General features: G+C 45.0%; 5 protein-coding genes, 3 long non-coding RNA genes, 1 other non-coding gene and 4 pseudogenes across 39 annotated transcripts in view, besides 15 other annotated features; 7 read left to right on the plus strand and 6 right to left on the minus strand.

The window, feature by feature from the left end:
* The window catches only part of PARL (presenilin associated rhomboid like), a 58,392-nt gene extending 18,195 nt beyond the window's left edge, over nucleotides 1-40,197 (minus strand). For 9 of the 14 annotated variants that reach the window (XM_017006802.2, XM_017006801.2, XM_017006800.3 and 6 more), the window contains exons 1-4: nucleotides 40,039-40,197; nucleotides 23,182-23,377; nucleotides 21,942-22,082; nucleotides 18,070-18,118 (exon numbers count right to left, since the gene is read on the minus strand). In XM_017006802.2, coding sequence (XP_016862291.1) covers nucleotides 18,070-18,118; nucleotides 21,942-22,082; nucleotides 23,182-23,377; nucleotides 40,039-40,163 — 511 coding nt within the window. In that variant the 5' untranslated portion in view covers nucleotides 40,164-40,197. Of the gene's footprint in view, nucleotides 1-11,748; nucleotides 11,869-18,013; nucleotides 18,119-21,941; nucleotides 22,083-23,181; nucleotides 23,378-33,468; nucleotides 33,605-40,038 lie in introns of those variants that run through there. The other 5 variants (NR_136893.2, XM_024453628.2, XM_047448518.1 and 2 more) reach the window with 5 other exon arrangements.
* Nucleotides 39,957-40,116: a silencer, noted in NCBI's record as "silent region_14951". NCBI's record gives its function as "represses an Ori minimal core promoter by ATAC-STARR-seq in GM12878 lymphoblastoid cells {active_cell/tissue: GM12878}" and the evidence as "EXISTENCE:reporter gene assay evidence [ECO:0000049][PMID:35858748]".
* Nucleotides 40,227-40,377: a silencer, noted in NCBI's record as "fragment chr3:183602698-183602848 (GRCh37/hg19 assembly coordinates)". NCBI's record gives its function as "represses an EF-1alpha promoter that drives an FKBP-Casp9 reporter gene in an ReSE screen in HepG2 liver carcinoma cells {active_cell/tissue: HepG2}" and the evidence as "EXISTENCE:reporter gene assay evidence [ECO:0000049][PMID:32094911]".
* Nucleotides 40,327-40,376: an enhancer, noted in NCBI's record as "active region_20897". NCBI's record gives its function as "activates an Ori minimal core promoter by ATAC-STARR-seq in GM12878 lymphoblastoid cells {active_cell/tissue: GM12878}" and the evidence as "EXISTENCE:reporter gene assay evidence [ECO:0000049][PMID:35858748]".
* Nucleotides 40,417-40,646: an enhancer, noted in NCBI's record as "active region_20898". NCBI's record gives its function as "activates an Ori minimal core promoter by ATAC-STARR-seq in GM12878 lymphoblastoid cells {active_cell/tissue: GM12878}" and the evidence as "EXISTENCE:reporter gene assay evidence [ECO:0000049][PMID:35858748]".
* On the plus strand, nucleotides 42,117-42,202 carry MIR4448 (microRNA 4448). Its single transcript, NR_039650.1, has one exon. It is a non-coding gene; the product is annotated as a microRNA 4448 (primary transcript).
* On the plus strand, nucleotides 42,839-43,854 carry RPSAP31 (ribosomal protein SA pseudogene 31; annotated as a pseudogene).
* Nucleotides 50,481-63,863, minus strand: CYP2AB1P (cytochrome P450 family 2 subfamily AB member 1, pseudogene; annotated as a pseudogene).
* Nucleotides 64,144-64,645: an enhancer, noted in NCBI's record as "H3K4me1 hESC enhancer chr3:183626615-183627116 (GRCh37/hg19 assembly coordinates)". NCBI's record gives its function as "activates a minimal SCP1, AML or CMV promoter by ChIP-STARR-seq in primed H9 embryonic stem cells {active_cell/tissue: H9 hESC(primed)}" and the evidence as "EXISTENCE:reporter gene assay evidence [ECO:0000049][PMID:30033119]".
* ABCC5 (ATP binding cassette subfamily C member 5) lies at nucleotides 75,251-173,201 on the minus strand. 11 transcript variants are annotated; one of them, XM_047447098.1, is made up of 31 exons: nucleotides 172,367-173,201; nucleotides 170,876-172,281; nucleotides 169,581-169,764; nucleotides 144,543-144,700; nucleotides 143,889-144,044; nucleotides 143,087-143,234; nucleotides 138,091-138,324; nucleotides 137,768-137,941; nucleotides 137,044-137,191; nucleotides 133,820-133,968; nucleotides 132,834-132,941; nucleotides 126,880-127,236; nucleotides 123,012-123,083; nucleotides 120,694-120,818; nucleotides 120,502-120,574; nucleotides 118,702-118,905; nucleotides 116,828-116,971; nucleotides 115,050-115,152; nucleotides 108,403-108,587; nucleotides 107,174-107,320; nucleotides 106,758-106,887; nucleotides 105,289-105,442; nucleotides 105,070-105,198; nucleotides 102,641-102,827; nucleotides 101,167-101,256; nucleotides 98,044-98,233; nucleotides 93,218-93,377; nucleotides 84,064-84,142; nucleotides 82,647-82,760; nucleotides 80,872-81,036; nucleotides 75,251-76,718 (listed from the first exon to the last, which is right to left on the minus strand). In XM_047447098.1, exons 3-31 carry the CDS (start codon nucleotides 169,707-169,709, stop codon nucleotides 76,617-76,619), a joined length of 4,314 nt encoding a protein of 1,437 aa, XP_047303054.1. In that variant the 5' UTR covers nucleotides 169,710-169,764; nucleotides 170,876-172,281; nucleotides 172,367-173,201; the 3' UTR covers nucleotides 75,251-76,616. The 11 variants fall into 11 exon arrangements, 10 of the variants coding, with proteins under 10 accessions (XP_047303054.1, NP_005679.2, NP_001306961.1 ...); NM_005688.4 differs by lacking the exon at nucleotides 170,876-172,281 and having other exon boundaries at nucleotides 173,147-173,201; NM_001320032.2 differs by lacking the exon at nucleotides 170,876-172,281 and having other exon boundaries at nucleotides 126,880-127,351; nucleotides 173,147-173,201.
* Nucleotides 100,222-100,311: an enhancer, noted in NCBI's record as "active region_20899". NCBI's record gives its function as "activates an Ori minimal core promoter by ATAC-STARR-seq in GM12878 lymphoblastoid cells {active_cell/tissue: GM12878}" and the evidence as "EXISTENCE:reporter gene assay evidence [ECO:0000049][PMID:35858748]".
* Nucleotides 145,390-145,890: an enhancer, noted in NCBI's record as "H3K27ac hESC enhancer chr3:183707861-183708361 (GRCh37/hg19 assembly coordinates)". NCBI's record gives its function as "activates a minimal SCP1, AML or CMV promoter by ChIP-STARR-seq in primed H9 embryonic stem cells {active_cell/tissue: H9 hESC(primed)}" and the evidence as "EXISTENCE:reporter gene assay evidence [ECO:0000049][PMID:30033119]".
* Nucleotides 161,655-166,736, plus strand: ABCC5-AS1 (ABCC5 antisense RNA 1). Its single transcript, NR_046570.1, has 3 exons — nucleotides 161,655-161,778; nucleotides 165,768-165,958; nucleotides 166,583-166,736. It is a non-coding gene; the product is annotated as an ABCC5 antisense RNA 1 (long non-coding RNA).
* Nucleotides 162,334-162,383: a silencer, noted in NCBI's record as "silent region_14952". NCBI's record gives its function as "represses an Ori minimal core promoter by ATAC-STARR-seq in GM12878 lymphoblastoid cells {active_cell/tissue: GM12878}" and the evidence as "EXISTENCE:reporter gene assay evidence [ECO:0000049][PMID:35858748]".
* LOC124909468 (uncharacterized) lies at nucleotides 163,792-165,268 on the minus strand. The gene is made up of 2 exons (XR_007096191.1): nucleotides 165,142-165,268; nucleotides 163,792-164,881 (listed from the first exon to the last, which is right to left on the minus strand). It is a non-coding gene; the product is annotated as an uncharacterized LOC124909468 (long non-coding RNA).
* Nucleotides 165,723-166,922: an enhancer, noted in NCBI's record as "CDK7 strongly-dependent group 2 enhancer chr3:183728194-183729393 (GRCh37/hg19 assembly coordinates)". NCBI's record gives its function as "activates an origin of replication core promoter dependent on BRD2, BRD4, P300/CBP, MED14 and CDK7 cofactors, with strong dependence on CDK7, by STARR-seq in HCT116 cells {active_cell/tissue: HCT116}" and the evidence as "EXISTENCE:reporter gene assay evidence [ECO:0000049][PMID:35650434]".
* Nucleotides 172,769-172,938: a silencer, noted in NCBI's record as "silent region_14953". NCBI's record gives its function as "represses an Ori minimal core promoter by ATAC-STARR-seq in GM12878 lymphoblastoid cells {active_cell/tissue: GM12878}" and the evidence as "EXISTENCE:reporter gene assay evidence [ECO:0000049][PMID:35858748]".
* Nucleotides 173,419-173,598: an enhancer, noted in NCBI's record as "active region_20900". NCBI's record gives its function as "activates an Ori minimal core promoter by ATAC-STARR-seq in GM12878 lymphoblastoid cells {active_cell/tissue: GM12878}" and the evidence as "EXISTENCE:reporter gene assay evidence [ECO:0000049][PMID:35858748]".
* On the minus strand, nucleotides 181,486-183,129 carry EEF1A1P8 (eukaryotic translation elongation factor 1 alpha 1 pseudogene 8; annotated as a pseudogene).
* Nucleotides 186,861-194,686, plus strand: HTR3D (5-hydroxytryptamine receptor 3D). Of its 4 annotated transcripts, none has more exons than NM_001145143.1 (8): nucleotides 187,059-187,124; nucleotides 190,495-190,539; nucleotides 191,332-191,417; nucleotides 191,692-191,861; nucleotides 192,065-192,213; nucleotides 193,338-193,590; nucleotides 193,726-193,941; nucleotides 194,063-194,686. In NM_001145143.1, exons 1-8 carry the CDS (start codon nucleotides 187,059-187,061, stop codon nucleotides 194,290-194,292), a joined length of 1,215 nt encoding a protein of 404 aa, NP_001138615.1. In that variant the 3' UTR covers nucleotides 194,293-194,686. The 4 variants fall into 4 exon arrangements, with proteins under 4 accessions (NP_872343.2, NP_001397780.1, NP_001138615.1 ...); NM_001163646.2 differs by lacking the exon at nucleotides 187,059-187,124 and adding an exon at nucleotides 188,148-188,374 and having other exon boundaries at nucleotides 190,483-190,512; nucleotides 191,295-191,417; nucleotides 191,692-191,822; nucleotides 193,338-193,556; nucleotides 193,686-193,941; NM_182537.3 differs by lacking the exons at nucleotides 187,059-187,124; nucleotides 191,332-191,417; nucleotides 192,065-192,213 and adding an exon at nucleotides 186,861-186,888 and having other exon boundaries at nucleotides 190,374-190,539; nucleotides 191,686-191,857.
* Nucleotides 193,944-194,444: an enhancer, noted in NCBI's record as "H3K4me1 hESC enhancer chr3:183756415-183756915 (GRCh37/hg19 assembly coordinates)". NCBI's record gives its function as "activates a minimal SCP1, AML or CMV promoter by ChIP-STARR-seq in primed H9 embryonic stem cells {active_cell/tissue: H9 hESC(primed)}" and the evidence as "EXISTENCE:reporter gene assay evidence [ECO:0000049][PMID:30033119]".
* On the plus strand, nucleotides 208,364-215,990 carry HTR3C (5-hydroxytryptamine receptor 3C). Its single transcript, NM_130770.3, has 9 exons — nucleotides 208,364-208,464; nucleotides 210,038-210,204; nucleotides 210,629-210,673; nucleotides 211,494-211,603; nucleotides 212,192-212,361; nucleotides 213,744-213,904; nucleotides 214,753-214,957; nucleotides 215,145-215,360; nucleotides 215,467-215,990. Exons 1-9 carry the CDS (start codon nucleotides 208,398-208,400, stop codon nucleotides 215,667-215,669), a joined length of 1,344 nt encoding a protein of 447 aa, NP_570126.2. The 5' UTR covers nucleotides 208,364-208,397; the 3' UTR covers nucleotides 215,670-215,990.
* Nucleotides 208,919-210,118: an enhancer, noted in NCBI's record as "BRD4-independent group 4 enhancer chr3:183771390-183772589 (GRCh37/hg19 assembly coordinates)". NCBI's record gives its function as "activates an origin of replication core promoter dependent on BRD2, P300/CBP, MED14 and CDK7 cofactors, and independent of BRD4, by STARR-seq in HCT116 cells {active_cell/tissue: HCT116}" and the evidence as "EXISTENCE:reporter gene assay evidence [ECO:0000049][PMID:35650434]".
* Nucleotides 226,484-226,684: a silencer, noted in NCBI's record as "peak4963 fragment used in MPRA reporter construct". NCBI's record gives its function as "represses an SCP1 promoter by STARR-seq MPRAs in K562 erythroleukemia cells {active_cell/tissue: K562}" and the evidence as "EXISTENCE:reporter gene assay evidence [ECO:0000049][PMID:32103011]".
* On the plus strand, nucleotides 238,489-239,536 carry HTR3C2P (5-hydroxytryptamine receptor 3C2, pseudogene; annotated as a pseudogene).
* Nucleotides 247,645-247,845: a silencer, noted in NCBI's record as "peak4964 fragment used in MPRA reporter construct". NCBI's record gives its function as "represses an SCP1 promoter by STARR-seq MPRAs in K562 erythroleukemia cells {active_cell/tissue: K562}" and the evidence as "EXISTENCE:reporter gene assay evidence [ECO:0000049][PMID:32103011]".
* HTR3E-AS1 (HTR3E antisense RNA 1) lies at nucleotides 250,435-260,495 on the minus strand. The gene is made up of 3 exons (NR_133658.1): nucleotides 260,443-260,495; nucleotides 259,477-259,705; nucleotides 250,435-250,667 (listed from the first exon to the last, which is right to left on the minus strand). It is a non-coding gene; the product is annotated as an HTR3E antisense RNA 1 (long non-coding RNA).
* HTR3E (5-hydroxytryptamine receptor 3E) lies at nucleotides 252,381-262,312 on the plus strand. Of its 5 annotated transcripts, NM_001256613.2 has the most exons (9): nucleotides 252,381-252,913; nucleotides 255,802-255,968; nucleotides 256,802-256,846; nucleotides 259,499-259,608; nucleotides 260,104-260,273; nucleotides 260,584-260,744; nucleotides 261,082-261,286; nucleotides 261,445-261,660; nucleotides 261,781-262,312. In NM_001256613.2, exons 1-9 carry the CDS (start codon nucleotides 252,847-252,849, stop codon nucleotides 262,008-262,010), a joined length of 1,371 nt encoding a protein of 456 aa, NP_001243542.1. In that variant the 5' UTR covers nucleotides 252,381-252,846; the 3' UTR covers nucleotides 262,011-262,312. The 5 variants fall into 5 exon arrangements, with proteins under 5 accessions (NP_001243542.1, NP_938055.1, NP_872395.2 ...); NM_198313.3 differs by lacking the exon at nucleotides 256,802-256,846; NM_182589.2 differs by lacking the exon at nucleotides 252,381-252,913 and having other exon boundaries at nucleotides 255,496-255,968.

Here is a 270,869-nt window from a genome sequence, read left to right on the forward strand (position 1 = left end):
TTCTTTGGCCAAGAGTAGAAGAGCTAACATTACTTCTTTTTCCTCAGGGCATGGTATGCTTCTTAAACTTACTGCCAGCTTATGGAAACATATGTGAGTCATCTGTGTAGGTGAAGGTCAACATGTCTGAGAAAAATAGTCATGTGATAGGAATTCAGGGATAATTTAGAAAACCTCTGCAACTGCTTCTAAAGTCTGTTTACATGTGGGAGTTGAGTGACTTTCCTTTTTCTGTAAGTGTTGATGTTGTTAGTACTACGAAATTGAGGTTTATTCGATAATATAATTAACTTGTTACATTTTAGATAAGAAATTATTATTGAAAACTACAAACTTCAAAAAATATATTAATTTTATGAATTGCCACAACTCCTTCACATAGCAGGTATTCCTCTACTTGTTGAATTAAAATAAACATTTGTCATTCCTCCAGTCTCTGTAGGCAACAGGCAAGTAGCACTTTCACCTTCTTCGATGCCAATAAGGACTGATTTCAATAACATACTGGTAAGAGGATTTACTTTAGAAAACATTCTTTGTCTTGTCCCTGGCAGCTGATCTACATCTCGGTGTTACCTGTGGCTTCCGCAGTTGCTCATTCTGTAAGGTTCTCAGCTAGCCCCTGGCATTTCTAGTCTGTCCAGTTTTTGCTCTCCCACTTGAGAGGTGGGAAAGGAAGCTACATTTTTCACAGATCTTAAGACATTTTTTCCATTTTAATATCTGAAATCAGGATGCATCTTATAACTGGTAGCATTTTTTCTTTCTCCGTAGTACATTAAATAAAATTTTACTGCATTTTGTTGAACTGATTCCATCAGTTGTATCAGATGTCTCACTAGCAGGGACTGTGACAGCATTATACCACCTTTGGTAAATAATTACCCAGAACTCTTTTAAAGATGGTGAGAGGGACAGCATTTATGCAAAGATGGGAAAAGGGATCATACACAAGGCAATGAAGAGCGAAGAGCACTGTGTACACCTCCCAATGTGGAGCCTGGAACCCTGGGAAGGGCAGGCGGGCAGAGCCTCCTCACAGGGACTGGAGTCTTGGGAGGTTTACCCTATAGGAAGAGAGCAGTGATTCGTGTTGCTCTGGATTCCTTAGATTCCTTTGGGAGAGTTAATCATCTTTACTACCCAGAGTGCACCCTTAGGTCTAGGTTGTCATACCCAGTGATTGATATCTTAGGGTAAAGACGACCTGAGAATGGTCTGGCCATGATCATAAAGATCGGATTGCTATGATCATGATCAGTCAGGGCTTTGGTGTTTTATTCTAATTGTGGTTCAAGGCAAAGAGAGCAAGATGGGGTCCCTGATCCTGCCTACTAGGCTGAAAAATGGCAACGACTACTCTGCTTCCTCTGTCAGTTCCATGGGCAACTTCCTCAAACCACAGACACACAGCACACCCAGCTTCTGGAAACCACAGGCACCACAGCACTGTCAAGACGAGGATATGTTTCTGGATAAAGTGATTAAAATAAAGGAAAATACATGAAAAAAAATGAAAGATAAAGGCCGGGTGCGGTGGCTCACGTCTGTAATCCCAGCAGTACTTTGGGAGGCTGAGGCGGACGGATCACCTGAGGTCGGGAGTTCGAGACCAGCCTGACCAACATGAAGAAACCTCGTCTCTACTAAAAATACAAAATTAGCTGGGCGTGGTGGTGCATGCCTGTAGTCCCGGTTACTCAGGAGGCTGAGGCAGGAGAATCACTTGAACCCAGGAGGCGGAGGTTGAGGTGAGCCGAGATCACGCCATTGCACTCCAGCCTGGGCAACAAGAGGGAAACTGTCTCAAAAAAAAAAAAAGCGGGGGGAAAGATAACCAAAGACATTGAGGTTAACAGTAGACAAAGAGTTAACACTGCTAAGTTTTCAATCCAAACGCAAGAAGCTTTTCTGATAAATAATGAGTACTGGCACTGAAACAGACTGTAGCCAAAATCCCTTACTTCATAAGCCAGTGGTCATCAAACTGCTTTCATGGGGCACCCCATTAGTAAACACCATCCATTAGTAACAGACACATCCCATATATGTATACTTATTAACAAATTATGTACGTGAACCACTATAAATTCATAAGACACACTTAACAAATTTAAAAGAAATAAGAAAAGTGAAATGCACATACTTTCTTCTTTGTAAACCCTATTCTGAAGGCCAGTTATAGATGAGAAAAACAGGCTCTAAAAGGTACAAGTTGTCAGAGGGCCAAATTCAGTGGCCAAGCCAGAATTCCTAATCTAGTGCTCTTTCTACTATACATCAAGACATGGGTAGCCAGGAGGATTTATTTTGACCTTGGTCACTCTAGGACTTCAGACACCACATAAAAACGGCTTCCTTGCTGGGAAACAGCATATGCTGGTCCCCAGAAGCGGATGAGCATGAGAGGATGTGTGGCAATCCTAGGCCTACTGAGGCAGTACTGCATTTTGGCTAAAAGTATGGGTGAAGGAGTCCAGCAGAAGTGACTCTGTCCTACTTACATTATAACCTGGGGAAGAGGCCTAACCGCTCAGCTTGTTTCCTCTTCTGTAAAATGAGAATAATAAAATCTACCTGAAAGGGTTGAACGGGCCGGGTGTGGTGGCTCACGCCTATAATCCTAGCACTTTGGGAGGTCCAGGCAGGAGGATCCATCCCTTGAGCCTAGAAATTTGAGACCACCCTGGGCAACATAGTGAGACCTCCTCTTTACAAAAAAATGAACAAAATCAGCTGGGCATGGTGGCACATGCTTGGGTCCTAGCTATTTGGGAGGCTAAGGTGGGAGGATTGCTTGAGCCCAGGAGGTCAAGTCTGCAGTGAGCCAAAATTGCACCACTGTACTCCAGTCTGGGCGACAGAGGGAGACCCTGTCTCAAAATAAATAAATAAATAAATAAAAAGAAAAAAAAGGGCTGAGTGACGATGAAATGAGAAAACATGATGAAATGTAGCAGTCACACAGTGAACCAGCAAATGGAAAACATGGTGAAAAGAGAATGGCCTTTTCAAGTCTGAATCCTAAGTATGTCACTTAGCAGTTTTGTGGCCTGTGGCACTTTATTCCCTCATTTGTAAAATGAGGACAATACCTCCTACCTCATAAAGGTTGTAGTGAGGCTTAAATAAGATAGTACATGCACCTAGCATGCAAATGAACAAAGAATAATGGTTTCCTCCTCTCTCCTTTTCCTTTGAGAAATAGAAGAGCTTAAGTTTTGTATATCTCCACTTAGGAGGGATGTCACCTGCTTCTTCCTGACTCGGTAACTCTTGGACAAGCTTGGCACTACTGATTCAGGAAGGCACTGCTGTCCTAGTGCCTACCCTCACACCTGTGTAACGCACTGGACTATGTCAGTGAAAAATAACAAAGTAAGGAGCTCTGAAAACTCTCCTTCATAAGAGCAATGAAAGAACTGGCAAAAAATGTCAGAATCAACCTTTTCAGAACTCTGGAAACTAATCAAAGGCTTATAGCAAACCAGGGTGTATTTACTTAAGAAAAACAGCTGAATCTCAAAACACCTAGCTTTGCAGCGTTTTTTGTTTGTTTATTCATTTTTTTCTTTTTTGAGACGGAGTCTCGCTGTCTCCCAGGCTGGAGTGCAGTGGCGCAATCTCCGCTCACTGAAAGCTCCGCCTCCCGGGTTCACACCATTCTCCTGCCTCAGCCTCCCGAGTAGCTGGGACTACAGGCACCCGCTACCACGCCCAGCTAATTTTTTGTATTCTTAGTAGAGACCGGGTTTCACCATGTCAGCCAGGATGGTCTCAATCTCCTGACCTCGTGATCTGCCCGCGTCGGCCTCCCAAAGCTTTGCAGCATTTTAACTTGGCCTAGTCCAATCCCCCACTCTCTAGTTACAAGGTAGTCTTGAAAACCGAGGTAGCTGGTAGAATGGAGCTGGAGCTCTTTCAAAGCCTCATTCCCAAAGAATTGTCATTATTTGACCTGGCTGTTGATTCCATGCAAAACCCACTTTCAGGGCTGTCTGTTTAACCTGACTGGGAGCTCCCCAAGTATAAAACTTTTCACAGAGGGCATTTGTCAAAAACAATGACAGGTAAGTGTTTTAAGTTTGAGGCTGCCTGAGATGATGGATAACACTTGGGGGCAAATAAGAGACTAATCAAAAATCTTGAGGAAAAGCAGGGGAATAAGATTTCCATAGAAACTCTGAAAACCTCTAACATATTCCTGGACTCTACAAGGCCACATGCATAGTAAGACAAAATAGACCTTAAGACAAAATTCATTGCTAGAGAAAAAGGAGGATATTATATAATGATGAAAAGGTCAATCCATCAAGAAATAGCAATTAGAAACATATGTACCTAACAAAAGAATCTCAAAAATGAAGAAAAATGGACAGAACTAAAGGAATAAATAACAATAATAGCTGGAGACTTCAGAACTCTATTTATAATAATGGAGAGAATAATTAAATGATCAGCAAGGAAGCAAAAGACTTCAGCAGCTCTATAAAACGACTAGACCTAACAGACATCTATAGAACACACCACCCAACAAAAACAGAATATACATTCTTCTCAAGTGCACATGCAGCACATTCCAGGATATGTTCAGTCACAAAACAACTCTCAATAAACTTAAACTAAAACACTAAAATTATACAAACTATGTCCTCTGATCACTTGGAATGAAATTACAAATCAATACAGAAATAAATTCAGAAAATTCACCAGTATATGGAAATTAACAAACTCCTAAATAACCAACGGTTCAAAGAAGAAATCACGAGGGCAACTAGGAAACTCAGATGAATGAAAACAAAAATACAATATACCAAAATTTATAGGAGGCAACAAAAGTGGTGCTATGAATGCCCACATTAAAAAAAGAGATCTCAATTCAATAATCTAACTTTTCACCTTAAGAAAGTGTAGAGAGGAGCAAACTAAAACCAAAGGAAGCAGAAGGAAAGAATGAAGAACATACGTAAATGAATAGAAAAATAACAGAAAAATTAATAAATCCAAAAGTTGGATTTGTTTGAAATGATCAATAAAATTGACAAACTTTTAGCTACAGTGACAAAGAAAAAAAGACTCAAATTACAAAAGTCATCTCATACAGGTCTGAGATTTGCTAAAAAAGAAAAATAAAAATAAAAACAAATTACTAAAATCAGGAATGAAAGCAGAATGTTACTACGAACCTTATAGAAATCAGAATTACTACAAAATACAATGAACAATTATATACCAACAAATGAGAATAACTTAGATGAAATTTAAAATTCCTAGAAAGATACAAACTACTAAAATTGACTCGAAGAAATAGAAAATCTGAACAGACCAAGAGTAAGTAAAGAGACTGAATTAGTAATTCAAAAAACTTACCACAAAGAAAACCCCAGAGCCAGATTAGGTGTTAGGTGCCTATGTTTCTCATTGGCTTCACTAGTATTTGAGTTTCCTACAGCTGTTGTAACACAAACTTGGTGGCTTAAAACAAAAATCTATTCTCTTCCAGTTCTGGAAGCTAGAAGTCTGAAATCAAGGTGTAAAGTGTCAGCAGGGCCATGCTTCCTTTTGAAGGGTCTAGGGAAGTGTCCTTCCTCCCCTCTTCCTAGCTTCTGGTGGCTCTCGACAATTCTTGGCATTGTTTGGCTTACAGGTGCATCACTCCAATCTCTGCCACCATCTCTTTGGTCTTGTTTTCTGTATTTTTCTTTGTCCTCTCTTCTTCTTATAAGGACATGAGTCAATGGATTTAAGGTACATCCTAATGTAATATGATCTCTCTGTAACTAATCAAATCTGCAAAGACCCTATTTCAAGTAAAGTAACATTCTGTGGTTCTACGTGGACACAAATTTTGGGGAAGCACACTATTCAACTTACTACAACTGGGAAATTCTACCAAATATAAAAGAGAATTAACACCAATCCTTCTCAAACTCTTTCAAAAAATAGAAGAGGAAGGAACATTCTATGTAGCCACTATCACCTCCGTATCAAAACCAAAGACATCACAAAAAACTATCAATATTCCTTTATGAAAAGAGATGCAAAAATCCTCAAGAAAATATTGGCAAACCAAATCCAGCCATATATAAAAAGGATTATAAATCATGACCAAGTGGAATTTGTCACAGGAATGCCAGCTTGGTTCAACATATGAAAAATCAATGTAATATTTCATATTAACAGTTGGAAGACTCACAATTCATAGTTTCAGAATTTACAACACAAACCTACAGGAATAAAGACAATGTAGTATTAGAATAAGGTCAGATATATAGATCAATGGACAGAATTGACAGTCCAGAAATACACCCATACGATTACGGTCACCTGATTTTTGACTAAGGTTCCAAAACAATTCACTAGGGGAAAGAATAGTCTTGTCAAAAAATGGTGCTCAGACAAGTGGATAGCCATAAGCACAGAATGAGTTTGGACCCCTATCTCAAATCTCAAATACAAACATTAACTCCGAATTAATCAAATGCCTAAATTTAAGAGCTAAAATTTTAAAGCTCTTAGAAGAAAACATAGGTACACATCTTTGTGACTTTGAATTAGGTCACGGTTTCCTTGACATGACACTTAAAAGTACAAGCAACAAAAGAAAAAAATAGATAAAATGAACTTCAGCAAAATTAGAATGTTTATGCTTCAGAAAACACTGTGAAGAAAGTGATCAGACAACTCACAGAATGGGAAAAATATTTGTGAATCATATCTCTTAATAAGGGTCTAGTATCCAGAATATATAAATAACTTTTACAACTCAATAAAAAGATAAATAGCTATTTTTAAATGGGAAAAAGATTTGGAGAAACAGGCATTTCTCCGAAGAAGAATAAATATACAATAAGACATGAAAAGATGTTCATTAGTCATTAAGGAAAGGCAAATCAAAACCACAGTGATACACCCCTTCACACTCACCAGGATGGATATAATAAAGGCAACAAAATGGGAGAAAATGTGCAAATCATATCCAATAAGGGATTAATATCCAGAATATATAAAAAAAAACTCAACAACCCAATGTAAAAATGGGAAAGGAAGTAAATAGACAGTTCTCCAGAGAAGAAACACAAATACTCAATAAGCACATGAAAAGATGCTCACCATTACTAGTCACTAGCAAAATGGAAATCAAAACTATACCCATTACGATGGCTATTATCACATTTAAAAAAAAGGAAAATAGGCCAGGCATGGTGGCTCACACCTGTAATCCCAGCACTTTGGGAGGCCGGGGCAAGAGGATTATTTGAGCCCAGGAGTTCGAAAGCAGCCTGGGCAACTTGGCAAGACCTCATCTCTACAGAAAATTAAAAAATTAGCCAGGTGTGGTGGCGCGTGCCTATGGTCCCAGCTACTCAAGAGGCTGTGGAAGGAGGGTTGTTTGAGACCAGGTTGAGGTTGTAGTGAGCCATGTTCATACAACTGCACTCCAGCCTGAGTGACAGAGCGAGACTCTGTCTCAAAAAAATTAAAAACAGTATTGCCAAGGATGTGGGGATGTCAGAACCTTTGTACATCACAGCATTAGTCACAATAACCAAGAGATGGAGACAACCCAAATGTCCATCAACAGAAGAATGGATAACCAAAATGTGGTAAATACATAGAATGGAATATTTGAGCTTTACAAAGGAAATTTTCATCATGCTACAATATCGACGAACCATTAAAACGCTATGCTATGCAAAAGAAGCTGGACCAAAAAGAAAAAAAAATTATGGTTCCACTTATATGAAGGATCTAGAATAGACAAACTCACAGAGACAGAAAGTAGAATGCGGTTACTAGTGGCTGAGGGGAGGGGGTAATAGGGAGCTATTGTTTAACAGGTTCAGTGTTTCTGTTTGGGATAATGAAAAAGTCCTGGAAATAGATAGTAGTGACGGTTATACAACACTGTCTGAAACTCCTGGCCTCAGCCAATCCTCCCACCTCCGCCTCCCAAAGTGCTGGGATTACAGGCATGAGCCACCATGCCCAACCTACAACACTGTGAATGTACTTAAAGCAACTAAAGTGTGCACTAAAAAATGTCTATAATGGCAAATTTTATGTTATATATATTTTACAATTAAAAAATACAAAAAAAATTGTAGTTGCTGATAGAAAAGACAGGCAATAACAGATGGAATCCTCACACTACTTGAAGGAGTGGAAAATGGTGTAGCTACCTATGGAAAACAATTTGATAGTTCTTCAAAAAGAAAACAAAGGGAAAACTGGATACCCACATGCAAAAGACAGCAGCTAGATCTTTATCTTATACCAATATACAAAAATTAACTCAAAATGGATTAAAGACCTAAATGTTAGACCCTCAACTATAAAACTCCTAGAAGAAAACAGAAGAGAAGCCTCATGACACTGGACTTGGTAATGATTTCTTGGCTATGACACCAAAGGCACAGGCAACAAAAGAAAAAATAGACAACTGGGACTATATCAAACTTAAAAACTTTTGTGTATCAAAAGATACAATCAAAAGAGTAAAAAAGCAGAAATAAATCACAGAATGGAAGTATTTGCAAATAATGTATCTGAAAAGGGGGTGATATCAAGAACAAATAAAGAATGCTTATAACTCAGGCGGGTGCAAGTGGCTCATGCCTGTAAACCCAGCACTTTGGGAGGCTGAGGTAGGTGGATCATTTGAAGTCAGGGTTTCGAGACCAGCCTGGCCAACATGGCGAAACCCCATCTCTACTAAAAAGTACAAAAATTAGCCAGGCGTGGTGGCACACGCCTGTAATCCCAGCTGAGGTGGGAAGAGTGCTTGAACCCAGGAGATGGAGATTGCAGTGAGCCGAGATCGCTCCACTGCACTCTGGTCTGGGCGAAAGAGCAAGACTCTGTCTCAAAAAAACAAACGAAAAAGAATGCTTATAACTCAACAACAAAAAAAAATCAAATAACTCGAGTACTTGAAATACATTTTTCCAGAGATGATAAAACAAATGGCCAACGAGCACGTGAAAAGATGCTCAACATCACTAATCACCAGAAAAAGCAAATCAAAACCACAGTGAGGTATTATCTCACACTCATCAAGATGGCTACTGTCAAACACCTACACACTCACACAAAGAGAAAATAACAAATGTTGGCAAGAATGTGAGAAATTGGAAGACTTGAGCGCTGTTGGCGAGAATGTAAAATGGTACAACCGCCATGGAAAACAGCGTGAGAATTCCTCAAAAAATTAAAAATACAATAACCATGTGATCCACCAATCCTGTAACTGGATATACATCCAAAAGAATTGGCCAGGTGTGGTGGCTCATGCCTGTAATCCCAGCACTTTGGGAGGCCGAGGCAAGTGGATCACCTGAGGTCAGGAGTTTGAGACCAGCCTGACCAATATGGTGAAACCCTGTCTCTACCAAAAAAAAAAATACAAAAATTAGCCGGGCATGGTGGTGTACACCTGTAGTCCCAGCCACTCGGTAGGCTGAGACAGAATTGCCTGAACCTGGGAGGTAGAGCTTGCAGTGAGCTGAGATCACGCCACTGCACTCCAGCCCACGCGACAGAGTGAGATTCCATCTCAAAAAATAGAATCGAATGCATGGTCGGTCTCAAAGAGATATTTGCACACCCATTTTCATAGCAGCATTATTCACAATAACAAGAGGTAGAAATAACTCAAATGTCCATCAATAGGTGAATGGATAAACAAAATGTGATATACACACAAAATAAAATATTATTTAGCCTTAAAAAAGGAAGTAAATACTGTCACGTGCTCCAACATGGATAAACCTTGTGGACATTATGAAATAAGCCAGTCCAAAACACCAAGTATTTTATGATTCTACTTGTATGAGGTATCTAAAGTAGCCAAATGCATAGAAAAAGGAAGTAGAATGGTGGTTATCAAGGGATGAAGGGAGGAGAAAAAGGGGACGTATTGTTTAATGAGTAGAGTTTCAGATCTGCAAAATGAAAAAGTTCTAGAGATTGGTTTTACAAAAATGTGAATATACTGAACTCTACTGAACTATATGCTTAAAAATGATTAAGATGGTATATTTCATGTTTTTTTTTTTTACAATTAAAAAAAAAAAAAACAGTTACCATATGACCCAGCAATTCCATTCCTGGCTATATATACCGAGAAATGAAAACATATGTCCACACAAAAATGTGCACATGGAGGTTCATAGCACCATTATTAATAGCTGAAGAATGGAAACAACTCAAATGCCCATCAACTGATGAAGGAATAAACAAATGTAATATATCCATACACTGGAATATCATTTGGCCATAAAAAGAAACAGAAGTACTGATGATATATACTGCAACACGAGTGAACCTTAAAAACATTATGCTAAGTGAAAGAAACAGACACAAAAGGCCACATATTATGTGACTTGATGTATATGAAATCTCCAGAAGAGGAAAGTCCCTAGAGAAAGCAGGTTGATGGCTGCCTAAGGCTGAGGGGAAGGAGGGAAGGAGGGAATGGGGGAGTGACTGCTAACGGGAATGGGGTTTCTTTCTGGGATAATGAAAAGGCCCTGGGATTAGATGACGTTAATAGTTGCACAGCCTTTTAAATATAATAAAAACCACTGAATTTACTTTGGCTTTCTATTTTTATTTATTATTATTTTTAGAGAGATGTGGGAGGTCTCACTATGCTGCCCAGGCTGGTCTAGACTCAAGCAATCCTCTGACCTCGGCCTCCTAAGTGCCAGGCCTCCCAAGTGGTAGGATTACAAGTGTGGGCCACCACACTCAGCCAACTGCACATTTTAAATCAGTGGTCTCCAACCTTTTTGGCACCAAGGACCGGTTTTGTGTTAGACAATTTTTCCATAGACCAGGGGTGGGGGGATGGTTTCAGAATGATTCAAGTGCATTACATTTATTCTGCACTTTATTTCTATTATATCATAATATATAATGAAGTAATTACACAACTTATCAACTTATCATAATGTAGAATCAGTGGGAACCCTGAGCTTGTTTCCCTGCAACCAGACAGTCCTGTCTGGGTATGATGGGAGACAGTAACAGATCATCAGGCATTAGATTCTCATAAGGAGTACACAACCTAGATCCCAGCCTGGCCAACATGGCAAAACCCTGTCTCTACTAAAAATACAAAAGTTACCCAGGCGTGATGACAGGTGCCTGTAATCCCAGCTACTTGGGAGGCTAAGGCAGGAGAATCACCTGAATCCGGGAGAGATTGCAGTGAGCCAAGATCACACCACTACATTCTAGCCTGGGTGACAGAGCAAGACTCTGTCTCAAAAAAATAAACAAACAAAAAAAAAAACAAAAAAAACCCCACAAACAAAGTTTCACTTGTTCCCCTGCCGCTCACCTCCTGCTCTGCAGCCCGGTTCTGGTACCAGTCCCTGCCCAGGGCTGGGAACCCCTGCTTTAAATGGTGAATTTTATATGTGAATTATATCTTAATTTTTAAAAAGGCAGATGCACTGATTTGGAAAGCACTACTTGGTTCAATGACCTCAGGTTATCTTCCTCCTCAGCCCAAGAAAGGTAGTAAAACCCTTTTTCTCATTTTCCTATAAAGGACTTACCATACCACTTGGGGTCTAATAGCTATTCACAGATCCCCTCTGTTTCTGGGTGGGCCAATTCACCCCTCCAAAGCTCCTTTATCTGAAGGGGCTACTATACCAACCCAGACCTGGCCAGTCCAGACACTGACAAGCAAGTACATCCACAGCAGCCAAAGAACTAGGCTCAAGCCATCCTTACCTCAGGTTCTCTGGGAACCAGGCAGGTGCAAAGATCAACCTGTTGGCCTCACACAGTGGCTATCATTTCTTTTCCTAGGCAGTATCCACCAAACTAATTAAGGACTGGGTCCACAGCTACCTGGAATCAAGAAGAAACCCAGAGAGACTGTCCATCTTCCATCCTCCCACTGGGATAGAGACAGAAAGTTTGAAACTAATACGGGTAAACAGAAAGGGCAAATTCACAATGAGGGAGGCAAAGGCCCTTGTAATTGCTAACCACAAAAAAGGATTGTTATTTCTCTGTACTCTCCCTGCAGATGAGAATATCTAACCTCCCCTGTGGGGAACTTTTAGAAATCAATCTGATGTATTTATACTCTGTACATTGTTGGAGGACATTTAAAATGGTACACAACTTCTTTTAAGACAACTTTGCAATACACAAAATTTTAAATGTATATTCTTTGACCCAGCAATTCTATTTCCAGTAACTTATCCTAAAAATATACTTGTACAAGGTACAGAGATCTATATATAAGGCATTTCACTGTAGTAATATTCATAAAAGCAGAAGACTGAAAACAACCTAAATATCTATTAATAAAAGATTTGTTAAATAATACTCATTTACATGGAATACCATAATGCCATTAAAAAGAATATGCTGGCCAGGCACAGTGGTTCACACCTGTAATCCCAGCAATTTGGGAGGCCAAGGCAGGAGGATCACTTGAGCCCAGGAGCTCAAGACCAGCCTTGGGAGGTTGAGGCTGCAGTGAGCCGTGATCATGCCACTGCACTCCAGCCTGAGTGACAAGTGAGACGCTGTCTCAAAACAAACCAAAACAAACAAAAAAGCCTGATGTGCTGGTAATTTCCATTTATCAATCCAGGTGCTGGTTACATGGATGTGCTCAGCCTGTGAAAATTAATTAGTTGAGTTGTACATCTGACATATTCACATTCTTCTATGTATATTATACCTCAATAAAATATTAAAAAGAATGTAACAAACCTACTTGTATTGATATAGAATGTTCTTTAAAATATTAAGTGAAAAAAAATCATGGTGCAGAAGAGTATGTACTGCATGTTTCTATTTTTGTGTTAAACCACAGATAGATATAAATGCCTATATATAAATAGATGCTTTGGAAGAACACACAAGTAACTAAACATGCAATGGTTATTATGGGAAAGGAAAAGTGCAGAACTGGAAGTTCAGAGTGAGAGAAAGACTTATTTTTCACTTTATGTATCCTCTATTCCAATTTTCATCTGCTACCATGCATATTTATTCATTTTACAATGACAAAATCTAGTCTAGGCAGTCAAAAAGGGCTCCCTTTCCTCCCTGGGGGTAGGCTGCTACTTTGGAACAATTTGCTGCAATTTGTGCTGTGAATCAGCACCCAGATACTTGATAGGGGGAGGCAGTGTGGTTTATCAGAAAGGTAATTAATGGTGGTTTGCTATTCTAGAAAAGTGAAAAGGACATAATAAAAACCCTATTCTTTGATACATGAAGTGGATTTGATTCCCGAATCCACCCAGTTCTAGCTGTGTGATCGCAGTTACTTGGCCGTTCCTTGCCCCATCTGAGAAATGAGGATAACAGGGTTCTTATGATGACTAATAATAATAGAAATGCATGTAAAGCACATAGCATGATACTTGAAGTGTGGTTGGCACTCAAGGATTAACTTTGCTATTCTTCTACAAAAATAACTTGTTTGCAGACTGGGAAGTCAGGAGTTACAGAAAAACAGTGACTGATTCTGATTAAAAGGTAAAGATGGGCTATAAGACCAAGGAAAACATTGCCTTACCAGCAACATCAGGAATAGGTAAGGAGGCCTTAGTCTGGGAAGACAGCTCAAAACCTTGAAAAGGTACAAGGAGAGAGAGAACTGAAATGAAAAAGAATAAGCCTGGCAGAAACAGAACAGCAAAGAAAAAAGAATAGACTTTAGAAGTTGGGGCAAGGGGTCAAAGACTGGAGAGTAGTAGTGACTAAGCTTTGGAGCTGACAAAAAATACACTAGTAGAGGAACTACGGCACAGTTTTCTTGCGATCTCTCTCCCTATCCTTTTCTGTCCTTGCTCCTTCTTGATCAAAAATAATAATTTAGCTGATTTTTTCCTGTGGCTTTACCTGAATCTCAATACAGTAAAGTCAGCATTCTCTTGAACTAACAGGAAAACCTGGCAAGTGCCTCAAAGACAACCCTGAAAGCTAGAAAGGGAGGAGAAAATATTCTCTCTGGGGGTTGCCTGGGGACCTCTAGGAGAGGCTTAAAAGGCTGACAGATCAGGGCAATAGAACAGAAAATTAGGTGAAATATAAAAGCACCAGGGATGACAAATTTAAGTTTGAAGAATGCCACGTTATACTCCCCGCTTGCCCCACAAATACCTAGTGGGCTTATAAACACTTTTTCAGAGCAATATGAAGCCTGGGGAGATTATTTCTGTGTAATAAAAATTAAGACCAAAAAAAAAATCCCCAAACAAACCAAAAAAAAAGGATTAAAACAAGTTTCCTAGCATAGCTTTAAAAAGGGATTTGCACAGACAGATTGAGACAGAACAGTCAAAAACTACAGACTCGCCGGGCGCGGTGGCTCACGCCTGTAATCCCAGCACTTTGGGAGGCCGAGGCGGTGGATCACGAGGTCAGAAGATCTAGACCATCCTGGCTAACGCGGTGAAACCCCGTCTCTACTAAAAATACAAAAAAATTAGCCGGGCACTTATAGGCTGAGGAAGGAGAATGGCGTGAACCCAGGAGGCAGAGCTTGCCCGTGAGCAGAGATCACGCCACTGCACTCCAGCCTGGGTGACAGAGCAAGACTCCATCTCAAAACAAAAACAAAAACAAAACTACAGACTCCAAACCTGGCATCAGCTGTAAGAAGGGGAGGTTTTTGTTGTTGTTTTGAGACAGAGTCTCACTCTACTGCCCAGGCTGGAGGGCAATGGCATGATCTCGGCTCACTGCAACCTCTGCCTCCCAAGTTCAAGCGATTCTCCTGCCTCAGCCTCCCAAGTAGCTGGGATTATAGGCATGCACCACCACGTCCAGCTAATTTTGTATTTTTAGTAGAGATGGGGTTTCACCATGTTGGCCAGGCTGGTCTCCAACTCCTGACCTCAGGTGATCCACCTCCCAAAAGTGCTCCCAAAGTGCTGGGATTACAGGCATGAGCCACTGCACCCAGCTAGAAAGGGGTTTTTTACCTCACCACCAGATGCCACCTTAACAATAAAATAAATTATGGGTATGCCTTACAATCTGACTGTTCTTACCTATACCTAGGAACCAAAGAGACATGGATAAATTTGAGATACCCCTCATTCTCTGAAACTCAGAAACTATGTATATTTGGATTAACACTTTACTGTCTGAACTTACCGTATCCAAAATCTTTCCATCCAAATTCAAGAGCTCAACAGATTCAATGGCAAGGAATACTTACATGAAGTGTTTGGTGTAGCAGTGAGAAATCTTTAACCGACTAGAGCTTTCATGCTGCCATTGTCTAGGTATGAATACTACAAAGCAGAGAGGCACACTGGTCTCACAAAGCTTTAAAAACTCTCTAGGTCAAACTTGTCAAGTTCTTTCAAAATATAAAACGAAAAAAAAAAAAACCCATTCGGAAAACATCTCCAATCCAAAGAAAGAAAGTGGGACGGAGTAGACCTGTCACCCCATAAATCTATCACTGATTAAAACCAGAAGCTGAGCCAACTTCACTTTGCAGTCTACAAGAAGCAATCAGGAGTGCTCAGCAAGGAAAGCTGGACTAATTGGCACCCCAGGAAGAAGACAAGACATACTAAATAAACAGTTTATTCTTGAGACTCTCATATATAGGTAATTGATTAAGCACCACTTACAGACATTGTAAAGCTAGAATCACTATTACTAGAATAATTATTTCCTACAAGAAAAGTCTGAGGTGACACAAGACAGTTCAAATGGCATTTCCTGAGGTTAAAGTCACTTGGATAATCTAACAATAAAGATTTAAGACCTGCAGCATGACCATTCACATTTATGTTGTTCAAAGCAGCTTACATTCAAGTTGCAAGACAGATCACAAGCATCTCTCTCTACTGCTACGCTCTTCATGCCAAATGGCTGATTTGATTTCAAAAAAGAAAAAGACTAGGGGGAAAGAATTCTGATTTTTAATTACCTCTAGCTTCTTTGAAGAAAGTATTCACCAGCATGAGAAAAGGTTTTAAACTCTGATGCTAGGCTTCTTCATATGTTAAATGGCATAAAATCATGACCACCTTCAAAGAATGTGAGGTATAAACTAATAGTGAAATGCTTTGAAAATAGTGAAGGCAAAACCTTGCCACCCTAAAGAAATCTTAATTTCGTTACTTTTTTTTTTTTTTTTTTTGAGACAGAGTCTCGCTCTGTCGTCCAGGCTGGAGTGCAGTGGCGCAATCTTAGCTCACTGCAACCTCAGCCTTCCAGGTTCAAGCAATTCTGCTTCAGCCTCCCTAGTAGCTGGGATTAACAGGCGTGCACCACCACGCCTAAGCTAATTTTTTGTATTTTTAGTAGAGATGGGGTTTCACCGTGTTGGCCAGGCTGGTCTCTGACTCCTGACCTCAGGTGATCTGCCCGCCTCGGCCTCCCAAAGTGCTGGGATTACAGGCGTAAGCCACTGCACCCAGCCTCATTACTTTCATAAAAGAAGCAAGCAAACAAAATACATTAATCTAGTGGAAACAGATGTGCTACTAAAGAGCTATCTTTGAAGTAATCATTTTAAGATGTCACTGACCTATCAATTCTATGGTCTTAGTTATGGCAACACTGAAAAATCTCAATCCCTTGGTTAAGATTCCATTCAACATTCATTCACTCAACAGATTTTAACTGAGTGCCCTTACTGTGTACATGATATATGCTAGGTGCTGTCACAAAATGAAAGATGTCATTGTTGTCCTCCAGATGCTTATACTGCCCTCAAGGATGTTACACATACAATTACATAAGGCACACTGCATTATCAATGATAAAAACTGCAATGAGTTCAGAAAAAAAGAAAGCACTTCCTAAAGGAAGCAATGTCTGAACCATAAGCCTGAAAGCTGCATCGGGTTCCAATAAAGTCAGAAAAATTAAGCCTTCCAGAGAGAATAAACAGTTTGAATGAAGAAAGATAAACACCCTTTCTCCACTTAAGTACAGAAAATTAAGAGTACAAAATAAGTCTTAAATGCTTATTTAAGTCTAATCAATTAGACTTTAAGTCTAATCAAATTTGAGCAAAAGCAATATTTTGCAATTCTCTAGAAATAATTTTTTCTTTTCTATGCAATCGTTAAAAAACTTAAAAAAAATTTTTTTGTTTTTGAGAGTCTCATCTGTCACCCAGGTTGGAGTGTAATAGTAGGACCACAGCTCACTGCAACCTCTGCCTCCCAGGTTCAAAATTCTCCTGCTTCAGCCTCCCAAGTAGCTGGGACCCCAGGCACGCACCACCACACCTGGCTAATTTTTTGTATCTTTGGTAGAGATGGGGTTTTGTCATGTTGCCTGAGCTGGCCTCGAACTCCTGAGCTCAAGGAATCCGCCCACCTTGGCCTCCCAAAGTTCTGGGATTACAGGCATGAGCCACTCTTCCTGGCAAAAATCTATTTTCAAGTTTCTCAAATAACTGACTCCATGAAATATTGCAGAGGTGTTAACTTGAAGAGCCAAATCTGTCTTTCCATAACAATTTACAAAGAAAAAAAGTTATCATGGTGACATGCATGTCATGCTTACATTTAAATGGGGTTTTATAAATAGCATGGGGGAGAAGAGCGAAAACTGGTTTTCGAATGGACAGACTTGGGTTTTGAAACTCTGCTCTATTGCTTACTAGCAGTTTGACTTTCAAAAGTTCCTTCTCTGAAAGCCGGTTTCCTTATCTGTAAAAAGGGAGACAACTACTCTGTAAGCAACTCCAAGTAGGGACAGAATGTGTATTACAGCATCCTGAATATAGAAGGTACTTAATGTTTCCATTAGTTTCTTTAATAAGGGAAGTAATAATTAATAAGCTATTCCACAAGCTGGAATTCTACAACAAAACTGATCAATCAGTATCATACTAAATCAAAATTAGAAAGTAACGGACCCAGAGCATCATGTAAACCTTTATACCTCACCACTTTATATACTATTACATTAGCCTATCAGTACAGAGACTGTCTTCTAAACCACTGGTGAGCATGGTACAAGAGCCATTGCTTGTGACATACTGTACCTTTTGGTTTGATTTCTCTTCCCTTGAATGGTTAAAACGTGTAAGCTAACACAAACCTGTCACAGTCCGCTGGCCATCACTTAGGTTATTCCACCACTTGTTAATCTAAAACAGACAGAAAATTGCATCACCACATGTGAGAAATTTCAGGCTACAAAAATGAAAAACCAGAAGAAAATGCCTCGCACATAAGAGGAATTCCTCTTCTGCAAAAATCACTGGTGGTCACAGACATAATAAATACGTGGTAGAGTGGAAAAGGCACATGTTTTATAGTCAGGCAGCCCACATTCTCCACACAGAACCAACCACTGGATAGCTCTGGAACCTCAGACAATTATTTCTAAACTTCAGTTTCTTGACACATGAAATGGGACAATAATAGGTACCCAGCAGTGTTATCACAAGGAATAACAATAATGTAAAGCCCCTAGCACACTCACAGATACAGACAGGTACCAAGGAAGTGATTATTCATACCAAGGTCTTATGTTTTAAAATTCTGAGAATATTGTCTACTAAATTGCACTTTTTTAAAGATATAGTAATGGTACTGGAGTTTAATAAAAAGAGGAGGGTCCTAATTTTTCAGGGATACATGTTGAAAATTTTATGCATGAAATACGTCTAGAATTTGCTTTACAATAATACAAGGGTGGAAAGGGAAGGGAAAAAAAGGGAAATAGATGAAAAAAAAATTGGCCCTGTCTTGGGGAACACTGAAGCTGGACGATAATGATTCATCATACTATTCTCTCTACATTTGTATCTGCTTGAAATTTTCCATGATTAAAGTTTTAAAATAAAAAATATATTCCAACTAAGAAATTGAACCAGATTTTGTTATTAAAAGAAAAAATCCAAGGTAAAAGAAACTACAGATTAGTATGTATAGTTCCATTTATTTTCTTTTTTTTTCTTTTTAAGAGACAGGGTCCCCCTGTGTTGCCAAGGCTGGTCTTGAACTCCTGGGCTGAAGCAATCCTCCCACCTCAGTCTCCCAAGGTGCTGGGATTACAGATATGAGCCGCCCCGGCCGATTCCATTTCTATAATTATAATTGCACTGTGTATGAACTCCCAGAACTTCGTGTATAGTGGCACGAAAGGGGTTCCCAGGACTTTCATGTTTCCATGTTAAATTTACACATTGTTTCAAACTTCTTTAATGGGCATAGGTTTTATACATTCAACTTATCATTTAATTATATTATAAACAAATCAATCTTTAAATGAAGATTATGTATACTGTTTGTATCATTTTTCACCATTCTCAAGAACCATTTGGGTACATTTGGATATCAAAACTTCATGTGCAGACATGTGCTGGAAACCTATAGCTTTGTAAGAGATCCAGGATAATGGAATAGGTCAGTTTTACTATCTTCTCAAATACATTGACTGAACAGATGCCGATGGCTAGTTATTGTCATTTTCACCTGCAAATATTATCCACTGTTCTGGCATAAAGCCTCTCTAACACAGATAGGGCTCATGCTTCTTGAATGTGCCCATGGGAAAACAAGGAGGAATGAATCCCTTTCCCTACTTAGAGAAAACTCAAAACATCATTAGCAAAAAGAAAATGCAAGGCTTCCTTCTCAGGCTCTTGCTGGCCAGGATCACACTGTTCCAAGGAAGGGGAAAAGTAAAGAAGATATCAACCTACTCTCCAGATTGGAAGGGCAATGTGTCATTAAAAAAACAGAAGTGCTTGAAAACCAAATGGGCCTGAAACCACATATTAACTAAAATCTCAGTGTTCAATATGTATTGGTGAATAAAAGAAATAAAATATTGGCTGGGCTCGGTGGCTCATGCCTGTAATCCCAGCACTTTTGGAGGCCGAGGTGGGCAGATCACGAGGTCAGGAGATCGAGACCATCCTGGCTAACACGGTGAAACCCCGTCTCTACCAAAAATACAAAAAATTAGCCGGGCGTGGTGGCGGGCACCTGTAGTCCCAGCTACTCCGGAGGCTGAGGAAGGAGAATGGCGTGAACCCGGGAGGCAGAGCTTGCAGTGAGCAGAGATCGCGCCACTGCACTCCAGCCTGGGCAACAAGTGAGACTCTGTCTCAAAAGAAAAAAAAAAAGAAACAAAATACATGTTTTATCTAAAAGCAAACATTTTTAAGAAATCAGTTAAGAAAGAGGGCCATCGACTTGCATATAAAGTAAATGAAAAGCTCTAAAAGCTCCATATTTCTTTTTTTTTTTTTTTTTTCCGTATTTCATCTCGAGCACAGTTTAGAGACACTCAACAGCAGGTATTTACCACAGGTGTGTAAATATCATGTCACTGAGAAACGTTTAAAACTCCTCTTGGGGCCAGGCACAGTGGCTCACACTTGTGAAATTCCAGCACTTTGGGAGGCCAAGGTGGGAGATCACTTGAGGTCAGGAGTTTGAGACCAGCCTGGGCAACAAAGTGAGACTCCTGTCTCCACAAAAAATGAAATAATTGGCCCAGCATGGTGGCACACGCCTGTAGTCCCAGCTACTCAGGAGACTGAGGCGGGAGGACTGCTCAAACCCAGGAGTTTGAGGCTTCAGTGAGCTATGATCCCATTACTGCACTGAGGCCTAGGTGACAGAGTGGGACGCTGTCTCTTAGAAAAAAAAATCACTTGCTAGCTCTATCCCTAAGGCATGTATATTTTGAAAAATTCCCTGCAGTTCAAATACGTACTCTAAAGCCAGGGTCCCCAACAACCCGGCTGCTGACCACTAGTGGTCCGTGGCCTGTTAGGAACTGGGCCACACAGCAGGAGGTGAGCAGTGGGAGAGCATTACCACCAGAGCTCTGCCTCCTGTCAGATCAGTGGCTGCATAAGATTCTCACATGAATGCAAACCCTACTGTGAGATGCACATGTGAGGGATCTAGGTGGCACGCTCCTTATGAGAATCTAATGCCTGATGATCTGAGGTGGAACAGTTTCATCCCATAACCATCTGCCCCCCTGCAACCCCGACCTGTGGAAAAATTGTCTTGCACAAAACCAGTCCCTGGTACCAAAAAGGTTGGTGACTGCTGCTCTAAAGCAATCCATCAAGGTGATCCAAGTAAAACAGTGGCCTTTAAACTTTAGTAGAGCTGAGATCCACTGAGATCCTTAAACTTTAGTAGAGCTGAGACATCCTCCACGCAGAAACATTAACAACTATTAACATTAATTTCTTTTCTTTTTTTTTTTTTTTGAGATGAGTTCTCGCTCTGTCACCCAGGCTGGAGTGCAGTGGCACAATCTCGTCTCACTGCAACCTCTGCCTCTTGGGTTCAGGCGATTCTCCTGCCTCAGCTTCCTGAGTAGCTGGGGCCACAGGCATGCACCACCACGCCTGGCTAATTTTTGTATTTTCAGTAGAGATGGGATTTCACTATGTTGGCCAGGCTGGTCTCCAGCTCCTGACTGCCTTGGCCTCCCAAAGTGCTAGGATTATAGACTTGAGCCGCTGTGCCCGGCCAACGTTAACATTTTTAACAACTATCCGTGGTGATTTTTGATGCATGTGGGTAGAGGGACAGAATTCTGGAACACTGTTAAGTACAACACCAGATATATAAAACAGTAATCAATACTTACTGTGAAGAATATTAAGTGCACTGACTTGACATCTATTAATCTGATGTTGCCATTAACTAAAAGCACTTCATAAATAACCAGGCTTCAAAACCTGGGATTACCAGTAGAGTAACTACAGTCAACTATAATCTATAGTACATTTCAAAATAGCTAGTGGAGAACAATTCAAATATACCTAGCATAAAGATAAATGTTTAAGGTGATAGATATTCAGTTCCTCAGATTTCATTATTACACATTATGTGAATGCATCATGTACACTGAAAACACGTGCATCTATTAAGTATCAGTTTTTTAAAACCGTGATTAACTAGAAGAAAGAAAGCAGTGTTTATCTTTACCTCCTTTCTGAAGTCTCCTTCTTTTTGTGGTCTTATGCTATCCAACCAATCAGCTTTTATACCATCAAAATAACTCTGGACCCTGGATTTCAGTGATTCATATTGCCAAATAGCAGCTGATCCAAATGCACAGCCTGTAAACTATATAAAATTAGATATATTACAAAATAGATTTAAGAGGGAAATAGATCTATACATTATTTCCAAGGAGAATTCTTCACTGTCATTGCTTTTTACAAACCAACAGAAGGGAATACTTGGCACAGTGAAACCTAATAAGTGAAAAGGGCTTTTTTTTTTCTTTTTGAGATGGAGTTTCACTCTTGTCTCCCAGGCCAGACTGTAATGGTGCGATATGGGCTCACTGCAACCTCTGCCTGCCAGGTTCAAGTGATTCTCCTGTCTCAGCCTCTGGAGTAGCTAGGATTACAGGTACCTGCCTCCAGGCCCGGCTAATTTTTGTATTTTTAGTAGAGACGGGGTTTCATCATGTTGGCCAGAGGGGTCTCGAACTCCTGACCTCAGGTGATCCACCCACCTTGGCCTCCAGTGCTGGGATTACAGGCATGAGCCACTGTGCCTGGCCAAAAAGGACATTTTATTGTTTCCCATTGTATTAACTTCACAATACCCTGGGGCCTGTTTCCAGCTATAAATCCTCAAATAAAACTGAAAATACCAACTTAGCACCGCTTGAAATGCTGTACCAAACAAGGCCCATATGTTTATTCTCTAGGGCTTACATAAGTAAGCCAGAATTTAATAATAAAAGCAATTTTTAAGTTCAGACTCTAGGCCGGGCGCAGTGGCTCACTCCTGTAATCCCAGAACTTTGGGAGGCCAAGGCGGGCGGATCATGAGGTCAGGAGATCGAGACCATCCTGGCTAACAAGGTGAAACCCCGTCTCTACTAAAAATACAAAAAATTAGCCAGGCGTGGTGGCCAGTGCCTACAGTCCCAGCTACTTGGGAAGCTGAGGCAGGAGAATGGTGTGAACCCAGGAGGTGGAGCTTGCAGTGAGCCGAGATCGCGCCACTGCACTCCAACCTGGGCGACAGAGTGAGACTCCGTCTCAAAAAAAAAAAAAAAAATTCAGACTCTATAATTAGAATTCATGAGCCCAGCTCTTTTTGATCCCCCCTCTACCTGTCCTTACTTTAAGGGAGCCCAAATGGGACAAAGTACTTTAACACTGCATTTCTAGCAAGGTAGGTAACTCCTAGCAAAGTGAGCTCTTACCCCAACAGTAAAAAATAAAGGTTTTATGAGACTCCTTATAGGATAGGGAGAAGGATAAAAGACTGTTTCTTCCACAGGAGGAATCAAAGCACTTCTCTTGTATGCTTCACCACTTGTCCCTGGGTCTGATCTTCGAGGTTCAACCTTCCTGGGTGCTTTTCTGAATCCGCATTTTTGTTGAATAAAGAAGTTAAACCTATGGGGCAAAAATAACAGATGAGAAACACAGTAGCGTCTTGCAAATATCAACTTCTATGAACCTCCACTTGGCCTGCATCATCACCATCTCAATTTATTCTCACTCTACAGTCCAAAAACAGCCAAGACTCCTACTCTCAGACAGAATTCAAAGCCACAAAATTCAACCTTTCTGGAAAAGGTGACACACAAACTACAGCAACTTCAGAGGATACTACTTTGGGCTATTACTTTCTATCAGTCAACAAAATAATTTGTATCCATTCTCCACACAGAAAGAATCTGAAGACCTGGTAAAAAGCTAGAGAACTCTATAAATTGTCCGTTTCTTTTTTTTTTTTTGAGACAGGGTCTCCCTCCGTCGCCCAGGCTAGAGTACGATTACTCCCTCCCTCTGTCGCTCAGTGGTACGATCATGGCTCACTGCAGCCTCCACGTCTCAGGCTCAAGCGATCCTCCTGCCTCAGCCTCCCAAGTAGCTGGGACTACAAGCGTAGGCTACCACATTGTTAATTTTTGTACCTTTTGTAGAGATGGGGTTCTGCCATGTTGCCCAAGCTAGTCTCAAACACTTGGGCTCACACAATCCTCCTGCCATGGCTTCCCAAGGTGCTAGGACTACAGGCATGAGCCATGGTGCCCCACCAGTTGTCAGTTTCAGTCAGAATGACTTCTGGTTTTTTGTTTAAAGTTTGGTCAATTTCTGGAACAAATATTTAAATGTATTGTCCTTGAAGCCACTCCAAATTCAATAATTATTTTCTTTTCTAAGTATTGCCCATTATAAATTAAAACACTCCTCTCACCTCTCCCCTTTATTTCACTGTTTTGGGGACATCCACCAAATTATTTGTGAGCTGTTACCCCAACAGTTAAAAAAAAATTTTGTTGTTTGAGTCTACAGCTTGACTTCCTCAAAATATCTAACACTACTGATCATGCCTCCTAGTCCTAGCTTCTGTAACAGCACTTCCTACTCTTCAAATTCATCTTTAACTCCCGGTATCTTCCCCTTTTCCTCTACCCCATTCAAACTCAACCCATATAAATTCTTGAAACAGTCTTCTTTTTCTTTTGTAAAACTGTAACTTTCCCAGGTCACAAAGTAAAGATCCCTTTCTGTTTGTACCCTGAACATATTATCCCTTCTTATAATTATTCTGAGACAGAGTCTTATTCTGCCACCCAGGCTGGAGTACAATGACATAATCTTGGCTCACTGCAACCTCTGCCTCCCCAGATGCAAGTGATTCTCCTGCCTCAGCATCCCTAGTAGCTGGGATTATAGGCACCCACCACCACACCTGGCTAATTTTTGTATTTTTAGTAGATATGGGGTTTCACCATGTTGGTCAGGCTGGTCTCGAACTCCTGACCTCAGGTGATCCACCCGCATTGGCCTCCCAAAGTGCTAGGATTACAGGCATGAGCCACTGCGCCTGGCTATACCTTATTATTATAAGGGATAATAATGTATATTATTATTATTAAGGGATATTATGATATCCCTTCTAGAAGGGATAGTATGTTCAAAGATATTATATATATAACGAACAATATTCAGTGAGGAATATCATAACATATTATCCCTTCTACTAGCCTCAAAGCTCCTCAAAAGCAGAGCTCGGGTAGGTCTTTTGTCTTTGTATCCCAGCCCCTAAAACAAGCTATTTGGTTGAATTTTTGTGACCTGAATGACTTCTAAGCATGTAAATGATTCAAATTTATTTTAGTCCTAACCTGAACTTTCTACTCCAGTATTTCCAACTCTATACTGAATAATGCTACTTGGATATGCTCCCCATTACTTTAAAACCAATATATTCAAAATAGAATTAACTCATTCTCCTCTACAAACACCTCCATTTTCTGACGTACTCTTTCAATAAGACCACAGTTCTCTCAGTTACTGAGGTTAAAAATCTAGGCTGGGGGCCGGGCACAGTGGCTCACGCCTGTAATCCCAGCACTTTGGGAGGCTGAGGCAGGTGGATCACGAGGTCAGGAGTTTGAGACCAGCCTGGCCAATATGGTGAAACCTCGTCTCCACTAAAAATACAAAAATTAGCCAGGTGTGGTGGTGCACACCTGTAGAGTCCCAGCTACTCGGGAGGCTGAGGCAGAAGAATCGCGTGAACCTGGGAGGCAGAGGTTGCAGTGAGCCAAGATCACACCACTGCACTCCAGCATAGGTGACAGAGTAAGACCTTGTCTCAAAAAAAAAAAAATCTAGAAGTCATTTTGGAGTTATCTTTCCTTTATTCTTATTCAATTAAAAGCCAACTCTATCAAAAATACTTTTAAAATTCCTAGTCTAGTCCTTTATCTCATACCTGGATCATGGCAACACTTTCCTTAACTTCAAACACTTTAACCTGTTGCATGTTCTTCTGGCCTCACACTGCTTTTCCTCCACATTCTATAGTTTCTCAAATGTCCTCTCAGAGGGCCAAAAATCTCTTCCTAATTCTAATGCAACTCCTTAGCTCATCCCTTCTGGCCTGGAATACGCCACCATTTCCTAGCAGATCTCCTTGCTTCCAGTACTGCCCCACTCCAAGTGCATCCTTCACATTGTATTAAGCACAAATGTAATGTTCCCTTGCTTTAAACCCCACAATAACTTTTCATCACCCCATCAAACTCAGCACACATCCCTTCAATCCGACCCCTTCCTCTCTCTTGCCACTTCCTCCCTCTGCCACCTCAAATCCTCTCTATACCTGTTATACTGACTTTCTTGCAGTTCCTATGATCTGTTTTGCTCTCTTAACTACGACAATGCTACTCATATTTTGGTATATACTTCCCTTTAACTTTTTTGGGCCCTTCAGATTTCAGTTAATATATCTCCTCCTCCAGGAAGTCTTCCCTAGCTGCCCCAGGCTGGGTACTTCTCTCCTTTGCACTTCTAGAGTTCCAAAGCAGTTTTTTTAATACTTATCTCCACTACTGCCCACGCCCCCATTAGATTACAGTTTTATATTCATTATATCTCTATCACCAAGTCTAGTCCCTAATAAAAGGTCAATAATTATCTGTCAGAATAAAAAAGGGATCAAAAAATGATTAAGCTTTATTGTGAGTAACTCAAAGTAAGATGGTACTATACTCAAAGTAAGGTGGTACTATACTCAAAGTAAGGTAGTACTATACTGAAAGTAAGGTGGTACTATTCTCAAAGTAAGGTGGTACTATACTCAAGGTGGTACTATACTCAAAGTAAGGTGGTACTATATTCAAAGTAAGGTGGTACTATTCAATAAGATAAGGAAAATTGGAAGCCTCAAAATAGGCAACTGGGAGATAAGAGACGAACAATTCCAGCTGGGGTGCTGTTTAAAATGCTTGCAGTCATGGCAGCTTCATTCCTCTAGCTAAAAACTGAAACTTAAATTTCCATTAACAGGAGAAATTCTGTGGTATATTCATATAATGGAATATTACACTTGGCCAAAAAAAAAAAAAAAGGCTTGGGGGGGAGGGGTGGGGAAGAACTAATCATACATCATGGATAACTCTCAAAAACACTTTTGGCAAAAGAAGTAAAATACAAAAGAGTACATGATATGTGATTCTGTGACTTCCATTGCTAAGAAGTTGACAGACACACTAACCTGTAGTGATAAATATTAGATGAGCGATTGCCTGGAATGGGTGGGGCTTGACAGGAAAGGAGCAAGAGGAAACTTGCTGGGATGACGGCCATCTTTATCTTGATTTAGGTGATAGTCACACAGGTGTATACATTAATCAGAATGCACTGGCTGTATATTTAATACTTATACATTTTACTATATGTAAACTGTATCTCAATAAAGTATTTAAAAGAATGCTCATAGGACATCCAGGTGGAGGTATCTTAATAGGCATTTTGGAAATAAATGAAACTCAGAATAATAGCATAGCTACTACTACTATTACTTGCCTAGAATGCATTTTTTTTTTTTTTTTTTGAGATGGAGTTTCGCTCTTGTTGCCCAGGCTGGCATGCAATGGCGTGATCTCAGCTCACTGCAACCTCCACTTCCCAGGTACGAGCGATTCTCCTGTCTCAGCCTCCCAAGTAGCTCGGATTACAGGCATGTACTGCCACACCTGGCTAATTTTTTTGTATTTAGTAGAGACGAGGTTTTACCACGTTATTCAGGCTGGTCGCGAACTCCTGACCTCAGATGATCCACCCGCCTCGGCCTCCCAAAGTGCTGGGATTACAGGCATGTGCCACCATGCCTGGCCTAAGAATGCCCTTTCTCTTCAACACTGAGTCCACTCAATTCAACTCAGAAATCACAGTGAGGAAAGTGATTATAATTTGACTTGAGATTTTAATTTCAGAATTTATACTTCCAAATAAGTGATATTCCTTTCAAAGAAATCTATTACAGAAAAAGCAGAAAAGGTTTGAGTAAGTTCATCTATTTTGGAAAGTTATAAACTTATGCAACCAATGGTACTGTTGCTCTAAATGGCTCTTAACTCCCTTCAGAGCCTGTTACCAGTCTTATAACGAATATCCTTTAGCAAACCCTGTTGAATAGCTAATCCCAAATCTATTTCCAACCCTTTCCCCTTGCCTGCTTTTTCTGTAATAGGAAATATCTTCACTTTTCCAGGCTCCCCTAGAGCTAGTGGTAACCATATCACACAGGATTACAGCCAAATGAAACATAAGAATTTTTCAGGAGCCCCTTGGAAAGGTTTTGCTTACCTGATAAAAATGGACACGTCACTGATGTCAAGCACACCCCCTTCTTTCTGCCTTAAATAAGAATATAATGCCTAGAGACGAGGCAGTCATCTCAAATGCCAAGAGAAAGGCCAAGGGATTCAGACACTAACCTTGACATTTTTGAGCCACTGAGCAAAGACACTAGCCACTTACCTCCCATCATCCTATATTTGATAAATAACTCCCCTTCTTATTTAAACAACCATCAGTTTATTTACTGCCAAATGTATTCCTGGTATAATTTTTAAAGTGGTAGATGTTAACTTTTTGCAACTGGATTTGATTTAAAGATCCCAAAGTAACCTGGAGATAGGTCTAGTAAGTAAAGTCGCAATTAATTAATCAAAACAAGTAATGCCACTTTGGGCCAAAACAAAGGTGTATCATAAAGTAATAGGAATATATTTACCATAAAGATGACAAGTTGACAGCCGGGCATGGTAGCTCACGCCTGTAATCCCAGCACTTTGGGAGGCTGGGGTGGGAGGATCACCTGAGGTCAAGAGTTCGAGACCAGCTTGGCCAACATGGTGAAACTCCATCTCTGCTAAAAATACAAAACTTAGCTGGGCGTGGTGGCGCACGCCTGTATTTTGATTACAGGCGTGGTGGCACATGCCTGTAATCCCAGCTACTCAGGAAGCTAAGGCAGGAGACTCTCTAGAACCCAGGAGGCAGAGGTTGCAGTGAGGCGAGATCACGCCATTGCACTCCAGTGTGAGAGCTCCTGAGTGACAGAGCAAGACTCCGTCTCAAAAAAAAAAAAATTAATTAATTAATTAAAGATGGCAAGTTGTAACCCAGTAATCTTGGTTCCTAGCATTTGTCATGTACTGGACTGAGAAATACAAAGGATAAGAAATACAAAGGATTTGTATTTCCAACAGCTTAATACTACACAATCAATTCTAATAAAAAACTACTTCTACCTGTCACCAATTCACTTAAAATTTTGAAGCACAAGTTTTAAAAGGAACATAAACACGCTAGGTTGGGAATCTGGACTTGAGGCAAAGCCAGACCTTTTTGCCTAAAATATATACCTCGAGGATCTCACCAGAAGTGTGCATCAAGCTGAGGACATTAAGAGTACATTACACAAGCTGGCCCCAGGGTTAAGTTCAGAACTTATCAGTAGGTACACATACTGAATACATCACACACAGGCATACCTCGATTTATTGTACTTCACAGATATCCCAAGTTTGTTACACAAATTGAAGGTTTGTGGCAACCATACATCTAGCATGTCTTTTGGCACCATTTTTCCAACAGCATGCGCTCACTTGGTGGCTCTGTGTCACATTTCCGTAATTCTCACAACACTTCAATTTTTTCTTATCTGTTATGGTGATTTGTGATCAGTGACCTTTGATGTTACTACTGAAATTGTTTTGGGTGCCATGAACCATGAGACAATGAACTTAATAATGTTGTGTAGGTTCTGACTGCTCTACCAACCAGCCATTGCCCACCTTTCCCTCTCTTTGGACCCCCCTATTCCTTGGAACACAACAATATTGACACTGGTCAATTAATAACCCTACAATCACCGCTAAGTGTTCAAGCTGAAAGGAACAGTCACATGTCTCTGGCTTGAAATCATTAGAAATAATCTTTTTTTTTTTTTTTGAGATGGAGTTTTGCTCTATCACCCAGGCTGCAGTGCAGTGGCGCGATCTCGACTCACTGCAACCTCCACCTCTCGGGTGCAAGCGATTCTCCTGCCTCAGCCTCCCAAGTAGCTGGGACTACAAGCACCTGCCACCACACCGAGCTGATTTTTGTATTTTTAGCAGAGATGGGGTTTCGCCATGTTGGCCAGGCTGGTCTCGAACTCAAACCTCACGTGATCCTCCCGCTTCGGCCTCCCAAAGTGCCCAGCCAATTAGAAATAATTAAGCTTAGTGAAGAAGGCATGTCAAAAGCTGAGATAGGCCAGGAGCTAAGCCTCTGGCACAAATAGCCAACTTGTAAATACAAAGAAACAATTCTTGCCAGACATGGTGGCTCACAGCTGTAACCCCAGCACTTTGGGAAGCTAAGGCAGGAAGATCACTTGAGTTCAGGAGTTTGAAACCAACCTGGGCACCATAGTGAGATCCTGTCTCTATAAAAAATTTAAAAATTAGCCAAGTGTGGTGGCTTGCGCCTATAGTACTAGCTACTTGGGAGGCTGAGGCAGGAAGATCACTTGAGCCCAGGAGGTCAAGGTTGCAGTGAGCTACAAATGCATTGCTGCACTCCAACCTGGATGACAGAACTAGACTCTGTATCAACAACAGCAAAACTACTGAAGGAAATTTTAAGTGCTACTCCTGAGAAGAGAAAAATAGTAGGCTGGGTGTGGTGGCTCCCATCTGTAATCCTAGAACTTTGGGAGACCAAGACGAGAGGATCAACTGAGGTCAGGAGTTCGAGACCAGCCTGGCCAACAATGTGAAACTCCATCTCTACTAAAAATACAAGAATTACCTGGGCGTGGTGGCGGGCGACTGTAATCCCAGCCACTGGGGAGGTTGAGGCAGGAGAATCGCTTGAACCTGGGAGATGGAGGCTGCAGTGAGCTGAGATTGTGCCACTGCACTCCAGCCTGGGCGACAGAGCAAGACTCTGTCTCCAAAAAAAAAAAAAAAAAAAAAAATAGAGTAAGAAAGCAAAACAGCCTTATTGCCAACATGGAAAAAATTACATGAATAGAAGATCAAATCAGCCACAACATTCCCTTAAGCCACAGCCAATCTAGAGCAAGACTAACTCCTTCAATTCTATGAAGGCTGAAAGAATTGAGGAAGCTGCAGGAAAAAAGTCTGAAGCTAGCAGAGGTTGGTTCATGAGGTTTAAGGAAACAAGCTGTCTCTATAACACACAAGTACAACTTGAAGCAGCAAGTGTGGATGTAGAAACTGCAGCAACTTATCAAGAAGATCCTAAGATGAAGGTGGCTACACTAAACAGATTTGCAAAGCAGACAAAACAGCCTTCTATTGGAAGAAGATGCCATCTAAGACTTTCATAGCTACAGGTGAGGAGGCAATGCCTGGCTTCAAAGCTTCAAAGGACAGGCTGACTTCATTAGGCACTAATGCTGTTGGTGACTAAGTTGAAGCCAATGCTCATTTACCATTCTGAGAATCCTAGAACCCTTAAGAATGATGGTAAACTACTCTGCCCGTGCTCTACAAATCGAACAACAAAGCCTAGATTACAGCACTCCTGTTTACAGCATCGTTTATGGAATATTTTTTATTTGTTTATTTTTACTTTTTGAGATGGAGTCTCACTCTGTCGCCCAGGCTGGAAGTACAGTGGCACTATCTCAGCTCACTACAACCTCCGCCTCCCAGGTTCAAGCAGTTCTCCTGCCTCAACCCTCCGAGCAGCTGGGATCACAGGCGCCTGCCATCATGTCCGGCTAATTTTTGTGTTTTTAGTAGAGATGGGGTTTCACCGTGTTGGCCAGGGTGGTCTTGAACTCCTGATCTCAGGCGATCCGCCCGTGTTGGCCTCCCACAGTGCTGGTATTATAGGCGCAATCCACTGTGCCCAAACGGTTTACCAAATATTTTAAGCCCAATGTTGCGACCAAATGCTGAGAAAAAAAGATTCCTTTCAAAATACTACTGTTCATCGACAATGTATCTGGTCACCCAAGAGCTCAGATGCACAGGTACAAGAAGATGAATATTGTTTTCATGCCTGCTAACACAATGTCCATTCTGCAACCACATACATCAAGCAGGAATTTCAACGTTTAAGTCTTATTATTTAAGAAATATATTTTCTTTTTTTATTCCCCTAAGAAATACATTTTGTAAAAAAAAAAAAAAAAAAAAAAAAAAAAGAAAAAGAAAAAGAAAGAAAGAAAGAAAGAAAAAGAAATATATTTTGTAAGGCAATAGCCACAGAGTGATTTTTCTGATGGATCTGGGCAAGGTAAACTGAAAAGCTTCTGGAAAGGATCTACCATTCTAGATGTCATCGGGAACACTCATGATTCATGAGAGGAGGTCAAAATACCAACATTAACAGTTTAGAAGAAGTTGATTACAACACTCAAGTATGACTTTGAGGGGCTCAAGACTTGAGTGGAGGAAGTAACTGCAGATGCGGTAGAAATAGAAAGAGAACTAGAGGCTGGGTGCAGTGGCTCATGCCTGTAATCCCAGTACCCTGGGAGGCCGAGGCGGGCGGATCACCTGAGGTCAGGAGTTCGAGACCAGCCTGGCCAACATGGTGAAACCTCATCTTTATTAAAAATTCAAAAAAATTAACTGGGCATGGTGGTGGGTGCCTGTAATCCCAGCTACTCAGGAGGCTGAGGCAGGAGAATCGCTTGAACTAAGGAGGCAGAGGTTGCAGTGAGCCAAGATCGTGCCATTGCACTTCAGTCTGGGTGACAGGAGTGAAACTCCATCTCGAAAAAAAAGAAAGAGCAAGAGAACTAGAATTAGAAGTGGAGCCTGAAGATGTGATTGAATTGCTGCAATCTCATGATCAAACTTGAACAGATGAGAAGTTGTTTCTTATGGATGAGCAAAGGAAGTGGTTTCTTGAGATGGAATCTACTCCTGGTGAAGACACTGTGGACACTGTTGAAATGACAACAAAGGATTTAGATTACATAAACCTAGCTGATAAAGCAGCAGCACGGTTTGAGAGGATTTACTCCTACTCTGAAAGAAGTTCTACTGTGGATAAAATGCTATCAGACAGCATCACATGCTACTGAGAAATCTTTTGTGAAAGGAGGAGTCAATCAACGTGGCGAACTTCATGTTGTCTTATTTTAAGAAATTGCCACCGCTACCCCAACCTTCAGTAACCGCCACTCTGATCAGTCCACAGCCATCAACAGAGGCAAGACCCTCCACCAGCAAAAAGATTATGACTCACTGCAGGCTCAGATGATTATTAGAATTTTTTAGTAATAAAGCATTTTAAAATTAAGGTATCTACATCTTAACAAACCACTCTAAAATGCACTGGCTTAAAACCATAATTTATTACTTTTTTTTTTTTTTGAGACAGTGTCACCCAGGCTGGAGCGCAGTGGCATGATCTCGGCTCACTGCAATCTCCACCTCCCAGGTACAAGCAATTCTCCTGTCTCAGCCTCCTGAGTAGCTGGGACTCCAGGCACACACCAGCACACCTGGCTAATTTTTGTATTTTTAGTAGAGATGGGGTTTCATCATATTGGTCAGGCCGGTCTCGAACTCCTGAGCTCAAGTGATCCACCCGCCTTGGTCTCCCAAAGTGCTGGGATTACAGGCGTGAGCCACCGCGCCCAGCCCCAGCCAGTACTCTTGACTGCTTAATCAGAGCTGGAGAGTCTCAGATGGCTTCACTCGTACCTGGAGCCTTAGTGCTGGTTGTTGTCTGCTTGCTCTTTCACCGCCCAGTCCTTGGTGTTCAGTAGTCTAGCGGGGGCTTCTACCATGACAGAGGGAGTGTTCCAAGTGGGCAAAGGCAAAAGCTGCAAGGTCTTCTGAGGCCGACTCTGGACCTTGCACAATATTACTTCCACCACATGCTACCGATCAAACTAAGCCGCAAGTCCAACCCAGCTGCAAGGAATAGGGAAGTTGACTCCAGCTTTGGATAAGAACTACAAAATATTGTGGCCATGGTGTTTTATCTACCACACTAGATGTGGCAGAGGCAGTTATGCTTCCTAGTCTAGAGCAGTAATTCTCAATTCTGGCTATACATTAGAACTGCCTGGTGAGCTCTTAAAAGTCCTACACCATGGCTCTACCTCATAACAAATGAGAATGTCTAGGAGTGGACCCAAGGCCTTAGTAGTTGTAAGACCTCCCCAGGTGATTCTCATGTGCCGCCAGAGTCAAGATCTATTCATACCACAGGTTTGGGGAAACTTTAGTTTACATACAAATCACCTGGAAATCTCATTAAAAACATTGTAATTTAGTAGGTCTGGGGCAAGGTGAGTCTGAGATTTTGCATATCTAAACAAGCGCCTAAATTAGGGGTTGTCAAACTGCGGCCTATAGAGTGGATTTGAGTCTCCAACTAAGAATGGTTTTCACACGTTTAAAGAGTTGTTTAAAAAGAAAGAGAAAGAATATGCGACAAAGACCACATGCGGCCATATTTTCTATCTGACCTTTTACAAACTAAGTTTGCCAAACCCCTGTCCTAGATGATACCCAAACTGCTAGTTCATGAACCACTTGGAATAGCAAGGAGCTAGAACCTGATTCCTCACTCTTCCAACAATACTTGTACTTAAATTAGAATGGTTTGTTGTCCCACAGATTAATCCTATCTAGGTAACCAAATAAAGAATTCCAATACAAATGTTTCACTACGACTTACTCCCAGCATCCATGCCCTCTTCTCCTTTTCCAAACCATACTCTAGAATTTCCAGCCATTTCATTTGATGAGACACACCAAGCCCACGATTGGCTTAAGCCAAATTTCACATCCCATTCCTTGGCAACTTCAAGGGATTCAAGGATGGGCACCTGTCCCAAGTTAGGCCAATCTGGTCCAGTGAAATTCAATTTCAAGATTTTGTTTGTGATAACGGAGAAGACAACTTTTTTTTCTGCTAGATTTGCACCTAAAAATATATAGCCCCAAGAGCTGCTGGCAGCCATCTTATAACCACAAGGAGATAGCATGCTGAGAGAATAAAGCCAACATTTAGGAAACAGAGACAAGCCATGGAGAAAATGGTGTCTGGTGACAATTTGAGACACTGGACTTGTCTCGCTAGAAGCCAGTCCTACCTCTACACTTTTGAACTTCATAAACCAATAAATTCCCCTAATTGTTTAGGTCAGTTAAGAGTTTGGTTTTCTATTGGAATAAGGATGCTTTTAGATGTAGTATGTTTATTACATATTATATAAGGTACATTTTCTCTTTTTAATGAGCTTTCATTTTAAATTTCCTTTTTTTGGTGGGCGGGGGGAGGTCCTCGCTCTGTCACCCAGGCTGGAGTGCAGTGGCACCATCTCAACTCACTGCAACCTTCGCCTCTAGAGTTCAAGTGATTCCCCTGCCTCAGCCTCCCAAGTAGCTGGGATTACAGATGCCTGCCACCAGGACTGATTTTTTTTTTTTTTTTTTTTTTTGTATTTTTAGTAGAGACAGGGTTTCGCCATATTGGCCAGGCTGGTCTCGAACTCCTGACCTCAGGTGATCTGCCTGCCTCGGCCTCCCAAAGTGCTCCCAAAGGATTACAGGAGTGAGCCACTGCACCCAGCCTTAAATTTCTTAAAGTGTGAAACAAGCAAAAGCATGATAAATGTCCCTAATTGCAAATGTTTGCTATCTTATTCACAGGTTTAGGTTATTCACCTCTTCCCAATCAGATGGGTATATAAGACAGGGAAATAAATTACTTACCTGAATAAGTTGGAAAACAAAGTGAAGCGCCGCAATAAAATGGATGGGGATGGGAAAGAGGGTCCCTTGAGGCATATGACAACTCACGACAGCAGGCCTGCCTTGACTCTGCTGCTTTGGTCCTTCTGCCAGGAACTAGTGATTTGGGGAAGCAATCAAATGTGCTCAAAGTGGGAGGATGTCATGAATACTTAAGTTGCCACCAGCCACAGTTATAGTTCAGTTTTTTTTTTTCCGTTTTTAAGACACAGTTTTGCTCCTGCTGCCCAGGTTGGAGTGTAATGCCGTGATCTCGGCTCACTGCAACCTCCGCTTCCCGGGTTCAGGCGATTCTCCTTCCTCAGCCTCCCAAGTAGCTGAGATTACAGGCGCCTGCCACCACACCTGGCTAATTTTTGTGTTTTTAGTAGAGAGGGGGTTTCACCACGTTGGCCAGGGTGGTCTCGAACTCCTGACCTCAGGTGATCCACCCACCTCAGCCTCCCAAAGTGCTGGGATTACAGGCATGAGCCACTGTGCCTGGCCAGCTCAGACTTTTTTTTTAATACAATCCTATAACTTTTAAGAAGAAAAAGTTACACCAATATATGTGTTCACCTAATAGTTACAATACAGTCTCATAAATGTTTTGGTTTTTTATTTTTTGGGTCTTTTTTTGAGACAGGGTTGCACTCTCTCACTCAGGCTGGAGGACAGTGGCGCCCTCATAGCTCACAGCAACCTTCACCTTCCGGCCTCAAGCAATCCTCCTCCCTTAGCCTCCCACGTGGCTGGGACCAGAGGCAGCACCACCATACCCACTAATTTTTTTTACTTTTTGTAGAGACAGGAGTCTCCCTATATTGCCCAGGCTGGTCTCAAACTCCTAGACTCAAGTGATCTTCCTGCCTCAGCCTCCCAAAGTGCTGGGACTGCAGGCCTGTGCCACCGCACAGCCTTTGTGCATTTTTTTTTTTTTTTTTCAGATGAAGTCTTGCTCTTGTCCCCCAGGCTGGAGTACAGTGATGCAATCTCGGCTCACTGCAACCTCTGCCTCCTGGGTTCAAGGGATTCTCCTGCCTCGGCCCCCCGAGTAGCTGGGATTACAGGCCCCTGCCACCGTGCCTGGCTAATTTTTGTATTTTTAGTAGAGACGGGTTTTCACCATGTTGGCCAGGCTGGTCTAGAACTCCTGACCTCAGGTGATCCACCCGCCTCGGCCTCCCAAAGTGCTGGGATTACAGGCGTGAGCCACTATGCCCAGCCTGTGCATTGTTTTTAAGAGTGCAACGGTAAAGACAATACAACTTAAATATACAGGTCAGTGTTAATGTTTATGTTACTCAAGATTTGTATGAACAAATTAAGTAGAAATGGCCTAATGTTCAAATGGAGACAAAATGTGTCTAAGCACACACAATTGATTAGATTCATTCCACTTAAAACAAAATAGAGCCCGAGGCATGGTAGTGTGTACCTGTAGTCCTTGCTACCAGGCAGGCTGACGCAGGGGGATCCCTTGAACCCAGGAGTTTGAGGCTGCAGTGAGCTATGATAGTGCCACTGCACTTCAACCTAGGTGACAGAACAACTCGCCTCTAAAAAATACAAAAGATACTGGGCGGGAGGATGGATTCTACATAAACTCTGGCATAACAAAATTATTTTCTTGACCCCATCGTGAGTTAATAGATGGTCAGTTAAAACAAAATATAATATATACGATTGACTAATATGTCAAGTATCTTACTTAAAGATATTTTGAGGCTAGGCATGGTGACTCAAGCCTGTAATCCCAACACTGGGAGGCAGAGGCAGGCAGATCACTTGAGACCAGGAGTTCGAGACCAGCCTGGCCAACACAGCAAAACCCCGTCTCTACAAAAAACACAAAACTTAGCTAGGCATCATGGTGGTGCATGCCTGTAATCCCAGCTACTCGGGAGGCTGAGGCAGGAGAATCGCTTGAACCCGGGAGGCGGAAGTTGCAGTGAGCTGAGATCGTGCCACTGCACTCCAGCCTGGGAAACAGAGCAAGACAATGTCTCTAAAAAAAAAAAAAAAAAAATATATATATATATATATATATTTATATATATATATATATATATATTTATATATATATATACACACACACATATATATACACACACATATATACACACATATATACACATATATACACACACATATATACATATATGCACATATATACACACACATATATACATATATATGCACATATACACACACATATATATAGAGAGAGAGAGAGAGAGAAAGAGAGAGACTATCATCTCAATATAAACTTTCCATACAAACGGCAAGTTTTTTAAAAATATAAAATGTTAAGTGTTACAATTCAACTATTTTCTTCCCTTGGATAGTTTCATATAACTGGCAAATTAAACAGGTTTCCACTTTCAAGCCTCAAACCTTGGTAACAGTAAAGTTTACAAGGAGCCCAAATAAGATTTTTTTCCCCTTTTGTGTAAAAGGCCAGATAGAAGATATTTCGGTCTTTGTGGACTACTGAAATCTGTCACATATTACTATTTTTGTTTTACAATCCTTTAAAAATGTAAACCATTCTTGGCTGGTGGGCCGCCTTGGGCCTGCAGTAGTTTTCAGACCCTAGTATCACCACCTAGAGTGCTTGTAAAATGCAAATTCCTGGTCCCACTTCAGGCCTATTATTAATACATCAAATGACACGGATTGGGTCATTCTTCTGCACGCTAATTTCAAAGCCATAAGAAGTCAACATATAGCTAATAAAGGTTATATATAAGGTAAACTGATACTATTAACTTTAAGAACTTATTACCAGAGGCAAATGCTCTATTTCAGGCCTACATTCTCATGTATATTTTTTATGCAACCACGAAAATGTCATTTTCAAACTTTCTATACAAATGGCAAGCTTTTCAGACATTAAATACTAATCTTCAACATTTCATGTGTTTCTGGTTCACTGTTTCAAATGGTCTTTATACTCAATTTTTACTAGAGGCTCATTAGTTTTCTTTTGCTTCCCCTTCCTAAAACCAATACGGTGATGTGTACATAAATCTTAAATGTTTAACACACTTCCTGTTGCTTCCTAATACACGTACAGTATTTATTTATTTTACATGGAGTCTCACTCTGTTGCTCAAGATGAAGTGCAATGGCACGATCTCGGCTCACTGCAACCTCCGCCTCCCAGGTTCAAGCCATTCTCCTGCCTCAGGCTCCCGAGTAGCTGGGATTACAGGCGCCCGCCACCATGCCCCGCTAATTTCTTGTATTTTTAGTAGAGACGGGGTTTTGCAATGTTGGCCAGGCTGGTCTTGAACTCCTAACTTCAGGTGATCCACCTGCCTCAGCCTCCCAAAGTGCTAGGATTACAGGCGTGTGAGCCACCACGCCCGGCCAGTATTAATCTTTTCTTTCCCCCTTAAACCATGCAATCTCAAATGGGATTACCACCTCCATCTGTCCTCATTTTCCACCTCCCCAGGAGTTTAAGATTAGTGCCTGACAGATCTATGTTAGTGTATGAAGATACAATGTATGTAAAGTTTTCACAAGTCCCTGATAAAATTCACCTGGAATGCTTGTCGGACATATAGGTTCTTCCACTCCACCCACCCCTCTCCTGATTGTGATTTGGGAGGACTGGGGTGAGGCCTGGGACATAAAATCCATACAAACTCTTCAGGTGATCCTTGAGATTAGGCAATGGCTCCGCCACATTAGAGCCTCGATTATTTACCACTGACTATCCCACGTGTTGATAAACAATGTTTCTTATCAGCAATCAGGTGGATTCGAGGCACCCATCTAACCAAGTCAGAAATTGGAAGGAATGAAGTTTTGAACAAAAGAGGAGGAAAATTTTCAAAGCCAAATGCACATCAGATTCTTAAACAGGTGAGGAATTTCTCTCTTCTCTCTCAAATTAGAAATGAATTACTGTGATGCAAAAATCAGCAATACTGATCAACCATACGCTTCACACTTCTACTCGGAAGGTTCGGCAGTTTTCTTTCCAAATCAACCGGAAACGAAATCTTCCACTGTCTCAATTCAACAATAAAGCCTCTCCTACGACTTTGCCAGACACAAAGTGATACCTTCCATCAGACTTCGTCCTCCCTTAGATCACAAGCTAAAGAAGGCGACTGGTTGTAATGGAACACAACCTTTATAATTAGATGGAAAAAGAATAAAAACCGCCATTCTGCCAGCTGTACTAACTTCTTCACTTCAGAAACTGGCTCAACAGTTTCCACTCGCGATTATGAAGTGTGGCACGCAATGAACCCTCAGCTTAGTTCCCCTTCCAGTCACGTCCTTCCCAATGGGAAAGGAGAAAGCGCAGGCTCGCGGGGGGCTGGGCTGGGCAAGGGGAGCGAGAAGCGAGGACTGGACGGAGGCGAGAGAGGAGAGAGAAGGGGCAGGTAAGGTGAAGGGGGTGAGCTGGGGCCAGCACAAGAGGCCCAGACGGCCTCCGCCCCCGAGGATACACGGCCAGAGCTCAGGGACCAAGAGGCGAGAAGACCAGAGCGCGGCGGCTATTACCTGCGTCCGAGGAGCTGCGGCGGGGTTAGGACCGCAGTGAGCTCCTCGCAGCTGCGGCCGCCCACCGACGCACCCCACGCCTGGCCGCAGCCCCAGCCTCTCTGCGCCCAGCCTCGCCACGCCATCTTCCCAACCTCTGCCCCACCATGGCCCGACCTTACCAACCCCAGCTGCGCAACTACTTCCGGGGCGAAGGCAACACCATAGAGCACGAGGAGCAGTCTAGAGCGCCCCCGCGCGGCTGAGCGGCAGCCGAACCAGCCACGGTGCCCGGACGACTGGCTGGCGCCCTTCTGTCCCACCGCTTCCCCTCCCACTGCTCAGCTGGCTCCGGGAGCGACCTGCGAGAGTGGCCCGGCCTCCCGGCATTTGCAGATGAGGAGGATGGGGCCAGAGCGAAGAGGGACAACTGTCATTTTTTCGAGTAACGGCACATACCAGGCGCTTTGCCTAAGATCGCATTTAATCGTCACAGCACTGCTAGAGGTAGATGTCATCACTGTTTCACTTTGCCTCTGGTCAGAGGGGATAGGACTTGCCCGGAGTTGCAGGGCTGGTCCCTAGAGGAACCAACGTGGCAAGCCAAGTTTTCTTAAATTACTACTTTTTTCTGCATCTCACCACTTCGTGTTATTCTGTATGCCTTTAACAAAGTCCAAGCCTATCGGGCGGGGTGGCTCACCCCTTTAATCCCAGCACTTTGGGAGGCCGAGGCCGGCGGATCACCTGAGGTCAGGAGTTCGATACCAGCCCGGCCAACATGGTGAAACCCCGTCTCTACTAAAAATACAAAAATTAGCCGGGCATGGTGGCAGGGGCCTGTAATCCCAGCTACTCAGTTGGCTGAGGCAGGAGTATTGCTTGAACCTGGGAGGCGGAGGTTGCAGTGAGCCGAGATTGGACCACTGCACTCCAGCCTAGGTGACAGAGCGAGATCCGTCTCAAAAAAATTACAAATACAAATACAAAAATTAGCTGGGCGTGGTGGCGCAAACCTGTAATCCCAGCTACTCGAGAGGCTGAGGTGGGAGAATCACTTGAACTCGGGAGGTTGCAGTGAGCCGATATCGTGCCAGCCTGGGCAACAGAGTGAGACCCTTTCTCATAAATAAATAAGTAAATAAACACAAAATCCAAGCCTGAAATGAAAAGCGGGCTTTCACTTTTTCATAATCCATCCCTCAACTACCTGTCAGTTAGCTTGATTCCCTGCCATTCCATTCCCCCCGACCCTAGCTGCAGCCATACAGTCATTGGCCATTACTCAAAGGCACCATCCGCGTTCCCACTGCTGAGCATTCATGCTACCGTTCTCACCACTTGAAACATCTAACCGACTTGTCCTTCAGGTCAGCCTCAAGTGTCACCTCTTCCAGGAGGCCTTTCCCAGACCTCCACTCCAATTTAGATTCCCTTCCTTTGTACTCACATACCGCTTTATGCTTATCTCTGCAATAGCACTTCATTCATTCCATAAGCTCTTATTAAGCACCTACAGTGTGTCAGGTGATATGTTAAACCTGGGGATACAATTGAGAAGACACTATATCTGACCTCACAAAGATTCTATTGTATTGGGGGAGAAGGCTCTGTAGGAGTCTAGAGAGGGGGGATATAGCCCAATTGAAGGAAGGGGCATGGGAGGCTCAGGGAGAAGGCTTCCCAGAGAAACTGATAGAGGTCACCAAGAGAAGAGGATTGAAGTGTTCCTCAGAAAGAATAGCATTTGTGATGTCTCCCAGCGCACGACTTGTTTGAAAAACTAAAATAAATTCACGCCTTTTCCACACAACCCAGAGAGGGGCCCATACGGCATTGTTCTAGATTCTCTGTGGGCGGCAAGCCATCCAGGTGCCGAGGCAAGAGACCAAGGGCACGAGCTGTTCCAGTATAATAAAATATATAAAACAACAAGAGTTATACTAGATCTAGATCATAGACGTGATTATATATGAATATCATTAATCATCAGTTTGTAGCAATTATTCTTTATTCCAATATTATAATAATCCTCGCTCTATAATCATAACCTAGGAAAAACCGGGCCATACAGAGGCAGGAGCTGAGGGGACATAGTGAGGAGTGACCAAAAGACAAGAGTGCGAGCCTTCTATTATGCCCAGACAGGGCCACCAGAGGGCTCCTTGGTCTAGGGGTAATGCCAGCGTCTGGGAAGATGCCCGTTGCCAAGCAGACTGTGGTCTAGCGGTAGCATGTCAAGGAAAAACACCTGCTACTTAGTAGTCCCTGGGGGAGTTTAGAGAAGACTCTACTCCTCCACCTCTTGTGGAGGGCCTGACATTAGTCAGGCTTTCCCGCAGTTATCCGGAGGCCTAACCGTCTCCCTGTGATGCTGTGCTTCAGTGGTCACGCTCCTAGTCTGCCTTCGTGTTCCATCCTGTACACCTGGCTCTGCCTTCTAGATAGCAGTAGCAAATTAGTGAAAGTACTAAAAGTCTCTCATAATGGTGTAAGTTGTTTCTCTCTTTGTCTCCTCTCTCTCTCTGCCTCGGCTGCCAGGCAGGGAAGGGCCCCCGTCCAGTGGACACGTGACCCACGTGGCCTTACCTATCATTGGAGATGGCTCACTCTCCTTATCCTGCCCCTTTGTCTTGTATCCAATAAATATCAGTGCAGCCTGGCATTTGGGGCCACTACCGGTCTCCGTGTCTTGGTGGTAGTGGTCCCCCGGGCACAGCTGTCTTTTCTTTTATCTCTTTGTCTTGTGTCTTTATTTCTACGCTCTCTCGTCTCTGCATGTGGGGAGAGACCCACCGACCCTGTGGGGCTGGTCCCTACAATTCTCATTGTAACTTAAAGGGAAACTTTCACAATGTCTAGAGCCCTTGATGTCCTGCAAATGAAGGAGGAGGATGTCCTTAAGTTCCTTGCAGCAGGAACCCACTTAGGTGGTACCAACCTTGACTTCCAAATGGAGTAGCACATCTGTAAGAAGAAAAGTGATGGCGTCTACATCCTACATCTGAAGAGGACCTGGGAGAAGCAAGAAGTTTCTGCTGGCAGCTCGTGCCATCGCTGCCTTTAAAAACCCTGTTGATGTCAGTGTCATGTCCTCTAGCAATACTGGCCAGAGGGCTGTGCTGAAGTTTGCTGCTGCCACTGGAGCCACTCAAATTGTTGGCCGCTTCACTCCTGGAACCTTCACTAGCCAGACCCAGGCAGCCTTCAGGGAGCCACGGCTTCTAGTGGTTACTGATCCCAGGGCTGACCACCAGCCTCTCACAGAGACATCTTATGTTAACCTACCTACCATTGCTCTATGTCACACAGATTTTCCTCTGCGCTATGTGGACATTGCCATCACATGCAACAACAAGGGAGCTCCCTCAGTGGGTCCGAGCTGGTGGATGCTGGCCCTGGAAGTTCTGCGCGTGTGTGGCACCATTTCCCTCGAACACCCATGGGAGGTCATGCCTGATCTCTACTTCTACAGAGATCCTGAAGAGATTGGAAAAGAGGAGCAGGTTGCTGCTGAAAAGACTGTGACCAAGGAGGAATTTCAGGGCAAATGGACTGCTCCAGCTCCTGAGTTCACCGCTATTCAGCCTGAGGTTGGAGACTGGTCTGATGGTGTACAGGTGCCCTCTGTGCCTATTCATCAGGTCCCTACTGAAGACTGGAGTGCTCAGCCTGCCACAGAAGACTGGTCTGCAGCTCCCACTGCTCAGGCCACTGAATGGGTAGAAACAACCACTGAATGGTCTTAAGCTGTTCTTGCACAGGCTCTTAAGCAACATGGAAATAACGTTGATGGAAAATACACATCAGTTTCTAAAAAATAAATTCACTTTGGTTATATCAGAGGTGTCAAGTCTGGGATTTGATTTTACCCTATTTGCAAGCTAAAAGATTGGATGTTGGCAAAAGACAGGAGACTCCTGGGTCAGAGACAAAACACTTTATATTACCACGGCATGTTCTCCAAGTCCCATGGTGGCAATGCCATGAGCCAAATGGATGAAGAACATGCAGTGGATTTGCATCTCAACCAAAGAATACTGAGCCTGGGGAATCTACTGTTTAATAGTGAGTTTTTATAGTAAACAAGCGAACAATCTTGAAAGGTAGAGATGTTTTCCTCAAGAGCAAAGGGCAGTTGGCTTATAACCTTGGAAGAAAGATAATATCACCCTAGAGAGCACAGGCTTGTGTGCTGCCTATCATAAAAGATTCTAATGCCATGACGGGGCATAGGGGCTCATGCCTGTAATCCCAGTATTTTGGGAGGCCGAGGTGGGTGGATCACTTGAGGCAAGGAGTTCAACGCCAGCCTGGCCAACATGGTAAAACCCCATCTCTACTAAAATTAGAAAAATTAGCCAGGCTTGGTGGCACACGTCTGTAGTTCCAGCTACTCAGGAGGCTGAGGCAAGAGAATCAGGTGAACCCAGGAGGCAGAAGTTGCAGTGAGCCAAGACTGTGCCACTGCACTCCAGCCTGGGGGACAAAGCGAGACTTTGTCTCAAAAAAAATAATAATCATTAAATAAATAAAAGATTCTGATTCAGCCAGGCACGGTGGCTCTAGCACTTTGGGAGTCCTAGGTGGGTGGATCACCTGAGGTCAGGAGTTCGAGACCAGCCTGGCCAACATGGTGAAACCCCGTCTCTACTAAAAATACAAAAATTAGCCAGGTGTGATGGTACACGCCTGTAATCCCAGCTACCCAGGAGGTTGAGGCAGGAGAATCACTGGAACCATGGAGGCAGAGGCTGCAGTGAGCTGAGATCATGCCGTTGCACTCCAGCCTGGGCAACAAAGCAAGACTCTGTCTCAAAATAAATAAATAAAAGATTCTACTTCCTCAGTTCAGAATTCCTCTCCTTAATGCAACCCACTGAGTCTGCAGGTACAGTCCAGCCCTCTTCACATTGCTCCATGAGAATTGGGACTCAAGGAACCAGCACAAAAATTCTAATAGTCTGGCTAATGCTATTGCTGTGGGTAATAAATTGTCCTTCATTTCTGACCCAGGAGTCTTGTATTTTCTGCCAGCACCCATAAAACTATACCAGGCTAACTTGTTAGTTTTCAAGTAGGGTGAAATATTAGACCCTTCACGATTCTCTATAGGGATCTGTGAATTTACCATTTCAGAGGGTGAGAGCTTCTCTTAGGGACTGAAAAGAACTTGGGTGTGGCCATAGGGCTGATGGCTGAAGAGGAACGAACTGAAAGTCACTAAACATGAGGGAGCTCAGAAACAGAGAGGTCCTGGACGTTGACTGCATTGCTCACACGAACTTGAGGTCTTCAGGGTGATGGCAGGACTTGGAATGAAATCCTAACATTTCAGTGAAGAAGAGGGTGACTAGAAGGCTATTAATAGTGCTGAAGAGGTGCTAGAGATAAAGGAGACAGTTTCAGCAGAGGAGACATATGTGGTCAAGGTGGTCTTTGGGCAAGTAATCTGGAAGAATTATGAGGGCATGAGGAGGATGCTCACCTCCGGAACCTAAGGGGCCTGGGGCTGGGGTGTGCTGAATATCCTCCGCTTGCCCCTCCAGCTCACTCTCATACACTGCTCCAGGCCACCGGAGGCTGACTTTTTTTTTTTTTTTGAGACGCTCTCTCGCCCAGGCTGGAGCACAGTGGTGCGATCTCTGCTCACTGCAACCTCCGTCTCCCAGGTTCAAGTGATACTCCTGCCTCAGCCTCCCGAGTAGCTGGGATTACGAGTGCCCCCTACCATGCCTGGCTAATTTTTGTATTTTATTATTTTCTTTTTAGACAGAGTCTCACTCTGTCGCCAGGCTGGAGTGCAGTGGCACGATCTCAGCTCACTGCAACCTCTGCCTCCTGGGTTCAAGCGATTCTCCTGCCTCAGCCTCCTGAGTAGCTGGGATTACAGGCACACGCCACCACACCTAGCTAATTTTTGTATTTTTAGTAGAGATGGGGTTTCACCATGTTAGCCAGGATGGTCTCGATCTCTTTACTTTGTGATCCGCCTGCCTCAGCCTCCCAAAGTGTTGGGATTATAGGCGTGAGCCACTGTGCCTGGCCTAATTTTTGTATTTTTAGTAGAGGCAGGGTTTCACCATATTGGTCAGGCTGGTCTTCAACTCCTGACCTCAGGTGATCCACTCGCCTCGGCCTCCCAAAGTGCTGGGATTACAGGTGTGAGCCACCGCGCCCGGCCAGGAGGCTGACCTTTATGGACTACATCAATGGGCTCTCTTGCTCTCTGGCTCCTAGCTGGGCTCAGCCAATTACAGCCACAAACAAGAGATCGGAGCATAAGGGAAAAATGAGTTTAGAGCACTTATTCTTCCCAGTCCCTCCCTTCTTGAGCCACATGCATTGGCTTCTGTGTTCTCTGTTCTGAAACTCTCCTCATTGCTCCATTTGAGTGAGTGAGCGTGCCCTTTCTGATCAGAACCTGAACTGGCACAGGAAACAAGCACCCTCCATTCAGAGGCTGCAGGAGCATCCTCAGGGGACAGCCAGGGCTCAGTCAGCTGACAAAGGGAAGGACTGGGTAAGGTGTGCTGACCATGAACCAGGCGAAGGAATATTTATTGATTATTATTAGTAGTTGCAATTTATTAGGCACTTAGCATGTACCAGGGACTGTGCTAGGTATTCTTCATGCATTATTATATTTTTAAATTTATTTTTATTTATTTATTTTTTTTGAGATAGTCTCGCTATATTGCCCAGGCTAGAGTGCAGTGGTGCCATCTCTGCTCACTGCAACCTCCGCCTCCTCGATTCAAGCAATTCTTGTGCCTCAGCCTCCCGAGTAGCTGGGATTACAGGTGCCCGCCACTAAGTCCGGCTAATTTTTGTATTTTTAGTAGAGACAAGGTTTCACCATATTTGGCCAGGCTGGTCTCGAACTCCTGACCTCAAGTGATCTGCCCGCCTTGGCCTCCCAAAGTACTGGGATTATAGGCATGAGTCACCACACCCGGCTGCATTATTATACATATATATACACGTATATATATACATATATACGTGTATATATACATATACACATATATATACATATATACACATATACACGTATATATACATATATACACATATACATATATACACATATACATATATACACTATATATACACATATACATATATATACGTGTATATATATGTATATATACGTGTGTGTGTGTGTATATATATATATATTTTTTTTTTTTGAGACGGAGTCTTGTTCTGTCACCCAGGCTAGAGTGTGGTGGCATGATCTCAGCTCACTGCAACCTCCGCCTCCCGGGTTCAAGCGATTCTCCTGCCTCAGCCTCTCAAGTAGCTGGAACTACAGGCGTGCGCCACCACACCCAGCTAATTTTTGTATTTTTAGTAGAGACAGGGCTTCACCATGTTAGCCAGGCTGGTCTCGGACTCCTAACCTCAGGCAATCCACCCGCCTCAGCCTCCCAAAGTGCTGGGATTACAGGCGTGAGCCACTGCGCCTGGCCGCATTATTATATTTAATGTTAATATCAATCAAATGAGTTAGCATTGTTATCTCCACTTTGCAGATGAGGGAACTGAGGCTTATTGATATTCTGATACTTTCTAACTAATTCACCGGCTAGCTTCTGACTTTTATTCCTGTAAATTCAGGCTGGCCCGGTGGCTCACACCTGTGATCCCAGCACTTTGGGAGGCGAAGATGGGCAGATCACCTGAGGTCAGGAGTTTGAAACCAGCCTGGTCAACATGGTGAAACCCTGTCTCTACTAAAAATACAAAAATTAACCAGGCGTGGTGGCGCGTGCCTATAATCCCAGCTATCCGGGAAGCTGAGGCAGGAGAACTGCTTGAACCCGGGAGGTGGGGGTTGCAGTGAGCCAAGATCACTGAACTCCAGCCTGGGTGACAGAGTGAGACTCCATCTCAAAAATTAATTAATTAATTCAGATAATTGTATCTACCTTGTCACTTTGGTATTTAAATGGCTTCGTCTATGTTAGGTGCCCAGTGCACTTCCTAGCACACGGTTGGCAATCAACACATGGCAGCTATTGTCATATCGTCATGAGGATATGGAAGCTGAAAGGGAAGCCTATCCACAGGGGAAGGGCTCCCTGCAGCGTCATCATTTTAGAGCTAAAAACAAAGGTGCGAGTACTTTTGGATGCTGTCTAGGGGAAGGAGAGCCCTGCCAACATAAACAGAGCATTCATCACCCGCCAGGCCCTGTGCTGGGCATTGTCACTCCCGACAATCCTAAAGGAAGCCTCCATTTGTCATATGAGGAGACCGAAGCACACAAGGACTGGGTTATTGAGAGCAAAACTGGGATTTCAACCAAGGCCAAAGTCCAGGTGAGGGAAAGCTTCCTGGAGGAGTTGGCCTTTCAATGGAATAACACGCAGAGGGCTGGACAGGATCAAAGACAGGAGGCTGGATGGTGGAGAGGATGAGTGTTAGAAGGGGCTGCAAGCTCCAGACAGGGGCTCTAACAGAGAAAGGGTTAGGAAAGTGAGGTAGGAAGCAGGTGAATTAGAGCCTGGCTTTGTTTTCTCTGCCCCAGATCCTGCCTGGATCACAGAGAGCTGCCAGCTCAGGGTGGGACCTCCCAGGGCCGAGAACCCCAGGCTGTCTCCTGCTCTCTGGGACCCCACTTGCCTAGTGCTTCCCAGTCTGGACTCCCGAGGCCCTGGATATGGCACCGCACAGAAAATAAGATATCTATGAGAAAGCTCCAGGATTTCACAAAGCCTGAAGAAAGGCCAGAGGCTAATTCACACATCATGGTTTTTGTTTTTTGTTAGGTTTTGTTATGAGACAGGGTCTTACTCTGTCAGCCAGGCTGAAGTGCAGTGGCGCGATCTCTGCTCACTGCAATCTTCGCCTCCTGGGTTCAAGCGATTCTCCTGCCTCAGTCACCCAAGTAGCTGAGACTATGGTGTGCACCACCACGCCCGGCTAATTTTTGTATTTTTAGTAGAGATGGGGGTTTAACCATGTTGCCCAGGCTGATCTTGAACTCCTGGCCTCAAGTGATCCACCCACCTCAGCCTTCCAAAGTGCTGGGATTACAGGCGCAAGCCATTAAGCCTGGCCAATACGTCATGTTTTATTTCTGGTTAGACTCCTTTCAGCCTGGTGTAGCAGTAATGATTGATCTCCTACTAATTAGAAACATTGGTTCATTCATATGTACGTCCTTTAAATAACACAAAAGAGAGAGGTAAGGCATTTCCTTTTTTTTTTTGAGATGGAGTCTCATTCTGTCTCCCAGGCTGTAGTGCAGTGGTGCAATCTCTGCTTACTACAACCTCCGCCTCCCAGGTTCAAGCGATCCTCCTGCCTCAGCCTTCAGAATAACTGGGATTACAGGCACGTGCCACCATACCCAGTTAACTTTTTTGTATTTTTAGTAGACAGGGCTTCACCATGTTTGCCAGACTGGTCTTGAACTCCTGACCTCCGGTGATCTGCCCGCCTTGGCCTCTCAAAATGCTAGGATTACTGGCGTGAGCCAACGTGTCCGGCCCGAGGCATTTCCTTTTTAAAGCTCAGATTTATTGAGGCATGGCTTATATACAATAACACTCATTTAAGTGTACAGTTGTATGAGTTTTGACAAACACATACAGTTGTGTAACCATCACCACAATCAAGATACAGAACATTTCTATTACCCCAGAAAGTTTCCTCATGTCTTTTTACAGTCAACCTATAACCCTGCTCCCGAATCCTGGCAGCCACTTATCTATGGAATATTTTCTGTCCCTATAGGTTTGCCTTTTTAAGAATATCACAGAAATGGAATCATATAATTCATAGATATGCATTTGTGTGAACATATATTTTCATTTCTTTTGGGTAATACCTAAGATTGGGACTGCTGGGTTGTGTGGTGTAATGTTTAATTTTACAAGAAATTGCCAAACTGTTTTCCAATGTAGTCGTACCTTTTTACATTTCCACCTGCAGGGTATGAGAATTCCATTTGCTTCGCATCTTTTCCAGTACTTGGGATTGTCAGGGTTTTCTTTTTAGCAGTTCTAATCGGTATGTAATGGTATTTCATTTGATTTTAGTTTGCATTTCCTTGATGCAAGTCAGTCTTTTTTTTTCTGAGACAGAGTCTCGCTCTGTCACCCAGGTTGGACTGTAGTGGTATAATCTCCGCCCACTGCAACCTCTGCCTCCAGGAACTCACAAGTCATTCTTTGTTTTTGCTTTTGTTTGTTTGTTTGTTTGTTTGTTTGTTTTTGAGACAGTTTCACTCTTGGATCCCAGGCTGGAGAGCAGTGGTGCGATCTTGGCTCACTGCAACCTCTGCCTTCTGGGTTCAAGCGATTCTCCTGCCTCAGCCTCCCGAGTAGCTGGGATTACAGGTGCCTGCCACCATGCCCGGGTAATTTTTGTATTTTTAGTAGAGATGGGGTTTCACCATGTTTGCCAGGTTGGTCTTGAACTTCTGACCTCAAGTGATCCACCTGCCTCGGTCTCCCAAAGTGCTGGGATTACAGGTGTGAGCCACCATGCCCAGCCACAAGTCATTCTTTTTTAATAAACAAGGCTTGTCTGGAGATGCAAGGATTCAAAATTTAGGGACCCTTGTGTGGAAACTAAAGTGGGTCTTTGGTGAAGAATTTGCTGGAAACAGTTATATGGTCTGCTGGCTTTGCTGTATTGAGATGGTGAGATCTTTCTCTGCCCCAGGTCTGCAGAGAACTGCAGTTCTTCCTTCTGGTCAGGAGAGGGCAGGAGAAGGCAGAAAATAAGCTGCCCCCGCTTCACTTTTTTTTTTTTTTTTTTTTTTTTTGGTTTACCAGTCCCCGGCATCTAGAGTATTCGCATTTGCATGCATTATTATATTCATAGTTTTGCTCGAAAGTTTGCCTTTTCCTCTGAACCTAGTTAGCTGCTGCCTTGTGAGGCTTGATTCCCCAATATTAACTTTGTGGACTGATTTAATGCCAAACTTAACCAATCTTATAAAATCTTCGCCTGCCAAAGCATAACTAACCTAATTTAAGAATTGAACTACCCAAACTGAGCTACCTCTGTAGAATCCTTGCTAAGTCTATTCTCCAGTGTCACCCCACAGAGCTTGTGTTAGGGGCAACCATGAGCAGCTGAGCTGCATGAACCCCTGGTCCTCCTCTTTTCTAACTTTGCAGGAACCAAAAGAGACTGAGGAAGGACTTCATGGGGGACAGGCCTCCAGACCCCCAGTGGCTACAGGCCATCCTCCCTAGGACCAGGGCTGGGGCTGCTCAGGCGGGGCACTGCGCAGATCTCCTGGGGCTGGGGTTGCCAAGTGCCGCCAAAGATGTACTCCAGCTTGAGCCCCGGGCTCCCTTCTGGCAGTTGGAACCGAAAGGTCCTGAGGAGGGTGGCAAACATCAGGAAGAGCTCCATTTGAGCCAGCTGGTCTGCTGGGTAGACACGATGCCCTGGAAACAGAGAGAAAAGTCAGAGGTGGCAGCTGTCCCTGTGTCTGTCCCACCACAGCCCCACCCACCACCCAGGATCCAGCTCTGTGCCTAGTACCTGCAGAGAATGGCAGGAAGGCCTCATTGGCCACAAAGTTTCCATCCTTGTCCGAGAAGTGGCCAGGGTTGAACTGTCGAGGGGTCTCCCAGCACTCAGGGTCATAGAGCACAGAGGCCAGGTTGGGTAAGATGATGGTGCCCTGCAGAGAGATGCTGGTGTGGCTCAGGGAGCCTCAGATGGTACCCAGTACCCAGCCCTGACACTGAGCCACAGTGAGCTTGGAGAATACCCAGTGTGTTGGTGGGAGTAGTCCAGGGGCCTTGAGGAGACTCAGCAGCCGGCCCTCAGGCTGCCCTTCCTCCAGGCTCACATCAGTGAAGGAGCTGAGCAGGACACCCTCCTGGCTAAGGACTGCCCAGCTTTGTCCTGAAGACTCCCAGCCACGTCTAGGGACATGAAGCCATTGCCTCCTACAGAGAAGGCCAACAGCTGGGGGCATGTCTGGAAGGGGCCAAGGACAGCCCAGGACAATACACACTGGGGCAGGGGATGTGTGCACACGTGGGTGTTAAGAGGAAGAGACAGAACGAGGAGAAATGGAATGGCAAACAAGCAGAGAAAGAGGAACTGAGTGATGGAAAGACAGAGAGGAGACAGCAAGCTTCACTCTTTAGGGTTGGGGAGAGGAAAACATGAACCATAAGCCCAACTCTAACCTTCAACCTAACCCCAACCCTCACCTTCCCCCAAACCCAAACCCAAATCTTCCCTCTCACCCTCACCTCAGCCCTCACTCTATCTCAAAGGAGAAGTGAGTGATTAGAAAGAGAATCAGACCAAGCAGATGGGAGCAGGGTAACATCTGCTCCTTACCATGTGGGCCCTGGGCTGACCGGAAACAGCATAAGGAGGCCAAAGTGGAGCCAGGATGGGGTCGGTTATGGTCCCCAGCCCTAGAACACTCAGCTCTGGGATTCCGGGGAAGGCCTCATACCCCAGGGCTCATTTACCAAATACCACAAAATTAAACCAGCTATCCCTGTAGAGACCAGAGGGCTGACTACAGAATTCTTGATTCTGACCAAAGAAAAAGCTTGAAATTAAAAAAAAAAAAAAAAGCTTAGCGAGTTTGAAGCCTGCATTCTAAACAGAAACCAATAAAGAATGCAGAAATGGAGCAGCAGATGCTGGCTGGTCGCAGTGGCTCACACCTGTAATCCCAGCACTTTGGGAGGCCAATCAGGGCGGATCGCTTGAGGTCAGGAGTTTGAGACCAGCCTGGCCAACACGGTGAAACCCCATCTCTACTAAAAATACAAAAATTAGTCGGGCGTGGTGGCAAGTGCCTATAGTCTCAGCTACTCGGGAGGCTGAGGCAGGCAAAGGTTGTAGTGAGCCAAGATCACGCCTCTGCATTCCAGCCTGGGCGACAGAGCAAGATTCCATCTAAAAAAACAAAACAACAACAACAAAAAAAAAAACAGAATGCAGAAATTGTTTTCAGGGGAAATTGTTCTTTTTTGCCGTTGTTGCAGTACGGCACGCTTAGGCAAGGTGCCTCATCCTAGCCATGTGTACCAATAGGGCACCCAGACTTGCTCACTCTGTAGCTTCAAGCAGAGGTGTTGGGGAGGCCTGTGTTCTTGCTGCTGCCTGAGTGAGCTATAGATTTCCCAGTTCTAGTCATGGGAATTCCCCCATTTTCTCTACCTGGGATTAAGTAACCTCTGCATTGCAACGGTTCTTACTAATCACCTTCAGAGGAGGAGGCTCCTAGCAAGATGCTCTTTTCCCTCCAGAATTATTTGTGTCCTTTTTTGGGTGATGTTCTGGCCTCCTTGCAAAGGAGGTTCTCAGCTCATGGAACAGGTTCAGAGCACAGCCTATCCAGTATGCAAAAAGGACAGCGCCCCGCCCCCCGCAACAACCGCCCTCCACTTCCCCAGACTGTAGAACCATCTACCTGCTGGGTACCTCCTGGGGTCGCTGTGCCAGCTTCTGCCCAGTAAATGGCAATTTGGAATTCGCAATCAAATAGAATGTCTGAGAAGAGAGACAGGCTGGAAGTGCAACCGTCGTATCAGGGACTATTGCTGTTGTCACGATCACTCAGCTGATGAAATGGTTAGGAACAGTTTAGGAATATCTGTAACATTTAATGATCTACTGTCAAGCTTTGATTCCACTTTCAGCAGACATCTCTCGTCCAAGTTGTAAAAGCTCAATATTGATTTCAGCTCGTTAATGGGCCCCTGGAGCCTTTATCACAGAACAAGTCCTAGAATCAAATTGGCAGGAATGAGCTCTTAATAAGGAAATTTCTAATCCCAAACGGCATAACACAGAGCAGTACCCTGGCCCCCTCTTTTTAACTTAAGTTGGCACAGCTTCTAGACAACCTGGGCCTGGGTCCTTCTGCCACGCCAGCAGCAAGATGACCTGATGCCCTGGTCCTATCCACTTTCCCAGAGACTCTTGACAAACCTGTAAACTTGCTGGCCAATTTCTGCCAAGGACAGAATGACAGTGTAAAACATCTCCATTGAACACATTGGTTCACTTACCTAGAGTGGCATTTTCGTATAAATACAAACAGCAGGGCATATGGTAGGAAAAGAAAACACTTTAGAGTCAGAGGGACATGCATTTGAAACTCAGCTAAGTCACTTACTAGCTGTGTTTGGGCAGTTTCTTAAGCTGCCTATGCTGAAGTTTCTCTATCTATGGAAAAGAAACAGCAACAAAGCGTCCGAAGGATAGGGCTTCTGTGAAGAAAAAAATCTGTGGAGGAAGGAACCTCAAGTCTGGGCAAATTAATAATAAGTTAATAATGGGGCTGGGCATGGCGGCTTATGCCTGTAATCCCAGCACTTTGAGAGGCAGAGGCAGGAGTTCAAGACCAGCCTGGCCAACCTGGTGAAACCCCGTCTTTACTACAAATTAAAAAAAAAATAAAAATAATAAAAATTAGCTGGACGTGGTGGCACGTGCCTGTAATACCAGCTACTTGGGAGGATGAGGTGGGAGAATTGCTTGAGCCCCGGAGGTGGAGGCTGCAGTGAGCTGAGATCACACCACTGTACTCCAGGGCAGTACTCGGGGCAGAGCCAAAGCTCCTTTCCGAGGAAAGTCTCAGGGCTCCCGCCACCACCTCTATGTACAGAGGCATCACCCTGCACCAGGGCACCAAGATGAGTCGCTCTGTTTCATTTTCATTAAAATGGCAACCTCACCACCTACACATGTTGGTATGTTACCTGTTGCGGGAAGTCAGGGACCCCGAACGGAGGGACTGGCTGAAGCCATGGCAGAAGAACCTGGATTGTGAAGATTTCACGGACATTTATTAGTTCCCCAAATTAATACTTTTATAATTTCTTATGCCTGTCTTTACTGCAATCTCTAAACATAAATTGTAAAGATTTCATGGACACTTATCACTTCCCCAGTCAATACCCTTGTGATTTCCTATGCCTGTCTTTACTTTAATCTCTTAATCCTGTCAGCTGAGGAGGATGTATGTTGCCTCAGAACCTTGTGATAATTGCATTAACTGCACAAATTGTAGAGCATGTCTGTTTAAATGATATGAAATCTGGGCACCTTGAAAAAAGAACAGGATAACAGCAATTGTTCAGGGAATACGAGAGATAACCTTAAACTCTGACCACCGATGAGCCGGGTGGAACAGAGCCATATTTCTCTTCTTTCAAAAGCAAATGGGAGAAATATCACTGAATTCTTTTTCTCAGCAAGGAAGATCCCTGGGAAAGAGAATACGCGCCTGGGGGTATAGGCCTATAAACGGCCCCCCTAGGTGTGCCTGTCTCTTATGGTCGAGGCTATAGGGGTGAAATAGACCCCAGTCTCCCATAGCACTCCCAGGCTTATTAGGAAGAGGAAATTCCCGCCTAATAAATTTTTGGTCAGACCAGTTGCTCTCAAAACCCTGTCTCCTGATAAGATGTTATCAATGACCATGGTGCCCGAAACTTCATTAGCAATTTTAATTTTGCCCCAGTCCTGTGGTCCTGTGATCTTGCCCTGCCTCCACTTGCCTTGTGATATTCCATTACCTTGTAAAGTACTTGATGTCTGTGACCCACACCTATTTGCACATTCCCTCCCCTTTTGAAAATCCCTAATAAAAACTTGCTGGTTTTTGCGGCTTGTGGGGCATCACGGAACCCACCGACACGTGATGTCTCCCCCAGACGCCCAGCTTTAAAATTTCTCTCTTTTGTACTCGTCCCTTTATTTCTCAAGCTGGCCGACGCTTAGGAAAAACAGAAAAGAACCTACGTGACTATCGGGACAGATTCCCCGATAGTTACCCCAGTTAGCCTTGACTCCCAGGATACACACCTTTGTGTAATCCCCTCCCCTTGAGGATAGGATGGATTTAGTAACTCACTTCTAACAAATAGAAAATGGGCCAGACGCAGTGGCTCATGCATGGAATCCCAGCACTCTGGAAGGCCAAGGTGGGAGGATCACTTGAGCCCAGGAATTTGAGACCAACCTAGGCAACATGGTGAAACCCCATCTCTACCAAAAATTTAAAAATTAGCCCATTGTGGTGGCACAATGTGGTGCCTGTAGTTCCAGCTACTCAGGCAGCTGAGGTGGGAGGATCACCCAAGCCTGGGAGGTTGAGGCTGCAGTGAGCTATTATTGTGTCCCTTCACTCCAACCCAGGCAACAGAGGGAGACACTGTCTCAAACCAACAACAACAACAACAACAAACCCAACAAATAGAATATGGCAAAAGCGGCCGGGTGCGGTGGCTCACACCCGTAATCCCAGCACCTTGGTAGGCTGAGGCAGGCCAATCACTCGAGGTCAGGAGTTCAAGACCAGCCTGGCCAACATGGTAAACTCCATCTCTACTAAAATATACAAAAATTAGCCAGGCATGGTGGCACATGCCTGTAATCACAGCTACTCGGGAGGCTGAGGCAGGAGAATTGCTTGAGCCCAGGAGGCAGAGGCTGCACTGAGCTGAGATTGCACCACTGCACTCCAGCCTGGGGTGACAGAGCGAGATTCTGTCTCAAAAAAAAAGAATATGGCAAAAGCAATGGGATATCACATCTAAGATTAGGTTACAAAAAGACCATTGCTTCTATTTTGGGTGCCCTCTTGCTTGCTCTCTCTGATGGGGTTCAGCTGCCATGTTTTGAGCTACCCTATGCAGAGGCCCATGTGTCAAGGAACTGAAGGTCTCCAGCCAACAGTTCATGAGCAACCGGGTCCTGAAGACCTCCATGTAAGTGAGCTTGAAGTGGAGCCTCCCCTAGGGGAGTCTTCAGGTGACACTGTAGCCCCAACAACAACTTGATGGTAACCTCATGAGAGACCTTGAGTCAGAGGCATCCAGCTGAGCCACACCCATTTTCCTAACCCTCAGAAACTGTGAAATGATAAATGCTGTTGTTCTAAGCCACTAAGTTTTGGGGTAATTTGTTACACAGTAAGATAGGTAAGTAATTCAACATCTGTCATCTAGGATCTGCAAGGCTCCGTCAACAATACAGAGCACCATTGTACCGAATGACACCGTGGGCACAAAGCCCTCAGCACACAGCAAGCCTGGGCAAAGAGCAGGTGTCCTCATGTTATTGTCCAGCTCACGTCAAAAATCTGCTCGGAAAGCTATCTCAAGCTGGATCACCAGAGAGCTATCATCTTCAACTATGCTCGAGACCAACCTGGGCAACATGGTGAAACTGCATCTCTGCAAAAAAACAAAGCAACAACAACAACAAAAACAACGAAAATTAGCCAGGCATGGGGGCTCATGCCTGTAGTCCTAGCTACTCGGGAGGGTGAGGTGGGAAGATCGATTGAGCTGGGAGATAGAGGCTGTGGTGAGCCGTGATCGTGCCAATGCACTCTAGCCTGGGTGACAGAGCAAGACTCTGTCTCAAAAATAAATAAATATTGGCCGGACGCGGTGGCTCATGCCTGTAATCCCAGCACTTTGGGAGGCTGAGGCAGGCAGATCACTTGAGGTCAGGAGTTCTAGACGAGCCTGGCCAACATGGTGAAACCCTATCTCTACTAAAAAATACAAAAATTAGCCGGGCATGGTGGCACACACCTGTCATCCCAGCTACTCGGGAGACTGAGGCAGAATAGCTTGAACCTGGGAGGCAGAGGCTGCAGTGAGCCAAGATTGAGCCACTGCACTCCAGCCTAGGTGACAGAGCAAGACTCCATCTCAAAAAAAAAAAAGAATAGAGGTTAAAAATAAATAATTATTTATATAAACTTCAACTGTGTTATTTTGGCTGACTGTAGGAATGAAAGGAATTTTATCTCTTAAAAGGAATTGAGATAAGAAGCAGCTGCCATCTTGAAGAATATTTCTGCATCTTTTAAAAACTCCTGCTTAAATCACTGCCACTACATGGTCCACTGGCCCACAAAAGAATATTGTGAATGATGATCCTTGTCATAACTTACAGGCATGTGATAAGCCAAAGCTTTCCTGATACAGGCATGCTTCCTTTTATTACATAATAACTCATAATTAATCGAGATTTCCTTTTTTCCCTTCACTCCAATGAAATTCAGACTCGAGTTTTATGTACATATGTGGCAACTGTTCTTGATTTGACTTATTTTTATAACTTTCTTCCTCTCTCCTTATTTGGCACTTGTTTTCTTAACCTTGCTATAAAATGAAAGAAGCAAGCAAGGCATTTCTGCTAGAAACCAGTTTTAAGGAGATAATACAAAATGCAGACCAAGCCTAAGGCACATAAATTGCAAATGGCCTAAATGTTCACCAACAAGGGTTAAAATTGCAAAACATCCATTTGGTGGAACATTATGCAGCCATTAAGAATGATGTAGATGCCCAGTGTGGTGGCTCACACCTGCAATCCCAGCACTTTGGGAGGCCTAGGCGGGCGATCACCCGAGGTCAGGAGTTCGAGACCAGCCTGGCCAACATGGTGAAACCCCGTCTTTACTAAAAATACAAAAAAAAAAAAAAAATTAGCCAGGCATGGTGGCACACCTGTAGTCCCAGCTATGTAGGAGGCTGAGGCAGAAGAATCGCTTGAACGTGGGAGACAGAGGTTGTGGTGAGCCGAGATCACACCACTGCACTCCAGCCTGGGAGACAGAACAAGACTCTGTTTCAAAAAAACAACAACAAAAACAAAACAACAAAAAACAGAATGATGTAGAGCAGTGGTTTTCAAAGCATGGTCCCTGGACTCACAGCATCAGCACCACCTGGGAGCTTGTTAGAAAGGCAAATTCTCAGCCCACCCTAGACAGATAATGTCTGGAGGAAGAGTCCAGCAGTGTCTGCTTTCACAAGCCGTCCAGGTGATTCTGATGTACCTGGAAGTTTGAGAACCACTGCTATAGAAGAATCTGAATATTAAGTGCAATGAAGGATTCAGAATGATATATTCAGCAGAATTGCAACTATGTAAACTATATGTGTGCAAAAAAAGATTGGAGAGTGGTGGATTATCATGTCTGCAAAGGTTATCTCTGAACAACAGAGAACTTTAAAAATTATCCCTCAGTGAGTACATTCTTTATATTATACATTTTTTTTTTGAGACAGAGTCTCACTCTGTCACTCAGTACGGAGTGCAGTGGTGCAATTATGGCTCACTGCAGCCTCAACCTCCCGGGCTCAAGCGATCCTCCTGCCTTAGCCTCCCAAGTATCTGGGACTACAGGTGTGCACCACCATGCCTGGCTAATTTTTTTTTATGTTTTATAGAGACGGGGTCTCGCCATGTTGCCCAGGCTGATCTTGAACTCCTAGGCTCAAGCAATCCTCCCACCTCAGCCTCTCAAAGTGCTGGGATTGTAGGCGTAAGCCATGGCACCCGGCTACATTCTTTTATAATCATAACCCCCGTCCCAAACGCCACAGAGAGAGAGAGAGATTAAGTGACTGATAGCTGGCAGGTTGGCAGAAGCTATAGCAGATGGCTGTGCTGGCAGGAAGGATGCTTTCTGCAGGCACTGGGTTGGGTGTGGGGCTGCGTAGGGCCACCTACCTTGCTCACGGGATAGCTGCACACACGGGTGGAGGTCACACACTGGCGCACGGCACCCATGGCCATGACGCTGCTGAGGCGCTGCACGTCATGGAGGACAGCATGGTGTAAGGCAGTCGCTTGCGGTCTTCATAGCAGACAACCGGGGCAGCACCCAGCACCTCGTCCAGCTCCAGCTGCACCGTCTCCGCAGGTGGCTTAGTGTGGGTCTGGGGAGGGTTCCTGTGCCCTGGCACCCCCATCCTCCCTCACCGCCTCCGTCCCCACCCAGGACACTGCTGCCGAGGCTTGCGGCCCTTGGGTCACCCCAAACCACCCTGTCACCCCTGGTCTCACAGGAGCAGACCCTTCTCTGAGGCAGAGCTTGCTTCTTATGAACAAGGTTTTGTAGGGTTTCCTCCTCCAGGGGGCACTGGAGGGAAGAGAGAGCACCCAGATTTGAGAACCTGCTATGTGTCAGGTGCTCTATATGAACAGCATTATGGCCGGGGGCAGTGGCTCACACCTGTAATCCCAGCACTTTGGGAGGCCAAGGCAGGTGGATCACCTGAGGTCAGAAGTTCGAGACCAGCCTGGCCAACGTGGTGAAACCCCATCTCTACTAAAAATACAAAAAAATTAGCGGCTTGTGGTGGTGCGCCTGTAATTCCAGCTACTCAGGAGGCTGAGGCAGGAGAATCACTTGAACCCAGGAGGCAGAGGTTGCAGTGAGCCAAGACTGTGCCACTGCCCTCCAGCCTGGGTGACAGAGTGAGATACCGTCTAAAAAAAAAAGCATTATGGAGGAGGGACTGTTGTCTCCATTTTACAGATGGAGAAACTGAGGCTCTAACAGGACAGGTACTTTTGCCCAAGGTCACGAAACTTGTGGCACCAGATTTGAATTCAGGTCATAGTCAGTTTGTCCTTGAGAGAAATCCAGCTACATTTTCCCCTCCACAGTTGTGATCTTGAGGTGGACATCGGCACAGGGCCTGGCACTTAGTAGGTGCTGAATCATTACTGAATGAGTAGAATAGTGTTGTCCATTGTACACTGGGTCTGAGAGGTGGAATGACTTGCCCAGCATTACGCAGTAAGCAGCAGGGTGGGAACTGAAGCCCCTCCTGTCTGACTCGAAGCCATGAACACTTCCTGTACCACAGTGGCGAGAGCAGGACCCACCCCTGGGGCCACAGAGCAAGGAGAGTGATGGAGGCAATGCCCATGGCCCAGAAGCCCCATGCATGGGGCAGTCAGCCAGAGTGTGACCAAGGGCCTGTCACCCTGGACAGCTCCGTGCTGGATCATGTGGATGAGTGCCCAGCACAGGGTGGTGGCTGTGGTGTCGGTGCCTCCCAGAAACAGGTCGATCACCACCTAGACCAGGTTCTCCTGGTTGAATGTGGAGACAGGGTCATCCATGGCCTGGCGAGTCGGGGGTGGGCGAGTGGGGGGCGCAGCTCCAGGTCTAAAATTCTCTCCTGACAGAGCCCTGGGGTTTCCTTGAAGCCTGATCTGAGACCTGTGCGGCCAGAACTTGAGGTTCCAACCCCTTGAGAGGGCCTGATTCTCAGGACTGCATTGATGTTGGTGGGTGGCTGCCCTGGTGTTCTGGCCCTGACATCAGCCAGGTCTTCTGCTTCCCACCCTACCCATGTCTGTAGAAGCCAGCCCTGCCCTGGGAAAAAGTAGGGAGGAAAACCCTGTTTTAACTCACATTTTCAGCGTGCTTTGGAAGCTCGTAGATAGAGTCAAAGATGAGAAACTGAGACCATGGCTTAGAAAGGAGGTGCTCAGAAACGAGGTGCAGCCCAAAAAGATGGCCCCTCCTTTCCTGAGCAGCTGTTCCAGGCTCACCTTGGAGATCTGGGCCAGGTAGCAGCTGATGAAGTCCCTGGGGGCCTCCGGTGCCCTGAGTTTGTGCCTGGTGATCTCCTGGTGGATTAAGCTCAGCACGACCTCTTGGTACCTAAATATCTCCTGGTGGGGTCCTGGGAGGTGGCAGAGGGCCCAGGGAAACACGTCATACAGCTGTGGAGAGAGACGCCCACCCAGGGCCTACTCAGGAGCCAGCCTCTGAGTCGGGGGGCTCCAAAGTGGGCTGGAGCCTTTGACTTGAGTAACCCAGGGCTGCCTCTCATCTGGAGACTCCCCAAATAATTTAGACAGAAATGAGAGCTGTGGTCAGAGCAGCTGTGCTTAGGGCTTCGCTGGGATGTTGCAGGTCCAGAAAGCTGTATGTCCTAGGATATAACCAGCCTCTGATTCCTTGCCCATGCATTCATGCTGAACCACAACAAAGGTTTGATGCTCTGAATGTGTCAGCTCACCAGGCAGAAGCCACGGTCTCCCTCCTGCCCACCTTGCACCCTCCCTGCCAGGCCCTGGCTGAGGCCCCTGCCTGCCTCGGGCCCCTAAGGTAATGGCCTGCACACCTGCCTCCCCAAATGCCAATTACCCGGCGCCACACAGTGCTGACAAATGCCAGGCCAAAGTCGATGGCTTGAGTCAGTTCCTGGAAGATGGGATCCTCTAAGAGGAAGTGGTGGCCAAACACAAGGGCCCCGATGACTCTGACTGTGGACCTGACAATGGATACCTGAGGGTCGAAGGGTCTACCTGAGGGTAGAGGGGCAGGGCTCAGGACGAGGAGGCACGAGAAGCACTACCCTGAGCACCCATCTGATCTCGTATCTAGTCGCTCATTTACTAACTCAGTCCTCCATTCCCATTCCTCACTCATGCACTCCGCAAATGCTTACCAGCCGGGCGCAGTGGCTCATGCCTGTAATCCCAGCACTTTGGGAGGCTGAGGCAGGTGGATCACCTGAGGTCAGGAGTTTGAGACCAGCCTGACCAACATGGTGAAACCCTGTCTCTACTGAAAATACAAAAATTAGCTGGGTCTGGTGGCGCACACTTGTAATCCCAGCTGCTTGGGAGGCTGAGGCAGGAGAATCACTTGAACCCGGGGGATAGAGGTAGCAGTGAGCCGAGATTGTGCCACTACACTCAGCCTGGGCAACAAGAGCGAAACTCCGTCTCAAAAACAAAACAAAACAAAACAAACAAAAACAAAAAAACCCAAGTGCTTACCAAGCACCTTCTACGAGCCAGGTCAGAGAGAGGCATGGGAGACAGACAACAATTTGAATGACAACAGAATAACAACAGAATGTGGGGCAGGTATGGCACAGCAGGGAATAAAAAAGGTTTGGGGGCCTGGCATTCAGGAGGATTTCTCAGGGCAGGTGACCGCAGCTGGTCTGGAGGAAGGAACAGTGGTTTCTCATGGGGAGGGAAGGGACATGGGCTGGGGCGTTCTGGAAGGGGAAATGCATATGCCAATGGCTGGAGGTGTGAGACGCCTGGGATGATTTGTTTGTTTGTTAGTTTGTTGTTATTTTATTTATTATTATTTTTTTGAGATGGAGTGTTGCTCTGTCGCCCAGGCTGGAGTACAATGGCATGACCTCGGCTCACTGCAGCCTCCTTCTCCCAGGTTCAAGCGATTCTTCTGCCTCAGCCTCCAGAGTAGCTGGGATTACAGGCACGTGCCCAACACACCGGGCTAATTGTTTGTATTTTTAGTAGAGACAGGGTTTCACCAGGTTGGCCAGGCGGCTCCCAAACCCCTGACCTCAGGTGATCCGCTCGCCTCAGCCTCTCAAAGTGCTGGGATTACAGAGGGGAGCCACCGTGCCCGGCTGCCTTGGATGTTGATGGAAAATCCCCAGCTATCAAGGAGGGCTGTGGCTTTCCAGTGACCTTGGCCATTCCTGGACCTCTGTCTACCCACCTTGGAGAAACTCCCACTCAATGGAGCTTAAAACGGCTGTTAACGTTCTGAGGCTTAATGGACACACACACGCCTATGCAGTGAAGCTCGCCTGTTCTGCAGGGGTGTGCGCGTGCGTGGGGAGAGGGGGTGAGGGTAGGCCTGCCGCCAGCCTGCTACTTACCCTGCTCCTGGCGGAAGGCTTCTGCCAGCTCTGCTGCCTCTTTCTGCAGCTGCACCTCCAGCGCCAGCTTGCCTAGGCCCAGCCCTCAAATCATCACCAGGCAGAAGCGTCTCTTTTGCCGCCACGTGTGCCCGCTGCTGCAGATGATGCCTGGGTCCGGGGTGGGGTGGGGTGGACAGTCGCCAGCCCCTCCCAGCCTCCCAGGCCAAGACCACTTGGCTCTCACCTGGGCCAGGCCTGGAGGGCAGACCCCAAAATCACCTCTGGGAAGATGCTGTGTCCCAGGGCTGAGGGGCATTTGAGGGAGTGGTCAGTGAGCTTGGTGCCCTCAAGGTGGTCTCAGCTATGCCCTCCCCCAGCCCACCAACCTGATTTTTCCTTTAAAAGTCCCCACAAGAAATGGAAGAGGAGATAAACAATGGGGGCTGGGCGCAGTGGCTGACACCTATAATCCCAGCACTTTGGGAGGCCAAGGCGAGTGGATCACCTGAGGTCAGGAGATCGAGAACATCCTGCCAATATGGTGAAATCCCATTTCTACTACAAAAAAAAAAAAAAAAAATTAGCCGGGCGTGATGGTGCCTGCCTGTAATCCCAGCTACTCGAGAGGCTGAGGCACAAGAATTGCCTGAAGCCAGGAGGTGGAGGTTGCAGTGAGCCGAGATTGTGCCACTGCACTCCAGCCTGGGCAACATAGCAAGACTCTGGGTCAAAAAAAAAAAAAAAAAAAGAAGAAGAAGGGGAGGAGGGGTTCTGGGGAGAGGGAAGGAGGGAACAAGGGCATTTGCTGAGCCAGGCACTGAGTGCGCACTCTCAGGTATTTTGGCCACTTAATCCCCTCCCCACATTCTCAGGATATAAAGCCATCATTATCCCCATCTACACAGGAGCCCACTGAGGGGCAGAGAGTGAGGCCGACTTGTCCGGGGTCCCAGAGCTGGCCAGGGCTTGGGTTGAGACTTGAATCCAGGTCTTTCAACTCCCAGAGCTGGTTCCTTGTCATCCCACCCCCACCCCTCACGCAGGTCCTCCTGGGCAGTCCCCTCTCTGTTAACAGCTCTGAGCCATCCCCAACTCCCTGAGTGTAGTGACCATCTAGCCGCCTCCCCCTCCCCAGCAGGAGGGGCAGCCCTGCCTCGTTCTCCAAACAGGTCCTGGAAGAGCGGGGTGAGGGACCTGCCGGAGAACTGCTCCGAGTTGGAGACCAGTGCTTCCTTCACCACCTGGAAGCCACTCAGCACCGCAACGGGGATCGGGCCCACCCACACGGTGAACACACTCTGCGCCAGCTGTGGAGAGATGGGGGACACTTACTGCAGGAGCACCTTCTCAGAGTGCCTCCAGCCCCGTTCCCCAGGCAAGCCAAGCCCTGGGTCACAGGTCCCCTGTGCACTTGGAATAGTCAGGGCCCATTAATCCTGGGAGGTGGAATGTTCTACCCATTTTACAGATGATATTAAATAACCAGTTTCTCAAGGGCTTGGTGTCCTACGTGGGCTTTACATATTTTGCTTGAGTCCACCCTCAGTATAAGTGTGCAGGTAGGCAATTTATCTCCATTTTATGAGTTTAAAAAAAACAGAGGCCAGGCCGGGTGCAGTGGCTCACGCCTGTAATCCCAGCACTTGGGAGGCCGAGGCGGGTGGATCACCTGAGGTCAGGAGTTTGAGACCAGCCTAGCCAACATGGTGAAACCCCGTCTCACTAAAAGTACAAAAATTAACAGGGCTTGGTGGTACACGTCTGTAATCCCAGCTACTTGGGAGGCTGAGGCAGGAGAATCGCTTGAACCCGGGAGGTGGAGTTTGCAGTGAGCTGAGATTGTGCCATTGTACTTCGGCCTGGGCAACAGAGCAAGACTCCGTTTCAAAACAAAACAATAAACAAAACCCCCAAAAAAACAGGCCAAAAAAGACAGTAAAAGATGAAGACCTAGAACCCAGGTCTCCTGACTCCCAGTACAGTGCTCTTTCCACTGCGTGGGAAGCCTGAGGATCATAATTGTCTGATAGCGCCAACCAGATATTTTTTAAAAATGTGTTGAGTGTGAATAAGAAGAGGGCTGAACATGGCCTTAGGAAAGACAGTGTCCTGCCCACAATCATTCTCAGCAGCACCCCAGTCCCACCCACTCAATCCAACAGCGCCCTTCAGCTGAGGCTCCAGCTACCCTGGTGGTGGCTTTGTGCACAGATTCCTTGAGTAACGTCACTTGAATGTGCCCTTGTGGGGGTCCCATTCCCCCCAACTCCCATCTCAAGTGGCTTTTCAGAAAACTTCTTCCAGCCACACACAGTGCTCTCCTGGAGTTGAGCTCTGTTCAGTGGTTTTCGCCACCCTGTTCCATTGGCAGTGGACTTCTCCTGCACTCAGAATTTCTTAGATTAGACTTCTTAGATTCTGCACGAAGTCCACAATTTCTGCAATCCCCCTCCCACCCTGCATTTGACAGGCGAGGAAACTGAGGCTCAAAGCCTCCCAGCTAATGAATGGTAAGACCAGGATTCACCCCACACGTGTCTGACCTCTGTTCCTTCTTTCTGTCTCCAGTGCCGCTGGTCTGAGAGAGAAGAGGGGTTCATCTGTCCACCCCTTTAGGGCCTCCAGCTTGAGCACAGGCTTCCTACCTGGAGCAGTGTCTCTGGGTGCAGCTGAAAGCATAGCTGCCACAGGTTTCCAAGGATGGGGAAGGGGAGTGGGCCAGGAGGAAGACAGCTCCTGTCCCAGCAGAAGGTGCCAAGTTTCAGGAGCAGGAAGGAGATGGCCAGTAAAGCCAGCCCACTGAGCAGGGAGAGCATCTCCCTGGTCCTGTGTCTCCTCTCCTCACTTTTGCTTCTCGGTCCCAAGGCTCTGACACACTGTGGCCACCACTCTCTCCCCGCTCTTCCAGGCGCCTGGCCTTGCTTTTATGCTGGTGCTCCCAGGCAGTGCTGTGGAGGGAGGCAAACCCAGGAGCCCTTCCCCAGTGGAGTAAATCCATTTGGTCACATCAGTCACACCCGGGCCATGCCACTCACCAGGGTGGCAAGGCTGTGGCCCGGGACAGGTTGAGACACCTTCACTCCTATATCAGCATCATCCTCACCTCTGGCCCTCGGAGCTCATCCCTGGTGAGGCTCCTCACAGCCTCTTCATGGCAGGGTCAGCTGACTGCATGGCTCAGCTCAGGGAGGGACAAGGGGCAGGCAGCCGCTAGCAGTGGCAGTGTCTCCCATCAGGACATGCTCTTCCATCTCAACACGCCTGAGGCTGGGCTCCTACTCCTGCTCTCCTCCGCCCAGATGTGCAGCAGCCTTCCTGAGGTCTCTTCAGCTTGTGCTGAATCCCCATGTTTCTCTGTAGCCTTCTCTCTGTCTCTCTCTCCCCTTGCCCCTCTGCCTTCTCTCTCTCTCTCTCTCTCTCTCCTCTCTCTCTCTCTCGGTTCTTTCTCCTGCCTCAGCCTCCCGAGTACCAAGTGCTGGGATTACTGGCGCCCACCACCACGCCCAGCTAATTTTTGTAGTTTTAATAGACATGGAGTTTCACCATGTTGGCCAGGCTGGTTTTGAACTCCTGATCCGCCCACCTCAGCCTCCCAAAGTGCTGGGATTACAGGTGTGAGCCACCATGCCTGGCCTCTTTCTTTCTCCTTTGTTTTCTTTCTTTCTCTCCTTCTCTCTTTCTGTCTCTCTCTCTCCCATTCGTTTGTTCGTTCTTTTTCTTTCTTTCGTTCTTTCTTTCCTTCTTTCTTTCTTCCTTTTTCTTTCTCTCTTTTCTTTTTCTTTCTCCCTCTCTTTCTCTCTCTCTCTCTCATTCTTTCTTTCTTTCTTTCAACAGTGTCTCACTGTGTCACCCAGGCTGCAGTGCAGTGGCATGATCATAGCTCACTGTAACCTCAAATTCCTGGGCTCAACCAATCCTCCTGCCACAGCCTCCTGAGTCTCTGGGACTACAGCGGCACCACCATATTCAACTATGTAGCCTTCTCTTAGGTTTCAACTATCTTGGAACCAGACTGCTGGAGTTTAAATCCCAGATCTATCTCTTACTGGTTTTGTGACCTTGGGCAATTATTTAGCTTCCTCTTGCCTCAGCTTCTTATTTGTACAATGGAGATAAGATCATTTTAGCAAATTGCATCATAGAGCTACTGTACCAATGCCCAGCAAGAGAATGATGTCACAGTCCAGTGGGGTACATTGAGGATAGTTTAATTAAGAGACTGTTTGCAGGCCTGGCGCAGTGGCTCACACCTGTAATCTCAGCACTTTGGGAGGTAGAGGTGGGTAGATCACGAGGTCAGGTGATCGAGACCAGCCTGACCAACATGGTGAAACTCCGTCTCTACTAAAAATACAAAAAATTAGCCAGGTGTGGTGGTGTGTGCCTGTAATCCCATCTACTCAGGAGGCTGAGGCAGGAGAATCGCTTGATCCTGGGAGGCAGAGGTTGCAGTGAGCTGAGATCGCAGCACTGCACTCCCGCCTGGGTGATAGAGCGAGACTCCATCTCAAAAAAAAAAAAAAAAAAAAGAGTGTTTGCAAAGATGTGTTAGGGAATCCATAGGCATAATGCCAGTCATGACAGAGACCCATTTCCACTTGAGGCTTAGAGAGTCAAGGGACAGTGTTCAGTGGGTACAGAGTTTCAGTCTGGAAAGATGAAAAAGTGTTCTGGAAATGGATGGTCACGATGATAGCACAATGATGTGAATGTACTTAATCCCACTGAACTGTTCATTTAAAAATGGTTAAAATGCTAAAATTTATGTTGCATCTATTTTACTAAATTTTTTAAAAGTCAAGGGACAGAGATATCAGAGGCCTGGAGCCCCTACCTGTTTGGAGAGGTTGTTAACAAGCGTCTGCAGTTCCCTCTGCTCAGAGCACCTCACCCCTGCATCTCCATCTCTAGAATTTCTACCTACCTTATCTCAGGTTGATGTGATGATAACAGTGCTTACCCCACAGGGCTGCTGGGGGATAAGCTGAGCTGGTGTGAAAGTGCTATGGATTGTGCTATGGAAGTGCTATTTGTACTATGCTTGTGCAGATAGTAATACTGCTGCAATTTCCACAAACCCCTGCCTTCTGTTTCCAACAAATCACGTTCCTCCCTCCTCAAAATACTGCTGAAGAGACTGCAGGCCTCTGAAAGCTTCACTAGCTACTCCGCCAATCTCTACTACCTCCAAACACACCAACCGTCTCCCACAGTGGCCCTTGCTTTGTTCTGGGCTGAGACTTGCCCTGTTATCACTGTGTTCGCCCCGCCTTGATTACACAGCATGAGCAGTTCAAGGGCAGGCGCCAGTTCTCAACTTTCTTTGGGTTTACAGGCGTGAGCCACCGCACCCGGCCTGTAGCTGTTTCTTAAAGTTTATCATCCCAAAAGGAGATTTGCCTGCTCAACATTTCCAAGTGTGTTGAACTTTGACAAACTTCCTACCCTCCCTCTGTGCCCAAGGGTGACAGCATGCTGGCAGCTAAGGCTGGGACACGGTACTGGGAACAGAGACTACCCAGCACAACGGGCCAGGGTGCGATCAGATTCCAGGGTGGCAGGTCACAGGAACACAGATTTGGAGCGGAGGCCCTGGGTGACCGGCCCCTCCTGCGCCCAGCCAAGGCCCTCCGTGTCTGATTGTGAGCTGCGGCCTCCTCAGTGAGCAGGTGGAGGTGGGCCACACGGTCCCCCTTACAGGAGTTCCCATGCAGAGTGGCTGACCCTGTGGCAGCCCCTGTCCAAGTTGCACCTTCCCCCTCAGTGATATCCTTATGATTCCAGCCATGCCTGCCCCCCAGACCACAGGCCTCTCTGTTTCCTTGTTTGACTTCTAGGCCAAGAATGGACAACACTCAGCCTCTGCTCCTCTAAGAACAACTCAGGCAGGTCGCAGTGGCTCACACCTGTAATCCCAACACTTTGGGAGGCTGAGGTGGGTGGATCACCCGAGATCAGGAGTTCGAGACCAGCCTGGCCAACATGGTGAAACCCCATCTCTACTGAAAACACAAAAATTAGCTAGGTGTGATGGGTGCCTGTAATCCCAGCTACTCGGGAGGCTGAGGCAGGAGAATCGCTTGAACCTGGTAGGCGGAGGTTGCAGTGAGCCGAGATCACACCACTGCACTCCAGCCTGGGTGACAGAGCGAGACTTCGTCTCAAAACAAAACAAAAACAATTCAACTAAGATGACAGATGACGCGGCTGCGCCCCTTCCCTATATGAGGTATTTCCACACCAAATTTCTAAATCTATCCCCTCTACAGCACGGTGAAGGCTATTATGTGAAGGCTTCATCCCCTCACAGATGAAGGCAAGGCTCAGCAGGTGTAGTGATTTGCTCAAGGAAGTGGGAGGGCGGCCACAATTCTACCCAGGCCTTCAGTCTCCAAATTCAGTGTTCTCTTTCCACAGCTGCCTCCCAGCTGTGACAGGCTGGCATTCTCACAAGGAAGGTTCCTATAGGCTAAGAGAACACACACACGAGGAAGCAGAGCTAGTCACACTTCCAAAGGTTCCGGCCTGGCCTCAGAGGCCTCCGTGTGGCTCAGGCTGCCCCCGGGCCTGGCGTGTGCTTCCCGCCTGAGGCTGCCCCAGGGCCTCAGAGCTGGTGTATTCTTTCTTCTCCTCCCTTGTCTGTCTGCAGACCCCATCCAGGGGAGAGCCCCTTCCATGGCCCTTGGAGAAACAGTGGTTAAGGAATGCTGGATCAACAGCTTTAGCCATGGGCCTGTGCCCAGGCAGGGGCCGTTTCCCATAGCAGACTGACCCTCACTGTAGATCCCGCAACACCCCCTCCTGTGGATAGATCTCAGAACAAAAGAACACCCCTTTCCCCTTCTAGAGCGACCCAAACCCAGTACCCACTCCACACTCAGTGCCTGGAAGTTGCTCCGCCCCACACCCCCACTCCAGCAAGGTAGGCCCACCCCCTACTTCTCCCTGACTAGGAAAGGGAGGAGATAAAAATAAGGAGCTACAGAGACCACTAGAGGTGGAAGGAATGAGAACTAGGCAGAAGAGACCCCCCTCCAGTTACCTCCATGCACCTGAACACAGAAGGAGAATTCCATTCCTTGCGGTTGTGTTTAACTTGTCCAATGTGTCCCAGTGCCCATGGGAGTGAATGGGAACAAATACAGGGGGCTTGCCTGCCTCTAGACATTATGTGAAGGCCCCAAAGGACAGGAGCTATTTCTGGGGAGGGCTGGGAGACCCAGGATCCTCTAACTGAAGGAGGGGCAGACTCAGGGACCACATCCAGGCAAGCCAGGGCACGGGCCAGCGCTAGAGGACATAGCCCTGCTTTGCATATTTTATTATCAATAGTTCCTTCTTTCACTCTTGGTGTGACTCTATGACCAGTGGTTCTGCACATCCCCAGGTTTCGTAGATGAAGAAAGGATGACGTGCTGCCTGACAGCTTGCAATGAACTCAGCATCTAGAATTTTGCAGAGTGTTCCAGTGGAGTTCCCACGGGGAGCTGCTTTCCTTCAAGCCCAGCTTTGAGTAAGGGGAGCGGGGCAGTGGGACTCGCCACTGCCATGCTGTGCTCCAGCCAGGATGATCTCAGGGCACAGGGAGAGGCTTCGTGTCCGAAGAGTGTGGCAAAGGGCAGCCAACATCCTCCCCCTCCCTGCCCCCAACACACACACCCACAATCGCACCCCATCAAGGGCAGTAGAATTAGCCATCCAACCAGAATGATGTCTTTATTGTTCCCAGGATATTCATCTTATCCGAGAATGATTCATGGCAGCTATTATTTAAAATATTAAAAATATTCAAGGCTGGGCACAGTGACTCATGCCTGTAATCCCAGCACTTTGGGAGGCCGAGGCAGGTGGATCACCTGAGGTCAGGAGTTCGAGACCAGCCTGGCCGACATGGCAAAATCCCATCTCTACTGAAAATAAAGAAATTAGCCAGGCGTGGTGGCACGGGCCTGTAATCCCAGCTACATGGGAGGCTGAGGCAGAATTGCTTGAACTCGGGAGGTGGAGGTTGCAGTGAGCTAAAATCGTGCCACTGCACTCCAGCCTGGGAGACAGAGCGAGACTCCATTTCAATAAATGAATAAATAAATAATATTCAAGACGGTCAAAAGGAAAGATCAAAATATTATGAAGGATGAGGGAAACAAGCTGAGATAAACATACAGGGCCCTGAGCTTCCTGTCGGCTAAAATAAGAAGGAGGAAACAATGTGTTCCAGAATCCTCACTGAGAAGCAGAGAATTTTCCCGAGATCAGATTCTGAAAGGGATTTCTTGTGTGGACACAACTGCCAACAGAGATTTTTTTTTTTTTTTTTTTTTTTTTTTTTGAGACAGAGTTTCACTCTTGTTGCCCAGGCTGGAGTGCAGTGGCACAATCAACTCACTGCAACCTCTATTTTCCGGTTTCAAGTGGTTCTCCTGCCTCAGCCTCCCAAGTAGCTGGGATTACAGGTGCCTGCCCCCACGCCTGGCTAATTTTTGTATTTTGTATTTTCAGTAGAGACAGGGTTTCACCATGTTGGCCAGGCTGGTCTCGAACTCCTGACCTCATGATCTGCCCACCTTGGCTTCCCAAAGTGCTGGGTTACAGGTGTGAGCCACCACGCCTGGCCTGCCAACAGAGATTTTATGGAAGATGAAGTAGCAGGTTTCTTCATGTGCCCATTTCCGAGAGTGACTCCAGGACTCGCCAAGGGTATTGAAACTGAAGGAGTGGTAGTCTTTCTCCAAGTACAACACGGCTCGGCTGGGGATTGAAGGGTAGAACCTGATCATACGTAGGCATGGCGGGATGGCATGTATGTTCCCAAGGTGTCACTTCTCTTAGCCAAACATTGTTTTGCTTATTATCTAAGTATGAATGCCAGCGATTATATCAAATGGTAGGTGGCTGGGATCCAGCCCCTGTATTTTGATCAGCTGTCAGGATCCCAGAGAAAATATACACAGAGGCTGCTCTAGCAAAACCTTTCTGTTGACGACTTCACGCCTTTGGCACTGAGAGGCAGCGTGGTGGGCTAGTCCGGAGAGTCTGGTGCCTGAAGACTCCTGTGGCTGGAGGAGTTGCCCAGGGCCCAGAAACTAGCAGCCCCAGGCCCACATCCTTATTACAATGGACCTTTAGATCTTACCACATCCTAGGAAAGGAAGGGAGATCGGAGATAGGGAATACCAAGGACAAGAGAGAAAGGGTGTCTCTGAATAACCCAGGGCAGGACTGGCCAGGTGCCATCCCTGGACTCCTAGGTCATGACCGAGAAACTCAGAGGAGGAGAAAGGGTGAGAAAAAGTGAGCAAGTTACTTAAAGTTTCTCTTCTCCTTTGGACTATAATCTCCCTGTGTCTTGTTTCTGGTCTCCTGTGCCCAGCAGAAGGTATGGGACCTAGTGACTGTTCAATAAATAGTTTTTGGGAAAAGAGCCCGAGGGGGCTGGAGTCCAGGTATTGGGAGGCTGAGGGAAGAGGCAGTTGGATCAGTAAGTCTGGAAGAAGTGGGGAGCTAAAGTTCCCGGAGGGCAGGCCACTCTCAGAGGCCCATGGGAATGACATCAGATGGAGACTCCCAGAGTGGGCCTCACGGCACCTTTTTTCTCACCAGTGGTCAGAATGGCCCCAGGACTGCAGCCCACCAGATTCTTTGTCAAGGACACAAAAAATGAGTCAGAGAAGTCTCCCCCAGCCCCTAGCCCCGTGAACCAACCATTCCAGGCAACGTCAGTATCTCTGCCCCAACAGGTGTGTGCCCACGGTCCTAACTGCCTGGTGCTGGCCTGTCCTAGCTGGGTATGGAGCTCCCCTTTGAGAACAGGGCTGTGCCAGGTCTGCGGGAGACCAAGTACTAGCTCTGATGGTTCTCACTTGGACAGCAGCCAGCTTAGTCCTCCTAAGCTGAGTCCACCTGAGCAGGTAGAAGGGAGTTTGCCTGAGCCAAGGAAGAATGCTGAATTCAGGCCACAGGCAGAAAGAAACAGGACACAGAAAAGATTCCAGGAAAAGAGGAAATCTGCTCCCAGTACACACCACCTCCCTAGTGGAAGCAAAGAGGAAGAGGCAGAGTTCTAGAGCCATGTCCCAAATGAGGTGAGCAGGATCCAGGTTTTTCAGGTCCTAGTTATGGACTCACACTAGTCATGGAGTTAGAGCTGGAAGAAATCTTAGAGGCAATCTGATCTAGCACATGCATTTGATGAAATTGAATTTGCTGATGAAATTGAAGCTCAGGTCATGAGATGAGGAACAGCTTGAACTCTGGGAGCAGGCTGTTTGGGTTTGAATTCTGTGTGATTCACTTCATACTGGATATTGGCTTGAGACAAGTTAAATCTTCACGAGCCTTTCCTCATCAGCAAAATGTGCTTAATTTTAGCTACCTTGTAAAGTGGTTGAGAAAATCACGTAAGGCCATGCTAGAAGTACCTAGTACAGTGCTTAGCTTACAGGTGCCCCTGAGTTCTAGCCAAGAAAACGAGCACAGAAGCGATGTCTAATGTTTTCAGGCCTGTTTCATAACACTTTCTGCTCAACATTCTGTGCTCTCTTCTCTGATCAGCACAGTGGATCCAGCAGAGAAGCTCAAATCTAGAGGTTTGCAGGGTGACCAGGAGGGAGGGAGACTGGGTTCCTGAACGCACGGGCAGAACCTTCATTCCACCCCTCCACAGACCACACTGCTTTGCTACAGGAGTTTGGTTACTGTGGTAAACTGCTGAAAGTCTGGGCTTGTTTCTTACACCTGTTAGCCTACTCTACTTGGCAACAGAGAATTATGAGCTGGGAAAGCACAAAATGGCAAAATGGAAATTGCTTTTAAAAATCCAATTTAGGCTGGGCACAGTGACTCATGCCTGTAATCCCAGCAGTTTGAAGGGTCTCGTTCTGCTGACCTTGTTACCTTCTTGGAAGATAAATCTAGTGCCTCAGTAAAAGTGGTTACCGTTTAGATTGGAGCTGCCCAACAGAACTTCCTGCAATGATCGACACGTCCTATATCTGCACTGTACATTACTATGTTGTACAGGTCGCATACAGCTACTGAGCGCTTGAAATGTGACACTCTAGGAACTAAAGTTTTAACTTTAGAGTCAAGCTCCTGGGTTCTCACGACAGCACAGGTACTTTAGAAAAATTAGTATAATTTCTACTGATGGCCAGCAAACTAATACCAGTTTAAAAGCTTTCTTGGCTGCATTCAACACAATATAGTCAGAAACTTTAGAATGAGTACCCTTTGCTTTTTTTTTTTTTTTTTTTTTGAGACGGAGTCTCACTCTGTCGCCCAGGCTGGTGTGCAATGGCACGATCTCAGCTCACCGCAACCTCCACCTCCGAGTTCAAGTGATTCTCCTGCCTCAGCCTCCTGAGTAGCTGGGACTACAGGTGCCTGCCACCACACCAGGCTAATTTTTGTATTTTTAGTAGAGACGGGGTTACTAATTTTCAATGGGTGAATCTGAATGAATTGGCTGAAAGGGTAATTATATTGTTTGAATTGCTAAGAATCCTCGATAAACTATTCATTTTAAATACATCTCACCACGACCACCCACCTCACCACAACCACTCACCTTTCCACTCCCCACCCTCTTATGGGCAGCCAAGGAGCTTTATTTGGGGACCATGTCCAGGAACACAGGCAGCGGGACTAAGGCCCACAGAGATGATTCCAGGTGTTCAGGGCCCCATGGCCCTTGCAACCAACCAGCTTTGCTACCAGTCCTTCCCAGATGCAACTCCATTGCTGGATATGCAGGTCCCAAAGCCATTCAGGGATATCTCACTCCCTTCCCAGAGAATTGTTTGATACACGAAGAGTTTTACAAAATCCAAAATAATTTTATTCACATTTTCAGATTTTTGCTTCCACAAGGTGTTCAGCAAACATGCTAAGGCGACAGAATGTCTAGTTGGTCACGACATGCAACGCTGACCATTCAATTGATGACAGCAGTGACCACGCCCACCTGAGCTACCAGCCCCACAGCACAAAGGGGGTTTGCGGGAACACACCAAACCACACAGCAACCAGCAACCTGAGGTAGGTCTCTTTACAGTACAAAAACTTCTACGCCAGTGTGAGACACTGATTAGCAAGAGCTGCTTAAAGTTGCAGACTTTGAGGGGAGAGAGAGAGAGAGACTGTGCGACGACTGCGGTGAGAAAGGAAAACAGACCCACGAAATCCTGAGCCCTGCCACTGAACTGTGGAGGTGTGGGAATAGGCAAATGAAAAAGTGCCACCTCAAAAAGCAGCAGTTGGCTCCAGGGCTTGGAACCAACAGGTCTTGGAGCTGGAGAGCTCTGTGCAGTGGCCAGCCATAGGAACCTGAGGCAGTGGGACTCTCTGTGGATAGACTGATTCTTGTTTAGAAACAACAGCAAAAAGAAGAAGGCAGGAAAGAAACTCCCCGGCTCGGAGGAATGTCTCTGTGATCCCCATTCTTGATGGAGGGAGTGAAAAGGGGCCTGGGCTTCGCCCCGCTGCTCTCCTGACAGAAACAGTAAGTGACACCAGGACAGAAGGCAGGAGCCCTGAGAACTCACGGCGCTCTGCATGGTCTCCAGCCGCCCACCCGTCTCCAGCCACCCCTGGAGCGGCCGTGGGGAGGCGGCAGAGGGGGCTGTCGGAGGGCCCACTATTGCCACACGTCTTCCTTTGGACACCCAGAAAACCTGGCACCGTGAAACCACCAGCTAGAGAAGAATGAAATGCTACTCTTCCTACAGTCTAATAGCAAAACCAGATCTCTAGTACAGCAAACTGTACAAAAATGATAGAAAGGAATATGCACTGTTATTAGCACAGTGCTTATTTTAATATAAAATAAACAGCTTACATTTTCACTGTAAATATAGGCTATGTACAGAATTATATATAGATATAGCTACACGTATAAAGCTTCATTATAGGCCTCTGATACAATTATAATAACGGTTCCCTGAACCTTTTAGAGTGCAATTAAGAACAAAAACTAAATTTTGTTTACATGAATATGGAATAAATACAATAATCAAAATATGACTCTCCCTAAAAGTGAAACACACAAGCCAATCCGGAACTGCTGTGCGAAAGATAAAATCGAGAAAGGCAAGGTTTCGGTAGGAGGACGCGATGAGGGGCCCGCCCCAGGCAGGGAATGGCAATGCTCTAAAGAAAAGAGACTTCGTCAACAGGGAGGAGTCAGCCCTTGACAGCGACCTTGTTCTCTGCAGCAGCAAACATGGCATAGAATCGGGAACTGTCGTTGGACAGAAGGACCGATGGGGTGTCAAACTCCACCACCTGCAAAAGAAGGAGACGCCGTCAGGACACAGCTCTGGGTCATGCAGGGTGATTCAGAGGATCCACGGCTCAGTAAGTGCCAGTGCCCTCTGAGGGTAGAATCTGGGGACAATTCAACTAGCCCTGCGTGCACCTCCCCCCTTATTTTTTTATTTTCAACTATCCAGGGAGTAAGGGAAAGGACAGAGAAAATGACTTCCAGCATTTTTGTAGTATGTGGTTTTGCCTAATAAAGTAGTATCATAGCAAAAAAAAAAAAAGAAAACGACTTCCAGACCTCCTTCACATAAATCCAAATTCCTTCAGCCTTGGGAGTGAAGGAACCAACCAACCAGGTCTATAAACTGCAGGAGGCTGGTGGCTCACGCCTGTAATCTCAACACTTTGGGAGGCTGAGGTGGGCAGACTGCCTGAGGTGAGGAGTTCAAGACCAGCCTGGCCAACATGGTGAAACCCTGTCTCTACTAAATATACAAAAATTAGCTGGGCATGGTTGGCGGGTGCCTACAATCCCAGTGACTTGGGAGGCTGAGGCAGGAGAATCGCTTGAACCCAGGAGGTGGAGGTTGCAGTGAACTGAGATTGTACCACTGCATGCCAGGCTGGGCGACACAACGAGACTCTGCCTCAAAATAATAAATAAATAAATAAATAAATAAATAAATAAATAAATAAATAAAAAACAACAGGCTGGGTGCGGTGGTTGATGCCTGTAATCCCAGCACTTTGGGAGGTCGAGGCAGGCGGATCACCTGAGGTCAGGAGTTCGAGACCAGCCTGACCAACATGGTGAAACCCTGTCTCTAGTGAAAATACAAAAATTAGCTGGGTGTGGTGGTGCATGCCTGTAATCCCAGCTACTGGGGAGTCTGAGGCAGGAGAATCGCTGGAACCCGGGAGGCGGAGGTTGTGGTGAGCAGAGATCGTGCTATTGCACTCCCAGCCTGGGCAACAAGAGCGAAACTCCGTCTCAAAAAAATAAATAAATAAATAAACAAAATAAAATAAATAAACTGCAGGGGAGAGAAGTTGCAGCTCAAGTCAAGGGCACACCAGACAAATGCCATTTTGTTATGCAAGCTGATCTAACCTTATAGAGGGAAATGGAAGAGCTCAGAATGTCTAGTTGTCAGGGGAGAAAAAGGAAGTCAGGGAGTGACTTAGTCAGGTGGCCATTCCTATGATGGACTTCTATGTAGCCGTGGAAAATCATGTGGCAGCAGAACCCTGAATGATACGCTGGCAGAACCCACCTCCTGTGGCAGAGGCTGAAATGCATGTACTCAACTTTCTCAGCCGCCCCCGCCACAGGGCAAAGGCATGGAACATAACCTTGTTTAAGGAGATGTAAGAGGAAGTCTCCTTGGTGCTTTAGGAGAGGGTGTCCTGCTCAGTGGACAGGCCACAAGGAGAACATAAGCGTGTCCTTCCTTTGGACACGTGTCCTTCCTTTGGTTGGGTGCTTGAGCAGGCATCCTGTACCAGCAGGGGAAGGTGAGTACTGGCTGAGAGTGATACAGAGCCCCACACTGCTGAGCTGCACAAAAACCAACCCATGTGGGATAACAAAATCCCATCCTCCAAACCCCTTTTAGTCTGGTATTTTGTGTCTGCGGCAGAGAGCATCCCATCTGTTGGAGTCTGTGTGTGCAGATGCAAGAAAAACACAGCTGGGGTAAGTCAGTGTATTACAATGCTCGTCTCTGGGGGTAAATGGCTTATCATCCTGTTTTTGCCTTTATGCTTTTCTGGTGTGTGTGTGGTTTTTTTTTTTTAGGCTTTCCTGAAATTACAAGGAAATTTTAATTAGCAAGAAAAAAATTAAGGGAAGAGAAGGATAGAGTCCCTCATAAAGAGTGAATGGGCTCCCCACTCCAAAACATCAAGCCACCCATCGAAAGAAAGGGGTCTCAATTTGTGTTCTTAAGAAAAAATTTCCAGCTGGGCACAGTAGCTTGTGCCTGTAATCCCAGCACTTTGGGAGGCTGAGGTGGGCGGATTATCTGAGGTCAGAAGTTCGAGACCAGCCTGGCCAACATGGTGAAACCCTGTGTCTACTAAAAATACAAAAATTAGCCAGGCATGGTGGCACATGCCTGTACTCCCAGCTGCTCAGGAGACTGAGGCAGGAGAATCGCTTGAACCCCGGAGGCGAAGGTTGCAGTGAGCCAAGATTGCACCACTGTACTCCAGCCTGGGCGACAGAGCGAGACTCTGGCTCAAAAAAAGAAAAAAAGAATTTCCCAGAAGATGTTCTTGGTCCCATCTATTATACCTTACTAGGCTCTATTTTAACACCTACTTACAAAGTAGTAGCTCAACGTATCTTATGTATGACAGAATCTCAGTCAACACTTAGTTTAAGGCAAACAAAGATAGTCACAAAAAACACTAGTGTGAAAATAATTTCAAGATGAGGAGAAAAATCCTTAGCCCCCAAGTTCTCTCAATTCAGCTTTGAAGCCCAGGCTGAACCTGCGCTATTTAACCTTTTCTCAATATTTCTCCACAATTTAGACAGTGTGCTGGCAGTGCGGTTGCTGGCCTGAGTCCTGTCCCATCTCCTCCGCTTCCTTTTTTTTTAAATCCCACCAATTTTTACTGTTTGCTTTTTTTTTTTTTTTTTTTTTTTGACATGAGGTCTCACTCTGTCACCCAGGCTGGAGTGCAGTGGCGCTATCTCAGCTCACTGCAACCTCCGCTGCCTCCCAGGGTTAAATGATCCTTCCACCTCAAATTCCTTAGTAGCTGGGATTACAGGTGTGTGCCACCACTCCTGGCTAATTTTTTGTATTTTTGGTAGAGACGGCGTTTCGTCATGTTGCCCAGGCTGCTCTTGAACGCCTGAGCTCAGGCAATCTGCCCGCCTCGGCCTCCCAAACTGCTGGGATTACAGGCATGAGCCACCGTGCCCGGCCTACTCCACTTCCTATGGACTTTCCCTGAGACTTTGTCTCCTCATGTGTAAAGCAGAATCCAGGCTATGTCTTTCTCTAGGTTGTTGTGATGACTGATGGTATGTTGAGAGATTATATGTAAAGCACTAAGCACAGTGCCTGACACACAGTAAACATTCAGTAGAAGTAGCTATTATAGTAGCTGTCACTGTGGGAGCTTCTACAATAGAAGACATGTTACCCATTATAAATGGCTTGCTATTTCCTCCAAATTATTAATTTACTTGTATCCTAGGGGCATGCAAAAGAGGTATTTGTCTAACATAAATGTACTTAACATCACCTGTATAAAGAACTGTAGTACTAAGCACTGCTGGGGCCCTAAAGATGAATGAGCGGTGACTCTGCCCTCAGAGAGCGTTCAGGGAGTTCTCTAGGGAGACAGGGCATTGCACAATTCCTATCAACTGAGACAGAAGAGCTACAAGAGAGGTACAGATACAGTCTAGGGCGGCTGAGGCAGCCAGGGGGTTTCATGGAGGCTTTGGCATCTGGGCCATGTCATTCTTCAGGGACAGGCAGGTTGAGAGCAGGTGGATATGGGAGAGAGAAGGGCAAAGGGCCTTTTAGGTAGATGGAACTATCTGACTAAAGACAGATAAAAAGCTTGGAGAATGCAAGATGTCTATAGCCAACCGCACCTGCAAAGGAAGAGTGGAAAATGAAGAAGGCAAGGCTAGGGCCAGGCTGTGGGAACGCCTGAAACAACAGGGTAAGAAGTTTGGTGCCGCTGCGTGATTGCAAAAAAGCAAACATGTGCTGGCTGGTCTCAGTAGGCCTCCGGGAGCGGTAATCATTGTGTATGTGAATGAATCACTAAGTACATGTACCAGGGATGATAATTGTGTATGTGAATGAATCACAAGTATCTATACTCTCTGGCCTAAGTATGCCAGGGGTGATCATTGTGTATGTGAATGAATCACTAAGTACATGTACTCTCTGACTTAAGTCAGTGTCGCTACTCACAAGCAACAAAAGGACAAATTAGTAAAGTAAAATGAGAACCCCATCAGAGGTGCCTGAGTAATCTTGTGATTCGGAGGCTGTATCCCTCCCAATAGCAAGTAAATAGCGCTGCTGCAAGTGCTTATCTGAATGCCCAGAACCCTACAAAGATGGCAATCAGTCCATCCCTGCCAGGGGCCAGTTTCCTCCCAGACATGCCAAGCCAAAGTTCCTGAAGGACTCGGTACCTGTCCCTGGGCCAGCACCATAATCCTATCGGAGCCTAGAACCGTGTGCAGGCGATGGGCAATGGTCAGCATGGTACAGTCTGCAAATGCTTCTCGGATGGTCTCTTGAATCAATAAGTCTGTCTCTGTGTCCATGGCAGCTGTGGCTTCATCTAAAATCAGAATCTGCCAGAGAAGCAGAGGAGAAAGAAACTCGATTAAATTCCTTTAGCATTCTGGTTAATCTAGATTTTACTAAAATGTATTTCATTTAAGTTTTACACTATCTATTGTTTTCTTTTCTTTCTTTTTTTTTTTTTTTTGAGACGGAGTCTTGCTCTGTCGCCCAGGCTGGAGTGCAGTGGCGCAATCTCGGCTCACTGCAAGCTCCGCCTCCCGGGTTCACGCCATTCTCCTGCCTCAGCCGCCTGAGTAGCTGGGACTACAGGCGCCCGCCACCACGCCCAGCTAATTTTTTGTATTTTTAGTAGAGACGGGGTTTCACCATGTTAGCCAGGATGGTCTCGACCTCCTGACCTTGCGATCCACCTGCCTCGGCCTCCCAAAGTGCTGGGATTACAGGCTTGAGCCACCGTGCCCAGCCTATTGTTTTTTTTTTTTTTTTCTAAGAAAGCACGCATATATGTAAAAACATCCTTTTGCTTAGAAGTGATACAATTTCAAAACCATGTTTGCCTTGATTTCCAAAACAGCATATTTGTAAAATACTGATCTAGGCTGAGCGCAGTGGCTCATGCCTGTAATCCCAGCACTTTGAGAGGCCGAGGCAGGCGGATCACGAGGTCAAGAGATCGAGACCATCCTGGCCAATATGGTGAAAACCTGTCTCTACTAAAAATACAAAAATTAGCCGGGCGTGGTGACGCGCACCTGTAGTCCCAGCTACTCGGGAGGCGGAGGCAAGAGAATCGCGCGAATCCAGGAGGTGGAGGTTGCAGTGAGCCGAGATCACACCACTGCACTCCAGCCTGGGTGGCAGAGTGAGACTCTGTCTCAAAAACAAAACAAAACAAAACAAAACCACGGATTTAATCAAATACTTGCCCCTACATGCTCTGTGACAGTGAGCATGTACAATTAATTCTTTTTTTCCCTTGAATCCAATATGGCTGGTAACATACTGGACAAAAGGACATTCTTTTCCTGTTTATAAAATGAAGGGGCTGGATTGGATGACCTTAAAGTCTCTTGCAATTTTAAAATCTATGTCGGCCAGACACGGTGGCTCACGCCTGTAATCCCAGCACTTTGGGAGGCCAAAGCGGGCAGATCACGAGGTCAAGAGATCGAGACTATCCTGGCCAACATGGTGAAACCCCATCTCTACTAAAAATGCAAAAATTAGCTGGGCATGGTGGCGCACGCCTGTAATCCCAGCTACTCGGGAGGCTGAGGCAGGAGAATCACTTGAACCTGGGAGGTGGAGGTTGCAGTGAGCCGAGATTTGGCCACTACACTCCAGCCTGGAGACAGAGCAAGACTCCGTCTCAAAAAAAAAAAAAATCTTCTATGTCTATGGTTTGCAGTCGTACAACTACTCAATGGCCAGAAACAAAAGTTGGTCTTGGATGAAGGTAAAAACAAAGCAACCCTGTTCTCCCTCCCCAGAACCAATATACCCAAATTGTGTCAGGGTTAGAGTTATCTCTGGTCATGCTCTTAGAAAGTGCCAACAGGGATCAGAGCCAGGAATACCTTTGGACCCCAGTGTGTCAGGGCAAGGCTGCACTAAAACATTCCCATTCTCTGCTGCTGCCAACCCCAAACTGCCTTACCTTACAGTGGCGGAGCAGGGCTCTAGCTATGCACAAGAGCTGCCGTTCCCCCACTGAGAAGTTATCCCCATTCTCCATCACTTCAGATTCAAGTTTCAGAGGTAGCTGAGCAATCTAGGGAGAAAGAAACTAGAGATCAGAGGGGTAAGAAACTAAGCTGAATTTCCTGAAAATCCAAGGACAGAAAGAAATGATTCTGAAAGCGATGAAAGAACTATTAGCCAAGAACCTGTCTCATCTGGAATGAAGGTGCAGGTGTACTGATCATGCGTGCTAGGACCCACTTCCAAGGCAGTCCCTGATTCCAATAGACTATTCTGTTAGCTTTATACCATTAAAACATCCCAGAAATCCCAACGCTTTCATGTCCCCAAAATCCAGTCACATAGTGGGCCTTAAGTTTTGGTTCTGAAAATATGGTCTTGCAATAGGAAATAGTATAGTAAGGAAAAGTACTCTCCTTCTGAAGTCCAAAGCCGTAGGCCCGTGCCTGTGAAACATTTTTTGTAAGCTGCAGAACTTATTCTTCAAATGAGAAGAATCCCGATAGAGCAGAGGAAAAAACAGAACTCATCTACTAATAGTTGAATTAGGGCAGGGGATCCTGGATCCTGACTCAACCCAGGCATAACAGAAGCCTCACCCTAGGCCAGTGGTATCAACCTGTAGACTGCAGCTGCTCGTGAGGGCCTGTGAGGGCCTACTGAGTTGTCCCAAAATGTCTGTGGTCCATGGTCCATATGCACACTGTGTGCTTTCTGCAGACTCAATATGTTATGTATCTTTTTTTTTTTTTTTTTGAGACAGAGTTTTGCTCTTGTTGCCCAGGCTGGAGTGCAGTGGTGCGCTCTCGCTCACTGCAACCTCTGTCTCCTGGGCTCAAGCGATTCTCCTGTCTCAGCCTCCTGAGTAGCTGGGATTACAGGTGCATGCCACCACACCCGGCTAATTTTTGTATTTTTAGTAGGGACAGGGTTTCATCATATTGGTCAGGCTGGTCTCGAACTCCTGACCTCAGGTGATCCACCTGCCTCGGCCTCCCAAAGTGCTGGGATTACAGGCGAGAGCCACTGCGCCCGGCCACGTTATATATCTTTTGCGTATATGTGGACGCTTCAAAGTATGTTACACTGTTATGACTAATAAATTAAAAGCATCACTTAATTCTAAGTAGTTGTCATTACTATCTTCAATCAATGGATAGTGCAAGGCCAATATGACCGTAGGCAGTGTGGGCGGTGGGGTTGAGAGGGATCAGCTTTTCCCAGGTATCTGAAAGACTTGGAGAGCCCTGCCACGAAGCCTTTGTCCACAGGCATCCTGGAGGCACGGCCAGAGCAGACGGGGTGTGGCAAGGGCACTGCTGTGCTTCCACCCTCACCATCTCAGCACGGCTTCCCCTAAGCTCTTCACTTACACATTCTTTCATGTGTGTCCTCTCCAGGGCATCCCAAATCTGGTCTTCAGTGTACTGGTTGAAGGGGTCCAAATTTGATCTAGGGAGAAACACAGGAATTTCTCAGTGGTCCCACCCTAAGCGACCCATTGGCAAAGGCTGTCTGTGGAAGATGTTTAACACACATGCATAGGGAGAGAAGACTCCAAACCCTGATGGTCACAGACGGCTCATTCCACAACCAGACAGATGGGAGCTCTGACAGCACACTGGGCCACCTCCTCAGCTCCATAAAACTTGATTTATTCTTTTACTATTTTTACTATGTAAATAATACTAGTTATAGAACAATTTATAAATGCAAATATCGGCAAATATCCTTCTAGATTTTTTCCTGTGCGTGTATTTGTTAAAATACATCTTTCGGCTGGGTGCAATGGCTCATGTTTGTAATCCCAGCACTTTGGGAGGCCGAGGCGGGTGGATTACTTGAGGTCAGGAGTTCAGGACCAGCCTGGCCAACATGGTGAATCCCTGTCTCTACTAAAAATACAAAAATTAGCCAGGTGTGGTGGTGGGCACCTGTAATCCCAGCTACTCAGAAAGCTGAGGCAGGAGAATTGCTTGAACCCAGGAGGCAGTGGTTGCAGTGAGCTGAGATCACACCACTGCACTCTAGCCTGGGCGACAGAGTGAGACTCCATCTCAATAAATAAAATAAAATAAAATAAAAAATAAATCTCTCCATACGTACAAACTTAGAAATGCACCCTCTTTCTCTTGGTTTACCTGGTTCACAACCCTGTAATTGAGTATGGGGCTCCAGGACAGCTGGCCTGACCAGGGAAAGAAACTGATCCAGTAGAAGGGAAGAGGAAGAAGGAGAGAAAGAATAAAGGACAAGTCAAGAAAAAGGAATTTTCCTGGCACAGAAGACCAGTTTGGGGACCATTTTTGCTTACTGTGCCAACAGTATCTACCTCAAGGAAATCAGAGTTGATACCAAAAGAACGAGACTAGAAATTTTTTTTTTTACAGGCGCATGCCACGTAATTTTTGTGTTTTTTGTAGAGATGGGGTTTTGCCATGTTGCCCAGGCTGGTCTCAAATTCCAGTGCTCAAGCTCAAGTGATGAGCCTACCTGGGCCTCCCAAAATGCTGGGATTACAGGCATGAGCCACTGTGCCCGGCCAGGACTAGAAATGTTTAGGACAGGAGAAAATTATCTTTGCCACTGAGGATGAGGGTGGAGAATTGGTGGTGGAACAGGTATTTGGTGGAAAACTGGGATGTTACAGTAATTTTGGACGGCTTGTCTTGATCTACACATAACATTTGGAGGTCTAGTAATCTGAAAAGTATATTTGCTTTGCTCATAAAATTATGCCTGGCATGTGGGAAACAGGAAACTCTCTGGGAGAAACATGGACTTTTACTCTATGCCACACACCTGTCTCCATATCTGGGGTTACTAATTACAGGCATGCAAATACAATCACGTCATTATCACAGAACTCTAGTGAGAGGACAGCAGGCCGGCACCGCCTCATTCCTGCTATCTGGGCATCTCTCGATCTCCTGGGAGATTCTGACCCGCCTTGCTCTCCAGCGCCTCTTGCCCTTTGCACGGCGTTTTTCCCGCTTGGAACATGCTCGCTTCTCACTACCCTTGGCCCAGGAAGTGTTGTTTAATATGGTACAGTTTAATGGGTTGACCTGTGTCTCCCCAAAAGACACCTAAGTACCTAAGAATGTGACCTTATTTGGAAATAGGGTAATTTGCAGATGTAATTAGTTAAGATGAGGTCATACCAGAGTAATAGAGAAGGGTGGGCCCTTAATCCCATATGACTGGTCCTTATGAGAGATGGCCACGTGAAGGCAGAGAAACACTGGGAGGGCATCATGTGACAATGGAGGCAGAGGCCAGAGGGATGCATCCAAAGCCAAGGAATGCCAAAGATGGCCACAACTACCAGAAGCTGGAAGAGGCAAGGAAGCGTCCTTCCCTATAGGGTTCAGTGGCAGCATGGCCCAAATGACACTTTGATTTTAGACTTCCAGCCCCCGGAACTGTGAGATAGTACATTTCTGTTGTTTGAAGCCATCCAGTTTGTGGCTTAAACTGTTTATGACAGCCCCAGGAAACACATACAGCAAGTAAGTCCATCAGATGCCTCTGGATCAAAGAGCAGGCATGGAGCCCCCTTTCATCCACAAGGATATGCTCCAGGGAGCCCCGGTGGATGCCTCAAACCACAAATAGTACTGAACCGTATAAATGCTATGTTTTTTTCCCCTATATATACATACCTATGATAAAGTTTAATTTATAAATTAGGCACAGTAAGAGATTAACAATAATGAAATCAAGCAATTATAACAATATGCTGTAATGAACATTATTTGACTGTGGTCTGTCTCTTGCAAAATATAGTATGTAATATTTTTGGACCCTGGTTGATCATGGGTAACTGAAACTGCAGAAAGTGAAACCATGGAGAAGCGAGAACTGCTGTACACAAAAGCGCGGTCTCCTGCCCACTGAGTAGCCGGCCCTATCAGATTTTCTATGGGCAAATACGACAACAGGCTTAACTTTTTTTTTTTTTTTTTTTTGAGACAGAATCTTGCTCTGTCACCCAGGCTGGAGTGCAGTGGCATGATCTCAGCTCACTGCAACCCCTGCCCTGCCCCGCCAGGTTCAAGCAATTCTCATGCCTCAGCCTCCCAAGTAGCTGGGACTACAGGTGTGCGCCACCACACCTGGCTAACTTTTGTATTTTTTGGTAGAGATAGGGTTTTGCCATGTTGGCCAGGCTGGTCTTGAACTCCAGGTCTCAGGTGATCCATCCGCCTTGGCTTCCCAAAGTGTTGGGATTACAGGCGTGAGCCACTGTGCCCAGCCCAGGCTTAACATTCAATTCACCCAGGTCCATCACACCAGCTGAAGGAGCCTCAGACCACTAAACAATGGGTTCCAGATAGAAAATGAATATTTGCATACACTCGTAGGTGGTACACAGTAAGGCAGACCAGACCAACCTCAACAGGGAGCTCAATCAGGAATGGAAAAATATCTCCCCTCATTAGAGAAGCCAGATGGTCCTGGGTCTGACCCACAGACAGAAATGAAAGCAAAGTTATGCATCCACTTAATCAAAAGGATTCAGTTAAGTGATTGGATAGAAAAGTGTCTGAACATGAGGGCAATTATTTTTAACAATCAGAACCCCTGGAGTCCTGATCTTGCCAAAGGTACATTTTCATCTTTGGTTCTTCATATTTTATTTTTAGCAATAGTCAACATTGACCACTGCTAAATGAAGCCAAGAATATCTCCCAAAGTGTGAGACAACACAGCAATTCACCCTCGGTATAGTAGAAAACACTGCAGTAAACCATGCTGCCCTGTCATCTGTGCTGGGTGCTTCATAGTAGCCTTGGTTTTCAGAGCAGGAGATTTTGGGACTCACATACCTTCTTCTATCAGGAAGCAAAAGGAAATCTTATTCTGAGGTATGCAGAAATACGGACTGATTTTGGCTTTTAGTTGTTAAGAGTCAGATTAGGTGAAAAAAGTTAAGAGGAAAAAGTAGAGCAAATGAAAAATACTAGAGAGAACGGCATAGATTGTGTGACTTTCTTTTTTCGTTTTTGAGATGAGGAAGGCAGATGAGACTTTGAAGATGCTGGGAAAAGAAATGTAACTAAAGGTCAAGATCCACAAAGAGGCACGTCTAACTGTTTTTTGGAGAGATGGAATATCAAGGTCGTGGTTAACAGTGGGGTCGTGACACACGCTTCAGGAGGCAATGCAGTGAGTGTAATGAGTAGAGCCAGCCGGCCAGCCTGGGTTCAAATCCTAGCTCTGCCACTTTTAGCTGTGTGTCTTTGGGCAAATTACTCTCACTCTCTGGATTTCAGTTTCATCATCTATATAAAACAGGAATAATGGCCAAGGGCGGCATCTCATGCCTATAATCCCAGCACTTTGGGAGGCAGAGGTGGGAGAATCTCTTGAGCTCAGGAGTTTAAGACTAGCCTGGGCAATATAGTGAAACCTCACTATTTGGTAAAATAAAATATGCATAACAATGGTGTCTGTCTTATGAAGTTTTGAGCATTTGTTAAATACAATTAAGATGGTTATGACAGGTGGGGAATGGTGGCTCATGGCTGTAATCCCAGCACTTTGGAAGGCCGAGGTGGGCAGATCACCTGAGGTCAGGAGTTCAAGACCACCAGCCTGGCCAACTATGTGAAACCCCATCTCTACTAAAAATACAGAAATTAGCCAGGTGTGGTAGTAGGTGCCTGTAATCCCAGCTACTGGGGAAGCTGAGGCAGGAGAACTGCTTGAACCTGGGAGGTGGAGGCTGCAGTGAGCAGAGATCATGTCACTGCACTCCAACCCAGGTGACAAAGCGAGACTGTCTCAAAAAAAAAAAAAAAAAAAAAAATTTAATGAGCAGATCAAAAGGAGAAGGCACCTGAAGAAGAAGAAATGAGAACACTGTTTCTTGCTAATGAATGGGCACCAGGCAGAAGTGCTCCGGGTAGACAAGGTACCCATCACTCACAGGGGACGAAGACTCAAGAGACATACCAGAGTGACAGCTGGGGACAGCTCACTGTCAGCCTAGCCAGGCTCCAGACAGTCCTCAGGATGAAAAACACTCCAGCTGCGGGGGATAGGACAGAGGCCAGGGCTGGGTTTCCTGGGTCCAGGAAGCACAGGGAGCTCTGGGAGAAGGTGGGGAAAGCTAGGGCCATGAGACAGAGGCCAGCAAAAGTGTTTTAAGGCCTGGATGAAAAGGGGCCTCTCTTCTTGGAGGCAATCATGAGGGCAAAACAATAGGGAGCTGCAGAAACACAGGCTGGAGAGCTCAAGCCCACACAGGCAGATAAAGGAGGGCCAGGATGCAGGTACTAGAATGACATTCTGGCTAATCTAAGGAAGGGGTGTGGTCCCAAATTATCTGGCCTATGATTTAGATTAGATTATATTTGTACACAGAACAACTCAACAATTTTTATCTTGTGACTTTCTGAGTTTTGTTGGTTTGATTTTGGTTTTACCTTGCTTTTCCTCTAAGAATTCCTTTCAAGTTTTAATTGTTTACAGGTATCTCAAGAAGAGGTACCCACCCTCAATACTGGCTAATGGTGGTGGAGGCGCGGTTTCCAGATTCAGAGTCTCTAGGAGGCAGCTGAGGAAACAGCTTATTTATCCTGCCTGTGCCTTGGGAAACTCATCATAGGCTTTCTATCTTCTAACTAAAGCAAAAGAATACTGGCTGGGCGCGGTGGCTCACACCTGTAATCCCAGCACTTTGGGAGGCTGAGGTGGGCAGATCACCTGAGGTCAGGAGTTCGAGACCAGCCTGGCCAACATGGTGAAACCCCGTCTCTACTAAAAATACAAAAATTAGCTGGGCATGGTGGCCCATGCCTGTGGTCCCAGCGACTCAGGAGGCTGAGGCACGCAAATCACTTGAACCCAGGAGGCAGAGGTTGCAGTGAGCTGAAACTCCAGCCTGGGCAACAGAGCGAGACTCTGTCTCAAAAACAAAAGAATACCAAGAGCTGAACATTCTCTGGGATCCGTAACAAACCTGAGAGGATAAAAGGAAACCTTAGGGGATAAAAGACAAGTCCAGCATTTAATTCTTCCTCAGTGTCTACTACAGACTAAAAAGCCAAAATTAGAGCTGGCAAAAATTTAACTGAAATGATTTTCTCACTTTGCACAGCTGACTTCCTAAGCTGCACCTAAGCTCAGTAGCTACAAACCCAGGACAGCAGTGTACCAACTACTGAGCTAGCCACAAAGCAGTCAACATTTCTTTCTCTGGAGACAAATGGTTCCAATTCTACTAAAGCTACAGGCGCACGATGTTCTACCCACACCAGCTGCACGCGCCCATGGTCAATTCTTTTTCTTTTAACATTTTATATAATTTAAAAAAGCAGAGACGACGTCTCACGATGTTGCCCAGGGTGGTCTCGAACTCCTGAGCTCAAGTGATCCTTCCGTCTCGGCCTCCCAAAGTGCTGGGATTATAGGCATAAGCCACCGCACCTGGCCTCATGGTCAGTTGTTAACCACTAACTCTAGAAGCCCCCATTTCACAAACCCAAATGAAATGCTATAAAATTGTTAAATTAAAACTGAGGCTTCTTGGTGGCAGCAGTTTCAAAAGAAATCTCAAGTTTAACGTGCTTTATTTCTTAATTCTCTTCCAAATGATGATTTAAAAAACTAGTTCTTATGGCCAAAGCCAAATATTGTAAGGCCAATTTTTTTTTTCAAGGTGTTCCTGTGGCATCTAAAAATAGGGAGATTTATGGGAAGAGCCAGGCTGGTCTCAAACTCCTGACCTCAGGTGATCCGCCCTCCTCGGCCTCCCAAAGTGCTGGGATTACAGGCATGAGCCACCACGCCTGGCCAAGCAATGGCTTCTTTTTTTGAGATGGAGTCTCGCTCTGTCGTCCAGGCTGGAGTGCAGTGGCATGATCTCGGCACACTGTAACCTCCACCTCCCAGGTTCCAGCAATTCTCCTGCCTCAGCCTCCCGTGTAGCTGGGACTACAGGTGTGTGCCACCAAGACTGGCTAATTTTTGTATTTTTTAGTAGAGACGGGGTTTCAGCATATTGGCCAGGCTGGTCTGGTACTCCTGACCTCGTGATCCGCCCGCCTCAGCCTCCCAAAGTGCTGGGATTACAGGTGTGAGCCACCGCACTCGGCCTATTTTTAGGCTTTCATCTTCAATAAATTCTAATTTTCTTTTGAGACAGAGTCTCGCTCTGTCACCTAGGCTGGAGTGCAGTGGGACGATCTCAGCTCACTGCCACCTCCGCCTCCCAGGTTCAAGTGATTCTCTTGCCTCAGCCTCTGGAGCTCTGGAGTAGCTGGGACCACAAGCATGGGCCACCACACCTGGCTAATTTAGTAGAGACAGGGTTTCGCCATGTTGGCCAGGCTGGTCTCGAACTCCTGACCTCAGGTGATCCGCCCACCTAGCCCTCCCAAAGTGCTGGCATTACAGGCGTGAGCCACCACGCCTGACCAATAAATTCTAATTTTCTTCTGATATTGCTTGTCTGACCTTATTACCTCAATACCCAAAGAGAATGGTTTATTATCAACCACAGATACAGTGCATGCTGTCCAGATTCAATTACAGAAACACCAAAATAAACATACTCTAGGGTGTTGACACTACACAAACACAGGTGAGAATTCTGCTGATTTACTGCTATGGACTACAGGTTTGTGTGCCCCTAGAATTAAACTGTTGAAACACTGACCCCAATGTGATGGTGTTTGGAGGTGGGGCTGTAAGGAGGAGATTAGGTTTAGATGAGATCATGAGGGTGGGGCCTCAAGAAGAGGAGACACAAGAGCTCTCCTTTCCGCGGGCACACACCACAGGCATGCACCACAGGCACACACCGAGGAAAGGCCACATGAGGACAGAACAAGACAACCATCTGCAAACCAGGAAGACGGCCCTCAGCAGACACCCATCCCCGGCCTTCCCAGCCTCCAGAACTGAGAGAAATAAATTTCTGTTGTTTAAGCCACCCAGTCTATGGTATGTTGGTATATACAGCAGCCTGAGCAGACTAAGATATCTACCAAAGTTCCTTGAGTTCAAAATGCCATTTCCAAAGGTGGAGGGGATAGTTTTAAAACAAGTCTGAACACTGCCTATGATTATTTGAAATTAGGTTGGTACCAATTTTTCTGAAAACTGCTAAAAATTACTTTTAGAATGATTTTTTTTTTTTTGAGATGGAGTCTCACTCTGTCACCCTGGCTACAGTGCAGTGGCATGATCTCAGCTCACTGCAAGCTCTGCCTCCCGGGTTCACACCATTCTCCTGCCTCAGCCTCCCAAGTAGCTGGGACTACAGGCGCCCACCACCACGCCCGGCTAATTTTTTGTATTTTTTAGTAGAGACGGGGTTTCACCGTGTTAGCCAGGATGATCTCAATCTCCTGACCTCGTGATCCGCCCGCATTGGCCTCCCAAAGTGTTGGGATTACAGGCGTGAGCCACCGTGCCAGGCCAGAATGATTTTTTAATAGACAGGGACACAAATGATGGAAATCCACTGTTTTCAGGAGGCTGAAGCTTAAGGCTAAGGGTAGGATCAGGTAAGCTTAGGAAAGATAATGTGATGCTTTCTCCTTGGACTGTTTTAATAGGCCAAGAAGAAGGATTTTATCTCTGGCAACCTGGCAGATTTCAAAAAGTGACATAATTCCAGAGTATCAAAGGTAGGGGAAGATAGTAGAAAATGAAATAACATGAGTAGTAATAATGCCTGAAAGCCACCATTGGAACTGGAACTTTTGGCCAGGTGCAGTGGCTCGCGCCTGTAATCCCAGCACTTTGGGAGGCCGAGGCGGGTGGATCACTTGAGGTCAGGCGTTCAAGGCCAGCCTGGCCAACATGGTGAAACCTCATCTCTACTAAAAATACAAAAATTAGCTGGGCCTGGGGGAGGGCGCCTGTAATCCCAGCTATTCGGGAGGCTGTGGCAGGAGAATCACTTGAACCCAGGAGGCGGAGGTTGCCGTGAGTCAAGATCGTGCCACTGCACTTCAGCCTGGGTGACAGAGTGAGACTCCATCTCAAACAAACAGAACAAAAAAACTGCAACTTTCAGCGCACCTAGGAGAGATGACAGAATGGAGTGGGGGGCAGATGAGGATGATGTCAATGAGGCTGATGACAGCAGCCACCATTTGCTGAATGCTTACCATTTGCCAGGCCCTGTGCTTATATAATTTACATGAACTTATTCAACCTTCACAGCAACAGGTCTTTAAAGCATCCCCATCTTATGGTTGAGGAAACAGGCACAGGAGTGGTTAAATAACTTGTCCGAAGTCACGGAGCAGAGCCCTGGGCCCAGACCTCTCTGGCCTCTTCAGCACTGTGTTGCAGGCCTCCCTGCACCCTTCAGTCAACCAAGTGGCATTGTGAGTGGTGCTGCCTCTCCCTTCTGCACCAGCAAGCACATGGTGCAGTGGGAAAAGCACCAGACTAGAGATGGTGAGCTCATGGTCCCAGGGGGCGGTGCTAGCATCATGTGGTCCCACATGCTCATCTGGCCTCTAAGTGACGCACGAGACATGCAGGTGCTCAGGTCCTCACCTGACAGTGCCACTGAACAGCACCGGCTCTTGAGGAATGATAGAGAGTTTGCTTCGGAGGTCGGCAAGGCCAATATCACTGATTCTCACTCCATCAATCTTGATGCAGCCTCCAGATAACTCCACCAGACGGAAGAGGGCCATCCCCAGCGAGGACTTCCCTGATGAGTCAGAAGACATGCAAGAGAGGAGCTGTTAGCAAAGTCTGTGAGGACAATGCTGGTTTAGCCTCAGGGCAATGCCAACTATTTTTCCATTTCTATTCAGTTGTTATTTCAACTGATTAACTGAGATAATGTATAAAATGATAGAAAAATGCAATTAACTTTCCTGAGATACCAGGCAGACACCTTCAAATTACACAGCTTCAGCCTGAGAAGGAAGGGAAGGGACCATTCCATTTTCATTTTTTTTTTTGAGACGGAGTCTCACTCTGCTGCCCAGGCTGGAGTGCGGTGGTGCGATCTCGGCTCACTGCAACCTCTGCCTCCTGGGTTCAAGTGATTCTTCTGCCTCAGCCTCTCAAGTAGCTGGAACTACAGGCACGCGTCACCATGCCCAGATAATTTTTGTATTTTTAGTAGAGATGGGGTTTCACCATATTGGCCAGGTTGGTCTCAAACTCCTGATCTCGTGATCCGCCCACCTTGGCCTCCCAAAATGCTGGGATTACAGGCGTGAGCCACCGCGCCTGGCTGACCATTCCATTTTCATGAGAGTAAAATGGAAAAATGCCTCCTGGTCACCTTAGGAACAGGTGCACAGAGCTGAATGCTTCTTAGGCAAAGTTAGGAGAACAGAGATCTTACAGCAAGCAGTTGAGGGGCAAACCAGAGGACAAGATGTCTTTTTTCTCCCTACCCCCTTATTAGGGCTGAGAGAGAGACTAAGACAAGGCCTCCTGTTGCCACAGCAGCAGCTGGGGAATTGAAGAAGTTCCAGGGATAAATAAACACATACGGGAAGGAGGTTTTGCCTCGACTCAATGAGTAGCTGTCAATGGCCCTACTGTGATAGGAAACTATGGCAGAGAAGCAGGTTTGGGGGATCAGTGTTATTACAGTAATCAGCAGAACAGGTTAACCAAATCTTCATTTGAAAAGTTTACATAAGTAATACGAGATGACATCATCAATCTCCCATAATCTCACTTCTATCATTTTAGGCACACTTCCTTTCGGTCTTTCCTCAGAGTTGAGATCATATCAGAAATGCAATATTGTAATTGCTTTTTTCACTTAACACTGCATTGGCCGGGCACGGTGGCTCATGCCTGTAATCCCAGCACTTTGGGAGGCTGAGGCGGGCAGATCACCTGAGGTCAGGAGTTCGAGACCAACCTGGCCAACATGGTGAAACCCTGTCTCTACTATAAATACAAAAATTAGCTGGGCAAGATGGCGAGTGCCTGTAATCCCAGGTACTTGGGAAGCTAAGGCAGGAGAATCACTTGAACCTGGGAGGCGGAGGTTGCAGTGAGCCAAGATCGTATCATTGCACTCCAGCCTGGGCGACAGAACGAGACTCTGTTTCAAACAAAACAAAACAAAAGCATTGTATAACACTCAGTCAACCATCTTTTAAAAAAATTTTCAAGATAAAATTTTAGTGGTTGCATTCCATCATGTGCATGTATTCTTGTTCAGCCAGCCCTCTAAGGGTCAACATTTAGTTTATGTAAAACTTATAATAATGTTATGTCCTATTATCTTAGTGCTGAAACTTTACTGCCACCTCAGACAATTTCCTTGGGAAAGAATCTTAGAACTGAAATTACTGTGTCAAAGGATATAAACATTTAAAAGGTGCTCTCTCTACAGAGCCAAAAAGAAAAGAAGTTTGCCATAGTCCTGTCTACCTTTCTGCAACTTGGTTCCATGGTTTAGATTTAGAACTACAGGGTTTTAGCTGTTGAATCACTTTTCCTTGGCTGTACGCCTGGTTCTTGACCCTCCTACCTTTCTCGTGCCACCATGTCATGAAAGACCTCTTGTGAGGGCCTCATCGAGATCACCACGATGCTGTCTCTTCAGCACTCATGGAGGGCGCAAACAGCCTGCCTTGCCCCAGTGTCTACAGCCACGACCCCACTGTCGGGATCTACCCCCTGGGCATACCTCTGTCTAACAGCCTAATGGGAACCTGAAAAACACCCATAAGACTTGGAAGAAGTAACGCCCAGGAAACTTGGAAAAAGCTGTATTAGGACCCATCTTCCTAATGCAACAATCCTCACATCCTTCTACCAGAAACGAGTTAGGAAACCTGGTCCGTCTAGCAGGATAGTTCTCCTCCTAGAAATGAGTGACTCCAGGCCGGTGGGCGCAGCGGTTCACACCTGTAATCCCAGCACTTTGGGAGGCCAAGGTGGGTGGATTACTTGAGGCCAGGAGTTTGAGACCAGCCTGGCAAACATGGCAAAACCCTGTCTCTACTAAAAAATACAAAAAAAAAAAAAAATTAGCTGGGCATGGTGGCATGTGCCTGTAATCCCAGCTACTCCAGAGCCGAGATTGCACCACTGCACTCTAGCCTGGGCAACAGACTGAGACTCTGTCTCAGGAAAAAAAAAAAAAAAAAAAAAAAAAATGAATGACTCTGTTCAGGGTTGGGGGACTCAGTTACTGGCCCCTTTCCCAGATAGGAGGGGAGGAGACATTCCCTCTGGGCCGAGGCAGGGCTTTAAGATCTAAGCTAAGGAAGGAATGGTGCCCGAAACAATGGGTCAAGTTGTTCCAGTTTAACAAAAGGTGCCTAGGTTTGGACCACCTGGACTGGAAGACTTTAGAGTCCTCTGAATCTGACTACCTTTGCACTGATGGAATGTGCTGGTAAGAAAGGCAGTGAAGTCCTCAAGATGGTGTCCTTGACTGACATGACCACAGGAGAGTTTCCAAGTTACCCGTGAAACTTGGAAGAAGCCCTATTAGAACCGGAGTGTAAATCAGGTTATTATTATTATTATTATTATTATTTGAGATGGAGTTTCGCTCTTGTTGCTCAGGCTGGAGGGCAATAGCGCAATCTCAGCTCACTGCAACCTCCGCCTCCTGGGTTCAAGAGATTCTCCTGCTTCAGCCTCCCGAGTAGCTGGAATTACAGGCATCCACCACCACGCCCAGCTAACTTTCTGTATTTTTAGTAGAGATGAGGTTTCACCATGTTGGCCAGGCTGGTCTTGAACTCCTGACGTCAGGTGATCCACCAGCCTGGGCCTCCCAGAGTGCTGGGATTACAGGCGTGAGCCACTGCACCTGGCCACTATGTTCTTTTTCTTGTTTCTCTTCTGTCACTAACTACTGTTTAATGAAGTTGTGGTGCTTGTTTTGGCCTATCTCACCTGTGTTAAAGGGAAATCATAACAAAGGACATCAGTCAGCTTTCAGGGGAGCAGTGTACCCCTGGGGACGAATGCAGCAGATGGGCTCAAGGGAGAGAACAGTAAAAAGGCTTGGGGAGAGTCACCCTGCTTGGCTAAAGATTCCCTTCCAGCATGAAAGACCTGGAGCAATGTCTTGTTTTGACGTGAAGTAATTCCCTCAAACAGAAAGCAGGAAATGGCTTTTTCCTTTTCTTCCTTAGAAAGTTCTTTAAAATCAATTGGCCAGAAAAGACAAAAGGTTTTTTTTTTTTTAATGGCAAGGAAAAAAGCTAGAAGAGTTTTGATGCCAAAGAAGCATGGAGCCTAGAAAACTAATGAAAACTGAATCAAAGATACCTCTTATACAAGGATAAAAAGGACAGTAAAAGAAGACAAGTTCAGTCTTTGGAATGCAATTCAGGAACGAAAGTGAGAAAAAAGGGGCCGGGTGCGATGGCTCACACCTGTAATCCCAGCACTTTCAGAGGCTGAGGCGGGTGGATCATGAGGTCAGGAAATCGAGACCGTCCTGGCCAACATGGTGAAACCCTGTCTCTACTAAAAATACAAAAAAATTAGCTGGCGCCCCTGTAGTCCCAGCTACGTGAGAGGCTGAGGCAGGAGAATCGCTTGAACCTGGGAGGTGGAGGTTACAGTGAGCTGAGATCGTGCTACTGCACTCCAGCCTGGCAACAGAGTGAGACTTTGTCTCAAAAAAAAAAAGAAGTAAATTACTCAAGTCCTGACCCTAGAAATCTAAAGGATCTACAGTTACGCATTTCTTTTCTTTTTTTTTTGAGACGGAGTCTCGCTCTGTCACCCAGGTTGGAGTGTAGTGGCGTGATCTTGGCTCACTGCAACCTCCGCCTCCCAGGTTCACGCCATTCTCCTGCCTCAGCCTCCCAAGTAGCTGGGATTACAAGCATGTGCCACCACACCTGGCTAATTTTGGACTTTTAGTAGAGACGGGGTTTCACCATGTTGTTCTGGCTGGTGTTGAACTCCTCAGGTGATCCACCCGCCTCGCCCTCCCAAAGTGCTGGGATTACAGGCATGAGCCACTGCGCCCAGCCTACTGATAGTTTTAAAAGAAGGCCATGAAACAGCATGTGTCAATGACCTCATTTTTGTAAACCTACATATTACTAGAGGAAGCCTAACAAGATAGCTACCAAAATGTTACCAGTGCTTCTCTCTGGGTAGCAGAGTTGTGGGTGCTGCTCCTCTTTCGTACTTGGCTGTGTGCCCCAGTGTTCTGCATTGAGAATGTGCACATTTATGACTGTGAAAAGCACTCAATGTCATCAAAGTGGGGTCAACAATAAACCTAGAAAATTGGTTTCAGTAGGGGGCTGAGACACTAATTGCTCATCAAACAAACAAGGATCCGGTTTAAAGGGGTGAAAGTGATATTTCATAAACTGCTACGTTCCAATGGATTCAAAGAAGGCTTTGCACATCCTTACCTGATCCTGTCCGCCCCACAATGCCAATCTTCTCTTTAGGTTTGATCGTGAAGGATACTTTCTTTAGGACGAGAGGGAGGTTTTCTCGGTACCTCATCTCTGCGTTCTCAAAGGTCACCTCTCCCTCCTGGGGCCAGTCAGGGGAGGGAGCCTTGTTCTTAATTCTGGCAGGTGCTTCCAAGGACAGAGTCTGGGGAGACAAGGGTGGCCAGTTCAGACTGACCACAGATTCTTGGGGAGCTGCAGGCTTTGTCACAGAGAAATAAAACCAGGACAACCATAGTAGCCACACAGAGGTAGCTGCCACCCTGTCACCTTGCTAGGAAAGAATCCCTTGGAAGTAAATGCTTATCATCACTAAACTCGACAGAGACAGAGCACAATGGCTAAGTGTCATGGCTACTAGCAGCAGCCTGGGGAGGGAAGTGGTGTTCAGACTACCTTTTGTCTCAAGGAACTATTCCACAAAGCTGCCTTGGGGGCCAAAGGAAAACCAACACGGGCAGACATGAGGCCTTCCACCCCTCCACCACAGCAGTTTTTACTGAAATTCTTTGAGATAGGATTCTACCATTTGATAATCATTGGCTTAAATCCAAAGGAAGAAAACTAATATTTACTGAACATCTGATTGGATCCTGGCATTCTGGCATGTCTTGGTCAATCCAGGAGACACAGACTCTAATTCTAATTTTGCCACTGTGTGACCTGGACAGATCACCACTTCTTCTGCATCTTAGTTTCTTATCTGCAAATTGTGGGGACTGGATTAGATGATCTTGAGAATCTATTCCAGCTCAAAATGCTGTGATATAACTGCTTGGGTAATTTTTATCATCAACAATCATATCTCATGATCTTTTAAAACTCTCTGGCAATTGGCCATGGAGTATATAGCCTTATGGGGGGAAGTAAGGGCCAAAGACTGTAGCACTCTGGGGGGTTAAGCCTAAAGTCTAAAACTCCAAGCTGGAAGGACTCTGTGTTGGGACAGTCAGTGGGAGGGCAGGCCTCTGAAATGTGACCGGTTTCAGCAGGGTCCACTTTGTACCACCACTGACCGTAATCCTAACCTCTCCAGCACAAGGCTCTCGCCAACCATAACATTAACTCAAACACTGCACATATGTACACACACGGGTCATCTACACACCAGGACAGTGTGCAAAGAGGCTAACTTCTAAACATGAAAGAAGAGCTATTACTAGATACACTGGGCAGCCACCTGCCATCCTTTCTGAGAATAAGAAAGTTATTCATTTGTAAGCTTAAGAAATATTCTACCACTAATGAGGCTCACTGTCAAAACAATCAGTGAAGCACATCTCTATTAGAGAATCCAGTTTACGTACACTCAGTTCCCAATTGAAAGAGTAATTTTTCAGGCCGGACACTATGGCTCCTGTCTATAATCCCAGCATTTTGGGAGGTGGAGGCAGAGGCAGATCGCTTGAGCCCAGGAGTTTGAGACCAGCCGGGACAACATGGCGAAACCTATCTCTACAAAAAATACAAAAATGAGCTGGGCCTAGTGGCGCATGCCTGTAGTCCCAGTTACTTGGCGGGGCTGAGGTGGGAGGATCACTTGAGCCTGGGAGATCGAGGCTGGACTGAGCCGTATTCATGCCACTGCACTCAAGCCTGGGTGACAATAAGACCCTCTCTCAAAAAAAATAAAAAAATAAAAAATAAATTAAAAAAGGAAAAAAAGAAAAAAAGCTAACTTTTCAAAACTATGTTTCAAAGTCAAGTGTTGGGAACTCAGAATATACTCTTCACATATAAACAATGACACAGATGCTTGTAAAGTCTCACAGCAGTTCAATAAAATAGATAACTCTTAAGAATTGAGTTCAATTTGAGAATCTAACTACTCATGATGCTGCTTCTTTATAAGCAAATTTGTCCAATCTGTGGCCCTTGAGCCACATGCAGCCCAGGACAGCTTTGAATGTGGCCCAACACAAATTCGTCAACTTTCTTAACATATTATGAGACTTTTTTTTGCCATCTTTTTTTTTAAGCTCATCAGCTATCGTTAGTATTATTTTATGTGTGGCCTGAGACAATTCTTCTTCCAATGTGGCCCTGGGAAGCCAAATGATTGGACACCCCTTGATGTGGTTTGGCTCTGTGTTCCCACCCAAATCTCATCTCGAATTGTATAATAATCCCCATGTGTGAGGGGAGAGGCCTGGTGGCAGATGACTGAATCAGGGGGGTGGACTTCCCCCTTGCTGTTCCCGTGACAGTGAGTTCTCAGGAGATCTGGTTGTTTGAAAGTGTGTGGCACTTCCCCCTTCTCTCTCTCTCCTGCTCTGCCATGGGAAGATGTGCTTGTTTCCCCTTCACCTTTCGCTATGATTGTAAGTTTCCTGAGGCCTCCCAGCCATGCGTCCTGTTAAGCCTTCGGAACTGTGAGTGACTTAAACCTCTTTCTTCATAAATTACCCAATCTCAGGTAGTTCTTTACAGCAGTGTGAAATGGATTAAGACATCCCTGTAGGAAATTGTTTAAGAGTGCCAGTTAGGACAGCAGCAAGATGCCTGCCACCCACGGCAAGACGGAAGGGGTTCCTGGGGAAAGGTGGGAAGAGCTGGATACTCTGGTATCAATTAAATTTACTCGTTTGTAAGTTGGGAGAGCAGTTTAGAATTCGCTATGGAGCTTTTCAAACTATAGAAGCCTGGGTCCCACCCCAATCCACTGCAACAGAATCCAGAGATGAGGCCACGTTTGTCCTGCCAAAAGCTCAGCAGGGGGTCCTGATGGCCATCCCTGATTAAGAACAATTGGACATAGTAAGAATTAAAACAATACATGGTTTTAAACAGTGTAAGGAAAATGCTCCATTAGTCAGTTAAGCTGAACTGACAAGGTTCTGAACATTCTGGAAATTAGCCAATGAAGTTCTCAGCTCGACATAATTTACAAATATACTTAGAAACTCTTACGGTAATCTCTTTCCCATTCCAAGCACGGTTGAGAGATTGCTGGAGATTCTGTGGGATTAGATAGGCAGAGAACACAAGCCTCCTCCTTGTACACCCAGCTGAGGCAGCAAAGGGTAAACCGACTCCAAGAGGAGTCAGATCACGGTAAAAGGCCTACAGCAGTCTGACCTTAATGTAGTGATTGATCCTCTCCACCGAGGTGAATCGAGCTTCTGTCTCAGATGCCAGTCTGACCGTAAACTGGAACAGCCCCGTTAACTGATAATGGAAAACAACAATCAAAGAGATAATTCATTATCAATACACGCCAGGCCAATGCTGGAGAACTTCCTTCATCTAGAGGACTACTAAGAACTGAGCACATGCAGCAGCTGGTCTTAGGGACCTAGTCATTCTCTTGGCTTTTAAGGCATACCTGTTACCCCATCAACTGCAATGCTCAGTGAATGCGGGCAGTATCATGGCACTGCTGGAACCACTTCCTTGTACCCAAAGCCTTTCTATTCATCTTTACATTTCCAATAACACATATCTGCAACTGATTCACTTCTGGACTTCCTACTTGTATCTGAGCCTGTTTGTGGGAGTCACAACAAATGGAGATATCAACCTATGAGCAACTAGTAAGAATGTTTCCAGGAAAGTCAAATCAGATACATAATGCTGGGAAATGAGTGAGTCTGGAGCCCCTGTGCTCCATAGACTGCGGAGTCTAAAAACAGTCTATATAATGCATTGTCTTCCCCAACCAGTTGTCAAGTAAATTGCAAAATGTGGCTGGACATCTCGGGGTATCTGTGAAGACACATATCTCTGGGGTTCCTTTGACTATTTATTTTTATCTTTTCAATAAAGAAAAATGTCAAACACACAAGAGTAGAAAGAGTAGTATAATGAACTCCCAGGTACCAAAACTCTACCATAAAAATGATCAACTTACAGTCAATATTGTTTCATCTGTATTCCCTTCCATTCCTACCCCCACCCCCCATATTATTTGGAAGCAAATCGCAGAGAGCTTATCTCATCCAAATATTTCAGCTTGTACCTCTCTAAAATATAGACTCCTTAAAAACATAATTCCAATACCATTATTTTAGAGGGTAATAATAATCACTCAACATCTTAAAATATCTAGTCAGTGCTCAAGTTCTCAACTATTCTCTGAGCTATTTGAAGACCCTCAATCACCCCTAGGGGCTAGAAGGTTTTATGTATATAACAGTATTGGGAAAATCAGGGCCCTGAGAAGAAAATGCACGTAAGAAGCATATTGAGTCTATAACATTTCTTAGAAGACTAGAAAGAGGCCAGAGATGAAATGGTGGTGAACACAGAAACCCACAATTAAGAAACTATTTTCAAGATCATATTTCTTTTTGAAGAAAACAGCATCTACTTCTCACACACATGCAACAGAGTTCGATTCCTTTATTCCTGGATTCCACACTTACCTCTCTCCTATCCCTACCTGCCCCAGTCAAATCCAGATTGTTACGGTCAAATCAGACCATGAGCAATTCTAGGGGTCCAGAGGTGAAATAATGGCTCAGGGTGGAGCCCCCCACAATCATCCCTCTTTTACGTCAGCAGAGGAAGGGCTCAAACAAGCAAAGATGACGCTCCTATCCCAGAGACTGACCTGGACAGCATAAGAGATGGCGAGACCCGCATAGGCTGGGGGAATCTGCCCGTGCATAAGAACGATCATCAGCCCCGTGGTGGTGATGAGGGCGATGCTGATGAGGTCCAGCCGCACAGCCAGCCACCGCATCGCACACGTAAACAAAAAAAAAGGAGCTTGGTTGTCATCCAGCAGCTCCTGGTATCTGTGAGAAAGACAACACTTAATGGGCAAAGAAAGTACTACACAACCCCGCGCATGGACAAAGCTTCAGCGAATCAGATGATGGAGGGCACGTATTTAAATACTTCCTGTTTCTAACTGAGAGAATGCCCTGGAAACTCCAGGAGGGTATTCTAGGAATTCTGGAGGTATTCTAGGCCGCATGCATAGGAGGACATTAAGTTTTTCTAATCTTAGTTACTCTTTAAAAACAAAAAAAAATCCTATTAAAGATGTTATGGAAAACATCTATCTCAGCACAGAGTAAACATGGGAAAAGAGACTGAATAAAGAGGCTTGTGTTAAACTTTAGAAAAATATCTTAGGTCAGAAGGCATTTTCTGAAAGAAGGAAAGGTTACAAACGCCAACAGCAGAAATGGTTCAAGGCGAGGAAAAAGAAACTCAGAGTGAATATGGGAACACCATAAGTGTGTGCACATGCCGCCACCATGCAGAATGGCACTTGTTCCCCAGCTATGGAGCCAAGCACCAGGAGAAGCAAGCTAAACCACAGCAAAAGGGACTCAGGCAATGTTTACTGCTGCTACTGAAGGAGCATGGCACGGCCATCAGTAGGGGTCCCAGAGAGCAGACCAGACCCCTCTGAAGGCTCAGTGCACCATGTACGACTAGAACTCCAGAGCAGGAAGTTTTGCTGCGCAGATGTGCTTTGCTTTGAAAAATCACTTTTCCTCTTTCCAATAAAATATGTAATCTTTAGAGAAAATTTAGAAAATGCAATAGAAATAGGAAAATGTAAAATTCCAGTAATCTCATCACCCTGTTAAAACCAGAGTTGATATTCCGCTGCATTTCCTCCCAGCAGTTTTTTTCAATGCACTGACATTTACTGTGTGTAGGTATATACACATGTACGTATTTAGTACATTTCACTTTCTTTTCTGCTTAAAGTTTAGGAATTATTTTTCTGAGTCATTTAACATTTTGAAAATAATTTTTTCTAAACTTTCTATTCTAAATTTTCTCTCTAAAAATAATTACCCAACTTTTGCAATAGGCAACATATACACAGAATAGAAAATTTAAAAGTTACCAAAGGTTTACCATGAAAGGTCAAGTCTGTCTCATTCCCATCTTCCAGCTACCCAGTTCTCCCTTCCAGTGGCAACTAACAGGTTTTTTTTTTAATCCTTTCAGAGATATTCTAAATTTTTATTTTTATTTTTTTTGAGATGGAGTCTCGCTCTTGTCGCCCAAGCTGGAGTGCAATGGCATGGTCTGGCCTCACTGAAACCTTTGTCTCCTGGGTTCAAGTGATTCTCCTGCCTCAGCCTCCTGAGTAGCTGGATTACAGGTGCCTGCCACCACGCCTGGTTAATTTTTTTGTAATTTTAGTAGAGACAAGGTTCCACCATGTTGGCCAGGCTGGTCTCGAACTCCTGACCTCAGGCGATCCGCCCACCTCAGCCTCCCAAAGTGCTGGCATTACAGGCGGGAGCCACTGTACCCAGCCTGATATTCTAAATGTTATACATAAAAACACATACTCAAAGGTAGCATACAATATATTAATACACACATCTGTACTCTGCTGTTTCACTAATATATGCTGGAGATCATTCCCTATCAGTACCTATAGAGCTCCCTCATTCTTTTTAAGGGCCACATAGTACTCTATGGATATACCATAGCTTATTCAACCTGTCCTATATTGAAGAACATTTTAGTTCCAATCTCTTATTAATACAAAGCTCCACAATGACAATGCACATAAGTTTCACAAATAAACAATACTCGATGCTTAAATAAAATCTACTCAAATGTCATGACTACCTTTTACTACTTAAAAGAAAAAGCAAAACTCTATGAAATATAGCTTTTCAGGGCCAAGGCCAATAGACTCCTAATCTGTGGGGTTTGTTCCTTGTATTTTGTTTTGAGATGGGGTCCACTATATTGCCCAGGCTGGACTTGAACACCTGGGCTCAAGCCATCCTCCAGCCTCAGCCTCCTGAGTAGCTGTGACTATAGGCACGTGATGCCGCATGCGGCCCAAATCTGTATTTCTGTTTTCTCACTTGCTCAGAAAGGAGTCCCGCCAAGCAATTGGATTTTAATCAGAGATTATTCCATTAAATCATGAATACCCTTGGTAATGAGGTTTATAATCCCCATCTCTGGCCTTGAAGAGCCTCCCGGACAAGTATCAAACGCTGGGATGCTGACTCCCCTTTGAGGCCTCTAGCCCCCATCAGGACAAACCTGTGCAGAAACTCCTGCCCTTTATTGTAGGCGTGGATGGTGGCAAGGCCCTGTATGCTGGACGTGATGTGGGAGAGGAAAGGTGACTGCGTGATATTGTCCAGACGCTTCAGCTCCCGAATCAGGACCCTGGAGAGAGAATGAGCTCCGTGTCACAGCACCTACCCAGCAACTGAGGCTTCTCCGTGGCCCCAGCAGACATGAACGCTTCCTATTTACCTGGAGACAATGTGCAGGACTGAAAAGAGGATGACAAGGGGCCCCACTGCCACAAGGAACCACGGGAAGACTCCTGCGATCATTCCCACACAGAAGAACACCAGGATAACGTTCTGGATGAACATCTCGGCCTGGAACGGCAGCCGCACGTCAACTGTGGAAACAAATAAAGGAGCAAGTGTCAGATGGTTTGGAAAAATGGAACTGAAAATTGAAAAAAACAAAAAGGGGTTCCACAAACTCTCTATCTGAAGTTTGTGATGTTGTCTTTAAACAGTCTGATCAAAGAAAAATTTAGAAACCTGGATGCTCTGATTTTTTTTTTTCGTCTCAAGAAAATCCTCTTACTCCACTCCCTTTTCTTGGTTCCCTTCCTGCCCCACTGCTTTAAACATTTTCCCCCTTTACAAAGTAACTTATGCTTATTTTAAAATGTTTGGAAAATAAATATGTGAAGAAGAAAACAAAAACTATATTCTTACCAATACCAATGAACTGCTGTTAACATTTAAGACATTTTTTGTCTTGCAAAATTTTTAAACATACATAAAAATTAAAGGAAGAGCACAGACCCTTCAACAGTTATCAACTTTCATCTCTTTTTGGCTGTCTCCCCACCCCACCGCCTTTTTTCTTCTGGTTAAAGTATTTTCATGCAAATCCCAGACATGTTGCTATTATTTACTTTTTTTCTTTTTTCCATTCATGTGTGAGCACATGCGTGTGTGTTTAGCAGAAATGGGAACATGTTATGTATCAGTTCGAGTATCAGGGATAGTTCTGATTTCTTGTTACCTCTGGCCATGGGTTTACAATGGCCTATCAATGCCTGAAACAAACCCCTTCCATGAAGGCAGCTACAGTGCAGCAATTAAAAACATTAGCTTTGGGGTCAAAAAGATCTGGGTTCAATTTGCAGCTTTGTCACTCAATAGCTGTAGATCTTGGGCCAGTTCCTTGACCTTTCCAGATAGCAGCTTTCTCATTATTCAAGGAGTGAAACAACACCCGCCTGACAGGCCTGCTGCGGGGATTAAGGTAACATGCATAAAACACTGAGCATGCTGCTTGCTACACAGGAAGCCCCCTGTCAATGTCAGGGGCTTTACTGTTACTCTGAACTGTGGGGGTACAGTATTTCAGTTCTGGTGCAGGCACAGCCCATACAACAGCCAGAAAACCTGCCAGGTTGTAGGCATCCAGAAACCAATGCATTGCTTTAAAATCTGTGTGTGTTTCAGAATCTCAGATGCCTCTGTTCAAAGCCTTTCTGCTAACTCAATTCATTGAATTTATTTTCAGGTCAAACAAGACAGAAAATGCAGTTGCAATGTTCCTGGTGAAAACACCAGCAGTCACTGTGCTCTCAGGATCTACAGACAGACAGATCTGCACATTTGGAGAATCATCTAGAAGGCTGGAAGCACAGTGAGCTCCAGAGTATTAAAAAAAGGCTCAGTGAGAAATACCTTCATCCATGTCTTTGGAAAACCTGTTGAGAATCCTCCCTGTGGGGGTCGTGTCAAAAAACTTCATAGGGCTTCGAAGGATCCTTCGGAAAAGCTCGTCATGCAGCCGGGAGGAAGCTCGCAGCGTGCCCTGAGGAGCAGAGCACAGAGTGGTCAGGGCCCAGGGACGGCTCTGTTCCTACTGGTCCAGAGAACCGCTCCGCAGCACATCCACTCCCAAAGCGGGGAGGTGTGAGGGGTCAGGAGGGACAGGTGGCAAGTGAGAAAAGGTGGAGGCTAACGGAATATGAGTCATCTCAGCCAGGGCCATCCTGGTTAAGGGAGCTCCCCTACTCAGCATGAACTGAGAGACGCCACACCAAAGCCTGACCACAGGTCACCAGGGAGGAGGGCAGAGACCACCCACCAATGCATACCTTGACAAAGACAACTCCTCGAATGGCTTTCAGGATCAGCATGACTGCCATGGAGAGGGCGTAGATGCTGGCATAGTACTGCATATGAGGATTGTCCTTCATGCTGTCACTCACCGAGGTCTCGTTCCCTCGAGTCACAGTGGTGTTCTGTTTGAAGCCAAAGTTCTATGAGGCCAGACTCCTAACGACTGCCAAGAGCCCCTGCTCAGCGCCATTCTCAGCTCAAGGGCAGGGCAGGGTACAGGATAATGACCCACCCTGGGACCTGGTCATGGCTTTGTCCACCTCTTTTTTTTTTTTTTTTTTTTGAGACAGTGTCTCACTCTGTCACCCAGGCTGGAGTGCAGTGGCGCAATCATGGCTCACTGCACCCTCTGCCTCCTGAGTTCAAGAAATTCTCATGCCTCAGCCTCCCAAGTACGTGGGATTACAGGTGTGCACCACCATGCCCAGCTAATTTTTGTATTTTTAGTACAGACAGGGTTTTGCCATGTTGGCCATGCTGGTCTTGAACTCCTAGCCCCAAGTGATCCACCTGCCTTGGCCTCTCAAAGTGCTGGGATTACAGGCATGATCCACCACACCTAGCCCTCTTTCTCTCTATTCTAATGTCATATGGTTTGGCTTTGTGTCCCCACCCAAAGCTCATCTTGAATTGTAATTCCCAGGTGTTGAGGAAGGGACCCGGTGGGAGGTGACCGGATTGTGGGGTGGATTCCCCCATGCTATTCTTGTCGTGACAGTGAGTTCTCATGAGATCTGACAGTTTAAAAGTGTTTGACATGTCCTCCCGCACACGCTGTCTTGTCTCTCTTCTGCCACCTTGTGAAGAAGGTGCCTCCTTCTCCTTTGCCTTCCACCATGATTGTAAGTTTCCTGGGGCCTCCCCAGTTATGTGGAACTGTGAGTCAATTAACCCTCTTTCCTTTGTCAAGTACCCCGTCTTGGGTATTTCTCTGTAGCAGTGCAAAAATGGACTAATACACAACGGATGAGAACAGATAGCCTGCAGGTGTCCTACTGCACGCCCTACTGCCCTGTGGGTTGGTCAGCGTTTTTTTCCTTCTGGTGAGGCTACATTAGGGACTCATCTTTTCATCCTGGAAAAATCTCTCTTTACAGCTTCTTTTAAGTGAAAACTAGAACAGTTTCCCTAAGAATAGCCAGGGAATAGGGAGAAACGGCCACATTCTTAGACACAGAACTTTCCCATTTATGAGTAACCTTACCCCGCTTCCTTGCTTGATCCAGTAACTCAACCACCAGGTGCTGAAGGCGGTGCTGCCTACATTCAGCATGAAAAGGGCCATAATAACCAGGAATGCCAAGGGGCCCCCAGCAGCCTGGATGTAGACACCATATACTGACCAGGGCACTGAACCCTGCCCTTTCTCTTCCAGCTGCACAAGCTGCCCTAGGTAAGAAAAAAAGAAACATGGACTCAGAAGGGAAGAACTATTTCCATAAAACTAAGTCACCTGCAGAGCAACAGAATCGGACAACCGGCAGCTTCACAGGGGTCTAGATTAGATTTCCTCTTTGTCAGAAGCATTCATTCATCTATTTAACATTTACTGAGCACCTACCACAAACCAGACCCAGGATGAAGCCCAGGAGCAGCAAAGAGGATGAAGACCAGGTCCCCACCCCTAGGGACCTGGCTGAGGAGCCTGCCACAGACTGGTAGGACAGGCAGATCAATAATCACATAATTACAGTGAAATGTGCTCAATGTGATGATAGAGCTATACGCAGGGCAGCATGGGAACCCCTGGGAGGCATACTTGACCTATTTGGCTTAGGTGTGGGGTGGTTGGCAGGCATGTTTCAGGTAAGACTTTCTGTATTGCTTCTCAAAAGGTAAGCCACAGATGACCGGGTGGGGAAAGGAGAGAGCAGGCAGAGAAAACAACACAAGCACAGGCACGGGGTAGCAAAACACACCACCACAGTGATTCGGCACAGCTGGAACAGATGTGCACTTAAAGAATGGCAGGAGATGAGGCCGACTAAGCAGGCTGTGGTCACAGAAGAAAGGCTTTGAATTTTGGCCCCACAAAGAACTTCTCAACAGAAAGGGTGACAGGTGTGTCTGACTTCTGTTGGGCTAGGAAGGACCTGGGATGGCTGATATTGCCACACCAGCTGCCTCTGGGAGCGAGCAGCCTCTTTCATGCCTCCTGTGTTCCACACAAATAGCCTTTTCTGTATGTGCCCTATCAGGGAAAATATTTGAAAATGGAAGGTTACTGAAAGACTCCATGCAGGAAAGTTGGTTGGTCTCATGTTTTGTGTGTGTGTTTTTTTTTGAGATAGAGTCTCACTCTGTCGCCCAGGCTGGAGTGCAGTGGCGTGATCTCAGCTCACTGCAACCTCCGCCTTCCCGGGTTCAAGCAATTCTCCTGCCTTAGCCTCCCAAGTAGCTGGGATTATAGGCGCCCGCCACCACGCCTGGCTAATTTTTGTATTTTTAGTAGAGACGAGGTTTCACCATGTTGGCCAGGCTGGTCTCGAACTCCTGACCTCAGGTGATCTGCCTGCCTCAGCCTCCCAAAGTGCTGGGATTACAGGCATGAGCCACCGCACCTAGCTGGTCTCATGTTTTTAACTAGATCTCGCAGCTGACCGTGTGGAAGACAGGTTCAAAACGAGGCAGCTGTAACACTGTAGGTAAGAGATGATAAAGGCCTGAACTGGGGTTGTGATGGTGGGATGGAGTTTCGGGAGGTAAATTCAGTAGGACATAGTAACTGGCTGGCTGCTGGAGGAGAGAAAAGGTTCAAATATATTCCTGAGGATCTCCCTGGCGCACTCAGATTCTTAACACTAATATGAGAATACAGAATGTAAACCAGAAAGTACCTTGAGACGGGTCTCAATCAATTTAGGAGTTAATTTTGCCACGGTTAAGAATCATGACCAGTGACGCAGCCTCAGGAGGTCCTGAGAACAGGCCCAAGGCAGTTGGATTACAGCTTGGTTTTATGTTTTAGGGAGACATGAGACATCAATCAATATAAGTGGGGTAATCACTGGTTTGATCCGGAAAGGTGGGGCAACATGGGGCAGGGAGGTGCAGCTTAAAGGTCAAAGGTGAATTCAAAGATTTTCTGATTGGCAATTGGTTGAAAGGGTTAAGCTCTGCCTGAAGAGTTGAAATTAGCTTGAGTGGTGGGGGAGTGGTGGGGGACAGGGTGTGGACGCCAAGGTTCTTGTCATGTAGATGAAGCCTCCCAGTAGCAGACGTCAGAGAGAACAGATGTGAATGTCTCCTATCAAAGGTGTCAGACCCTCTGGAGAGACCTAGTAAAGGAAGGAGATTCTCTACGTAATGCAGAACTTCCCCTTCAACAGACAGCTTTGCAGAGACATTTCAAAATATGCATTTCTTCCAGGGCCCTGCTATCTGTCCTGTGATGCTCTATTATTTTAATAGAGTGAGGTTGGAATTAGGTATCTTACAGCTACAAAGAGACTGTTCTGTCAGTCTTAGGATCTCTATATAAATGTTAATGCTCGTCAGTTGTGTGCCTGAACTCTAAAGGCAGGGGAGTATAATAAGGCACGTCCAACATTGTCTTCCCTTCATGGTCTGAATAGATTTTCAGGTTCCATTGGGTACCCTTGGCCTAGAGGAGAGTTTATTCAGTTAGTTGCAGGGCACAGAATTTAATTTTTCATTTGCAAGAGAAACAGCTATACAGGAAGATTTTCCCTGTTTTGTTTTTGAACTTTTATTTTAGATTCAGGGAGTACATCTGCAGATCTGTTACATGCAGATCCGTGTGTATATCACATCGGTTACATGCAGATCTGTGTATATATCACATCGGTTACATGCAGATCCGTGTGTAAATCACATCAGTTACATGCAGATCCATGTGTAAATCACATCAGTTACATGCAGATCTGTGTGTATATTACATCTGTTACATGCAGATCCATGTGTATATCACATCAGTTACATGCAGCTCCGTGTGTATATCACATCGGTTACATGCAGATCCGTGTGTATATTACATCTGTTATATGCAGATCCATGTGTATATCACATCAGTTATATGCAGCTCCGTCTGTTTATCACATCGGTTACAGGCAGATCCGTGTGTATATCACATCGGTTACATGCAGCTCCATGTGTATATCACATCGGTTACATGTTCATCCATGTGTATATCACATCAGTTACATGCAGATCCGTGTGTATATCACATCGGTTACATGCAGATCCGTGTGTATATCACATCTGTTACATGCAGCTCCGTGTGTATATCACATCGGTTACATGCAGATCCGTGTGTAAATCACATCGGTTACATGCAGATCCGTGTGTAAATCACATCGGTTACATGCAGATCCGTGTGTAAATCACATCGGTTACATGCAGATCCGTGTGTAAATCACATCGGTTACATGCAGATCCGTGTGTATATCACATCTGTTACATGCAGATCCGTGTGTAAATCACATCGGTTACATGCAGATCCGTGTGTATATCACATCGGTTACATGCAGCTCCGTGTGTAAATCACATAGGTTACATGCAGATCCGTGTGTATATCATATCGGTTACATGCAGATCCGTGTGTAAATCACATCGGTTACATGCGGATCCGTGTGTATATCACATCTGTTACATGCGGATCCGTGTGTATATCACATCGGTTACATGCAGATCAGTGTGTATATCACATCGGTTACATGCAGATCAGTGTGTATATCACATCGGTTACATGCAGATCCGTGTGTATATCACATCTGTTACATGCAGATCCGTGTGTAAATCACATCGGTTACATGCAGATCCGTGTGTATATCATATAGGTTACATGCAGATCCGTGTGTATATCATATAGGTTACATGCAGATCCGTGTGTAAATCACATCGGTTACATGCGGATCCGTGTGTACATCACATCGGTTACATGCGGATCCGTGTGTATATCACATCTGTTACATGCAGATCCGTGTGTAAATCACATCGGTTACATGCAGATCCGTGTGTATATCATATAGGTTACATGCAGATCCGTGTGTATATCATATAGGTTACATGCAGATCCGTGTGTAAATCACATCGGTTACATGCGGATCCGTGTGTACATCACATCGGTTACATGCGGATCCGTGTGTACATCACATCGGTTACATGCGGATCCGTGTGTACATCACATCGGTTACATGCGGGTCCGTGTGTACATCACATCGGTTACATGCGGGTCCGTGTGTACATCACATCGGTTACATGCGGGTCCGTGTGTACATCACATCGGTTACATGCGGGTCCGTGTGTACATCACATCGGTTACATGTGGGTCCGTGTGTATATCACATCGGTTACATGCTTATCCGTGTGTATATCACATCGGTTACATGCAGATCCGTGTGTATATCACATCTGTTACATGCGGATCCGTGTGTATATGACATCAGTTACATGCGGATCCGTGTGTAAATCACATCGGTTACATGCGGGTCCGTGTGTACATCACATCGGTTACATGCGGGTCCGTGTGTATATCACATCGGTTACATGCTTATCCGTGTGTATATCACATCGGTTACATGCAGATCCATGTGTATATCACATCTGTTACATGCGGATCCGTGTGTATATGACATCAGTTACATGCGGATCCGTGTGTAAATCACATCGGTTACATGCTTATCTGTGTGTACATCACATCAGTTACATGCGGATCCGTGTGTACATCACATCGGTTACATGCTTATCCGTGTGTACATCACATCGGTTACATGCAGATCCATGTGTAAATCACATCGGTTACATGCGGATCCGTGTGTACCTCACACCGGTTACATGCAGATCCGTGTGTATATCACATCGGTTACATGCGGATCCGTGTGTACATCACATCGGTTACATGCGGATCCGTGTGTATATCACATCGGTTACACGTAAATCCGTGTGTATATCACATCGGTTACACGCAGATCCGTGTGTATATCACATCTGTTACATGCGGATCCGTGTGTATATCACATCTGTTACATGCGGATCCGTGTGTATATCACATCGGTTACATGCGGATCCGTGTGTATATCACATCGGTTACATGCGGATCCGTGTGTACATCACATCGGTTACATGCGGATCCGTGTGTACATCACATCGGTTACATGCAGATCCGTGTGTACATCACATCGGTTACATGCAGATCCGTGTGTAAATCACATCGGTTACATGCAGATTTGTGTGTATATCACATCTGGTACATGCTTATCCGTGTGTATATCACATCGGTTACATGCAGATCCGTGTGTATATCACATTGGTTACATGCAGATTCGTGTGTATATCACATCTGTTACATGCTTATCCGTGTGTATATTACATCTGTTACATGCAGATCCATGTGTATATTGCATGACGCTGAGGTCTGGGTTACTAATGATCCTCTCACCCAGGTACTAAGCATAGTACCCGGCTTTTCCCTCTTTACACAAATAATGTTTACAAATCTCAGAATAAGCCTCCCTCATGCCTTGAGCACTTTAAGAGTTGTGAGTAGCCAGGTTAGTGACTATGTACAGAAGAACATATGTTTGCTAATGATATTCTGATTTTTTACTGCCCGTGGTAAGAACTAACAAATGTCTCAGCCTTCTGTGCTGTTTGTTTTTTGGGGTGTGTCAATAAGGTATCATAAACCACACTTGAATTCAAAATCTCATACCTGAATTCAAAATCCCATACCTTTTAAAAAAAGAAATAAAAGAGGCAGTAAGTCAGGATGATCAACTCCCAATACCAAATATCTCCTGCAGTTTCTTTCCTCTTTTTTTTTTTGTCAGGATCTCACTCGGTCCCCCAGGCTGGAGCGCAGTGGCTCACCTCGGCCTCCCAAGTAGCTGGGACTACAGGTATGTGCCACCACGTTTGGCTAATTTTTATATTTTTTGGAGAGAAGCGGGGCGTGCCATGTTGCCCAGGCTGGTCCTGAACTCCTGGGCCCGAGCAATCTTCCCACCTCAGCCTCCCAAAGTACTGGGACTACAGGTATAAGCCACCTGTGCCTGACCTCCTGCAGTTTTAAGGATAAGGAAGTAGCAACAGGCTCCGTCTCCAAAGCAATGGCAAACCCAAGAAAGTCCCTGGATTCAAAAGGGTGAGGTAAGGAGGTGAAGCAACAAAGAGATTAAAACAAGAACACACATGTCTACATCTATACAGTACACACACACACACACACACACACACACACAGTGTTTGTGTGTATTTAAATTGACATGCAACTTAAAATTCAAAGGTGAAAATGCCCACATTATTGCAAATATCTTCCCTTAACTCTCAAGATTTGTTACTGTTGATAACATAAAGGGTTTAAGAAACAGGATCAAGGGCTCTGGACAGGAAAAGCCAAGTAGGAAAAACCCCTCTCTGTCACTCTTACTCATAGTCCTGGTGCTATATTGTCAAGACAAAGTGACGAGTCTACTGTTCTAACATGGGTGCTTCTGAGGACACAGATATTCTTAGAGCCAGAACACCTCTGATTTGGTTGGGACTTTTCATGAGCAGAGGCGAATCACTGGATGGAAGGGTGTACCTGTACCCACCATTCGATTTTTCCTTACTCAGGATGACTCAGTTCTAATTACCTAAACCTGACCCCACCCTGCACAGGAGAAGACATGGGTCTGAAGGTGACTCTTACTGCCCTGGTCTGTTTAAGCAAACAGAAGGTGCCTCGTGGTCTCCCAGTATTATATAAGAACTTTGTTTTCCAGAAATGTAAGACCAAGTATTTATATTGTACACACACTGCTATCAAACATCATGAATTACTTACTACACAAGTTATTTCTGATAAACTTTGATGACAAATCTAAAAATTTCAAAAAAGGCCATTACCTTCCTCTGGCTTTACTGCTTTTTCCTTCTTTACTGATCCTGTTTTAGGACCCTTGTCTTGTGACTTCTTCTGTGAACCACTGGTTTCCTTTTTTGAATTGATCTAATAATATTTAAAAAAAAAAGTCTCCAGTCATGTTAGCCATCCAGATGAATGTCCACAGGATACATATTAGGGAATCATCAATTAAACTGCTATTACTGAAAAAAGATACATCCAACTTCTTAAAAGGGTCACCTATACTCATTTCTTGTACTTCCTCATCTCCTTAAATTTTTAAGATTTAAAATTTAGTCCACTGACATTTGCTCTCCCCAGTCACTAAACTCCAAACACAGTAACCTTTATTCTGTTCTTGTCCATTCCAAGTTGCACAAAGTATTAGGCATGGGGTCATTTCCATTCCTCCTCTCTGAGCCCACATCACTAAACCAAATCCATAGATCTGATCATTTCCCACTGCTACCACAGGATAAACATAAGCTTTTCCACCTGGTTCTGTAGGACCTCCATATTCTGGCCCTGCCCTAATCCTGCAAGCTCCTCTCCCATCTCACTGGTGTCCACAGCCCCTACTCTCAAGCCACACTGGACTTCACACCATTCCTTACACCACACTGCAATTTCCCATTTCTCTACTTTGGTCCACACTCGTTCCTCCACTTGGAATGCCCCTCCCCTTGTCCCAATCGCAGTCACAGTTGTCCCCATTCAGATAGATTCAAGTCTTCCATTCTTCATGAGGCAACATACACTCCCTGGAAAGCTCACCCTCCCATTCGCCCTTAGAACTCCATTAGTACTATACATGTGATGTGGTCTTGTAAGCCACATTTGTAAGTGCTTGTAAGAGCATAAAAGCATCGGTCTTCCCTAGAACACTGTGAGTCCCTTAAGGACAGAGATGATGTCTCTCACATGGTTACAACCTGCACAGGCCCTACCCCTGAGAACTGCCTATAACAGGGCACACAGGGACTCAATAAACAGCCATCAGGGTTCTACCTGAGATAACAGAAACTACTTAATGCTCTCCTTTCCAAGTTTCTCTTATGTCTTTTTTTTTTCTTGAGATGGAATCACGCTCTGTCACCCAGGTTGGAGTGCAGTGGTGCAATCTTAGCTCACTGCAACCTCTGCCTCCTGGGTTCAAGCGATTCTCCTGCCTCACCCTCCCAAGTAGCTGGGATTACAGGCGCCTGCCACCACACCTGGCTAATTTTTGTATTTTTTTGTAAAGACGGGGTTTCTCTCTATGTTGCCCAAGCTGGTGTCGAATTCCTGGGCGCAAGCAATCTGTCCACCTCAGCCTCCAAAAATGCTGGGATTACCAGCAAGAGCCGCAGCACCTGACCTGAGTGCTTTCAAATGTATGCAATATTTAATTTCCCTACCTTGGCACTTTATTCACTTGTTTATTTAAAAAAGAGCTTCATAATGCTTCAATCAGGTGGATGGAGCTTAGGAAACTAAGCTGTGAATGAACAGCAGCACACATCTTCTCTGCCCTCACTGAGCCCATATCCTTCTCCCTGCCATTGTCATATTAGTAAGTTCTCAGTGACAGAAGACCTCAGCTCACCAGCCCCACAATCCTGCTCTCCTAGAGCAGAATCAGTGTGTGAACTAAGGCACAGCAGTCTGTTCACCAGAAAACAGGGCCCCTGCCAATAAGACACAGACACTGGATTCAGCTGAGGTCTCTCCATCACTCACTCCGGCTGTGTTTCCCTTGCAGAGACAGAAGGGGACACACGCAAACACCATCAGATCTTACCTCAACTGGCGGTGTCTCTCCCAGCAACAGGTTATTAAAAATGGTAGCATAGTCACCATTTAAATTCATCAGTTCCTCATGGGTGCCTCTTTCCGTAATACAGCCCTCTTTCATGAAGATCACTTCATCACAGTCAACCAGGTACTGAAGGCAAAGGCAGAGACAACACAATATGCTGTTTGTGCAAATACATTCAAAAACCCATACATTAGTTCAGTAGTTCTCTACAGGAGACGAGTTAAGCTCCCAGAAGACATTTGGCAGCATCTGGAGACATTTTTTTTTTTGAGGCAGAGTCTTGCTCTGTCGTTCACGCTGGAGCGTGGTGGCGCAATCTCGGTTCACTGCAATCTCCGCCTCCTGGGTTCAAGCGATTCTCCTGCCTCAGCCTCCCGAATAGCTGGGACTACAGGCATGCAGCACCATGTCTGGCTAATTTTTTTGTATTTTTAGTAGAGACGGGGTTTTGCCGTACAGGTAATCCGCCCATCTCGGCCTCCCAAAGTGCTGGGATTACAGGCCTGAGCCACCGCGCCCAGCTGGAGACATTTTTGGTTGTCACAACTCGGGGGAGAGGTACACAGATGCTCCTCAATTTACAATGGGCTTACATCCTGATAAACCCAACGTAAATTGAAAATATCAGAGCTTAGCCTAGCCTACCTTAAACATGCTCAGAACCCTTACATTAGCCTACAGTTGGGCAAAATCATCTAACACAAAGCCTATTTTATAATAAAATGTTTAATATCTCATGCAATTTTTTTCAATACTATGCTGAAAGTGAAAAACAGAATGGTTGTGTGGAAACCATCATAAAGTCAAAAAACTGTAAGTTGAACCGTAAGCCAGCGACTGTCTCTACTGGTATCTAGTGGCTAGAGGCCAGGGGTGCACAAAGCAGCCCCACACAACAATGGACTATCTGGTCCAAAACATCAGTGGTGCCAACACTGAGAACCCCACTTCAGTGTATTGTGCCTCGTGACATAGTATAAGGAGCAGTTCCTCCAGTTTTTTTCTTTTTTTTTTTTTTTTGTGACAGAGTCTTGCTCTTGTTGCCCAGGCCGGAGTGCAATGATGCAATCGCAGCTCACTTTAACCTCCACCTCCTGGGTTCAAGGGATTCTCCTGCCTCGGCCTCCTGAGTAGCTGGGATTGCAGGCACGTGCCACCATGCCTGGATAATTTTTGTATTTTTAGTAGAGATGGGGTTTCACCAGTTGGTCTCGAACTCCTGACCTCAGGTGATCCGCCAGCCTCAGCCTCCCAAAGTGCAGGGATTACAGGCGTGAGCCACTGTGCCTGGCCGAGTCCCTCCGGTTTTTCACATGAATCTGCTGATGGAGCCACATGAGCCCTGCATTAAATTTACACCCTTTCACTGCACTCACAAATATACATAATTATGACTTTCTTTGGCAGAATGGAGGGTTTGCCCCCTAAACGTGACAACATATGTGAGCCAGATGGCAACATCCTTGAGCTGCTCTCCAAAGTGCCTGCTTATGATGGAATGGCAGAGGGAGAAAAGCTTGTTTTCCCAAAACAGTTCCCACTTGCATAGAGATGTTAACACAATGCTTTCCAAACTATCTTATACCCAAACTCCATTTTTGGCCTGCTCCTCTCAGCCCTTTTACTTGCTGATCTATATGCAGAAGCTGATATGCTCCAAGGATCTCTGATTTAGATGGCCATCTGTTACACTGGTACAGTGAGCTTTATTGGTACAGGGGGCTAATTTGCTAAGAAAATGAAACCTTGATTCCAGGAATTTCTAGTTATAACACAAGGATACCTGGAGCAAACCTACCTCCCTGTTTCTGATTTCCCAAACTCAGGCAGGCAGCCGAGGGAAGAAAGAACCATACCTGTAACTGGTGGGTAACAAACAGAACTGTCTTGGACTTGAGATGTTTCCGGATAGCACTATTGAAGATGTGGTTGCCCACATGGGCATCTAAGGCACTGAGGGGGTCGTCCAGGATGTAGATGCTCCTGTCACTATACAAGGCCCGGGCAAGGCTGATCCTCTGGCGCTGCCCACCGCTCAGGTTGGCTCCTCGCTCTCCAATCTACAAGAGCCCAGAAGTGTGGTGAAGCCTCCAGCGCAAGTCCAGAACAGCGTGGAGGGGTCACCCAGTCACTTCTCTTCTTGCCCACCCAGACCAGCTCCTTCTGTCAATTCCCCGCAGATGAACTGCCATGCTGATTCCCCGCAGATGAACTGCCATGCTGATCCTTCAACGAAGTGGGGGAGTTGGCCCAGATGCCTCTTCCTCTACCACTGCCATCTGGGTACCGATCAATCCTACATCTGGTCTTGCCAGTCCACCCGGATGCTCCCCCTCCAATCCATTCTCCACATGGCAGGAAGATCTTTCCAGAACACAAAGCTGACCATCTCCCACCCTTGCTTAAAATTCTTCAAGAGCCTCAAAGGATAAACCTTGAGTATCCAAACATGGCATACAAACCAGACCCTTTGTCACCCAGTTCCCCAGCAGTTCTCAGCCTCCAGTGCACAATCCCCCTTCCACATCCTGGGACCTAAGCCATTTGAAATTATGTGTATACTATGAACATGACAATGTCATGTGCTTGCCTCTACTTTGTCTGCTCAGTTCTGGCATCATCTCCTCTGAAATCTCCCCCAACCTCTTTCCCGCTAGTACCCCAAAGAGATGGGGCTCTTTTCATCAGATTATTTTGTGCCTATTTGTTTGGGTATCTCATCCTCTTAACTGTACACTTCTTTACGTGCAGATTATTGTCTTATTCCTTTATATTCTTAGTGCCAAACAGTGTCTGCACATGTCACTGGCACATAATAAACACCTAATAAATGTTACTAAATGATTAAATGAATAAATCAGTTGTCAAATATTCAATTAATTCAGAGGTTTTCAAACTGGAAGTTGCATCAGAATTACCTGCAGGGTTTGTTAAAACAGACCTTTGCGCCCCACCCCTAGAGTTTCTGATTCAGTAGGTCTGGAGAACAGCCTAAGAATTTGTGTTTCTAACAAGTTCCCAGATGATGCTGATGCTGATGCTGCTGATCTGGGGACATGGATTTAAGGACCTCTAAAGTAATTAAACCATTCACCAAATCTGGTTTGAGGGATTTAACTGAAATCAGCTAAATAAAGGTGCCAATCCCAGAGACCTTCAGGGCAATTCATGGGAGACAAGTTTTAACACTGAAGAGCACAAATTAGTTCCAAAGACAAGCCTCTGGAAACTGCTGCAGGGCAGAGACCCAAAGAAATGTGGATTTGTTCTAAGGGCTCTTTCTAATAGAAAAGGGCTCTCTACAGACTATCTGAGTTAAGGAGGTTGGCAAAATCAAGTTCAAGGAAGATGCTCAACATGCACACGCTTACTTGTAGTTTTAAAAATATCTGGATAGAATAAAAAACATCAACTCTGAGTCAACAATGGGATTTTGTTTACAATCCCCAAGACACAGAAAATACTTACAACCTTAAAACAAGCAGTGTTAACATCCCTGCCCTAATGGACACATGCTTTCCTAACACAAAGGCCTAATGACAGCCTAACTCCCTGTGAGGCTCTTCTCCCAAGCATTTCAGTTGCACTCCCAGGAGCAGCTCTGGCCCAGCTCTGCCACTCTGCTAAATGCCTGGTCAGGGGCGGAAGGCCTGTACCTCCGTCAGGTCGCTGCTGGGAAGAATGGCCAGGTCAGGCCTCAGGCAGCAGCTGTTCAGCACAGAGTTGTATCTGGAGGACACAAAGAGACAGCGTCAGGGACACGGCGGGAGCAGAGCCTGCTGACTAGGGCTGCCTTGCATCTCACGCGGCCAAGATGGAAAGCATGACAGAAGCCAAACATTCCTTGCCTTTCTTCATCATATTCCTTCCCAAACAGGATGTTGTCTCTCAGAGTAGCATTGAGGATCCAGGCCTGCTGGGCCACATAAGCGAAGGTTCCACTGATTGCAATGCTGCCCTCTAGAAGCGTCATCTAGGGAGAGAGACACCATCCAATGGCATCATAACTCAAAACCATCACCCTATGCCAACGGAACCCCCACCTTCCACAATGGAATCTAGCTCTGGTAATTTCCCGGGATGCTTTTTGGACCCAAATCCAGATTCCACCTTTAATTCCAAAGAGAGCTAAGCAGCAAAGAAAATCAAAGTTCTCCTTGCTTATGTGTGATGGGAGCTCAGCATAACCCATAACTTGAAGGCAAACACTTCCCTCTGCAGCCCATTTGCTGTGTGCAAACTGTTTAAATTAGGAGAAGCACAAGCAAGAGGTTCTTGCAGAATTCTCCTGGAGAGGATGCTGTAGGGGTTTCCAGCTAATCCCTGCCTCAACATGGGGGCAGGCCAACTCATCCAAGGCAATTACCTAGGATGCTGGCTAGACCAGTTGCTTCTATGAAATGAGGACCAAGGGAAAAAAAAAGTCCAGGTTAGACATCACCTAGTATTTATAATATATACACAGTGTCCATTTACCAATGATGGACCTTGCCTGCCCACAAGCAGTGATGAACCATGTGCTTTGAAGTTTGTGTTCAGTTGCAATGGTTTGATATGAATTGACTTATCCATTTTACCCCCTTCCATGATTTCTTTTGTTTGGGACTGATAGTAGACATTTGTCTTGGTTTAGGGATGCTACAGCTTTGAAGCAAAGTTTCACTAACCAGCCTGTGCAGTACTTGTTCATATAAGCTGGTCTTCTCAAACACCCTCACACAGCGTGTACACACACAGGTGTACCTACGTACACCACAAACTGGTAGCATTCTGATGTGCACTTCAAAGGGTTCAGAAGTCCCCAGGGGGTCTACTGTGGAAAGCCGGCACTTCTGGCTGCTGCACAAACACCGCACATTGCAGCGCTATCAACAGATGTAAACTACAGTTAAAGCAGGGCTGACCAGCCCAACCCGTTTCCCTGCCAGAGACAGGGTTGCCAGGATTTGTCCAGAAGCAAAGCCTGACTTGGTTTTCAACCTAACCACTGCCTAGTCAACCCTGGAAAAAGGAGCACATTGCTAGATGGCAGAGCAGCACTTACGAATTGACCTTTTCTTTCCTTCTCCCCCTCCCCCCATCTCTGTCTCTCCTCACTGGCCCTCCAAATCTGGTTGGTCATCATAAATCACCTAGGAAGTCTGGTGCTTTTTACAAGACCAATGGCTGGGCCCAGCCACTGGAGAGTGTCATAAAGCAGAAGGTGGAGGTGATGCCTGCCATGATCTGACTCAGACAGCCCCAGGCACCACCACCCTCAAGGAGGACCACAACTCACCAACTGTGACAGCTGATGCCAAACAAGACAAGAAAGCATTCCATAATCTGGGGGCTACAAAAGCACCCCTGCTCCCCCTCTGTTTCATTTCAATTCAGTGGACCTTATCCATCAGGGTGTAGAGATAATCATAAGTTTATGCTCATCTCAACCATCTAAGTCAAGTTAATTTAATTCTAATGTAAAAGCATGTGGGCACCTTGTTTTTTTTTTTTTTCTGGATTGTTTGATTCTAAAACACAGCAATGATAGTGTGTCTCAGTGGGATGACTCCGGCCCCATCCTGTCCCTCACTCTCAGCACTGGCCACCGTGTGCTGGGCCCTGCACGCTGTTCACTCCCTGCCTGGAGATGTGCTTGTTGTGTTCTCAAGGCCTTGCTCCCCACTGGACCATGAACTCCCCAAGGGCATGACTCTTTCAGGGATTAGGCAGAAAACAGAGGGGCTTTGCTTCTAGATCAAACCCTGACAGTCCTGTCTGACAGAGAGGCTGGGAGTGCTGGCCGCCCTGCTTCTTTACAGGTTAACTCTGTTGGCAGCGCTGCAGTGTAGGGTGTCTGCTCATCTCTTATCTCTGACATTTTCAATACACGGGCATACCTGTGGCACTCAATAGATACATGCTGAATGAAAGAAGGCATGAGACCAAATGGTTCCAGCTGGGACAACAGTCAGTCATCCATCAGGCGCCCACCAGGCCTCCTTCCAGGCAGAAGGCTGTGAAGGGGGAGAACTGGGGGGAACTGCGGGGGATTGGGGGCATACAATGCAGGCTGAGGGTTCATTTGTTTCCACCTTTCCTGACTCTCCAGGAAATTTGTTCGTTTTTCCTGAGACTCTTGCAAACCAGAGAAAGCAGCAGAAAAGGACAATAACAAAAATCTTACCTGGCCTAAAATGGCTGAAATGAGAGAGGTTTTTCCACTTCCCACACTGCCACAGATTCCAACCAGTTTACCCTGGACAAGGCACACAGAGAGGAGGGTCATTTAGAGACTACTAACCACTCATCGCTAAGGACTTGAGGAAAAACACATTAACTGTAGTCTACCCATACAGAACTGTCACCCTGATGACTCAGCAGGCCACTTACCTGTTTTCTCACTCATTAGCTGCCTATCTCATGGGTTTCTGTGGAGACACCTGAGATAACAGGAATGGAAGCCCTTTGGGGAAAGTAAATATGCCGCACACATTCCAGTATCCCACCGTCATTCTTAGGCCCAGCCTCTTTCCTATTCTGCTGCTAACCCATGTTCTTCATTTACTTGTTTTTGTCATTTTTTAGAAGACAGGGTAGGGCTTTTAAAAATCATTTTATTATTATTATTATTATTTTGAGATGGAGTCTTGCTCTGTCAACCAGGCTGGAGTACAGTGGTGCGATCTTGGCTCACTGCAGCTTCCGCTTCCGGGTTCAAGCAATTCTCCTGTTGGGGTTACAGGCATGCACCACTACACCCAGCTAATTTTTATATTTTTAGTAGAGACAGGGTTTCGCCATGTTGGTCACGCTCGTCTCAAACTCCTGGCCTCAAGTGATCCACCCACCTCGGCCTCCCAAAGTGCTGGGATTACAGGCATGAGCCACCACGCCTGGCCACCCATATTCTTTATTTACTTGTTTTTGTTGTTTGCCAGAAGAGAGGGCAGGACTCTTAAAAATCATTTTATTATGATTTTTCTCCAGGGTGTATACATAATTAATTTTCAATAAAAACCATGGACACTGTTGCATGCAAAACATTTCCAAAAATCTGAGGAATATTTATACCATCAATCCCACAAAAAAGTAGAACACCAAGTCTATGATTAACTGAGTATCCTTAGGCAAGATAAAGAGTTCTCAAAGTGGTGTTGAAAGTTTTCAAGGGACAGACAGATGACTTCAAAAGGGTCACTTGTTTACAACCCCGTGCCAGTTCAAGTGTCCCCAGGAAGGAAGGGAGAGTGGTAGTGTGGACGGAGCATGGATTCTGGAGGCAGATGGGTCTTTATCTAAATCCCAACTTCACTAGCACTTGCTAACTGTGTGATCCAGGCCCCGTGACTTAACCTAATACTGTGTCTGTCTCCTTCTTTGGACTCTGAGCACCTTGAGGAAAGGCAGTATCCTCATAAAACTAAGTACAGTGTCTGATAGTTGAACAAATAGTTTTTGACATGGTCCACGAGTACTGAATGGTTTACTGCCTGGTGGCAACAAGGAGGTCAAGTCACAGGTTCAACCTCTGCTCAGGCCAGTTAGATTTACATGAGAAAAATGCTATTCTTATGATTAAATGATGACTAAATGAGACATCAAAAATGAGAAAAATGCCTGGTGCACAGAAGACACTTGGCAAACATTACCTCCCCTTCTCTTCCCTAAAGCAAAGGCCCAGGGAGAATTAAGGCATCTCTCTTCAAATGGCTAAAGGTCTCCCATTGTCTGTGGGCTCTGAAGGGCAAAATGAGGGTCAACATACAAAGCAAAAGAATACATTTTAGCTGCACGTGTGGAATCATTTTCTAATAGAGCTGATAGCAATGTATTAGAGCTGCCTCAATAATCAAGCTAATAGTTACTAAATAAAAAGCCTGTTAGGCGTTAACTGAAGTAAGGCCAGATGCAGCAGCTCACGCCTATAATCCCCACACTTTGAAAGGCCAGGCAGGCAGACCACCTGAGGTGAGGAGTTCGAGACCAGCCTGGCCAACATGGTGAAACCCCGTCTCTACTAAAAATACAAAAATTAGCCAGGCACAGTGGCACGTGCCTATAATCCCAGCTACTCGGGAGGCTGAGGCAGGAGAATCACTTGAACCCGGGAGGCAGAGGTTGCAGTGAGCCGAGATCGTGCTACTGCACTCTAGCCTGGGCAACAGAGCCAGACTCTGTCTCAAAAAAAAAAAAAAAAAAAAAGTTAACTGAAGTAAAAACCTGACTTGCATGCCCTTCAATGACACTCATAGTTTCAAGTGGTGTCACTAAAGACTGTGTCCCCTTCTTGCTCATAGCTTTTAAGGGCTGGAAGCTTTTTGTCCTCTTCTCAGTCTAGTTCTGGATTGGCTTACCATGCCTCTGGTCAGTTGCTGATTTTCATATACACTGCATTCAAACCTCCTCCCTACTTCCAGTTACATGGACAAACATTTCTTACTACCTCCCACCAGCAACCTTGATCTAAGACATCCTCATCTTTCTCCCGGTTACTGTGGTAACAGAGCCTTGACTGTTCTCCTTGCTTCCTTGTCTCCCCTGCAGCAACCAGAATGATCCTCTTCATACATAAGTCCAATCATGTCATTCTGCTGTGAATCCTCCAAAGGCTCCTCTTCCCACTTGGAGTAAAGCTGAAGTCTCACCAGAGGCTCTGGCAGGCACCACCTCTGCCCTTGGCATCCACTACTCTCTCCCATGCTCATTCCACTCCAATAACAGACACACTCACCACTTGCGGCCTCTGTGTTTCTGTTCCTTTGGCCCGGAATGTTCTTCCCCACCCATCCCATACCCAGGTAGCTCTCTCCCTCATCTCCTTTGATCTTTGCCCAAATACTACTTTTTAAATAAGGCATTCCCTCAGGCAGCCTATTCAAGTTGTAACCACACCTGCTCCCTGCCCCAGCACACTCTCTCCTCACCCACCTTTTTTTTTTTTTTTGAGACTCACTCTGAGTCTCACACTGTGCCACCCAGGCTGGAGTGCAGTAGCGCGATCTCAGCTCACTGTAACCTACACCTCCTGGGCTCAAGCAATTCTCCTGCCTCAGCCTCCCAAGTAGCTGGAACTATAGGCGTACAGCTGGCTAATTTTCCTAGTTGTTGTAGAGACAGGGGTTCAACATATTGGCCAGGCTGGTCTTGAACTCCTGGGCTCAAGTGATCTGCCCACCTTGGCCTCCCAAAGTGCTGGGATTACAGGCATGAGCCACCATGCCCAGCCTCTGTCCCCTTCTGTCATAGCCCTTATCACCATCTGATATGCAATATATTGTATTTGCTCACGACCTGTCTGTGCCTGCTAGAATGTAAACTCCAAGAAGGACGGGATTTTTGTCTGTTTGGGTTTTTGTGGCTCTGTGCCCAGCCCTATCACAGCATCTGGCATGGAGTTTGATACTCATGAAATGGCTGTTGAATGAATGAATATATACACATCCGGGGCCCTCTAATGACACGGACCTGTGAATATGGTGCTGGTTCCGAAATACATAGTCTGTATTTTAAAAGCCTTGAACCTGGCATCTCTGTTCCACCATTCCCTATAGGAGGCCCTCTGAGACTAATCTTGTGCTACCTGGGCTGTGACATCATCTACCGTTAACGATCCTTAACTTATATTAAGAATAAATCATTACAACACAAATGTTGTCACAGTAGCACTGAGAATACCTATCATGTGCCAGGTATGATGCACAGCCTAGTGCACAAGGGCGCTCACAGACTTGTAACAATCAGAAATAATTGTCACAGCTCACATACAACTAAAATAGAATCCTCTTTGGGGAAAAATCCTGGAAAATCCTCTTGAATGTTTCATTTCCTTGCTTATAAAATGATCACCTCATAAGATTAGTTGTTATTCATTTCTGTTGCTAAATGCTTAGTTGGTTTTTTTTTAGAGTTAGAGCTGGTCTAATTTGCTCTTTAGTTCAAAATCACTCCTAGCCACAAAGCACTTTGTGAAAAGGAACAGCAGCCGCCTATTGGTGGCAGATCAGCATGGGGTGGTGGGGTGCGGGCAGGGAGGCAGGGGGCGGACCACTTACCTCTTGGATCTCCAGATCGATGCTGTGCAGTGTCCTCTGTAAGCGCAGGTGGCCCAGGTGGATGTGCTTGCCTTCTTCCTCTTCGGGACTGGGCCGCTCGTCACTGTCCAGGAGGAGGTGGCCTTTCTGCTCTGCCAGCACCGCCTGATGCTCAGTGCGCTGCAGCTGCCTCACCTTCTCTTTCTTGCCCCTGGAAGCCCTCTTGTCTTTTTTCATTTTGGGGGTCAGCTTGGGCGAGTTCTGGATACTGGAGTGGGAGGAGTCCCATGCCAAGGTGGCATTTTTCATCTCTATCTTGATGTGAGGACTGGCTGGTTTGTTCTTTATCATGTGAACCTCTTCCATTAGAAACAAACTCTGATAGGAGTTGTGAGAGAGGTGCAAAGATGAGACACTGGATCAAGACCAGGGAGACAAGCCTAGGGCGTACACTCACGTAGCAAAACACATCAGGCTATACAGTGGAAGGAAGCTGAAGGGCAAAAGGTAGCTCATTAGTGCAGCCCAATCTCAGGCCCATCAAGGGGTCACGGGAGTGTGGGGCAACCTCAAGAGGTCCAGGGGCCTTATCAATGACCCAATATTCCACATGACAAATTACATGCTAAACTGCCTTTCCCCCTCAGCCAGCCTAAAGCGGACCTAATGACATTTAACTGACTGGCACGTAGCCCCTTGTTCTAAGGAGTAGTAAAAAGCAGGTAGGAAAAGCAAAGGGCATGCTGACCTCCAGTACAGATGCTCACTACGTGTTTTCCTTCCAGACCCCTCCTGCAGAATGCCAAAGCCTGCCCACTTCCCACACTCACAGCGCCGCATGTATCTAGGAGTAGAGACTGTCACAGGCTTACATTGCTACCGTCAGAAAAGAGTATCTAAAGTTTCATCTACCGCAGAGAACATCTTCTTGCCAAGAAACTCTCATGTCTTCAAAGCCTTGCCTTGGAACTTGAGAGTTCAAACAACCAAAGGAACAGGCTTGCATGGAAGTGAAGGGTATCTCCCTGAGAAACAACCCTTGGGAAGAGAACAAGACACTTTCCTCCCACTCATTCCCAGAGACCCCTGAGTTATGTTAAAAGAAAAATAATTTTTTTTTTGAGATGGAGTCTCGCTCTGTTGCCCAGATAGGAGTGCAGTGGCACGATCTCGACTCACTGCAACCTCCACCTCCCAGGTTCAAGAGATTCTGATGCCTCAGCCTCCCAAGTAGCTGAAATTACAGGCACGTGCCACCATGCCCGGCTAATTTTTGTATTTTTTTGTAGAGATGGGGTTTCACTATGTTGGCCAGGCTGGTCTTGAGCTCCTGGGCTCAAGTGATCTGCCTGCCTCAGCCTCCCAAAGTGCTGGGATTACAGGCGTGAGCCACCGCACCCAGCTGAAGAATGAACTCTTGAAGAGGGAAATGTTTCTGAAATTAAGATGTAAAACACTGATCACAATAAATCACAGCCCAGGATTTTCCCGTAAGACTTTGAATCCACTTTTTTTTTTTTTTTTTTTTGGTGAGATGGAGTCTCGCTGTGTCGCCCAGGCTGGAGTGCAGTGGTGCAATCTCGGCTCATTGCAAGCTCCGCCTCCTGAGTTCACGCCATTTTCCTGCCTCAGCTTCCCGAGTAGCTGGGACTACAGGTGCCCGCCACCACGCCTGGCTAATTTTTTGTATTTTTAGTAGAGACAGGGTTTCACTATATTAGCCAGGATGTCTAGATCTCCTGACCTCGTGATCCACCCGCCTCAGCCTCCCAAAGTGCTGGGATTACAGGTGTGAGCCACCTTCTAACAATCCTCTTAAGCCAGTGATCTTCTCTACAGAATGCTATACCAGTTGGATTCACAGTATGATTTAAAATATATTTATCTTAATTTAAAAAAATTTTAAACATTACAAAATCTTTAGAGAAAAGATAGCTTTTAGGGTCAGGACCCTCCTTAGTTACTGAGAACCCCCCAGCTATCTTAAAGTTTGCAGGTGCTATTAAATATCATACATAATCCCTCTCCCCAAAAACAAACCCTTTCTCTCTTAGATTCTAAACTTCTAAGCTCTCCCTTAAGCCCCCGTCTCCCATTCATCCCTGATCCTATCTTCCCCGAAGTGTCATGATTCTAAACTTCTGAGATAATCTTCACTCTCGAGTAACCTTAGGTGTGGCCCCCGCTTGCTGAAATGGCTGCTGCTTTCATTTGTTCAAAGCCTTCCTGAGAGATTGAACTAAGAGTAACATGCCAAACATTTTGATCACCTTCACAGAGTAAAACCACATGCCGACAGAATTTCCATCATTTCTCTCCCTTAAAGAGTTATTCAAAGGATGAAGGTCTTTTAGGCCTCAATGAACTATTAAGAAACATGCCAGTACCTACTGGTTTTCACAGCTCCAGCCCCATGTTTCCTTCCTACTCCCCGCAGCCTTACCCTCCCTTCTACCAGGAGAGTTTCGGCTTCAGATCACTCTGCCCTGACGTGCTAAGAGGCAGAGAAGGGCCTCCCCATACTTGAACTTGTATCTACTTGAATTTGCACCTGTCAGAACAACAGAATCTTAGATATAACATAAACCTATAACCATATAAACCTATAAACCATAAGCCTCAACTTTATCACAGGACACTGACCATGAAAACACTATTCATTCACTAGAAGAATCAAATCAGAATGAATCTGTTGAGAACAGAAGAGGGGACTACTCACAGGGTTGCCAGATAAATATAAGATGCCCAGTTAAATTAATTAATTAATGTATTTATTTATTTTTTGAGACAGGATCTCACTCTGTCACCCAGGCTGGAATGCAGTGGCGCAATCTCAGCTCACTGCAACCTCTGCCTCCCAGGTTCATGCCATTCTCCTGTGTCAGCCCTCCTGAGTAGCTGGGATTACAGGTGCCCACCACCACACCCAGCTAATTTTTGTATTTTTAGTAGAGACGGGGTTTCATAATGTTGGCCAGGCTGGTCTCGAACTCCTGGCCTCAAGAGATCCACCTGCTCAGCCTCCCAAAGTGCTTAGGATTACAGGCGTGAGCCACCATGCCGGGCCCCCGTTAAATTTAATTCCAGAAAAACAATAATAATTTTTCAGTATAAGTATATTCCATGCAGTATTTCACTGGGTGTCCTGTGTCTGTATTTGCTAGAGCAAGCCACCCTATTCCACTGGTGACAATCAGTGCAGCTTCACACTGCCTTTCTACAGGTTATCAAATCAATAAATTACAGGTTACATAAATAAATTTTATATCTCTTTTCCTATTCTTTATGCATACTACCCAACAGGAAGCAACAAGTTCTCCTGCCATATGCACTTGCAGGGTAGGTGAAATAGAGAAAAGACTATACTTGCAAATCTGTCAGATCTCCAACTCCAATTTAAAAAAGAAAGAAAGAAAATGATGTAAAACAAGACACAGGGTGAAAAGCAGGGCTCTGCAACATCGTCAGTGAGTTTCAAGGTCTGTAAAATGAATCAAAGAAGCAAGTCTCATCCTTGTTATTCTATATTCCATCTTCTAAAAATGATGAGAGGGCAGATGCTTTTGGGGAGATACAATCCCAGGAACAGTTCTGTTGTTTTCAAAAGGCTGCCTTAGATGGTCCCCCAAGATTGAGGCAAACTTCCTTTAACGTACTCAGAAACATAATAAACAGTTGCCTTACACCTAAAAAACAGCCCCCCAACCCTCATAAAGTCAATGTAATTCTAATTAATAGACATCTGAAGATAAGAAGAAAGAACCGGCTTAGAGTTCGGGAGGAATTAAGTAATAAACACTCGTTATCTTTTTTTTTCTGAGACAGAGTCTCGCTGTGTTGCCCAGGCTGGAGTGCAGTGGCGCGATCTCGACTCATGGCAACCCCTACCTCCCAGGTTCAAGCGATTCTCCTGCCTCAGCCTCCCGAGTAGCTGGGACTACAGGCACACACCACCACACCTGGCTAATTTTTTGGATTTTTAGTAGAGACAGGGTTTTACCATGTTGGCCAGGCTGGTCTTGAACTCCTGACCTCAAGTGATCCAACCACCTCAGCCTCCCAAAGTGTTGGGATTACAGGCGTGAGCCACCAAGGCTGGCCATAAATACTTGTTATCTTGTGCCAAGCATCTAATTAAAAAAAGAATAACAAGGAAAAAAAGAGACTGAGACCACCAAGAGAAGTAAGATAGAAGGGGTCTAAAGTCTCATGGGGCATCAAATAGAGCTGTGGGTGGTGCTGCTTCTACTATTAATTCTGAGGCTTCCTGGAGAGAGGAGGGACCTATGATGTGAAAGCCACCTGCTAATCCAAGTCCTCACTAATAAGCAGGAGATGAGAGCCCTCGAAAAACAAGGGGAGGACCAACCTACACTACATGCCCTTACTTTATCCAAAGTGCTACCAAATCCATTCACTAACAAGAATATAGAAATGAACAGCAGGGAGAACTTATGGTCAAACATTTGCTTTCATCCACGACTGGTTATTGCGGATTCAGCAAAATAAAGCTCTGAGTCCCATTAGGCCATTTTTTTTCATATGACTCAGCTCTTGGTTTTCTAAGAAGTGGCCACGTTGGGGTGGGGGAGGGGCACATTCGAAGACTAGCTTTCTTCCTTTCTCTCTTCTCTCCTTCCTTCCTTCTCTCTCTTCCCTCCCTCCCTTCCTTTTTCTTTCTTCTCTTTTTGTAAGAAACAAACAAACAACAACAAAAAAAAACAAAAACACAGATAAGAGTCTCATTCTGTTGCCCAGGCTGGAGTGCAGTGCCATGATCATAACTCACTGCAGGCTCGACCTCCTGGGCTCAAGCAATCTTCCCACCTCAGCCCCCCGGGTAGCTAGGACTGTGGGCGCACACCACTGCACCTGGCTATTTTTTTATTTTTTTGTAGAGACGGGGTCTTGCTGTGTTGCCCAGGCTGGTCTTGAACTCCTGGGCTCAAGTGAGCCACCTGCCTCAGCCTCCCAAAGAGCTGGGATTACAGGTGTGAGCCACCACACCCAGCCAGGACTAGCTTTCTTGACCAAATAAAAGTCACCCGGTCAACTGTAAACAAGTAGAATACAAACAAATCTCGGGAACTGAGTTTCCATGTTTCTTAAGAAGAAAATCCAATTTGTTTTCTCCTGAACCTCCAAGATGATTATATTCATCCCTCAAACATGTGAGCTTCAAGCCTTCACATCACCAAAATTGCTTTCTTATTCCTCTCACTGGCCAATAAAGACAAGCAGGGACATAGGAGCTAATCTATGCAGTGGCAACATCAAGGAATTCCAGCCCACATGGCATCCCTTTTTTTGTTAAGTATTAACCACTATCAAATATCTATTTCTCTCCACCCTCCCAAATATACTCCCTTTTGTATCATGTATGTGTAGTATTCTGAAGGAACAAAGAACACAGCCAAGGTATGATCAACTAACCACCTGCAAGAAAAGAAGCTGAGACTTACTTAACTGCACTTCTCAACATGACCTAGTTTTATGACTATTTCCATGTAACTGCTTTCCCTGCATCGTGAGTAGCACCACAGGGCAGGAAAAAGAAAGTATCAAAAAGGATTCAGCATGTCAATCAATCAAAGTGACAGTAGCAAAGATCAAGGGGAAGATGCCCCACAGTGCTGGTCTTCTAGGTTTAAGCCACTTCAAGGCCCAGTGAGTTGCGACACATCCATGTCAGGCCCAGGTGGAAGGGGCTAGCTCTAAAGGGGAACTCTGCAATCCTGGGAGCCCAGATCATGGCCGTTCACAAAAGGTAAAAATTCACATTAATTAAAAAAGGTGACAAGTCTCATCCCTCAATTCAGTCTCCTCCACTGCCCCCTTTTTCTTACCAACTTGCCAAAAGGCCAAAGCCAAGCTTAAGCCCAGTGAGGCCAGCCTGGGTGGCCCCTTGAACAGAGCCAGCAGTTAGTTGTGTGGGGAGGGCTCCTGACACGGGGGCAGGGGAAGGAGCCACTTACCTTAAATCTGTCAACAGCCACTGAGGCTTCTGAGAGGGACTTTACTGAAAACGGTGTTACTTTCAAAGCAAAAGTCATGGAATTGAAGACTGTCACCACTGTGAAAGCCTGAAAATAGGAGAAGAGAAGAAACTGTGCCTAATGATGCTATGCAACTGAAGTAACCTGACACCATGAATTTCCTCTCAGGCGCTAGGAAGGCTGCAACTTCACGGTCAGCTGTTATTACAAGTCAATTACATTTTTTTTTTTTTGAGACGGAGTCTCGCTCTGTCGCCCAGGCTGGAGTGCAGTGACACGATCTTGGCTCACTGCAACTTCCACCTCCCAGGTTCAAGCAATTCTCCTGCCTCAGCCTCCCGAGTAGCTGGGATTACAGGCATGCACCACTATGCCCAGCTAATTTTTGTATTTTTAGTAGAGACAGGGTTTCACCATGTTGGCCAGGCTGGTCTCAAACTTCTGACCTCAAGTGATCCGCCCGCCTCGGCCTCCCAAAGTGCTGGGATTACAGGCGTGAGCCACCATGCCTGGCCACATTTTTTTTTAAGTAGAGTTTTTGAGACCTTCAATTAAAATTGTCAGTAAATATGAACCACAGGATGATCTGTAATTTCAGAATTAAACTCAAACTTATGTTGACTAAAAACAACTCATACACTATTTGTGCATAAGGGCTGGCTCCCCACTCTTCTGCTTCTCAGCTTAATCCCATGAATGAAAAAATACCTACTAATTCTTGGGGGAACCTCCAGGTCCAGTAAGGAGAGGACCACAGCATCATCTCCATATGTGGTATTTTTTTTTTGTTTGTTTGTTTGTTTTGTTTTGAGATGGAGTCTTGCTCTGTCCCCCAGGCTGGAGTGCAATGGCATGATCTTGGCTCACTGTAACCTCCACCACCTGGGTTCAAGTGATTTTCCTGCCTCAGCCTCCAGCAAATGTGGTATTTCTAAAATGTTCCCCATCCCTGAGGGTTCCCTGACCTGTGCTGCTGTCAGATCGAAGCCCAGGGTCATATGAACAGAGAAGGTCACCACGCTGGCAATCACCACCACAATGGGAGCCACACCCACAGTGATGCTCTGGAAGTACCCAGCTTTTTCCAATATCCGACGCTCCTCCTCGCGGATTTCTATGAATAAAAAGCAAGCCAATTTCAAAGCAAGTTAAAAGAAGCCTAGGGATGTTGTTCCTCCACCTCCAAACAAGACTCTGTAGGTCTCCAGCCACCCTTCAACACCTATGACTATCAACTCTACCACTAAAGCTGGTATAAAAGGCTGAGGTTTGAAATGGATCAAGTGACAGGAATGAATCTAACAGAAAGCAGTCACTATGTATGAACTCAATCATCATCTTCTATGATACCTTTTTCTGATTCTTCTTGTAAATTTCTTAGGTTGAGAAGGAATGAACACATTAATTGTATCTATAATTGGCAGTTGTGTTTGCTTACCTGGTTGTTGTTGACTTTTTGCCTAAGGAATTAATAGGAAAGACAACACAATGGCACTGGAGAATTAAAAAGGGAGGGACTAAGAGGCCAGGTGCGGTGGCTCATGCCTATAATCCCAGTACTTTGGGAGGCCCAAAGCAGGGGGAATCACCTGAGGTCAGGTGTTCGAGACCAGCCTGGCCAACACGGCAAAACCCCGTCCCTGCTAAAAATACAAAAATTAGCCGGGTGTGGTAGTACACGCCTATGATCCCAGCTACTTGGGAGGCTGAGGCCGGAGAATTGCCTGAACCTGGGAGGTGGAAGTTGCAGTGCACCGAGATTGCACCGCTGTATTCCAGACTGGGTGACAAAGCCAGGCCTTATCTCAAAAAAAAAAAAAAAAGGGGCAGTGGGGAGGGAACTAACATTTCCCAGAGTGCCTGCTGTATGTTGGCAGTGGGATAGAAGCTTCCATATAAAAATGCAGTAATGACAACCGGAAGAAGATAGGTGAAATACAATTTCTATAGGCAGAATGATTTTTCTTAAATATTTGCAAAATCAACCCCCATATTAGCAAAGCAACCATAGTGTACTGAAGACCGTGGAGCAGGAAGCAGAACAATAAGATACTTTTTTTTCAGACGAGGTCTCGCTCTGTTGCTCAGGCTGGAGTGCAGTGGCACAATCACGGCTCACCGCAGCCTCAACCTCCATGGCTCAAGTGATCCTCCCATCTTAGCCTCCCAAGTAGCTGGGACCACAGATGTGCACTACCATGCCCAGTTATGTTTTATTTTTTGTAGAGAGGAGGTCTCAGTACGTTGTCCAGGCTGGTCTTGAACTCCTGGGCTCTAGTGATCCTGTCTCTCCTTCCAAAGCGTGGAGACTAAAGGCATGAGCCACCTCGCCCGGCCAATACTTTTTTTTTTTTTAAGACGGGAGTCTCACTCTGTTGCCGAGGCTGGAGTGCAGTGGTGTGATCTCAGCTCACTGCAACCTCTGCCTCCTGGGTTCAAGTGATCCTCCTGCCTCGGCCTCTTGAGTAGCTAGGATTACAGGCTGTGCCACCACGCCTAGCTAATTTTTGTATTTTTAGTAGAGACGGGGTTTTGCCATTTTGGCCAGGCTGCTCTTGAACTCCTGACCTTAGGTGATCTACTCGCCTAGGCCTCCCAAAGTGCTGGGATTACAGGCATGTACCACTGTACCTGGCAAATACTTAATTCTTCTAAGAGGGTATACACTGACCTTAAAGGTATTACCACTGCCTAAGGCATTGGGAACTATCTTCACAGCTAGCTTGTAAGTCACATAAAAACACTGAACTCCTTACTTGAACATGTATTATACACCTTGGCCATGTCTATAATGAGTAAGAACACTCTTTTCAAATTAATACATACAGGTAAAGATAACCAGTCAGGGGCTGATGGATGAGGGAAATTTCAGAAAAAAGATCATAAAACTACAGAATCAGAGAGCCAGAAGGGACCAGTGGCAGCCATCCTGCCATCAACCTGCTGGCAGATGTCCATTCAGAATCCATTTGTTCCACTCTAGTAGAAACAAACTCACTGCTTAACAAGGCAGCCCCGTCCACTGCTGGGCACCTCTTGAGTGCTCATCTCCTCTGGATGCTTCTTAGCTTAACAGCCCTCATAAATCAAATGTAGATTCCAGAATTGGACATCATGTTCCTGAAGGTTACTCAATGAAAGGAAAACAACAGCTGCCTTGCTCTGAACACTGTTTTGTTTTTTTTTTTTTTTTTTGAGACAGTCTCGCTGCGACACCCAGGCTGGAGTGTAATGGTGTGATCTCAGCTCACTGCAACCTCCGCCTCTTGGGTTCAAGCGATTCTCCTGTCTCTGCCTCACGAATAGCTGGGATTACAGGCATGCACCACCACACCCAGCTTATTTTTGTATTTTTAGTACAGACGGGGTTTCACTATATTGGCCAGGCTGGTCTTGAACTCCTGAACTCAGGTGATCCACGTAACTCAGCCTCCCAAACTGCTGGGATTACAGGCGTGAGCCACTGGCGCCTGGCCTGAACACTGTATTTCTACTCCAACTATAATGCATTGACTGTTTCACAGCACTGGACTCAGCTCCTGATGAGGTTATGGTCCACCAACAGCCTCATCTCTTTTATTTAAATTAAGTATCTATGTGTTTGTTTTTAATTATCTACTACTTAAATTTCACCTGTTTCAAGGCACACTGGTTCAATTTGTGTTGAGATCTTTCTGAATGCCCCATCTGTGCCATTTCTCCTAGCTTTGTGGGCACTTACACGTTTGACAGAGCTAGGACCAGCATCCAGCCATCCTGACTCCCAGTTTACCTCAAGGGCCACAAACTATTTCCCGTGAAACCACAGAGTAGAGTGGGCAAAGGTGATGCTCTCAGTAGTAATTTGATATTGTCTTCTGTGAAAGCCTCATGACCAGGCTGGAAAATCATGGGCAGGATGAGAATATACACAGGGGGCTTCGAAACTGGATTATTCCTAACTAGCTGTGTTTTAACTGGGAAAAATCAACATTTTCCCAGGTCTCAATTTCCTCATCAGTGAGATGAGGTTATGGGTTCAAACCTCTAAGATCCCTTTTGAACACAAAGATTCTATGATATTATGTCCTACGATACTAGACACTAGTCCTAGTACGTAATGTGCTCAGAAAGCAAAGTGTGTGAATTATAAGACCCAAAGAATCCAAGGTCCTTCTACCACATGCACATACAAAATCTTTAAACTCACTTTGAACACTCTGAGAAAATGCTTTGACCCAGGCATACATTTTGATAAATTTAATGTAAGTAAGAACTTCATTCATCTTCTGGACACGTTCATCCGTGGCGGCCACGCATTTTCTCCTGAAATATGCTGTGAGCCGTGATGCAAACATCTGAAAGGAAAAGCGATGCCACGCCAAATTAAAGCTCATTCAAACTTGAGAACTACCTAATCTGCTTAAGGTCATTCTCAATAAAATGAGCATATAATCCTGCTTGCTAGGATGGGCCAAATGTTATGTAATCGTACTGTCTTTAATAAAAGTGACCTATTGAATTGTAATAAAACATTACTGAATTCTTATCTCTTTATAAGGCAATGAAGACAAGAAAGTATTTATTCTCAATAGTGACCACAGAGACTGAGTGCTTCCAAAGGGGAGGCAGGAGGGCCCTATCACTTAGCACCAACTCCAACGCAGTGACTCAAACACTCCTATGTCAAGTGGGACAGGGTTCACCAGCTGACCTTCTCATTCAGACTCTCTTTCATGCAAGTGACACCTTACCTCCTCTCAAGTCAAAATTCTGTCCCTATAGAGCAAGCACTATCGAGCTCTAGATTGAACCTGCTTTGAGGAAATTTCCAATCAGAGCTGTGAGACCTCAGCAATGCCTACTATAACCCAATGGAAGTAACTCATCTCCTAAGGAGAAGCTGCCAGGATTCAGCTGGGAGGCTTACTCACCATTGCTGGGTAAAAGAGGATAAAAACAGCTGATCCCAGGAAGCCTGTTGGTCCCAGAATAATTACATTATAAATCATGCCTAAGATGGCAACAACGGGTCCTCCAGCCAGCAGGCTGCCAACGGCTGCTGCCTCAAACATTCTCTGCCCATCGTTGGAGCAAATGTTGATGAGCTATAAGATACAAAGAGTAGTGAGGGGACCCTGCAAGGACACGGTTCATTTGTCTCAGGAGGAAGATAAAGGATAAGGCAGGGCCCTAGAGGAATGAACCTCAAGCTAGGAAGTTGCTCTCTGCTGTGAAGCAAACACCCCTCACTCACCTCACCCAGGGATTTCTCTTTAATGTTCTTTAACTTAAGGATCTTCTTAAATGCCATGGTTAGGATGGCCCCCCGCAAGCGGACACCGGTTCGGTAATTCAATGCCCAAGTCAGTGCAAGCGACCAAGACCGCACGATTTCCGTCAGGAGGAGGCCCAGCACTAACAACAAGCTGTACTGCAGGTTAGACTCTGTTGCCTGGGTATACTCCAAGAGGTGTTTCACCATGAAGGCCTACAGGGAGAGACACACACCACTGTCAACATCTCCACGGCACTCACACACAATGCCATAGTTTTATGTTAAGTTAGAAAGAGTAGGCAGCTCCACTCAGGGACCAGTGCGCAAGCAAAGCAAAACTTTGGAAGACCCAATTATTACAAGCTGCCTGCAGTAACTTACTCAGGGCATTCTGCAGGAGCTAGGTCTAATTGCAAACTTTCTTCCTTACAGGACATCATCAAAACCATTACTCTTTCTAATGTAACATAAACCTATCAATGAGCTGAAATTAACTCTAAACACATGGTCATTCAAAAGTATAGCTTTGACCTTATTCCAGTATCTCCACACATGGATACATTTGTTTACATGAAATTAAGACCTTTTTTTTGGATCGTTTCAAACGTGCTTATTTGATAAAAAGGAACAGTGTACCTACAGTTGTACTGGGGAAGAGTGAGAAGTGCATTTGCAAAACATTCCTGAAAATAAACATCAGCAGTTTAATAGTACAGAAGAGAGCAAACAAAGCAGGCTATCAAAAATCCAGAGACCCTCCCATGGGCCCGCCCCACTCCCGACTCCCTCCCAAAAATGAAAACATGTTACCTCAGGTAGCATATGTCTAACACCACCTGCAGAGGGAAGGCGGCCAGCCCCCAAGAACCACCGAGTGCCACCTCCAGCTGAGGTCCTGCAACGCCGGAGCACACACTCACACAAGGCACATTCAGCAACAGTATTAAATACCAGGAAGTGGGAAGGAATGTACTTTTATTGAAAATGAAAAAATATAAAAGTACCATCTTCAAAGAGCATCTCACAAACACTGTACAGCAGGTGAAGCATTGCAGTAACATACATTGAAACATACAGAGTCGAGTTATACAGGACTAGCCATCTAACAGGTCATCTGGTCTCCGACGGTTGTTTAACGACACACAGTAGAAATAGAGAATAGAACCCATATCTGTTTCCAGAGTCCAAAGTAGTATATCAGGCTGACAGCACTCAATCAGTGAGGGCTCCTGAGGTTGCAATGATTCTGCAACGGAGTAGATTCTCTAGGAAAAAAGACCTTGCTGCTAAGGAAAGAGAATTAAAAACAAAACAAAACGAAAAGCTCCCCAAAGAGGTACTCTGCTCAAAATGGCTGGTGCTACTGGTGCACTAAGTTGTGAGGAATTACCTCTGCTCGGGACAGAATAAAAAATCCTAGGCCTCAAGGAAAAACTGGTGGCATCCTTCTGGGTCTTTTCAAGTCCTTGCATCTAAAAATCAATCTTGACAAAAATAAAACAAAAAACCACAACAAAAGAAAGCCAAACCAATCCCCCACCCTAAAGGAAGAAAAAAATTGATGTGAAGCCCATCCACCCTTCTACCCAGGTGCCTTATAGCAAAGGTGACTGCAGCTGTAAGTCAGAGCTGAATGACAGACAAAAATGGAGGCCAGACACCACGGTCTGGAGGTAGCTACGCTGAATTCCAAAACCCAGACTCTCTCTGGGTTAATTTCTTGTTTTTCCTGAGATTAAATTAATACCAGATGTCCACTAGGTCCTAGGAGATCCCCACCAATCAGATTTTTGCCAAGTCCCAGGAAATAACCTGATCAAATAGGAGACTTCAGATTCCAAGAACTACTGTATTCCACCTCTCCCCTCCCTCAGATTTTTAGGTTTATATCCATTGCTTGGGTCACCACTGTATACAGCCGGGTTGCTGGTTTACTAGCAAGAAGATTGGCTTCTTTTCCAGTATGCAATCCAAAATGTGGAACTGAGTCACAGGGCCAAAGCCCCCTTTTCCTCACGTGAAGCAACTCAGTAAGATGGCGGTGCAGTGAAGCCTGTTCCCACACACCTCGGCACTGATGGAGCAGTCTCCAAAGGAAGGCTGAAAGGACAGCAGGTGGTTGCCTTGGGCTCCTTCCTTCCCATACCTTTAGAGTGCCATTTTTCAGCACTGGGTAATAGCATCAGCGCCTCCCAGATGGGAGGAGCAGGGAAGGTAAAAGACATAGTGAATGTTTACACTATGCGAAACTTTCAAAGGGGGGGAAAAAGAGGAAACAGCAGATTAAAGAAGTTCCAACACATCGGGTTTTTAAATAACAATGACATTTCAAACCATTTTTTAGGGGATAAAGAAAAAAGAGGTTTTCATGAAAAATCCAACCAAAATTTAGTTTTTAAAAAGTTACAAATGTATCATTTAAATCTAAACAAACTGGAAGAAAACTTGAGACTGTTAGCATAGCTGTCTGGCTGTGGAAAGCATTCCCAGTGAATAAACATTACCTTACCTGAACTCTTGGCGAGAGATTCTGCCCAGCTTGACTCTCTCATTCTGACCGCAGAATACAGCCATCCTGAAAATTCTAAAGAACAGCTTCTGTCACTGGTTCCACTACAGAGAGACTCCCCCCAAATCCAGATCCTGACAGCACCAAGCAAGCTGCAGGTGGAGAGAGGTTGGAAGGGTGGGAAACTTACCTCTCTAAGGGTTTTACACTGTCCTTTCCCCAAAAGGCCCTCGAGCAGAGTTAGCATTCACCAAGAGAGAGCACTGCAGGAGGCGGCCTTCTCTTGCAGATCTACAGTGCGATGCTAATTCTTTATACACAGATCATAGGTGAGGCCTGGTCTTTTAGAACTGTCTTAATCCAAAAAGGCCCCAAAGCATCTCTGTAAGTGTAGCAATGTGGCTACACAGGACCACACTGTTAGAGATTCTGGTACTCCATTAACATTACTATGACCCCCGGGCACCCTGCACATATAGCGGCAGTCCCCACCGGCGTCACCAAAACCTTGGATCATCTTGGTGTATAAATGTCAGCATCAGCTGGCTGGCAGGTAAAAACAAACAGAACACAACAACTTGACTGTGTTTCATTTGTTCTGATTATGGCTACCAAGGTTCGGTGAAACCCGAGCAGGGACAAGAAATAAAAATGCCATTTTATTTGGGGAGCCCGTATGTGGGCAGTCTGTCCTTACACAGGTTTCTGTAAGAACAGATTAAGCTAGTTTGAAAGTCGTGCCAGATTAGAAAACTTGTAAAAATCTAAAACGAAATGTTCCTCAAAAGGATTTAAGTCCACAGACAGGAGGTTTACTCACTGCTAGTACTAATCTCAAAACCAGCCTGGTTTTTCAATTTCCAATGAAAAAGAAACATATTAGAATTGGAGTTCCAAAAAAGGAAGTGTGTATTGTTTACACTTTCAAATCTATAAAAGAGATTATGGATGAGTCCATTACTTTCTCAGCTCTAGGGCAGAATCCCATGAAATAACACTGGCCTTAAGGTGCTCTTCCCTGAAACGGCAGAGAGAAGAAAAAGCATGCTGCTGCTTTCCTGTTAAAGGAGGGCTCTTAGCTTTCCCTGGCAGCTAGAACAGTTTCCTAGAGGTTAGTACCCCAGTGTTCTGCACCATAAATGAGAGAATAAGGAATATACGGATGTTCAGGGGAGGGACTGTGAAGCCACCAAGCTGAATACGGATAGGTACCATTTTTTTCAAAAAATAAAAAATAAAAATCCCAGCAATCCATGGAATTTTTTTTAGAGGGGAGCCAATGAAGTTCTTGCATTGGCCAAATGGAATCAAGAAAGCCCATGATCACTTTATTCGCAAAGCCTGCATATGGTGCTACCCAGAGGAATGAATTCTATGAGATCAGAGCAGCCACCAGCCCTGTAGTGAAACAATGACAGAAGCTCTTCTTGGGGGAAGCTGGCTCTATGAAAATGTTTGCCATTTTGGTAAATTACATAACACAACATTTCAGTTACATGGTCCTTCTTACTTAAAACTTTTATATAAAGTATGTTAGTTGGTCAATTATTAATAATATAGAAACCCAATACCAGAAAAGTAGTGTTCTCTGCTTCAGAAAAGAGATCAAAACTTTAACAAGAGGCATCAAACGTTAAAAAAATAAAAACAAAAACAAAACTGCAAATTAGTTTTACCTAATTGCCATGCATCTTAGGCACATACTTACCAAAACCATGAACCTCCAGCTTACCCACATATGGAAAACGCACAGTACAAGCAGTACTACTGCTCCGATGCCTCAAGGCAAATGTGTAGAGAATAGATTTAATCAAGGTCTCAAGTGTAAGGCAGCACAGCAGGTGTAAGAAACAGGTGCCCAGGAAACAGAGTGAACGTCAAAGGCTCTCTTGTCTACTCTGCATCAGTACAGACTGGGGAAAACCACGGCTGCCACCCCAACACTTGCCACACAGTCACACTATAAGCCAAACTTAAACGGACTCCAGGTCAGACTCTAAAATCCTCGACAGTCCTCTAGTTTTCTCAGGGCTTATTTGCCACAGACCTGCCAAACATGTGATAACTGCCTCCAGGCACTTGGTATGTTCCCGGTGCTGGCTCACCAGCCCGGGCCACACAACGTGCTCTCACCCACTCATAGCACTGCAAGACACATCTGCCTGCACCGACTGTCAGTTCATGTTAACACACAACCGAGAAGCACAGTCCTGTGCAGAACTGGAGTCAGTTCCATTTCACCCCCACCCAGAAATCAAGCCAGTTCCATTTCTTCTCTGGCAACACTGCCCTTTCATCCTTCCAGCTGTTGCCAAAATCCATCGACCCCTTTCAACAGACCTGAAGGCATCTCTAAGACTGCTACCTAGCCCAAAGCTGAGCACAACCTCTGCAACAGAATAAGAGTGTTAGAGCTGGCCGTGGCCGGGCCCCTGGAGACTGTCGGAAAGGATGGTTAGAACTTACTGGTCCACTGAAGCCAGCCAGCTGCGTGATCATCAGGCACACGATGGACAGGATGAGCCTGGTGCGGCAGAAGATCCACACAACCCTTCGCAGGGAAGCAGCGTCTGGCCCAACTTCATTCAGCTCTTCTTGCCACAGTCTCTCTAGTCTTAACAAGGGCACACGTCCTCGTTACACATCTCCTCGGGGGAAAGGCACACCTAGCTCCCCGCCTGCCACCACTTTTTGTCTCCAGGTTTTGCCACCACTCACACAAGTCTCTCCTTTAAAATTATGTACATAGTCTTCACCTTCTGGGAAAAAATACCCTTCCTAGGGAACTACACATTTACCCTGTATAAGGAGCCTCCCAGGATACAGAAAATGATGAGAGCAAAAGCCTTTCTTTCCACCCAGGAAAATGATCCCTGAATGCAATTTGTGAATAAGAACTTTCTTTTTCAGGGGCCCCCAACCCTTTCTGAAGGTTCCTGTGGTAAAATGTAAAGTTGTAAACTACATTTTAATCATGACAATCAGCTACCACAAAAATGTATTCTGTCACAAGGCAGCAACATAATCTCCCTGCAGACTCAGGAAGAGAAGCGGGGCTGAGAGAGAGAGAGAAAGCCCGTGGTTAAAACAGGATCAAAGGTGAAATAGGAGATAAAGCAAAAGAGCAAAGAGAAAGTCATCCCCAGGCCGCCCGCCCTCCACTGGACAGCTCGGCTCTTTAAAGACACAGAGCTGTGGACTTCACACTCCTAGCTCAGGCCCTGCCCACCCGGCATGGGGGAGATGAGGGTGGACCAGAGGCGCCTACCTTCTGCAGTTCACGTCAGAAGACTCGTGCTTGGACAGAGACCACACGTCTTCCATTGAGAGCTCCCCCTTCTTGTGGGCCACACGGGCCAGAGAAGAAAGCCACGAAAAAGTCATACAGGAAAAAAGCCCAGCATTGTCCACTGGGTGCTGGTGTCTAAGGAGAGAAAACCGAAATCACAAAGCTATCAACACGCACGGAGAGGGCAGCCCGTGTTTAATGGACACTGTTTAGTGAACACAGCTCTTAGCTAAAGACCAGTCTCCCCAGATGATCTAATCTTAGCCTGAATGTTCTAAAACGGCTTTGATGGGCCGGGCGCGGTGGCTCACACCTGTAATCCCAGCACTTTGGGAGGCCGAGGCGGGCAGATCATGAGGTCAGGAGATTGAGACTATCCTGGCCAATATGGTGTAACCCCGTCTCTACTAAAAATACAAAAAAATTAGCTGGGCTTGGTGGTGGTGCACGCCTGTAGTCCCAGCTACTCAGGAGGCTGAGAGGCAGGAGAATCACTTGAACCCAGGAGGCGGAGGTTGCAGTGAGCCGAGATCATGCCACTGGCGACAGAGCAAGACTCCATCTCAAAAAAAAAAAAAAAAAAAAAAAAAGGCCTTTGATGCTTCACTGTCATCACTCAGCACGGCATCTTACTTGGAAGTAGTCCGGATGGGCTTCAGAGCACTCAAGCCATGATGGTACTTTCCCTTGGGATGCTCCTCATCCAGGATTCTGAGCTGAGAATGCATGGAGGCATCAAGAGAGAGGCCCTCGGCTCGGGCTGCTGTTTCCAAGGCATCTTGGCATTCCAACTGTTCCAGCAGATAGGGAGAAAGGCAAGAGCACAGTTAATACACAGGCGAGAGGCAAACGGAACTGATGAAACAGCTCAAACTGCAAACTGGACTCATCTTAACTGAGAAATTCCAAGCAAGGGTCAGGAGGTTAAACACTAACTTTGTATGATTTGAACCCATTGGGGAACATTAAGCTAGATATTTAAAAATTTTAAACAGTTTTCTTTTTTTTTTTTTTAGCATCTTTAGGTTTTACAGAAAAACTAATCAGATAGTACAGAATGCTCCCATATACCTCTGTACCTCTCCCGTCCTCCTCATCTGTTTTTCCTATTATTAACATCTTCCATTAGTGTGGTACCTTTGTTACAATTGATGAGCCAATACAGATTCATTATTAACTGAAGTCCATAGGTTACATTAGGGTCCGCTCTTTGTTTTTTTGGGTTTTTTTGAGATAGAGTCTCCCTCTGTCACCCAGGCTGGAGTGCAGTGGCGCAATCTCGGCTCATTGCAACCTCCACCTCCCGGGTTCAAGCAATTCTCCTGCCTCAGCCTCCTGAGTAGCTGGGATTACAGGGATGTGCCACCATGCCTGGCTAATTTTTGTATTTTTAGTAGAGGTGGGGTTTCACCATGTTGGTCAGGCTGGTTTCGAACTCCTGACCTCATGATCCACCTGCCTTGGCCTCCCAAAGTGCTGGGATTACAGGCATGAGCCACCGCGCCCGGCCCTGTTTTTATTTTATTTTATTTTTGAGATGGAGTCTCGCTCTGTTGCCCAGGCCGGAGTGCAGTGGCATGATCTTGGATCACTGCAATCTCAGCCTCCCCGGTTCAAGCAATTCTCATGTCTCAGCCTCCGAGTAGGGGGGTTACAGGCGTGCACCACCATGCCCAGCTAATTTTTGTATTTTTAGTAGACACGGGGTTTCACCATGTTGGCCAGGATGGTCTTGATCTCTTGACCTCGTGATCCGCCCACCTCAGCCTCCCAAAGTGTTGGGATTATAGGTGTGAGCTGCCGCGCCCAGCTTATGGACCACTCTTTGTGTTCTATGTTCTAAAATTTACATTTTTATTACCAAATGTTTTATCTTCTGTTTCCCAATATGGATTGAGAGTCAATTATTTCACTACTAACTGAAAATCTGATTGCCCATTTCCTATGACAAAAATTTCCATCAGCCCCAATTAAACAGCCCTGCCACACAGAAAGAGCCTGGATGTACACGTGCCTCCCCTGTCACAGCAGCAGCAGGGAGAACAGAACGTGAGTTCTTATCCTGGCTGCACAGCTGAAGAGCTCTACACTTCCCTGCAGCACGCAGCAAAGGATCTCATGAGCTGAAATATAAAGTTACACGTATTTACTAACTAGAAAGTGTATAAATGTTCGTTCATTAGATTAACAAAAGTGCATGCAAAAGTGCATTCTAAGTCTGACTGTGGCAGAAGAGGGTGGGTCAAGAATCTAGACACACTTATCCCCCGTTTACTCTAAAAGTAACTCAAACGTTTATGCTTTCCTGTTGTAGAAGCAGAAGCTTCATTTTCCTCAATTTCCTTATCTTCCTTTTCTGTCTTAGCAGTGAAAGTCACATTATTACAAATATTTCCAGCAATTATTGTGAAACAGTAAAAAACAGATCTCAGCTGGGCATGGTGGCTCGCGCCTGTAATCCTGACACTTTGGAAGGATCGGTTGAGCTCAGGAGTTCAAGACCACCCTGGGCAACACAGCAACACACCATCTCTACAAAAAGTAAAAAAAAAAAATCAGCCAGGCATGGTGATGCGTGCCTGCAGTACCAGCTACTTGGGAGATGGAGGCAGGAGGATGACTTCAGCCCAGGAGTTGGAGGCTGCAATGAGCTATGATCGTACCACTGCACTCCAGCCTGGGTGACAGAGCAAGACTCTGTCTCTAAAAGAAGGAAAAAAAAAACAAAAAACAAACAAACAAACAAAAAAACAAGGAGAATAGATCCCCAAATCAAGAAAAAGTTAAGTGGTTTAGCACCTAACACACCAAGCCTTATACAAAGCAGTTGATTTTTATACATCACCTCCTTTCCCACCAAAGAACAGCGGGAACTTAAACATTAACAGAACTGAACGGGTAGAATTTTGTATACAGGAGTCAGCTGGATGCCTGGGCAGATCAAACACAATAGCTTTAGTTCACAGCACAGTTAAGTATCTTTAGATAACTTCTGGTATTAGGAAAGCACATAGCCCTGCAAAGCACACTCCTTTCCTTTTGTCAAAGGCAAGTCAGACCAGTTTCAAGAGAATAATGGTACAACATGACAGGAGTCAACAACAAGAACGAACTCGCTCTTAAATGAAGTCCTTATGTATAAGGTCAACACTTAATTTAGTGGTTAGGGACTACGGCACTTGATAATGAGCTGAGGACTGCTGAGATTTAAGTACATTACAAAGGTTTTTCTTACCTATGAGCTGCATATAATCACAAGGGGAAGGAAAAAACCTCCTGGATTGAGAGAGAAAGATACACTAAAAATACAAGCACACCTACTTTAAGTGAGTAGAAACTGGGAATCTGTACAGAGTAGGTACAGAATGTTACAGGGACCAGCCTTATTTGGATATCCAAAGCTTCAGAAGATGACAAAAGATCTGAAAAATGTCACTTCAAATACATTGCCAAAATGGACTATACATTGGGCTATAAAGCAAACCTCAACAAATCTCAAGACTGACATCATGTATACATGCACTCTGACCACTTTAGGATTTAATTAGAGTTCAGTAACAAAGATTTTTAAAATATCTGAATGTTCAGAAATTATGCAATATACTTCTAAGTAATGTAAGTGAAAGAAAACATCAAACGGGCATGACAATTTGTACCTATATAATCTCAACTACTCAGGAGGCTGAGGTGGGAGGATTGCTTGAGCTCAGGAGTTTGAGGCTGCAGTGAACTTTGATCTCACCACTACACTCCAGACTGGGCAACAGAACAAGACTCTATCTCTTTAAATTAATAAATAAAAAGAAGGCATTAAATGGAAACCAGAACATATTCTGTGCTAAACAGTATGAAACTGCAATACATCAACATCTCTGGGATGCAGCTAAAACAGAGAATAAGGTGAGATTTTCATCGCTTTCAAAGCATATACGCCTGTAATCCTAGCACTTTGGGAGGCCAAGGTGGGCGGATCACGAGGTCAGGAGATCGAGACCATCCTGGCTAACACGGTGAAACCCCGTCTCTACTAAAAAAAAATACAAAAAATTAGCTGGGCGCCATGGCAGGCACCTATAGTCCCAGCTACTCGGGAGGCTGAAGCAGGAGAACGGTGTGAACCTGGGAGGCGGAGCTTGCAGTGAGCCAAGATAGCGCCACTGCACTCCGGCCTGAGCGAAAGAGCGAGACTCCGTCTCAAAAAAAAAATAAAAAATAAAAAAATAAAAGAAGAAAAAGAGAAAAATCAATGCTTTAAGCTAGGGGTTGACAAACATTTTCTGTAAAAGGCCAGAGGTAAATATTTTCAGTTTTGTGGGCTAAGAGGCAAAATCAAAGATATTAAGTAGGTACTCCTATTACAAGAGAAAACAAATCTCCACAAAATGTTGACACAATTCAGATTATAATAATTGAGTACAATTTTTTGTAATGCAGGTCTACTGATGAGAAGAATGAAATTCTTTTATGGGGGAATAACATTTCACTTAACTGGGGTTTAAAATAGTTTTCCCTTTCATCAAAATTGATTGCAAATCTTCATCTATGAATGCTGATTTGCAATGAGAGTCTACAATTCCACTTTTGCAAATGTCTTCGTGAAGGTACTGCCGGGCTGGGCGCAGTGGCTCACACCTGTAAGCCCAGCACTTTGGGAGGCAAAGGCAGGCAGACTCCTTAGGTCAGGAGTCTGAAACCAGCCTGGTCAACATGGTGAATCCCCATCTCTACCAAAAATACAAAAATTAGCAGGGCGTGGTGGCACACACCTATAGTCCCAGATACTCAGGAGGCTGAGGTAGGAGGATCTCTTGAACCAGGGAGGCAGAGATTGCAATGAGTTAAGATTGTGCCACTGCACTCCAGCCTGGGTGACAGAGCAAGACCCTGTCTCAAAAAAAAAAAAAAAAAAAAAGACAGGAACTTCCAAATACTGAGCTAAATCCAGGAATACACATTTTTAATTGAGCCTTTTATCTCATGGAAGACATTATAGAATTCTATTAGATTCCTCTCTTGACATTTACCTTTATCATATCATTACATGCATGCACCCCACTGCAGATTAATCACTTTCAATGGAAAGTTATGTGGAAGCAACTAAATGCCACAGTTAAATGGATTATTTCTATGTGGCAAAATATATATAACATAAAATTTGCCATTTTAGCCATTTTAAGTGTATAGAATTCAGAGGCATTAATTATATTCACAATACTATACAACCATTGCCACTATTTCCAAAATACACGGATCTTGAAATATGGAAATTTGCCTCATACATCATCGAGGTCTAAAAATCACTACTAGAACTGTAATTTCAGTTTGAAAAATATATCCACTACAAATTTGTACTGGAATGGAGATCTCACTTTTTTTTTTTTTTTTTTTTGAGACAGCATCTCGCTCTGTCACCCAGGATGGAGTGCAGTGGCGCAATCTTGGCTCACTGCAATCTCCGCTTCCCGGGTTCCAGCAATTCACTTGCCTCAGCCTCCCAAGTAGCTGGGATTACAAATGCCCACCACCAACCCGTCTAATTTTTGTATTTTTAGTAGAGATGCCATTTTGCCCAGGCTAGTCTCAAACTCCTGACTTCAAGTGGAGATCTCACTTCTTGTTTAACTTTTGATAGCACAAGAAGTATATAAAGCAGCTTGACATTATTTATGATTCAAATATTAGTTGTCATTGAAATTACTTGACCACAGTACCATTTTACATTCCCACTAGCAATGGATGAGAAATCTAGTTTCCCCACATCCTCACCAGTGCTTGGTATTGGCATTTTTTTTTTTACCCCCAAGACGGAGTCTTGATCTGTCGCCCAGACTGGTGTGCAGTGGTGCAATCTCGGGTCACTGCAACCTCCGCCTCCAGGGTTCAAGCAATTCTCCTGCCTCAGCCTCCTGAGTTGCTGGGATTACAGATGCCCACCACCACGCCTGGCTAATTTTTCTATTTTTAGTAGAGACGGGGTTTCACCATGTTGGTCAGGCTGGTCTCGAACTCCTAACCTAGTGATCCGCCTGCCTTGGGCTCCCAAAGTGCTGGGATTACAGGCGTGAGCCACCGCACCTGGCCAGTATTGGCATTATATTTTATTTTAGCCATTCTAATAGGTGTGGTATGGTATCTTATTGTGGTTTTAATTTGCACTACCCTAATGGTGAACGAATAATGTTTAACATCTATGTGTACTTATATGTCACCCCTACATTCTTTTTGCTGAAGTATCTGTTCAAGTCTTTTGCCCATTTTCTATGTTTTTTTTTTTTTTTTTTTAAGACAAGGTCTTGCTCTGTTGCCCAGGCTGGGAGTGCAATGGCATGATCACGGCTCATTGCAGCCTTGAACTCCCAGGCTCAAGTGATCCTCCCACCTCCCAAGTAGCTGGGACTACGGGCACGTGCTACCACACCCAGCTAATTATTTTTATTTTGTGGAGACAGCACTATGTTGCCCAGGCCGGTCTTGAACTCCTGGGCTCAAGCGATCCTCCCACCTTGACCTCCCAAAGTGCTGAAATTACAGCTTATTTTCTAAGTGAATTTTTTTTTTTATTATTGAGTTTAGCAAGTTCCTTATATATTCTGGATTAAAGTTCTTTGTCATATGATTTGCAAATATTTTCTCCCATTTTATGGCCATGTTTCATCCTCCTAATTAGGGCCATTCATGCAGCAAAAGTTTGTAATTTTGAAGTCTAATTTACCAATTTTTTTCTTTTACAATTGTGCTTTTAGTGTCATGCCTAAGAACTCTTCTTCCAACCCCCAGGTCATGAAGATTTTCTCCTATGTGCTCTCTTAAAAGCTTTATAGTTTTACATTTTATATTTAAATCTATGGTTCATTTTGAGTTAATTTTTGTATAAAGTGTAAGGTTTCGGCAAAGGTTCACTTTTTTGCCTACAGATGTCCGGTTGTTCCAGTACCATGTGTTGAAAAGATTACCATTTCTCCAGTGAGGTGTGCTGCACTTATGTCGAAAAGTTGGCCATGCCTGTGTGAGTCTATTTCTAGACTCTATTTCATTGATCTATTTGTCTACCCCTACATTGATACTACTGACTTGATTACTGTAGCTACAAACTAAGTCTTAAAATTGGATAGTGTGATGCCTTCAACTTTATCCTTCCTTTTCAAAATTGTTTTAGCTATTCTAGTTCTTTTGCTTTTCCAGGTGAACCAAGTTCAAGAGTTAGAAGGGGTTTTCTTGTTGTTGTTTTTTTTTAAGACAGAGTCTCACTCTGTCGCCCAGGCTGGAGTGCAGTGGTGCGACCTAAGCTCACTGCAAGCTCCGCCTCCCGGGTTCACTCCATTCTCCTGCCTCAGCCTCCCGAGTAGCTGGGATTACAGGCACCCGCCACCACGCCCGGCTAATTTTTTGTATTTTTAGTAGAGATGGGGTTTCACCGTGTTGGCCAGGCTGGTCTCGATCTCCTGACCTCATGATCCGCCTGCCTCGGCCTCCCAAAGTGTTGGGATTACAGGTGTAAGCCACCGTGTCCGGCCAGAAGGGTTCTATAAACATCTTTGATGTTTGAGAAGCATCAGAAGAGGAAAACTTGGCAAGCAATCCATCAGTATGTTTACATGAGCATGGCATATTAGCATTAATAGGAAACCAGAATCTTCACAGCTTTCATCCATTCTTTCCACAAATAACTTACCGAGTGCCTCCGATCTGTAAGACTATTCCAGATGGTGGGAACCAAAAAAATGCCAGTTCCTATGTGTATAACACACTGATTTCATTTTCTTCATTTCTAAAATGCCTAGTGACAGTTTTCACTAAAACCTATTCATAGAAAACTAAATGGACTTAATATTTTTAAAATCCTCTGATTGCATGGTTTTTGTTCTTTTTACTATATATAACTATGTCATGTTTCACCACCTCCTAGGTAGTAAGTTACTTCCTATATTGGAAAACATCAAAATCAAAGGCTCTTTTTAAAAAGATTCAAATGAAAGCTGCCAGGCAAGTCTTCATTCCCCAGGTTTCTCGTGAGTACTGCAGTGGCACTACTGATGGCAGAGACTCAGGGCTCTCCTGCTGCCTTTGGTTTTAGAACAGGCACTCAGTGCAATTTTATCCTAACAAACCCCCATAAAAGTGGTTGAAATAGCACTAATCTCAGAATTCTCATGTAACAAAGCATGGAGTAGAAATTCTCACAGTAAGAGGATGGAAAAGTCTATATTGTTGATCAAAAAGAATCAAACCTTGCTACTCTAAGCAACGAACTTTCCAAGTCACATCCTGTCCCTGTTATTCTTTCCTAAACGTTTTCCCAAATTGTCAATCTTGTTGTCATATCTTTACACATTGCCCAAGTCAGGAAAATGAAATATCTGATGGAAATACAGGATATGATACAGGATCTTCTCCTTTGAAGGAACCACTGTCCTACTCCATATTTGCACCTACCTCCTTCAGAGACAGGTCTCTCAAAACAATAAGCAACAGATATTCAGCTGTTGGCAAGAACTTTCAAATGTTAACATGAAAAATAAATAAATAAAAAATAAAAACAAGAGAAAATAATTCTCTTACTCCAACAAAACTATTTTTTCTTATGGCCTTAAAGTATGAAGATCTCCACAGGCAGAATTTTCCCACAGCTGGAAGCCATAGTAAATACAGTGATTTCAAACATGAATTTTAGAAGATAGATACAGATTTAAGTTTCAGTTTACTCATTTTTACAATGATACATGCATCTACCACATAGGGATGAGAGGAATTAATGGGATAATTAAAAGTGCTTAGCAAAATATTGGGTATATAATAAACATTCAATACATGTTAGCTATATTATCCCAATTTACTTAGCCAATAAATCTTAGGGTCTGTCTCAACGATTTCTTCTTTCCTTTAGTTTTCCCTGACTCTTTCAAGGTCGGGGAACTTACTTCCTTCCTCCTATGTCTTCCCTGTACCTATACCACCACAGCCCAATGCTTCTGGTAAGAGCTCCTAGAGGGCAAGCTGTCTTCCTCTTGTTTATATCCCTGGCCTCTGGCATAGTAGAGAGTTTGGCACCCAGTATTCAAACGTCAATGAAAACACCTTCAAAATACCTTCTTTCCCTTACATTCTACATATCATCAATTAATGCTACATGATATACCACTGAGGCGATCTTACCCATTCCACTTCTGTTTAGATTCTCTAGCTGTTTTGCTTATTATTATTTTTGTCTGAGACAGGATTTTGCTCTGTCACCCAGGCTGGAATGCAGTGGCACAATCATAGCTCACTGCAGCTTTGACCTCCCTGGCTCAAGCAATCTCCCACCTCAGCCTCCAGAGTAGCTGGGACTACAGGCATGCACTACCACCATGTCTGGCTAATTTTTTTATTTTTTGTAGAGACGGGTTCTTACTATGTTGCCAAGGCTGGTCTTGAGCTCCTGGGCTCAAGCAATCAATCCTCCATTCTTGGCTTCGGAAAGTGCTGGGATTACAGGTATGAGTCTCCACACCCAGCTTTTGCTTATTATTAATAGTATAATATACAATTATAGTTTTATTTTTCTCCTTCTAGATTATTTAGGATAAATTCTATCCCTGGGGTTACAGGATTAAAAAAATGTAGCTCCTAGCAATTAGACTTCTACCCAGTTTGCCCCAATTAACTTTATTACAGGATATGTGCTCCAGTATTATTGCAAAAGAGAATTGCTATTAACTTTAGTACTTTCACTTCTATTTTGTGGACCTCAGGTTGTCTTGACATTAGCAAGAAATAAAGGAAGCTATAGCAATCTTCCTTGTGTACAGCCAAATCTCACGACTAGTATGCATTTATAAAGGCAAGCTTTTCACTTAAAGGTAATTAAGAAAATTTATACAAATTTATAACAAACCAACATAGCATGTACTATGTGCCAGACACTGTTTTAAATGGTTTACAGATACTAACTAATTTAATCCTCATAACAACCCTTTGAGGTAGGTACTAGTATCCCTGTTTTACAGCTAAGGAAACTGAGGCACACCGATGTTAGGTCACAGCAGGGATTTCAATCCAGCCTTGAGCTAAGGGTCTTGATCACTATGCTATGGGCCTGTCAAAAAAAACAAAAAAACAAAAAACAAAACCAAGCAAATAAACCATAACTGTACAAAATGATCCCAGGTGTACCTCATAAATGGCTCTTCTCTCTTCCCCAGGGTGAATACCAGATTAAGATAAACAATGACTCAGGGCCAGGCGTAGTGGCTCACGCCTGTAATCCCAGCATTTTAGAAGGCTGAGGCGGGTGGATCACCTGAGGTCAAGAGTTCGAGACCAGCCTGGCCAATATGGTGCAACCTCATCTCTACTAAAAATACAAAAATTAGGCGGGCATGGTGGCACATGCCTATAGTCCCAGCTACTCGGGAGGGTGAGGCAGAAGAATTGCTTGAACCTGGGAGGTGCAGGTTGCAGTGAGCTGAGATCGCGCCACTGAACCGCAGCCTGTGTGACAGAGGGAGACTCTGTCTCAAAAAAAAAAAAGAAAAAAAAAAAGAAACATAAAATAACAGCATCTTTATACTAACCTGCCAGTAACTGCACAGATGTCTCCCACTTGAAACTAACTATATGCTTGGATGTCTAACTTCTCTTCCTCTCTAGGCTTCCTAAAAAAGCTCACATGGCCAAGCATGCCAGGAAAAAAAAAAAAGTATGTCTATTTGAAGGTAAAAATAAATATTTTCTACCACAGTTAACATTCCATAAAGTGAGTTATCAACATTCTAAGGTTGAATGGATTAAAAATGGCAATGAACCAAGAGAAAAGACTTAATATATTCAAGCTATAAGGGCTTACTATACAAAAGCATAAATAATATAACAAGGTAGGGAATCATGAGTCAGTGAATATTGTTGGGACAAATAAATACCAGATTGGGCCAGGTGCACTGGCTCACACCTGTAATCTCAGCACTGGGAGGCCAAAGTGGGAGGATCGCTTGAGCCCAGGAGTTCAAGACCAGCCTGGGCAACAAAGTGAGAACCCATCTATATACAGCATTTTTTAAAACTAGCCGGGCATGGTGGTGCACACCTGTGGTCCAGCTACCTGAGAGGCTAAGGCAGGAGGATCGCTTGATCCTGGTAAGTCGAGGGTACAGTGAGCCATGATTGCACCTCTGCACCCCAGCCTGGGTGACAGAGACAGTCACTCACATCCTACCTACTACCTACCTTCCTACCAACTAACCAGATTGGAGATGAATTAATTGATATCCAGGTTTCATATCATACATTAATCCATCTGGAATTAACCTCCCAAAAATTACATTAAAAATGATGACATAAATTATATAGCATACTTAGTCCAGCTATGATGGGGGACAGCCTCCATTTACACCCAACAAGCAGAAATGTATCAAAGGGAAGAGAGGTTCAAACATGAAAAGGAAACTTTTTTGCGTAAGGAAATTAGCATTAAGAGAAGGGAAGATAAAGCTAAAGAAGTGACCAAGTGGCTGGGCGCGGCGGCTCACACCTACAATCCCAGCACTCTGGGAGGCTCAAGCGGGCAGATCGCTTGAGCCTAGGAGCTTGAGACCAGCCTGGGCAACATGATGAAACCCCGCCTGTACAAAAAAATACAAAAAAGGGACACCGTTAGCCCCAGCTACTCAGGAAGCTGAGGTGGGAGGATCGCTTGAGCCAGGACCATCGGGCTGAAGTGAGCCAAGATCATGCCACTGCACTCCAGCCTGGGTGACAGAGTGAGACCCTGTCTCTAAATAAATAAATAAATAAATAAAAATAAGAAGTAACCAAGTAGCTAACATAATAATATATTTCGAGTAGTGGACTTGTACTGAAAAAGTAAAATACAGTATTTTTTCATCCATTCATTCAACTAGTCCTTACTGAGGGCCTACTATGTGCCAGGCACTGTTCTAGATACAGGAGAGAACACACAGACCCAATGTCACCAATCGAGAAATACAAATTAAATTTAAGATACAACCACATAAGCCTTAAAAGAGATAAAATCTAATATGGAAAAGAAAATGCAATATGGAAAGGAGAGAAATATAGACAAACATACACGGTCTGAACATTAAACTGATTTTTAATATGCTACCAGCAGGGATTCAGGAGAGCAAACTGGTAATATGTAATACTACATACTCTGTGTCTCCATAATTTTACTGCATAAAGGAAAATCTTCCAAAGGAAAAAATCATTAAACCCAACAGCTTACAGGGATCTAAATGCCTAATACAAAATCAATGGCTAACCTACAGTAGATCAACACTCTAGTTCAGCACTGTCCAATAGAAATATAATGCAAGCTGCAAATGTAAGCCACATAATGTAATTTAAATTTTTCTAGTAGCCACATTTAAAAAGTAAAAAGTAGGCAGTGTACAGTGGCTTATGCCTGTCATCACAACACTTTGGGAGGCTGAGGTGGGAGGATGGCCTCAGGCCAGGAGTTTGAGACTAGTCTGTGTAACCCTCCAAAACCCCATCACTATAAAAAATTTAAAAGTTAGCCAGGCATGGTGGCACGAGATTGTAGTCCTAGCTACTCAGGAGGCTGAGGCAGGAGGATCACAGGAGCCCAGGTGTTTGACGCTGCAGTGAGCCATGGTCATGCCACCGCACTACAGTCTGGGTGACAGAGTGAGACTCTGACTCTAAAAATAAAAAGTAAAAGGTAAATTAATTTAAATAATATATTTCATTTAACCCAATGCAAAGTATTATCTTTTTTAACATATAATCAATGTGAAAAATTATTAGGTATTTTACAAACGAGGTATTTCTTTTTTCGTACTAAGTCTCTGAAATCAGGTATTTTATGCTTACAGCACATCTCAGTTCAGACTGGCCACAGGTCAAATGCTTAATAGCCACAATAGTACTGTGTCGCACGGTGCAGCCCAGGAGTTCACAAGTGAGGGTGTTTTGCTTGCCCAGAGGACATGTGGCAATATCTGGAAATGTTTGAGGGGTGCTACTAGCTCTAGCAGGTAAAGTCCAGGGATGCTGCTGAACATCCTACAATGCACAGGATAGCCCCCACAACAAAGAATTATGTGGCCCAAAATGTCAATCGTACTAAGGTAACCCTAGATAGCTGAAGAGCTAACACAGTTAGTACTGATATAGGCTGACCTAGAGGAATGTATTTTATGAGGCCATTTGTTTTTTGTTATGATGCTTTCAATCCCTTTTACAAGTAACTTTTTAAAGTTTCCCCTGAAACAAGATGAGGGGACCCATTTCTCTTAAGGAGCACAGCACACTGAAAGGCTGTCAGTGGCCAGACGACCCAGCCACACAGAAAGGCACCCACAGCAGCTGCTTTGTCTTAAAGGGAAAAATACTGGCAGATCCAGGAGCTGAGAAAAATATCAAACGAGGAAGTATGACTGCCATTTATATCTTCCCCATGACTATGTGACTAGGATACTCAGCATTTTTCCTACCAAGGTAATGGCAATGGGGCAGGAGTAAGGTCACAGGGAAGCTAAAGAGGGACAATGAAGTTCAGATTCTGCCGGGTGGGGTGGCTTATGCTTGTAATCCCAGCATTTTGGGAGGCCAAGGTGGGAGGATCACCTAAGGTTGGGAGTTCGAGACCAGCCTGGCCAACATGGTGAAATCCCGGTCTCTACTAAAAATACAAAAATAAGCCGGGTATGGTGATGCATGCCTGTCATCCCAGCTACTCAGGAGGCTGAGGCAGGAGAATTGCTTGAACCAAGGAGGCAGAGGGTGCAGTGAGCCAAGATCGCACCACTGCACGCCAGCCTGGGCAACAGAGCCAGACTCCGTCTCAAAAAAAAAAAAAAGAGAAAAACAAAAACAACAATAACAAAAAGCAATTCAGATTCTGTCAAGGTTCAAACAAAGATCAGGGAAACACACATTCATAGACACCTCTGGTATGAAAAACAGGTAACATTCGATTCATAAGCAGACAGATCTGCTCTTGCAAAAGACGCTTCTGCGGGCGCTAACGCCATCCTCAGGCCTCAGATAATCAGCGCACCTATCACACCCCATGGCCACCACTTCTCCAGCTGTCCCATCTCATTTTAACAGGCTGCCAGAGCAAATGCCTGCTGACAGGGCAACCAAGGGCTTTTCCCCTGCACGGAGGCCTCTGGGACAGATACCAGGGGCCAGAAATCGTTCCCCGTCTGAACAATCCAATCCCTTCCTGGAGGCCGGACAACAGCAGGGTAGCCTGCCTAATAAGCCTCGGGCTGAGGATTCAACCAAGTTGTTCCTGAAGGCAGAGACTGCAGGTGTCAACTGGCAACAGAGAGGTACCTCGGTTTCCAAGGGGGTTAAAGGCTGCCTGCTCCTGTCTGGCACACCCCTCAAATAAAGCGGTATCTGGGGCACAATCGGAATCAACAGGCCTCAGATCTCACAACACTGTCTTCCTCTCCTCTCCTCATTCACAAGACCTTAAGACAAACAAGACAATGGGCGCCTCTTCAAATACATCCTTCTGGCCAAGAAAACCATTTCTACAGATGTCCCAGGCCCACGCAGCCTTTATGACAAACATCTAGAAAGACAAACTTTTAAGGGGAACTGTTGTGCCACTAGATATACTTCTTAAGGGACTCAGAATATTAGAAATTAAATTTAAAAGTGAATTAAAATTCACTTTTAAATTTAAAAAGATCAAAAACTGATGTCCTCCCAAGACCGGCTGACTTCAGGCCTTCCCGCCCTTCCTAATCTCCAACAAGTTAAAGAAACCTACCAAGCACGTTTCCTCTGCAATTCCCACCACATCCTTACTCCCCAGTGGGTTGTTATCACAACCCTGACCATCTTAAGCTCTTCCCTTAAGAACTTCCAAATAGTAGCCATTTCAGTCAAGAGGATCAGCAAAATTCTAGAACCCAACCTATATGGGGAAGAAGCAGAATACAAAAGAAAGAGCTATTATTCCAAGTCAGGGAAGCTGCTAAACTCAGTCCTATCACTCAACAGCTATACTACACTGAGAAAAGAATTAACTTGAGCATCAGCTCACTTATCTGTAGCTGTGCTATGTTACTCTCAAGCCGATGATCAGCTAGCAATACAATTCACAAACATATCTCCACCACCACAGTAAAACAGGTATTTGTCTGCAGTTGATAATCTAGCATTACTCCATAATCACCAGGAATTTGAGGGCTTTCAGTTGTTTCATAAGCTAAATTCCAAGGAACTTATTCAAAGTTCCTGTTATGTTGGGTCTAAGATTAACTTTGTTAATAGCATGGTAAGGTTTCAAAGGATTAAACTGAAAATGAATCACAGGGGTAAAACGGGATTTACAGGAAACACTTGGAGCCATTGAGTGAGGGGAGAGAACAGACTTTATTCCATGAGATCTAGAGATTCCCAGCACTGCCTACCTACTAGAATCACCAGAGGAGTTTTAAAACAATACCAATGTCTGGGTTCTATCCCAGAGACTGATTTAATTGGTCTGGAATAGGACCCCAACACTGGTATTTGTTGAACATTCTTCAAGTGATTTTAACATTCAGCCTGGCCTGAAAACCACTGATTTAGAGAGTTGTGAATATTGGTCTTTTGCATTTGACAAAATCCCTTCAACAAGATTTTCAGGCTTTAGCTAAAAAAAAAAAAAAAGGCCAGGTACAGTGGCTCACACCTATAATCCCAGCACTTTGGGAGGCCCAGGCAGGTGGATCACTTGAGGTCAGGACTCGAGACCAGCCTGGCCAACATGGTGAAATCCTGTCTCTACTAAAAATGCAAAAATTAGCCAGGCATGGTGGTGCACACCTGTAATCCCAGGTACTTGGGAGACTGAGGGCAGGAGAATTGCTTGAACCTAGAAGGCAGAGGTTGCAGTGAGCCAAGACCATGCCACTGCACTCCAGCCTGGGTGACAGAGACTCCGTCTCAAAAAAAAAAAAAAAAAAAAAGGCCAAAATATAATTTGTAAATGAAACTTCCTCCAGTGCCTAACACAATGTGTGTTAAATGCTTAGTACAAGGCTTTCTGGGTTCCATCATGTGACCACCATACTGCAGAGCAGACCAGAACTGCTGATCACCGTGAGAAGCAAACACAAAGGTCAGGGGCTGAGTGGTTTGGCTATTTTTCTACTGTGAGACACAACATTTAAGAAAACTAAGTGACTGCTCAATATCATACCTGCATAATACCAAAGAAAAGTAAACAGAAGGTTGTCAAGTTAACAGGATTCTTAAAAAAGCCAAACAATTATAAGCATTTATTGTAACCCATTCTGTGTAGTTTATCTCTAAAAGCCTGAGTGTGTCTATTTCCACCACATAAATATAGATTTCATAATAACATACAAATCCTTTTTAGCGAGATTTGCTTTTGAAAACATATCCTGAACCCTCAGGTCAGGTACAGCTGTCAGTGTCGTGGCGTCTCCTGGGTGGTTCCATGCTCTTTTCAGCAGCCCAGCACACTGGGCCAGAGACAGGCAACAGAGCCATCATGCTTCAAAGAGGAGCCAAGTGCTGTATTCTGAGCCACCGAATTCCAGAAAGAACATCCTTGGGAAGCTCACCCAGCCCCAGCATAGTCTGCCTAGTAAGTGTCTCTCCTGGGCCTCACCTACAGAGAGGTGAGGCTAAATGGGGACTGGGCAAGACGGCCTTTGAGGTTCCATCCATCTTTTAAAGTACACATGTCAGTCTTGCTTTCTACCTCCATGAGCAGGCTTTGGTAAGTGGAAGTTCTCATCTGATATCTAGTAACAATTGATTCTTTGAACAGCTAATTCATAAAATAATCTTAAATAGTTAAAACATATATAACATCTAATTATCTAAATAGGCTAACTCCTTAAAAGGGGGGCAGGGAGGAAAAGGATAAATTTAATTCTGCTCATTAGTGGACTTCAGTGCACCAAATTAACTTCACATTAGTCTGTGAGTTTAATAATGACAGGTTTAACCATTGCAAAGCCTTCTGGAGTCCCTGTTTCTTTGCGTTGACCTTTTTATTTTTGACTAAAAGAGAGGGAAAAACGGTAAGACATTAAAAAAAGCATGAACAGGGAGGGGGGAGGGATAGCATTAGGAGATATACCTAATGTAAATGACGAGTTAATGGGTGCAGCCCACCACCATGGCACACGTATACATATGTAACAAACCTGCACGTTGTGTACATGTACCCTAGAACTTAAAGTATAATAATAACTAAAAAAAAGAAAGCATTAACGGAAACCCACCTAACTGTGGAAACAATATTTCATTGAAAAAGTTTTCATTAACCATTTGTAACTTCCAAGTTATCTTAACCAAATAAAGATTTAGGTACTTAAAAAAAAAAAAAACAGGAAGCTAATTCCAACACTTTTCTTCCCCTTTGACAGAAAGTTCCTTTAACTCATGCCAACAGGCTATATTTATTTCCCTTAAGCAGCACTTCCTAGGAAAGCCGCGGCAGTCTTGCAGCAAACGGCATAAGAGAGCTGATGATCCCGGCAGCAGCCCAACCTCAAGAGCCCCAGCGAGCTGTCAATGCAGTTACCAAGCATGAGAGCCACCTGGGCTCCACACCAATCGCACACTGTTGTTACCTCAGCCGGAGATCTCTGGGCTGCTATTGGAGACCAACACCTGGCACCAGACCAGATACGGTGTCACACCCAGCAGCGCCTAAGAGACTACTGTGCCTCATAAAGCTTTATGGATGCCTACAGGGAGAGAAGAAAAAAAAAAAAAAAAAAAGGCAGGTATTCTTACTTATCTTAACCCTGTCCAGAAAATCTGCTGAGTCACCGAGTATCAATCAAGAGAAAAATAATGCAGAGCTGCAAAATGCTAATCTCCTTCCTCCTGCTCTCCTTCCTAACAGCAAGCCGACTCACAGGTAATACTCTTGACTTGGAAAACACAAGGGCATAGACAAATTCACACGTCCTTAGTCTGTAAAGAAAAGCTTTCAGGAGCAAACTCTAAAAGTACAATGTACTAGACAAAACTATTTTATGAAAACAATGGCTGTCTCTGGGTAGAGGAATTAAGGGTGGTTACTTTTTTTCTACAACTTTACACACTTTGTACATTTTCTATAATGAGCCCATATTTCTTTCCTAACAATACATCTTCGAATCATTTCTGGTAAGAGATTAGACCCACATCTTTGATCCCTAAGATACAACTTGAGCTCACCAAAATATTTCAAAGCATTAATTATGAAAACTCCAACCAAGATTAAAGGGTCAGCCTACCACAGAACTAAGGAAATACTAAGTAAGAGCCCTGGATTTTATGAATACTTGCTTTGTTACCTTTCCTAGACACAGGATATTCTAATTTGGTAGGAAGAAAATCCCACCAATGACACACTTTTGAGAGAAGGGGAAAAAATAACTAAAGTTCATGTGCCAGTAATAATGGTACATGAACTTTAGTTTACTTCTGCTTTTTTTTTTTTTTTTTTTTTTTTGAGACAGAGTCTTGCTGTTCCCCAGGCTGGAGTGCAGTGGTGCGATCTCGGCTCACTGCAAACTCTGGCTCCCGGGTTCAAGCGATTCTCCTGCCTCAGTCTCCCGAGTAGCTGGGACTACAGGTGCATGCCACCATGCCCAGCTAATTTTTTGTATTTTTAGTAGAGGCAGGGTTTCACCATGTTAGCCAGGATGGTCTCAATCTCCTGACCTTGTGATCTGCCCGCCTCGGCCTCCCAAAGTGCTGAGATTACAGGCGTGAGCCACCACGCCCGGCCCACTTCTGCTTATTTTTCCATTCTTCCTTCTTTCCCAGATTAGACATGCTAATGAAAAACAAGGCACCCTTACCTTTGCCTGAGAGCACTAAGAAAACAAACCACCACCACAATAAAATAAAGCTCATAAAAGCATCTGACAAGCTTTGTCTTGCTTTTGCTTAAATATTAATTTAAAGCAATTAAAATCCAAACTCCTTGGCTTATTATTCAAGAACACACATGCCCAGGCGCAGTGGCTCACACCTGTAATCCCAGCACTTTGAGAGGCTGAGGCGGAGGGATCACCTGAGGTCAGGAGTTCAAGACCAGCCTGGCTAACATGGTGAAACCCCATCTCTACTAAAAATACAAACAATTAGCTGGGTGTGGTTGCATGTGCCTGTAATCCCAGCTACTTGGGAGACTGAGAGAGGAGAATCGCTTGAACTTGGGAGGCGGAGGTTGCAGTGAGCCAAGATCGCACCACTGCCCTCTAGCCTGGGCTACAGAGTGAGACTCTACCTCAAAAACAAAAAACAAAAAACAAAAAAACCCCACACATAATGTGAAATTCACTGAGGTATTGCACTATAGCTAAGACTTCACACATTTGATGCTCAATACCAACAAGGACTAGGTATCCCTATCCCACAACTCTTTCTTTTGCCTGGCAAGTTCTTCATTTCTCCAAATTCTATCCATTCCTCAAGTTTCCAGCCAAATGATACCTCCTCCTAAAGAGTTCCCTGAGAGAGAAGCACTTTCTCCTTTTACTAATTCCCACAGCATCTAAATTACAGTCATCTATGTAGAGTACGTGTTGTGAGTTTAAGCTTCTATTGGTGGACAAGCAGGCCCAGCACCAATTTATCTTTATCTGCACCAGACCACTCGGTTCAGTGCTGTGCATGCATCTTGAAGAGTGTTCAAATATTTGCTAAATTTAAAAAAATGAATAAACACTGACTGCATCTTAAAAAAAAATCAGGGCTCGTGGAGTCATATGATCTACATGTGCATATATAAATAGGATTAAAAAAAGGAACCATGCCTGAATAATCATGCCTCAGGCAAAGGAACAGTGTTTAGGAGCAGCCTAGGTATAAAACTTCATGTTAGCTGAAGTAACGCCAGCCTAATGCCAGCCAAAGTTAGTACTCAGGCTCAAAGAACTAACAGCAACAGAAACCACCACTTTATTAACACTTCAGGATTAAAGGATGCCTGCTAAGCCTCAAATTGTGTGTGGCCACAAGCATTAACATTACAGTCCCGAAGAAAGTGGGTAGATGTGCGAATGCTTTATTTCAACCCTAATTATTTCTAAGCATACGTGAGAAATTATAAATATTTGAAGATGTGACTAATAGAGCAATTTTTCCAAGTCATATTCCAAAAGAATGATTTGGTCACAATACTGAGAAATGGGCAAACCATGTAATCTGCATCTTCACTTACACCTTGAAGAAGAAAAGCACTGGCCTGCTCAAAGTCAGAACTTATTCTTTGGTGCTTTGCTTCTGACTTCTGTTTGACACCATTTCTTTTCTTTCTTTCTTTATTTTTTTTTGGTGAGACAGGGTCTCGCTCTGTCACGCAGGGTGGAGTGCAGTGGCACAATCACAGCTTACTGTAGCCTGGACCTCCTGGGCTCAAGTGATCCTCCCACCTCAGCCTCCCAAGTAGCTGGGACTACAGGCACAAACCCCTGTGCCCAGCTAATTTATTTTTATTTTTATTTTTTTGTAGAGACAGGTCTCACCATGATGCCCAGGTTGGTCTTGCACTCCCAGGCTCAAGCGAGCCTCCTCCCTCGGCCTCCCACAGTGCTGGGACTACAGGCGTGAGGCACCAGCAGCACAGGTCTCCTGCTTCTCGGTTAATTCCACGTGTTAAAGGCTAATAGTGCTGAATGAAACCTTGCTTTCCACATAAGAGCCATAGATGTATCCTTATCTTTTGTTACTTAGAGGCTTTTTTGTTGTTTGTTTTAAATTTTTGACAGATAGTAGGCATACCTGGCATCCTGGGAGATCCTGTCCCAGATTTCCTCTCTAACAAATATAAAAATGATGGTAATGATGATGTGACATGAAATTGCAATCTCTGCCCAATTAACTGCTTACTTTAAAAAAAGAAAAACTATATGCTTATACAGGAATTCTGCTTCCCAACTACTTACATTATCCATTTTATACCATTTATACAATTTTCTCAGACCACAAAATTTCTTGTCATCTTGCTGGTTGCTTCTGTCAGCAAACTTGTAACATGAAGACAAGTTAAAGATAAATACATCTGAGAAATTTTGTTTTTTGACAGGTAACGGTCAAGCAGATTCTAGATGGTGTCTGAACTTACAAAAATACTTAGTAGCGATGCATTCATTTTAATGTATATACAAAAATAGCTTGAATAAACCTATGGGCTTATTGTTGTTGTTTTGCTAGGTCTAGACTAAGTAACAGAAAGAGAGTAGAATAAAAGAAATCTTTTAAAAAAGTTCAGAGATTACAAGGATACAGTAAAAATCAGGAAAACAGTACTCAAATTTCAAAGTTTAGGGGCAGGGTGTGGTGCCACATGCCTGTAATCCCAGCACTTTGGGAGGCTGAGGCGGGAGGCTTGCTTGAAGCTGGGAGTTCAACAACAGCCTGGCCAACAGTGAGAGTGCCTCTACAAAAAAACAAACAAAAAAAATTTAATAAAAAATAAAAGTTCATGGCCAGATGTGGTGGCTGACGCCTGTAATCCCAGTACTTTGGGAGGCCAAGGCAGGCGGATCACTTGAGCTCAGGAGTTCAAGACCAGCCTGGCCAATGTGGTAACAGAGAACAGCAGGTAGGCACCTGCTGTTTAGGAGGCTGAGGCAGGAGAATTGCTTGAGCCCGGGAGGTGGAGGTTGCAGTGAGCTGAGATTGCACCACTGCACTCCAGCCTGGGTGACAGAAGGAGACTTCGTCTCAAAAAAAAAAAAAAAAAAAAAAAGTTTAGGAAACATGAAAGAATAATAAAAATAAAATTCATAAAATTCATGTGGATTCCTGAAATTTTATAAAAGTGGTATTAGCCTTCATATTTCTCTGAGATAAGGCTTCAGTGGCATGTTGAAAACCTGCTACAGTGGTGGCTGACTCCATATCCTTTAGGGTACTCAAAGCCCAGCGGTGCCTACCTGCTGTTCTTCTCCACTTCGTAGAGGAAAAGCTCGCTGCTGCCACTGCAAACCCTGATGTCAACTCTACTCTCACAAGCTGGGGACCCTATCCCCAGAAATTTCACAGGACCACACACCAGCTCCACAGCCTCCACCTTCTCCTGCTCTGCAAGCCATCCTTGGGTAAGCCTGCTCACTCTCACAGCTTCACCTATGTGGACACACTAAAGGCTCTAAATGTTTTTTCCTACACTACTTCTTGTCTATGCTCTACCTACTGATAATTTTACCCATATGCACTTCAAATTCAACATCTTCAAAATCAAAATCATTCTTCTTCTTTTTTTTTTTTTTTTGGAGATGGAGTCTCACTCTGTTGCCCAGGCTGGAGTGCAATGGCGCGATCTTGGTTCACTGCAACTTCCGCCTCTCAGGTTCAAGCGATTCTCCTGCCTCAACCTCCCAAGTAGATGGGGTTTCACTGTGTTGCCCAGGCTGGTCTCAAACTCCTGAGCTCAGGCAATCCACCAGCCTCGGCCTCCCAAAGTGCTAGGATTACGGGCGTGAGCCACCGTGCCCGGCCCAAACTCATTCTTAATATCTCCCCAATCTCCTTTTCTTATGTCCACGAATAGGTTTAAATCCTTACCATCAATCCCAGACACCCCAATGCCTCCCTATCTTCTAGAAACGCCTTTCCTCCATCCTCACTTCTGTGCTTTACAACAGAACCCTGGCCTCTCTGACATGGATAGGCAGAGCCGCTTCCTGAATGCTCTTTATATTTGGTCTCTTTCTCCTGTACAGGTTTTTTTCTGCATTGCTTCAAGACTAATCTAAGATAAAAATCTACTCTCAAACATCGTAGCCATTAGGGAACTGCAAATTAAAACCACAATCAGATACCAGGCACATCTATAGGAATGGCTAAAATAAACATTATAACATTGAGTACTGGCAACAATGTGGAAAAACTGGATCATTGCTGGTGGGAATGTAAAATGGCACAGACACTCTGGGAAAGAGTACTGCAGTTTCTTACAAACTAAATATGCACTTACCATATGACCCAGCAAGCGCAGTCCTGGGCATTAATCCAGAGAAATAAAAGCTTATGTTCACACAAAATCCTGTAACTGAAGGTTCAGAGCACCTTTATGTATAATTGCCATTAACTGGAAATGACCCATATGTCCTTTAACAAATGAATGGTTAAAGAAGCTATGGTACATCTATAACACGGAATGCTACTCAGCAATACAAAGGAAAGAACTATTGATGCACACAACAAAATTAGATGGCTATCAAGGGAGTTCAGCTGAGTGAAAAAAGCAATCTCGAAAGGTTATATACTATATGATTCAATGTATATAGCATTCTTAAAATGACAAAATTACAGAAATGGAGAAAAGATTAGCAGTTGCCAGAGACTGGGGTTGAGGGGACATGACTGTGGCTATAAAAGGGTAACGAGAGATCCTTGTGATGGAACCTTTGCATCCTGACTGTGGAAGCGGTCACACAAATTTACACCTTTAAAAAATGCATAGAACACAACACACACACACACACACACACACACACACACAAATGAGTGCATATAAAACTGGTGAAATCCTAAAGTCAATGGATTGTATCAATGTCAATCATTATCCTGTTGTGATACTGGACTATAGTTATGCAAGATGTTACCACTGGGGGAAACTGGATGAAGAATATATAGGATCTCTATATTATTTTTTATAATTGCATGTAAATCTACAGTTAGCTCAAAATAAAAAGGTTTTTTTTTTTAATCTCATTAACTTCCAATAGTTCCCTAATGCCCACAGTGAAATATTTCTTAGCATGGCATGCAGAATTTCACCCGACCTATAATCTCTTTACACATCCTATGCCCTGAACAACTAGTTCTAAGAGCTAACATTTATTGAGCACTGGCCATGTGCCAGGTACCATTTTAAATATTTTATATGTATTATCTCATTTACTCCTCAGTGATCCCATGAGTCAGGTACTACTGTCAACCCCATTTTATATACAAATGACGTAAGTAGCTTATCCAAAGTCCCAATATGTCACACGCTCTTTCCATACCTTTGGGTCTGTACTTGTACCGCCTAAAAAGCCTCCCCACCTAATCACCCTTTAAGGCCCTGCCCCAATGTTACCTTCTGACTTTTTCCAGACTTAACTGTTACACTAAATGTGTCTAGCACTCAGATGTAATGGATAGATGTTTAATCAACATAAGGTCTAGACAAAAGGACATGAGGAAGTTATAAAACTGGCACCACGAGAAGCATTTGACACTGATTACATTAAGCCTGTTTCTCTGAAGTTAAACCTGAATGGAAAAGCATTCTATAATACACAGTAGGGTACAGAAAAGACTCATTAGCAAGAAAATGTTCATTAATAAAGCAATGGCTTTAACACAACCAAAGAGGGAAAGGTAGTATCAGGCTAAGGAAAGGCCAGTGTCAGCTGCAAAGTCCATTATCTTTCTCAAATTTTCACATAACAAATACACCAACAAAAACCTCAACTTCCTAAACCTAGTCCATTCTGCCTTATTAGGTACTTTTGTAAGAAAAGGTATAATGCTTTTTTTCCTCAGGAAAAAGAATATTTTCTCGAGGTAAAAACGCATCTTCATTATTTCCCTTGGAGGAAATTAGATTATTATCTAAAGACTGCTTAACTTATGAATTCGCTTGAAAAACATACTGATAATCCCACAACTATCTAGAATTGTTCTGAAATCTGAGTCTCTCCAAAGGATTCACATTTTATTTTATTTTTTATTTTTTTGGAGACGGAGTCTCACTCTGTTGCCCAGGCTGGAGTGCAGTGGCGTGATCTTGGCTCACTGCAACCTCTGCCTCCTGGATTCAAGCAATTCTCCTGCCTCCCTCCTGAGTAGCTGGGAGTACAGGTGCCCACCACCACACCTCACTAATTTTTGTATTTTTAGCAGAGACAGGGTTTCACCGTGTTGGCCAGGCTGGTCTCAAACTCCTGACCTCAAGTGACCCACCCACCTCAACCTCCCAAAGTGCTGGGATTACAAGCATGAGCCACTGTGCCTGGCCAGGTTCACATTTTAAACACACATGACAGAAAGTAGAAGAAAACACCAATTTTGTTTAGGTACATGAATGAAGCTTAATTGGCTTTATATTCCCTGTCATTGACCCCATGACCCCCTCCCCCTCAATAAGTTGTCTTCTGTTAAGTATAGCCTTTTCAGAAGGCACCAACATAGAATAAAAGTGAAAAAGAGGAGAATGCTCAGAACAGACCGGGTGAGAGGGTGACAGCCAGCCTCTCTTCCACTTATTGAGTGCTTACTATGGACCAGAGACTTATCAATAACCATAAATTCTTAACAGTAACCTAAAGCCAATAAAGAAAAACACATTTTTTTTTGAGACTGAGTCTCGCTCTATCGCCCAGGCTGGAGTGCAGTGGCATGATCCCAGCTCACTGCAACCTCCGCCTCTTGGGTTCAAGCGATTCTCGTGCCTCAGCCTCGCAAGTATCTGGGATTATAGGCGCCCGCCACCACGCCTGGCTAATTTTTGTACTTTTAGTAGAGACAGGTTTTCACCATGTTGGTCAGGCTGGTCTCGAACTCCTGACCTCAGATGATCCACCCGCCTCAGCCTCCCAAAGTGCTGGGTTTATAGGCGTGAGCCACCGCGCCCGGCCAAAAAATAAGTTTCTAAATTACCCATTATACGAAAAAAGATGTGTTTTAGTACAACAAGCAGGTAAGAGACTCTTAGGAAAGGAAACTGACCGGTCGAGTTCTCCTGAACTTGGAATCTTCACGGTCTCTGTGCGTCCCAGAAGTGCTGGTTCTCTCCCTCACACTTCTATACCCAGGACTGGGGATGATATACTCTTTTCCTATGTCGATATCCTTCATCTTCTCTGAGTGGAGGTTCCAGGGCTCACAGACTGTTAGTTTCACATCAGAATTCCTGAAATTAAAAATTCATCAAGAAATAGATTATTTCCTAAACAGTACTTAACCATAAGCTCAAGTGCCTTAAAAATAGGAAAAAAAAAAAAAAGGCAAAAGTACTAAAGCTTTCTACTGTTATAGCTACAAAAATTAATTTTCAAAAAAAGTTCAAAGATTTTGATTTCATTTTTTTAAAGAAAAAGATTCAGTATAAGAGAATCAAGAAAAATTACCTTCTCCCAACTCTAAGGGAAAAAAAATTAGAAACAGTAAACACACTAGTAAAGAGACACCCATTCTCTTCAACTAAGCTCAAATCCAGTGTATACAATAGAAAGGTTGGTTTTTTTTTTAAAGACTTTCTAGAAACAATTTCAGTTTGTCCCAAGTATTAAAAACTCCACAATTTTAAAGTGGACATCATTTCTTCTACTAAATTTTACTAAATAAAAACTTACCAAACACTTATTCTACCAATGATATATTCCATCTCTGCCTTTTTATAATTAACTAATGGGTTAGCTGGTGTTATTTTAAAGCTCCATGAAGTTATCCAGTTAAAACAATGTTATAACTTAACTTCAAACACAAATTCCCTGGGTACTGAAAATGTTCTAAAACTAGATAGTGGTAATGGTTGCACAATGCAGTGAATACATTGAAAAAAAACACACTGAATTTATACTTTAAAAGAGTGAATTTCATGTCATATAAATCCTATGGCAACAAAGCTGTTAGTAAAAAACAATAACAAAAACAAATTCTCCACCCTGTATTACTAAGTCTTACCTAGTTTTTACCTGAAACTCTATTCTAAACCACTGCTTGCCTGGCTAAGTCTAATCAATATGCTGTATCAACTCAGGTCACTTAAAAACAAAAAACACATACATACTTCTCCAAAATGTTTCCCCCCTCTAAGAAGGGTCACAGCCTCCCAGAGACAAGCTGAGAAAACACCTTTCATACTAGCCTCCAACGGAAATTAAAGACGTGTAGCCGTGTCGCCTTCTGGATTCCATAAATCCCTGGCTATCGCTGTGACTTAAAACTACTACTTCTGCAGCACAAAATTCTAACCATTATAATGCAATTTTTAAAGTGTCAGATAAAAAGAGAACACTTACTAATCCTCTGAATAAAAAGGACTAAATCTCCTATGCAAAGACAGGTTTCCAGTCCAAAGAAAGCTTGATTTCTTGCCTTTCAGAATTCTGGTTCAAGTACCCTAAGTTGATATAGCTGTTACTTATCTTTAAAAAAAAAAAAAAAGTCACCTTGTCCAATGACAAACTACACCATAAAGAACAGCGGCTCACCAAGCCAGAGTGCAGCAATCACGTCATTGAGACCTCATTAAGGCTAAACTATAAACAGACCTGGCATCTGCCAGTGTCCCCAGTGTTGAGCTGTAGCTGTAGATCAGAGTAACCTTCTTACGGGAATCACGAAATTCTAACCTTCCCCTTCAAGGGTTCCCTAGCTTAGCTGATTATCTGGAAGAGGAAAAGATTAGTACTACCTTTTTAAAAGGTGGGGGTTGGGGCGGTGAGCAGTTTGAAACAGAGGAGGTCACTGGAACTCATCCACAATATGAAATGCCACATCAAGAAGAACACGAACATAATCTTAATTATCTAAGCACCCATGATAACCAAAGATTCTTTCAACCACTTTTATTTCAAAGGATGAAGTAGAATCAGTGGAGCACAGGAGCAGAGAGAGGCAGGGACAAAACGACTTCCCTGTTATGACACAAATAATGACTGTTTTGTGCCTACAGTGACTGCTGTGGTAGACACTGCTAAACTATCCTAAGGGACTAAGTTATTCTATGTATGAAGGGTGTGGGGAACAGTGTTCCATTATCTCTAACACACTCATCTCTACTTTCCTGGAAAAAGAGGCACAATCAGGAGAGCAGGCAGGCCCAAAGTAGGCACAAAGTTACTGTCTGTGGCCTTGAACATAAGGACACCATCGTCTGTGTATCTGGAACATAAAAGAGGGCACCCCACGTGGAGGCCGGCGAAGAGCTGGGAATCCTGACAGGTTTGGAAAGAAACAAAGCCCCAGTCTGAAGCAAGCAAGCAAGCAAGGATGGATCCCCAGGCCAGCCATTTTACTGATACTATTTATATTTCCCTATCTTCTCGTGTCCTCCTTTAAAGTTGTTGGAATATCTTTTTTAAATGCTCACTTGCCTCAGCTATCAAGAGAGGAAGAAAGAGAAGGGATTTTTGTTTGTAAAAAACAAACCTGTTGTCCAGACATGTACAAGGGTAGAAGCAGAATAATCAACGTGGGAGAACCCCAAAGAAGTGCCCAATAGGGTTGAGGCCACTTAGTCAGCTGCCCTTTTTTACCAAGATTCTCTTTCCACTGATAAAAGTGTAGACACTCTCCCTGCACAATGATACTGATTCAACTGCATGGCAGGAGGAGAGTTGCACGGGATTACCAGACTGGTGTGTGCAAGCTGCAGTCATCCCAACACTCATGAGTAGGTTTCCATCACCTCCAGGCCCTCAAGCTGCACGAGGAAGACACCACGCTAAAGGGATACGTATTTACCACACCCACTGTAATCCACTTGTTGCGTCTCCAAGCAGCCTCACCTTTCATACACGCTGCGGACCACAGTAAAACCTAGCCATCTCCTCCTCCAAGACCTCCTGAAACTTTCCCCGTCGTTCCTGTGCCCACCTGCCTCCAGCCTCTCCGTCTGTGCAGAAACCAAATGGCCCCTGTGTGATAAACACAAAGCCACCCGCGGCTCTGTGTGGCAGAAGCGAAAAGAGCACTGGATGACCGTGGAGAGATCTGGGCTGCGTTCCCGGCACAGCCACGGCTTTGCTGCGCGTGCTTATGTCACGTACCTCCATTTACCCGCTTGCAAAAACGAAGGGGATGACTTACTTCGAAGGTCGCTGGCGGCTCCGCTGCGGGTTGAGCAGGGTGCCCCGAGCCACCCGCTGCACAGCCTCCCAGGTGGGCGTTTCTCTCAGACCCGCTTCGCCTGGGATGCCCGGGCCCTAGGGCGTTCCCACAGCCCGCTCCGGCCTGCCCAGGCGAGCGCGACCCACACCCACGGCCCGCGGGCGCAGCGCCCCCTGGCGGCCGCGGCCAGGGACGTAGCCCGCGTCCCTGCCCGCTCATCCCGATCCTACCTGCCTGTCTTCCAGCACACGACCCCGTCACCAGACCCCGGGCTCACAGGCCTAGGAGGCGGCGGCAGGAGACCAGGGGGAGGCCATACGCCGTTCCCCAAGTCTCCAGTGTCCCCCGAACTGCTCGCAGCCCTGGCCACATCCCGCCACGCCCCGAGGAAATGCAAAGGGGTGATCCCCGTGACAACCGAGCTGGAGGGCAGGGGTGCGGCAGCAGCCATCACCTACCTGCGCCCCTGCTCCAGGACAACCGCGCCAGCCGCTCAACCACGCTCCCGAGCATGAGCCCTGCAGCAAAACAAGCCTTTATAGCGGCATCGGCCGCCACACCGCGCAAGCGCGCTGCACAAAGCATTCCCAAGGCTGAAGGGAACTGTAGTCCTCCTTCCGAGTGCCCAGGGCTGCGGACGCGGCGAAGGACTACATTTCCCAGAAGCGCCGGTGACATCCCGGGGGCGGTGCGGGCTGCCCCTCTTCCCACCGAGCTCCCGGCTCTGTTCCATCCTTCCCCGTGCCTCTGCGAGACTGTCTGGAATCTTCTCAGGGGTCGTGTTCCCTGGGGGAGGCAGCCGGGAGGCTTAACCGTGGCCCTGTGTTCGCACACAGTGCTGTTCGTAGGCAGAGCAGTCCCACCCTGCGTGGCCGTGTAGCTGCCAGAAAAGATCGTGAAGGTCATCGTAGCCCGCGTCTAACCCGTTGAGAGTCGTCAGGCCGGCCAGCCCCAGTTCTTATCTGTTGTGGCAGATACGATTGCTTGCTCATGGTTCGACCCTGCAGTCTGCGCAGATACCGCCTTTCTCACTTTAACACCAACTGCCCATCAATGTCTCGCTGCCTGGTCTCTAGATAATAAAATGCCAGGATCACAGTCTTAGAAGTGGCAAGAGCCTTAGAAATGTTATGCTAACTCATCTTCTTCTTTTTATAAATGAAACTGAAGCTCCCAGAAAGATTGATCCCTTTATTTCTCTGTTTCATCGGTACCTTCAGCATCATTAAATAAAAGCCACTGTTGAGTTCTTCCCTACCTTGTATCCGATGCTTTACATACCATTCTTGTTTCCTTTAATCTCCATTACAGCCCTATGAGTAGGTATTATGAGTTTTTTTTTTTTTTTAAGGAGTCTGGCTCTGTTGCCCAGGCTGGAGTGCAATGGCGCGATCTCGGCTCACTGCAGCGTCCGCCTTCCGGGTTCAAGCAGTTCTCCTTGCCTCAGCCTCCCGAGTAGCTGGGATTACAGGCGTCCGCCACCACGCCCGGCTAATTTTCGTATTTTTTAAGTAGAGACAGGGTTTCGCCATATTGGCCAGGCTGGTCTCGAACTCCCGACCTCAGGTAATCCGCCCGCCTCGGCTTCCCAAAGTGCTGGGATTACAGGCGCGAGCCACCTCACCCCGCCGTATTTTTTTTTAATTCAAAGATTAAAAAAGAAGAAGAAGAAGAGGAAGAGGAAGAAGGAGAAGGTAAAGTGACTTGTCCATCTTTATAACAGCTAGCTAGTTAGCTAGTGTGAAGACACTACTGTATCGTAAAGCAGCATATTCTTGCGCACGGATTGATAGACCAATGCAATAGAATAAAGAGCCCCCAAACAGACTGGTGCATCCATGTAACTTGATCTGTGACAGAAAACCTTACGAATCCGTGGGGAAAGCAAGAAGAGTCAGTAAATAGTACTGGAACAATTGGTTATACATATGAAAAAACAATCAGGGATTACCGCTTCATACCACACAGAAAAAACCCATTTCAGGTAGATCAAACGCTTAAATGTGAAAGGGAAAACTTAAAAACTTTTAGAAGAAGATAGGAAATATCTTTATGAACTTGGGAGTAGGAAAGAACTTTTTAAACAAGAAACAAAGAATAAAGGAAGAAAGATTGATAATTTTTGCCATATTAAAAGATGGCATAAATTGAAAAGATAAACCACAAGTTATAACTGACAAAGTTTTTGAATAATAAATATTCAAAATAATTTCTAAGTTCAGTAAGAAACGGCAGATAACCCAATAGGAAAATAGGTAAATGACATGAACAGACAGCTCACAGAATAGGAAACTTGAGCAGCCACTCAAATATGAAAAGACACCCAATCTCATTCATAATCAGGGAAATTGATTTTTTTTTTTTTTTTTTTGAGACAGAGTCTTTCTCTGTCCCTCAGGTTGGAGTGCAGTGGTGCCACCTCAGCTCACTGCAACCTCCACCTCCAGAGTTCAAGTAATTCTCCTGCCTCAGCCTCTGGAGTAGCTGGGACTACAGACACCGGCCACCGCACCCAGCTGATTTTTGTATTTTTCGTAGAGATGGGGTTTCACCATATTGGCCAGGCTGGTCTTGAGCTCCTGACCTTGTGATCCATCCACCTAGGCCCCCCAAAGTGCTGGGATTACAGGCGTGAGCCAACACGCCTGGCCTGGAAATGTAAATTAAAATAGTAATGAGATACCACCTCACCAAAGATTCTAGTACCTTCCAACAATGCCTCAAACACTGTAACACCCAAAACTGCAGATCTGATATCATCATATTTTTTAAAAAGCTTCTAAATCCCGCTGAAATACTTCATATATGTTGATTATAGTTTGTTTTTTATTAAAAAAGAATAGATGAACACCAGACAGCCTTGGTGGCAGGCTTCAATACACTGTAGTACTGTCTTGGTCTGTCCAAGTATAGTCTGAGTGAAAGAATTATACTTACAAAATTACCCCCTCAAAATGTGTTTGTGTTGTGAACTGTTTAGAGGGGCGATACTTCCCAACCCTCAGGCAAGGGGGCTAGAGAATCTATGTTGCAGTGTAGAATTGTGTGTCTTTTCTTTTCTTTCTTTTCTTTTTTTTAGATCTCGGCTCACTGTAACCTCCACCTCCAGGGTTCAAGTGATTCTGATTCTCCTGCCTTAGCCTCCAGAGCAGCTGGGATCACAGGCATGTCCCACCACACCTGGCTAATTTTTGTATTTTTAGTAAAGACGGGGTTTCACCATATTGTCCAGGCTGGTCTCGAACTCCTGAGCTCAAGTGATCGGCCCACCTCAGCCTCCCAAAGTGCTGGGATTACAGGAGTGAGCTACCGCGCCCGGCCAGAATTGTGGGTATTTCTAAATAATATTTATGTTGTGTAATGTACTAAACATATTCATTAAATATTTGGTAGAGATGCAGTGGAGCTAAAACAAACACGGTTCCAGCCCTCATGGGGCTTAGACTCCCAAATAAACACTAACCAGTATTTAAATGATAATTGTAGTAAGTGCAAGGAAAGGAGGTGTGTGTTTCATCTGAAGGAAGTAGGAGTGTGTGAAGTGAAGACAGTGGAAGTGGGCAGCAGAGACAGCAGTTGAAGCAGAGGAAACAATGAAGACCAGGTTGTGGTAGAATGAAGGGAGTATCTCCAAACATGTAGATCTTGTTACAGGTGTTTAGGAGCAAAAGGCAACCACTAAAAAGTTTTAAAAGGGTGAATATGTTAGGAGTTGAGAAATTAAATTTACATTTTGGGGCCGGGCGTGGTAACTCACAGCTTGTAATCCCAGCACTTTGGGAGGCTGAGGTGGGTGGATCACCTGAGGTCAGGAGTTCGAGAACAACCTGGCCAACATGGTGAAACCGCATCTCTACTAAAAATACAAACATTAGCTGGGCATGGTGGCACACACCTGTCATCCCAGCTGCTCGGGAGGCTGAGGCACGAGAATCCCTTGAACCCAGGAGGCAGAGGTTGCAGTGAACCGAGATCTGGCCACTGCACTCCAGCCTGGGTGATAAAGCAAGACTCAGTCTCAAAAAACAAACAAAAAAACAGAAAAAAAAATGTATCTTTTGGAAACTGCACTGTGGCTGGCAGACTGGGAAAGAATTTGAGACCACTAGAATGGGAGAGAAGGGGCCACCTAGGAGTGACTGTTGTTGTGTAGGAAAGAGATCATGGTGGCTTGGATTAAGGTTGTGATGGAAAAGATGGAGAGAAAAAGATGAACTCAAGAGAAATTTAAGAGGTGATATCAACAGAACATGTGGATAGATTAGATACAGGGCAATGAGAAAGAAATGTCAAGGGTAACATGTAGGTGGTTGTGGAACTGGATAGATGGTGGTCCATTCATTGGCAGAAGTGCTCTACTGCAATAGCCTGACACCGTCCTCTACCTAGCTTGTCTAGAACTAATGTCACATGCTAACAGTCACCCCATATCTGCTATGGTACTCACGTTGAATTCTTCTAACAGTTATCAAGACAGAAGCTCCCTTTGTAGTTCAATTTTTCAATGAAAGGCATTTTCATGGAATAAGACCTTTTTTAAAGTTAGTTAATAAATCAAGTTTTATATTTGTTTTTTGTTTTGTTTGTTTGTTTGTTTTTTGAGACATTGTTTCATTCTTGTTACCCAGGCTGGAGTGCAATGGCGCAGTCTCGGCTCACTGCAACCTCCGCCTCCCGGGTTCAAATGATTCTCCTGCCTCAGCCTCCCAAGTAGCTGGGATTACAGGCACCCACCACCATGCCCGGCTAATTTTTGTAGTTTTAGTAGAGACAGGGTTTCACCATGTTGGTCAGTCTGGTCTCAAACTCCTAACCTCAGGTGATCCGCCCTCCTCGGCCTCCCAAAGTGCTGGGATTTACAGGCGTGAACCACTGTGCCCAACCTAAGTTTTATATTTGACATCATGGAAACCATGTAGTGTGAAAGAATAATGCACTCTTTAATGGCCTCAGGCAAATTAGAAGACAAGAGAATTTAAGTTTTAAATAATGCCAGATGAAAGCCAGATGACATGACAGCATGTTATACAGCCAAAGGGTTCACATATTTTCATAGAGAAGCCAAGTCTTCCTAAAGTACACAGAAGTATAGGCATGTTATGAGCAGTCATATTGCACATTCATCATTATAAAGGAAAGCATTGCACATTTCCTTTGTGGTAACAACTTCCCTTGTTATTTCATTGTTACGTTACTTCATTAGTATGAAGTAGTTAGTATGAAGCGTTGCTTTTTAAATTTTTTTTTTCTTTTGAGACGGAGTTTCGCTCTGGAGTGCAATGGGGTAATCTTGGCTCACTACAACCTCCACCTCCCAGGTTCAAGCGATTCGCCTGCCTCGGTCTCCCTAGTAGCTGGGATTACAGGCGGATGCCACGACGCCCAGCTAATTTTTGTATTTTTAGTAGAGATGGTGTTTCACCATGTTGGTCAGGCTGGTTTCGAACTCCTGACCTCAGGTGATCTGCCTGCTCGGCCTCCCAAAGTGCTAGGATTACAGGCGTGAGCCACCATGCCTGGCCTGCTTTAAAAATTTTTTAAAGTACTCTTACATTGAGATGCACTATCAGATTCATTGGCCCAACAATAACAGATAGCTGTTCAAAAACTAGCTCCTTGTTAAAAACAGGAAAGAAATTGACAGCAATTATCTAATTTTAGCAAAACAATATTTGTAAATTAATTTCAACTTTATAGTGCTATAAGAACTATAAGCATAATGACTTTGCACACAGCTTTATGAACGGATTTATTTAAGTAATATTCTCATGTAAATAAGAAGTCAACATCAGGGGTTTGAGAGAATTGTTTCTCTTAAAAGGGGTCTGAGCCTTATTTGAGTTAGGGAAACACTGGGCTATAAAATAAAAGCAAACCTTGGCTGGGTATGCAAGGTCTTCCGTGATCTGGCCCTCAAAATACCACTGCCTCATCTCCTGTCACTCTCCTAGTCAAACCTGAGGTCCTGCCAACATTGTATTTTCCATGTTGTTATTCTAGCTGTTCCCTCTCTCCAGAACACCCTTCTAAATCTACTCAGCTAAAATAATAATCACAGCCCATAGGCAGGTCTTGGGATTTTAATCCTCCCAGAATGACAATTACTTACTTATTCAACGGAATAAAATGGTACAATATGTCTAACATCTCATGATGAGATGTATATGGAGAATTCTCCCACATTTTATTGTGAAGAATGGACTGAGCACCCACTACCTGAGAATCAACAGGATCCCTCTAAGCCAGAGAAGCAGGACCAATAGTCCAGAAAAAACAGAGCCTTCTCCAAAAAACAGGACTTGTCAGACAGAATGGTCAATCCCAGTCATTCCCCAATACTTCTCTTAAGCGTTTTGCTTGATAAATATGGACTTTTGACCAGAAGAAGAGAGAAACAACTCTGGTGTAAAGGTTGTTATCACTAGTAATCCCTCCCTCCTTCCCTCTCTCCCTCTCTTTCTGTCTTTCTCTCTTTCTTTCTTGAGGCAATCTCACCCTATCACCTAGGCTGAAGTACAGTGACATGATCTCGGCTCACTGCAACCTCTGCCTCCTGTGTTCAAGTGATTCTCCTGCCTCAGCCTCTGGAGTAGCTGGGATTACATGCATGCACCACCACGCCTGGCTAATTTTTGTATTTTTAGTAGAGACAGGGGTTTTGCCATATTGGCCAAGCTGGTCTCGAACTCCTGAACTCAAGTGATCCGCCCACTTCGGCCTCCCAAAGTGCTGGGATTATAGGCGAGAGCCACCGCACCTGGCAGGCTGCAGTTTCTTTCAATCAAAACAATTCAATTGTTGAGACCCTGAGGAAAAAATGTGTATTCTTAAAACAGAAATTGTGTACTTTATTGATTATAGGAGACCACCAGTGAGAAAAAATCAGCATTGCTTTTCAGCAACTAAAGTTGCCGTATAGGTGTATTTGATAAGTCGTGATACCAAAGCATCTTTTTAAACTTTCATCCTAATATTAGGTCTAGGTAGATGGCATGTGGCCCGCAGCTGTCAGGTCATTGATCTAAAGGAAAAGGGAAGAAAAGATTCCTCCTTGAGTCAGTCTAAGTTTAAATTGCTCAAGGATTCAGGGATTAAAATTTATGTCTGTTTTACTTTCTACTTGCTTGCAGCTTATAGTTTTCAACAATCTTTAGGTTTTAAAATACTTATCAGGTTTTTAAAAATTTCTTCATTTATTTGTATATATGCTATTTGCATTTTATATTCTATATGTAGCATATTTGAGATAATTTTTTCAAGTTTTTTTCTAGATTCCTATTTACTTAAAACAGTATTTCCACAAAATAACCCATGAAATACTAGCCCTGCAAGATATTCTGAAAAAAAGGGAGAATTTCCAAAATCAAAAAGGTTTGGAAAATTGTGTATATCATAGTCAAAATTTACTTTAATATATTAGCTAGGCCAAGTGCAGTGGCTCATGCCTGTAATTTCAGCATTTTGGGAGGCTGAGGCAGGAGGATTTCTAGGAGCCCAGGAGTTTAAGACCAGCCTGGGCAACATAGTGAGACTCCATCTCTAAATACATATATATATCATATATACATATAATAAATATATATCATATATAATATATATTATAATTAAATTATATATAATATATATTTTAAATATATATTATATATTAAATTATATATAATATATATTTTAATATATATTATATATTAAATTATATATAATATATATTTTAATATATATTATATATTAAATTATATATAATATATATTTAAAATATATTATATATTAAATTATATATAATATATATTTAAATATATAAATATAAATATATAATATATAAATATATATTTATAATATAAGCTAAATACTCTGGGAAATCCTGCAACAATGAAAGCTGGTTAGTCTTGTTTAGTTCAGCATTTCTCAGACTTATTTGAACATTTTATCAGTCCATTTTCATACTGCTATGAAGAAATACCTGAGACTGGGTAACTTATAAAGAAAAAAGAGGTTTAATGGACTCAGTTCCACATGGCTGGGGAGGCCTTACAATCATGGTGGAAGGCAAAGGAAGGACAAAGGCACGTCTTACATGGCAGCAGGCAAGAGAACGTGTGCAGGGGAACTGCCCTTTTTTAAGCCATCAGATCTCGTGAGACTTATTCACTATCAGGAGAACAGCACGGGAAAAACCCGCCCCCATGATTCAATTACCTCCCACCAGGTCCCTCCCATGACATGTGGGGATTATGGGAGCTACAATTCAAGATGAGATTTGGATGGGGACACAGCCAAACCATATCAAACATGAAATAACAAAAATAATATTTTAGAAACAGCATTTAACACCCTCTGGAATTAGTGTTTTACAGAAAATGCTTTGACAAATGCTTATCTAAAGTCACTTTTTAGGCTGGGTGCGGTGGCTCACTCCTGTAATCCCAGCACTTTGGAGGCTGAGGTGGGTGGATCACCTGAGGTCAGGAGTTCAAGACCAGCCTGACCAACATGGTGAAACCCCGTTGCTACTAAAAATACAAAAAATGAGCCAGGTGTGGTGGTGGGTGCCTGTAATCCCAGCTACTCGGGAGGCTGAGACAGACTTGAAACCAACTGGGAGGTGGAGGTTGCAGTGAGCCGAGATTGCGCCATTGCAATCCAGCCTGGGCAACGAGCAAAACTCCATCTCAAAAAATAAAATAAAATAGTCACTTTTTTTTTCTCATTAAACTTTGTTTTAATGGGTCTCAAAATTCTGTGACAGATTTTTGGTCAAGTATTTCCATTAAAAAGTACTAATTTTTAAAACTAATAATTTAAAACTGCCACACACACAAAAATAATACCAAAGTGGTCCACAAAACATTCTTCTTTCCTTCTGAAGATTTTACGATGCATTATTATCATTAACCAGTCTTTTACTATTAAACTTAAATGGCCAGTCGAAACGAACAGTTCTGAGACTGTTCTTCCACCACTGATTAAGAAGACCAGGGAGGCAGGTATTACGGATAACATTCATTTAGCCTTCTGAGCTTTCTGGGCAGGCTTGGTGACCTTGCCAGCTTCCGCAGCCTTTTTGTCCACTGCTTTGATGACACCCACGACAACTGTCTGTCTCAGATCATGAACAGCAAAGCGACCCACAGGTGGATAGTCTGAGAAGCTCTCAACACACAAGGGCTTGCCAGGAACCGTATCAACAATGGCAGCATCACCAGACTTCAAGAATTTAGGGCCATCTTCCAGTTTCTTACCAGAACAGCGATCAATTTTTTCCTTCTGCACAGGAAACTTGCATGCAATGTGAGCCATGTGGCAATTCAGTACAGGGGCATAGCCAGCGCTGATTTGGCCTGAATGGTTCCGGATAGTCACCTGAGCAGTCAAGCCAGCTGCTTCCATTGGTGGTTCGTTTTTGCTGTCACCAGCAACATTGTCATGACGAACATCCTTGACAAACACATTCTTGACACTGAAGCCCACATTGTCCCCAGGAAGAGCTTCACTCAAAGCTTCATGGTGCGTTTTGACAGACTTTACTTCAGTTGTAACGTTGACTGGAGCAAAGGTGACCACCATACCAGGTTTGAGAATGCCAGTCTCCACTCAGCCAATAGGAACAGTACCAATACCACCAATTTTGTAGACATCCTGGAGGAACAGGCACAAGGGCTTGTCAGTTGGACCAGTTGGTGGTAGGACGCAGTCCAGAGCCTCAAGCAGTGTGGTTCCACTGGCATTGCCATTGTTACCGGTGACTTTCCATCCCTTGAACCAAGGCGTGTTAGCACTTGGCTCCAGCATGTTGTCATCATTCCAACCAGAAATTGGCACAAATGCTACTGTGTCGGGGTTGTAGCCAATTTTCTTAATGTAGTGCTGACTTCCTTAACGATTTCCTTGTATCTCTTCTGGCTATAGGGTGGCTCAGTGTAACCATTTTGTTAACACCAACAATTGGTTGTTTCACACCCAGTGTGTAAGCCAGAAGGGCATGCTCTCGGGTCTGCCCATTCTTGGAGATACCAGCTTCAAATTCGCCAACACCAGCAGCAACAATCAGGACAGCACGGTCAGCCTGAGATGTCCCTGTAATCATGTTTTTGATGACGTCTCTGTGTCCTGGGGCATCAATGATAGTCACGTAGTACTTGCTAGTCTCAAATTTCCACAAAAGAGATACCAATGATGATACCACGTTCATGCTCAGCTTTCAGTTTATCCAAGACCGAGGCATACTTGAAGGAGGCCTTTCCCATCTCAGCAGCCTCATTCTTAAATTTTTCAATGGTTCTTTTGTCAATGACGCCGCATTTGTAGATCAGATGGCCAGTAGTGGTGGACTTGCCTGAATCTACATGTCCAGTGACAATAATGTTGATATGCGTCTTTTCCTTTCCCATTTGGCTTGGGAGTTTTCATGACACCTGTGTTCTAGCGGCAAACCTGTTGCGAAAAACAGTACTGTCACTTTTTAAAAAAAAGAAAAAAAAAACAACAACAAACTTTCCAAAGGGGCAGAGATTCTCCAGTGATAAAGAGTGATGCTGAGGACAGCAGAAGGGTGAATCCTATCAGTATCCAGCTGAGTGAGGCTAAGAGAAAAGGGCCTTATGCTTACAGGAACTGGGGTTGCTGCAGTGAACCCAGACATTTTAAGTTCAGAATATTCCATTTAGGCTGAAGCAACCTGGGCGATCTTAGGCTGGACAGGATAACCGTTACTGCCATTTTTACTGTTATTTCTGCTTCAATTTACTGCTATTAATTGCTTAAGATGGGCAAGGCACTATACATATATTATCTCAAACCACATAAGACTCCTGCAAGATAGATTTTACCCTCCCAATTTTAGAGATAAGGAAACTGAGGCTGAGAGGGTGACGTGATTCTTGTAGAAAGAATTTGGTCTTAGACATTTCTTAATACATTGTGCTACCTCAATCTGTAAACCTTCATTGAGGCGACTGCTCTCTCTTTGCTCTGTAAGCCACTTATTACTTTCCCTAAAGCCTTCCCTGCCAGAAATAATTCTAGAATAAAACAGGTTAAACCACTGATGACCTTGGCCCAATTAATCTTATCATGTCTGGCTTCCATCATGAACCAATTAATTACATACATTAATCTGATAAGACCTATGATTACCTACACATGGAATGGTATTTTGAAATTACTTCCCAAGGCTATTTAAGAATCACTATTATAAAGACACATGCATGCATGTGTTCACCACAGCACTATTCACAATAGCAAAGACATGAAATTGACCTAAATGCCCATCAATGATAGACTGGATAAAGAAAATGTGGTACACACACCATGGAATACTATGCAGCCATAAAAAGGAATGAGTTCATGTCCTTTGCAGGACCATGGATGGAGCTGGGGGCCATTATCCTTAGCAAACTAACACAGGAACAGAAAACCAAGTACTGCATGTTCTCACTTATAAGTACCAACTAAATGATGAGAACACATGGACACATAGAGGGGAACAACACACACTGAGGCCTATCAGAGGGTGGAGGGTGGGAGGAGGGAGAGGATCAGGAAAAATAACTAATGGGTACTAGGCTTAATACCTGGGTGATGAAATCATCTGTACAACAAACCCCCACGACACAAGTTTACCTATATAACAAATCTGCACATGTACCCCTGAACTTAAAAGTCAAAAAAAGAGGCTGGGCGCGGTGGCTCATGCCTGTAATCCCAACACTTTGGGAGGCCAAGGCGGGTGGATCATGAGGTCAGGAGATCGAGACCATCCTGGCTAACATGGTGAAACCCCATCTCTACTAAAAATACTAAAAATTAGCCATGCGTGGTGGTGGGCGCCTGTAGTCCCAGCTACTTGGGAGGCTGAGGCAGGAGAATGGCGTGAACCCGGGAGGCGGAGCTTGCAGTGAGCAGAGATCTCGCCACTGCACTCCACCCTGGGCGACAGAGCAAGGCTCCATCTCAAAAAAAAAAAAAAGTTAAAAAAAGAATCACAAAAGAAATTCTTAACATTGAAAGCCAAAGTCAAACACCTACAGAGGCCAACCAGGTAACATAAATGAGGAGAGCTGCTCAGGAATAAGACAGGAGGGGTGATGGAGACTGTGGTGATCTAGAGTGAGTATGAACCATCCAAAGGGTTTCACTACTTCTGAGCTTTGGCAGATTGTTGTCAAGCAGAAACGTGAGCCTCATGTTGCTAGATCTTATTTTTCAAATGAAGCCAGAAACAGTTTTTATGTGAAATCTCAATGTTTAAGTGTTACACAACTAACTTTAAAAAAAGAAAAAAAAAACACTAGCAGGGCCAAAAATAACATAAACTTTCAGGCTAATAGCTCATGACCTTTTCTTTAAAATCATAAGTCAGCAGCTGGGCGTGGTGGCTCATGCATGTAATCCCAGCACTTTGGGAGGCCAAGGCAGGCAGATCACCTAAGTTTGGGAGTTTGAGACCAGCCTGACCAACATGGAGAAACCCCATCTCTACTAAAACAAAACACAAAAAATACAAAAAAATTAGCTGGGCGTCAGCCATCCCATTACTGGGTATATACCCAAAGGATTATAAATCATGCTGCTATAAAGACACATGCACATGTATGTTTATTGCAGCATTATTCACAATAGCAAAGACTTGGAACTAACCCAAATGTCCATCAATGATAGACTGGATTAAGAAAATGTGGCACATATATATCATGGAATACTATGCAGCCATAAAAAAGGATGAGTTCATGTCCTTTGTAGGGACATGGATGAAGCTGGAAACCATCATTCTGAGAAAACGAGCGAGGACAGAAAACCAAACACTGCATGTTCCCACTCATAGGTGGGAATTGAACAATGAGAACACTTGGACACAGGGTGGGGAACATTACACACTGGGGCCTGTCATGGGGTGGGGGGAGCGGGGAGGGATAGCAATAGGAGATATACCTAATGTAAATGACGAGTTAATGGGTGCAGCACACCAACATGGCACATGTATACATATGTAACAAACCTGCACGTTGTGCACATGTACCCTAGAACTTAAAGTATAATAAAAAAATGAAAAAAAAATTATCTGGGCTTTGTGGTGCATGCCTGTAATTCCAGCTACTCGGGAGGCTGAGGCAGGATAATCGCTTGAACCCGGGAGGCAGAGGTTGTGGTGGGCCAAGATCGCGCCATTGCACTCCAGCCTGGGCAGCAAGAGAGAAACTCCATTTAAAAAAAAAAATCATAAGTCAGCTTTTATTTTAAAAAAGTATTACCTCTGCCACCACCCCCTACTCCACTAATCACTCCCTTCATTGGGTAGACCTGGGTCCAGATTGCTTTTGAAACACTAAAAAGGCATAGCAAATCAGCTTTGAGAAGAGGAAGCAGAAATATGTCATCACTGGAGCAGTGCTAATGGCTTCCTCATACTTTAAAGTCTTAACTATACTGAAGTCATGTTTAAAACCTCAGTGTATGAAGTTGCTTATATTAATAGGGACCCCCCTCCCCCCAACACGCTTTCTTTTTTGAAAGATGGCAGTAGGGGGCCGGGCATGGTAGCTCACGCTTGTAATTCCAGCACTTTGGGAGCCAAGGTGGGCAGATCACCTGAGGTCAGGAGTTTGAGGCCAGCCAACCAACATGGTAAAACCTCGTCTCTACTAAAAATACAAAAACTTAGCCAGGCATGGTGGCAGGCGCCTGTAATCACAGCTACTTGGGAGGCTGAGGCAGGAGAATCGATTGAACCCGGGAGGCGGAGGTTGCAGTGAGCCAAGACTGCACCATTGCACTCCAGCCTGGGAGACAGAGGGAGACTCCGTCGCAAAAAAAAAAAAGGAAGGGAGGGAGGGAGGGAGAAAGAGAGAGAGAGGGAGGGAGGGAGAGAGAGAGAGAGAGAGAGAGAAGGAAAGAAAGAAAAAAGAAAGAAAAAGAGAAAGAGAAAGAAAGAGAAAGAAAGAAAAAGAAAGAGAAAAGAAAGAAAGAAAGAAGAAAGGAAAAGAAAAGAAAGAAAGATGACAGCAGGGTCTAACAAGTTCACGTGCCACCTGGAGGCAGTGGTAGTCATCCATGCCTTCTCGGTGAGGCACTGTACGCCAGAGTGACTTTAAAGTATGAGGAAGCCATTAGCACTGCTCCAGGGACCACATATTTTTGCTTCCTCTTCTCCAAACTGATTTGCCATATTACTTTTGGAGGCTAGATTCAGGCCCAGTTAAAGCACAGGGTGAGTTATTCCTCTGTGACATTCTTTTGTCACCAAGGGGTCTTGTTAGAGAGGCGGTTAATGCCAGCTGATATATATATTATTCAAAGGTAGGGCTCAAGGTGTGATCTGAGGTTTTTTAAAGGTTAACATCATCATCAAGTACCCAGAGAAGTGCCAAAGAGAGGAAGATGGAAAGAGGCTGGTTCCATGGGAAAGGATTCCTCCTTGGCTTCATCCTCCACCTGCTGCTGCAAGTACCTTAAGATAAGAGCAAGAGCTGAGCAGACATGTAACTCCTGGGAAGCAGAGAAAACAGGCTAATATTTTTTATTCTGAGATAGTCAATGATTGGATGTTCGTTATGGTAAAAATGATGCTCGTGACACTGATGGCTTTGTACCTCTTCCTAGGATCCTAATATTTAGTTAACTCTTTTCTCTTCTTTTTTTTTTTTTTTTTGAGATGGAGTCTCGCTCTGTTACCCAGGCTAGAGTGCAGTGGCAATATCTCAGCCCATTGCAACCTTCACCTCCCAGGTTCAAACGATCTCATGCCTCAGCCTCCCAAGTAGCTGGGATTACAGGCACCTGCCACCGTGCCTGGCTAATTTTTGTATTTTTAGTAGAGATGGGGTTTCACCATGTTGGCCAGGCTGGTCTTGAATGCCTGTCCTCAGGTGATCTGCCCGCGTGGGCCTCCCAAAGTGTTGGGATTACAGGCGTGAGCCCCTGAGCCCAGCCTGGGAACTCTTTAAGATAATCCTAGTGATGAAGACTACTAAATGTTAGAACAATCACAGCACATAGTAAAGACACAGTAAATACTCATCAAATTGAAAAACTGAAATTGATTTGTTTCCTTAAGATCCCATATATCTCACACTACCTATCTGATTACTCCCCTTATCATTAATTTATTAGCATCTATGCCATATTAATACAGCGAGGCGGAGAACTGTGAGTGCAAAATTTGTCACTGACATCACCCACATGGCTCCAGGTTGGAGGTAAGCAAGAGAAGGACACTGGCAGAAGGTGGAGAGGTTGCAGTGAGATTGTTAAGGACATGGCAGGACACTGTAAAGTGGCGGTCGGGGTTGAGTTTGCATACACATCTGGACAGGTTTTGCATGGGGACAAAACAATGGCACTGAGGATGGATCCTTGACTCAGCTCACCTCATCAGTTTCCACCATTTGCCTACCAGCTCAGCCTACTCTTCCTGGACCAGGAAGGAGGAGCTCACATGCTTCTCCCAGTGCCCCCTGTTTTCTCTCCATGCAGAAACACTCTCCAGGCCCCCCAGCCCTGGCCCTCCTCTCTCAGTCTCTGCTCACTACAGGAAATGGCGACACTTTGATTATCAATTGCCCAGGCTTTGGCCAGCACAGGGTGGACCCTGCAGCCTTTCAAGCAGTGTTTGACAGAAAGGCTATTGGTCCAGTCACCAACTACAGTGTCGCCACTCATGTCAACATCTCCTTCACCTTGTCTGCCATCTGGAAGTTGTAAGTCCTCACCCAACATTGCAGTGGTCTAGTGGTGAGCAGTGGACCCTCTGACTGGATTTTTTTTTTTTTTTTTTGAGATGGAGTCTTGCTCTTGTCACCCAGGCTGGAGTGCAGTGGTGCAATCTCAGCTCACTGCAACCTCTGCCTCCCAGTTTCAAGCGATTCTCCTGCCTCAGCCTCCGGCACGTGCTGCCCCACCCAGCTAATTTTTGTATTTTTAGTAGAGACAGGGTTTCACCATGTTGGCCAGGCTGGTCTCAAATTCCTGACCTCAGGTGATCCACCTGCCTTGGTCTCCCAAAGTTCTGGGATTACAGGCATGAGCCACCGTGCCTGGCCCTTTGATTGGATTTTGTAAAATTAGTTACTCACAACAAAAAAATCAAACAACCCAATTCAAAAATGGGCAAAGGACTTGAATAGACATTTCTGCAAAGAAGAAATACAAACAGCCAATAAGCACAAGAAAAGGTGTATGTTCAATGTTACTAATAGTTAAGAAAATGCAGATCAAAGCTACAGTAAGATATCTCACACCCACTAGGATGGCTAGTATTAAAAAACAAACAGAAGCTGGGCGAGGTGGCTCATGCCTGTAATCTCAGCACTTTGGGAGGCTGAGGCGGGTAGATCACGTGAGGTCAGGAGTTCAAGACCAGCCTGACCAACTTGGTGAAACCCCATCTCTACTAAAAATACAAAAATTAGCTGGGCGTGTTGGTGGGCACCTGTAATCCCAGCTAGTCGGGAGGAGGAGACAGGAGAATTGCTTGAACCCAGGAGGCAGAGGTTGCAGACAGCCAAGATTGTGCCACTGCACTCTAGCCTGGGTGACAGAGCAAGACTCTGTCTCAAAAAAACAAAACAAAACAAAATTAAAAAACCAGAAAATAACAAGTGTTGGTGATAATGTGGAGAAATTGGAACCCTTGTGCACTGCTTGTGAGGATGTAAAATTGTGTAGCCACTGTGGAAAAACAGTATGGCTTTTTCTCAAAATATTAAAAATAGAATTACCATACAACCAAATAATTATACTTCTGGATAAATACCCGAAAAAAGTGAAAACGGGGTATTTGTACACTTATGTTCATAGCAGAATTACTCACAATAGTTAAAACTCAGAAGCAGTCTAAGTGTCTATTGACAGATGAATGGACAGATTAAATGTGGTATGTACTTACAATGGAATACTATGCAGCCTTCAAATGGAACAAAATTCTAACACATGCCACAATGTGGATAAGCTGTGAGGCCATTATGCTAAGTGAAATAAGTCAGTCACAAAAAGACAAATAGTGTATTTGTCTAATTTTATAGAGACAGAAAGTAGAATAGCTGTTGCCAGGGGTTGGAGAGAGGGTGAAATAGGGAATTACTGTTTAACGGGTGTAGAGTTTCCATTTTGCAAGAAGAAAAGAGCTCTGGTGATGGAGGGTGGTGGCTGGACAACAGTGTGAATGTGTTTAACGCCACGGAACTGTACACTTAAAATGGTTAAGAGAGTACATTTTATGTTATATATTTTTATCACAATAAAATATTGAAAAAATTATTTTTAGCCTGGGCAACATGGCGAAACCCCATCTCTACCAAAAATACAAAAAGTTAGCTGGGCGTGGTGGTGTGTGCCTCTAATCCCAGCTGCTCGGGAGGCTGAGGCAGGAGGCAGGAGAATCACCTGAACCTGGGAGGCAGAGGTTGCAGTGAGCCGAAATGGCGCCACTGCACTCCAGCCTGGGCGACAGAGCAAGATTCTGTCTCAAAAAAAAGAAAAAATGATTTTTAAAAGTGTTTAAAAAATTAGAGGTGCATTCGGCGGGGGTGAGGAGTAGAAAGGCATGATAAGAAATGCTGTAATGACATTACTGCAGGTAAAATCTGTTCTTTTTGGAATACTTGTCAAAACATATTCCCAATGGACCTTCATACTGTGTTTTTCATTTACATTTTCCATGTACCTTGAATTGTTTTGATCTACATCATTTTTCAGTGGCTTAGATCAAAAATCATTATTGCCACATGGACCAGCCTTGGAAGTGAACAAGGAGAGGGTGGTGGCATGGGACCTGCCTTCCTGGAGTTAATCATCTAGATGAAAGCTGCTATTCCAGGATTCACACCTTCAACTGGTGACATCGTTCCTGTGGCTAAATATGGTATGACAGACTCAGTTTCCCCTTTCCTCTACTCTGGTGCCTCTCTTTTTTCCACTCCTAGGTCCAGCTTTGCAGATTATATTGGTTAAAGCTGAGAATATCCATAAATTAGACAAGTTCAAATAGACCAATAATGAAAATACAAAACTTTCTGATTATTCTGCTGGTTTAGGAGGGCAGAAAATGGGCACAGGGAGAAGGTGGTATACACTAAGGCCATGGGAGTCAATACTTATGTGGCTCCATCCCAGAGAATCCTGAGCCAAGCTCAAGCTCAAGCTCTGTCTTGAGAAAACTGAGGTAAGCAAGTGTTAGTGTGATGGCTGCCACCAGAGAGGTGGCAGGAGAGTGAAGAAATGGGCGAAAAAAGGAAAGGGAAGGTGCAGAAGACAGAGCAAAACTAAAACTAGTTCCTTCCCCCTGTTTCTCTCATGCCATGGTTTCCTACAGACCTAGCACAATCAATTCTTTTTTTTTTTTTTTGAGAGAGTCTCACTCTGTCGCCCAGGCTCAAGGGCAGTGGTGCGATCTCAGCCCACTGCAACCTCCACCTCCTGGGTTCAAGCGATTTTCCTGCCTCCTGCCTCAGCCTCCTGAGTATCTGGGATTACAGGGGCCCACCACCACACCCAGCTAATTTTTGTATTTTTAGTAGAGATGGGGTTTCACCATGTTAGCTAGGCTGGTCCTGAACTCCTGACCTTCAGTGATCCCCCCGCCTCAGCCTTCCAAAGTGCTGGGATTACAGACAGAAGCCACCATGCCCGGCCTTGGCACAATCAATTTGTGCAGTGGAACCCAGATGAATGCGGAGGCATCAAGAAGTCCGGCATGGCAACTGAGAACCTATGGCTTTCAGATGTCTTCATCGAGGAGTCGTGAGTCTCAGGCCAAAAAAGCAGAATGGAAACCACGTCTACAGGGAAGGACACAATGTTACCGATAAGGCCACACAAAGACTCAACTTAGAAAAGAGCAGAGTCTGAATTGAAGAGCTTACAAACCCCCAGAATATGATTATAGGTAGAAGAGAGCAGTCATCTGAGTGGGGCTGGAGCTCGAGAATGGGATGACCTGACAGAGAAAGAAGGCCAAGTCTGATGGGGAAACCCACAGCACCTACCTCCCTGTCCTTCTCCCACACAGCATCAGTGTGGATCAGACACCTGCAGGTCTCATGGCTAGTATGTCAATAGTGAAGGCCACATCAAACACAATAAGCCAATGTGGGTGGTCAGCATCTGCAAACTGGACACCTTCTATTTCCCCTTCCATGGACAGAGGTGAACGCTCTCCTTCAGCCCTTTCACCTACACAGGTAAGTGGGGCTCACTAAAGTAGACTGTTGAGAGGCAGAGAAAGGGCTTTGAGTGAGAAGAGGACAGAAAGCTGGGAACAGTGAGGGAATCTTGCTGAAAAGGGCCTGGAAGCTAAGCAGTGAGGGATCCAACAGTCTGGGCAAGGGACTTGGGCGCATTTGGGGAGGCTGAGTCTTCTGGGCCTGCTTTGCAGTGGAGAACACGAGCCCGGGCATGGAGAAGGATGTCCAGGAGCTTTCAAATACATCACAGAACCTCATTCAGAACAAGGAGGGAGTGGGTACTGCTGGGTATCCAAAAAAGAACAATAAAGGTGACCGTGGCCACTAACCAGTATGAACAAGCCATCTTCCATGTGAGCTCAGGGGCCAAGACAAGGTTTCACCATGTTGGCCAGGCTGGTCTTGAACTCCTGGCTTCAGGTGATCCGCCCGCCTCGGCCTCCCAAAGTGCTGGGATTACGGGCGTGAACCACGAAGCCCGGCCTTTGTCACTCTTTTTTTTTTTTTAAATTTGAGATAGAGTTTTGTTCTTGTCGCTCAGGCTGGAGTGCAATGACGTGATCTCAGCTCACTGCAACTTCCACCTCCTGGGTTCAAGTGATTCTCCTGCTTCAGCCTCCTGAGTAGCTGGGATTACAAGGGCCCGCCACCATGCCCGGCTAATTTTTGTATTTTTAGTAGAGATGGGGTTTCACCACGTTCACCAGGCCGGTCTCAAAGTCCTGAACTCAGGTATCTGCCTGCCTCGGCCTCCCAAAGTTCTGGGATTACAGGTATGAGCCACCGTGCCCAGCCTTTTGTCACTTTTTTCACTGATAAACCTTCAGTACTAAAACAATACCTGGTACTCAGTAAATAGTTACTAAATAAAGCATCCCTTGAGGAAGAAACAAAGGCTCTATGCCAGTGATTCATGGTGAGGGTGAGCCCCGCCTTCCCCAATGGCTGTCAGAACTTTTTGGAAGGCAGGAATTTTTGTTTATTTTTAAAAAGATATGGTAGAAAGAGTTAGGAAACACTGCCTTAGGGATATGATGATTCCAAATCCTGATAACCCCAAAATATCTGATACTGTCTGCTTTCCCTCCCACTGGTCTCAAATGTTCCCCTGCAAAGTCACTAGAGATTAGACCTTGACGAGAAAAGCAATTAGAAATGAAAAGATAAAACACACGCGACACCTAAGTCGGTGGTTCCACAGTCTTGCTAAGAGCACGTCGGTAGGAATAAAAATTTAAGTGGAGAAAGTTGACACCTTGGGCCAAAAGGAATGAGATACATTTCAGAGGTAAGCAGCATGGGAGACTCTAACCTTGTGAGACGCCTTTGGATGAAAAGACCGGATGCTGAAAGGGACGGGAGGTAATATTTCCTTACTAGACAGTTTGGCCTGGGACAAATCCCAGTTCTTACTCTTACCTGTCTTGACAGCCTCCCAGCCTACTTCTCACTTGCCCCTCCTTCTCCTCCCCACCAGGTGGCCATCAGGCGCAGGTGCAGGCCCAGCCCCTACGTGGTAAACTTTCTGGTGCCCAGTGGCATTCTGATTGCCATCGATGCCCTCAGTTTCTACCTGCCACTGGAAAGTGGGAATTGTGCCCCATTCAAGATGACTGTTCTGCTGGGCTACAGCGTCTTCCTGCTCATGATGAATGACTTGCTCCCAGCCACTAGCACTTCATCACATGCTTCACTAGTACGTCCTCATCCATCAAGAGACCAAAAGCGAGGTGTGTGTTGGATGGGGAGAGGGATGGGCAGAACCAGGCGAAGTGAAAAGGGATCCTGGAAAAAGATCCTCTGGGAAAGAAACAAGAAATTCTAGGTGGCGCCTCTGGCCCTCATGCAGACCCCCTTGCCTGCAGGTGTCTACTTCGCCCTGTGCCTGTCCCTGATGGTGGGCAGCCTGCTGGAGACCATCTTCATCACCCACCTGCTGCACGTGGCCACCACCCAGCCCCTACCTCTGCCTCGGTGGCTCCACTCCCTGCTGCTGCACTGCACCGGCCAAGGGAGATGCTGTCCCACTGCGCCCCAGAAGGGAAATAAGGGCCCGGGTCTCACCCCCACCCACCTGCCCGGTGAGGGAAGTCATACTTCCTCTTCCCCCACCTCCACTTCTCTGCTCCTGCCTCCTTCCCTGTCTCCCTCCCTCCACAGGTGACATTTGCAGCCCATGGCTGAGTCTCTGTCTTTCTGTAGGTGTGAAGGAGCCAGAGGTATCAGCAGGGCAGATGCCAGGCCCTGGGGAGGCAGAGCTGACAGGGGGCTCAGAATGGACAAGGGCCCAGCGGGAACACGAGGCCCAGAAGCAGCACTCGGTGGAGCTGTGGGTGCAGTTCAGCCACGCGATGGACGCCCTGCTCTTCCGCCTCTACCTGCTCTTCATGGCCTCCTCCATCATCACCGTCATATGCCTCTGGAACACCTAGGCAGGTGCTCACCTGCAAACTTCAGTCTGGACTTCTTTTTGCCAGAGAACTCCAGAAACCAGTCAGGCTCTCAGTCAGCCTTGTGGCCCTGTCAACCGCCTCATTTTTAACCCAGTCCTCTGTGTAGTTTCAGACCAGACCTGAATAGTCTCCTATGCCCTCCAAAAGTCGGGTCCTTGCTCCTGCATGCCATCAGCCCCACTCAGCCCTCCCATACCTCCCTGGCTCCTCAGGATTCAGGTTCCTAGGGTACGTCCTTGATTAAATCACCCCAATATGCCCCTTTGCAGAAAGTATTGGCTTTTCCCTGAATTCTGTTATGGTAAAAAAAATCTTGGGATTGAGAGTCTTCTTGCAGAAACTTCTCAGCCAAAGTAAAAAGGATTTTCTCTTACGTGTGTGTTTTTTTAAGTCTATCAGACAACATGTGAAATGTAGGGGAAGAGAAAGAAGGGGCCAAAATCTATTAGAAGGAATTATAGAAAAACAGAGATTAACTTCCTAAATCCAGCTACTCTGGACTTAAGCTTCAGAAATTAATGTGCCAAAACTAGGCCTCTCCTGCTTAAAGAGCGCAGCCTTTTGTTACACCCTGACGTATGACTCATTCATCATTAAGTACTTAGAGTGTTAACATAATCCTGCATTACCGTTAAAGTATCTGTGTTGCAATTTGAGTTGATGTACCCTTAATCATGCTAAGAAAAGAACATAAGGCCAAGGGAAGCACATTTGAAAATGACATCTACTTTACTTGAGAGGAACACAAATGCCCCCGTATGAACTGGAAAGTGCCTTTTCCTAACACTTGTCTTATTATTTCGAAGGTCTTTGCCTAGGGAGCACTAGCTGCCTTGCACAAGTTGAGGCTCTACTGTGCCCTTGGACATGAGAGCTAAGGCATTTGTTGGTTCAGAAAGCACCTATTTGAGGGCAACTTAACTACACTCAAACATCATATTTTCTTTTTCGCAACGATTTATTTCCATTTCTTTCATTTATTCTACTACTTTCTATCTGTAGCTCATATTTCCCAAATCATGACCATCTAGGAGTAAAAATAGACTCACAAAATGGTTCACTAAATAATATTTCTCTGGCTTCTCCTCTCCACTGCTCTTTCCCAAACTCCTTCGGCTCCCTCTGGTCACTGTAGATGCCCAAAGGGTGGCAAGGTTGCTAATGTCCACTAGAGGTAGTGCTAGTGCCTGCCAAAGGTTCTACCCCACATTAGCTGCAAGAGTATCTGCTCTCTCAGAGCCATAGCCATGGTCGGGACTGGATCCTGGAGCTACAGAGGCTCCCAGCTGGATGCTGCAACCCCAGGACCAGCTGTCACTCGCTTTTTTCTTTCAGTTCCACTGGGACTCCAGAGGGGCCCATGGGCATCTGGGGTGTTAAATCAGAAATACCCTGCAATACTCTGAATCCCTCCTGTCACTCAGGCCCATGGTCTTCAAACCAAATTGTGTCCCTTCATTCTCTTTTTAGGATGCATTTTGTTTTTGTTTTTGTTTTTCCAAGAAGATCTTTTGCTCCTCAGTTTCCAGAACGCTGCCGGCATTCTTTTCACCATTACCGTCCTCCAGGCATGTCCACAACCTGGGGAATACAGCCCTCACATTCACCTAAGTAAATTGCTGTGTCTGTCATTATTTTGGCAGTTCCTCAACTCACAGATTTCTAAAAGGTGGGCCTTCAGGAAAGACACAGTACTAGTAATAATAACCACCAGTTACTGAGTTATTAATACGCGGCAGGCACTCTAAGTGCGCCGTGTGAATGCTCATAGTAACGCTATGAAGTAGGAACCATAGATTCAAAAACCTTTGGAGCCAAATGTGTTTTGGAGTTCGGAATTTTTCAGATTTTAAAAAGGTCATAAGTGTGCATTTATTTACTATATGTTACTGACGCCCCAACTGGGGTATGGAGCAGCACCCTGTAACCAGCAGATTAATATTTCTGCAATGAAATCTAAGAATATTCACACTAGGTGGAAAAAATAAAACTATGAATAGCTTTGCATCAATTCTGGTCTGTTTTGCCACCAAATATTTGGTGTATTTTTTTTTTTTTTTTGAGACGGAGTTTCGCTCTTGTTTCCCAGGCTGGAGTGCAATGGCACAATCTCAGCACGATCTCCGCCTCCCGGGTTCAAGCGAGTCTCCTGCTTCAGCCTCCCGTGTAGCCGGGATTACAGGCACCCGCCACCATGCCCGGCTAAGTTTTTGTATTTTTAGTAGAGACAGAGTTTCACTATGTTGGCCAGGCTGGTCGCGAACTCCCGACCTCAGGTGATCCACCCGCCTCGGCCTCTCAAAGTGCTGGGATTACAGGCATGAGGAACCACGCCCGGCCGCCACCAAATATTTGTAAAAAATCATTTAGTTTTCCAAGCTCTTTAGATTTTAGAACTGTGGTTTTGTATTATTGTCTCCATTTTTTACCTGTAGAACATGAAGACAGAGAGGCCAGTTAGTGGCCTCACAAGGTTCCACAGCTAGTTAAGCGACAGAGCTGCAGTCTGACCCGAGGCTGGCTGACTCCTAGAGGCTGGACTCCTAACCTGTCTGCTACATTGCTTTCCAAATTGAGGAGGAAACCCAGAGAGGTGCTCAGAGTCCCATATGGAGACATCGGTATCACTTCAAGTCTCTATCAGCTGACACTTTAGGAGAATTAAAACAGCAAGAGCAAGGCCCTGATCAGGGTCCCAAAGACAAACTTTCTTTTACATTTCCTTTTACTCCCTCCGCCATTTTCCCAAGTCCCACCTCTATCCCTTACCCACTCTCTCCTTACCCCGTCATAAGGCCCAGCACCTAAGTTCACTATTTATACTTTCTCCATTCCTTTCTGGAAAGTGTATTTCCCAAATCGACTCTGACCGATTCATCTTTTCTCTGTGCTCCCTCTGGATTTAGTTTTTTGGCTGCTAATGTACATTGTACTGCCAGACCCTTGCGGACCTTCCACTCCTATAACCCCATACTGAGATGGTCATTCTCACTTGAAAACTCACCCTCAACTTTTTCAGAGTAGCTTGTTTACCCAGCTTTTGAGGGGCTCTGAAATTATTTAAGATCAATTTGCATTATTTTGTCTTCCCCCCATCTTCAGGTACATATTTCTTTCTTTTTCTTTCTCTTTCTTTTTTTTTTTTTTTTTTTTTTGAGACAGAGTTTCACTCTGTCACGCAGGCTGGAGTACAGTGGTGGAGTACAGTGGTGCAATCTTGGCTCACTGCAACCTCTGCCTCCCAGGTTCAAGCAATTCTCCTGCCTCAGCCTCCTGAGCTGGGACTACAGGCATGCGCCACCATGCCTGGCTAATTTTTTTGTACTTTTAGTAGAGACGGGGTTTTACCATGTTGGCCAGGCTGGTCTCGAACACCTGACCTCAGGTGATCTGCCCAACTCGGCCTCCCAAAGTGCTGGGATTACAGGTGGGAGCCACCATGTCTGGCCAGGTACATATTTCTCTGCTTCGTTTCTTCACATTTTCCCCAAAATGTAGCTTTAAGTTTTATTTTAACAGAAGTGTGCAGTTTATCTTTTTTGACACATGGATTAATATTCTATATATCTCCTTTTAGTAAGAGAAGGCATGATATAATTATAGTGATTTTATTTTCTCCACAAGCAAAATCTGAACATGTGATCCTAACATCAATGGTAATCATACAGAACCTTTGAATCTGGAGCTCTCCCACAAAATTAACAGGTGTGCCTGCTGCTTTGCTGTTCCATCTATAATAGAATCATATGATAAGTACAGTTTGTGCTAATGACTTTCCTCTTGTTATCTGGCAAACCTCTGAAAGGCTTTGCAAGGTAATTTATGACCTCTTTAGAAACCTTGCTGACAGGCACTGGTCCCTCCTGTGCCACCTTGCATTTGACAGCCTGTTTCTGCCTGGCAGCTCCTCACTTTGTCCATTCATCTGCAGTGCTATCCTGTGGTTCTCACATGTTCACTTTCTCATTATCTAAACCATTATAAACAGTATTTCAGCCAGGTATGGTGGCTCACGCCTGTAATCCCAGCACTTTGGGAGGCCAAGGCAGGCAGATCCTTTGAGCTCAGGAGTTCGAGACCAGCCTGGGCAACAGTCTAAACCTCATCTCTACAAAAAATACGAAAAATTAGTCATGGCATGGTGACATGCACCTGTGGTCCCAGCTACTTAGGAGGCCAAGGTGGGAGGATCTCTTGAGCCTGGCAGGTCAAGGCTGCAGTGAACCGAGATCACGCCACTGCTCTGAAGCCTGGGTGACAGAGTGAGACCCTGTCTCAAAAAAAAAAAAAAGCATTTTTCCATGTTTAATCTACTTTCTTTTGGTTCCATATTAACTTCACACTAGAATATTTGTCTTGTTATCGTGTTTCAGGGCAGGACCTGAAGGACCTGAAGGAAGGCCCTGCCCCTTCCTTCAGGTCTACTCTAGGATGTGAAGCCACAGGCATTGTTTCAAACCTGTCCTTTTTCTCCTCTTCTATTTCTGATTCTCCCTTTGATAACCTCTCTTATTTGACAGTTCATTGGCACTGGTTCTTTTATACAGCAGGAAAAAAACGAAGGTACAGTAGAGAGAAATCTGGCATCTGGCTGTCCTGGGTTTTTAATCTGATGCCATTACTTGCTAGTTGGATCATATTGGCCAAGTGGCTTAACCTTATATATTAAAAATTTTTTTCATTTGTGAAGTAGAGCTAATAACACAGATTAAATTATGTTTCGAATATTGCTATTGACAATTATTAATAAGTTGATAGAAGCTGCAAAACTGAATGTGAAACACCAGAGAGCGTCCATTTTTCACACAGGCTGAAATCTGAAGTGCAAAACAGTCTTCTAGGTGGGAGGCAAGAGACATAAAGAATTACAGATTTCCAGGTCAACCCCCTCCTTTTTCAGATGGGAAAAATGAAGTGGAGAGAAGTGAAGTGACAAGTATGAAGTTATCATCATTCAACAGTGCCTGGGAAAAGAGCCTGGGCCTGTGAAAGTGGCAGCCACAGGTGAAGGCTTGTCCATCAGCCTTTTATCCTAGGTGCGGCTCAGGAGGCCCAGGACGCTCCCACTCTCCTGCTCCCAGGCACTATAGCAGCCTGACCTCAGCTGGTGACCCAGCTGGTGATTTGGGTGCTTTAGATACCTCCTGCTCTCCCAGCTCCCTAGCCCTGGCCAATGCCCTCTGCATGTGATTGCCATCTATCCGGGATGCAGAATGGCAGCCCTCACAGCCTCCTTCCACCATCAAATTCTGCCCTTGCCAGCTAACATCTATATTCCAAATCTGATCTCCCAGAGTCCCAGATGAACGGACCACCAGGGGCCATGCAGTGTGATCCTCTTGGGATAAGCTGAGGAGCTAGATATTGGTACCTGTGATTTGCAAAACTATAGCTGCTGCCCCTGCTATTTACCTTGGGATCCAAGCACTGTTCAGGCCCAGGGATTTCACTGATGAAAACCTAGGAACATAATGAACCAGTCAACAAGATTCCCTAGCTGTGAAATAATAAAAAGAGCAAAGAAAGAGCAATAGAATCAGATTAATCTGGCTTTGAATCTGGATTCTACCAATTTCCACCTGAGTGGACACTGAGCAAGTTTTTTTTTTGTTGTTTTTCTTGTTTGTTTTTTGTTTTGTTTTGTTTTGTTTTGCTTTTAGATAGGGTCTCACTCTGTCGCCCAGGCTGGAGTGCAGTGGTGCGATTTCAGCTCACTGCAACCTCCACCTCCTGGGTTCAAGTGATTCTCCTGCCTCAGCCTCCCGAGTAGCTGGAATTACAGGCACCCACCATCATGCCTGGCTAATTTTTGTATTTTTAGTAGAGACGCGGTTTCACCATGTTGGCCAAGTTGGTCTCGAACTCCTGACCTCAGGTGATCCACCTGCCTCGGCCTCCCAAAGTGCAGGGATTACAGGCGTGAGCCACCATGCCCGGCCTGAGTAAGATTTTGGACCTCTCTGCCCCTCAGTTTCCTTTCCTTTCCTTTCTTTCTTTATTTGCTTCCTTTCTTCTTTCCTTCCTTCTTTTTGTTTCTTTTTTGACAGGGTCTCACTCAATCAACCAGGCTGGAGGGCAGTGTGATCTCAGCTCACTGCAACCTCCACCTCAGCCTCCTAAGTAGTTGGGACTAAAGGCATGCGCCACCACACCTGGCTAATTTTTGTATTCTTTGTAGAGATGGAGTTTCACCATGTCACCCAGGCTAGCCTCAAACCTCTGAGCTCAAGCAATCTGCCTGCCTCAACCTCCCAAAGTGCTGAGATTACAGGTGTGAGGCACCCCACCCAGCCTCTTTCTTTTGTAAGACAGGGTCTTGCTGGAGTGCAGTGGTGCAATCATGGCTCACTGCAGCCTTGAACTCCTAGGCTCAAGCGATCCTCCTGCCTCGGCCTCCCAAGTAACTGGGACTACAGGCATATGTAGAAATGGGGTCTCACTATATTGCCCAGGTTGGTGTCAAACTCCTGGCCTTAAGCGATCTTCCCACTTTGGCCTCCCAAAGTGCTGGATTACAGGTGTGAATCACTACACCCCAGCCTCAGTTTTCCAATCTGTAAAATGAGAATTCTGTCTGAAAGCAGTCATGAGGATAAGAATGCTGTAAGTAAAGTGCTTAGCACAGTATAGGGCACATGGCACAAACTCAGTTGGTGGTGGCTCTGGTAGACTATTCTGAGCCTGGCATTTTCTGGAAAGTTAGAGAAGCATTCAGAAATAAAAGGCTGGGGCTGAGCGTGGTGGCTCACGCCTGTAATCCCAGAACTTTGGGAAGCCGAGGCAGGTGGATCACTTGAGATCAGGAGTTCAAGACCATCCTGGCCAACATGGCAAAACCCCATCTCTACTAAAAAAAATACAAAAATTAGCTGGGTGTGGTGGTGCGCACCTGTATTCTCAGCTACCTGGGAGGCTGAGGCAGGAGAATCACTTGAACCTAGGAGGCGGAGGTTGCAGTGAGCCGAGACCATGCCACTGCACTCCAGCCTGGGTGACAGAGTGAGACTCTGTCTCAAAAAAATAATAAAATTAAAAGAAAGAAAGAAAGAAAAGGCTAGGCCCTGGCTTCAGCCCTCCGGATCCCACCTGCTGCAGACCGCAGTGCTTCTACCTACCCCTATCTCTACCAGACCGCACCCAAGACAAAGGCCCACACCCCAGCCACACCACAGAAACAGCAGCTAACTTCTCTGATATGGCCTCAGGACTCCCGTGCAGCTCCCAACCACCTCTTACATCCTCCCAGGGTGCCTGTGTCCCCTCCGCTCATGCATAGTGAACTGGCAGTCCAGGCATTTAACAAACATTTATTGACTGCCTACTATTACATGCCATATACTGGGGGTACAAAAAAGAAGAAGATGTGATTCCTGCTCTCCAAGATGTTACAGAGCAGTAGGGGAGATGTACATGCAAAAAGATGCTTCCAATGTAGGGGTCATGATAGAGTTCAGGTGTGTGCAGGCATGCATGTGCTTGCAACAGGAAGGCTTCACAGAAGACCAGACACTTGAGCTGAGCTGAATCTTTAAGAATTGATTGGCTGGGTGCAGTGGCTCATGCCTGTATTCCCAGCACTTTGGGAGGCAGAGGCAGGCGGATCACCTGATGTCAGGATTCAAGCCCAGCCTGGCCAACATGGTGAAACCCCATCTCTACTAAAATACAAAAAAATTAGCCAGGTATAGTGGCCCACGCCTGTAGTCCCAGCTACTCAGGAGGCTGAGGCAGGAGAATTGCTTGAACGCAGAGGCAGAGATTGTGCCACTGCCCTACAGCCTGGGCGACGGAGTGAGACTCCGTCTCAAAAGAAAAAAAAAAGAACAGATTAGGCCAGGCATGGTGGCTCATGCCTGTAATCCCTGCACTTTGGGAGGCCGAGGTGGGTGGATCACGAGGTCAAGAGATTGAGACCATCCTGGCCAACACAGTGAAACCCTGTCTCTACTAAAAATACAAAAAAATTAGCTGGGCGTGGTGGCACGCACCTGTAGTCCCAGCTACTCAGGAGGCTGAGGCAGGAGAATTGCTTGAACCTGGGAGGCAGAGGCTGCAGTGAGCTGAGATCGCGCCACTGCACTCCAGCCTGGGTGACAGAGCGAGACTCTGTCTCAAAAAAAAAAAAAAAGAATTGATTAATAGCACAGGAAAACAATGGTAGAAGGTGTATTTTAGATTGAGAAAAATATAGAGGTGTAAAATCACGTATTGTGTGGCGGGGGGTGCTGTTTAGTAGTATGTTTCTCCATGTGTGGTCCATGGCCCACCCATATTAGAATCATCCACGAATGAAATGGAAATTCCTGAGCACAACTGCCTGCACTTCTGATTTGGGGCCAAGACTGTGATTTAGGGACAGAAGTGTGAGGGTAGAGCACATGAGGTAATTCTGATACACGTTAAAGATAAGAATAACTCTTTTAGAACATAAAATTCCGGGCAAAAATGATGGGGAGCTAGGTGAGAGTTAAGTCAGGGAGTGTATTTTACATCATGCTCAGGAGCATTTCATTGTGTAGGCCTATGGTTCTCCAAGTGTGGTCCCAAGACCAGCTGGCTGCAGCAGCAGCAACACCTGGAAGTTCACTGGAAATGCAGATTCTCAGGCCCAACAATTTTAACTGCTATCAACAATGGGAGCCATTGCAAAATTTCAAGTATAAGAAAGACAGGGTCAGCCGGGTGCGGTGGCTCACGCCTGTAATCCTAGCACTTTGGGAGGCTGAGGCGGGTGGATTGCCTGAGCTCAGGAGTTCAAGACCAGCCTGGGCAACACAGTGAAACCCCATCTCTACTAAAATACAAAAAATTAGCCAGGCATGGTGGCGTGAGCCTGTAGTCTCAGCCACTTGGGAGGCTGAGGCAGGAGAATTGTTTGAACCCGGGAGGCGGAGGTTGCAGTGAGCCGAGATCACACCACTGCACTCCAGCCTGGGCGACAGAGCAAGACTCTGTCTCCAAAACAAAGAAAAAAAAAAAAAAAAGAAAGAAAGACATGGTCAGATTTGCATTTCAAACAAATGAACTCAGAATAATCTAGAAGGATAGATAATGTAGAAAATACCAAACTAGGAGTGAGACCACTAAGGAGGTGACCAGGTGTGAAGCTGGAGGGTTTTGATGGTAATGCACGGTTGCCAGAGAGATTCTTCGCCTTAACTTTCTACCCTCCTGGGAAGGCTGGCTATGCTGCACAAGGCCATTCTCCAACAAGGGGCACCTAAAGGATGGGCAGCTCTAGGCTGAAGGAAATGCTTTTCCAGTCAACTCAGGCATAGCTATTGCAGACCTGCAACCAAGGTTTAGGGAATCCCAAGGAAACACAAAGTTTTCTGGAAACACCCACACCTGATTTGATGGTATTCTCCAACAGATCTAGGGCTGCACCCCCAAACATGAAGGCCTTGGAAACCCAGCCCAGCAGTGTCCTTAGCACTGACTCAAACAACCTCTGGCTCTCCTGAGCCTCTGAAGGCCCACGTGCTCCTGTGTCCAGCCTCTAGCCTTTCTGCAATGTCCGATTCTGACTATTCAGCCACCCTGGGTACCCTCAGCCAGAGCAAGCTATGCATCCCAGGTCAGGACAATACTCACACGGTGCCTCCACAGGGCTTATGAAACTGATGAAAGGTGACACTTGCCCTCATTTCAGAGTAGAACAAGCTCTCGTGCCTACTCACGCAGGCCTTACTGGCTGGCCTGGCGCCGGAGCCCAGCACTGTGCTCCTAAATCCAGTGTCTGTGTTCCAGCCCTTCTGAAGAAGTTCCACCTTGATGTCCTAAAGTCTTAGGGAATCTATTGCCCAACCTCCCTATTTCCGATCCCCAGAGTACGGCCCAGCAGACACCCGGTACCAATACTAAAGTGCCTGGACAGGAGTCTCAAGTGTCTGCTGCCAGTCCATACTGGGAGTTTTATGAGAGAGGCCAGGAATTGTCTTGTCAGTCAGAACAGGGGGTGGGAGGAGAGGAGAGGACATGATGACCACCCTATTGTCGTTTGGGATTTTAAAAAGCATTAAATTTCTAGAATCCCAACTTGCCAAGTGTTCTCAAGTGCAGGCAATTTTACCCCTAAGAAGACCTTTGGCAATCTCTAGAGACATTATTAATGGTTGCAGCTAGGGCGGGGGGATGCTACTGGCACCTGATGGGCCAGAGTTGCTGCTAAACATCCTACAATGCATAGGACAACTCTGCAAAGAATTACCCGGCCCCAAATGCCAACAGTGCTAAGGTTAAGAAACCCTGCTCTAGGTAACCCCAGGCTCATAAGAATCCCAACTGGACCCAGAATTACCCAAGGAGCCAGTTAAAGCCTAGATTCAGAGGCTGTATTTCTAGATGTTTTCCTGGCCGAGTGCCCAAGAATTCTAGAGATATGTAAACCCAAGACATAAGCTCCAAAGATGCGCAGAGAAAGAAGACAGTGTGGAGGAAGTCCCTGACCCTTCCGCAGTGACCTCTGAGTCAGAGAAGAGCTTCTGAGCCACCATGAAAGCCCATAGCTTGGCTTAGGAAGGACATGTGCTGGGAATTAAAATAGGAGCCCTAAAGACTACCCAGGATATTCCAGAGAATGTAGGAATGTAGGGAACAGGTAATCCTGATGGCCTTAGAAAAATGATATCCGGGCCAGGCATGGAGGCTCATGCCTATAATCCCAACACTTTGGGAGGCCGAGGCAGGCGGATCACCTGAGGTCTGGAGTTCAAGACCAGCCTGGCCAACATGGTGAAACCCCATCCCTACTAAAAATACAAAAATTATTCGGGCGTGGTGGCACGCACCTGTAATCCCAGCTTATTGGGAGGCTGAGGCAGGAGAATCGCTTGAACCCTGGAGGCAGAGGTTGCAGTGAGCCGAGATCACGCCATTGTACTCCAGTCTGGGTGACAAGAGCAAAACTCCATCTCAAAAAAAAAAAAAAAAAAAAAGATATCTCAGCTACTGAAGCTCTGTCTAAATATGGCTGACCTCCCCTTTCTGAGAGCCCACTGGAGAAGGGACAGAGGAGGCAGGCACTCCCAGGAGACACTCTCCAAGTCACATGGTGACATTGTACTTTGGTCCTAAATGGCATGATGGGTCAAATCTAAAGGATAGATTTCACGCTCAATTTCTACCAGGTTGTTAAGTCATCCTCAGCCCCAACGTCCCTCCTTTTAAGCTGAGAATCACCCTGATTATAGCCCATTTTTTTCCAGGGCGCCTATCCCCCAGATTGATGCCTTGTATAGTCCAAAACCAAGGGTCCTAGGATCTCATTTGCTGCTCTCTCTTCTTCCATCCACTTCCAGGGCCATTCACACACCTGGCTTTCCAGATCTGTCCTAGATCGCACCTGTGTTTGACTTGCTTTAAAGGTACATTATGTATAGAACCACCTGGCTTCCTGGCTTGGAAAGGCATCTGTAGCCTGGCCAGTTGCCCCAGCCCTCATGACAACAACTTCCTCCTTGTGTCAGCCAGTACCTTATGTTGCAGATGCTAACATGTCTCCCAGCTGAACCCTTTCAAGTCATGAAGGAGAGCTCTAAACCATGAGCAGTTTTCCTTCCTTCTTTCCTTTATTTCTTTCTCCTTCCTTCCTTCCTGCCTTCCTGCCTTCCTTCTCTCTCTCTCTCTCACTCCTTCCTTCCTTCCTTCCTACCTTCCTTTTTTTTGAGACGGAGTCACGCTCAAGTGCAGTTGCGTGATCTCGGCTCACTGCAACCTTCACCTCCCGGGTTCAAGTCATTCTCCTGCATCAGCCTCCTGAGTAGCTCGTGTCTTTCTCCCTCCCTTCCTTCTCTTTCTCTTTCTCTTTCTTTCTCTTTCCTTCCTTCTCTCTCTCTTTCTCTTTCTTTCCCTTTCTCCCTTCCCCTTCCCCTTCCCCTTCCCTTCCCTTCCCTCCCCTCCCCTCCCCTCCCCTCCCCTCCCCTCCCCTTCCCTTCCCTTCCCTTCCCTTCCTTTCCCTTCCCTTCCCCTTTCTTACAGGGTCTTGCTCTGTTGCTCAGGCTAGAGCATAGTGGCACCATTATGGCTCACTGCAGCCTTCACTTCCTGGGCTGAAGCAATTCTCTCACCTCAGCATCCCAAGTAGTGAGAACTATAAGCACATGTCACCACACCTGGCTCCTTTTAAAAATTACTTTTTAGCCGGGTGCGGTGACTCAGACCTGTAATCCCAGTAATTTGGGAGGCTGAGGCGGGTGGATCACGACGTCAAGAGCTCAAGACCATCCTGGCCAACATGGTGAAACCCCGTCTCTACTAAATATACAAAAATCAGCTGGGCGTGGTAGCGCGTGCCTGTAGTCCCAGCTACTCGGGAGGCTGAGGCAGAGAATCGCTTAAACCCAGGAGGCAGAGGTTGCAGTGAGCCGAGATTGCGCCACTGCACTCCAGCCTGGGTGACAGAGTAAGACTCTGTCTCAAAAAAAAAAAAAATTACCTTTTGTAGAGATGGGGTCTCACTGTGTTGCCTAGGCTGGTCTCAAACTCCTGGGCTCAAGCGGTCTTCCTGCCTCGGCCTCCCAAAATGTTGGGATTACAGGCATGAGCCACCGTGCCTGGCCTGGAGCAGGTTTTCTAGCAATTCCTCTGTTCCCTTCTATTCCTCCCTTTCTCACTCCTTCCACTCCAGTACTTCTAGCCACCTTTCTGCCTCTCTTTCTCCCCTCTTTGATTCTTTCTTTCCCTTCAACCTCTGGCTCAAGTTGGCCAAGTTTCCAAGTCAGGGAAGAAATTACTTGCAGAGGTGGTAGGTCTGAAGGACTGCAGCTACCGCAAACCTCAAATGGAATCCACTGCAGCCCTCTCCTGTGCCTTCCTACTTTGGGCCTCTAAGTCATTCCTGCATTTCTCAGCACTTTCTACTTAGGGCTGTCATGATCACTAATTCTGAACAAAGTTTTTTTTGTATTCTACATCTGGCCCTTCACCCTTTCTGCAAGGAAAAACTGTCCAAGTCTTTCTGGAAACGTAGCTAAGATACTTGAAATAAAAATGCTCCAATTCATTCATTTGAGCCAATTTTTTTTAATAGGAATGTGGTGACATAAGACATAATATTAACACATGCCAATGATATTGATGTTAGCTGAGATTACTAGTTTACAATAATGCTATATATTAACACTATTGACAGCACAAAGTGTTACTATCTTAATTTTATGAGTTCTATTATCATGTAATCAGTGCATAGCCTAAAAATTATACGGAGAACATTGGTTTGGAGAGAATAAATCAGAAAGGCAGAGACGCTGTAAAGAGGAAATCTAGTTAGGGGCTACTGGAAAAGCATAGACACTAGATGATGAAGGTATGAACCAAGCTTTATAATTTGGCATTTGGAATAATTCCAATGTCAACAAAAGCTGTAAGATACTTTGGTAAGGGGGCCGGGCGCGGTGGCTCACGCCTGTAATCCCAGCGTTTTGGGAGGCTGAGGTGGGTGGATCACGAGGTCAGGAAATCGAAACCATCCTGGCTATCACAGCGAAACCCCGTCTCTACTAAAAATACAAAAAATTAGGCGGGTGTGGTGGCACACACCTGTAGTCCCAGCTACTCAGGAGGCTGAGGCAGGCAGGAGAATCGCTTGAACCAGGCAGGTGGAGGTTGCAGTGAGCCAAGATCGTGCCACTGCACTCCAGCCTGGGTGACAGAGAGAGACTCTGTCTCAAAAAAAAAAAAAAAGATACTTTGGTATTCATAACCAAATCACTAAGTATTGCACCTGGTCTTGGTGCACACAGATTCCCTGGTCTTGGAAGCACACAATCCTAATTTCCCCAGCCTACATTCTCTCATTAAGGCACGTTATTTTGTTTTGGATCTCAGCACACAGCTGCCAAATAGAATGCTTTTCCCCTAGTGTCCGCCCAATTTCCTGCCTGCCTGGAGCCCGGAAGGTGCATCTGGGCAGAGCCAATGCAGGACACTTGGCTGGGACCTCTCTGGTCACAGGCTGTCACAGGGAGTGGTCACTTGCCATGAGTAGTATTCAAAACCAGCAACCAGGGTGTGGTCTGAGCTCCTTTAAGCTCCAGGGTTTGGGAGCTCCTGGTGAATCCCCAGAGAAGAGTCCAGAAAGAAGAATGGAAGGAGGGTGGCCTGCAAGGCAGAGTGCCCTCCTCTGCCTCACTGTCAGTCTTCTGCTTCAAGGTAAGATGGGACGAGAACAGGGAAGACCAGAGTGTGGTTCCGAGGGACACCTGGACTCACCTCTAGCACTTGGAGGGCATTCAGAATTAATGTGTTAAATATTTCTTCCATAATGTCTGTGTCCTGATTTCCTTTTGGTGACAGATAGAAAGACAGTTCACTGATGAGTGCACACAGACTTTCTCTGTTCCTGCCTGCACAGGGATCTATCAAACTGTCTCATTTCACCACTTCTCCAATTCCACCTTTTCACTGACTTCTGATGCTCCACTACCACACCCTTCTTCCCCCTCTCCTTGTCTCTGTTTCTCCTGACATGATATCTATGAGAAGAGTAGCCACTGATTTTAAACATGCCCTGAGGGAGGGGACAATCTGAGGTGGAAATGAGCAGATATTTTGCTTCCATGAGGTAATATTTGTTCCCAATCTGGACACATACCTTAAATATTATGGAAAGAGATGGAGATAGAGAGAAGGAGGCAGAGAAAAGGACCATATAATGATGGCGATGGAGCAAAGATGCCACTCAGGTACTACCCAGATGACTCCCTGGCCATGGCCGAGAGACAATATCTGCACCGGCCTCACTTTGTGGTTTTGTTGTTGTTGTTGTTTGTTTTTTGACATGAAGTGTCGCTCTGTCGCCCAGGCTGGAGTGCAGTGGCACGATCTTGGCTCACTGCAACCTCCGCCTCTCGGGTTTGAGCGATTCTCCTGCCTCAGCTTCCTGAGTAGTTGGGATTACAGGCGAGCGCCACTATGCCCAGCTAATTTTTGTATTTTTAGTAGAGATGGGGTTTCACCATGTCGGCCAGGATGGTCTCGATCTCTCGACCTTGTGATCCGCCCACCTCGGCCTCCCAAAGTGCTGGGATTACAGGCGTGAGTCACCGCGCCCGGCACACCGGCCTCACTTTGTGACTGAACAAATGCTGTATGCTCAGTGATGTCACCTCATGATCCCGATGCTAGAAATAACCCACGAGACAACTGAGGTCACTAAATCTGAGAAGAGCAAAATAAATGCATAGCACCAAGGTAAGCACCCAGTCAGATACCTACCGTGTTTCTCATATCTACCTGGTGAGTGCAGTTGTGTAAAATGTCTCTTATCCTCTTGATAAATCAGTTCTTGCCTTCAGTAGACTTAAGATCCTAAGAGTTAGAGAGAGAAATACATTAGCATCGATTTTTAGGTGACTTGGACCACAAGTTTTGGGCAGTTCTACTGCTAGGTGAGCCAAGAGTCTTGTGATGGGTACATTAAAGGACTCCTGGAAGTAGCTGCCATTGCACTTAGGCCAAGTTTTCATACAGATTTGGGCAAACTTTGCATGAGGATGAAGCAATGGGAATGAGAATAGAGCCCTGACCTCAGCTCACCACATCCACTTCCACCATTTGCCTACCAGCCCAGCCCATCCTCCCCAACCATGGCCTTGGGGAGTCTTGGCATGGGAAGGAGGGGCTCACCTGCTCCTCTCAGTACGTCCCCTATTTTATCTCTCTGCAGAGAGACTCCAGCCCTGGAAATAGAGTCCCTCTCTCACGGAGTCTCTGCTCTCTATAGGAAGAGGCGACGCTTTTACCATCAATTGCTCAGGCTTTGACCAGCATGGGGTTGACCCTGCTGTCTTCCAAGCAGTGTTTGACAGAAAGGCCTTCCGTCCATTCACCAACTACAGCATCCCTACCCGTGTCAACATCTCCTTCACCCTGTCTGCCATCCTGGGAGTGGTGAGACTTAGTCCCTGCATCTTTTCCATGGCTTCTAATAAGGAACGAGGACCCTCTGCCCTGTCAACCCAACATGGCCCTGGCCCCGTGGTGAACAATAGGCACCCTGGATGGATTTAACGCAAGTTAGATGCTTTTCCTATGCGATGGAGAGGCACGAAGAAGAATACTGCAGTGATGTTTTTTCAGGAAGGCATTTGTCTTTGAATCCTGTCATTTCTAGAATGCTCTAGAAAAAAGTAGTCTGTATATTAATCAAAATCAGAATTGCCCATAGACACAGGGGAAACGAGTGAGGAAAAGACAATTCAGCATCTACAACAATGCCTGGCCCAATAAATTAGTAAATATTGGTGGGAATATGAGGTGGGCATTGGCCAAACCTTTTAACACTAATAATCCTGAGTGGAAATTTCCTTGTCAGGATGCACAGCTCCAGCTGCTGACATCATTCCTGTGGATGGATTTGGTAAGGCAGATTCAACTATCTCCTCCCCACTTCATTTATAATTTTAAGCCTGAGGAGTTAGAAGTGACTTAAAGGGGCCAGAAGCAGTGGCTCACGCCTGTAATCCCAGCACTTTGGGAGGCCAAGGCAGGTGGATCACCTGAGGTCAGGAGTTCGAGACCAGCCTGGCCAACATGGTGAAACCCCATCTCTAATAAAAATACAAAAATTAGCTGGGCATGGTGGCAGGTGCCTGTAATCCCAGCTATTCGGGAGGCTGAGGCAGGAAAATTGCTTGAACCGGGGAGGCAGAGGTTGCAGAGAGCCAAGATTGTGCCACTGCACCCCATCCTAGATGACAAGAACGAAACTCCATCACACACACACACACACACACAGAAAAAGTGACTTAAAAGTTTTCTAGTTCAAACCTCTACCCAAAGTATAACTTTTTCTGGGATCTGGGAAAAAATAACTCCATGTAGAACTGGACTCACCATGGGGACCCAAACCTCCCTGGGAATCTTAGGAAGGTTGAAATAGCAACTCAAAAAAAAAAAAAAAAAAAAAAAAAAAAAGGCCAAGTGCAGGCCAATATATTGGTGTGGTCCTAACTCCAAGTGGTTTTAGGCCATATTTAATATCTGCCTGCCAAAAGGCTATCAAGGGGTACTTTTCTGGTGACACCTTGTTAAATCAAGAATGGGGGGATAGGCTGTGGTTATTAGGGTCACAAATGGGAGTGGGAGGATCAAGGTTTAAAGAAGAATGGAAAGGGTGGGAGAGGCCGACAGGACAAGCTCACCGTCACTCACCTCTGTCCCTCACTGCCCTGATGCAGGTATGGGACAATCCTTTCATTAATTGGAACCCAAAAGAGTGTGTTGGCATCAATAAACTCACAGTATTAGCTGAAAACCTGTGGCTCCCAGACATCTTCATCGTGGAATCGTGCGTATGCAGGCTGGGGAAGCCAGCGTGAAACCTCATCTGCCGAGAACAGCCTAGGGTCAGCACAGGGCATGGGGCCACCGAAAGATTCAGACAGGCACACAGTCTCAACGAACTGACTTCCACACATCACTACGAGTAGAAGAGGCGAGAGAGTGACATTAAAGAAAGAGCCCAGGGCCAGGCGCGGTGGCTCACGCCTGTAATCCCAGCACTTTGGGAGGCCGAGGCAGGTGGATCACCTGAGGTCAGAAGTTCGAGACCAGCCTGGCCAACATGGTGAAACCCCCATCTCTACTAAAAATACAAAATTAGCCAGGTGTGGTGGCACATCCCTGTAAATCCCAGCTACTTGGGAGGCTGAGGCAGGAGAATTGCTTGAACCTGGGAGGCGGAGGTTGCAGTGAGCTGAGATTGCACCACTGAACTCCAGCCTGGGCTACAAGAGTGAAACTGTCTCAAAAACAACAAAAAAATAAAAATAGAAAGAGAAAGAGCCCAGAAGGAGAGCACAGCAGGGGAGACCCCAGAAGGAAGGGAGACAAGAGCTGATTAAGCCTCCATCTCTTCCCTCCCTTCCCCAAACAGCATGGATGTGGATCAGACGCCTTCCGGTCTCACTGCCTATATCAGCAGTGAAGGTCGAATTAAGTATGATAAGCCAATGAGGGTGACCAGCATCTGTAACCTGGACATCTTCTACTTCCCTTTTGACCAACAGAACTGTACCTTCACCTTCAGTTCTTTCCTCTACACAGGTAAGTGTGACACATTTTGGTAGCTGTTTAAGATTCAGGGAAGACATTTGAGTGGTGTAGGTATCATTAGAAAAGGTTTTGGATCAGTGTTGCTCCACTCCGGTGGCCTAACAAAGCTTTTTGAAAATACCAATAACTGGCCAGGCACAGTGGTTCACACTGTAATCTCAGCACTTTGGGAGGCAAAGGTGGGACAAACGCTTGTGCCCAGGAGTTTGAGACCAGCTTGGGCAACATAGTGAGACCCCCATCTCTACAAAATATAAAAAGAATTAGCCCCAGCTACTTGGGAGGCTGAGGCAGGAGGATTGTTTGAGCCAGAGAGGCTGAGGCTGCAGTGAGCTGTGATTGCACACTGCATTCCAGCCTGGGTGACACAGTGAGACTCTGTTTTTAAAACAAAAAACAGGCAGGGCGCAGTGGCTCACGCCTGTAATCCCAGCACTTCGGGAGGCCGAGGTGGGCAGAACACGAGGTCAGGAGATCGAGACCATCCTGGCTAACACAGTGAAACCTCATATCTACTAAATATACAAAAAATTAGCCTGGCCTGGTGGTGGGCGCCTGTAGTCCCAGCTACTTGGGAAGCTGAGGCAGGAGAATGGCGTGAAACTCGGGAGGTGGAGGTTGCAGTGAGCCGAGACTGCACCACTGCACTCCAGCCTGGGCGACAGAGCGAGACTCCGTCTCAAAACAAAACAAAACAAAACAAAACAAAAAACAAAAACAAAAGCCTAATAAGCGCACATCACCCCAGATGCCGATTAAATTGTTCCAGGTGGGGCCCAGGTGATGCTAACGTGCAGACGGGGTTACGACCTGCTGCTTTACAAGCTGAGTGGCCCTTGTGCCAAATGAGGCCCAGCTGACTCTGAGCTGCTGCACACCTATAATTTTTAGCTCAAATCTTTTAACTCTAATAGCTAACACACTTAAAAACCGGTAAATTAATATAACCGAATGCCACCAGGTGTCATGTGGCAGATTTGGATAAACTAAAACCATCAAAATGGGCATGCCTATAATTATTAAAATATTGAGCTATTCAAGCTTGATTCCACTAAAACACCACCATACGACTGGGGGACTGAGAAGGAAAATAGGAATGACTCCAAAAGTTCTTGACTCACGTTTCAGTCATATCCAATATTCCCATAACGAACTTGACTCACTCTTGTTTTCAACAACAAAAGAAATTAATGCCGCTGCCCACACACATATGAATTGCTAGTCGGGTAACCCACTTCTGAGAAAACCAGGATACCTTGCTTTAAAAGGATAGAGGAAAATTTGGTTTAGAAGCTCAGTGGGGGAGGACTCCAATTTCGTGGGCGGGAGGCTTGGGAAAACGTCTGCAATGAACTGACCGGCCTCCCTTCCAGTGGACAGCATGCTGCTGGGCATGGACAAGGAGGTGTGGGAGATCACAGACACGTCTCGCAAAGTCATCCAAACCCAGGGGGAGTGGGAGCTCTTGGGCATCAACAAGGCCACCCCAAAGATGTCCATGGGCAACAACCTATATGACCAGATCATGTTTTATGTGAGTCCAGGGGCCCCTGTTTGACTTCTGATCCCAGCAGCTCTTTGATTGTCCTCTTGACCTATGGCTCTTTGGGAAGCAAAAAAGAAGCTCCAGGCCGGGTGCAGTGGCTCACACCTGTAATCCCAGTACTTTGGGAGGCCGAGGGAGGCGGATCATGAGGTCAGGAGTTCAGGACCAGCCTGGCCAACATGGTGAAACCCCGTCTCTAATTTAAAAAACACAAAAATTAGCTGGGTGTGGTGGCACATGCCTGTAGTCCCAGCTACTCGGGAGGTTGAGACAGGAGAATCACTTGAACCCAGGAGGCGGAGGCTGCAGTGAGCTGAGATAATGCCACTGCACTGCAGCCTGGGCAAGACAGAATAAGACTCCGTCTCAAAAAATAAAATAAAATAAAAATAAAGCTCCAGAGGGTTGGGCACCTGCTCCCCACTGCCCCATCTACCTAATTGCCCTGAAGCAGGATCCCCAAGGCCTCCCCCACTCCCCATTTGCCCACTCCTCATTCACCCACTCCTGCTCTGGAGAGGGCAGGAATGGCTGGACTGTAATAAGCCCTGCTGCTCAGAATGGATCAGCTCACCCCTACTGCTCAGAATGACTTAAAGGGCCCACTTGCACCTAAAATTCTACAGTCATTGTGTTCCTAGTAGGTTAAAAATGAATAAAAATTAGACAACAAATCAGAGGCCCCTATGTAGGCGAGCACAATTATATGCAAAAGTGTTACTTAAAAAGATCGTCCCCAGCAGCCTCACAGCACATTGGCAAAGATTAGGGGTCAGATATACAAATTGAGCCCTCTGACATCTATTTATTTGCCATCTTCTCCGGTCTCTCTCCAGGTGGCCATCAGGCGCAGGCCAAGCCTCTACATCATAAACCTGCTGGTGCCCAGTAGCTTTCTGGTTGCCATTGATGCCCTCAGCTTCTACCTGCCAGCAGAGAGCGAGAATCGTGCCCCATTCAAGATAACACTTCTGCTGGGCTACAACGTCTTCCTGCTCATGATGAATGACTTGCTCCCTGCCAGTGGCACCCCCCTCATCAGTATGGCTCCTCCCACTTTCAGGAGGAGAAAGGGCACCCGGGGCCAGGGAGGAGGGCCAGGAGAAATGGCCGCTGCTCCACTGAAGGAAGGAAGGGGCTGTGAAAGAAGATTGGATTTAGGAAAGAGGCGTGAGGAATGCTTAGAGATAAATTTGCCTGGTTTATTTATAATTTGCTCTGCCCTCAGGTGTCTACTTCGCCCTGTGCCTGTCCCTGATGGTGGTCAGCCTGCTGGAGACCGTCTTCATTACCTACCTGCTGCACGTGGCCACCACCCAGCCCCCACCCATGCCTAGGTGGCTTCACTCCCTGCTGCTCCACTGCACCAGCCCAGGGAGATGCTGTCCCACTGCGCCCCAGAAGGGAAATAAGGGCCTGGGTCTCACCCTCACCCACCTGCCTGGTGAGGGAAGCCAGCACTGTCCATACTCGCCCTTCACACTGGGCCCAGCACTCCTCTAATCCTGTCCCCTTCCCACTCCATGACTGAGCCTCTGTCCTCTCCACAGGCCCAAAGGAGCCGGGGGAGTTAGCAGGGAAGAAGCTGGGACCCAGAGAGACCGAGCCAGATGGGGGCTCAGGATGGACAAAGACCCAGCTAATGGAGCTGTGGGTGCAGTTCAGCCACGCGATGGACACCCTGCTCTTCCGCCTCTACCTGCTCTTCATGGCCTCCTCCATCCTTACTGTCATTGTCCTCTGGAACACCTAGGCAGACATCCCCCCTCTCTGGCAAACAACAGCTTGGAGTTTCTGCTGGTCTTGGGCCAGCCGGACTCATTTTCCTAATCTTAGCCACTTATCCCCAGTGACTACCATGTCCCCTTCTAAATTCCAAAGACTCCAACGCAGCACTAGCAAGCAGGTTCGGGACAGCCCTGGACGATTTCCCGACCGCTGCTCAGGCTGCTCATTCCTGCTCACCCTCAGTCTCCCTGAGCTACCACCTAACTCCTCACTCCCTGATCAATGGAAGTCCAGGTCAGTGGAGTCTCTCCTTGATTGATCACCCCAATAAACAACTTTCCAGGAAGCACTGGCTCTTCAGTTTGTTTGTTTGTTTGTTTGTTTGTTTGTTTATTGAGACAGAGTCTCACTCTGTCACCCACACTAGAGTGCAAATGATGCCATCTCAGCTCACTGCAACCTCCGCCTCCCAGGCATGATTCTCATGCCTCAGCTTCCCAAGTAGCTGGGATTACAGGTGCACACCACCACACCCAGGTAATTTTTGTATTTTTAGTAGAGACAGGGTTTTGCCATGTTGGCCAGGCTGGTCTGGAACTCCTGACCTTAAGTGTTCCGCCCACCTCGGCCTCCCAAAGTGTTGGGATTACAAGCGTGAGCCACCTCGCCCAGCCCTCTTCATTATATTTATTATAAGTCTACAAACTCTGCGGTGGAGAGTCCTCTTGCAGAAGCTTTGATACTTCCCCCTAAGCAGGTGTAATCTGATGTGATTTTAAGGGTTTTAGATACTTTCAGAGTTTTATAAGAATAAGAAGGCCAAGTCTTATTTGCAAGAAATTATTTCATTTGCAATAAAATATTTACAAATGCAAAATGTTCCTTTCAGCAACCATTTCTTTTTCACTTTCCTTTACCTCTCATTCCTGAAATTGCTCTTTGAAATAAATCATATCTTGTGTCATTCTTTTTTATTCTAACAGGTTTCTCTTACTTCACAACATCAAACAGAGCGGGCTTTCTAAATATGTGTGCTTGAGGCTGGGGGGTTCATGCCTGTAATCCCAGCACTTTGGGAGGCCGAGGAGAGAGGCTAGGAGTTTGAGACCAGCCTGGGCAACAAAGCGAGACCTTGTCTCTACAAAAATAATAATTAACTAATTAATTAATTAAAAATTAGCCAGGTGCAGTGGTACATGCCTGTAGTCCTAGCTACTCGAGGGACTAAGGTAGGAGGATCGCTTGAACCCAGTTCAAAGTTACAGGGAGCCACGATCGCACCCTTGCAATCCAGCTTGGGCAACAGAGCAAGAACCAGTCTCTTAAAAATAAAATGAAACGAAGAAAGGTTTTTTAAGTTCCCTGTTAATAGTAGTTCACAGCAGGGCTCGGTAGCTCACACCTGTAATCTTAGCACTTTGGGAGCCCAAGGTGGATGGATTGCAAGGTCAGGAGTTCGAGACCAGCCTGGCCAATATGGTGAAACCCCATCTCTACTAAAAATACAAAAGCTAGCTGGGCATGGTGGTGTGCACCCGTAGTCCCAGCTACTCGGGAGGCCGAGGCAGAAGAATTGATTGAACCTGGGAGGCAGAAGTTGCAGTGAGCCGAGATTGTGCCACTGCACTCCAGCCTGGGTGATAGAGCAAGACTCTGTCTCAAAAATAATAATAATAATATAGTAGTTCACACCTTCATCAACAGCTATAATCATGGGAGAATTCTAATAGCTAGCTGCAAGAAAGACCCTGAGGAGAAACAGAAATTGAAAGAGAAAGTCAAAAAACACCAGCGACAAATTTCTGGATGATATTTCAATTGGATAAACACATTTCAGGGATTTATTTGTTGGCCCTTCTGCCTCCCCTAAGAGTATGCTTTCATAAAGATCAGGGTCAACGTCTCATCCATTTTTATAGTTTAGCACATGGTACCACATCTGGCACATCGTGGATACTTAACACAGACTTGGGGGTTTTTTTTTGTTTTTTTTCTTTCCAACTTTTAGGTTCAAGGGGTACATGTGCAGGTTTGTTACCTGGGTAAATTACATATCGCAGGGGTTTGGTGTACAGATAATATTGTCATCCAGGTAATCAGCTTAATACCCGACAGGTTAGGGTTTTTTTTGTTGTTGTTGAGATGGAGTTTTGCTCTTGTTGCCCAGGCTGGGGTGCAATGGTGCGATCTTGGCTCATGGCAAATTTCGCCTCCCAGGCTCAAGCTATTCTCCTGCCTCAGCCTCCCAAGTAGCTGGGATTACAGGCATGTGCCACCACGCCCAGCTAATTTTGTATTTTTAGTAGAGATGTGGTTTCTCCATGTTGGTCAGGCTGGTCTCAAACTCCTGACCTCAAGTGATCCACCTGCCTCAGCCTCCCAAAGTGTTGGGATTACAGGCCTGAGCCACTGCACCTAGCAGTACTAGGTTTTCTGTTCCTATGTTAATTGTCTTAAGATAAGGCCTCCAGCTCCAACCATGTTTCTGCAAAGGCCATTATCTCCTTTTTTATGGCTGTGTAGTATTCCATGTGCATATGAACCATATTTTCTTTATCCAGTCCACCACTGATGTGCTTCTAGGTTGATTCCATGTCTGCTATTGTGAATAGTCCTAAAATGAACATACATTTGCATGTGTCTTTATGGTAGAATGGTTTACATTCATTTGAGTATATAATCTATAATAGAATTGCTGGGTCAAATGGTAGCTCTATTTTAAGTTCTTTGAGAAATCTCCACACTGCTTTCCACAGTGGCTGAACTAATTTACATTCCCATCAGCAGCATATACATGTTCTCTTTCCTCCACAACCTCTCCAGCATCTGTTATTTTTTCAACTTTTAAATAACAGCCAATCTGACGGGTGTGAGATGGTATATCATTGTGGTTTGGATTTGCATTTCCCTAATGATTAATGATATTGGGCTTTTTCTCATATGCTTCTTGGCCATGCATATTTCTTCTTTTGAGAAATGAATACGGCATTGTTGAATGAGTAAATGTGTGAATGAATGCCAGCCAGCCAAAATCCACATTTTACTAGCTCTAGCTGTAAATCCCTTCCCAATATATTTTCTTTTCTTTTCTTTATGGAATGTGGACAATTAGCAACACATCTTCATGTGTCAACTATCTCTGAGTTCTTGGAGATGTTACTTATATCCTGGCAAAGGCAGTTCTGATATCAGATTCTCTTGTTTCCTTCTCCTTTCCATTACTTGGAACATATCTCCCACTCAGAAACTCAATTGGTTTTTCCCAATAACTTAAAATGAAGAATATCTGTTAAGCCTTTGAGGAATTTCAAATTTCTTAAGATCAGTTTTGTATCATTTCTTTTTCCTTCCCCATTTCCATGTTTATATTTCTCTAGATGTCATCTTGCGATTTTTTCATACATATGCAACTTTAGGTTTTCTGTGCTAAGACTTTTGTTTGACAATGCCCTTTGCAAAAGAACATTCTGCTGATATGTTCAGGTGGAAGTGCGATTTGTGGGGTAAAACATGACCTGACAATGAAGCAAAATATATTAAACTACTACTAGCCAACATAGGTCAGCAGGAACGTTACAGGTGTTTCACAGTTTGGGAGGGAGTGGTTCTGGTTTCTGATACCTCTCATTTTAAGAAAGAGAAAAGGACGGATGTGGTGGCTCATGCGTGTAATCCCAAAACTTTGGAAGGCCTCAGTGGGAGGATTGCTTCAGCCCAGAAGTTTGAGATCAGCCTGGGCAGTATAAAAAGACTTCGTCTCTACAACAACAACAACAATCAGCTGGGTATGGTGGCGTGTGCCTGTAGTCCCAGCTACTTGAGGGACTGAGGTGGGAGGATCGATTGAGCCCAGGAGGTCTAGGCTGCAGTGCGCTGTGATCGCACCACTGCACTCCAACCTCGGCGACAGAGTGAGACTCCATCTCAATAAATAAATAAATAAATACACACACATACACACACACACACACACAACACACTAGCCCTTGTGATAATAACTTTATTTTTTTCCTCTATTTTCTATTAAAAACCTCTGTAGGAGTGTACACTGGAAATTTATGAACTCTGTAAAAATCAGACGATTGGCCCTGGATACACTACTCTCATCAAATGCTTGATTATTGTCTAACTTCCTGGGTAATTTCTACTCATGTCCCACTCTCTCCTTTCCTTGGCAGCATCTAGGGTTATGCTCACAACCTCTTCACGTCTCATTATTTATTTTCTTTCTTTCTTTTCTTTTCTTTTTTCTTTTTTTGAGATAGAGTCTTGCTCTGTTGCCCAGGCTGGAGTGCAGTGGCGCGATCTTGGCTCACTGCAACCTCCGCCTCCTGGGTTCAAGTGATTCTCCTGCCTCAGCATCCCAAGTAACTGGGATTACAGGCACCCACCACCAGACCCAGCTAATTTTTTTTTTTTTTTGTATTTTTAGTAGAGACGGGGTTTCATCATGTTGGTCAGGCTGGTCTCGAACTCCTGACCTCTGGTGATCCACTCGCCTTGGCCTCCCAAAGTGTTGGGATTACAGGCGTGAGCCACCATGCCTATCCTATTTTCTTATTATTTAAATAATTCTCAGAAGACTTTCTCCAAGAGTAATTTCTCCCTACTTATTCTTTCGGTAGTTCCTACATCTGACCATTCTTATGGTATGTTTTTTGGGGGGTTTTGTTTTTCTGTTTTGTTTTGTTTTGTTTTGAAACAGAGTCTCACTCTGTCACCCAGGCTGGAGTGCAACGGTGGGATCTTGGCTCACCACAACCTCTGCTTCCTGGGTTCAAGCCATTCTCCTTCTACAGCCTCCCGACTAGCTGGGATTACAGGTGTGCACCACAACGCCTGGCTAATTTTTTAAAATATTTTTAGTGGAGACAGGGTTTTGCCATGTTGGCCGGGCTGGTCTCAAACTCCTGACCTCAAGTGATTCACCTGCCTCGGCCTCCCAAAGTGCTGGAATTACAGGCATGAGCCACCATGCCCAGCCTCTTATGGTATGTTTTTGTCTCATCATTATCTTTGATTCCTTCCATCTTCTGGAAATCCAAAATGTCTATGGACAATACCGTATTTCACAATTATCCTCTCTCTTCTTTCATCTCTATTTGTTTCTCCAAAAATCAAGCTCATCTGTCTGCTCTTCACCACTACTCCCTCTCCCTCTCTCCTTCCTCCATTACTCTTCCTGTATTTTTCCTTTTTTTTTTTTTTGAGACAGTTTCACTCTTCTTGTCCAGGCTAGAGTGCAGTGGCGCAATCTTGGCTCACTGCAACCTCTGCCACCTGGGTTCAAGCGATTCTCCTGCTCAGCCTCCCAAGTAGCTGGGATTACAGGCACCTGCCACTGCACCTGGCTAATTTTTTTTGTAGTTTTTGGTAGAGACGGGGCTTCACCATGTTGGCAAGGCTGGTCTTGACCTCCTGACCTTGTGATCCACCCTCCTCGGTCTCCCAAAGTGCTGGGATTACAGGCGTGAGCCACCGTGCCTGGCCCATGTATTTTTCCTTATACCAACCCTTTCACTATCATTTCTCCTTAATGATTTTACTAGCTTTGTTGCAAACCTCTCATCCACATCTGGCATTTAGGAAAACTAGTGTATATCATCATCCTTAATAATTCAAAGGTGATGCTCATGATATTGATTATTCCATATATATAGCATAGATGTCAAAATCTATACAAAATAAGTAGCACTTAAACTACACTATGACGGCCAGGCGCGGTGGCTCATGCCTGTAATCCTAGCACTTTGGGAGGCCAAGGGGGGCAGATCACCTGAGGCCAGGAGTTTGAAACCCCGTCTTTACTAAAATACAGAAAATTAGCCTAGCACAGTGGCAGGCGCCTATAATCCCAGCTACTCAGGAGGCTAAGGCAGGAGAATTGCTTGAACCTGGGAGGCAGCAGTTATAGTGAGCCAAGGTCAGGCCACTGCACTCCAGCCTGGGTGACCGAGCGAGACTCCATTTCAAACATAAATAAATAAATAAATAAAAATAAAATACACCATGAGAATGTTCTACTACATGTGTGGCCATCTGTTGCAAGGAACACTGGGAGGTTTGCAGTTTCTTATGAGCAAGCATGATGACTTATAAAGGTACAATTTAGGAGATAGAAGATAAACACAATTAGGAAATAAGTCATTCTTTAAGATTCTTCCCTTCAGGGTAATTTGGTAATTCTGTCAAATTATCCAAAGCCAACATTTTCCAGATCTGGGTCTCTTTTTACTCCCTAGCTTTTGCTCCACACTTTTTTTTTTTTTGAGACAAAATCTCACTCTGTCGCCCAGGCTAGAGTGCAGTGGTGTGATCTCGGCTCACTGCAACCTCCACCTCCAGGGTTCAAGAGATTCTTGTGCCTCAGCCTCCCCAGCTGAGATTACAGGCATGTGCCACCAAGTCCAGCTAATTTTTATATTTTTAATAAAGATGAGATTTCACCATGTTGGCCAGGCTGGTCTCGAACTCCTGGCCTCAAGTAATCCACCTGCCTTAGCCTCCCAAAGTGCTGGGATTACAGGCAAGAGCCATCGTGGCCAGGCTTCCTCCATATTTTTAAAATTTTCTATAATGAACATGTGATCTATAATGATTTTCTAAATTTTCTATAGTGATCATTTTTTAAAGGGAAGAAACTTATAAAAAATATCGATATATCAAATTAATAAAAGAAAAATGCAAGGGAAAAGTCGTATCTCTCTGAGCAAGCCAGAGGTTTTATAGCAAGAAAGGCATTTCTCGATTTGGAAATCAGGCTGCCCACACATAGCAATTATTTATAACAGACACCTCATCTTTCTAAGACTCACTTTTCTCATTTTTTATATATTATCACTAGCTTGGGTTTTTTCTGACTTTCTTTACTAGAATCAAAAGAAATCCCCCCTCCCCATTAAAAATAATAACAGGCTGGGCACGGTGGCTACTGCTCGTAATCCCAGCACTTTGGGAGGCCAAGGCAGGCAGATCACCTGAGGTCAGGAGTTCGATACCAGCCTGGCCAACATGGTGAAACCCCATCTCTACTAAAAATACAAAAATTAGCTGGGCATGGTGGTGGGTGCCTGTAATCCCAGCTACCTGGGAGGCTGAGGCAGGAGAATCGCTTCAACCTGGGAGGCGGAGGTTGCAGTGAGCTGAGATCACGCCATTGCACTCCAGCCTGGTGACAGAGTGAGACTCCATCTCAAAAATAAATAAATAAATAAAACAATAACTCTTTCCTGCAATTCATCTGGTGTTTATTCTTCTTTTCAGAGTTTCAAACACAAAGGAGAGGAAGGTTCAGAAGAGAACAACCCTTGCTTCCCAGTTATCAGCTCTTATCTCCTCCTCCTTATCCAGCTAAAACAGATGTTCCAGGGTTGAGGGGCTATTTCAAGTTCCTCGTGGCTACCGCCTCACCCTCTCCAATCCATGGGCCTTCCAGAATGGAGGTCAGTAACTCCTCTGGGAGTATGCCTCAGAAGTAGAGGGATTTGGCCTTCCTTTTCCAGACCATCTGCGGATCAGTCACCACCAACCTTTACCACTCTGTTAGCAGGGAGGGGACAATGTGCCAGTCTGCACAGGCCATCAGCTCAGGCATTCTTCCCAAACGATCTGCAGCATGAGCCCAGGCCAGAAGCTGGAAATAAATGCCCCAGACCCAAACACACTGAGACAACTCCACGCCTCAGCACTCACCCACCGTGCAGCTGAGCACAGGCCTGAAACTTTAGTCAAAACAAAACGTTGGTGGGGAGAAAAGCCTTATTTTCCCCTCAATCGACCACGAGTACGAGGGAAGAAAATTGTGAGGCTCCTTTCTCAACAGGTCCATGAGCTGGGCAGGATCAGTCAGTAGAGAAGACAGCACCACCTGCCTTTCAGTTAATGTTTGGTTATTAACCATCCAATGCACGAATGGATGAGTTCATAGTTTTATATCAGGAAGGACTGTCAGGAAATGTATTTTTCATTTTCCTTGAGCTCTGTGACAACTTCTTGAGGATCCCCTATGATGACGGATTATGCCGGACTGTCCAGGAGCATGTGGACAGAGCCACTCAGAGGCAGAAGATGGCACCTGGGTTGCTCAGACTCTGCCATGTTCACTGAGAAGCGTCCACTCAGTTCCCCTGGCTTTTCCTCACCAGGTACAGCCTTCTCCTCGCTGGGCCCAGCCTCCTGCCCGCAAGCACAGCAGCCTCACCCCCAGTGGACTGAGGCTTAGCTGTGGCCTGAGGCCTAACACACTGGCCTGACCAGGACCTCCTGGTCGCCCACAGGAGGGTCCTCTCTGCCACAGTCCCCATATGGTAGACTGTTTGGTTGTTTTTGTCTTTTGTTATACAAACAATACTGTAATTTATAACCTTGTAAAAACTGTATGTCTTTATTGTGCAGGTAAGAAAATTTCCAGAAGTGTGATACCGAGTCAAAGAGGATATACATTTGTAATGCTGATAGATATTGCAAAATTGTTCACCAAAAGGCAGGCAGTATGTGAAAGTGCTTATTTTTCCCACAGCCTCTCCAACAGAATGTGTAGTCAGACTTTTAGATTTTTACCAATTAGGAAGGTGAAACAGTGGTATTAGTGTAATTTTAATGTGCAGTTCTCTGATTATGGTTGAAGTTAACTTTTTACATATTTAAGGGCCATCTATATTTCTGATAGAGACAGGGGGCAGACAAATTCCTAGGCAGACAGGGATGGTCCCTGGTGAAACTCAACCTTCAAGCCAAGGACAGCCTGAAGCCTGAACACCAAACTACCAGTTCCAAATAGAGTCCACAGACCAGAGTGAGAACTTCCATTCCCATATGGTGCGCTCAGCCCCTGACGGGTCCTGGGCCAAGGTCCCAGGCCAAGCCTTCACTTCAGCCTCTGATTAGTTCTTTAAACTATCATACCTCTTTCTGAATGGTGCTTTTTCCAAGCCTACCTATAAACCAATCAGCACACATTTCCCCATTCTAAGCCCATAAAAATCCCAGACTCAGCCTCACAGCCAGCAACCCAGTCCCGGGTCCCCTCTCACTGCTGAGAGCTTTCTTTCTGTTGTTCAATAAAATTCTACTCTGGGCCGGGTGCAGTGGCTCACACCTGTAATCCCAGCACTTTGGGAGGCCGAGGTGGACAGATCACCTGAGGTCAGGAGTTCGAGACCAGCCTGGCCAACATGGTGAAACCCCATCTCTACTAAAAAATAAAAAAAATTAGCTGAGTGTGGTGGCGTGCACCTGTAATCCCAACTACTCAGGAGGCTAAGGCAGGAGAATTGCTTGAACCTGGGAGGCAGAGGTTGTGGTGAGCTGAGTTCATGGCATTGCATTCCAGCCTGGGCAACAAGAATGAAACTCTATCTCAAAAAAAAATATTAATTAAAATTAAAAATAAAATAAAATTCTACTCTGCCTTACTCACTCTCCAGTGTCAGTGTACCTCATTCCTCCTAGTCATGACATAAGAATTTGGAACTTGCCGAACTGCAGGAGTGAAAGAGCTGTAACACTCCATCCCGCTCACCAAACTATGGGAGCGAAGAAGCTGCAACATTTCTTTTCCTGAATTGACTGTAGCTGGACTTTTCCTATTTTTTTTTTTTTTTGAGACGGAGTCTTGCTCTGTCACCCAGGCTGGAGTGCAGTGGCACAGTCTCAGCTCACTGCAAGCTCCGCTTCCTGGGTTCACGCCATTCTCCTGCCTCAGCTTCCCGAGTTGCTGGGACTACAGGCACCCGCCATCATGCCCAGCTAATTTTTTGTATTTTTAGTAGAGGCGGGGTTTCACCATGTTAGCCAGGATGGTTTCAATCTCCTGACCTCATGATCCGCCCGCCTCAGCCTCCCAAAGTGCTGGGATTACAGGCGTGAGCCACAGCACCTGGCCCCATTTTTTTATTGAGTCTTTTCTTTCTTAATTTGTAGGAGGAGTGCCTTATATTAAGATTAGTCTGTTGCTAGGATACGAATTGCAAATACTTTTTCCTAATTTGTAATTTGCTTTTGATTTAGCTAAAGAGTTTTTGTCATGCAGAAAGCTTTTCTTTTTTGGTATAATTGGATTTATTAATGCTTTGTTTTATGAGTTCTGGATATTGAGATGTAGTTAGAAAATATGTGACACTTTCTATTGGAAATTTGGCTTTATAGATCAAAATTAAATATGACCTAGCAATTCCATTTCTAAGAATTTATCTTACATTTATACTTAAATATACATACACACACACCCAAATGTTTGTTGCAGTGCTGCTTTCTATATAAAAAATGGGAAATTTCCATTAATAACACACTAGTTAATAAATCATGGTACATCCATACAATGGAATGCTACGCTACTGGTAAAAAAAAGAATGAGAGGATTTGTGCTTCAAGCAATGTGGTGAGTTAGGAATTCTAAAACAGCCTTTGGCTGGTACAAAGTACTAAGTTGTTGGACAAATTATAGTAAATATGCTGTAAAAAGTACTCTTGACACCAATAAATGAACAGGTAAACAAAATGTTGTATGTGCGTTCAATGAAATATTATTCAGCCTTTCAAAGGACAGAAGTTCTGACCCATGCTACACCATGGATGAAACTTGAGGACATTTTGCTGAATGAAATAAAGTCACGAATAGACAAAAAATGTATGAGCCCATTTATATGAGGTACCTACAGTAGTCAAATTCACAGAGACAAAAAGTAGAATGGTGGTTGCCAGAAGCTGGGGGAAAGGAGGAGAGGGGATATAGAGTTTTAATTCTGAAAGATGAAAAGAGTTTTGAAGATTGGCTGTGCAACAATGTAAATGTACTTAACACTACTTAGCTGCACACTTAAAAATGGTTAAGACAGTAAATTTTATGTTATGTGTTGTATTAGTTCGTTTTCACGCTTCTGATAAAAACATACCCGAAACTGGGAACAAAAAGAGGTTTAATTGGACTTACAGTTCCACATGGCTGGGGAGGCCTCAGAATCATGGTGGAGGGGGAAAGGCACTTCTTACATGGTGGCGGCAAGAGAATGAGGAAGAAGCAAAAGTGGAAACCCCTGATAAACCCCTCAGATCTCGTGGAACGTGTTCACTATCACGAGAATAGCACAGGAAAGACTGGCCCCCATGATTCAATTATCTCCCCCTGGGTCCCTCCCACAATGCATGGGAATTCTGGGAGACAGAATTTAAGTTGAGATTTGGGTGGGGACACAGCCAAACCATATCATGTGTATTTGCCACAATTACATTTTTCTTTTAATTTTTAAGAGTTTTAAAAATCTGCACTTCAGAATAAGCATATCTTTATATTTCTTGAGAAAAAATATAATAATGTTAATAAAGTTTTCAAATAAATTGGTATGTTATTAATCAAAAAACAAAAAGCATTAAAAAGTAAATTGTTTATTTTTAGGCATTTTCATTTCCATATATACTTTAGAATCAGCTTGTGAAATAAAAGTCATAGCATGCTTAAAAGAAGAACAAAGGTGGAGGAATTACACTATTTGACTTTGTCTTACTATAAAGACACAACAATTGAGATGATAGGGCATTGGATAAGGATAGACATCTTTTAGCAATAAAGTATTTTTTAATTTTAAAAAAGAATAGTCAAAGTATAGTCAAATATATATTTTTATAGACATAGTCAAAATTATAAATACCATATTATATATAAAATTATAAATATATATAATAGTCAAAGTATTGAATAATCAAATTCATAAAGACAGAAAGTAGAATAGTGGTTACCATGGGCTGAGGGAGGGGGAGTGGGAGTTATTGTTTAATGGGTACAGAGTTTCAGTTTGGGATAATGAAAAAGTTCTGGAGATGGATAATGGTGATGATCACACAATAATGTGAATGTACTTAATGCCCCTGAACTGTATACTTAAATGGATAAAATGGTAAGTATTATGTTACACATAATACTCTATTTCTATTTTAGAACAATAGTAAAAAACTAAGTTAAAAAAAAACCAACTAGAGAGAGAAAAAAAAACAATTCACTTTAAAAAACAACAACTGAACTGACAGCCAACTTCTGAAAAAAAAAAAAAAAAAAAAGGAAGCCAGAAAACAATAAGATATTTTCTAAATGCCAGGAAGAAACAATTCCATCTAGAATTCTATACGTAGCAAAATGATCTTTTAAGAATGAAGACTGGCTGGGCATGGTGGCTCACATCTGTAATCCCAGTACTTTGAGAGTCCGAGGCAGGTGGATCACCTGAGGTCGGGAGTTTGAGACCAGCCTGACCAACATGGAGAAACCCTGTCTCTACTTAAAAATACAAAACTTAGCCAGGTGTGGTGGCGCATGCCTGTAATTTCAGCTACTCAGGAGCCTGAGGCAGAAGAATTGCTTGAACCCAGGAGGCAGAGTTTGCAGTGAGCCGAGATCGTGCCATTGCGCTCCAGCCTGGGTAAGAGTGAAACTCTGTCTCAAAAAAAAAAAAAGAATGAAGACCAAATAAAGGGTTTTACAAATAATGAGAGAAATTTAAGTAGGAGACTTTCCCAGAAAAAGATCCCTTACCAATAGAGCTTTCTTTTTTCTTTATTTTATTATTTTTTAAAAAATACGGAAGGGGTCTCACTCTGTCACCCAAGCTGGAGTGTAGTGGCATGATCATAATTCACCGTAGCCTCAAACTCCTGGGCTCAAGCAATCCTCTTGCCTCAGCCTCCTGAGTAGCGAGGACTATAGTCGCACACCACCACACCCAGCTATTTTTTTTTCTTTTTTTTGTAGAGATGGGGGTCTCACTATGTTTCCCAAGCTGGTCTCAAACTCCTGGGCTCAAGCAATCCTCCTGCCTCAGCCTTCTGGGTTTTTGTTTTGTTTTGTTTTGTTTGAGACAGAGTCTTGCTCTGTCACCCAGGCTGGAGTGCAGTGGTATGATCTCAGCTCACTGCAACCTCTGCCTCCTGGGTTCAAGCGATTCTCCTGTCTCAGCCTCCCAAGTAGCTGGGACTACAGGCCCGTGCCACCATGCCCAGCTAAGTTTTGTATTTTTAGTAGAGACGGGGTTTCACCATGTTGGCCAGGCTCGTCTCGAACTCCTGACCTCAAGTGATCCACCCACTTCAGCCTCCCAAAGTGCTGAAATTACAGGCTTGAGCCACTGCACCCAGACAGTTAACTACTGTTAACATATATTATGTTCTATGGAAGGACATGGGAGAAGAGAAGAAAAAAAAACTGGCTAACATATACACAAATATATTCATATCAAAATGAGGAAGAAATAGGTATAACTATCACAGTTTTCATGACTGTGACTGGTTATATGGTTATATCTGGTACTTACAATGACCTTCTTCCACAGCCTAGTCCATATTCCTTTTGTTTTCAACAAGCTCCATGGCTGGCCATGGTTTCTTGCCTGATAGAGTGACCCAAATCTTCACCCCTCCAGGGACTGAGCATTTAGCAGTCCTGCGTGTTTTAGGTTGCTGTAGTTTTCCACTGACTTTAGTCACAAGACCTGAGAGTGCTAAAAGGCACCTCACGGCATCTGCATTCTTGTCATTCTCCTTCTTCCACCATCATATTGTAGTAACCCAGTTTCCCCAGGATAGTCAGGATCAACCACCCCTTTTGTTGCCTGTCAATTCAAGGGCATGCGGAGTCCAAATTGGTCAAGTGGTAGTCTCAACTTCCAGTTTAATGGAAACATTGTTGTATCACCTGGTGGACGCCTTCCTCTAAGACTTCTGAAACAGCACAGCCCGAAGTTGCAGAGATGAGAAGCAGATTTCATGGGTTCATTCTTGAAAGAAATTGAAAGTGTTACTCCCAAGTGAGTGGATGAATGTTAAGAAAGGGAAACAGCCTTTTTGCTAATATGGAGAAAGTTAGACTGGTCTGAATAAAGATCAAACCAGCTATAATAGTCCCTTAAGCCAAAGCCTAATTCAGAGCAAGACTCCAACTCTCTTCAATTCTGTGAAGGCTAAGAGAGGTGAGGAAGCTGCAGAAAAAAGGTTGATGCTAGCAGAGGTTAGTCCGTGAGGTCTAAGGAAAGAAGCCATCTCTGTAACATACAAGTGCAAGAAGAAGCGGCAAGTGCTGATGAAGAAGCTGCAGCAAGTTATCCAGAGATCTAGCTAAGATCATTGACAAAGATTTGCAACATAGATGAAAGAGCCTTCTCTTAGAAGAAGATGCCATCAGCCGGGCACGGTGGCTCACAACTGTAATCTCAGCACTTTGGGAGGCCAAGGCAGGCAGGTCACCTGAGGTCAGGAGTTGGAGACCAGCCTGGCCAACATGGCGAAACCCTGTCTCTCCTAAAAACACAAAATTAGCCGGGGATGGTGGCACGTGCCTGTAATCCCAGCCATTCCAGAGGCTGAGGCAGGAGAATTGCTTGAACCCGGGAGGTGGAGGTTGCAGTGAGCCGAGATGGCACCATTGCATGCCAGCCTGGGTGACACAGAGAGACTCCGTATCAAAAAACAAAAGATGCCATCTAGGACTTTCACTGCTAGAGAGGAGTAGGCAATGCCTCGCTTCAAAGCTTTAAAGGACAGACTGACTTTATTAGACACTAAGGCCATTGGTGATTAAGTTGAAGCCAATGCTTATTTGCCATTTGGAGAATTCTAGAGACCTTAAGAATGATGCTAAATTTACTCTGTCTATGCTCTATAAATAGAACAACAAAGCCTAGATGATAGCACACCTGTTTACCGCATAGTTTATGAATTTTTTTTCTTTTTTTTTCTGAGACAGAGTCACTCCGTCGCCCAGGCTGGAGTGCAGTGGTGTGATCTCAGCTCACTGCAACCTCCGCCTCCTGGGTTGAAGCAATTCTCCTGCCTAAGCCTCCTAAGTAGCTGGAATTACAGGTGCCCGCCACCACGCCCGGCTAATTTTTTTTCTTTTTTTGAGACGGAGTCTCACTCTGTTGCCCAGGCTGGAGTGCAGTGGCACAATCTCAGCTCACTGCAAGCTCCACCTACTGAAATCACGCCATGCTCCTGCCTCAGCCACTCGAGTAGCTGGGACTACAGGCGCCCGCCACCACGCCTGGCTAATTTTTTGTATTTTTAGTAGAGACAGGGTTTCACCACGTTAGCCAGGATGGTCTCGATCTCCTGACCTCGTGATCTCAGCCTCCCAAAGGCTGGGATTACAGGCATGAGTCACCATGCCCAGCCAATTTTTGTATTTTTAGTAGAGACAGAGTTTCACCATGTTGGCCAGGCCGGAGCTGGTTGGGAAGCTTTTAAACACACGCACACACACACACACACACACACACACACACACACTTCTCAGTGGGGGTGGAAGCATGTGTGTGCAGGTATTTCAAAAAGTTCATCAAATGATTCTCTGCCCATACTTACTCCCTAGTGGCCCCAGGGCTATAGGCTTTAGAGATACTAGACAAGAAAGGGTAAGCTGGAAAGTTCTGTTTTAGGAGAATGACAAAAATGAAAGATTCAACTGGGGAGAAACCAGACAGAGAACACCCTATGGAGAGGCTACTGCAATAGTGCAAACAAGGAATGATGCAGATCTGTGCTTCAGTGCTAGCTGTGGAGACAGAGATCTGTCACTTGGGTTTATGTAATGAAATGGAGCTTACCTTCTGAACTGAGCTTCTTAACTCAACATTGATGATAATTCCTAATGTCCACAGTAAAGAATACATTTCTATGTCTGCAAGAAAATTGTTGCATGTTCTTGCCTTCTAAAACTAGCAGGTGTCCCCACCACGAGACAGCATAACCATTCCTTTCCTGGTGGCCCATGCCCTTCCCCTGAGGCAGTTAGTTCCACAAAGATGTGATAAGGCCTTTGTCAATGGCCTCACCTGCCCCATTTTCTCTGAAAGGTACCTGGAACACAGATTTAAAGCCACTCATCTAGGCCAGGCACGGTGGCTCACACCTGTAATCCCAGCGCTTTGGGAGGCCGAAGCGGGTGGATCACCTGAGGTCAGGAGTTCAAGACCAGCCTGGCCAATATGACGAAACCCTATCTCTACTAAAAATACAAAATATTATCCGGGCGTGGTGGCGGATGCCTATAATCCCAGCTACTTGGGAGGCTGAGGCAGGAGAATTGCTTGAACCCAGGAGGGAGAGGTTGCAGTGAGCCAAGATCACGCCATTGCACTCCAGCCTGGGCGACAGAGCAAGACTCTGTCAAAAAAAAACCTCATTTAGACAGTAGTGCCAAATAGGTGCTTCTTCCCTCCTCTTGGCCCAACTTCCTGCCTGCCTGGAGCCCAGAAGGTGTACTTGGCAGGAGCATGGCAGGACACTCTGCTGGGATCCCTCTGGCCACAGCCTCTCAAAGGGAGTGGTCCCCTGACAGGAAGATTCAAAACCAGCAACCAAAGTGGTCCCAGCTCCTTCAAGCTCAAGGAGCTGGGGGGATCCTGATGAGTCTGGGGGGATCATCTGGGGGGATCCCGATGAGTCTCCAGACAAGAGCGCAGGAGAGAAGGATGGAGGGAGGTGGCCTGCTGGCCTGGGAGTGTTCTGTTATGCCTCACTATCAGCCTTCTGCTTCAAGGTAAGATAGGACAAGCACAGAGGAAGATGGGGATATTGTTTAGGGCAACATCCAGGAAACTTCTCATTCTCCAGAGCTGCAGAAAATTCAAAACAGACAGGTTAAAATTCTCTGTAGGATCTATGTTTTGGCTTCCTCTTTGTTGCAGATGAAACACCGATTTCACTGGTCAGTACATACAGCCCCACTCTCATTTGCCAGCAAAGGTATCTACCAAATTGTCTGTCCCTCCACTTTCCCACCTGTCCAATTCCACTCTTATGTAACGTCCAACTGTGCCTTTCTACCAAACTATAGTTACTAGAACATAACTCAGGTCCTATTGACAATAATTTAACTCCTTTCCGGTGTTGCTTGGGAAGATCTTGTGGAGGAGGTTATGTGGAGCGAAAGAACGTTCACTTCCCCTGGGATGTGTTTCTCTCTAGTTTGGAGATGAACCTATGAATCACCTGGTATGGAAAGACAGTGGAAGAGGCATTGGAAAGGACTTGCTGGGCTATAGTTACAGGAATAACCAGAGGTGGGGTGTGGGTGAGGTGGGTAGAAGGGCTTTTCACTTCATTGTGTGGCTCCACCAACCACATGGTGGATAGATGGTCCAAGAGATCTTTGCAAGATGGTGGTGATAAAAATGGCGCCCACAGATCTTAGAGGAACTTGAGAAGGGCAGTGAGAACCACACATAAGAAGTAGTCAATAAACTCACATTGAATACAACATTCCTTTATTCCCCACATGTTTTATGTCACACTCATGTTTACTTCTCTCTAAATTTTCCTTTCAGGAGTCAGGAAAACCTGAGAAGAAGAGGGGAAAATGGAGGAAAAGCATATTAGGGAAATTTTGTCCAGTGACTCTAAGGAAGAATCACAGCAGAGCCAGAGGGGAAAAAAGGAAGGTCAGATAAAGGCCAAAGCCTTAGAGTTGTGTGGATGGAATAGGACTCCCTGGAGGGGCTCTCTGCATGCAAATTTAGGTAGGTTCATATGGGCGCAAAAACACAGGAAGAAAGGCCTGGGCCGGGACTCAGCTCACCACATCAACTCCCACCATTTGCCTACCAGCCCAGCCCATCCTCCCGCCTCCGGCAAGAAGGGAGTCTTGGCCCAGGAAGGAGGGGCTCACGTGCCTCTCCCAGAGTTCACGTTGTTTTTCTCTGCAGGGAGGCTCTCAGACCCCAGCCCTGGTACCTCTCTCACCTAGCAAACACAGAAGGTCTCAGCCCTCTACAGGAAGGACAAATACTTTCACCATTAACTGCTCAGGCTTTGACCAGCATGGGGTGGAGCCTGCTGCCTTCCAGGCCATATTTAACCAGAAGGCCTTCTGTCCAGTCATCAACTCCAGCCTCCCCGCTCATGTCAACATCTCCTTCACCCTGTCTGCCATACTGGAAGTGGTGAGACCTGGTCCCTGCATCTTTTCCATGGCTTCTAATGAGGAGCAAAGACTATTTTTTTTTCTTTTTTTTTGAGACACAGTCTCACTCTGTTGGCCAGGCTGGAGTGCAGTGGCACAATCTTGGCTCACTGCTATCTTTGCTTCCCGGGTTCAAGCAATTCTCCTGCCTCAGCCTCCCGAGTAGCTGGGATTACAGGCGTGTGCCACCATGCCCGGCTAATTTTTTTATTTTTAGTAGAGATGGGGTTTCACCATTTTGGCCAGGCCGGTTTCGGACTCCTGACCTCAGGTAATCCACCTGCCTCGGCCTCCCAAAGTGCTGGGATTACAGACGTGAGCCACCGCGCCCAGCTGGAACGAAGACTCTTTACATGGTCAACCCAGCATTGCCCTGGTTCGGTGATGAGCAATGAATCCCCTGAATGGGTTTTGTGCAAGTTAGATGCTCATCCTATGTGGTGGGGAAACATGAACAGGAATGCTGCAGTAATATTTCTGTAGGGAACATTTATCCTTGAGTCCTGCTCTTGTGGAAATACTCTACAAAAAAATGCATTCCCAATGGGCTCCCATACTGTTTTTTCACCCACATTTTCCATGCAACCTGTATTTGTCTGACCCACCCTTCTTTTGTGACTTGTGATTGAAAAGGTGAACTGTCACTGGGGACCACTTAGGAAACAATGGCGGGAGGTAGATTAGGTCCTGGTTTCACGCCATGAATGATCCTGCATGGGAATTTTATTTATTTATTTATTTTGGACAGGGTGCACAACTTTAGCTGATGTTGTCATTTCTGTGGTTAAATATGGTATGTGAGATTCAGTTTCTTTCTCTTCTCTTTCTCCTACCCTTTTTTTTTCTGGCTTTGCTTGCAAAATCACATTTATTGAAATTGACAGTGCCTGAAGGCATAAATAAATACAACCAGAATGGGGCCAGTGTTGACGACAAATAGCTTCCTAGGCTGCCAATCAACTTTGAAAGACATAGATAGAAAATACAGGGAGAAGGAGGGCATATAGTTGGAAGTCCCGAAGTAAGCTTCAGGGCCCAAATGTATCCAGCGTCCAGCTTAAGATTTCCCTAAAGTGGGAGGTGAAAGGTCAATAAGATTTTGTTAGTAGAAAAGGGGAGACAGTTAACACCTGGGAGAGAAAAGAAATCAGAATTCAAAAGGAAATGAGGGGCCAGGCACAGTGGTTTACACCTATAATACCAGCACTCTGGGAGGCTGAGGTGGAAGGATCACACAAAGCCAGGAGTTTGAGTCCAGCCTGGGCAACACAGCAAGATCCCATCTCTATAAAAAAATTAAAAATTAACCACGTGTGGTGGTGCATGCCTGTAGTCCCAGCTACTCAGGAGGCTGAGGTGGGACGATTGCTTGAGACCAGGAGGCTGCAGTGAGTCATGATTAGGCCACTGCACTCCATCCTGAGCAACAGGGTGAGACCCTGTCTCTAAAAATTAAAAAAAGAAAAAAAAGGAAATGAGGTGGAGTCATGGCCAAAGTGCACCAAAAAAGAGAACAAAAAAAATTTTTTTTCAGGAAGGGAGGTCAAAAAAGCAACATGCATAACAATCTGCATAGTAGGATTCTATCTATGTAAATAAAAATGAGTGCTGAACCGGGCACGGTGGCGCACTCCTGTAATCCCAGCTACTTGGGGGGCTGAGACAGGAGAATCGCTTGAACCTGGGAGGCGGAGGGTGCGGTGAGCCGAGATCGCACCATTGCGCTCTAGGCTGGGCAACAGAGTGAGGCTCTGTTTCCAAAAAAAAAAAAAAAGTGTTGGAATATGTATTATTATTTATTTTTGATGATACACAAGAAAGTGTTAATAATGAGACTGAGGTGGGACAGGGACTGAATTGGGGTGAATCGAGGAGGGAGAATGTTGCTTTATATATTACACCATTGCGGAATTGTTAAAGTTTCATCATAAGCCCATAGCACCTACATTTAGAAAAAAATACATATGTATATATTTGTAAAGGAATGGAAGGGCAGGAGATGGCTGACATAAGCCAGTTCCAGACTTCAACCATACCACATCCTTCTGTGCCCTGTGCTCTAGATCTGGGAAAACCCACTCAGCAGCTGGGACCCAGAAGAATATGGTGATATCAATAAACTCACTGTGACAGCTGAGAACCCATGGTTTCCAGACATCTTCATCATGGAATTGTGGGTATGCAGGAGGGCTAGGGAAGCTGGAGGGAAGCCATGTCTGCAAGGAACAGGCCAGGACAGTGCAGGGCAAACTCATTCAGTATGGCCACTAAACACGTACTTCAGAGAGAAGCAAGATCACAGCTGATCAACTTCTCCCCTAGAAATGAGAAAACGGCTGGCAGAAAAGATGGTGGCAGGTGAATTGCTTGAGCCCAGGAGTTTGAGACCAGCCTGGGAAACATGGCAAAATGCTGTCTCTACAAAAAAATACAAAAATTAGCCAGGCGTAGTAGTGCACACCTGTAGTCCCAACTACTCAGGAGGCTGAGATGAAAGGATCGCTTGAGCTCAGGAGTTTGAGGCAACAGTCAGCTCTGATTGTGTCACTGCACTCCAGCCTGGATGACACAGTGCAATCCTGTCTCAAAAAAAAAAAAAAAAAAAAAAAGGCAAACTCATATTTTAAAATACATAAAAAGAAAAGTAGGGTATTTGCTGATTGGGGATGTATGGATGGTGAGGTGGGAGTTGAACTTAGTGACGGCAGCAGTATCCTGTCTAGAGCACCACTGCCATCATGCTGACTGCAACAGGGAGGCGCGGCTGGGCTGCGCACTCCACTGAGCAGGCAGGAGCCCCACCCTCCTGGGTGCAGCTGCAGCTGCCCAAACCATGGCTGCAGACCCAGGTATCCCTGTACTCCTGGAGGCCCAAGAAGGCCCCATCCCTGCTCTCACAGGCTTGGGAATGCCTGCTCTCACTGCCTGGCTTCTCCCTGCTGTTGGTGACTGCTCCGATCTCAAAGCAAAGTCGGGGCTGAGCCCAGGTGCTGGTTGGGTGTGCACGCACTCAGAGCAGTGCTGACATGCCAACCCCCTGCCACCTAGGTCCCCTCTGGAATTTGGGCACCAAGGAGCATAGGAGGGAAGCCAAGGGGGGCACTGAGGGCATCTCGGTGCTGGCCTGCAGGCGCCCCGTGGCACCTACAGCCACCCCGTGGCACCTACAGCCACCCCTTGGCACCTACGGCCTGGGCACCACGAACAGCAGTGAGAGGCAGACAGGTTCCTGGGCGGAAGGGGGCCATTTCCTGGTGAGGCCCCACCTTCAGGCCAGGGAGTGCCTGAAGGCTGAGGATCAGGCTGCTAGTCCCACGTACTGGAGTGAGAACTTGTGGTGCCTTTTCCAGGCCTGCCCTTGGCCACCCATGGACCAATCGGCATACACTTCCTCACCTCTGAGGCCCATGAAAGCCCCAGGCTCAGCCAGAGCTGAGCAGATATCAGAATGACCGGCTGCAGAGAGGAACTACTCACTCCAGGGCCTCCTCTCTGCTGAAAGGTGCAGACGGCAGGACGACCAGCTGCATAGAGGAGCTATTCACCCCACGGTGTCCTCTGAGCTATTCTGTCACTCAATAAAGCTCCTCTTCTTCTTGCTTACCCTCCACTTGTCTGCTTACCTCATTCTTCCAGGACACAGGACAAGAACTTGGGACCTGCCGAATGGCAGGGCTGAAAGAGCTATAACACGAACAGGGCTGAAACATACCCCTTGCTCACCATGTTGTGGCTGAAGAGAAGGAGAGAAGAGCTGTGGCCCTTTGGGGAGCCCAGAGCTGGGAGCTCCCCAAGCCAGGGCTGGGACTCCCTCTTTGAGGCCCTGCAGTTCCTGGAATCTCCAAGCTTCCAGGTGTCACCGTGTTCCCTGGCAGCAGCCATGGAAGCTGCTTACGGTGCACCTGGTCCAGCCGCAGCCTTGCAGAGAGCCAGCAGCCATGTCAGCACCTGGAGCTGCCCACCACAGCAGCCGGCGTGCCTGACTGTGCACAGTGGCCAGACCCCACACTCGCTCGCTCACACCCTCCTCGCCACTCCACACCTGGCTTGCCCTTGGAGGGGTGGGATCCAGGCTGGTAGCATGAGCCGAGTGCAGCCTGCCAGACCGAGTGGGCAGAATGAGCCCAGTGGGCCCAAGAAAAACTCAGACAAAGGCACCACTGGCCACAGAGGTTTCCAGCCAGAAAAGTGACACCCCAGCAATCCTGCAACAGAAAGGAGTGAGGCTCTGAGACACCCCAGCATAGAAAGGAGGCAAATGAGCAGCAAGGAAGTCATTGTATTGGGCAATCTGGAAAAGGTAGCTAAATTGGTTTTCTAATTCATCACACCTGCACGAGTAGGTGTCATGCAGATGTGTGCTGAATAAATGTTTGTCTCCCCTGCAGTGGATAACATGGGCGGGGGCAAGGAAGTATAGGAAATAGCAGATACTTCAAGTGACACTGTGCAAACACAGTGGGAGTGGGAGCTCCTGGGCATCAACAAGGCCACACTGAAGATATCTGTGGGTTCCAGTCTTTTTGACCAAATCATGTTGTCTGTGAACCTGTACCCCTCACCACCACCTCCTCCCTCACCAGACCCATCTGAGTCCAAGAGCCAGATCCTCTTACTTCTTGCCCCAAGACCAGACAATCCCTGGGCACCATAACCCTCAGAGCCTTCCTCTCTCCCGAGTCCCTTAAAGCATCACCCCTTTTTGAACCTGCCAGCTCTGGCCTAGGGTTTGTTTGGAGGTATGGGGGCGTCTTGTTAGTCATATGAAAGCTGCTTCTTTTTCAGCCCCATAGAGAGAGCCCTTGCTGGGGCGAGGACACCAAAGAAGGATAGGGCTGGAACTAGCCTTTGGGCCCCCTTCAGGGCTGACTTTACCAGTTCTCTGCTCATTCCTCCTCACCAGGTGGCCATCAGGTGCAGGCCCAGCCTCTATGTGATAAATTTTCTGGTGCACAGTGGCTTTCTTTTAATTTATTTATCTCTATATTTTTTAGAGACAGGGTCTCACTCTATTGCCCGGGCTGGAGTGCAGTGGCACAATCACAGCTCACTGTAACCTCAAACTCCTGGCCTCAAGAGATCCTCCCACACTGGCCTCCCGAAGTGCTGGGATTACAGGCCTAAGCCACCGCGCCTGCCCCCCCACGGGCTTTCTGGTTGCCATCGATGCCCTCAGCTTCTACCTACTAGCAGAAAGTGCGAATCATGCCCCATTCGAGGCCACCCTTCAGCTGGGCTGCAGCGTCTTCCTGCTCATGGTGAATACACTACTCCCCGCTAGTGTCACCCCCTCATCAGCACAGCTCCTCCCACAGTTGGAAAATGGAAAAAGAAAAAGAAGTATTTTCTTTTAGGGTTGCTGGGGCTCCTGAGGCAGAAGGGAGAAAGAAGGCGTCTCAGGAAGGGCCCTCTGTGTGAAACAGGGAAAAGGGGGGCTTAGTAGTGGCACCTATGGACCTGCCTCAAGCCTGCTTCTTATCCCCAGCCCAGGTGTCTACTTTGCCTGTCCCTGGTGGTGGGCAGCCTGCTGGAGACCGTCTTCATCACCCACCTGCTGCACGTGGCCACCACCCAGCCCCCACCCATGCCTAGGTGGCTTCACTCCCTGCTGCTCCACTGCACCAGCCCAGGGAGATGCTGTCCCACTGCGCCCCAGAAGGGAAATAAGGGCCTGGGACTCACCCCCACCCACCTGCCTGGTGAAGGAAGCCAGCACTGTCCATACTCGCCCTTCACACTGGGCCCCGCACTCCTCTAATCCTGTCCCCTTCCCACTCCACGACTGAGCCTCTGTCCTCTCCACAGGCCCAAAGGAGCCGGGGGAGTTAGCAGGGAAGGAGGTGAGACCCGGAGAGACTGAGCTAGATGGGGGCTCAGGATGGACAAACGCCCAGCTAGTGGAGCTGTGGGTGCAGTTCAGCCACGCGATGGACACCCTGCTCTTCCGCCTCGGGAACACCTAGGAGTTGAGTTCTGAGTGTGCGCGAGCAGCAGGGTTCAGCTTCCCTTGGCCTCAGCGGGCCATGCCAGGCGCTGCTTCTGCACTGCAGTCGGCAGACCCAGCCCCAGCCATGCCATGATCCCTGCTCCAGCCCTTCCTGTGGTTAAATAGAACCACTGCTAGCACTCCCAGAAACGAGAATGTATTTCCAAAATAGAATACATTCAGAAGATACATGTTTATGTTAGAAATATAATTTAATAGAAAAGAAAGACTTTATCATAAGTGACCGCAAATATGTACCAGAAAAGTAATTCATGTTATTGGTATGGAGGAAAAGGATTCGTTTTTTAAACATAGGCTAACACATGTCATTCTCTTTTAATAAATATTTATTGAGCCAGGTGTGGTGGCTCCCACCTGTCATCCCAACACTTTGGGAGGCCGAGGCAGGAGGATCACCTGAGGTCAGGAGTTTGAGACTAAGCCCTGTTCGAGACTTGAGGATGAATCAAACACAAGCTCTGTCCTCAAAGAGCTTCTAGCCCAGCAGAAGAAATGAAATATGTGTGTTAAATAATTTCAATTAGATGTAGAACGTGTTTTTAAAGTTCTGCTTCCCACCAAAGAAGTCCTATCTCACTCTACTTGATAACTCTTAACCTCAGAGTGTCAGTCTCCACTGTGGCCGCCATCAGCCTGTGGACTGACCCATCTTCCCCAGCTCTCAGAATTTCCTTGCCTCTCATGGCTTGTTCACACGCACTAATGAACGCATGTATAACTAGTGAGTTCTGAATAGACTCTATGGATTGTACTGTTAAAAGCTAATTTTCAGAAAAGGGCAAAATCATTAATCTCATATGAATGTAAAAAGGAGTACGTGTTAAAGAATTGGTTAAACTCAGATGATACGAGATCATCAGGCAGATGTTATAAAAGGCTCAAAGGAAACATCAAGAACCATCAATTTATATACAGTAAAGATAGCAAATTGCAAATGGAGACAAAACTGGTTTTTCCTCAGGGGTTAGGGAGAAAGTCAACTGGAAGTCTACAGGACAAGATAGAGTTTGCATATTGACAATGTCCAACTTTACCTGAGTCCTGCGTTCCCAGAAAACAGCAATGGTTAAGAAATCCCCCAACCCTTTTGTGCTCTGGGAAATGACTTACTGCAAAGAACCACTCTTCCCCCATATAACTTAGACAAGACTCTGTCCGTTCTTCCTCCTGGTTCCCACAGGACTCATAGGTGACTCCCTTGTCCTGTGATAAGGCCAAACACAGTCTTTTCCCCTTTTGCCTGAACCTGCCAACAAGACCAGACACAGACCCTCCAACTCCCCATTCTTTGTCACATGAATGATTAGCTGAGATTAGGATGACTCATCCCCTGAAACAAGCTAGACATAGAGGTAAACATTTCCTGTTCAGCTAAGTGGCCAAGACTTCCTCTGATTGCAAAACAACCCCAACTGTAAATCACCCCACCAGTAACTTGTCTGCTCCTCCCTATAAAAATCTAAGACAAAACCACCCTGTCGAGATACCCTGTCCTTCAGATCTGGGTAATCTTCGTATTGCAATAGCCTGAATAAAATTAGTCTTCTTGAATAGGAACAGCTCCAGTCTACAGCTCCCAGCGCGAGTGACACAGAAGATGGGTGATTTCTGCATTTCCAACTGAGAAGACCATTTTGCTTGTTATACTGTGGATATAGATTGACTGGAACGTCATGGTGAGCCTGGACTATGAAGACAAAAGCAACATCTTACAGAAGGTTAAGTGACAAGATAGAAAGATCCTGGGGCCCTGAGGACTTCACAAAGCAGAGCCCCTATAACTGCTCATATGTTTACACAAAAGAGAAATGGCTATACCAGGGGTTGGCAACAATTTTCTGTAAAAGAGCAGATGGTAAATATTTTAGGCTTTGCAGACCATACAATCTCTGTCACAGCTACTAACTCTACAACAGTTACAGACAATTCATAAAAGAATGGGTGTTGCTATATTCCAATAAAAATTTATTTACAAAAAAAAAAATCAGTCTTCTTGGCCGGGCGTGGTGGCTTATGCCTGTGATCCCAGCACTTTGGGAGGCCAAGGCAGGTGGATCATGAGGTCAAGAGAGACCATCCTGGCCAACATGGTGAAACCCTGTCTCTACTAAAAATACAAACAATTAGCTGGGTGTGGTGGTGCATGCCTGTAGTCCTACCTACACAAGAGGCTGAGGCAGGAGAATCGCTTAAACCCAGGAGGCGGAGGTTGCAGTGAGCCGAGATGGCACCACCACACTCCAGCCTGGAGACAGAGCGAGACTCTGTCTCAAAAAAAAAAAAATTAGTCTTCTTATTGGTCGGTTTTTGTCTTCTACAAAATTCCTCAATTGCCTGTAATTTAAAAAGAGCTGCAAAATAGTTCAAAGACAGTAAACAGGGCTAGAATCCAACAGCTGGAATAGTTGCTATGGTCAATGCATAGTTTCTCATGGAAGTACAAAATTTTTTTCTATAATCTTCTCCATTTTCGATAATCTCCTTCCTAACCTCAAGGGAAGATTATAATCTTTTTTGAAGACTAGTCAAGTGCAGTAGGCAGAAGAAGGGAAGGAGTAGAACAAGGAATTCCGTCTGTAACTGACTATGAACAATCAACTGAGATAACTCACTACCTTCAGGCCAGCCAGGAAAATTATTCTTTTTTCTTTTTTTTTTTTTTTTTGTTTTGTTTTGAGATGACGTCTCACTCTGTCGCCCAGGCTGGAGTGCAGTGGTGCAATCTCGGCTCACTAAAACCTCCGCCTCCCGGTTCCAACCGATTCTCCTGCCTCAGCCTCCCGAGTAGCTGGGATTACAGGTGCCCACCACCATGCGTGGCTATTTTTGTATTTTTAGTAGAGATAAGGTTTCACCATGTTGGCCAGGCTGGTCTCAAACTCCTGACCTCAAGTGATCCATCCACCTCGGCCTCCCAAAGTGCTGGGATACAGGCATCAGCGACCACGCCCAGCCTTTTTTTTTCTTAAGAGACAGAATCTCACTCAGTCATCCAGACTGGAATGTAGAGACACGATCACAGCTCACTACAACCTCAAACTCCTGGGCTCAAGTGATCCTCTCACTTTAACTCCCAAGAACCTGAGGTTAAAGTGTGTACCAATACATCTGGCTAATTTGTTTTATTTATTTATTTTGAGATGGGGCCTTGCTATGTTGCCCAGGCTGATTCTGAACTCCATGATCCTCTCACCTCAGCCTCCTGAGTAGCTGGGATTACAAGTACATGTCGCTGTGCCTGGCAAGAAGATTCTTTTTGGTCACAAAATGAGACTGGTCTTAACATTTGGCTTCAAGTCTTTACATGGGTACAACAAGAGTGGTAAAGTACCATTTAGGGCTTCTTAAGTTTGCCTTGCTAAAAGTTTTCAAAAAATCCCAAACTTGACTTTCAAAAGCCTCTTGAAGCCAGATAGCCACACCAAGAACTCACCACCAGATTTCACCTGAAGGACCCCTAAATTTGAGTGAATTTGTCTCTTCTTAAGGTCCTCAAAATATCCTAGGGTTCTTGGGTCCACCTGGACCTGTAAGACTGGCAACGCTATAAGCCAGGTACTAGGCCAGTTTTCATGGAAGGGGTTTGTAAGCATTGGTTCCACAAAGTCAACCTTAGTTCTTTAGAAATGTCTAACCATATTTGATTAAATGAGCATCCTTCTGAAATATGATACTCCAGGCAAGGCCTTGGTTGCATAACCAACGTTTCCAATTCCATCCTGGTAAAAAGGAAGACAGAGTCATCGAACCTATACCAATAACTACATTGTCATGAAAATACAATAATTATATTGTCATGAAATTAAGAATATTTTATAAGAGTTTGCAAATCCTGTAGAGGTCAGGCAGGGAGAAGAAGTATCATTTACAAATGTTTCACTTCAGTGTAAAAAACAGAGTCTTTTTAAAAAGCAGAGTTATAATTACTAAATTGTTGACTTATAAATAGCTTAAGAGGAAAGAAAATGGGCTTCCTTAAATATCTGGAAAATAGAATATTACAACAATGGCCAGGCATGGTGGCTCAGGCCTATAATCCTAGCACTTTGGGAGGCCACAGTGGGTGGATCACTTGAGGTCAGGGGTTCGAGACCAGCCTGGCCAACATGGTAAAACCCTGTCTCTACTAAAAATACAAAAATTAGCTGGGCATGGTGGTGCACACCTGTAATCCCAGCTACTTGGGAGGCTGAGGCAGGAGAATGGCTTGAACCCGGGAGGCAGAGGTTGTAGTGAGCCAAGATTGCGCCACTGCACTCCAGCCTGGGGGATGGAGCGAGACTCTGTCCCAAAAAAAAAAAAAAAAAAAAAAGAAAAAAGAAAATATATTACAACATGAACAGTATTTCAAATGAAAACTGCAAGTGTCCCTTCTTAGTTCATTTGGTCCTATATAATTAATTATTATTTGACTAGATCTTGGGTTAACAATCTCATGAAATCCATTGGCTTCTCAACTAGAGTTCTAGAAATCCTGACTCAGTCCACTAGTATGATCTCAAAGCTGTTTAAGTGTTGCCATCAGACACTATGCCCAAAGTATCCAGCATAGTCCTTTCCCACAGGATTTTGTGATAATCCTTTATTGAAGACAGACCGCTCTGGCCTGTAGCTGATTGTTGAGCTTTCAAGGAAGTATCAGAGTAAAATAAAAAACTATCTGTAGGTAACAAAAGACTTAAAATGGTTATGATTAGTTTACTAACTTATTAATGATAATTTTAAAACATGAAAGATCCGATGAAAGTTCATTACAAGAATTACACAGCTGGCAAGGAAATTTGATTGTTTCTGTGAAATGCAAAACAAGATAATAAAGTCAATCCAACAACAGCTTTTGGGCTGGGCGCAGTGGCTCAAGCCTGTCATCCCAGCACTTTGGGAGGCCGAGGTGGGAGGATCACTTGATGTCAGGAGTTCAAGACCAGCCTGGCCAACGTGGCGAAACCTCATCCCTACTAAAAATACAAAAAATTAGCCAGGCATGGTGGTGCACACCTGTAATCCCAGCTATTCGGGAGGCTAAGGCAAAAGAATCGCTTGATCTCGGGAAGCGAAGTTTGCAGTGAGCCAAGATCACACCACTGCACTCTAGCCTGGGCAACAGAGAGAAACTCCATCTCCAAAAAAAAAAAAAAAAGCTTCTGACAAAATCATTATAAATGTGACAATTAACTAGATTTTCAAAAAAGACAGTGAACATTACATCTAATTTATAAAAAGGGATGAACATGATCTTTACAGAGAAAAAAATGAAGATATAACATACAATAATCCTGACTTAATATATCATATATATAAGAAGTGGACCAGGAGTATTCAGGAGTCTTTGAATGGCTATTCTTAGGCAAACATTTTTAAAAATCATATATCATGAACTTGCTAAGTTTATAGCAAGAACATACAAAGAACATATTGAGAACATCAAGAGATTCAGTAAGTCTGAATTTCTGAGTATCTGTATATTAATAAAACTACATAAATAAGTTATCTGAATCCCTAGTTGCAACCTACTGGCCTAGAAGATGCTAGATTCAAATTGAAGAAGTAAAAAGGTGACCATGTTAACATTAAAAAGAAATTAAAATGTAACTGAAGGCTCCAATCACATGGCCAGAGGTCTGCTGCGCTCTCCTGGAGGCCAATACCCAATTCAGTTCTGGTCCAAAGGAAAGAGATTTTGGACATAGATTCACACAGTTCCTCTAGACTTGCTTTTTCTTTTTCTTCCTTTCTTTTACTTTTTATTTTTTAATGATTTTTAAAAATTTTTTTGAGAAAGAGTCTCGCTCTGTTGCCCAGGCTGGAGTGCAGTGGCTCAATCTTGGCTCACTGCAACCTCCACCTCCTGGGTTCAAGCAATTCTCCCTGCCCTAGCCTCCCAAGTAGTTGGAATTACAGGCATGCACCATCAAGCCCGGCTAATTTTTGTATTTTTAGCAGAGATGGGGTTTCCCCATGTTCGCCAGGATGGTCTGGAACTCCTGACCTCAAGTAATTCACCCATCTTGGCCTCCCAAAGTGCTGGGATTACAGGCATGAGCCACCGTGCCCAGCCAAATTATTTAAAATTTACATAAGTGTTGTGAAGCTTGTACAAAGAGCTCCTGTGTGTGCTTCACCCAGATTTTCCAAATGTGGATATTTCTTTTCTTTTCTTTTCTTTTTTTTTTTTTTTTTAAGACAGAGTCTTGTTCTTGTCGCCCAGGCTGGTGTGCAATGGCCCAATCTCAGCTCACTGCAATCTCTGCCTCCCAGGTTCAAGAGATTCTCCTGCCTCAGCGTCTCAAATAGCTGGGATTACAGGCGCCCACCACCATGCCTGGCTAATTTTTTGTATTTTTAGTAGAGATGGGGTTTCACCATGTTGGCCAGGCTGGTCTCGAACTCCTGACCTTAGGTGATCCACCCCTGTTGGCCTCCCAAAGTGCTGGGATTACAGGTGTGAGCCACCATGCCAGGCCAATTGTGGATATTTCTAAATCGTTGAGAGTGAGCTTCATAATTGATGACCCTTTAACCCTAACTACTTCAGTGTATATTTCCTAAAAGCTAGAACACTCTCCTATATAACCATAGTACAACCATCAAAATCAGAAAATTAGTATCAATACAATGTATTGTATTGTCTAACTTATAAGCCCTATTTGAACTTTGCCAATTCTTCCAATAATGTCTTTTTTTTTTTTTTTTTGAGGCAGTCTCACTCTGTCGCCCAAGCCAGAGTACAGTGGCACAATCTTGGCTCACTGCAACCTCTGCCCCCTGGGTTCAAGCGATTCTCCTGCCTCAACCTCTTAAGTAGCTGGGATAATAGGTGTGCGCAAACACACCCAGCTAATTTTTGTAATTTTAGTAGAAACAGGGTTTTGCCATGTTGGCCAGGCTCGTCTCGAACTCCTGACCTCAAGTGATCTGCCTGCCTTGGCCTTCCAAAGTGCTGGGATTACAGATGTGAGTCACCACGCCCAGCCTCCAGTAATGTCTCTTATAGGTGTAGGACCCAATCCAGGAATACACACTGCATTTAGCTGTTACATCTCTTCAGTCTGTCAATCTGGAACACTGCCTCAGTCTTTTCTTGTCTTTCGTCATCTGGATATTTTGAAGAGTATAGCTAGTAATTTTGTAGTTATTTTGTCCCTCAATTTGGGTTTGCCTAATTACTTCTTCAACTACTCATGACTTATGCCTCTTTAGTAGGAATACCCTAGAAGTGGTGCCAAGTTCTTCTTAGTGCATCACAGAAAGTACACAATGTCAATTTGTCACTTTACTGATGATAACTGTTATCACTCAGTTAAAAAGATGTCTGCCAGATTTCTCCACTGTAAAGCTAATTAGTAAGTATGGCATATAGGTAACTTTTTTGTGGAGCACTACTTTGAGACTATATAATTATCTCATTCCTCATCATGGGTTTGAACTGCAAGGATCCACTTATCTTCAGATTTTCTTCTGCCTCTGATACCCTGAGGCAGCAAGACCAACCCCTTCTCAGCCTACCTACATGAAGATGAAAAGGATGAAGACCTTTATGATGATCTACTTCCATTTAATTAATAGTAAGTATATTTTCTCTGCCTTATGATTTTCTTAATAACATTGTCTTTACTCCAGTTTACTTTATCATAAGAGTACAGCATATAATACATATAATATATAAAATATGTGTTATACACAGATTTTTGACTGTGCAGGGTGTTGGTGTTCCTAAACCCCAGTAGTGTTCAAAGGTCAACTGTACATTTGTTGAAAGATTATAATAGATGATCTCAAAATTATCTAAAGATATAGATTCTCATCCTTTCAACCAAGAAGTATAAATTACATGAAGGAACAAACCACAATGAGACAGTTATCAAAACAGTCAGCATACCAAGAACTAGACATAATAAAACAATCTGAAAGAGATTATAAAACAACTATGTTCCAACTTCTTAACTCATTTAAGAGATCATTATTACCCTGATACCAATGCCAGACAAAGGCACCATCCCTTATGATCATTGATTCAAAAATCCTCAATAAAATACTAGCAAACAAATTCAGTAGCATATCAAAAGAATTATATACCATAGCCAAGTGGGATTTATTCCTGGAATGCAAGGATGGTTCAATATACAACAATTGATCAATGCAATACGCCACATTAACAGAATGAAGCGGAAAAAATGATCATCTCAATTAATGCAGAAAAACATTTGACAAACTTCAACACCCTTTCATGACAAAAACACTTATAGAAGGAAACAACCTCAACATAATAAAAGCCATATATGAAAAACCCACAGCAAACATCACACTCCATGGTGAACGTCTGAAAGCTTTTTCTCTAAAAATCAAGAACAAGGCAAAGATGCTCAATTTCACCACTTCTATTCAACGTAGTTGGCCAGGTGCGGTGGCTCACACCTGTAATCTCAACATTTTGGGAGGCCAAGGCAGGCAGATTGCTTGAGGCCAGGAGTTTGAGACCAGCCTCAAACTCTGTCTTTAGTAGAGACATGGCAAAATCCCATCTGTACTAAAAATACAAAAATTAGCCAGGCATGGTGGTGCATGCCTGTAGTCCCAGCTTCTTGGGAGGCTGAGGCATGAGAATCGCTTGAACCCAGGAAGCAGAGGTTGCAGTGAGCCAAGATTGTGCCACTGCACTCCAGCTTGGGCAACAGAGCAAGACTCTGTCTCAAAAAAACAAATTAGCTGGACATGGTGGCACATGCCTGTAGTCCCAGCTACTTAGGCTGAGGTGGCAGGATCACTTGAGCCCAGGATTTCTGGGCTGCAGTGAGCTATGATCACGCTACTGCACTCCAGCTTGGATATCAGAGCAAGACCCCATCTCTAAAAACAAACAAACAAAAACAAACTAAAAACCACATAGTCCTGGAAGTTCTAGCCAGAGCAAGTAAGCAAGAAAAAGAAACAAAAGGCATCCAAATTGGAAAAGAAAGAGTAAAATTATCTCTGTTTGCAGATGATGTTATTTTATATGTACAAAATACAAAAGATCTCACAAAAACTAGTAGCACTAAAACTAATACATGAATTTAGCAAAGTATCAGGATACAAAGCAAACAAACATCAGTTGCATTTCTATACATTAGCAATGAATGATCAGAAAAGGAAATTACAAAAATCAATTCCATTTACGATGGCATCAAAGGAAAAAAATACTTGGGAATTAACTTAGCCAAAGAAGTAAAATTCTTGTACAATGAAAACTATAAAACATTGCTGAAAGAAATTTTTAAAAAATATAAACAAGTGGAAACACATCTCATGTTTATGGATTGGAAGACACAAAATTGTTAAAATGTCAATACTACTTAAAGCAATGAACAGACTCAATGCAATTCCTATCAAAATCCCAATGACAATTTTTGCAGAAATAGAAAAACCCATCCTAAAATTCATACGGAATGTCAAAGGACCTTGAATACTTGAAACAATCTTTAAAAAGAAAAATGAAGCTGGAAGATTCACACTCCCTGATTTCAAAACATACTACAGGCTGGGCACGGTGGCTCACACCTGTAATCACAGCGCTTTGGGAGGCTGAGGCGGGAAGATCACCTGAGGTCAGTAGTTTGAGACCAGACTGACCAACATGGTGAAACCTCGTCTCTACTAAAAATACAAAAATTAGCTGGTCGTGGTGGCATGCACCTGTAATCCCAGCTAGTTGGGAGGCTGAGGCAGGAGAATCACTTGAATCCAGGAGGTGCGGGTTGCAGTGAGCCAAGATTGTGCCATTGCACTCCAGCCTGGGCGACAGAGTGAGACTCTGTCTCAAATAATAAAAAAAAAAAGGCTGGGCACAGTGGCTCACACCTGTAATCACCGCTACACAGGAGGCTGAGGCAGACGGATCACCTGAGGTTGGGAGTTCAAGGCCAGCCTGACCAACATGGAGAAACCCCATCTCTACTAAAAATACAAAAAATTATCCAGGCATGGTGGAGCATGCCTGTAATCCCAGCTACTCGGGAGGCTGAGGCAGGAGAATTGCTTGAACCTGGGAGGCGGAGCTTGTGGTGAGTGGAGATCGTGCCATTTCTCTCCAGCCTGGGCAACAAGAGTGAAACTACGTCTCAAAAAAAAAAAAAAAAAAAGAGACAGACATGTATAGCAATGGAATAGAATAGAGAACCCAGAAATAAACCGTCACACAAATGGCCAAATTATTTTTGCAAGAGTTCCAATGGGGAAAAGACAGACTTTTCAAGTAGTAGTATTGGGAAAACTGGATATCCATATGCAAAGAAATGAAGTTTGACCCTTACCTAAAACCATATACCAAAATTAACTCAAAATGGATAAAATATTTTACATGTAGGGCTGGACGCGGTGGCTCACTCCTGTAATCCCAGCACTTTGGGAGGCTGAGGCGGGCAGATCACCTGAGGTGGGGAGTTCGAGTCCAGCCTGACCAACATGGAGAAACCCCGTCTCTACTAAAAATACAGAATTAGCTGGGGGTAGTGGCACATGCCTGTAATCCCAGCTACTTGAGAGGCTAAGGCAGGAGAATCACTTGAACCCAGGAGGTGGAGGTTGCAGTGAGCTGAGATCATGCCATTGCACTCAGCCTGAGCAACAAGAGTGAAACTCCGTCTCAAAAAAAAAAAAGAAGATTTAAGTGTAGACCTAAAACAATAAAACTCCTAAAAGAACACATAGGGAAAAAGCTTCAAAACATTGGAGTTAGCAGTGATTTCTTGGATATGACACAAAGGCATAGGCAACAAAAGAAAAAATAGACAAATAGTACTTCATGAAAATATTAAACATCTATGAATCAAAAGACACTATTAACAGAGGAAAGAAGACAACCCACAAAATGGGAGAAAACATTTGCAAATTATATAGCTGATAAGGGATTAATATCCAAACTATACATAGAATTCCTGAAACTCAACAACAAAAAACAACTTGATTTAAAAATGGGTAAAAGGTTAGCCATAGTGGTTCATACCTGTAAATTCCAGTGATTTGGGAGGCTGAGGCAGGAGGATTGCTTGAGGCCAGGAGTTCAACACCAGCCTGGGCAGCATAGCAAGGCCCTGTCTCTAGAAACAATAAAAAAAAATTAGCCACACATGGTGGCATGCACCTGTAGTCCCAGCTACTTGGGAGGCTGAGGTGGCAGGATTGCTTGAGCCCTGGAGTTCAAGGCTACAGTGAGCTATGATCATACCACTGTACTCCAGCCTGGGAGACAGTGAGACCCTGTCTCTAAAAAAAACAAAACAAAACAAAAAGCAAAACTCAGTGGACAGATTAGACACAGCTGAGGGCCGGGCACGGTGGCTCACGTCTGTAATCCCAGCATGGTGGCTCACAGTTGAGGGCCAGGCATGGTGGGAGACAGTGAAACCCTCTCTCTAAAAAACAAAAAAACAAAAAAACAAAACCAAAACTCAGTGGGCAGATTAGATGGACAGATTAGACACAGTTGAGGGTCAAGCACAGTGGCTCACTCCTGTAATCCCAGCACTTTGGAAGGCCGAGGTGGGCAGATCAGCTGAGGTGAGGAGTTCAAGACCAGCCTGGACAACATGGTGAAACCCTGTCTCTAATAAAAATACAAAAATTAGCTGGGTGTGGTGGCACAAGCCTGTAGTCCCAACTACTCAGGAGGCTGAGACAGGAGAATCGCTCAAATCAAGGAGGTGGAGGCTGTAGTGAGCCAAGATCACGCCACTGCACTCTAGCCTGGGCAACAGAATGAGACTCCATCTCAAAATAAAATAAAATATGGAAGGCATCCATACTTGCATTTTGCATTCTTCGTATGTAATCATATTGTCAAAGACAAATTATGTCATAATCTATTGTAAATAACACTTTTCCCCAGACCTACCATAAAGTTTCTGCAATGTATTGTCTTCCAGTTGCAATAAAAATTACTGAGTTTCATCAAAAATTAATTAATTAATTAATTAAAATAAACACAGTTGAGGAGAGAATTTTTTTCCTGGAAGCTAGATCTGAAGAAATCATTAGGGACAGAGATAAAGAGGTAGAAAATAGGAAAGAGAGGTGTGCTAGGCAGAATAACGGCCCCCAGAATTTGTCCACATCCTAATCTCTGGAACCTTAGGTTATATGGAAAAGGGGAGTTAAGGTTGCAGATGGAATTAAGGTTGTTAATTATCGGACTTTGAGATGGGGAGACTATCCTGGATTATCCAAATGGACACAATGCAATCACAAAGGCTCTTATAAGTGGAAGAAGGAGAGAGAAACAAATAAGAACCAGAGAGATGAGATGCCTTGTGAGAAACATTGGCCTGATGTTGCTGGTTTTGAAGATGGAGAAGTAAAAATAATGAACCAAGAAATACAGGCAGTTTAAAAGCTGGAAAAGGCCGGGTACAATGGCTCATGTCTATAATCCCAGCACTTTGGGAGATCAAGGTTGGAGGATCACTTGAGGCCAGGAGTTGGAGACAAGCCTAGGCAACAAAGCGAGACCTCATTTCTACTAAAAAAAAAAAAAATAGCCAAGCTTGGTGGCTCACACCTGTGAGGTCCCAGCTACTTGGGAGGCTGAGACGGAAAGATCCCTTGAGCCCAGGAGGTCAAGGCTGCAGTGAGTCGCGATTGCGCCACTGCACTCCAGCCTGGTCAACAGAGTGAAACCCTGTCTCAAAAAAAAAAAAATCTGGAAAAGGCAAGGAAATGGATTCTCCTCTAGAGCCTCCAGAGGGAATGCGGTCCTGCTGACACATTCATTTTAGCCCAGTGAGACCCATTTCAAACTTCTGGCCCACAGAACAGTAAAATAACAAATTGTGTTTATTTAAGCCACTGGGTTTGTGATTTGTTACAACAGCAATAAAAGGCATGTAAGATAGAAGGAAACCATTCAACACATGTCTAATAAGAAAAATAGAGGAAGTGAAACATTTATAAATGTCTGAGAATTTTCCAAAATTGAAGAGATGAGTCTTCAGACCAAGGGATCTCACCAAGATCTGCAAGTTGATCACGTATGAACTATCTATAACCATTTACGTTGCAGTGAAATACCTAAGACTAAGATAAAGTCTTAAAAGCAGACTGAACCTTAAGCATAGGCAAGAACAAGACAACCAGAACACTCTTTGAAGGAAGGTTACAAATGTCAGTGGTCAACCAATGCTATTAGTATTCAAAGTCAGACTCTAGGTGTGGCCTGTGCTGCTTTAATCTGGGCATTCCTGGGTCCCAGTACATGTTCAGAGAAGAACTTAGACAAAGAAGATGGAAGGAAGCTGGTTCCACAGGAAAAGATTTTCCTTCTACCTCCTTCTCGGTTTTCTGCTTCAAGGTAAGAAAGGAGCAATGATGGGGGAAGGCGGAAGAAGGAGGACCTCTCTCTAGTAGAACATCTAGGAACTTTTTTCAAATTTCCAACTCCTAGAGATTGTCTAAGATGGATAGAGTTCTTTCATAGCTACATTACTAAGATGCCCACATAGACTTTCCTTTTCTGAAAGACGGAAAATCCCCTTCCAGTTACATGCCAAACAAGAGCACTTTCATTTTCCTTCTCGAAAAATAGAGTTCAACACCAGCAAACTTTATCCTTTCACATATGGATATCCAGTTTTCCCAATACTACTTGAAAAGTCTGTCTTTTCTCCATTGGTACCCTACATGGAAGACAACCATCCACGATCGTCTTCTCTTGTATTTAGCTTCTATATCCATCCATCTTTCTATCCACAGGTGTAATTCTTTCTCTCTACAGGTATGAAACCCAAACCATTGTAGCAAAGTGCCCACCTCCTTTAGCCATAATTTCCCTGTCCATCTGCTGGATCCAAGGGCTCTAGGTTAGGTAAGGTGCCAGAAGGCAGCAGGTCAAGGGTGAAAGTAGAATGTGCTTCTCTTCCAGGGGGTCAGCATGGTAGAGAGACAAGAACATGGGATTTGGAGACAGGTGGACCTGGGTTTGAATCTTGGTGTCTCACGTTGCTAGTTTTATAAACTTGGATGCACTGCTTAACTTATCTGAGCTCTGGTTTCCTCATCTGTAAAACAGAACCTACCTTGCAGGGTTGTGAGGATTCAGTAAGAGAAGGAGGGAAGCACAGTGTCTGGCACTTGGTAAAAGTGCCAATAACTGTCATCTCTCCTCGTTAGATTATTCCATGACTTTGGATAAGGAGGCACAGGAGAGGACTGAACCAGAGGTGACTTTAAAGGCCAGCACAGGGAAGAGACACAAATTGTACACCTGGTCTAGGCAGTGTAAATGGTTATGAAAGCTCCTCTGGGCACTTGCACACAGGGGTTGACAAATGAATATTCACTGTTCTTAGAGTGGTTTAAGAATTTGCTGGAAAGCACTGTGACGTTGGGAATGGATAAGGCTCAATGTCCTTGGCACAGAGGTTATCAACCATCTCTCTCAGTCCAAGTTGTTGCTCCTCCAACACATTTTCATGACTAGAAAATTTAAAAATTTATTAGTTAGAAGAGGGTGGGACGGGTCAGGTGAGGTGGCTCACACCTGTAATCCCAGCACTTGGGACGCTGAGGCAGGCGGATCACCTGAGGTCAAGAGTTCAAGACCAGCCTGGCTAACATGGTGAAACCCCATCTCTACTAAAAATACAAAAACTAGCCTGATGTGGTGGTAGTGCCTGTAATCCCAGTTACTTGGGAGGCTGAGGCAGAAGAATCGGTTGAACCTGGGAGCCAGAGATTGCAGTGAGTCAAGATCGCACCACTGCACTCCAGCCTGGGTGACAGAGTGAGACTCCCTCTAAAAAAAATTTAAAAATTTAAAAAAGAAATTAAAAAAAAATCCCACCCACACTTCTAAAAATAGCTATGTGGCTAGGAATGGTGGCTCACACCTATAATTCCAGAACTTTGGGAGGCCCAGGTGGGAGAATCACTTGAGCCCCGGGGTTTGAGACCAGCCTGGGCAATATAGTGAGATCCCCGTCTCTACAAAAATTTTTTAAAAAAATTAGCCAAGTGTGGTGGGGAACGCCTGTAGTCACAGTTACTTGGGAGGCTGAGGTGGGAAGATCCCCTAAGCCCAGAGGCTGAGGCCAAGTGATTGCGCCACTGCACTCCAGCCTGGGCAGTAGAGTGAGTCGCTGTCTCAAAAAACCCCCAAAAACCCCAAACTAAGAAATATGCACAATTAGGCCGGGCACGGTGGCTCACGCCTGTAATCCCAGCACTTTGGGAGGCCGAGGCGGGTGGATCATGAAGTCAGGAGATTGAGACCATCCTGGCTAACAAGGTGAAACCCCGTCTCTACTAAAAATACAAAAAATTAGCCGGGCGCGGTGGCGGGCGCCTGTAGTCCCAGCTACTCGGGAGGCTGAGGCAGGAGAATGGCGTGAACCCGGGAAGCGGAGCTTGCAGTGAGCCGAGATTGCGCCACTGCAGTCCGCAGTCCGGCCTGGGCGACAGAGCGAGACTCCGTCTCAAAAAAAAAAAAAAAAAAAAGAAAGAAATATGCACAATTATTATATGTCCATTAAAAATAAAATAAAACTTTTTTAAAGCCTCAAACTAGAACGCTGGTGATAGAGTTGGGTAAAGTCAAGTAAGAAGGAAGGTTGGGGCAGTCGGGGTGAAAACAGGTGTGTTCTCTCCGGGGCCCCGGGACTGTAATCCTATCGGATGACTATCAACATTCCAGGCACAGTTTGCATATAGATTTGGGCATGCTTTGCATGGAGACAGAAATATTAGAAAGGAGGCTGGAGCTCTAGCTCAGCTTTGCTACATTAGCTTCCAGAATTTGCATTCCAGCTCACCCCATCCTCCCGGGCCTCGGAAGGAAGAGCCCAGCGTCTGGACCCCTCTCGGTGATCCCCTCCCCATTCTTCATCTCATCCCTGGGGACGTATAGCACAGCAGCAGCAGACAAACCTGGGTTCAGAACAAGTCCGGCTTCTGCCTTTTATTGGCTGTCTGACTGTAGGAAGTTACTTCCTCTTATTGCACCTTAGTTAGCTCGTTTATTACATGAGGGTAAAGCAGTATCTACCTGATAGGGGATTGGGAGGATTAAATGAGGTAATCCATTTTTAAAGGGCTTAGAATATACCTGACACACAGCCAGTGCTCAACAAATGTTAGCTTTCATTTTATCACGGGCGACCCCACGCCCTGCCTTGGGGCCCCTCTCATATAGGGAGCACAGGGTTGCTCTCCTTCATCTCACACATTCGATGTCCACTACAGGAAGGGGCGTTACTTTCACCATCAATTGCTCAGGGTTTGGCCAGCACGGGGCGGATCCCACTGCTCTGAATTCAGTGTTTAATAGAAAGCCCTTCCGTCCGGTCACCAACATCAGCGTCCCCACCCAAGTCAACATCTCCTTCGCGATGTCTGCCATCCTAGATGTGGTGAGTGCTGACCTCTCTAGCCCTCCTTGGTGTCCTTAACCTTTTTCCAGCCCCTGGCAAAGTGGCCCCCCAAAGCCCTTATCCACATTTCTGCTTCCTCCACCACTGCTGGATGGCATTTGCCTGGCATGGGGATCTCAAAGAAGCTCTGTCCAGGGCAGCAGGGTGAGGTATAACAGCACATGGAAGAGAATCTTTTCTTCTCTCTCTGGCTGTATACCAGTGACCAGGTTCTAATCTCAGAGGTTTTGATTGGATGAAACCCAAGCCTCGTTTTTGTTTTGTTTTTGTTTTTGTTTTTGTATTTTTTGAGATGGAGTCTCACTCTGTTGCCCAGGCTGGAGTGCAATGGCACGGTCTTGGCTCACTGCAACCTCCACCTCCTGGGCTCAAGCGATTCTCCTGCCTCAGCCTCCCAAGTAGCTGGGATTTCAGGCATGCGTCACAACACCTGGCTAATTTTTGTACTTTTAGTAGAGACGGAGTTTCACCATGTTGGCCAAGCTGGTCTCAAACTCCTGACCTCAAGTGATCTGCCTGTCTCGGCCTCCCAGGCATTACAGGCATGAGCCACCGCGCCCGGCCACATCGATATTTTTAAGCTTCTCGAGTTATTCTCATATACAGCGAGGGTTGAGAAGGACTACTTTACTCCCGCCCTGCTGTGAACTCTCCTGTCCGTAGCCTAACACATGGGTTTGGATAGAGCTTTTGTTCTGGATCACATATCCCCTTTATATACCTTGGGAGTTGGTAAACAAGCATGGGAAGTGGGGGAGATGGAACAGACTTCTTACTGGCAACATGATGGAAATAGGAAATTCTTTTGGCAGAATGAACAGCTGCACCTCTTGTCATCATTCCTGTGGCTGGAAATGGTATGGACAACACTTTATTCTCTCCCTACAGTTACAGTCAAAAAGGATTTTAAACGAAGATATAATAATTATGAATTTTTATGTCCCTAACATTGGTTTGAAACACATGAAGGAGAAATTGAAAAATCGACCATAATGGTGAGGGGCTTTAATACACTGCTTTCAAAATCAAGGAGAGGCTGGGCACGGGTGGCTCACGCCTGTAATCCCAATACTTTGGGAGGCCGAGGTGGGCAGATCACTTGAGATCAGGGGTTTGAGACCAACCTGGCCAACATGGTGAAACCCCATCTCTACTGAAAATACAAAAATTAGCTGGGCATGGTGGCGGGCGCCTGTAATCCCAGCTACTTGGAAGGCTGAAGCAGGAAAATCACTTGAACCTGGGAAGCAGAGGTTGCAGTGAGCCGAGATTGCGCCACTGCGCTCCAGGCTGAGCAACAGAGTGAGACTCTATCTCAAAAACAAAACAAAACAAAACAAAAATCTAGTAGAAAAGGAGTAAATATATAGTGATTTTCACAGCACAATTAAGAAGCTTAGTCTAATAAACATGTCAAACTTTGTATCAATGACCATACATAATTTTTTGTCACACACATAGAGTATTCTCAAAAACTGACCACATTTTTAACCACAAAAAGGTATGAACGCCAGGCAGAGTGGCGCATGCCTGTAATCCCAGCACTTTGGGAGGCCAAGGTGGGTGGATTGCTTGAGCCCAGGAGTTTGAGGCCAGCCTGGGCAACACGGCAAAACCTCGTCTCTACAAAAAAATACAAAAATTAGCTTGGTATGGTGTTTCACGTCTGTAGTCCCAGCTACTGGGGAGCCTGAGATGGGAGGATCACTTGAGCCTGGGAGGTCAAGGCTGCAGTCAGCCATAATTGTGCCACTGCACTGTAGCCTGGGCAACAGAGTGAGACCCTATCACACACCGGGGCCTGTTGTGGGGTGGGGGGAGGGGGGAGGGATGGCATTAGGAGATATACCTAATGTTAAATGATGAGTTAATGGGTGCAGCACACCAATATGGCACATGTATACATATGTAACTAACCTGCATGTTGTGCACATGTACCCTAAAACTTAAAGTATATAAAAAAAAAAAAAAGCTGGGCACAGTGGCTCACACCTGTAATCCCAGCACTTTGGGAGGCCGAGGCCGGTGGATCGCCTGAACTCAGGAGTTCAAGACCACCCTGGGCAACATGGTGAAACACCGTCTCTACTAAAATACAAAAAATTAGCCAGGCATGGTGACATGTGCCAGTAGTCCCAGCTACTCGGGAGGCTGAGGCACAAGAATCGCTTGAGCCAGGGAGACAGAGGTTGCAGTTGGCCGAGATCACACCACTGCACTCCAGCTTAGGCTACAGAGTGAGACTGCATCTCAAAAAAAAAAAAGAAAAGAAAACCTTGTTTCTTGGGAATTTAAAATTAAACTTCTAAATATTTGAGGCAAAGGAGAAAATAAAGCAATTAAGTAGAAATTACGAAGTAATTAGAAATGAAAATTATACATATGAAAATCTATGGAATGTAGTCAAAGCATAACCCAGTGGAAAATTTATATCTTAATTGCATTGATAAGAAAACAAGGTGTGTGGGAGGATGGGGGGAAATAAAAGCAAATGAATTGAGTTTCCAACTTGAAAAGCCTGCTTGATGGCTGGGCTTGGTGGTTCACACCTATAATCCCAGCTCTTTGGGAGGCCTAGGCAGGTGGATCACTTGAGGTCAGGAGTTCGAGACCAGCCTGGCCAACATGATGAAACTCCATCTCTACCAAAAATATAAAAAAATCAGCCGGGTGGTGGCCGGGCGCGGTGGCTCACGCCTGTAATCCCAGCACTTTGGAAGGCCGAGGCGGGTGGATCATGAGGTCAGGAGATCAAGACCATCCTGGCTAACACGGTGAAACCCCGTCTCTACTAAAAATACAAAAAATTAGCCAGGCGTGGTGGCAGGCGCCTGTAGTCCCAGCTACTCGGGAGGCTGAGGCAGGAGAATGGCCTGAACCCAGGAGGCAGAGGTTGCAGTGAGCCAAGATCGCGCCACTGCACTCCAGCCCAGGCAACAGTGCAAGACTCCATCTCAAAAAAAAAAAAAAAAAAAAATTAGCCAGATGGTGGCACACACCTGTAATCCCAGCTACTCAGGAGGCTGAGGCAGGAGAATCGCTTGAACCCGAGAGGTGGAGGTTGCAGTGAGCCGAGATCACGCCACTGCACTCCAGCCTGGGTGACAGAGCAAGACTCCATCTCAGAAAAAAAAAAGAAAGAAAAAGAAAAGAAAAAAGAAAAAAAGAAAAGCCTGCTTGGAGGAAAGGAAGGAAGGAGCTGGAGAAAGATAATACAATCATCTAACCTCACTCTCAAAGTGTGGTTCCCAGACCACCAGCGCTGGCTGATCAAAATTTATGAAGAATGGTCCCAGGCAGGTTCGATTTTATCTATAATTCTCATTTCTTGAAAAAAAAGCAAGTAAATTTAATAAAATATTAATGCCACAAAGTTGGGTTGTAAATACATAGATGTTTGTCACAGCATTTTATATATTTTTCTATATGCTTGAAGTATTTCATAACTTTTTTTTTTAAAGAAGAAATTAAAAGGCAGGAGACTCACCTCTCCTCCACCTGGGCTCTAGGTTTGGGATAACCCATTTATCAGCTGGAACCCAGAGGAATGTGAGGGCATCACGAAGATGAGTATGGCAGCCAAGAACCTGTGGCTCCCAGACATTTTCATCATTGAACTGTGCGTATCAAGGGCTGGTCAGAGGGAAGTCCCATCTCCTGGTAGCCACAGAGATCACAGTTTACCATTGGGGCCACTGTAAGTGGTCTTTAGATGGCTAAGAAACAACCAGAGAGATAAGAAGAGAAACTGAGCCAGGCGCAGTGGCTAATGCCTGTAATCCCAGCACTTTGGGAGGCCAAGGTGGGTGGATCACTTCAGTTCAGGAGTTTGAGACCAGCCTGGGCAACATGGTGAAACCTCATCTCTTAAAAAAAAAAAAAAAAAAAAAATTAGCCAGGCCTGGTGGTGCGCCTGTAGTCCCAGCTACTTGGGAGGCTGAGGCTGAGACAGGAGGATCATTTGAGCCCAGGACATGGAAGTTGCAGTGAGCTGAGAGCATGCCACTCTACTCCAGCCTGGGTGACAGAGCAAGATCCTGTCTCAAAAAAAAAAAAAAAAAAAAAAGAGAGAGAGAAACTGCAGCACCTGCCTCTTGCGTTATCTCTCCTCCAGCATGGATGTGGATAAGACCCCAAAAGGCCTCACAGCATATGTAAGTAATGAAGGTCGCATCAGGTATAAGAAACCCATGAAGGTGGACAGTATCTGTAACCTGGACATCTTCTACTTCCCCTTCGACCAGCAGAACTGCACACTCACCTTCAGCTCATTCCTCTACACAGGTAAGTTGCAGTGAGGTCTCAGGGATGGGGTGAATGAGAGCAACCAACAAATATAAAGAAACTATGAGTAAATGGTGACCAAGGAGTATGGGTGGGGAGAAGAATAAGGCTCTATGGATGCTAAAATATTTTCCATAAAGGCAGAACCCAAGTCTGTCTTGTTCCTTACCATCCCAAGCTCCTGGCAAGTTTCCTGGCATGTGGGAGGCACTCAAAAATATTTGTTGAAAGAAAGGATGGAAAAAGAGTGCAGTTGAGCCACCAGGAAACTATCTCCTTGAAAAATGATTCAGATGGTTCTCATTTTCAGTGGACAGCATGTTGCTGGACATGGAGAAAGAAGTGTGGGAAATAACAGACGCATCCCGGAACATCCTTCAGACCCATGGAGAATGGGAGCTCCTGGGCCTCAGCAAGGCCACCGCAAAGTTGTCCAGGGGAGGCAACCTGTATGATCAGATCGTGTTCTATGTGAGCTTGGAGGCTCTTACTCTTTCCTTCCTCCCGCACTTTTACCCTTGCCTAGAATGTCCATCAAATATGTATCTCCCAAGTTTCAGGGTCTCCCAATGTTACCCTCTCTCCTGGCTTCCCAGCCTCATTCTTCATCCTAAAGCTCAGGGCTCTGGCCTAACTGTCTCTTTGCAGGTTCTATACCAGATTCTAAAGCTGCATTCCCCACAGCTCCAGATCCCAGGGTGATATCAGGCCAAAGAAAAAGGCAGAGACAGAAATTGTCACTGCTATTCCTGGATTTGAGGGTTCCTCTGACCCCATAACTACTTACCACCCTCTCCTACCCCACCAGGTGGCCATCAGGCGCAGGCCCAGTCTCTATGTCATAAACCTTCTCGTGCCCAGTGGCTTTCTGGTTGCCATCGATGCCCTCAGCTTCTACCTGCCAGTGAAAAGTGGGAATCGTGTCCCATTCAAGATAACGCTCCTGCTGGGCTACAACGTCTTCCTGCTCATGATGAGTGACTTGCTCCCCACCAGTGGCACCCCCCTCATCGGTATGGCTCCTCCCACCTTTTGGAAGAGAAGGGTGGGAACTAACTCAGGAAGGGAGGTATTTTGGAAAAAGGAGGCCGTATGCCTGCCAGGGTGGGATTGGAAGAGAAGAAATTCTAGGTGGTGCCTCTGGCCCTCACTAGGCCCCCCTTCCCTCCAGGTGTCTACTTCGCCCTGTGCCTGTCCCTGATGGTGGGCAGCCTGCTGGAGACCATCTTCATCACCCACCTGCTGCACGTGGCCACCACCCAGCCCCCACCCCTGCCTCGGTGGCTCCACTCCCTGCTGCTCCACTGCAACAGCCCGGGGAGATGCTGTCCCACTGCGCCCCAGAAGGAAAATAAGGGCCCGGGTCTCACCCCCACCCACCTGCCCGGTGAGGGAAGTCACATTCCTCTTCCCCCACCTCCACTTCTCTGCTCCTGCCTCCTTCCCTGTCTCCCTCCCTCCACAGGTGACATTTGCAGCCCATGGCTGAGTCTCTGTCTTTCTGTAGGTGTGAAGGAGCCAGAGGTATCAGCAGGGCAGATGCCGGGCCCTGCGGAGGCAGAGCTGACAGGGGGCTCAGAATGGACAAGGGCCCAGCGGGAACACGAGGCCCAGAAGCAGCACTCAGTGGAGCTGTGGTTGCAGTTCAGCCACGCGATGGACGCCATGCTCTTCCGCCTCTACCTGCTCTTCATGGCCTCCTCTATCATCACCGTCATATGCCTCTGGAACACCTAGGCAGGTGCTCACCTGCCAACTTCAGTCTGGAGCTTCTCTTGCCTCCAGGGACTGGCCAGGTCTCCCCCCTTTCCTGAGTACCAACTATCATATCCCCAAAGATGACTGAGTCTCTGCTGTATTCCATGTATCCCAATCCGGTCCTGCTGATCAATTCCAATCCCAGACATTTCTCCCTGTTCCTGCATTTTGTTGGCTTCCTTCAGTCCTACCATATGGTTCTAGGTCCCTCTTACGTCATCTGCATAGCAGACTATACCTCTTCTGTCCGCTGACTTGCCCAATAAATAATTCTGCAGAGATTTCTGGCTCTTTGTCAGGTCGTAGGGTAGAAACTTAACTAACCACCCGGGTGCAGTGGTTCACGCCTATAATCCCAGCACTTTGGGAGGCCAAGGCAGGTGGATCACCTGAGGTCAGGCATTAGAGACCAGCCTGGCCAACATGGAGAAACCTCATCTCTACAAAAAGTACAAAAAATTAGCCGGGTGTGGTGGTGGGTGCCTGTAATCCCAGCTACTCCAGAGGCTGAAGCAGGAAAATTGCTTGAACCTAGGAGGCGGAGGTTACAGTGAGCCAAGATCGTGCCACTGCACTCCAGCCTAGGCAACAAGAGCAAAACTCCGTCTCAAAATAAATAAATAAATAAATAAATATTAATTAATTATCCAGGTGTGGTGGTGCACACCTGTAATCCCAGCTACTTGGGAGGCTAAGGCAGGAGAATCGCTTGAACCCGGGAAGTGGAGGTTGCAGTGAGTGGAGATCGCGCCACTACACCCCAGCCTGGGTGACAAGAGTGAAACTTAGTCTCAAAAAAAGTAAAAATAAAAATAAATAAATAAATACAAGAAACTTGGCTGGGCAGCAGTGGCGCATGCCTGTAATCTCAGCACTTTGGGAGGCCGAGGCGGGTGGATCACTTGAGGTCAGGAGCTGGGGACCAGCCTGGCCAACATGGTGAAACCTTGTTTCTACCAAAAATACAAAAATTAGTCAGAGATGGTGGCGCATGCCTGTAATCCCAGCTACACAGGAGGCTGAGGCAGGAGAATCACTTGAGCCCGAGAGGCGGAGGTTCCAGTGAGCCAAGATCCTGCCACTACACTTCAGCCTGGGTGACAGAGTGAGACTCTGTGAAAAGAAAGAAAGAGGCTGGGCGTGATATCTCACACCTGTAATCCCAGCACTTTGGGAGGCCAAGGTAGGTGGATCACCTGAGGTCAGGAGTTGGAGACCAGCCTGACCAACATGGAGAAACCACATCTCTACTAAAAATACAAAATTAGCTGGGTGTGGTGGTGTGTGCTTGTAATCCCAGCTACTCAGGAGGCTGAGGCAGGAGAATCCCTTGAACCCGGGAGGCAGAGGTTGCAGTGAGCCGAGATAGTGCCATTGCACTCCAGCCTGGGCAACAAGAATGAAACTCCATTAAAAAAAAAAAAGAAAGAAAAGAAAAAAGAAAGAAAACTAACCAGAACTGATAGTTTTAAAACATAACCTGTACATTTCTTTGACTCTTTGATTGTGATAAAGCTTCCATGTCATCAGGAACGATCCTCTCTCCCAAGACTGAAGTGACAACTGTTGGGTTTGAGAAGTTTTAATTCTCTTAGGTGTTTTCAGAAATATTTTCTTACTAGTAGATTCTTTTATCTTTTCCATTATCTTGTACTGATCTCATTTTAGCACTCTCCTAATTTATTATGTTTCATGTTATTCTTTTTCTGGTTTTCCAAGTTGAATTCTCCATTAAAGTGTTCTCAGTCTTTCTATTGATTTTACTCTGAACAGCTTAAGCTGTATCCCATAGGTTTTAGAATAAGGTGATCTCCTCTTCATTACTTTGTAGACAATTCATAATTTGTTTTAATTCTCTCTGATATAAAGGCTATTTGGGGCCAGATGCAATGGCTTATGCCTATAATCCCAATAGCTTGGGAGGCTGAGGTGGGAGGATTGTGTGAGCTCAGGAGTTCAAGACCAGCCTGGGCAACATAGCGAGACCCCATCTCTACGAAAAAAAAAAAATTAGCCAGGCATGTATGGCACACATCTGCAGTCCCACTGTGCAGGAGGCTGCAGTGGGAGGATTGCTTGAGTCCAGGAGATCAAGGCTACAGTGAGTTCTGATTGTTGCACTGCACTCCAGCCTAAGCGACAAAGCAAGGCCCTGTCTCAAAAAAAATAAAAATAGAAATAAAGGCTATTTGGGAGAATGTGTCTTCATATCTATGGATAAGGGATTTTTGTTATTGTTATCCTTTCATTGTTAATTTCTAGTTTCTTGGTTTATGATCAGAGAGCATGGTGTATAAATTTAAACCTTTTTGGATTTATAAAGCTTTCTTGGCCAGGCGCAGTGGCTCATGCCTGTAATCCCAGCACTTTGGGAGGCCAAGGCGGGTGGATCACGAGATCAGGAGTTCGAGATCAGCCAGGCCAATACGGTGAAACCCCGTCTCTACTAAAAATACAAAAATTAGCTGGGCGTGGTGGCGCATGCCTGTAGTCCCAGCTACTCAGGAGGCTGAGGCAGAAGAATCACTTGAACCCAGGAGGTGGAGGTTGCAGTCAGCCAAGATCACACCACTGTACTCCAGCCTGGAAGACAGAGGGAGACTCTGTCCCAAAAAAAAAAAAAAAAAAGCTTTTTCTCTGGCTGAATGCATGATTGGTTCTGTAACAAGCTTTGTTTCAGGACATTTAAAAAGTATATATTTGTGTTCTTAGGTGTTCTTTTTTTTAAAAAAAGTATATATTCTCTCTATATGCATCTACTAAATAGAGCTTATTTATTACATTATTCAAATCCTCTATATCATAGCTTATTTTTGTCTGTGTGGTCTGTTAAAGTTCAAAAGTATTTTATCCATGTTCTCTGGGTACTTGTAGTTTTCCTTTTATATGCTTGACAGCTATGTGATTTGATGCATAAAAATGTATGGTTATTATATCTTCTTGAATTGTGCCTGATTTTATCCTCATATATTGTCACTATTTGTTCTGTTCAATGTGTTTTGAACATGATTTCCATTTGTAGGATAGTGTTGCAAATCTTGCTTTTGCCTAGTATATTTTCGCACATCTCTTTCATTAATTCTTGATTCATTTTTGGAAGAGTAATATACATACAAGGTACAAATATCAAAAGGTACAGTATGGTCTGGGCACAGCGTTTCATGCCTGTATAAAAATAAAAATAATAGACCAGCCTGGCCAATATGGTGAAACTCCATCTGTACTAAAAATACAAAAGCTAGCGGGGCATGGTGGCACATACCTGTGGTCCCAGCTACTTGGGAGGCTGAGGCAGGAGAATCACTTGAACCCAGGAGGCAGAGGTTGCAGTGAGCCAAGATTGTGCCACTGCACTCCAGCCTGGGCAATAGAGGGAGACTCCGTCTCAAAAATAAATAAATAAACAAAAATTTTAAAAAAATTAAAATTAAAAAATAAATAAAATAAAATAAAATAAAATAAAAACGATAACAGCCCTTTCCCAAAACAAACCTCCTTCTTGCCTGGGGACTAGACTGCCTTTATAGGACTAACGAACTAGCCACAAGATTAGAAATTATGGTTTAGGAGTCATGCAGGTGGAGGCTACAAAATTCTGACCCTCCCTAAACTGCTCCTAAGATCAGTGCTTAAGGTATTTTGCAGACCCTGCACTTAATGAATCAGCTGGCCACCAAGATCGATAAACTGACTCATCTGATCTTGTGGCCCCGACCCAGGAACTGACTCAGCACAAGAGGACAGCTTCAACTTCACATGATTTCATCTCTGATCTGACCAATCGGCACTCCTGGCTCACTGGCTTCCCCCAACCCACCAAGTTGTCCTTAAAAACTCTGATCCCCGAATGCTCAGGGAGGCTGATAAAATTCCAGTGTCCCGCACAGCAGGCTCTGCATGAATTACTCTTCCTCTATTGCAATTTCCCTGTCTTGATGAGTTGGCTCTGTCTAGGCAGCAGGCAAGGTGACCCCATTGGCGATTACAGACGCTTGAATTTCACTAGGTTATGTCAAATGTGTGTTTTCACTAATCCTTTCTGTGTCTCAGTGACCTTTTTCAATGTGAATATTTAAATCTTTCTTCTGTTTGGGGAATTTTTTCTAGGATATAAGTAACACTCTACTTACTCTCTTCCATCTGTTCTTTTTCTGTTCAGGCATTTCTTTTTTTTTTTCTTTTTTTTTTTTTTTTGAGATGGAGTCTCGCTCTGTCACCAGGCTGGAGTACAATGGCGTGATCTCAGCTCACTGCAACCTCCACCTCCTCGGTTCAAGCGATTCTCCTGCCTCAGCCTCCCAAGTAGCTGGGACTACAGGCGCACGCCACCATGCCCGTCTAATTTTTGTATTTTTAGTAGAGATGGGGTTTCACCATGTTGGCCAGGATGGTCTTGATCTCTTGACCTCGTGATCTACCCGCCTCGGCCTCCCAAAGTGCTGGGATTACAGACATGAGCCACCGTACCCAGCGCTGTTCAGGCATTTGTGCTATTCACAAGTTAGGTCCTATGGATCTGTTTTCTAAACTGTCTTTTTCTCTTCCAGCTTCCATTTTTTGTGGCTTGGCTTTGTGTTGTGACCAATCTTTCAGACAACAATTCAGTTTTCAGGAGTGACCATTTCTATTCTCAGCTCATCTACTGAATGTTTTAATTAAAAATAATTTTTAATTTCATAAAGTCTTTTTTTATTTTTTTGAGACGGAATCTTGTTCTGTTGCCCAGGCTGGAGTGCAGTGGCACGATCTTGGCTCACTGCAACCTCCACCTCCCGGGTTCAAATGATTCTCCTGCCTCAGCCTCCCAAGTAGCTGGGATTACAGGTGCATGCCACCGTACCCGGCTAATTTTGTATTTTTAGTAGAGATGGGGTTTCACCATGTTGGCCAAGCTGGTCTTGAACTGCTGACCTCAGGTGATCCACCCACCTCGGTTTCCCAAAGTGCTGGGATTACAGGCATGAGCCACCATGCCCAGCCTCATGAAGTCTTTTAAGTGTTCTAATCACATGTCCTAGAAATTATCTTCTCTCCTTTCTTAATCCTACTTCAGAAGGAGCCCTTGTCCTCAATATTCATATTGGTCATTGACATGGTTTATTTATTTTATTTTATTTTATTTTATTTTATTTTATTTTATTTATTGAGATGCAGTCTTGCTCTGTCTCTCAGGCTGGAGTGTAGTGGCATGATCTCGGCTCACTGCAACCCAGTGAGGTTCAAAAAATTCCAAAGATTCTCCCAGGTTCAAAAGATTCTCCTGCCTCAGCCAACCAAGTAGCTGGGATTACAGGCGCCTGCCAACGTGCTTGGCTAATTTTTGTATTTTTAGTAGAGAAGGGGTTTCACCATGTTAGCCAGGCTGGTCTCGAACTCTTGACCTCTCAGGTGATCCGCCCATCTCAACCTCCCTAAGTGCTGGGATTACAGGTGTGAGCTACTGTGCCCGGCCTGACATGGTTAATTTTAAATGTCAATTTGGCTAGACTGTGGCGCCCAGTCGTCTGGTCAAACACTGGTTTAGATGTTGCTGTGAAGGTATTTTGTATATGTGATTGACAATCAGTAGGCTTTTTTTTTTTTTCCTTTTGAGACAGAGTATCTGTTGCCCAGGCTGGAGTGCAGTGGTGCGATCTCAGTTCACTGCAACCTCCGCCTCCTGGGTTCGAGCGATTCTCGTGCCTCAGCCTCCCAAGTAGCTGGGATTACAGGCATGTGCCACCACACCTGGCTAATTTTGCATTTTTTTAGTAGAGACGGGGATTCACCATGTTGGCCAGGCTGGTCTCGAACTTTAGCCTCCAGTGATCCACCCGCCTCGGGATCCCAAAATGCTGGGATTACAGGTGTGAGCCACTGCGCCTGGCCCCGTTGTTTTCGTTGCCTGCTCGTAATTTTGTGTCCTCTCAGTACCTGTATAGGTCACACTGTAAGGTTCTTTCGAAGAAGAGCAAACCAACTTAACTGTGGCGGCCTGGGCCAGGCTGCTTATATGAACCAGTGATGAAACACTGTCATTCTGCTGAAGCACATGGAGGGCATGCCTCAATTCCCAGGTCAATCCAGGAACAAGTAGCAATCCTCTCCCATGTGCAGAGAATGGAAATAATTGAACGTATTCATTCAATTTCCCCTGCCTTCCAACATGAACCAGTCAGGCTGTCCAATGACCACAGCAGCAAACAGTTAGAGGCAGCTCTTCCCCAAGTTCACAGGTTTCTATTTGAAGTCTATCTGCTGGACTCCTTCGGAGGACTGTAAAGCTCTGATCTTTACACAAGCCTCAAAGAGAGACAAGCTTTTTCCTCAATACTGGTCCATATCATTCAATTGGAACCCAAAGAGAGGAAACAAAGGCACAGACCTGACCATCATTCTTCTTTCCACTCTCTTACCTCTTTTCACTCCTTTATTTTCCCCAAACCCCCTACAATGTCAGGGGTGAGATTTTCCCCTGCATCATATCATCATTCTTCCTGACTCTAGTTTCTTGACTAAATGGTAGACAAAGTTGTCTTCTAGATTATGGGGAAAGCTCATAATTTGACCAACTAGGTCAAATTATGCTTGGTATGCTTAAGAGAGATCTAAAAGTATATAGAAATTCCTTTCACTCTCAAACTATTACCTTGCTGAATAATCACAGTTTTAATATGAGCCATTAAATGTTACCTTTTTCAAAACATGGGTTTTTTCATTTTTCATAAATTACAAGTTTATAGAGAGAGAGAAGGAATCTCTCAATTAAAAAAATTAAGGTGCATAACTTCACACTAGTCATGATAAAATGTTAAATAAACTTAAGTTGATTCTAATAATTTGAAACAGCTTCCCATAGGCATTGACAGCTTCACTGGTAAATTTTATCAAATACTTAAAGAAGAATTAATACCAATTCTACACGGTCTCTTTCAGAAATTAAAAGAAGAGGAAACATTTTGCAACTCATTCTATGAGGCCAGTATTATTATCCAGATACTGAAACCAGACAAAGATGTTATATTTAAAAACAAAAAAACTACAGACCAATATCTCATATGAATATAGACGTAAAAATCCTCAACAAAATACTAGCAAACAGACCGGGCACAGTGGCTCAAGCCTATAATCCCAGCACACTGGGAGACCAGGGCCGGTGGATCACCTGAGGTCAGGAGTTCGAGACCAGCCTGGCCAACATGGCAAAACCCCATTTCTATTAATACAAAAAAAATTAGCCAGGCATGGTGGCGTGCACCTGTAATCCCAGCTACTTGGGAGGCTGAGGCAGGAGAAATACTTGAACCCAGGAGACAGACGTTACAGTGAGCTGAGATTGCACCACTGCACTCCAGCCTGGACAACAGAGTGAGACTGTCTCAAAAAAAAAAAAAAAAATACTAGCAAACTGAATCCAGCAACATATAAAAAGGATTATATGCAATGAACAAGTGGAACTCATCCCAAGAATACAAGATTGGTATAATATCAGAAAATCAATTAATGTAATACACTATATTAAGAGAACAAAACCCACATGATCATTTTAATAGCTGCAGAAAAAGCATTTGACAAAATCCAAAACCTTTTATGATTAAAAAATAACACTCAACAAACTAAAAATAAAAATAACTTCCTCAATCTGTTAAAGGGCATCTATGAAAAATCTACAGCTAACATCATACCAAATGGCAAAAAATTGAATCTTTTCCCCCTAAAAGTGGGAACAACACAAGAATATTTATTCTCTCCACCTCTATACAACATTGTACTTAACATTATTCAGGGCAGGCCGGGTGCGGTGGCTCATGTCTCCCAGAACTTTGGGAGGCCAAGGTGGGTGGATCACTTGAAGTTAGGAAGTGGAGAACAGCCTGGCCAACATGGTGAAACCCCATCTCTACTAAAAATACAAAAATTAGCCAAGCATGGTGATGGGCACCTGTAATCCCAGCTATTTGGGAGACTGAGGCGGAAGAATCGCTTTAACACAGAAAGTGGAGGTTGCGGTGAGCCAAGATCTCACCACTGCACTCCAGCCTGGGCGACAGAGCGAACAGTCTAAAAGAAAAAAAGAAAAATAAATAAAAAGGCATCCAGATTGAAAGGAAAAAGTAAAGCAATCTCTGTTTGCAGATGATATGATCCTGTAAATAGAAAATCCCAAGGAATTCACTAACAATCTACCAGAACTAATAAATGAGTTCAGCAAGGTTACAGGACACAAGATCAACATACCAAAAGTATTGTATTTATATATACTAGCAATAAACATTCTGAAAATAAAATTAAGAATCATTTTTAAAAAAATAAGGCATTTAGGGATAAACTTCACAAAAGAAGTGCAACACTTGTATACTGAAAACTAAAAAACACTGTTGAAAAAAATTAAAGAAGATCTAAATAAATGGAAAGATAAGATATACCATGTTTAAGATTTGGAAAGCTTAAATCCTCTGAAGATGCCATTACTCCCCAAATTGATCTACAGATTCAATGCAATCTGTATCAGAATCTTGGCTGTCTTTTTTTTTTTTTTTTTTTTTTTTGCAGAAATTGACAAGCTGATTCTAAAATTCGTATAGAAATTCAAGAGGCCTGCATGCTTTAGCATCCTGGTGCTGCTATACTGCAGAGCCCTGTGGTCCCTTAGCCAAGCTGCCTGAGGAAACCCAGACCCAAAACCAACCGATGGAGGAAGAAGAGGTTGAGATGTTTGCCTTTCAAGCAGAAACTGTCCAGTTGATGTCACTGATCATCAATACTTTCTACTTGAACAAAGAAACCTTTCTGAGAGAGCTCATTTCAGCATTTTTTTTTTTAGCTTTTTATTTTTATTTTGGACACAGCATCTCACTC

Source organism: Homo sapiens, chromosome 3, assembly GCF_000001405.40.
Source record: "Homo sapiens chromosome 3, GRCh38.p14 Primary Assembly".
NCBI lineage: Eukaryota > Metazoa > Chordata > Mammalia > Primates > Hominidae > Homo > Homo sapiens.

Coding starts and splice junctions, on each gene's coding strand:
- ABCC5 (NM_005688.4), bottom strand. CDS start 169,709: ATGAAGGATATCGACATAGGAAAAGAGTATATCATCCCCAGTCCTGGG. Junction 144,045..144,542: donor CCCATCCGGACTACTTCCAA/GTAAGATGCCGT, acceptor TTCTCTCCTTAG/ACACCAGCACCCAGTGGACA. Junction 137,942..138,090: donor AAGAGAAATCCCTGGGTGAG/GTGAGTGAGGGG, acceptor TGTATCTTATAG/CTCATCAACATTTGCTCCAA.
- HTR3D (NM_001163646.2), top strand. CDS start 188,148: ATGCAGAAACACTCTCCAGGCCCCCCAGCCCTGGCCCTCCTCTCTCAG. Junction 188,375..190,482: donor ACCTTGTCTGCCATCTGGAA/GTTGTAAGTCCT, acceptor TCTAGATGAAAG/CTGCTATTCCAGGATTCACA. Junction 191,823..192,064: donor TTCCCCTTCCATGGACAGAG/GTGAACGCTCTC, acceptor GGAGAACACGAG/CCCGGGCATGGAGAAGGATG.
- HTR3C (NM_130770.3), top strand. CDS start 208,398: ATGGAAGGAGGGTGGCCTGCAAGGCAGAGTGCCCTCCTCTGCCTCACT. Junction 210,205..210,628: donor TGTCTGCCATCCTGGGAGTG/GTGAGACTTAGT, acceptor TTTCCTTGTCAG/GATGCACAGCTCCAGCTGCT. Junction 211,604..212,191: donor GACATCTTCATCGTGGAATC/GTGCGTATGCAG, acceptor TTCCCCAAACAG/CATGGATGTGGATCAGACGC.
- HTR3E (NM_001256614.1), top strand. CDS start 255,690: ATGTTAGCTTTCATTTTATCACGGGCGACCCCACGCCCTGCCTTGGGG. Junction 259,687..260,103: donor AGTTTACCATTGGGGCCACT/GTAAGTGGTCTT, acceptor TCTCTCCTCCAG/CATGGATGTGGATAAGACCC. Junction 260,274..260,583: donor CAGCTCATTCCTCTACACAG/GTAAGTTGCAGT, acceptor TCTCATTTTCAG/TGGACAGCATGTTGCTGGAC.